Raw genomic sequence first — 288,358 nt, 5'->3', positions numbered from 1 at the left:
CTGTACTGCCTCTCTGTGTCTACCTGGGAGGCCCTGGCACTCTGTACTGCCTCTCTGTGTCTACCTGGGAGGCCCTGGCACTCTGTACTGCCTCTCTGTGTCTACCTGGGAGGCCCTGGCACTCTGTACTGCCTCTCTGTGTCTACCTGGGAGGCCCTGGCACTCTGTACTGCCTCTCTGTGTCTACCTGGGAGGCCCTGGCACTCTGTACTGCCTCTCTGGGAGGCCCTGGCACTCTGTACTGCCTCTCTGTGTCTACCTGGGAGGCCCTGGCACTCTGTACTGCCTCTCTGGGAGGCCCTGGCACTCTGTACTGCCTCTCTGTGTCTACCTGGGAGGCCCTGGCACTCTGTACTGCCTCTCTGTGTCTACCTGGGAGGCCCTGGCACTCTGTACTGCCTCTCTGGGAGGCACTGACACTCTGTACTGCCTCTCTGGGAGGCCCTGGCACTCTGTACTGCCTCTCTGGGAGGCCCTGGCACTCTGTACTGCCTCTCTGGGAGGCCCTGGCACTCTGTACTGCCTCTCTGGGAGGCCCTGGCACTCTGTACTGCCTCTCTGGCAGGCCCTGGCACTCTGTACTGCCTCTCTGGGAGGCCCTGGCACTCTGTACTGCCTCTCTGGGAGGCCCTGGCACTCTGTACTGCCTCTCTGGGAGGCCCTGGCACTCTGTACTGCCTCTCTGGGAGGCCCTGGCACTCTGTACTGCCTCTCTGGGAGGCCCTGGCACTCTGTACTGCCTCTCTGGGAGGCCCTGGCACTCTGTACTGCCTCTCTGGGAGGCCCTGGCACTCTGTACTGCCTCTCTGGCAGGCCCTGGCACTCTGTACTGCCTCTCTGGGAGGCCCTGGCACTCTGTACTGCCTCTCTGGGAGGCCCTGGCACTCTGTACTGCCTCTCTGGGAGGCCCTGGCACTCTGTACTGCCTCTCTGGGAGGCCCTGGCACTCTGTACTGCCTCTCTGGGAGGCCCTGGCACTCTGTACTGCCTCTCTGGGAGGCCCTGGCACTCTGTACTGCCTCTCTGTGTCTACCTGGGAGGCCCTGGCACTCTGTACTGCCTCTCTGTGTCTACCTGGGAGGCCCTGGCACTCTGTACTGCCTCTCTGGGAGGCACTGACACTCTGTACTGCCTCTCTGGGAGGCCCTGGCACTCTGTACTGCCTCTCTGGGAGGCCCTGGCACTCTGTACTGCCTCCCTGTGTCTACCTGGGAGGCCCTGGCACTCTGTACTGCCTCTCTGTGTCTACCTGGGAGGCCCTGGCACTCTGTACTGCCTCTCTGTGTCTACCAGGCAGGCACTAGCACTCTGTACTGCCTCTCTGTGTCTACCTGGGAGACCAAGGCACTCTGTACTGCCTCTCTGTGTCTACCAAGCAGGCACTGGCACTCTGTACTGCCTCCCTGTGTCTACCTGGGAGACCCAGGCACTCTGTACTGCCTCTCTGTGACTACCTGGGAGGCACTAGCACTCTGTACTGCCTCTCTGTGTCTACCTGGGAGACCCTGGCACTCTGTACTGCCTCTCTGTGTCTACCTGGGAGACCCAGGCACTCTGTACTGCCTCTCTGTGACTACCTGGGAGGCACTAGCACTCTGTACTGCCTCTCTGTGTCTACCTGGGAGACCAAGGCACTCTGTACTGCCTCTCTGTGTCTACCAAGCAGGCACTGGCACTCTGTACTGCCTCTCTGTGTCTACCTGGGAGGCCCAGGCACTCTGTACTGCCTCTCTGTGACTACCTGGGAGGCACTAGCACTCTGTACTGCCTCTCTGTGTCTACCTGGGAGACCAAGGCACTCTGTACTGCCTCTCTGTGTCTACCAAGCAGGCACTGGCACTCTGTACTGCCTCTCTGTGTCTACCTGGGAGGCCCTGGCACTCTGTACTGCCTCTCTGTGTCTACCTGGGAGGCACTGGCACTCTGGTGTGCCTCTCTGTGTCTACCTGGGAGACCCAGGCACTCTGTACTGCCTCTCTGTGTCTACCAGGCAGGCACTGGCACTCTGTACTGCCTTTCTGTGTCTACCTGGGAGACCCAGGCACTCTGTACTGCCTCTCTGTGTCTACCAGGCAGGCACTGGCACTCTGTACTGCCTCTCTGTGTCTACCTGGGAGGCCCTGGCACTCTGTACTGCTTTCCTGTGTCTAACTGGGAGGCACTGGCACTCTGGTGTGCCTCTCTGTGTCTACCTGGGAGACCCAGGCACTCTGTACTGCCTCTCTGTGTCTACCAGGCAGGCACTGGCACTCTGTACTGCCTCTCTGTGTCTACCTGGGAGACCCAGGCACTCTGTACTGCCTCCCTGTGTCTACCTGGCAGGCACTGGCACTTTGTACTGCCTCCCTGTGTCTACCTGGGAGACCCTGGCACTCTGTACTGCCTCTCTGTGTCTACCAGGCAGGCACTGGCACTCTGTACTGCCTCTCTGTGTCTACCTGGGAGACCCAGGCACTCTGTACTGCTTTCCTGTGTCTAACTGGGAGTCACTGGCACTCTGTACGGCCTCCATGTGTCTACCTGGGAGGCCCTGGCACACTGTACTGCCTCTCTGTACCTACCTGGGAGCCTTGGTGTGCATGGGAGACAGGCACTGTCAACCCCCATCTCTAACTTACCATGGGAGTGCTGCCATGGGCGAGACATCACGTGGGAGAAACATTGTACCCAGGCGACACGAAATCAGATATATTTGTACATGATAATAAATGAAGCCAATCAGAGCCTGTTGAGCCGACTGTTCCTGAAACAACAGAACTAGCAAGACCACAAATAACAGCCAGGAAACTCAACTCCACTGGAGTAATGATGTCCCGGACTACACCACTAACAACCTGCTTGTTTGGGCTCTGCTAATGCCAGCAGGGTCCTGATAGCCATTGGATTCTACACAGGTACCGTCATCAACTTACCTGCTGTTTCCTGGCGTCAACTTACCTACTGTCTCCCGGCGTCAACTTACCTACTGTCTCCTGGCGTCAACTTACCTACTGTCTCCCGGCGTCAACTTACCTACTGTCTCCCGGCGTCAACTTACATACTGTCTCCAGGCGTCAACTTACCTACTGTCTCCAGGCGTCAACTTACCTACTGTCTCCAGGCGCCAACTTACCTACTGTCTCCTAGCGTCAACTTACCTACTGTCTCCAGGCGTCCCGATGTCTCGAACGAGGGGAACGTTTTATTGTCAATCTTTCTTTTGTCACTGAACCCGATCTCGACGGACTAACAGTTCTTAAGGTGGCGTTTATGGGAAGTATACTCGCGACGCACCCCTAGGAGGCCCCGGCAAGACTGGCAACATGTCTCTCTTGTTGGGTGTCCTGCCTGTAATTGTGGCTCCGTGGTGGGTGTGGGGGCACATTCGTGAATGAAAGTTTTTCCTCTCGTTTTTATGTTGAATTTGGTTCCTCTTGTACCTTCTCGGGCTCGTGGGGTGGGCGACCAAGCCCCCGAGTCAGACTGTGTTGGAGGACCGGGCTCTGTAGCCCCCGCTGCATTGGGCCCCGACCCTGCTCCTCCTTTGACTCTCCTGACTACTCCCCTGGGCTCCTCTCCCTCCTCTGTGGTTGGGTTGAGCAACAAGCCCCCAGTGGTGACCATCTCGTCCAATGGCAAGGCTCCGTCTCTCATTGTGACCATTGCGCCTTTTAACAACTCGCTCTCTGGGGTTTCTCAACAACGTCCCCGCCACGGCCGCACTCGCACGATCCCTTTCCGTACTAATACGTACCAAAGCCTTGTTTGGTCCCGCTTCATGGGCCAATACTTTGATCTCCTCCCTCTGGATTCTACACCTCCTGATGATTTCTTTACGATTTCTTTATGATTTCTTTCTTTCAAAGCCTTGTTACGGAATGCCTTATCGTGTTATTGCGTCGCATAAAAAATTGCACTGTTATTTAATAGTAATACTTTCAATATTACAGGGAGAACAAGGTTAACGACCGTGAAGGTCGTTAACGGTCAGCAGGGTGTGGCTCGTCTGGTGGCGGGAATTCTGTTAGCCAATCAGAATCACCGGGCGAGGCAATGAGTGCTGGTCAGAGCATGAACTGAACAGTACTCTACTCACTCTCATTCGGTCGACATGTTGTCGTGTGTGTGTGTGTGACCAGTTTGCCCCAACTGTGACAGTGTGTTCCACATCTCCAGCGACACGGACCTTAGGACGTAGCGGCATGGTCGACTCCGTATGACGTCTCAGAAATCTACCGATGTTCTGGATTATTGGACCCATTCTGAGAAGTAGATGGTCCTTAAGAGTTGAACCGACTGACGAGTGGCGGCCATCTCATTGGCATATACATAAGGTTTTGGTGTATATATTACTGTACATACAAGTACAGTGTCTTAGTGTGTGTGTATATATATATATATATATATATATATATATATATATATATATATATATATATATATATATATATATATATATATATATATATATATATATATATATATATATATATATATATATATGTCGTACCTAATAGCCAGAACGCACTTCTCAGCCTACTATTCAAGGCCCGATTTGCCTAATAAGCCAAGTTTTCATGAATTGATGTTTTTTCGTCTACCTAACCTACCTAACCTAACCTAGCTTTTTTTGGCTACCTAACCTAACCTTACCTATAAATATAGGTTAGGTTAGGTTAGGTTTGGTTGGTTAGGTTCGGTCATATATCTACGTTAATTTTAACTCCAATAAAAAAAATTGACCTCATACATAGAGAAAAGGGTTGCTTTATCATTTAAGAAAAAAATAAGAAATAATAAGAAATAAGATAAGAAAAAAATTATAGTAAATATATTAATTCAGGAAAACTTGGCTTATTAGGCAAATCGGGCCTTGAATAGTAGGCTGAGAAGTGAGTTCTGGCTACTAGGTACGATATATATATATCTATATATATATATATATATATATATATATATATATATATATATATATATATATATATTATATCTTTAACTGTACATATAATGTACCACCGTGTTTTAGTGATATAGCTGAATATATCCGTTAGTCTACTCCAAAATTATTTCTTGTCCTCAGTCAGATCTCGGAGAATTAAGTGTCGCACCTAACGATAGGTACGCATCTCTACCTTCCCTATAATGACCCCTTCTCTCTCTGAACTTCGTTCTGCTCTGACCATCTGTAGTTCTACGGCGGCGGGCTCCGATGGTATTCATTATGAGATGCTTCGTCATCTCCCTCCGTGCACGTCTCAGTATTTACTGAGTCTGTATAATCGGATCTGGGAGTCGTCGTCAGTCCCTGAGGACTGGCTCGATGCCGTTGTCCTCCCTGTTCGCAAACCAGGGTCTCTGGGTACTTCCCCTAAGGACTTTTGCCCTATTGCTCTCACAAGTTGTGTCTGCAAACTCTTTCTTTGAACGTATGGTTAACGTTCGTCTGATGTGGTTCTTAGAGCACCATCACCATCTCTCTCCTTCTCAATTTGGTTTCCGCAAGTGCCGCAGCACGACAGATGTCCTGGTGATCTTGGAGGTCTATATTCGTACTGCTTTGCCGTCCTTTTTTGCCTGGAAAAGGCTTACGACACCACCTGGAGATACAATATGCTGTCCCAACTTCATTCTTTTGGCCTTCGTGGTCATCTCCCTCTCTTTCTCCGCAGCTTCCTCTCTCGTCGTTCCTTTCGGGTGAGGCTTGGTACCCCACTCTCTCTGCATCTTTTCAGCAATACGAAGGTGTGCCCCAAGGTACACCTTCGTATTGTGCCCCAAGGTACTCTGAGCTCTACTCTTTTCCTGGTTGCCCTCTATGGTCTTCTTTCCTGCCGTCCTTCTGGCATCTTCTCCGCTCTTTAAGTCGATGATCTTACCCTTTGCTGTCAGGGCGATGATTCGCCTCTCCTTCAATGGCGGCTTCAACTTGCGATTGATGCCGTGTCGTCTTGGGCCACCGATCATGGCATCAAGTTCTCTGCAACTAAGACTTGTGCTATGACTTTTACTCGGAAGCATGTCGTTCTTCGTCCCTCTTTGTGGCTTTATGGTTGCCCCATTGGGGAGCGGATAGGCGCACGCTCCTCTATTTGCATTGCTCTCTCGTCCTGTCTAAATTCGATTATGGTTGCCCTCCTTACTCGTCTGCTTCTCCTTCTACTCTTCGCCGTCTTGATGCTTTGCACCATACTGGGTTGCGCCTCAGTTCTGGTGCCTTTCGTTCGACTCCCGCCCTGAGCTTGTATGTTGACACTGGCTTCTTATCTCTCCAGGACCGCCGTGATCGCTACTGTCTTCGTTATCTTGCAAAGTCCTTGCAACATTCTTCCTCTCGCCTCAGTCGTGTTTTGAATTTTACCCCTCCTCTAGTTCCTGTGCCTCTTCACCACCTCCCTCTCTCTGTCCGGTTATCTCGCTAACAAGATTCTTTGTCAGTTCATATTTCTAATATTTCTCCTCGTATTGTTCCTTCTTTGCCCCCGTGGAGAGTCCCCCCTTCCAAAATTTTGTACATCCTTGGCCCGCATCACTGAAACTTTTACCCCTCCTTCGGTTCTGACACGCCTTTACCTTGAGCACTTTTCTTCTCACTCCCGCTCCGCTTCCATCTTCACCGATGGGTCTAAGTCAGCGGACGGTGTTGGCTACTCTGTTGTTTTTCCTGACCGCACTTATATGTGTCACCTGCCTCCGGAGACTAGCATCTTCACAGCGAAACTTTATGCTATTCTCTATGCTACTCGTCTCCTGCTTTTTAGTTGTCATTCCTCTTTTGTGGTTGTAGTTGACTCTCGTAGTGCCCTCATGGCTCTAGGGTTCTTTAATCTGGTCCATCCAGTGATCGTCGAGATTCAACATTGGCTGTTTGTTATCTCTAGTAAATTTAAATTCTTATCTCTAGTAAATTTTAAAAACAGTGTCATCTGTTGGACGTAAGAGGAACACATGCTGTAATCTCCGAAAGTTCTTCACCAATTGCTTTGAAATTTTAACACAACGTTGCATTCGAATAGGCGCATCTTTTTATATGCCTACTATATAGATGCCACACCTGTGACAGGTAAAAACATGCGTTTTTGAAAAACCACGCCATCTGTTGCACAAAATGGCAACAAACAAGATATACTAAATAAGTCACGAATTCCATTTCAATGTTTCCAATTGCATTGATAAATTTTATTTTCATAGATTTCGATTTATTTTATTTGTTATTTATTTTGTGTGATATTGTGTTGGAATTGAGCTGTGTTGTTTACCATACCGTTCATTTTGTAAGTATAAGTATAGATGCCACACCTGTGACAGGTAAAACTATGCTTTTCTTGACAAACAGCGCCATCTGTTGCATGTAAGTGCAACACACTTGCTATACTAAATATGTTATAATTTAATTTCAATGTTTCTCATTTCATTGATAAATTTAATTTTCATAGATTTTGATTTATTTTCATTTCGATATAATTATTTTGTGTGAATTGCATTGGAGTTGAGCTGTGTTGTTTACCATTCCGTTCATTTCATGAGTATAGTTAAATTTTTTATTTTTTCATATTTTCATTTCATTTTTTAACTTTTACTTATATTTCAGTGATGGGAACATCAGATCACTTGATGTTCCCAATTTTCTGATGGGAACATCAGACCATTTGGGAAGGCATCGGACGAGGGAGTGGGGAATGGTGGGGAGGACTGGAGGACAGGGAAGGTTGCTGACCCACAGTAACGCGTTGCCGGGTACTGCTAGTTAGAAATAGAATAGGTCCCAGCACCGATTCTTGTGGTACTCCACTTGTTACTGTTCGCCAGTCCGACTTCTCGCCCTTTACCGTAACTCTTTGGCTCCTTCCTGTTAGGTAGTTCCTCACCCATTCTAGGACCTTTCCCCCACCCCCGCCTGCCTCTCGAGCTTGAACAGCAGTCTCATGTGAGGTCCTGTATCAAAGGTTTTTTGGCAGTCCAGAAATATGCAGTCTGCCCAACCATCTCTGTCCTGTCTTATCCTCGTTATTTTATCATAGAATTCCAGAAGGTTTGTTAGGCATAATTTCCCTGTCCAGAACCCATGTTGATGTTTGTTCACAAACCTGACGTTCTCCAGGTGTGCAACTAGTGTGTGTGTGTGTGTGTGTGTGTGTACTCACCTAATTGTGCTTGCGGGGGTTGAGCTCTGGCTCTTTGGTCCCGCCTCTCAACCGTCAATCAACTGGTGTACAGATTCCTGAGCCTATTGGGCTCTATCATATCTACATTTGAAACTGTGTATGGAGTCAGCCTCCACACCTGTGTGTGTGAGTGTGAGTGTGAGTGTGAGTGTGTGAGTGTGAGTGTGTGTGAGTGTGTGTACATAAAGACACTCTGAAAACAAAAAACTCCACATCAAAACGAAATTCATGCCAAATTATAAGGGAAAAGCCGTCATATTACAGCCAAAACGGCGACATTTTACGAGGGGAAACCCGCCATATTGAGAGTAAAAGTCGTCACTTTTACTGCACATTGACACGAGTGAGAGATGCTTCCCGCCACCCCGACGGTCTTGACGAATTGCTGTCAACACTCTCGATTATGGCAGCGATCTGTCCCGTCAAGCACCTGTGGTGACTGTCCAGCACCTGTGGTGACCGTCTAGCACCTGTGGTGACTGTCTAGCACCTGTGGTGGTGACCGTCCAGCACCTGTGGTGACCGTCTAGCACCTGTGGTGACCGTCCAGCACCTGTGGTGACCGTCCAGCACCTGTGGTGACTGTCTAGCACCTGTGGTGACCGTCCAGCACCTGTGGTGACTGTCCAGCACCTGTGGTGACCGTCTAGCACCTGTGGTGACCGTCTAGCACCTGTGGTGAGAGTCTAGCACCTGTGGTGACCGTCCAGCACCTGTGGTGACCGTCTAGCACCTGTGGTGACCGTCTAGCACCTGTGGTGACCGTCCAGCACCTGTGGTGGTGACCGTCCAGCACCTGTGGTGACCGTCTAGCACCTGTGGTGACTGTCTAGCACCTGTGGTGACCGTCTAGCACCTGTGGTGACTGTCCAGCACCTGTGGTGACTGTCCAGCACCTGTGGTGACTGTCTAGCACCTGTGGTGACTGTCTAGCACCTGTGGTGACTGTCTAGCACCTGTGGTGACCGTCTAGCACCTGTGGTGACCGTCCAGCACCTGTGGTGACCGTCCAGCACCTGTGGTGACTGTCTAGCACCTGTGGTGACCGTCCAGCACCTGTGGTGGTGACTGTCCAGCACCTGTGGTGGTGACCGTCCAGCACCTGTGGTGGTGACCGTCTAGCACCTGTGGTGACCGTCTAGCACCTGTGGTGACCGTCTAGCACCTGTGGTGACCGTCCAGCACCTGTGGTGACCGTCCAGCACCTGTGGTGACCGTCCAGCACCTGTGGTGACTGTCCAGCACCTGTGGTGACCGTCCAGCACCTGTGGTGGTGACCGTCCAGCACCTGTGGTGGTGACCGTCCAGCACCTGTGGTGGTGACCGTCCAGCACCTGTGGTGACCGTCCAGCACCTGTGGTGGTGACCGTCCAGGCAGGACCAGAGGACACGGGTGGAGGCTGGAGACAGAGATGATGTGGAACAGGTGTACTCGGATCTCAGATTGGCGTGAAGTCACCAGTGGAGTCCCCACAGGAGGATTGAAACAGAGAATGATAGTAGGAGGCTACAAGATGACCTAGACAGACTGAGTGAATGGTCCAACAATTGGCTGTTGAAGTTCAACCCGAGTAAATGCAAAGTAATGAAACTAGGCAGTGGAAACAGGAGGCCAGGCACAGGATACAGAATAGGAGATGAAGTACTTAATGAAACGGACAGAGAGAAAGATCTAGGAGTTGATATCACACCAAACCTGTCTCCTGAAGCCCACATAAAAAATAATAACGTCTGTGGCATATGCGAGGCTGGCTTGTCGGAAAATCCGACACCATTTAATATATCATACAGACAGATAATAATTGCTGCTGTATTACCAACAAGTTACCCATAGAAAACGTAACTTGTAGTGGAATTACCGTCTATAGAAAACGGGATATCATCACCACATACTATTTTAAATTCTTCACCTATTATGGTGGGAATTATTCTTAAATACATTAGTCTTTGGACTTTACCATTATAAAAACATCTCATATAAATTAACTTAATTATCAATATTAAAGTAGAGTAAATGTGACCCTTCTATCACTTATTGACATCTGGACAATGTAGGCCAGGCGTCAGTGAGTGAGGAAGGAGGGTCAGCCATTGTTGTTGTCACCTCCGAGACGCGTGGAGCAAATTCGGCTCCTATTATGTCTGGACAATGTCAGCCAGTAGCGTCAATAGTATGGAGTGTTAGACACAGCCATTGTTTATACTAGACCAGAGGCGCAGGGAGCAATTCGGCTCCTGTTAATTTTACTTGGACGAAGTGTTATGGAAACCAAAGGTGTACCATTATCACACGCTGTCAACAAATTCAAGTTAAGTGTCTTTCCGAAACCCGTATATCTATCATTAGTGGCCATTAATGTCATTGGGTAGGGTGATCCAGTTAGATCACGAAATCGCCTCATACTAAAGGTAATTAAGCCAGGTCTTCATTGTTCCATGTACAGTGTTTTCTCTGATATAGCTTGTCATATATAGGTATCTGGCTTTACAGCTAGCGCCCTTTTGACAGGTCAAGACGAGGAAGCATGCTTTGTACATCAGTTACCAGGGTGATGGAAGCTACCTCAAAGAGGGAAAATGTGGTGTCTACATCCTGGTTATACCTGGTGGACTAAGGCCTGCTGTACAAATAAGATAAGGAACCTCTTCAATGTATGTAGTCTAATACTGTAGTTTGATTGGCTGCATATATATTAATTTAATAAACCCCCCTAATGTGTAGAGGATCGATTTGTGAGATTATGAGATTATTGCAGAAATACAGTCCACTTATCATTATACAAATTGCTATCGAAGTATATAAATTAACGTAAATATAAATTCATATAAATTAAATAAATATAAATCTCACAGGTCGGTTCCCACAGGGCTAACATCAGAACGGCGTTCAGGAACCTGTGTAAGGAATCATTCAGAACCTTGTATACCACATATGTAAGACCAATCCTGGAGTATGCGGCCCCAGCATGGAGCCCGTACCTTGTCAAGTACAAGACGAAGCTTGAAAAAGTCCAAAGGTATGCCACTAGACTAGTCCCAGAACTAACAGGCATGAGTTACGAGGAAAGGCTGCGGGAAATGCACCTTACGACACTGGAAAACAGAATAGAGTAAGTAGAGACATGATCACAACCTACAAAATTCTCAGGGGAATCGAAAGGGTAAACAAGGATAAACTATTCAAGACTGGTGGGACGCGAACAAGGGGACACAGGTGGAAACTAAGTACCCACAGGGACGTTAGAAGGAACTTTTTCAGTGTCAGAGTAGTTAACAGATGGAATGCATTAGGCAGTAATGTGGTGGAGGCTGACTCCATACACAGTTTCAAATGTAGATATGATAGAGGCCAATAGGCTCAGGAATCTGTACACCAGTTGATTGACAGTTGAGAGGCGGGACCAAATAGCCAGAGCTCAACCCCCGCAAGCACAACTAAGTGAGTACACACACACACACGCACGCACACACACACACACACACACACACACGCCTACCACTCTCCATAGTGTATAGTAGGTCACTGGAAACGGGGGACCTACCAGAATATGGAAGACTGCTAATGTAGTACCAATATACAAAAAGGGTGACAGACAAGAGGCACTGAACTACAGGCCAGTGTCCTTAACTTGTATACCATGCAAGGTGATGGAGAAGATTGTGAGAAAAAAACCTAGTAACACATCTGGAGAGAAGAGACTTCGTGACAACCCATCAACATGGGTTCAGGGAGGGTAAATCTTGCCTTACAGGATTGATAGAATTCTACGATCAGGTGACAAAGATTAAACAAGAAAGAGAAGGGTGGGCGGACTGCATTTTTTTGGACTGTCGGAAAGCCTTTGACACAGTACCCCATAAAAGGTTGATGCATAAGCTAGAGAAACAGGCAGGAGTAACTGGTAGGGCGCTCCAGTGGATAAGGGAGTACCTAAACAATAGGAAGCAGAGAGTTACAGTGAGGGGTGAGACCTCAGACTGGCGTGAAGTCACCAGTGGAGTCCCACAGGGCTCTGTACTTGGACCTATCCTGTTTCTGATATACGTAAATGATCTCCCAGAGGGTATAGACTCATTCCTCTCAATGTTTGCTGACGACGCCAAAATTATGAGAAGGATTAAGACAGAGGAGGACAGCTTGAGGCTTCAAGAAGACCTGGACAAGCTGCAGGAATGGTCGAACAAATGGCTGTTAGAGTTTAATCCAAGCAAATGTAATGTAATGAAGATAGGGGTAGGAAGCAGGAGACCAGATACAAGGTATCACTTGGGAGATGAAATACTTCAAGAGTCCGAGAGAGAGAAAGACCTGGGGGTTGATATCACGCCAGACCTGTCCACTGATGCTCATATCAAGAGGATAACAGCAGCAGCATATGCCAGATTGGCTAACATAAGAACGGCCTTTAGAAACTTGTGTAAGGAATCTTTCAGAACACTATATACCACATATGTCAGACCAATCCTGGAGTATGCGGCACCAGCATGGAGTCCATATCTAGTCAAGCATAAGACTAAAATGGAAAAGGTTCAAAGGTTTGCCACCAGACTAGTACCCGAGCTGAGAGGTATGAGCTACGAGGAGAGACTACGGGAATTAAACCTCACTTCGTTGGAAGACAGAAGAGTTAGGGGGGACATGATCACCACATTCAAGATCCTCAAGGGAATTGACAGGGTTGATAAAGACAGGCTGTTTAACACAAGGGGCACACGCACTAGGGGACACAGGTGGAAACTGAGTGCCCAAATGACCCACAGAGATATTAGAAAGAACTTTTTTAGTGTCAGAGTGGTTGACAAATGGAATGCATTAGGAAGTGATGTGGTGGAGGCTGACTCCATACACAGTTTCAAGTGTAGATATGATAGAGCCCAATAGGCTCAGGAACCTGTACACCTGTTGATTGACAGTTGAGAGGCGGGACCAAAGAGCCAGAGCTCAACCCCCGCAAGCACAACTAGGTGAGTACAACTAGGTGAGTACACACACACACCCCCATACTCACACACACACACACACACACACACACACACACACACACACACACACACACACACACACACACACACACACACACACACACCCCATACACACACACACACATGTCGGTGAACGACCAAGTGACAAGACTAAGGAAGACAGAGGGGGCATATACAGAAAGTGACAAGGAAATCTGCGAGGCACTGAATGCCAGTTTCCATGGAGTGTTCACAACCGAGCCTGAGCAGCTCCCATTGTTGGAAGGGGTTACCCTAGATGAAAGACTATTAGATATAGAGATGACAGCAGAGGAGGTAATGAAACAGTTGACAACTCTAGATGCAACTAAAGCAGTTGGACCAGACAAAGTATCACCGTGGATACTAAAAGAAGCAGCGCAGGCCCTCAGCGTGCCTCTGGCAATGATCTTTAATGAGTCACTTATGTCGGGAGAATTGCCCAGTTGCTGGAAGAAGGCAAATGTCGTGCCGATCTTCAAGAAAGGTGATAGGGAGGAGGCACTTAACTACAGACCCGTATCACTGACAAGCATCCCCTGTAATATACTGGAAAGAATAATTAGGCTAAGACTTGTTGAGCACCTGGAGAGCATTGGGTTTGTAAACAAGCACCAACATGGGTTCTGGACAGGGAAATCATGCCTAACAAACCTTTTAGAATTCTATGACAAAGTAACAAGGATAAGGCAGGACAGAGAAGGCTGGGCAGACTGCATATTTCTTGACTGCCAAAAGGCCTTTGATACGGTACCGCACATGAGACTGCTATACAAACTTGAGAGGCAGGCAGGAGTAAGCGGAAAGGCCCTAGTATGGGTGAAGAACTACCTAACAGGAAGGAGCCAGAGGGTAATGGTAAGGGGCGAGAAGTCGGACTGGCGAACAGTTAACAAGTGGAGTACCTCAAGGATCGGTGCTGGGATCAATCCTCTTTCTAATTTACGTAAATGATATGTTTACAGGAGTGGAATCATACATGTCAATGTTTGCGGATGACGCAAAATTAATGAGAAGAGTTGTGACAGACGAGGATTGTAGGATCCTCCAAGAGGACTTAAACAGGCTGCAGAGATGGTCAGAGAAATGGTTACTGGAGTTCAACACGATTAAATGTAAAGTCATGGAAATAGGATCAGGTGACAGGCGACAAAAAGGACAGTACACAATGAAGGGGAACTGCCTACCTGTAACGATTCGAGAAAGAGACCTGGGTGTGGACGTAACACCTAATCTATCTCCTGAGGCACATATAAATAGGATAACGACAGCAGCGTACTCTACACTGGCGAAAATTAGAACTTCATTCAGAAAGCCTAAGTGAGGAGGCTTTTAGGGCGCTTTACACTGCCTACGTGAGGCCAGTCTTAGAGTATGCCGCGCCATCATGGAGCCCCCACCTGAAGAAACACATAAGGAACCTGGAGAAGGTTCAGAGGTTTGCGACGAGGCTTGTCCCAGAGCTACGAGGGATGGGATATGAAGAGCGTCTGAGGGAACTGAACCTTACGACACTAGAAAAAAGGAGGGAGAGAGGAGATATGATAGAAACATATAAAATACTCAGAGGGATTGACAGAGTGGACATAGACGAAATGTTCACACGGAATAATAACAGAACGAGGGGACATGGGTGGAAGCTGGACACTCAGATGAGTCACAGAGATGTTAGGAAGTTTTCTTTTAGCGTGAGAGTAGTGGGAAAATGGAATGCACTTCAGGAACAGGTTGTGGAAGCAAATACTATTACTAATTTTAAAACCAGGTATGATAGGGAAATAGGACAGGAGTCATTGCTGTAAACAACCGATGCTCGAAAGGCGGGATCCAAGAGTCAATGCTCGATCCTGCAGACACAACTAGGTGAGTACAAATAGGAGAGTACACACACACACACACACACACACACACACACACACACACACACACACACACACACACACACACACACACACACACACACACACACACACACGTGACAACACTCACACTCATGAACTTGTTAAAAATAATGAGTGAACAACCCTCGGCCACCATCACCACACCTGCAGGGAGTCACGTCTGAGAACTGGTCATTAGTGAGTCAGGTGTGTAACTGGTCATGTTAGTGAGTCAGGTGTGTAACTGGACATGTTAGTGAGTCAGGTGTGTAACTGGTCATGTTAGTGAGTCAGGTGTGTAACTCGACATGTTGGTGAGTCAGGTGTGTTACTGGACATGTTAGTGAGTCAGGTGTGTAACTGGTCATGTTAGTGAGTCTGGTGTGTAACTGGACATGTTAGTGAGTTAGGTGTGTAACTCGACATGTTGGTGAGTCAGGTGTGTAACTGGACATGTTAGTGAGTCAGGTGTGTAACTGGTCATGTTAGTGAGTCAGGTGTGTAACTGGTCATTAGTGAGTCAGGTGTGTAACTGGACATTAGTGAGTCAGGTGTGTAACTGGTCAAGTTATTGAGTCAGGTGTGTAACTGGTCAAGTTATTGAGTCAGGTGTGTAACTGGACATTAGTGAGTCAGGTGTGTAACTGGTCATGTTAGTGAATCAGGTGTGTAACTGGATATTAGTGAGTCAGGTATGTAACTGGACTTTAGTGAGTCAGGTGTGTAACTGGACATTAGTGAGTCAGGTGTGTAACTGGTCATGTTAGTGAATCAGGTGTGTAACTGGTCAAGTTAGTGAGTCAGGTGTGTAACTGGACATTAGTGAGTCAGGTGTGTAACTGGTCATGTTAGTGAATCAGGTGTGTAACTGGTCAAGTTATTGAGTCAGGTGTGTAACTGGACATTAGTGAGTCAGGTGTGTAACTGGTCATGTTAGTGAATCAGGTGTGTAACTGGATATTAGTGAGTCAGGTATGTAACTGGACTTTAGTGAGTCAGGTGTGTAACTGGACATTAGTGAGTCAGGTGTGTAACTGGTCAAGTTAGTGAGTCAGGTGTATTAATTATTTAAAAGTATTTATAATACTTAAAATAAGCCAATAGGAAACAATTTTTCGAATTTACCTGTCTGGGCAGTCGCTGTTGGCATTTAGGCACATTCCTATGTTCGTTCCCTTAGTGTAGACTGCAGTGTGGAAACCTCCGCTCTTTTCCATGACTGTTACATCTAGAAAGGGCAGCTTCCCATCCTTTTCCATCTCGTAAGTGAAACGCAGCACGGAACTCTGCTCAAATGCCTCCTTCAGCTCCTGCAGATGTCTGACATCAGGTACCTGTGTAAAAATGTCGTCAACATACCTGCAGTATATGGCCGGTTTCAAGTTCATGTCGACTAAGACTTTTTGCTCGATGGTACCCATGTAGAAGTTTGCAAACAGGACACCTAGGGGAGAACCCATGGCGACCCCATCTACTTGCTTATACATGTGCCCATCCGGGCTCAAGAAGGGTGCCTCTTTAGTATAGAAGCATCAAGAAATATGGACCAATAGGCTTTCTACAAACACTTCTATTCAATACCCATTGTTTCGTGTTCTGTCTTGTGTTGATGAAATTAATACCCTATTAATGCCACCTCTTGTTCTGTCTTGTGTTGATGAAATTAATACCCTATTAATGCCACCTCACCCCATCCACCTCACTAAAATGTAGATATAAAATCGGAGATGCGTAAGTTCTATTCAGTTGTGTATTTGTAAACTAAAGTCTTTGAAAATGTAATAAGTTTTATGAAACGCGCTCGTGTCGCGTCAGACTAGAAATAAAAATGAATTTTGAAGAATTGATTTTTGATTTACCTCCAACAGTGAAAAGAAATGTACGAAAGATTGAGGAAATTCGTGTTAGAATTATTAATCTTACTTTTTCGGTCATATTTAATAATATATATATATATATATATATATATATATATATATATATATATATATATATATATATATATATAACAATTATGTTGTTGAATATGACCGAAAAGGTAAGATTAATAATTCTAACACGAATCTTCTCAATATTTCTTATGTTTTTCTTCACTGTCGGTGGTAATTGAAATAACAATTCTCCGAAATTCGTTTTTTAATTGTCTGACGCCTGAACGCGTTTCGTAATTCGTATTACATTTTCAAAGACTTAATTTACACACAAATTCTTCGTACTTATTCTCTACTGGATGAGGTGATATGGTACAAAAGTTTTGGGTGAGGGTGACAAACACAAGACAGAACACGAAACAATGGGTATAAATTGGATAAATGAACATATGAATGGAAGTAACTGCAGAAGGTTTATTGGTCCATATTTCTTGATGCTTCTATATTGGAGCGGAGTCTTGAAGTGGGTAGAATATAGTTGTGCATTAATTGGCTGTTGATTGCTGGTGTTGACGTCTTGATGTGTAGTGCCTCAAAAGATGTCAAGCCGCCTGCTATCGCTGTACCTATCGATAATTTCTGTGTTGTTTGTTAAGACTTCTCTGGTGATGGTCTGGTTGTGGGAAGAGATTACATGTTCCTTAATGGAGCCCTGTTGCTTATGCATTGTTAGTCGCCTGGAAGAGACGTTGTTGTCTTGCATATATACTGAGTTCTTCGGGGCTTACAGTCCCCAAGTGGGCATTTAAAGGCATAGACGACGTTGGTCTCCTTCAAAGCGTTCTGCTTTGCGCCTGGCGAGTTTTTCATGAGTAGATTGGCCGTTTTTTTTGGTTTTATAATAATTTATCAATTGTATTTTCTGATTTTTATCTGTAGGGATAACGTTCCTATCAACAATATATTTCAGGACCCCTTCCTCCGTTTTATGAGCCATCTAAAAGAAGTTCCTGTAAAATAGTCTAATAGGGGGTACAGGTGTTGTGTTAGTTGTCTCTTCAGAGGTTGCATGGCGTTTCACTTTCCTTCTTATGATGTCTTCAACGAAACCATTGGAGAAGCCGTTGTTGACTAGGACCTGCCTTACCCTACAGAGTTCTTCATCGACTTGCTTCCATCCTGAACTGTGGCTGAGAGCACGGTCGACATAAGCGTTAACAACACTCCTCTTGTACCTGTCTGGGCAGTCACTGTTGGCATTCAGGCACATTCCTATGTTTGTTTCCTTAGTGTAGGACTGCAGTGTGGAAAACTCCGCTCCTTTCCATGACTGTTACATCTAGAAAGGGCAGCTTCCCATCCTTCTCCATCTCGTAAGTGAAACGCAACACAGAATTCCGCTCAGATGCCTCCTTCAGCTCCTGCAGATGTCTGACATCAGGTACCTGTGTAAAAATGTCGTCAACATACCTGCATTATATGGCCGGTTTCAAGTTCATGTCGACTAAGACCTTTTGCTCGATGGTACCCATGTAGAAGTTTGCAGACAGGACACCTAGGGGAGAACCCATGGCGACCCCATCTACTTGTCTATACATGTGCCCATCCGGGCTCAAGAAGGGTGCCTCTTTAGTACAAGCTTGGAGTAGTTTCCTTAGAATGTTTTCTGGTATGTCAAGAGGAGTACAGGCCGGATCACGATACACTCTGTCCGCTATCATCCCGAACATCGTTATGTTCTGGTCTTGTCCTTACTCTCATGGTGGGTAGAGTAAATAGTTCCAAATGATGGAACTATTTACTCTACCCATCATGAGAGTAAGGACAAGACCAGAACATAACGATGCCAACACAGAAGACAATGTTTAACATAACAGGCCAATTACACCTGATTAATCTTTGTATGTAGATAGGAGCTGCCTCGTATGTGCCAATAGGCCTTCCACAGTTACCTTTATTCTTATGTGCTTATGTGCTTCATCTCCCATTTATCCCTTAAGTATCCCTCTTGCTTTTACCTTTATTGTACTTGTCTTATCACCTGACCCAGTGCGGGTATAAATCAACGAGTCCTGTAATTTCTTTTCACTTGAGAATGAACCATGGAGGTTCGAAACGTTGTGCAAATTGTATAAATAAGTGTAATACATTCTATAGTAATTCACTTTTTTCTTCACCTTGAAATAACGAAAATGAGTTTTGGAGAACTCCTCTTTCAGCTTTCAAGATATAACTGAAACTGTGGTTGTGGTTTCCGTAGAGTTAATCAGCAGTTTTTTCAGTACTTTGAAAATTGTCGACTCCCAATGCTCCCCTTACTTATATGTACATACAAACAGCATTGTAGGATGGCAGAGTTACATTTCTAAGGTCCTCGAACCCCAGGCCAACCTTTTGCTGTTAGGTTTGGTCCCCCCGACGCCAAAACGTTGTGGTACAGCCTTTTATATACTTATATTATATATTATATTTATATACTTATACTTTTATATATATATATATATATATATATATATATATATATATATATATATATATATATATATATATATATATATATATATATATATATATAATCCTGTCAGAACTTTTCAGGCCAGCCATAATAATATATTGGGTCAAACAGGTACCGCGCGCGGCAATCATGTGAGGTTCAGCAGTCATTACCAACAATTATCACATATTTTAGGGAAATTTACCACTGAAAGGAATGTGAAAAACTTGATGTTGCGACATTCACACAATGAATTACTCTATGAACAAAATGTATGTGCATCGTTAGCCGGTGTTTATAGGTGTGTGTGTGTGTGTGTGTGTGTGTGTGTGTGTGTGTGTGTGTGTGTGTGTGTGTGTGTGTGTGTCTGTGTGTGTGTGTGTCTGTGTGTGTACTCACCTAATTGTACTCACCTAATTGTGCTTGCGGGGGTTGAGCTCTGGCTCTTTGGTCCCGCCTCTCAACCGTCAATCAACTGGTGTACAGATTCCTGAGCCTATTGGGCTCTATCATATCTACATTTGAAACTGTGAATGGAGTCAGGCCTCCACCACATCACTTCCTAATGCATTCCATTTGCCTAACTACTCTGGACACTGAAAAAGTTCTTTCTAACGTCTCTGTGGCTCATTTGGGTACTCAGCTTCCACCTGTGTTCCCCTTGTTCGCGTCCCACCAGTGTTGAAAAGTTCATCCTTGTTTACCCGGTCGATTCCCCTGAGGATTTTTGTAGGTTGTGATCATGTCCCCCCTTACTCTTCTGTCTTCCAGTGTCGTGAGGTGCATTTTCCCGCAGCCCTTTCCTCATAAACTCATGCCTCTTAGTTCTGGGGGACTAGTCTAGTAGCATACCTTTGGACTTTTTCCAGCTTCGTCTTGTGCTTGACAAGGTACGGGCTCCATGCTGGGGCCCGCATACTCCAGGATTGGTCTTACATATGTGGTGTACAAGATTCTGAATGATTCCTTACACAGGTTTCCCTGAACGCCGTTCTGATGTTAGCCAGCCTCGCATATGCCCGCAGGACGTTATTCTCTTTATGTGGGGCTTCAGGAGACAGGTTTGGTGTGATATCAACTCCTAGATCTTTCTCTCTGTCTGTTTCATTAAGTACTTCATCTCCTATTCTGTATCCTGTGCCTGGGCCTCCTGTTTTCCACTGCCTAGTTTCATTACTTTGCATTTACTTCGGGTTGAAACTTCAAACAGCCATTTGTTTGGACCATTCACTCAGTCTATCCAGGTCATCTTGTTAGCCTCCTACTATCATCCTCTGTTTCAATCCTCCTCATAATTTTTTGCATCGTCGGCAAACATTGAGAGGCTCTTCCACTACCTGCTCCACCAGGACATTCCTCCACTGGGCTGGTGCTGGGCTCTCTTCCACTACCTGCTCCACCAGGACATTCCTCCACTGGGCTGGTGCTGGGCTCTCTTCCACTACCTGCTCCACCAGGACATTCCTCCACTGGGCTGGAGCTGGGCTCTCTTCCACTACCTGCTCCACCAGGATATTCCTCGTGGAGCTTAATAATAAAGTGTAAACCATAAAAAAGGGAGGTGGTAGGTGAAGCGAACACTCTTACGTATTCAGAGTTAAAGGGAAGGTTTTTCCTGAATGCTCTGTGTTCCCTTCTCTGAGGCTGTGGGTCCCTATAATTGCACCAGAGATGGTACCCCCTATATATATATATATATATATATATATATATATATATATATATATATATATATATATATATATATATATATATATATATATATATATATATATATATATATATATAACTGAAAACTCACACCCCAGAAATGACTCGAACCCATACTCCCAGATGCCACGCAACTGGTATGTACAAGACGCCTTAATCCACTTGACCATCACGACCGGACATAATGAGGTGATAGCCGAGGCTATTTGAACCACCCCACCGCCGGCACTCGGATAGTAATCTTGGGCATAGCATTTTACCGAATCACCTCATTCTTTGGGGCACACGTGAGGAACACAAATGCGAACAAGCCTGAATGGTCCCCAGGACAATATGCAACTGAAAACTCACACCCCAGAAGTGACTCGAACCCATACTCCCAGATGCCACGCAACTGGTATGTACAAGACGCCTTAATCCACTTGACCATCACGACCGGACATAATGAAGTGATAGCCGAGGCTATTTGAACCACCCCACCGCCGGCACTCGGATAGTAATCTTGGGCATAGCATTTTACCAAATCACCTCATTCTTTGGGGCACACGTGAGGAACACAAATGCGAACAAGCCTGAATGGTCCCCAGGACAATATGCAACTGAAAACTCACACCCCAGAAGTGACTCGAACCCATACTCCCAGATGCCACGCAACTGGTATGTACAAGACGCCTTAAGTATCCGAGTGCCGGCGGTGGGGTGGTTCAAATAGCCTCGGCTATCACCTCATTATGTCCGGTCGTGATGGTCAAGTGGATTAAGGTGTCTTGTACATACCAGTTGCGTGGCATCTGGGAGTATGGGTTCGAGTCACTTCTGGGGTGTGAGTTTTCAGTTGCATATTGTCCTGGGGACCATTCAGGCTTGTTCGCATTTGTGTTCCTCACGTGTGCCCCAAAGAATGAGGTGATTTGGTAAAATGCTATGCCCAAGATTACTATCCGAGTGCCGGCGGTGGGGTGGTTCAAATAGCCTCGGCTATCACCTCATTATGTCCGGTCGTGATGGTCAATTGGATTAAGGCGTCTTGTACATACCAGTTGCGTGGCATCTGGGAGTATGGGTTCGAGTCACTTCTGGGGTGTGAGTTTTCAGTTGCATATTGTCCTGGGGACCATTCAGGCTTGTTCGCATATATATATATATATATATATATATATATATATATATATATATATATATATATATATATATATATATATATATTATTAAATATGACCGAAAAAGTAAGATTAATAATTCTAACACGAATTTTCTCAATCTTTCGTACATTACGCTTCACTGTTGGAGGTAAATCAAAAATTAATTCTCCAAAATTCATTTTTATTTCTAGTCTGACGCGACACGGGCGCGTTTCGTAAAACTTATTACATTTTCAAAGACTTTAGTTCACAAATACTCAACTGAATAGAACTTACGTATCTCAGATTTTATATCTACATTTGAGTGAGGTGGGAGGGGTGATGTGGCATTAACACAAGACAGAACAAGAGGGGATATTAATAGGGTATTAAAAGTATCAACACAAGACAGAACACAAACAATGGGTATTGAATAGAAGTGTTTGTAGAAAGCCTATTGGTCCATATTTCTTGATGCTTCTATATTGGAGCGGACTCTTGAGGTGGGTAGAATATAGTTGTGCAATAATTGGCTGTTGATTGCTGGTGTTGACTTCTTGATGTGTAGTGCCTCGCAAACGTCAAGCCGCCTGCTATCGCTGTATCTATCGATGATTTCTGTGTTGTTTACTAGGATTTCTCTGGCGATGGTTTGGTTGTGGGAAGAGATTATATGTTCCTTAATGGAGCCCTGTTGCTTATGCATCGTTAAACGCCTAGAAAGAGATGTTGTTGTCTTGCCTATATACTGGGTTTTTTGGAGCTTACAGTCCCCAAGTGGGCATTTGAAGGCATAGACGACGTTAGTCTCTTTTAAAGCGTTCTGTTTTGTGTCTGGAGAGTTTCTCATGAGTAGGCTGGCCGTTTTTCTGGTTTTATAGTAAATCGTCAGTTGTATCCTCTGATTTTTGTCTGTAGGGATAACGTTTCTATTAACAATATCTTTCAGGACCCTTTCCTCCGTTTTATGAGCTGTGGAAAAGAAGTTCCTGTAAAATAGTCTAATAGGGGGTATAGGTGTTGTGTTAGTTGTCTCTTCAGAGGTTGCATGGCTTTTCACTTTCCTTCTTATGATGTCTTCGACGAAACCATTGGAGAAGCCGTTATTGACTAGGACCTGCCTTACCCTACAGAGTTCTTCGTCGACTTGCTTCCATTCTGAGCTGTGGCTGAGAGCACGGTCGACATATGCGTTAACAACACTCCTCTTGTACCTGTCAGGGCAGTCGCTGTTGGCATTTAGGCACATTCCTATGTTTGTTTCCTTAGTGTAGACTGCAGTGTGGAAACCTCCGCCCTTTTCCATGACTGTTACATCTAGAAAGGGCAGCTTCCCATCCTTTTCCATCTCGTAAGTGAAACGCAGCACGGAACTCTGCTCAAATGCCTCCTTCAGCTCCTGCAGATGTCTGACATCAGGTACCTGTGTAAAAATGTCGTCAACATACCTGCAGTATATGGCCGGTTTCAAGTTCATGTCGACTAAGACTTTTTGCTTGATGGTACCCATATAGAAGTTTGCAAACAGGACACCTAGGGGAGAACCCATGGCGACCCCATCTACTTGCTTATACATGTGCCCATCCGGGCTCAAGAAGGGTGCCTCTTTAGTACAAGCTTGGAGTAGTTTCCTCAGAATATTTTCTGGTATGTCAAGAGGAGTACAGGCTGGATCACGATACACTCTGTCGGCTATCATTCCGATTGTCTCGTCCACAGGTACGTTGGTAAACAGCGATTCTACGTCCAATGAGGCTCTTATCCCTGTGGCCCGTGTGCCCCGCAGTAAGTCAACAAATTCCTTTGGAGACTTCAGGCTGAAGGCGCAAGGAACATAAGGAGTCAGCAGGCCGTTGAGTCGCTTCGCCAGTCTGTACGTGGGTGTGGGTATCTGGCTAATGATTGGCCGAAGTGGGTTTCCAGGCTTGTGCGTCTTGACATTTCCATACGCATATCCAGGTTTATATTCCCCAATGATCTTTGGCAGGTGGAGTCCGGATTTCTTGGCGTTCACAGTTTCGATCAGTTTGTTGACCTTTGCTTTTAATTTGGCTGTAGTGTCCTTCGTTACCCTTTGGAACTTAGTTTGGTCAGAGAGTATGATGTTCATTTTCGCCAGATATTCGTCTTTTTTAAGAATGACATATATTGGCGACTTGTCACCTCTCCTTACAACTATCTCCTTGTTCTCACGAAGGCTTTTAGCTGCCGCTTTAAGCTCGGGGGACAGTATGGTGCTTCTGTAGTTGCCTCGATTCTTTCCTCCTTCTGCAATAAGTTCTGCTTGTAAGGCATCTTTGGACAAGCAGAACTTATTGCAGAAGGAGGAAAGAATCGAGGCAACTACAGAAGCACCATACTGTCCCCCGAGCTTAAAGCGGCAGCTAAAAGCCTTCGTGAGAACAAGGAGATAGTTGTCAGGAGAGGTGACAAGTCGCCAATATATGTCATTCTTAAAAAAGACGAATATCTGGCGAAAATGAACATCATACTCTCTGACCAAACTAAGTTCCAAAGGGTAACGAAGGACACTACAGCCGAATTAAAAGCAAAGGTCAACAAACTGATCGAAACTGTGAACGCCAAGAAATCCGGACTCCACCTGCCAAAGATCATTGGGGAATATAAACCTGGATATGCGTATGGAAATGTCAAGACGCACAAGCCTGGAAACCCACTTCGGCCAATCATTAGCCAGATACCCACACCCACGTACAGACTGGCGAAGCGACTCAACGGCCTGCTGACTCCTTATGTTCCTTGCGCCTTCAGCCTGAAGTCTCCAAAGGAATTTGTTGACTTACTGCGGGGCACACGGGCCACAGGGATAAGAGCCTCGTTGGACGTAGAATCGCTGTTTACCAACGTACCTGTGGACGAGACAATCGGAATGATAGCCGACAGAGTGTATCGTGATCCAGCCTGTACTCCTCTTGACATACCAGAAAATATTCTGAGGAAACTACTCCAAGCTTGTACTAAAGAGGCACCCTTCTTGAGCCCGGATGGGCACATGTATAAGCAAGTAGATGGGGTCGCCATGGGTTCTCCCCTAGGTGTCCTGTTTGCAAACTTCTATATGGGTACCATCGAGCAAAAAGTCTTAGTCGACATGAACTTGAAACCGGCCATATACTGCAGGTATGTTGACGACATTTTTACACAGGTACCTGATGTCAGACATCTGCAGGAGCTGAAGGAGGCATTTGAGCAGAGTTCCGTGCTGCGTTTCACTTACGAGATGGAAAAGGATGGGAAGTAAGTAATTATCAAAAGAAGGCACCAAACCGGGAAGGCTATGTAGCACCATCAAGTACGCAAAATAATCAGAGGGCGCTAAATATCACCAAGGATGCCAATACGAGAACAAAAACGCATAAGGCGAACGATATCAAAAGTATCCGAGTCACCAAGAATTCTATCGAGGGACAGGTGACCGCGAGGGGCGGTCGGAAAGCAAGACACACGCTCGTCCTGGAAGTCAGGACATTCAAGAAGGACATGCACGACCGTAAGAGGGACAATGCAACTAGGACAATAAGGAGCAGGGCGGCGCTCCATCAAGTGACCATGGGTTAAGCGAGTATGGCCAATACGCAACCTCGCCAGAGCTGTTTCCCACCGCCGGTTACGGTGGAAGGAGGACGGCCACGAGGAAACACAACATTTAAGAGTACGGAGCTTGTTACCAGTAACAGACAACCAAGAAGCCTGCCAACGGGAAAGGACTGAGGAATGGATAACCGGGTAAAAGTCGGAATACGGAATGCCCTTGCGAGAGATGGGACAAGAGCGGACAGCTTCCTTGGCAGCAGCATCCGCACGCTCATTTAAAGACACACCAATATGGCTGGGAACCCAACAAAACTCAACCGACTTAAATTTACTGTGAACGAGAAACAGCCAATGCTGGATCTCGACAACTACTGGATGAACCGGATTAAAGGACCCGAGAGCCATGAGGGCACTACGAGAGTCAACAACAACCACAAAGGAAAACTGACAACGAGAAAGCAGGAGACGAAGAGCATAGAGAATAGCATAAAGTTCCGCTGTAAAGATGCTAGTCTCCGGAGGCAAGCGACACATATAAGTGCGATCAGGAAAAACAACAGAGTAGCCAACACCGTCCGCTGACTTAGACCCATCGGTGAAGACAGAAACGGAGCGGGAGTGAGAAGAAAAGTGCTCGAGGAAAAGGCGTTTTAGAACCGTAGGAGGGGTAAAAGCTTTAGTGATACGGGTCAAGGATGTACAAAACCGCGGAAGAGGGACCCTCCACGGGGGCAAAGAAGGAACAACACGAGGAGAAACATCAGAAATACGAACGGAAAGAGAATCCTGTAGGCGAGATAACCGGACAGAAAGAGGGTGGTGAAGAGGAACAGGAACCGCAGGAGGGGTAAAAGTTAAAGCACGACAGAGGCGAGAGGAAGGATGTTGCAAGGACCGCGCAAGATAGCGAAGACAGTAGCGATCACGGCGGTCCTGGAGAGACAGGAAGCCAGTGTCAACATACAAGCTAAGGATGGGAGTCGAACGAAAGGCACCAGAACTGAGACGCAACCCAGTATGGTGCAAAGCATCAAGACGGCGAAGAGTAGAAGGAGAAGCAGACGAGTAAGCAGGGCAACCATAATCGAGCTTAGACAGGACGAGAGAGGAATGTAAAGCAAGGAGAGTGCGCCTATCTGCCCCCCAAGAAGTATGGGACAAGACCCGAAGGAGGGTAAGGGCCTTAGAGCACTCAACACGGAGGTAAGAGATATGGGGAGACCAAGACAAACGAGTGTCAAGGAATAACCCCAAAAGCTTCGCGGAATCTTTGTATTCAAGGGGATGACCATAAAGTGACAAAGAGGGACGAAGAACAACCCGTTTCCGCGTAAAAGTCATGGCACAAGTCTTAGAAGTAGAGAACTTGAAGCCATGACCTGTGGCCCAAGACGACACGGCATCAATGGCAAGTTGAAGCCGGCGTTGAAGGAAAGGCGAATCATCACCCTGACAACAAAGGGTAAGATCATCGACATAGAGAGCGGAGAATACACCAGAAGGAAGAGAGGAAAGAAGACCATTGAGGGCAACCAGAAAAAGAGTAGTGCTCAGAACACTACCCTGGGGCACACCTTCGTATTGCTGAAAAGAGGGAGAGAGAGCGGTACCAAGGCGCACCCGAAAGGAACGACGAGAGAGGAAGCTGCGGAGAAAGAGAGGGAGATGACCACGAAGGCCAAAAGAATGAAGTTGAGATAGGATATGATAACGCCAAGTGGTGTCGTAAGCCTTTTCTAGGTCAAAAAGGACGGCAACAACGGAGGTCTTCGCAGCAAAAGCAGTACGAATATAGACCTCCAAGTTCACCAGGACATCTGTCGTGCTGCGGCACTTGCGGAAACCAAATTGAGAAGGGGAGAGGAGGTGATGGTGTTCCAGGAACCACATCAGACGAACGTTAACCATACGTTCAAAGAGTTTGCAGACACAACTTGTGAGAGCAACAGGGCGAAAGTCCTTAGGGGAAGTACCCAGAGACCCCGGTTTGCGAACAGGGAGGACAACGGCATCGAGCCAGTCCTCAGGGACTGACGACGACTCCCAGATCCGATTATACAGACTCAGTAAATACTGAGACGTGCTCGGAGGGAGATGGCGAAGCATCTCATAATGAATACCATCGGAGCCCGCCGCCGTAGAACCGCAGAGGGCCAGGGCAGAACGAAGTTCAGAGAGAGAGAAGGGATCATTATAGGGAAGCTGAAGATGAGTGCAGAAATCTAAAGGACGAGACTCAAGGACAGGTTTACGAAGAAGGAAAGATTGGGGAAGATGAAGACCAGAGCTAACAGAAGAAAAGTGGGAACCCAGTTCGGAAGCGACCTGCAACGGGTCCGCCACAAGAGTATCATGGAGGTGAAGGACCGGTGAAACATCGGGAACGAACTTACCCGCTATCTTGCGGATACGCTTCCAGATCTGGGCCAGAGGGGTTTCGGACGTAATTGTTGAGACGTAAGATGCCCAACATTCACGTTTAGCCGTACGGATGGCCCTACGGGCCACCGCACTCGCTTTCCGAAAGAAAAGAAAAGAATCGGTCGTCTGCCTACGGCGGTGCTTCTTCCAGGCTGCACGCTTACAGCGGACAGCCCGAGCACAGTCCACATTCCACCAGGGAACGCACTTCCGTGGACCCCGAGAGGAAGAGCGAGGGATAGAGCGGAGGGCAGCGTCGAAGACAGTGTCATGAAAAAGGAGGAGAGCGCGAGAGAGGGGCAGAAGGGAGAGGTCAGAGAGAGTAGCACTGAGGGAAAATAGGGTCCAGTCCGCCTTAGCAAACTGCCACCTAGGGAAAGAGAGGGAAGGGCGAAAAGAGAAAAAGGAAACAAGGATGGGGAAATGATCACTTCCATGGAGGTCATCAAGAACCTGCCACGTGAAATCTAAGTAAAGAGAAGAAGAGCAGAGAGAAAGATCAAGACAAGAAAGGGTGCGAGTTCGAGAGTCCAAATGAGTGGGCTCACCAGAATTCAGAAGAGACAGGGAAGAAGAGAGGAGAAACGGCTCAAGGAGGCGACCCCGGGTATTCGTCAGAACGTCACCCCAAAGAGAATGACGACAATTGAAGTCACCCAGCAGGAGCACAGGCTCCGGCAAGGAGTCTAGGAGGTGTTTCAAATCAGGAAGAGAGAGCGGGACACTCGGGGGGAGATAAATGGAACAAACTGTGTACCATTTCCCCACAAAGATACGAGCAGCAGAACAATGGAGAGGCGAAGGAAAAAGTAAAGGAACAAAGGGAACATCAGCCCGAATCAAGAGAGCAGAAGAATTAGAAGCCCCAGCAATGGCTGGGGGGGGGGGAGAGAAAGGAATAGCCACGAAAACGACCAGGACGAGCACCAAGCATTGGCTCCTGGAGACAGACACAAAGGGGCGAAAACCGCGAAACCAGAAGTTGGAGTTCGAGGAAATTGGCGTAATAACCTCGAACGTTCCATTGAAGATTGGACAACGACGAGAAGAGAAAGGACAAAAACAGAGAACAAGGAAGAAACAAAGGCAAAAGACCAACAGAGCACGTTAAAGAATATCAGGGTCGGGATCAGGGTCACCAAAGTCAGGGTTAGGGGGCATGGGTAAACTGAGCAAAGACGGAGGGAAGGAAACGGGAGAACAGATCAGAGGTGGGCGGGCAGGGTCCGGAGGAGGAGGAGGAGGAGACAACGGAGAGGAGCAGTCAAGGACAGCAGCAGGAAGAGGGGGAGTAGAAAGAGGGGAGCGCACCCCAGCAAGAGCAGCAACCGAAAGGGAAGCAGGGGCCAAAGAAACCTCCATAGCAGGAACAGGGGGCGCAAGCACTGAAACGGGAGGGGAAGGAGCAACAGAGCCAGAAGGAGGAGCTGAGGAAGAAAGCGAAGCCTTCTTACCCGCCGGGGAAGAGGAAGGAGAGGAGCCAGGCTTACGCTTCTGACGTAAAGAGACCGGTGTCCCAGCAACCACGTACCGGGCAACGGATTCCAGTGCCTCAACAGGAGAAGCCGAACGAGAGCACACACGACGGCCGTTAGGAGAGCGATGGACATCCGCCCGCACCGACAGGCGGTGGGGAGAGCCGATAGATGGAGGAAGAGGATGGGAAGGAGGATCGGAGGGGGACGAGGAAGAAGACACAGAAGACACGACAGACCGGGTAGAAGGAAGGGGAACCCCAGACAGAGGACCAGTAGGAGGATCCTTCGGGAGAGAACCCAAAGGGACAGAGGAGGGGGGCAGTGGGCGCATCAGGGTCCAAGGCCCGGAAACGGTTGTGAGTCTGAGGAAGGTGGGAAGGACGAGGAGAGGAAGAGCGCAACATGCGAGCATAAGAGATATTAGCATAAGGCGGGAGCCGGCGAACCTGGCGCCTCGCCTCAGGAAAAGATAAACGCTCCCGGTGCTTCAAGTTGAGGACGGCTGCCTCAAGCTTGTAATGGACACACGCACAGGAGAAGGTAGGATGGGCCTCACCGCAGTTGAGGCAACGAGCCTGGGGAGAAGCGCACTCCGACTTAGAGTGACCTTCGCCACCACACAAAGGACAGAGAGAGACAGTCCCGGAGCAGCGGAGGGCACCATGCCCAAACCTCCAGCACTTGTTGCAGAGCCGAGGAGAAGGAATGTACTCCTGGACAGAGCACCTGGCACCAGCAAGAATGACAGAGGGTGGAAGGGTCCTACCATCAAAGGTAATCTTCACAACCCGGAGGGGTTGACGGCGACTACCACGAGGGGGACGAGTAAACGTGTCCACCTGGAGAATAGAATGGCCCTGGGCAGCGAGGATATGTCGAATATCGTCGTGACAGTCGCGCAGGTCCCGAACACCGGTCGCAACATGGGGCGGGAGCAAAATAGTGCCAACACTGGCATTCAACTGAGCGTTCTTCGAGACCCGAACGGGGGTCTCGCCAAGGCAGGATAAGGCAGCCAAGCGGGAAGCAGCATCCTGAGAAGGAGCAGCAACGACACGTGTACCGAGACGAGTGGGGTTGAAAGTAATGGAGGCATCCACGGAATCAATGAGATGTCGATGGAGGGAGAAATCGTCAGGAGGCGCAGAATCAAGAGGGAGGATATCAAAATATTTGGCCCATGAAGCGGGACCAAACAAGGCTTGATAGGTAGCAGAACTGGAAGGAATCGAGCGAGGGCGGCCGTGACGAGGACGGCGGTGAGAACCCCCAGAGAGAGAGGGGTTAAAAGGCGCAGTAGTTACAACTAGAGAAGGAGCCGCGCCAGGGGACGAGGTAGTCACCACTGGGGGCTTGGGGCTCGACCCAACCACAGAGGAGGGAGGGGAGCCAGAGGAAGGAGTCAGAGAGGCCAAAGGAGGAGCAAGGTCGGGGCCCAATGCAGCGGAGGCTACAGAGCCCGGTCTTCCAATACGGACCGACTCGGGGGCTTGGTCGCCCACCCCACGAGCCTGAGAAGGTAAACCAGAAGAAGCCGAAGCAGGGGTAATCATCTTGACGAAAGAAGAATTCACTCACGAATGTGCCCCCACACCCACCATGGAGCCACAATTAGAGGCAGGACACCCAACAAGAAGCTATCGCCGATCTTGTCGGGGCCTCCTAGGGGTGCGTCGCGAGTATACGCCCCACAAACGCCACCTTAAGAAACCGACAGTCCGTCGAGATCGGGTTCAGTGACGAAGTGGGGATTCACAATAAAAGGTTCCCCTCGCTCTCGACGTCGGGTACTGCAGTTCTACGGGTGCATGAGTATGCCTCCTCAAGCACCCGGGCGTCAAAATAGAAGAAGTCCAAGGGAAGAACCAGAACGAGCAAAAGGTCGGCAGGAAACGGCAAGCAGATAGGAGAAGAGGGGGGAGAAAAACGAAACAGAAGAAAAAGGAAAAGATGCCCAGCAGAATTGGAGAGGATGGCAGCAGGAGCACAAGGCTAGAAAAGGACAGAGGACTGTCCCAAGGAGCATCACACTCCGGCAGCCGCCCACTAAGCCCCCACACGGCGACAACGAGCTGAGCGGGGAGGGGGAAAAGGATGGGAAGCTGCCCTTTCTAGATGTAACAGTCATGGAAAAGGGCGGAGGTTTCCACACTGCAGTCTACACTAAGGAAACAAACATAGGAATGTGCCTAAATGCCAACAGCGACTGCCCTGACAGGTACAAGAGGAGTGTTGTTAACGCATATGTCGACCGTGCTCTCAGCCACAGCTCAGAATGGAAGCAAGTCGACGAAGAACTCTGTAGGGTAAGGCAGGTCCTAGTCAATAACGGCTTCTCCAATGGTTTCGTCAAAGACATCATAAGAAGGAAAGTGAAAAGCCATGCAACCTCTGAAGAGACAACTAACACAACACCTATACCCCCTATTAGACTATTTTACAGGAACTTCTTTTCCACAGCTCATAAAACGGAGGAAAGGGTCCTGAAAGATATTGTTAATAGAAACGTTATCCCTACAGACAAAAATCAGAGGATACAACTGACGATTTACTATAAAACCAGAAAAACGGCCAGCCTACTCATGAGAAACTCTCCAGACACAAAACAGAACGCTTTAAAAGAGACTAACGTCGTCTATGCCTTCAAATGCCCACTTGGGGACTGTAAGCTCCAAAAAAAACAGTATATAGGCAAGACAACAACATCTCTTTCTAGGCGTTTAACGATGCATAAGCAACAGGGCTCCATTAAGGAACATATAATCTCTTCCCACAACCAAACCATCGCCAGAGAAATCCTAGTAAACAACACAGAAATCATCGATAGATACAGCGATAGCAGGCGGCTTGACGTTTGTGAGGCACTACACATCAAGAAGTCAACACCAGCAATCAACAGCCAATTATTGCACAACTATATTCTACCCACCTCAAGACTCCGCTCCAATATAGAAGCATCAAGAAATATGGACCAATAGGCTTTCTACAAACACTTCTATTCAATACCCATTGTTTGTGTTCTGTCTTGTGTTGATACTTTTAATACCCTATTAATATCCCCTCTTGTTCTGTCTTGTGTTAATGCCACATCACCCCTCCCACCTCACTCAAACGTAGATATAAAATCTGAGATACGTAAGTTCTATTCAGTTGTGTATTTGTGAACTAAAGTCTTTGAAAATGTAATAAGTTTTACGAAACGCGCCCGTGTCGCGTCAGACTAGAAATAAAAATGAATTTTGGAGAATTAATTTTTTATTTACCTCCAACAGTGAAGCGTAATGTACGAAAGATTGAGAAAATTCGTGTTAGAATTATTAATCTTACTTTTTCGGTCATATTTAATAATATATGTCTACAGGAAAGACTGCTACCAAAATATACTAATATATATATATATATATATATATATATATATATATATATATATATATATATATATATATATATATATATATATATATATATATATATATATTGACAAGATTGATGCCCATGATGCTCTCTTTCTCCTCACAAGATGTCTGTCTCTCCCTAAGTTGACCTACTTTCTGAGATGTTCGCCATCCTACAGCAGCCCTAAGTTAAATGTGTATGACACCCTTCTGAGGTCCTTGCTGGTGAAAGTCCTGAACTTGCCATTGGACGACTCTCAGTGGGATCAAACAACCCTTCCTGTAAGACTCGGCGTCCTTGGTGTCCGCACAGCCTCCCAAATTGCTCTACCAGCCTTCCTTTCCTCCTCTCATGCATCGCACGACCTCGTCAGAGATATTTTACCTGCAACCCTGAGAGATTCAGCAGGAATACACGATCCTGCTTTCACTGAATGTTCAAATCAGTGGGATGTTCTTGCAGCCCCAGCAACCATTATAGAGCCAACAAAACAACACAAACAGTCCGGCTGGGACCACCCTCTAGTGGAAAAAGTAGCTGATGCCATGCTCAGCGTCGCAACATCAGACAAGGAGAAAGCCCGCCTCAGAGCTGTGCGTGCCCCCGTGCAGGAGACTTCCTCCTGGCAGTACCCATGTCAGCAATGGGCACGCGCATAGATCCAGAATCCCTTCGTGTAGCAGTGGCCCTCCGCCTTGGTGCCCCAATTCACACTGAATACAAGTGTATTTGCAACAGGGTGGAAGCAGACCAATACGGACTGCATGGGTTGCATTGCGGAAGCACAAAGGGCTGGCATGCAAGACACAACGAGGTCAATGGCATCATCAAGAGAAGCCTCGTCTCAGCTAGGTGCCCAGCGGAGAGAGAACCTCGCATCCTAGGGGTCCAAAACCCGGATTTCCCCGCACTTCGCCCTGATGGCATCACCATATACTCATGGAAGGAGGGTAGACAGTTGGTGTGGGAGTACACATGTGTATCCACCCTGGCTGACACCTATGTACACTTCGGAGCTGATCAAGCAGGTGGGGCGGCCAACCACAGGGAAACAGCTAAATCACTCAAGTACAGGCGACTGGAAGGTCAATACCTCTTTGTTCCCATAGCGTCTGAGACGCATGGCCCCTGGGGCAAGAGTGCCTTGGGATTTCTCAAGGAATTGGGTTCCAAGCTCATTGACGTCACCAGAGACCCAAGGGCTTCCAGTTTTTTGTTTCAGCGTCTCAGTGTGGAGATCCAGAGGGGAAATGCTTGCTGCGTCCTCGGTTCCTGTCCAGAAGCGGAGGGGCTTCAAGAGATCCATAACCTTTAGGCATTTGTCTTGTATGTTTTGTAACCTTTAAATACACAACAAAGGAAAAACTAACTACTGGTCAGTAGTTAGTTTGGTTAGTTTGGTCACATGAAATCAAAGACAACAAAACGTAACTACTTCATGCTACAAACGAGTGGAGAAATAGCAACATCGACGAAAGTATCCGTACCCGCATTGAACAACACCTCGACATCCTCACAGACCGACATCACCTCAGCACTGAAACAAGGATTATCAAGAAACTAACAACATTATATGGAGGACCTATGGCAATTCCACGACCAAGAGATGGCTTCCTGAACCTTGCAGGAATTAACCTCACTGAGGACCAAGTCACTCTCCTAAATCTGGGCATAAACTGTCACGTTATGTCCAGACCGAGTGAGATGGCCCGGAAAGTAGAGTTGGAAATTCTGTTGGACGACATATTCGACCTCGAGACACAAAAGAAGGTCACTACCAAAGATACCTTACAAGCAGAACTTATTGCAGAAGGAGGAAAGAATCGAGGCAATTACAGAAGCACCATACTGTCCCCCGAGCTCAAAGCGGCAGCTAAAAGCCTTCGTGAGAACAAGGAGATAGTTGTCAGGAGAGGTGACAAGTCGCCAATATATGTCATTCTTAAAAAAGACGAATATCTGGCGAAAATGAACCTCGTACTCTCTGACCAAACTAAGTTCCAAAGGGTAACGAAGGACACTACAGCCGAATTGAAAGCAAAGGTCAACAAACTGATCGAAACTGTGAACGCCAAGAAATCCGGACTCCACCTGCCAAAGATCATTGGGGAATATAAACCTGGATATGCGTATGGAAATGTCAAGACACACAAGCCTGGAAACCCACTTCGGCCAATCATTAGCCAGATACCCACACCCACGTACAGACTGGTGAAGCGACTCAACGGCCTGCTGACTCCTTATGTTCCTTGCGCCTTCAGCCTGAAGTCTCCAAAGGAATTTGTCGACTTACTGCGAGGCACACGGGCCACAGGGATAAGAGCCTCGTTGGACGTAGAATCGCTGTTCACTAACGTACCAGTGGATGAGACAATCGGGATGATAGCCGACAGAGTGTATCGTGATCCAGCCTGTACTCCTCTTGACATACCAGAAAATATCCTAAGGAAACTACTCCAAGCTTTTACTAAAGAGGCACCCTTCTTGAGCCCTGATGGGCACATGTATAAGCAAGTAGATGGGGTCGCCATGGGTTCTCCCCTAGGTGTCCTGTTTGCAAACTTCTACATGGGTACCATCGAGCAAAAAGTCTAAGTCGACATGAACATGAAACCGGCCATATACTGCAGGTATGTTGACGATATTTTTACACAGGTACCTGATGTCAGACATCTGCAGGAGTTGAAGGAGGCATTTGAGCCGAGTTCCGTGCTGCGTTTCACTTACGAGATGGAAAAGGATGGGAAGCTGCCCTTTCTAGATGTAACAGTCATGGAAAAGAGCAGAGGTTTCCACACTGCAGTCTACACTAAGGAAACGAACATAGGAATGTGCCTAAATGCCAAAAGCGACTGCCCAGATAGGTACAAGAGGAGTGTTGTTAACGCATATGTCGACCGTGCTCTCAGCCACAGCTCAGAATGGAAGCAAGTCGACGAAGAACTCTGTAGGGTAAGGCAGGTCCTAGTCAACAACGGCTTCTCCAATGGTTTCGTCGAAGACATCATAAGAAGGAAAGTGAAACGCCATGCAACCTCTGAAGAGACAACCAACACAACACCTATTAGACTATTTTACAGGAACTTCTTTTCCACAGCTCATAAAACGGAGGAAAGGGTCCTGAAAGATATTGTTAATAGAAACGTTATCCCTACAGACAAAAATCAGAGGATACAACTGACGATTTACTATAAAACCAGAAAAACGGCCAGCCTACTCATGAGAAACTCTCCAGACACAAAACAGAACGCTTTAAAAGAGACTAACGTCGTCTATGCCTTCAAATGCCCTCTTGGGGACTGTAAGCTCCAAAAAACCCAGTATATAGGCAAGACAACAACATCTCTTTCTAGGCGTTTAACGATGCATAAGCAACAGGGCTCCATTAAGGAACATATAATCTCTTCCCACAACCAAACCATCGCCAGAGAAATCCTAGTAAACAACACAGAAATCATCGATAGATACAGCGATAGCAGGCGGCTTGACGTTTGCGAGGCATTACACATCAAGAAGTCAACACCAGCAATCAACAGCCAATTAATGCACAACTATATTCTACTCACCTCAAGACTCCGCTCCAATACAGAAGCATCAAGAAATATGGACCAATAGGCTTTCTACAATCACTTCTATTCAATACCCATTGTTTCATGTTCTGGCTTGTGTTGATGAAATTAATACCTTATTAAATACCACCTCACCCCATCCACCTCACTCAAATGTAGATATAAACAAAATCGGAGATGTGTAAGTTCTATTCAGTTGTGTATGTGTTAACTAAAGTCTTTGAAAATGTAATAAGTTTTACGAAACGCGCTCAAGTGTCGCGTCAGACTAGAAATAAAAATGAATTTTGGAGAATTGATTTTTGAATTACCTCCAACAGTGAAAAGAAATGTACGAAAGATTGAGAAAATTCGTGTTAGAATTATTAATCTTACTTTTTCGGTCATATTTAATAATATATGTCTACAGGAAAGACTGCTACCAAAATATACTAATATATATATATTTTATTAAATATGACCGAAAAAGTAAGATTAATAATTCTAACACGAATTTTCTCAATCTTTCGTACATTATGCTTCACTGTTGGAGGTAAATCAAAAATCACTTCTCCAAAATTCATTTTTATTTCTAGTCTGACGCGACACGGGCGCGTTTCGTAAAACTTATTACATTTTCAAAGACTTCACAAATACACAACTGATTAGAACTTGCGTTTCCCTGATTTTATATCTACATTTGAGTGAGGTGGGAAGGGTGATGTGGCATTACATTTGAGTAAGGTGGGAAGGATGATGTGGCATTAGAGGATATTAATAGGGTATTAAAAGTATCAACACAAGACAGAACACGAAACAATGGATATTGAATAGAAGTGTTTGTAGAAAGCCTATTGGTCCATATTTCTTGATGCTTCTATATTGGAGCGGAGTCTTGAGGTGGGTAGAATATAGTTGTGCAATAATTGGCTGTTGATTGCTGGTGTTGACTTCTTGATGTGTAGTGCCTCGCAAACGTCGAGCCGCCTGCTATCGCTGTATCTATCGATGATTTCTGTGTTGTTTACTAGGATTTCTCTGGCGATGGTTTGGTTATGGGAAGAGATTTTACTTTTCTAATCTTAAAATTAAAAAAAGTAAAAAAAGTAATCTTACTTTTAATCTTAAAAAAAATCTTTAAAATCTTTTTAATCTTTAAAAAGTAATCTTACTATAAAAAGTAATCTTACTTTTTCGGTCATATTTAATAAAATATGTCTACAGGAAAGACTGCTACCAAAATATACTAATGTTAATATATATATATATATATATATATATATATATATATATATATATATATATATATATATATATATATATATATATATATATATATATATATATATATATATAATTATATATATAATTATATATATAATATATAAACTAATAATATATATATATATATTTATATATACTAATATATATAAATTCTAATACGAATTTTCTCAATATTTCTTATGTTTCTTTTTACTGTCGATGGTAATTGAAAATCAATTCTCCAAAATTCCTTTATATTTCCAGTCTGATGCGACGCTTGAACACGTTTCATAATAGCTTATTACATTTTCAAAGACTTTAGTTTACACACACACAACTGTAACCTGAAAACACTAAACAGAGTTTTACTTAATGCTAACATTGAACAGCTTGTCTTATATACTCGCATTTGGGTGAAGTGATATGTTGCAACAGTTTTGGATGAGGTGAACAAAGTTTTGACCAACATAAGACAGAACACGGTGCAATGGGTATAAATTGGATAAATGAGAGGGAAGAATGGAAGTAACTGCAAAGGGCCTATTGGCCATACTTCCTCTTGATGCTTCTATATTGGTACGGAGTCATAAAGTAAGTAGAATAGTAGTAGTAGTAGGCATCCATCAGTCTCAGTATACTGATGGATGCGCATTAATAGTTGTGCATTAATTGGCTGTTGATTGCTGGTGTTGACTTTTTAATGTGTAGTGCCTCAAAGATGTCAAGCCGCCTGCTATCGCTGTATCCATCGATTTTTTTCTGTGTTGTTTGTTAAACATGACCTGACTCCAGGAGTCACAACTGCACACGTGAACATGACATTACTCCAAGTGTAAGAACTGCAGACGTGAACATGGCCTGACTCCAGGAGTCAGAACTGCAGACGTGAACATGACATTACACCAGCTGTAAGAACTGCAGACGTGAACATGACCTGACTCCAGGTGTAAGAACTGCAGACGTGAACATCACCCAACTCCTAAATACTCTGATCCTTGATGACTTAAACATCACCGTGCCTCTTGAGGTATGCCATGGAGAGAACACAACTTGAGCCTTGGCAACCATAGCACAGCTCCATAGTCTCCCAAGTCTGCAGGATGCCTACTACTGCTACCTCTATGTCAGTTATTTATTGTTTTGAATAGAAGAAATCATTAATAAGTAACATTTGGTAAATTTTGGTGTTGCAAGTAAATGTTTTGTACAGGTGATTGTACTGATTGATGATTGTACCGGTAGTAGCGTAAATATTCTAGTTGAAAATGTTCCTTGGTGTATCGACTAATGATCAATTAAGGACAAATTTTCACAGTAGACAAATAAAATCAAGGGAACTAAACTTTTTCCCCCAAACAGAAAAAGTCCTTCACTCGGACTCAAAACCACATTACCACCATTGGGGGAAAAATTAAAGAAGAACCGAACTAATAAACCAGGAATATAGCATCACCCAAAGCAAACTCTCCCTTCTTACGAAACCTATGTTAAAATGGAACCTCTGCCAGAATAATAATAATACAAAACTAAACTCAATTTAACTAATGCAAAATATATGCTGAGAACGTAGACAGACGTTCACACAGAGCCGTAAAATGCACACGACCACCAATTTCAACAAGCAGCCTAACTCCAAAATCTATATAATATAAATACAAAATGTTACTTTTATGTAAATCCCTGATAAATAAAACGTAAAAACAAATTGTTTAGTAAATAATGATAATGTTTACGTACTAATCATTATGGTGGCTTTTATGTAATTATTGTACGGTATTTGTGTAAATCCATTTAGGAATAAAGGTTTTGATTTGGGGTATGATTTCACAACCCATCCTCCGATTAGACAGTACGTTTTAATACTAAATATAACAAGTACATTCATTACCTGTCTACATAGTACATAAATACACTTAATTGTGCCATTACATTTACCTCCCCCATATATTTTCCTCATTTTCTGTTAATACACTCAAAATTTTAGGATGAAGTTTTCGTGTTAACTTCTATGCACATAAGTTTTAAATATAAAGAATTTATTTTTCAGTTTTATTAAATAATAGAGATTTTATACAAAATTTGAAAATATCCTTAGTTACTATATAATTTATTGAAAGACTTTAGTTTTGTTTTATTAGTTTTATAAAATTGTATATATTAAATTATATCAATATAGCTATAGGTTAAGTACTAATTGTAATTAAGAAGCAATAAATGCTATTTACATGCTTGTCCTCCTACACTAAAAAGGTTAGGTTAGGTCGTTGTTTTCTATACAGCTTTTCAGGTAAAGTCTAATATTCACAATATTTTGGTGCGTTGCTGGCGATTAAGTGTATTTGTGAACTATGCCGATAGTCAGGAATGTACTTATTATATTTAGTATTAAAATGTACTGTCTATTCGGAGGGTGGGCTGGATTTCAAGCTTACATCAAAATGATGTAGTAAGTTTGAACACAAAGACGAGCCGCGAGCCAGTTTTATAAGCGAACCCATCAGGACGTCAACACGGCACAACGTAATACCCAAAATAAGCAACAATTAGAGCAGCACTAAACGGTTTCCCTACTTACCCAACCAGGTCTAACCCATTGTACTACATATCTCCCTAAGAGGCCTAACCGATTCCACTATTTCTCACCCCAGACCTAACCAGTTTCACAACCTGTTACCCAGACCTGACTGGTTACACTAGAAGGCACACCGTGTCTGACCGGTTTTCCACTGCAACTATTTCCTTATATTATGTTAGTTGAGAGAGTACCCGGCGTGGCTCGGGTCACGGACGCCGAATGTTCACTACATCCTCTCTTCACTGCTCACTTGGACTTAGGCAGGACGGTAGAGCGACGGTCTCGCTTCATGTAGGTCGACGTTCAATCCCCGACCGTCCAAGTGGTTGGGGACCATTCCTTTCCCTCGTCTCATCCTATATCCTTATCCAAACCCCTTCCAAGTGGTTAATAGTGTTAATAGCTTGGCGCTTTCCCATGATAATTCCCTTCCCGTTTGCTTCGTCATCTTCTCTGCCCTTCACCATCTTCACTACCCTTCAATACCTTCTCTATTTTTTCATCCCGTTCCATAACCTTCACCATCTCCCCAACCCTACACCATCTTCCCAACCCTTCACCATCTCCCCAACCCTTCACCATCTTCCCAACCCTTCACCATCTTCCCAACCCTTCACCATCTTCCCAACCCTTCACCATCTCCCCAACCCTTCACCATCTTCCCAACCCTTCACCATCTTCCCAACCCTTCACCATCTTCCCAACCCTTCACCATCTTCCCAACCCTTCACCATCTCCCCAACCCTTCACCATCTTCCCAACCCTTCACCATCTTCCCAACCCTTCACCATCTCCCCAACCCTTCACCATCTTCCCAACCCTTCACCATCTTCCCAACCCTTCACCATCTTCCCAACCCTTCACCATCTCCCCAACCCTTCACCATCTTCCCAACCCTTCACCATCTTCCCAACCCTTCACCATCTCCCCAACCCTTCACCATCTTCCCAACCCTTCACCATCTCCCCAACCCTTCACCATCTTCCCAACCCTTCACCATCTTCCCAACCCTTCACCATCTCCCCAACCCTTCACCATCTCCCCAACCCTTCACCATCTTCCCAACCCTTCACCATCTCCCCAACCCTTCACCATCTTCCCAACCCTTCACCATCTTCCCAACCCTTCATCATCTTCCCAACTCTTCACCATCTCCCCAACCCTTCACCATCTCCCCAACCCTTCACCATCTTCCCAACCCTTCACCATCTTCCCAACCCTTCACCATCTTCTCAGCCCTTCACCATCTTCCCAACCCTTCACCATCTTCTCAGCCCTTCACCATCTCCCCAACCCTTCACCATCTTCCCAACCCTTCACCATCTTCTCAACCCTTCACCATCTTCCCAGCCCTTCACCATCTTCCCAACCCTTCACCATCTTCCCAACCCTTCACCATCTTCCCAACCCTTCACCATCTTCTCAACCCTTCACCATCTTCCCAGCTCTTCACCATCTCCCCAACCCTTCACCATCTCCCCAACCCTTCACCATCTTCCCAACCCTTCACCATCTTCCCAACCCTTCACCATCTTCTCAACCCTTCACCATCTTCCCAGCCCTTCACCATCTTCCCAACCCTTCACCATCTTCCCAACCCTTCACCATCTTCCCAACCCTTCACCATCTTCTCAACCCTTCACCATCTTCCCAGCCCTTCACCATCTCCCCAACCCTTCACCATCTCCCCAACCCTTCACCATCTTCCCAACCCTTCACCATCTTCCCAACCCTTCACCATCTTCTCAGCCCTTCACCATCTTCCCAACCCTTCACCATCTTCCCAACCCTTCACCATCTTCCCAACCCTTCACCATCTTCTCAACCCTTCACCATCTTCCCAGCCCTTCACCATCTTCCCAACCCTTCACCATCTCCCCAACCCTTCACCATCTTCCCAACCCTTCACCATCTCCCCAACCCTTCACCATCTTCCCAACCCTCCACCATCTTTCACAATCTTTCTTACCTTTCATCACTGTGGTTTAGTGCTGCTAATAATTACCTGACCTTCGTTATTCTTTACCGGTACACTGGAACCCGTAGGTGCGGGACCGGGACGTCCACCTCCCGAGGGTCGTGCGGCCCAGGCTCTGCTTCAAGAGGCTGGGGTCGTTCATAACCCTTGATGGGGTGGTTCTTCTCCGGCCCCGACCACGGCGGTCTCCGGGGTTGGAGGTCCTTGTGCCCTTCTTCACCAAGGTCATCCCCGGAACTCACAATTCCTGCGACGGCGCTGGAACCAATCGTATTGGCGTATGCCTTTCCATTGGAGACTTTCAGCCCCGTGGAGAGGGGGGACCTGCTGCCTGGGTAACAGCTTCTCCCCCGAATCAACCTACCCTGGCTTTGCGCCCTGGTGAGGCCACTCCAGTCCAGGCTGACATCAGAGCGCAACTCCTTAGTCTCCTGAGCGTGATGGATGCCTACTATTACTACTACTTCCATACCACTTACTATCTTTCCAGCCATCATCTACCTTCCCTATCGTTCGCCAACTTTCCTATCGTTCGTGTTGTGGGTCTTAGCACCCCGTCCTACTGGGAGCCACTGATCACCACCGGGAAGCATCTCAGTTCACTACGGGGTTGGGTTCCTTCTCAAACCCGGCCATTCACCCAAATCAAGTGAAGGGACTCAGTCCTCTTATAGTCTCCTTCTGCAGGTGCGTCCATAAACGCGAAAACTTAAGTCCACTCTGACCGAGCCGTCCTGCATAAACCGTCAAAACCAGGTCGCCAACTGGGTCCGCTCAGGTTCTTGGCCCAGTGATACTAAGTAATACTCTAATCTCAGTGGCAGTATCATAAATTTCCCATTTTTTGTAAGCACCCATCAGTCTCAGGAGACTATCGAGTTACGCTCTGGTTGTCGGTCTGGAGTGGGCTCTCCAGGGCTCAAAGCCAGGGTAGGTTGATACAGGGGAAAAGCTTTTACCCTTTTACCCATGTCCCTCCTCTCCACGGCGCCGAAAGTCTCCAATAGAAAGGCAAACGCCGATACGATTGGTTCCAGCTCCGTCGCAGGAACTGTCAGAACGAGGTCCCAGTATAGTACTTTCTGAAAGGGTATGGTGTGCAACAGCTCACTCGTTAAAACCATAGTGACAATGGAGGATAGAAAACAAACACGCTAGTAGTATAAAAAAATGAAGGTTTACTGAATAATATCTACATTGGCCACAGGTGAAAAACTCCCACTTTTTCAGTCACATTCAAAACTGCTCGTGACTATCACCCAAGCATTTTTTTTACCTTCTTGCACATATACATAAGAAAACCTAGTCATTAATTTATATCCTTACGCACATCAATGAGTCTGAACATCTCTTTGCATTAAATCTAATGTTATCACTCCCTATTAGAGAAACTAAACCTGACTCAAGGGACAATGGGAAAATAAAGATTATCTCCCTTATCAGTCTGCTATATTATTCGTAGATTCCATGTCGCGATGGCAGACGGGGTTTGGTTCCTAGTAAATCTGCTCTGCGATGACAGGTGGTGTCCCGCTCGTTATAGATCCACACTGACGCGTAGGATGGCTCGTCGTCTCCGTGCTCGTCTGTCACTTGCAGCTCCTCCTCCGTGTACACGTTGAGGACACAGCAGGCTATCACCACTCTCGGCTTCCTTTCTCTGCTCACTGATCTGTTGACTCTTTTCCTGTCTCGTCGCAGTAACTAATTATTTCTCAGTAGAACCAGTCTCTGGGCTTGGAGTCCCTGTGCCCTCTTTTACCAACTTCGGAGCAACTTCCAGAGCTGGAGCCCCCTAAGGCAATTCGTTGTTGCCTTCAACCTCGTTCTGACAACTCCTGCGATGGGGCTGGAACCAATTGTACTTGTGTTTGCCTTTCCATTGGAAACTTTCGGCGCCGTGGGTAGGGGGTGGGGACCTGCTTCTTGGGTAACAACTTCTCCCCCGTATCAACTTACCCTGGCTTTGTGCCCTGGAGAGGCCACTCCAGACCGACAACCAGAGCGCAACACCATAGACTGATCGATGCCTACTATCTAGAACTAGTCAGTCTTCTCTTCAGCCTCACTCAGGTACCAATGCTTGTAGCCCTCAGAACATTGCCCATCCCCCAAGCCGAGGCCGGCTTCCTTCAAGACCAAGCAGAAGGAAGAGTGTTAATTGTTTAATACAACAATTATTATTTTAATAATTATTATAATAATAGTATAACTAATTAATAATTATCACTCTTCCTTCTGCTTGGTCTTGAAAGCAGAGTTGTAGGTGGGTATATATACTATGGTCCTTATCGTTACAATAAGTACTACCAAAAGAGGAGGATGGCCTGTGATATTTCACTGGAAAAATGTTTGGAGCAGAACAGTGGGATGGAGCGCGCATCCGAGACCTGCGCCTTATTAACGGGCGGACTTTAGGCTGTACAACCTTTACCATATTGTGGTCCGTGGGTTGGGTGCCCATTGGACCACAATATGGTACATCGATCCCGTCGTCCTGCTTCAAATTTATTGAGGCAAACATATTGATCTATAGCAATGATTGATAACACATTAAAAAAAATATATATATTCAAGCATGCACAAATATCTAACTTCCAGCTATAATGGTTACAGCTCCTGTCCCAAAATACTGACTTGATTCACAACCTGTTTCCCAGACATAACCGGTTCCAATACCATCCCCGGTTCAATAACCGATTCCACTACCTCTCCCACCAGACGTAGTAGTGCTTAAGGGAGCAGCCAGAGGTAGAACTGCAGCGGGGACCAGAGCGACCTTCACTGTCACCCTGCCCGAGCACCGGACCGCTAAGAAGGACCAGAGCGACCTTCACTGTCACCCTGCCCGAGCACCGGACCGCTAGGAGGACGCGCGCTCCAGTGGCCGTCTGCACCTGTCTGCCCACCTCTCCATCTTCTCCACGGCGGGCGACAACGTCTCGATGGGGAAGAAGTGAACCAAAATCATCGCAAATAATATAAATGGTAATAACACGATGAAAACCAAGGCAATCGAAGCTATCAATATTACCATAACAATGTTGAAGAGCAAGGTGGCCACGCCCGGGAACATGGCCCCAAGAATGTAGGCCAGAATAAGGAGGGGGAAGATGGACAACAGGACGCTGCCGGTCCACAGGACCAAAAGGATGAATATCAGGGAGCAGATTATGTTGGTGAAACACACGCCTAGGCGGAACATAACACCATTCGTTTCTTTTCTGGTTTTCTTCATTTTCAGTGCCTCATCCTCCTTGGCTTGTTTCATTACCTCCTTAGCTAGTTTCTCGTCCTTGGCTAGTATATTCTTATCTTTGGCTAGTATATTCTTATCTTTGGCTAGTATCTTCTCCTCCTGCAATCCGTTCTCTTCCTTCTCCTTTTCCTCTCTTTTCTTGAGCAGGAGTGTGAGCTTAGCCTCAGGGTCCGAGGTATTCTCCGAGGAAGGAGGAGGTGCACCAAACCACTGGTACTGGAGCCTTGTGGTCTGGGAGGACTCGAGCCCTTCCAAGACCTGACCTTCCACCTGGTAGACGTACCAGAAGGTTATGTGCCCCAGCCTCCGCAACAGCTCCTCAAAGGCCCTCAGCGTCAGACACCATTTTCCAAGAAATTCCAGCCTCCACCGGGACGTGTACCTCACCAGGGCCCCCAGCGAGGGTGCCAGCCTCAGTAAGGACGTGTGCCTCTCCAGGACCCCCAGCGAGGGTGCCAGCCTCCTGCGGGAGGCCCAGCAGCGGCACCTCAAACTTGGCTGCTGGAGGGCCTCGTCCTCCTGCGTGAGCTCGTGGAAGCAGCGGGGCAGGAAGCCCCACGCTAGCAGGATGAGGGCACCGAGGGCCAGAGCGACCTTCGTGACACCGTCGCCGCAGGAGGCCCCGACGGCCGGGAAGTAACCGGCCACCAGCAGGCGCCGCCGGCTGTAGAGTTCGTACAGGTGGGGGAGAGTGCCGACGAGGGGCAGCCGGGTCCAGGAGCTTCTCTCGCAGCTGGTCTCTATACCAAAGAGGATCCGAGTGATGGTGGCGCCCCGCGTGTCCTGCAGGCGCTCCACCTCACGACGCAGGCCGCTGCACGCCACCTCCGCTAACAACCACAACACCGCAAGTGATGCCACTCTCACCATTATAATCATATTAAAATTACTCAAAATTTATCTAATATATCCTAGTGGAAACTAAGTGATTTTTTGTTATCTAATTTTAACAGAAACTGAGATAATCACAGTGAAGTGTGAGTGCAGGCCACAGTGAGGTGTGAGTGCAGGCCACAGTGAGGTGTGAGTGCAGGCCACAGTGACGTGTGAGGGCAGGCCACAGTGACGTGTGAGTGCAGGCCACAGTGACGTGTCAGGGAAGGCCACAGTGAGGTGTGAGTGCAGGCCACAGTGACGTGTGAGGGCAGGCCACAGTGAGGTGTGAGTGCAGACCACAGTGACGTGTGAGGGCAGGCCACAGTGAGGTGTGAGTGCAGGCCACAGTAACGTGTGAGTGCAGGCCACAGTGACGTGTGAGTGCAGGCCACAGTGAGGTGTGAGTGCAGGCCACAGTGAGGTGTAAGAGCAGGCCACAGTGAGGTGTGAGTGCAGGCCACAGTGACGTGTGAGTGCAGGCCACAGTGAGGTGTAAGAGCAAGCCACAGTGACGTGTGAGGGCAGGCCACAGTGACGTGTGAGTGCAGGCCACAGTGAGGTGTGAGTGCAGGCCACAGTGAGGTGTAAGAGCAAGCCACAGTGACGTGTGAGTGCAGGCCACAGTGACGTGTGAGTGCAGGCCACAGTGAGGTGTAAGAGCAAGCCACAGTGACGTGTGAGGGCAGGCCACAGTGAGGTGTGAGTGCAGGCCACAGTGAGGTGTGAGTGCAGGCCACAGTGAGGTGTGAGTGCAGGCCACAGTGACGTGTGAGGGCAGGCCACAGTGACGTGTGAGGGCAGGCCACAGTGACGTGTGAGGGCAGGCCACAGTGACGTGTGAGGGCAGGCCACAGTGACGTGTGAGTGCAGGCCACAGTGAGGTGTGAGTGCAGGCCACAGTGAGGTGTGAGTGCAGGCCACAGTGAAGTGTGAGTGCAGGCCACAGTGAGGTGTGAGTGCAGGGCCACAGTGAGGTGTGAGTGCAGGTCACAGTGACGTGTGAGGGTAGGCCACAGTGAGGTGTGAGTGCAGGCCACAGTGAGGTGTGAGTGCAGGGCCACAGTGAGGTGTGAGTGCAGGCCACAGTGACGTGTGAGGGTAGGCCACAGTGAGGTGTGAGTGCAGGCCACAGTGAGGTCGGCTGTCAAATGAAAGCGTTCGATTCAAGGCAGTGTTGGATGGCGGAGGGTATAAGCCTGCGCTCAACACCTACAGTGACAAACACCTACAGTGATTAACACCTACAGTGATCAACACCTACAGTGATCAACACCTACAGTGACCAACACCTACAGTGATCAACACCTACAGTGATCAACATCTACAGTGATCAACACCTACAGTGATCAACACCTACAGTGATCAACACCTAGTGCTCAACACCTACAGTGCTCAACACCTACAGTGATCAACACCTACAGTGATCAACACCTACAGTGATCAACACCTACAGTGATCAACACCTACAGTGATCAACACCTACAGTGATCAACACCTACAGTGATCAACACCTACAGTGATCAACACCTACAGTAATCAACATCTACAGTGATCAACATCTACAGTGATCAACACCTACAGTGATCAACACCTACAGTGATCAACACCTACAGTGATCAACACCTACAGTGATCAACACCTACAGTGATCAACACCTACAGTGATCAACATCTACAGTGATCAACATCTACAGTGATCAACATCTACAGTGATCAACACCTACAGTGATCAACACGTACAGTGATCAACACATACAGTGATCAACACGTACAGTGATCAACATCTACAGTGATCAACACCTACAGTGATCAACACGTACAGTGATCAACACCTACAGTGATCAACACATACAGTAATCAACACCTACAGCCTGTCAGGTAGTGGGTCAAGGAGACCTATTGCCTGTCAGGTGGTGGGTCAAGGAGACCTACTGCCTGTCAGGTGGTGGGTCAAGGAGACCTATTGCCTGTCAGGTGGTGGGTCAAGGAGACCTACTGCCTGTCAGGTGGTGGGTCAAGGAGACCTATTGCCTGTCAGGTGGTGGGTCAAGGAGACCTATTGCCTGTCAGGTAGTGAGTCAAGGAGACCTACTGCCTGTCAGGTGGTGGGTCAAGGAGACCTATTGCCTGTCAGGTAGTGAGTCAAGGAGACCTACTGCCTGTCAGGTGGTGGGTGAAGGAGACCTACTACCTGTCAGGTAGTGAGTCAAGGAGACCTACTGCCTGTCAGGTGGTGGGTCAAGGAGTCCTTCTACCTGTCAGGTGGTGGGTCAAGGAGTCCTTCTACCTGTCAGGTGGTGGGTCAAGGAGACATATTGCCTGTCAGGTGGTGGGTCAAAGAGACCTACTGCCTGTCAGGTAGTGAGTCAAGGAGACCTACTGCCTGTCAGGTGGTGGGTCAAGGAGACCTACTGCCTGTCAGGTGGTGAGTTAAGGAGACCTATTGCCTGTCAGGTGGTGGGTCAAGGAGACCTACTACCTGTCAGGTGGTGGGTCAAGGAGACCTATTGCCTGTCAGGTGGTGGGTCAAGGAGACCTACTACCTGTCAGGTGGTGGGTCAAGGAGACCTATTGCCTGTCAGGTGGTGGGTCAAGGAGACCTACTGCCTGTCAGGTGGTGGGTCAAGGAGACCTACTGCCTGTCAGGTGGTGAGTTAAGGAGACCTACTGCCTGTCAGGTGGTGAGTTAAGGAGACCTATTGCCTGTCAGGTGGTGGGTCAAGGAGACCTATTGCCTGTCAGGTGGTGGGTCAAGGAGACCTACTACCTGTCAGGTGGTGGGTCAAGGAGACCTATTGCCTGTCAGGTGGTGGGTCAAGGAGACCTACTACCTGTCAGGTGGTGGGTCAAAGAGACATATTGCCTGTCAGGTGGTGGGTCAAGGAGACCTACTACCTGTCAGGTGGTGGGTCAAAGAGACATATTGCCTGTCAGGTGGTGGGTCAAGGAGACCTACTACCTGTCAGGTGGTGGGTCAAGGAGACCTACTACCTGTCAGGTGGTGGGTCAAAGAGACATATTGCCTGTCAGGTGGTGGGTCAAGGAGACCTATTGCCTGTCAGGTGGTGGGTCAAAGAGACATATTGCCTGTCAGGTGGTGGGTCAAGGAGACCTATTGCCTGTCAGGTGGTGGGTCAAGGAGACCTATTGCCTGTCAGGTGGTGGGTCAAGGAGACCTACTGCCTGTCAGGTGGTGGGTCAAGGAGACCTATTGCCTGTCAGGTGGTGGGTCAAGGAGACCTATTGCCTGTCAGGTGGTGGGTCAAGGAGACCTATTGCCTGTCAGGTGGTGGGTCAAAGAGACCTACTGCCTGTCAGGTGGTGGGTCAAGGAGACATACTGCCTGTCAGGTGGTGGGTCAAGGAGACCTACTTCCTGTCAGGTGGTGGGACAAGGAGACCTACTGCCTCTCAGGTGGTAGGTCAAGGAAACCTTCTACCTTTCAGATGGTGGGTCAAGAAGTCCTACTGCCTGTCAGGTGGTCGGTCAAGGAGACCTACTACCTGTCAGGCGGTGGGTCAAAGGGACCTACTGCCTGTGAGGTGGTGGGTCAAGGAGAACTACTGCCAGTCAGGTGGCAGTGATGTGTATGGAGTCAGCCTCCACCACATCACTTCCTAATGCATTCTATTTGTCAACCACTCTGACACTAAAAAAGTTCTTTCTAATATCTCTGTGGTTCATTTGGGCACTCAGTTTCCACCTGTGTCCCCTAGTGTGTGTGCCCCGTGTGTTAAATAGACTGTCTTTATCTACCCAATCAATTCCCTTCAGAATCTTGAATGTGGTGATCATGTCCCCCCTAACTCTTCTGTCTTCCAGCGAAGTGAGATTTAATTCCCATAGTCTCTCCTCGTAGCTCATACCTCTCAGCTCGGGTACTAGTCTGGTGGCAAACCTTTGAACCTTTTCCAGTTTAGTCTTATCCTTGACTAGATATGGACTCCATGCTGGGGCTGCATACTCCAGGATTGGCCTAGCATATGTGGTATACAAATTTCTGAATGATTCTTTACAAGAGTTTCTGAATGCCGTTCGTATGTTGGCCAGCCTGGCATATGCCTCTGATGTTATCCTCTTGATATGGGCTGCAGGAGACAGGTCTGGCGTGATATCAACCCCCAATTCTTTTTCTTTCTGTGACTCCTGAAGAATTTCCTCTCCCAGATGATACCTTGTATCTGGCCTCCTGCTCCCTACACCTATCTTCATTACATTACATTTGGCTGGGTTAAACTCTAACAACCATTTGTTCGACCATTCCTTCAGCTTGTCTAGGTCTTCTTGAAGCCTCAAACAGTCCTCTTCTGTCTTAATCCTTCTCATAATTTTGGCATCGTCCGCAAACATAGAGAGAAATGAATCTATATCCTATGGGACATCATTTACATATATCAGAAACAAGATAGGACCGAGTAGAGCCCTGTGGGACTCCACTGGTGACTTCACGCCACTCGGAGGTCTCACCCCTCACCGTAACTCTGCTTCCTATTGCTTAGGTACTCCCTTATCCACTGGAGCACCTTACCAGCTACACCTGCCTGTCTCTCCAGCTTATGTACCAGCCTCTTATGCGGTAGTGTCAAAGGCTTTCCGACAATCCAAGAAAATGCAGTGCGCCCAGCCCTCTCTTTCTTGCTTAATCTTTGTCACCTGGTCGTACAATTCTATTAAGCCAGTCAGGCAAGATTTACCCTCCCTGAACCCATGTTGGCGATTTGTCACGAAGTCCCTTCTCTCCAGATGTGATACCAGGTTTTTTCTCACAATCTTCTCTATCACTTTGCATGGTATACAAGTCAAGGACACTGGCCTGTAGTTCAGTGCCTCTTGCCTGTCACCCTTTTTGTATATTGGGACCACATTCGCCGTCTTCCATATTTCTGGTAGGTCTCCCGTCTCCAGTGACCTACTACACACTATGGAGAGTGGCAAGCAAAGTGCCTCTGCACACTCTTTCAGTACCCATGGCGAGATCCCGTCTGGACCAACAGCCTTTCTAACATCCAGATCCAGCAGGTGTCTCTTGACCTCCTCTCTCATAATTTCGAACCCTTCCAAGGCCGCCTGGTTTACTTCCCTTTCTCCTAGCACAGTGACCTCACCGTGTTCTGTTGTGAAGACCTCCTGGAACCTCTTGTTGAGTTCTTCACACACCTCTTTGTCATTCTCTGTATACCTATCCTCGCCTGTTCTAAGTTTCACTACCTGTTCTTTCACTGTTGTTTTCCTTCAAATGTGACTGTGGAGTAGCTTTGGTTCGGTCTTGGCTTTGTTTGCTATATCATTTTCATAACTTTTCTCTGCTTCTCTTCTCACCCTGACATACTCATTCCCGGTTCTCTGGTATCTCTCTCTCTGCTTTCTGGTGTTCTGTTATTCCGGAAGTTCCTCCATGCCCTTTTGTTCAGTTTCTTTGCTTCCATACATGCCCTATTATACCATGGATTCTTCTGTTGCTTCTCGGATTTTACCTTTTGGGCCGGGATGTATCTGCCTACTGCCTCCTGACACTTTTGGGTGACATAGTCCATCATATCTTGTACAGACTTATCTCTGAGGTCTGTGTCCCAAGGTATTTCCCTTAGGAAGCTTCTCATCCCATAATTTCCCTTTCGGTATGCCAGTCTTTTGTTTTCTAGTTCTTTTTTTTGGGTGAGATAATTCCTAGCTCTACCAGGTACTCAAAGTTCAATATACTGTGATCACCCATTCCCAAGGGTGCTTCCATCTTGACTTCCCTTATATTCCATATCCAGCAGCTTAGCTCTCCATGTTTCTGGTCCTCCATGTGGGTCTCTGTTCTCCCAATCTATCTTCCCATGTGTTATGTAAATGGCGGGCTTGCTATGGGGAAACTGGTACTATTAAGGGGTAAGGGTAGTTAGAAAACAGAGTTATCAAATATGGGAGAGCTAAAAGGCCCGGCCCCCAAATAAAACTATAAGCAGTGCTGAATACTTGGCTACACACAAGGTCAGTCTAGAGGTTGATCAATGCACTCCCACACAGGAAGAAGGGATACTCTGTTCTAATTTACTTATTTATTAACCCCTTAACAACCCCCCATATACACTCACACCAATAACAATAATAATAATAACTTTACCACACTATCTTACATTAAAAGCCTTGGTCCACTTAGGCAGGATACAAGGTTTACACTGTGAACAAGCTAGGGTAAAGTACTACTGGATTAGCACTGAAGCTGGATGCAGCTTAGGGTAGTGAGACCACATGGTACCCTAATACTAAACACAACACTTAGGGGTACCCAAAACACTGGCAAAAACTACCCCCAGGTCTCACCAATCGTTACTACCAGAGTAGGCACACTTAAAACACCGTACTTAACTTAATGGTACAGGAACTTAAGGTAAGGGAAAAAAGTAAGAGGAGAAGGGAGGAGAGTAGGGGTGCAGCCACAGAGTAGGTCTCGTCCCCACGAACGCCAGCCAGAAGAAGAACGCTCCCAGCGACCAGCTCAGGCCTCCCGCATGTGGTGGTGCCGGGAGGAGCCTAATTGATCGTGCAGCTAAGCACATTAAAAATCTTCCCCTATGCAACATGTTACTTTACAAATGATTAGAAAGTATTAGTAAACATAGTTGGTGCCTATGTTATTATTTAATAATCAACCCCCAGCTCAGTCTTTAAATGCTCTTTGAGAAACAAGACTAGTCTTACGTCTGGCAGGGAAGATACAAACAAATACACATTGACTTGCGTTTTGCTAATCTAACGTAGCTTATTTAGTTCAATTTTGATCTCTGGTTTCCACTGAGGAACCCCAGGGTCGTAACACCATGGTTGAAGTCTCCTATGAGTAGTAGTCCAGATCCATTCCTGCTAGCAACAGAAGCTGCTCAAAGGAGCCGGTCGGCCGAGCGGACAGCACGCTGGCACGTGATCCTATGGTCCCGGGCACCGGCGAGAAACAATGGGCAGAGTTTCTTTCACCCTTTGTCCCTGTTACCTAGCAGTAAAATAGGTATGTAGGAGTTAGTCAGCTGTCACGGGCTGCTTCCTGGGGGTGGAGGCCTGGTCGAGGACCGGGCCGCGGGGACACTAAAGCCCGGAAATCATATCAAGATAACCTCAAGATGCTCTGTCTATTATGTTAATGGTTGCCATGTTGTTTCTATCATATTCCTGTCTGGGTCTTCTGTCATTTGGTGGTGGATTATATATGACTACGACTATAATTTTTTGCCCTCCAGTTGTTATTGTACCTGTTATGTAATCACTGAAACCTTCACATCCCTGAACAACCATTTCCTCAAAATCCCAGCCTTTTCTTACCAGCAGGGCTACACCACCACCACCTCTTCCTTCTCTCTCTTTCCTCATAACATAATAGTCCTGTGGGAACACTGCATTTGTTATGGTTTTTGTTAGCTTTGTTTCTGTGAGAGCTATTATGTCTGGGTTTTCCTCTAGTACCCATTTTCCAAGTTCATTTGCTTTATTTGTAATTCCATCTATATTAGTGTACATTGCCTTAAGGCTCACTTTTTTCTGTCCCTTCTCAAATCTCCTCCTTGGTGAGTGTTCTGCTGTTGGGGGTTATCTGTTCCATGGGTGTGAGGATTTGTGAGGTGGATAACAGGGTTGCAGAGGATACTGGGATGAGGGGGTCAAGTGAAGGGGGAGGGTATGGGGTGAAAGGGAAGGGAGGACAGGAAGGAAAGGGGGGAAGGGAGGGGGGACTCGGTGGGAGGAGGGGAGGGGTAGAAGGGTAGGGATTGGGTGTCGGGGGAGGGAGATTTGGCTGGGTATTTGAGTGGGGGCAGAGAGGGTTTGGAGTAGGGGGGCTTTCTATGCAGAGGAGGGTGGTGGGGTTGCCCTCCCCACTGGTGTTACTGGGTAGCTGGTTGTGGGTTCCCCCCCCCCTCGCCTCTGGGGGTGATGTGTTGGGAGCTGTATTTCCTGGTTTTCCCCTCTCGCCCTGCGCTTCTTCCTTGCTTCTGCCGCCATGGCCCTCTCCTCCCTCGTCATGTCCCTCTGGAGGAATACTTTTTTGAATTCTCCCACATGTTGCAGGTGGCTTTTCTTTGTTAGAATCATCTCCTTTGTGTTTTCGTTTGCAAACACTATCTTTAACATACAGTCTCGGTCTTTTTTGTACCAGCCTAGCCTGAAAACCTTCTCAATGCTATGCTCGGCCCCTTCCATGTCTAGAGCCTTCAGTATTTCATTCACTGCCACTTTGTCCTTATCATTCCACTCTTTCCTATTAGAGCCTTCCTGCTCTTTAATACCCACAGCTACCACTGATCTTTTCCTTTCCAGCAGCTGGCTAGTGGAGCATGCCGCTTCCTGTGAGGTGGCTGCTTTCATGGCTACCTCCATCACTGCAGACATTACATCAGTTTTTTTTTTTTTTTTTTTTTTTTTTTTTAGCATTTCTGCAAATGTTGCTTTTATTGCCATTCTCTTCCAAAATACTATTACCACCTGCTCCCTGGGTGGTCATCCGAGTCTCAGCATCGATACTGTTCTCTTTGAGGGCTCTAATCTCCTCCTTTGTTGCTGTCAGCTCTCTCTTTTTAAGTTGCTTATTTAATTCTTCATTTCCTGCATCTCACTCTTGATGTCCTCCAGAAACTGGGCGAACATTTCCTTCATTTTATCACCTGGACTTTTCCCTGTTCCCCTGTTACCTCTGGCTGTCATGCTTGACCATGTTCCTAGTTGTGCCGTGATAGGATTTGTCAGCAGGGCAGAGCGGGGTGGGGGGGGATGGGGGGAGAGGGGGGGAGGGAGAGGGGGGGAGGGAGAGGGGGGGAGGGAGAGGGGGGGAGGGAGAGGGGGGGAGGGAGAGGGGGGAGGGAGAGGGGGGAGGGAGAGGGGGGAGGGAGAGGGGGGAGGGAGAGGGGGGAGGGAGAGGGAGAGGGGGAGGGGGGGGGGAGGGGGGGGGGGGAGAGAGAGAGAGAGAGAGAGAGAGAGAGAGAGAGAGAGAGAGAGAGAGAGAGAGAGAGAGAGAGAGAGAGAGAGAGAGAGAGCGAGCGAGTGGGAGTGGGAGAGAGTGGGAGAGAGTGGGAGTGAGAGAGGGAGAGAGGGGGAGAGAGTGGGGAGGGGTAAGAGAGAGAGTAGGGAGTGTGTGTAAGGGGGAGGCGGGGGACTGGGGGGAGGCGGAGATGGCGACCAGGTCAGATCAGGTCAGATGGGGGGTAAGAGAGGGAGTGGAGTATAGTGAGGTCTTATCCCCTTTGGTAAAAGGTGTTAATCCTTTCTTCCCTGAATGAACGTTTGTGTGTGTGTGTTTTTGCGTGTGCCTGCGTGCATGCGTGTGTCACGAGTTCCCGTAAGTGTTAACCTCTACCTAACATGAGCCACTTTGAGATTTTAAATCTATATGATATCCTGAACAAGAATGATAATATTTTACCTCACTATGTACACCTGAGTGATTGACCAGAGAGGGGTACCTACCAGACAGCCTCCCACTCACAGAACTAGACGAGTAATGGCAATGTATGGATGACGATGGTGATCCGTCGTCGCTTCCCACTTGGTGATTCACTAAGTTCTAGTAGATTGATGATGGCGGTTCTTCTCTATCTACACAAAGCTCTGGAGTCAGTCACTGTATCGTTGTGTTACAGTTCCCTAATTTACTGTACCACCGATCACAGTCACCACCCAACAAACACAATCAGGCAGTTCCACGGCAGGTCGTCCCACGCTGGCCGTCAGGTCAGGTCACTCCACGCGGTTCTCCACACTATATATGCACCGGTGATGCCACTAGCTCCACTTTGGTTTCTTCGCACTATCGCTAATGATATGACTATGCTATGTTGCACTCTGCTAGCTACACACTGCGAAAGGCCAAATACTATGATCTAGCCTCTATACTCCTTCAATGCCCCAAGAAACTGACGAATTTCCGCGGACCTCACTAATCGTGTGTCTCTCCCACCGGAGGCGGCCTACTACTATGTGTACCATATGCGTTGAGTGCAAAGTCATGGTCTCATGGATTGCTTCTTTGAATATCACACACTTGCCAAGTACCGAGTGTGTAATACAGTATGTTGGTGTGTAGTGTGTGAAACTGTACATATTATAATTTTAGTGAATTTTCAACATGTAATATTGTGACAAACATTTATTGTGGACACATTACTGACACATGTATCACAGTTCCATGGAACATTACGAACGTTCTACTATATAGAGATTGTAAAGGACACAAATGTGCATCATATATGATCATAAAAACAAAAAAAATGCATTGGAAATACTGTACATAGAATAAATAGTAGAAAATATAATTGTGGCAACCCGCGGTGCTTGAATGGACTGCGCGACTGCCTCTGGGAGCTTCACGCATGAGTGCACAGCAAATGATGACGTCACACGCCCCCTTCTCCATGTCCCTACATCCAAAGTAAGTGCTGTTTATTATTTTTTTTACATGTATGTGCACAGGGAAGGGAATTGATAATTTTACAAATATAAAAATTTTTGCGAACACTATTTTCGGCGCACAGGGGAAATGTCCCCATTAAAGCCGGTGCAGCACAGTGGTTAATTAGAGTATTGTGTTGAATATGATACTTCATATATTTAACAAATAACAAAACAGGTTATACCATACAAAAATCAATCGGCAAAAAATAAAGTTCTTATGTTGTTTAAATAAAATCTAACAGTTTGAACTAAATGTTTGCCAGAGACTAATTCAACACAATCATCACTTGGCAACAGAGGAATCTTACACAGTAATGAATTTATGCACCATAAACATTCAGCATGTCATATCTTGCACAGTAAAGATTTTATGCACCAACATCTTGCTTGACAAGATATCTTACACAGTAATTAGACTATTATTGATATTTATCAGTAGCCTTGCCTCTACACAATCCACTTCATTATTTTAATAAATGCAACTTTGCTATTATACAAGATCATTTTCAAGCAATTCCTGGGTTCAGGAGGTAACTCAATTCTCACAGGAAGGGAGAAACTACTGTAGCAGTAGTAGTGTAAGAAATACTATTGACTCACATTTTAGTATGGTTAAAAGATTTCAATTAAATTTATTTTTAACATTGAAAAAACTAATTTCAGAGTGGATTTGTAAATAAATAGTTATGTGACATTTCTTTTTTGTGACATTATGACATTTGACATAAATAAATAGTTATGTGACATTTAACCAGGAAATGTGGGGAAAACTTACACATGTCTTATACTATCATTCTACTTCTTTGCTTTTAATGACAGGAAAATGTGTGTTGTGAGATGACTAACATGTTACTATAACTTTACTATGAGACCCAGAGATGAAACATGTCCAGTTTGGTACATTTATCTATTCCTTTGATTATTTCAACATCCAAAGATTGATTCACCAAAATAATAATTTTTTTGGGGGGGTGAGGGAAGAAACAACCCACCACAAACTATTGATGGTAGCAGTTAGCATGACAGTATAAACATGAAGGTGCTGAGCATTGGTTCAATGATAACAGTGAACCAGTCACCATTGAACCAATGATAACTGGTTCACTGTTATCATTGCTTCCTTCTGCAGAACATTTCTGCTCACTTAATAGATAAATCATCATCAAAGAGATAATCGCTTCCACCAGCACAACCTTCTAGTCAGGATACATTTATCAAGCATCAGCTTGAGACATCTGATGACTGGTGAGTCCCTAGATAAGAAAATAGCCAGTTAAAATATGAACTGTGATGGGCAAAACATTATACTAGGCAATTGTTATCATTTATATTTATACAATACAATACAGTATTCCACTACTGTATTTCCTTTAAAAAATAATTCTTTAGTTACTGTAATTTGACTACAGAAAGAACCTGAAAGATGTTTACAGCTTTTGCATAGAATGTGATGAGGAAACATTACAGAAGATAAAGGTGAATTGAGGTCAGGAACACGAGGGATTTTGAGTTTGAATATGTATTTTTTCAAGCATATATTTAGGAAGATGGGTAGCAACATTGAATTTTCCTTCATTCTCTCTGACGGTATTGTAGTCGTTGATGCCTGAAGATTCTATACATTCTTTCCTAGTGTTGTTTTCTTCTTGGAAAATGAGATAGTCATCCTAAGGATTGCGTAAGGATTGGAAATGTCATAAAAAAATGTGGACTGCAAAATCAATAAACAGCATGATAGAGGACAGCATGATGAGATGGATTAGGCATGTTGCATGACTGGATGAATGTAGACTGGTGAAGAGTATATTCAAATGCATTTCAGGGTTGCATAGGTGGGATGAGAAGATGGGTTGACATACCAACTGAGTCAGGAAGCAAGAATTTAGATGTTAGGTGAAAGCAGTTTGTAAGGAAATGAATGTACTGTACAGTATTTTTTTGTACGCTACCGTGTGCTTTCCTAAAATGAAAAACGATTCCTCATAATTGTAGTTGCAATGGTGGCTTTTACTTTTACAAAAACACATACTAGATAATACACCCTCACTGGGGCGAAGGAGTCTGGCCACTTGAAACACCACACAGACAGGCAAGCAGGTTGAGTGCAGGGAAAGCATCTTTGCGAAGCACACACTGAGTCCCATCCTCCAATTACCACTGAGGGCAGGGTGTAAGCAAATGCAGGACACAAAATTTTCATAAGTAACCCAAGCATACCTTCAGCTAAAGTGCAAGGACCCTAACATCCACAGGAGCAGGATCAAAATATAGGCAGGTCCTTCAGCATGCATAACTGCAATCTAAATTTTTCAATGGTTGTAAGTTGAGATGGCTGTTTCCTTCCCATCAACAGGCCCTGTAAGGGAAAATAAATCTCATGCACTATCCAGAAGCAAGGTGACTCAATAAGTCAGCTCATAGAAGAGGGAGTCTACAACCCTTCAGAGCAGGTATCTTTGGTCGGGTACAAGGAAAACAAGCGGACCCTCTGGACAAGACATACTAACCACATTTTAAGCAAATTGGAAAGCTAGTGCATACACTACGCCCGTGCGCGAGTGCACACACACAATGTGTGAGTGTGTGTATGCACGCGAGTTCTCCCATATAACAGGGCTTGATGAAAAACGCGAGAAATCCCTCACACTCTTAAATTTTTATGAATTCAAAAGGTGACACCCCTAGGGTCAACACTTGCATCACAGGAGCTCCAGCATATTTCAACAATCCTAAGTATTGTAGTGCAGGTTGATGATAGTGAGTGGTGTCCCAGAGAACAAAGGTATAGTGCTTTTGAAAATAGGTGAGATAACAATTATGTGCCAATTGAAGTGAAAAATTGGATGAGAAAAAGTTGCCCTAGTGTTTCCAGTGCAAAGAAGAACATTCAAGATGGCTGCCGGCAAGAGGAAATACAAAACAGAGCTTGATTTTGCTGAATTCAATGAAAAAAGCATTGATATAACCAGTCTACATAACAAGTTGGTAAAATTAGATAATACAGTGAACTCTCATGTAGAAATAATTAGTAAATTGAAAGAAAGTAATGACCATTTAAATAGCAAAGTTTTATGTCTTGAGGGTTTAGTGAAAGACATGTGCAAGGATAAGAATCAATTGGAAACAAATTGCAAAGCCATGGAAGAAGAAAATAAACTCTTAAAAATAGCTTTGGAAGACGTTAAAGTAAATTTAAACATAAATGACTACAATAGGTTAGGTAAGGAAATTAAACATACGAAACAGCTTTTGTCAGCACAGATGAGGGAAGTTACACAGGGTATAGAACAGTGCAAGAAAGATATGCAACTCACCTATGCACAAGTGGCCAAGGAGAAGGAAAAATTGAAGAAGCAGTAAAGGAAGTCAAACACTGCAGCAACCAAGATAAAACAAAAATTAGGCTGGAAGTGAGAAAGGAATTGGCATCTAACCCGAAATTGGTGCAAAACACAGTTGATCGGAGTAAGTACCCGATAATTTTTGGGTGCAAAGCAAAAGAAGATAACATCTAGGTCAGAAAGAGCTGTAGAAGAAGCGAAAGTAGTAGATAAAATTGCTGGCTTCGTGGAAGGTCTTACTACCATAGAGAATGTGTGCGACTACAGGAAAATAGGCAGATATGTAAAAGGGAAAGATCGGCCTTTGAGGATCACCCTAAATGGTGCCAAACAGCTGGAAGAAGTACTTAGGAATGCTAGAAAATTACAAAGTGATGAGGATGGGAAAGTTTGGCCGTTAAGACGAGATCTTTCAAAAGAAGATAGGGAGAAGCTGAAACTGAACCTCGCCGAGGCATAACGTTTAAATGAGAGCAGGAATGAAGAAGAAATCAATTTTTTTTCTACAAAGTGATAGGGGTAGGCAGACCAGTAAAGTGGTACATAAGGCAAACCATCAAAATCATTAGGGACAGGGGGAAGTGAAGAATAAGAAGAGGGGGAACCAGTTCCTGAAGATTGCATACACCAACATAGATGGAGTGAAATCGAAGATACTGGAGTTAAGTGATGTAATACAGCTGCAGACACCATACATTGTTGCACTCACGGAGACAAAACTTGAAAAGGTTATTTTAAACGAGGTCATATTCCCAAGGGGGTACTCAATTTGGAGACGGGACAGAAAAATTAGGAAAGGCGGTGGCGTTGCTGTGCTGGTGAAAGAACACCTATCTTGAGGTTATCTTGAGATGATTTCGGGGCTTTTTTAGTGTCCCCGCGGCCCGGTCCTCGACCAGGCCTCCACCCCCAGGAAGCAGCCCGTGACAGCTGACTAATACCCAGGTACCTATTTTACTGCTAGGTAACAGGGGCATAGGGTCAAAGAAACTCTGCCCATTGTTTCTCGCCGGCACCTGGGATCGAACCCAGGACCACAGGATCACAAGTCCAGCGTGCTGTCTGCTCGGCCAACCGGCTCCCGGCTCCCGGCTCCCAGTTCACCTAAAGGTGAACGAAATAATGACTGCCAATCCACAAGAAGTTGACATAATAGCACTAGAGATCTGCCATGAGGATGATAAACTAATGATCATAAATGCATACAGTCTACTGCCAAGCAGCACATGGTCAAGGGAGGAGCTAAATAGTAAACGAGAAGGTCTTATAACAATAATGAGAGAGATCATGGCGAGAGCGGATAATGACAGATCACGACTGTTGATAGTCGGTGACTTCAACTTGAAATCCAAAGACTGGGAAGCATATGAAGCTAAAACAAAAGACTTTTGGACCTGTAAATTTGTAGACCTCATCCTGGAAACATTCTTGTATCAATATGTTAAACAAGCTTGTATCAACATGTTAAACAATGAGGGAAGGGGACATTCCCTCCATGCTAGATTTTATATTTACCAGGATGGAGGAAGAAATATTTGACATTCCGTACCTTCCTCCTTTGGGTAAAAGTGACCATGTCTTTTTGGGAATAAAGTATGCAATGCATTATAATCTGGAAGAAAATAAGAAGGTTGATGCAATTGAAAAACCTGACTTTAGGGGAGGACATTATGGCAACCTTAGAGATTTTTTAGTGAGTATAATTGGACAGACTTGTTGCTAGGCAAGGAAGTAAATGAGATGTATGTCAGGTTTTGTGAAATATATGATAAAGGCACAAAAATTTTTATACCAAAACAGAGATGCAGAACTAGGAAACAGGATTGGTTCAACAGAAATTGCGAGAGGGCCAGAGACCAAAAGACACAAAAATGGAATCAATACAGGAAGAGGCCAAACCCCCAAACATACCAGCGATACAAAGATGCGAGAAACAACTACACGGCAGTGAGGAGAGAGGCAGAAAGAAATTTTGAAAAAGGGATTGCAGACAAATGTAAAACAGAACCAGGTCTATTCTATAAATTCATAAACAACAAATTGCAAGTAAAGGAAAATATTCAGAGGTTGAAAATGGGAAATAGATTCACAGAAAATGAAAAGAAAATGTGTGAAACATTAAACGAAAAGTTCCAAAGTGTGTTTGTACAAAATGAAATCTTCAGGGAACTAGACAATAAGAATTCCAGACAACAACATAGAGCACATAGAGGTGTCTAGAGACGAAGTGGAAAAAATGCTCAAGGAGCTAAATAAGAACAAACCAGTTGGTCCAGATGGAGTTTCACCATGGGTTCTGAGAGAATGTGCACCTGAGCTCAGCATTCCACTTCAACTGATTTTTCAGGCATCCCTGTTTACAGGAGTTGTAGCTGATGTGTGGAAAATGGCTAACATAGTTCCAATCTACAAAAGTGGAAGCAGGGAAGACCCCTTTAATTATAAACCTGTATCATTGACAAGTGTAATAGTCAAAATATTGGAAAAAATAATTAAAACTAAATGGGTAGAACACCTGGAGAGAAATTATATAATATCAGACAGACAGTATGGTTTTCGATCTGGATGATCCTGTGTATCGAATTTACTCAGTTTCTATGATCGAGCAACAGAGATACTACAGGAAAGAGATGGTTGGGTTGACTGCATCTATCTGGACCTAAAAAAGGCTTTCGACAGAGTTCCACATAAGAGGTTGTTCTGGAAACTGGAAAATATTGGAGGGGTGACAGGTAAGCTTCTAACATGGATGAAAAATTTTCTGACTGATAGAAAAATGAGGGCAGTGATCAGAGGCAATGTATCAGACTGGAGAAATGTCACAAGTGGAGTACCACAGGGTTCAGTTCTTGCACCAGTGATATTTATTGTCTACATAAATGATCTACCAGTTGGTATACAGAATTATATGAACATGTTTGCTGATGATGCTAAGATAATAGGAAGGATAAAAAACTTAGACGATTGTCATGCCCTTCAAGATGACCTGGACAAAGTAAGTATATGGAGCACATAAATTCCATAAGTATATGGAATTTAACACTTTGGCGTACCCCGCGCGCCAACCCTCAACTGTGCGATTTGGGTCCCAATGTTTCACGGGAGCGCGCGTTAATTCTGAAAAGTGTATACTCTCTTCAACTTTGTCACCTCAATTCTCGTCCTACAAGATTAAATTTGGAGGAGGCCTGGTCAATGACTGGGCCGCGGGGACGCTAAGCCCTGGAAGCACCTCAAGGTAAGGTGGTATCATTGTGTTCGCAATAGAATTCTCTACAGCACTAAATGAATATGAACTCCAAAAGCTGGCTAATTACCCGCAGAAAAACAGAGAAAGTGCGAACGAGTTACCCAGGAGCGTGCAAAAGCGATAAAATGTGTTCACTCTTTTCACTCTGGTCACCTCAATTTTCGTCCTAAGTCTTTCATTTTGGTATCAATGGGTTCGCAATAGAATTCTCTAGAGGAATATTAGCATATAAAATAAAAAACCTGGTCACGCTCCACCCGCCGACGAGTTGAAGACGGGCCACGCGTTAACCGCGAGTGAGCGCCCAGACGCCTTCCAGCTACACTCCCAATTCCTGCCCACAAATGTTTAGTATTTAGTATTTTAGTATATTTAGTATTATAGTTTAGTATTTTTTGTGTAGTAGTTGTACATCACATAAGCATTGTAGATAGCCATTTGCACAAAATAGAAGGTCATTTTCTTCGTCCATTTGTGAGTTTTCCTTATGAAGTGATAATATTTGATCATTTGGTCAAAGTGATCAACACCTTTCATGTTTGTATTGTAGTCACAGATTGCATTCGGCTTGTTGACAGTTACCAAACAGTCCCCCAAAAATCAGATAAAAACCTGATTTTTGGCAATTATTTTAGTGGACGACGCAGCATTGCATCATCACCGAGATTACCGACAGTAAACGGATGACGCAATGCTGCGTCATGCCCGGACTAAAGTGTTAATGTTAATAAATGCCATGTTATGGAATGTGAAATAGGAGAACAGACCCCACACAACCTATATATTATGTGAGAAATCTTTAAAGAATTCTGATAAAGAAAGAGATCTAGGGGTGGTTCTAGATAGAAAACTATCACCTGAGGACCACATAAAGAATATTGTGCGAGGAGCCTATGCCACGCTTTCTAACTTCAGAATTGCTTTTAAATACATGGATGGCGATATACTCAAGAAATTGTTCACAACTTTTGTTAGGCCAAATCTAGAATATGCAGCAGTTGTGTGGTGCCCATATCTTAAGAAGCACATCAACAAACTGGAAAAGGTGCAAAGACACGCTACTAAGTGGCTCCCAGAACTGAAGACCAAGAGTTACGAGGAGAGGTTAGAGGTATTAAATATGACAAAACTAGAAGACAGAAGAAAAAAAAGAGGCGATATGATCACTACATACAAAATTGTAACAGGAATTGATAAAATCGATAGGGAAGACAAGAGGTCATAGATTTAAACTAGCTAAACACAGATGCCGAAGAAATATAAGAAAATTCACTTTCGCAAACAGAGTGGTAGACGGTTGGAACAAGTTAGGAGAGAAGGTGGTGGAGGCCAAGACCGTCGGTAGTTTCAAAGCGTTATATGACAAAGAGTGCTGGGAAGACGGGACACCACAAGCATAGCTCTCATCCTGTAACTACACTTAGGTAATTAGACTTGGATAATTACAAGAACCCAACCAAGTTCGAACCTGGGAGGGAACCAGATGGGACTTCCTCCAGTTCACCAGAAATCTGAACCCGGCGAGCTGTGAAAGAACCAAATCCCTGGCGAAAAGATACGCGGACGGGCTCGGAGCCCATACCAGCCAGTCATTGAGGTAGGCCAGCACCGAACCCCTAACAGATGCAGGCGGGCCACCACGACCCGAGTAAGGCATGCAAACATGCGAGGGGCCAGATTCAAACCGAATAGAAGGCAACGAAAGCGGTAACCGAGATGCCCCACAACAAACCTGAGCCAGTCCCTGAACCCCAGATGAACCAGAACATGCCAATATGCGTCCTTGAGGTCCAGGGACACCGTCCAAGTGCCCGGCTCCAACAGAATCCGGACCTGGGACAGAATAGTCATCCGAAAGGAGGGGGGGGTAAGAGACCTAGGGATTCAGACAGGACAAGTCCAGAATGACCCTCAGATCCGCACAGACGGTAAACCCATCGAAGGGACGTCGTCATTTCGACCACGCCTAAGCGCACCCACTCCGAGATGACCTGACAGAGCGCAGGAGAAGAGGCCTGCCCTGCCAGTCCTGAACCCCCCAAAGGAGGTCAGGGCCCCCCAACACCATCTCCAGGTCTTCGGAAACGACCTGAAAAGGCCACAAATTGTGAGACCAGGCGTGAGTGAACAGAGCAAACCTCCCCTCCATCGCTCCATCAATGGGATGAACCGCAAAAGACCCGATGCCTCCTTAAGAGAACCTGCCCTCCGCGCAGAGCGAACACTACGCCGACCAGATGAAGATGGGTCTGAAGGCGGCACCGGCTCCGAAACTGGTACCAGCAACCTACCTGGTTGATGGGATTCTGGAAATTCTTCCACTCCCCAAGCCCGGTTCGAGGCCAGGCTTGACTTGTGAGAGTTTGGTCCACTAGCCCAGTTGGTCCGGAACGTCTTTTAGAAAAAAGTCTAGTTTTCTTTTGAAGATGTCCACGGTTGTTCCGGCAATATTTCTGATGCTCGCTGGGAGGACGTTGAACAGCCGCGGACCTCTGATGTTTATACAGTGTTCTCTGATTGTGCCTATGGCACCTCTGCTCTTCACTGGTTCTATTCTGCATTTTCTTCCATATCGATCACTCCAGTAAGTTGTTATTTTACTGTGTAGATTTGGGGCCTGGCCCTCCAGTATTTTCCATGTGTATATTATTTGATATCTCTCTCGTCTCCTTTCTAATGAGTACATTTGGAGAGCTGTGAGATGATCCCAATAATTTAGGTGCTTTATCGCATCTATGCGTGCTGTATATGTTCTCTGTATTCCCTCAATTTCAGCAATCTCTCCTGCTCTGAAGGGGGAAGTGAGTACTGAGCAGTGCTCGAGACGGGACAACACCAGTGACTTGAAGAGTACAATATCGTGAAGGGATCCCTGGATTTGAAAGTTCTCGTAATCCATCCTATCATTTTTCTGGCCGACGCAATATTTGCTTGGTTATGCTCCTGAAACGTTACATCGTCGGACATCATTATTCCCAAATCCTTTACATGCTGTTTACCTATTATGGGCAGATTTGATATGTGTTTTGTACCCTGTATTATGTTTCAGGTCCTCATTTTTGCTGTACCTGGAATTTATCGCTGTTAAACATCATCTTATTTTCTGCTGCCCAATCGAAAACTTTGTTGATATCTTCTTGTAATTTTTCCATGTCTTCAGCAGAGGTAATTTTCATGCTGATATTTTTGTGTCAACTGCAAAGGATGACACAAAGCTGTGACTTGTATTTTTATCTATATCTGATATGAGAATAAGGAACAGCAGTGGTGCAAGGACTGTACCTTGAGGTACAGAGCTTTTAACTGTGCTTGGACTTGATTTTATTTGATTGACTATTACTCTTTGTGTTCTGCTCGACAGGAAATTCAGTATCCAGCGTCCCACTTTACCAGTTATTCCCATTGACCTCATTTTGTGTGCAATCACTCCATGATCACATTTGTCGAGTGCCTTTGCAAAGTCTGTGTATACTACATCTGCATTTTGCTTTTCTTCTAGATCTTCTATGATTTTGTCATAGTGATTGAGTAACTGTGACAGACAGGATCTTCCCGCTCTAAATCCATGTTGTCCTGGGTTGTGTAGCTCATTATTTTCCATAAAACTAGAAATTTGATTCCTAATCACTTTCAAAACCTTTTATTATGTGTGATGTTAGTGCAACTGGCCTATAATTTTTTGCCAAGGCTTTACTCCCCCCCCCCCGCCTTGTGCTGAACGGAACTGCAAGCCCTGGCATGACCACTTCGAGAAGGAATCCCCAGGAGCCCCAGGGGACCCCAGAGAACCAACAAGTCGGATATTGGACGGCAAGTAGATGAAGCTGCCTGCAAAAACTGCGCAACCGCAGACTCCACAAACAGCAAAGGACAAAAAGGCGATAAAATCCTAAGAGCCAGGGCCCAAGTGGATTCCATAGAGGAAGCCAGCAACACCTGCTGACACGCGAGACGCAAAGCGAAAAACAGGGAACTGCATCCCGCAGGATCGGCGCATACAGATTCAACAGCACACACAACGTACGTTCCGCTGAGACCAAGGCACCAGACTTGTGCCAAGAACCTCCACATCCTCCTGAAGCCAATCCGAAGACAGCACCAAGAGGGAAAAAAAGTGCAAGACCGAAGTCAACAGGCCACGAGTGTGCAAGTCCTTGGTGACCAGGGCAGCCAAAAGGGAAGGAACCTGCACGTGCAATTGCACAATAACACACTGAGGAGCTCAAATTCGCCCCCATGAAAACCTGGACCACCGTCAGCGCCTCGCGCCACTCGTGCGTGTGGATACGACAGAAGGTATGCCAAGCATCCAAAGAAAACAACGGGCAGTCCACAAGCCAGGACAACTCCGGAACTCCATATTGAACCCAGTAAGGAGACGAAGACCCAAACCTGAAAGTAGATGGATTCATAATAGAGGTGTAATGTGGGTCAGGCAGGAGGTAAGCTGTAATGGCCTCCCATACCTCAAAAAGTGGGATGCTGGAAGCCGAAAACGCCCCAGAAAGACGGAACCGACGGACCTGAAGGGACTTGAAACCGAACTCGGGGAGGGGCTGACACCATATATCCAACTCGTACCTGGAAGGGGGGGGGGTGAAAACCCCACTCCTTGTAACAATAAGCCCCGCTCGGAGGGTAGAAAAACCCAGGCGGGGTCCAACGAGGCCCCAAGGCCCCCCACACCATCCCCTCCCCGGCACCGGGAACCTCCACACCAAGACCCGGGGCCGAGTTGTCCTCAAAGGCCCCGGTTTCAAAAGAAAAAGCCGGGGCAGCTGAAAAGGCAAGAGAAGAAGCAGCCCACTGGTCAGACCCCGAAGCCATGGCCGGAGTAACCGACTCGAATACCTCCCTCGCCACCAAAGAAGAGGCATCCTCTGAGACTGCCCGAGTCTCAAAACTAACTAAACCCTGCTCCAATCCTGAAGCCATCAGATGCTTTGGAGCCCCCACCCCACCAGGCACAAACAAAAACAAAAGAAAAACCCCCACAAGTGGACAACGTACCCAGGTGGAACAGAGTCGGCCGCTATGATAGGTGAAAACTAGCTGTGCAGTACCCTGTGCCCCTACCAGTGCAACCTACCTCTTACCCAAAGGTAAACAAGGGAGAAAAAAAAAAAGCACACTTAGTGCAACCAATCACCAAGCAGCAAAAGACCCAGCAGAGGTAGACCCAAGGTACCTTGTGGAAGATAACCCCAAGCCCCAAGGTGGGGTACTTACAGGGCACTTAGGGAAGGGAACCCTAAGCACATGCAACCTGAGCACCTGTGAATTTACTCCCAGCTCACGCATCACCGTGGAGACAGCACCAAACCCAAGGCACAGCACTAAGACAACAATTCAGGAGCTGGAGTCACACGACTGACACCAAGCCACATCAGCCGAGAACTGGGGTGTGGATAGTCGGCCTGAAAAATCTGGGCCTCCCTCCCCGGCAAGGAGCATGTCACACATGCCGTGTAACATCGTTTTCATTTGGGGAGTTCTGTCCACTCGTTTAGCTTTCAGTAGTTGTGTTAACGAGAATACGGGGGGGGGGGGAAGGGTTGTTTTGGGCGCTTACCTGTCTGGGTCCCTGGCCTGGTCGATGGCAGACATAGAATGCTCCAAATCACATGTACATTTCTATAGGCCATTGCTCCTGGTGCAATGGAGTTAGGTTCCAAGGGGAACCTGGGCCCCCTCTCTGAGGAGAGCCTGGTTCTGGCTCGTGGTCCCCGGTAGGCCCATGAACTCCATTCACACTGACTGATGCCAAAGTCAAATAATATCCATATCAGCCTGGATAGCTCTGGGGAGCCGAAGGGGGCTCCTCCCAGAAAATATGGGAAAAATGAACCAAAAAGCAGCTCCTCCAGAAAACCTTCATATCAAAATTGGCATTATTTTACTGAAGAACATAGCATGGACAGAGCATGAAAATATTCAGGAGTGTAAAAATTATCAGAAAGTTTACCTAGTGGTGCCTATTTTCTTTTAAGAAATATTTTTTTTTTTTTTTTTTTTTGTATGAAACCCACTGCATCCCTCACCTCATTGAGTGAGCCAGATTCTGGTTCTGGCTCCTGGCAGGTAACAGATGGGCCTCAGAGGCCTGGTGTGTTGGGCTAAGTCTTGGTGGTACCAGAGATAAACTCCCGGAGCGACTGAGGATCTCCCAGAAAAGGGCATTTCGCTACATTGAATACATTATTTTTTCCAAGTCCATGGAACTGTTCACATATTTTATGACATGTTCTTCAAGGAAACTATTATACCACCCAAGAGACAGCCCTTACAAGAAAGACAAACCCAACAATAATTCCTTCAAGTACTGTAGTGCAGTACTACACTATTAATGATGTAATATATGCATGAAAAAGATGGAAGTTCAGACCAAAGTATATGAATACATTCAAACTTTATAACTTCTCACCTGGTTACAATTGTTATTGTTTACTGTGTCGTGCCTGCCGAGTTCTCATTAATGTGGAGCGAATCTTTGCTATCATCCCTGTCATCTCCAACACACATATCATAGTAGCCATCATCATTATCTCCCCAACATTCAACTTTTATTGCCTCTGTTGGAAGATAAAAGTGAAATGCATTACACCTTTGTGGTTGAAAACATTGCAAAATGAGAAATGCAAATTTTAATCAAATTTTGTTATTAAATAGGAAAAACATTTGTGATTAAAAATAGGTATCTTCAGTTAATAAAATTTTGCAAATACAGTGGAACCTCAACTTACGAATGCCCCTAATTATGAATTTTTCGGGTTACGACCCCAATTTCGTTGGAAAATTCAAACCGGGTTACGACCTTTGCCTCGACTTGTTACTTTTGTTGATACATACATGGGTCGACTGAGCGCATGGTTCCTGATGGCACAGGTGACCCAACTTCTGTTTACGAGACTACCCACTTAGCCACTGTGATGCGCCAGGTTTATTGTGACATTCCCCGTGTGCTCATAAAATCAAGTGTTCACAAATTTGTTTAATCTTTGTAAAGTAATAAATTCCCTTCCCTGAACATGTATATGTAAAAAAAACTAAAAAATTCCACTTACTTTGGCTGTGGGGACGTGGAGAAGGGGGTGTCACGGGCTGGTCGCCCGTGCGTGAAGCTCCCAGAGGCGGTCGCGTGCACCATTCAAGCACCGCGAGTTGCCACAGCTATATTTTAAATTATTTGTTCTATGTATTTCCAATGTGTTTTTTTTTTTTGTCGTATATGATGCGTATTTGTGTCCTTTACAATATGTATATAGTAGAAGGTTCATAATGTTCCATAGAACTGTGATACATGTATCAGTAATGTGTCCACAATAAATGTATATTGTCGCAAAATTACTTGTTAAAAATTCACTAAAATTACAATATGTACAGGTTCACACACTATTTACACAGTAACACACTATATTACACACTCAGTACTTCGGAAGTGAGTAATAATCGACGAAGCAGTCCATGGTACACAATGAAACTTCGCTATTATTGCACCAGGTACAGATAGACTTTGGCTTCATCCCACATCCTCCGAAAGCCAATCCGAAGACAGCTCCAGAAGACTGAAGAAGCGCAAGACTGAGGTCAAATGACCGCAAGTCTGAAGGTCATCAGCCAAAGCAGCAGAAAGAGTGGGGACCTGAGCATACAACTGCACCAGACCTACATGATGAGGAAGCACAAGGGCGATGAGGCACTCACTGAGGAACTCGAGCGAGCCTCAAGAAGATGACCAGCGCCGAAGAGGCATCTTGCCACTCAAGCGTGCAGGTTTAACAATAGTCACACCAAGCTTCTAGAGAGAAGGGGCAGTCTGCCACCCAGGAAGACTCTGGAACCTCATAACACACCCAATACGAGGGAGAAGAACTGAACTCAAAACAAAGTCGGATCCATGACAGAGGTGTAAACTGGGTCTCGTGGGAGGTATTCCTACATCTTCACTTGTTGCCTGGCATCATATCTACACCTACACTTGCTGCCACACATTATGCCCACACCTACACTTGCTGCCTGTATGCACCAAGGGCCTCCCGAACCACCCCAGGGGAAATCCAAGAAGTAGGTAACCTCCGGAAGGACAAATCCGAGGATCCCAAGGGCACCTGAAAACAAACCCAGGGGGCAGCCGCACTTAACTCAAATTCATAAAGAGAACGAGGTATGAAAACCTCCTCCCTTGCAGCAATATACCCTGCCCAGAAGACACAAGGGGCCCAAGCAGGGTCAAAAGGAGCCCAAGCGCTCCAAGAGGACTCCCCATTATTCCCAGGAACCCCTGACACAGGCCCTGGGGCATAGCCCTCATTGACACCCATCACCCCAGAAGAAAATGTAGAGTCCACGGGAAAAGCTTCGAAGAAGGGAGTCTGCTGGGTCGACCCAGAAGCCTCGGTGGGAAATTCGGGCTCATCCGCCTCCACACCCAAATTGGAAGGGGCAAAACCTGAAGCCACCCAAGCCTCATCCTAAGCTAAGCCCCGCCCTGACTCGGAAACCCTCAGATGGTGTAAAGCCGGAAGCAGGGGGGGGAAAGGAGCAGGGCAAACCATGCCCACCAGGGAAGGAAGCGGGGGCATGGACTGAACCAAGGTCGAAGCAACCAATGCCCCCAAATCCTGGTCCCTAAAACTCAAGTGGGGCTGCCTCGGGGCCTCCAACTGGACAACCAACCCGGGCCGTTGCAATAAGAAGAATCAAGCATGCAACACAGCTGCCACCTGATCCCTGAGATCATCAGATAAGGAATGGGCAAACTGAAGCACAAGCGGGGAACAAGTCGCACAAAATTCTTGGTTGTAGGTGTAACTTAACCGACCCAACAGGCAGCATGACGGAGGCAGTATGGATGATCGTCTCCCTGAGGCAGGGGGCACGAACAATTTTCAATTTCGCACAAGATGAGATGACGACTTGGAACACACATCCATAGTACCCCTGAGCCAACTGGGTTTTTTCAGGAGCCCATAGGGTGAGTAAGCCCTATGGGAAGCCAAGGCACTGGGACTAACTAAGCTGGTAGAACCCTGTCTGTCATCAGACAAATTGACCACCAGTAGCAGCCATGAAACTTCAGGGGCAACAGAGGAGGAGGACCAACACAACCTAGGCTTGCCTAGTAAGAAGCTAGGCAGATGTACTCCGTTAAAAAGTGAAAATTCTGAAAAGAAAAACAAAACCCCCGAAGACACACAACAAATAAACTGGCAGCCAGAGAGAATCATTGGCCGCCACGTGTGCAAGCTGTACCGGTTGCAGTGCGCCCTCCCTAGTCAATAACACTCCCCACCTGGGGTAAGACGATGCAACAATTACAAACAGATTTTCGCTTCCTGTTTCTTCGTTCTGTGTGCTTGCAAATCACGCACTGATGTTCACCCTTGGCTTTAGTACCTGTAGGTGGTACAGAGCACCACTTGGTTTCCGAACTTTAGTTATCCGAAAACTTCCAGTTTCCCGATTGGGGTTGGGGAGTCATGCTCCCCAACCCAAGGGGTCCGCCAAGTGTCAGGCCAGCCTGTGGTGATGGGTGGGAGATGGTCCAGTTTGCCCACTGTGACTTCACAGATTCACGGCCTATTATTTCTATTGTTTTGAATTGTCATGAGGCTGGAATGTTCATTCTGTGCTTTTGATTTACATATCTGCACAATCAAGAAACATCTGTGCACCATGTTGGCTCCAAATGCACGCACTGCATCAGTGATGGCTGACTGGTGGTTGGATGGATGGGGGAGCTTAGATGGGAGGCAGTATGAGAGAGAGGGGAGAATCAGTGAGAAAGGAAGGAAGGAAGGGAGGGAGGGAGGGAGGGAGGGAGGGAGGGAGGGAGGGAGGCTGGCTGGCTGGCTGGCTGGCTGGCTGGCTGGCTGGCTGGCTGGCTGGCTGGCTGGCAGGCAGGCAGGCAGGCAGGCAGGCAGGAAGGAAGGAAGGAAGGAAGGAAGGAAGGAAGGAAGGAAGGAAGGAAGGAAGGCAGGCAGGCAGGAAGGAAGGAAGGCAGGCAGGAAGGCAGGCAGGCAGGAAGGAAGGCAGGAAGGCAGGAAGGAAGGAAGGCAGGAAGGAAGGAAGGCAGGCAGGAAGGAAGGCAGGCAGGAAGGCAGGAAGGCAGGCAGGCAGGAAGGCAGGCAGGCAGGCAGGAAGGAAGGAAGGAAGGAAGGAAGGCAGGCAGGAAGGAAGGAAGGCAGGCAGGAAGGCAGGCAGGCAGGAAGGAAGGCAGGCAGGCAGGAAGGAAGGAAGGCAGGAAGGAAGGAAGGCAGGCAGGAAGGCAGGAAGGCAGGCAGGCAGGCAGGCAGGCAGGCAGGCAGGCAGGCAGGCAGGCAGGAAGGAAGGAAGGAAGGAAGGAAGGAATGAAGGCAGGCAGGCAGGCAGGCTGGCAGGCAGGCAGGCAGGCTGGCAGGCAGGCAGGCTGGATGGCTGACTGGCAGGCAGGCAGGCAGGCTGGCTGGCTGGCTGGCTGGCTGGCTGGCTGGCTGGCAGGCTGGGAAGAAGGCAGGCAGGCAGGAAAGGATGTATGGATGTTGAGGTGAACCATGTGACCTTTGAGAGAGAGAGAGAGAGAGAGTGTGTGTGTGTGTGTGTAATTACCTAAGTGTAATTACCTAAGTGTAGTTACAGGATGAGAGCTACGCTCGTGGTGTCCCGTCTTCCCAGCACTCTGTCATATAACGCTTTGAAACTACTGACGGTCTTGGCCTCCACCACCTTCTCACTTAACTTGTTCCAACCGTCTATCACTCTATTTGCGAAGGTGAATTTTCTTATATTTCTTCGGCATCTGTGTTTAGCTAGTTTAAATCTATGACCTCTTGTTCTTGAAGTGCCAGGTCTGTCGATTTTATCAATTCCTGTTACTATTTTGTACGTAGTGATCATATCACCTCTTTTTCTTCTGTCTTCTAGTTTTGGCATGTTTAATGCTTCCAACCTCTCCTCGTAGCTCTTGCCCTTCAGTTCTGGGAGCCACTTCGTAGCATGTCTTTGCACCTTTTCCAGTTTGTTGATGTGCTTCTTAAGATATGGGCACCACACAACAGCTGCATATTCTAGCTTTGGCCTAACAAAAGTCATGAACAATTTCTTTAGTATATCGCCATCCATGTATTTAAATGCAATTCTGAAGTTAGAAAGCATAGCATAGGCTCCTTGCACAATATTCTTTATGTGGTCCTCAGGTGATAGTTTTCTATCTAGAACCACCCCTAGATCTCTTTCTTTATCAGAATTCTTTAAAGATTTCTCACATAATATATAGGTTGTATGGGGTCTATGTTCTCCTATTCCACATTCCATAACATGACATTTATTAACATTAAATTCCATTTGCCAGGTGGTGCTCCATATACTTATTTTGTCCAGGTCTTCTTGAAGGGCATGACAATCATCTAAATTTCTTATCCTTCCTATTATCTTAGCATCATCAGCAAACATGTTCATATAATTCTGTATACCAACTGGTAGATCATTTATGTACACAATAAACATCACTGGTGCAAGAACTGAACCCTGTGGTACTCCACTTGTGACATTTCTCCATTCCGATACATTGCCTCTGATTACTGCCCTCATTTTTCTATCAGTCAGAAAATTTTTCATCCATGATAGAAGCTTACCTGTCACCCCTCCAATATTTTCCAGTTTCCAGAACAACCTCTTATGTGGAACTCTGTCGAAAGCCTTTTTTAGGTCCAGATAGATGCAGTCAACCCAGCCATCTCTTTCCTGTAATATCTCTGTGGCCCGATCATAGAAACTGAGTAAATTCGATACACAGGATCTTCCTGATCGAAAACCATACTGTCTGTCTGATATTATATCATTTCTCTCCAGGTGTTCTACCCATTTAGTTTTGATTAGCTTTTCCAATACTTTCACTATTACACTTGTCAATGATACAGGTCTATAATTGTGTGTGTGTGTGTGTGTGTGTGTGTGTGTGTGTGTGTGTGTGTGTGTGTGAATGGGTTGGAGGGGGGGTGTCGGTGGTGGGGGAGGGACCGGCTGACTCCGTAAGCCTAACCATACTCGACAAACCTGTGACCCAGATTTGTTTCTTGAATGTACCGCAGAGAGGGAGGGAGGGAGGCAGGCTGGATATGGCCGGCAGAGAGGGAGGGAGGGAGGCAGGCTGGATATGGCCGGCAGAGAGGGAGGGAGGGAGGCAGGCTGGATATGGCCGGCAGAGAGGGAGGGAGGGAGGCAGGCTGGATATGGCCGGCAGAGAGGGAGGGAGGGAGGCAGGCTGGATATGGCCGGCAGAGAGGGAGGGAGGGAGGCAGGCTGGATATGGCCGGCAGAGAGGGAGGGAGGGAGGCAGGCTGGATATGGCCGGCAGAGGGAGGGAGGCAGGCTGGATATGGCCGGCAGAGAGGGAGGGAGGGAGGCAGGCTGGATATGGCCGGCAGAGAGGGAGGGAGGGAGGCAGGCTGGATATGGCCGGCAGAGAGGGAGGGAGGGAGGCAGGCTGGATATGGCCGGCAGAGAGGGAGGGAGGGAGGCAGGCTGGATATGGCCGGCAGAGAGGGAGGGAGGGAGGCAGGCTGGATATGGCCGGCAGAGAGGGAGGGAGGGAGGCAGGCTGGATATGGCCGGCAGAGAGGGAGGGAGGGAGGCAGGCTGGATATGGCCGGCAGAGAGAGAGGGAGGGAGGCAGGCTGGATATGGCCGGCAGAGAGAGAGGGAGGGAGGCAGGCTGGATATGGCCGGCAGAGAGGGAGGGAGGCAGGCTGGATATGGCCGGCAGAGAGGGAGGGAGGCAGGCTGGATATGGCCGGCAGAGAGGGAGGGAGGCAGGCTGGATATGGCCGGCAGAGAGGGAGGGAGGCAGGCTGGATATGGCCGGCAGAGAGGGAGGGAGGCAGGCTGGATATGGCCGGCAGAGAGGGAGGGAGGCAGGCTGGATATGGCCGGCAGAGAGGGAGGGAGGCAGGCTGGATATGGCCGGCAGAGAGGGAGGGAGGCAGGCTGGATATGGCCGGCAGAGAGGGAGGGAGGCAGGCTGGATATGGCCGGCAGAGAGGGAGGGAGGCAGGCTGGATATGGCCGGCAGAGAGGGAGGGAGGCAGGCTGGATATGGCCGGCAGAGAGGGAGGGAGGCAGGCTGGATATGGCCGGCAGAGAGGGAGGGAGGCAGGCTGGATATGGCCGGCAGAGAGGGAGGGAGGCAGGCTGGATATGGCCGGCAGAGAGGGAGGGAGGCAGGCTGGATATGGCCGGCAGAGAGGGAGGGAGGCAGGCTGGATATGGCCGGCAGAGAGGGAGGGAGGCAGGCTGGATATGGCCGGCAGAGAGGGAGGGAGGCAGGCTGGATATGGCCGGCAGAGAGGGAGGGAGGCAGGCTGGATATGGCCGGCAGAGAGGGAGGGAGGCAGGCTGGATATGGCCGGCAGAGAGGGAGGGAGGCAGGCTGGATATGGCCGGCAGAGAGGGAGGGAGGCAGGCTGGATATGGCCGGCAGAGAGGGAGGGAGGCAGGCTGGATATGGCCGGCAGAGAGGGAGGGAGGCAGGCTGGATATGGCCGGCAGAGAGGGAGGGAGGCAGGCTGGATATGGCCGGCAGAGAGGGAGGGAGGCAGGCTGGATATGGCCGGCAGAGAGGGGGGGAGGCAGGCTGGATATGGCCGGCAGAGAGGGGGGGAGGCAGGCTGGATTTGGCCGGCAGAGAGGGGGGAGGCAGGCTGGATATGGCCGGCAGAGAGGGAGGCAGGCTGGATATGGCCGGCAGAGAGGGAGGCAGGCTGGATATGGCCGGCAGAGAGGGAGGGAGGCAGGCTGGATATGGCCGGCAGAGAGGGAGGGAGGCAGGCTGGATATGGCCGGCAGAGAGGGAGGCAGGCTGGATATGGCCGGCAGAGAGGGAGGCAGGCTGGATATGGCCGGCAGAGAGGGAGGGAGGCAGGCTGGATATGGCCGGCAGAGAGGGAGGCAGGCTGGATATGGCCGTCAGAGAGGGAGGCAGGCTGGATATGGCCGGCAGAGAGGGAGGCAAGCTGGATATGGCAGGCAGGCAGAGGGAGGCAGGCTGGATGGCAAGCAGGCAGAGGGAGGCAGGCTGGATGGCAAGCAGGCAGAGGGAGGCAGGCTGGATGGCAAGCAGGCAGAGGGAGGCAGGCTGGATGGCAGGCAGAGAGGGAGGCATGCTGGATGGCAGGCAGAGAGGGAGGCATGCTGGATGGCAGGCAGAGAGGGAGGCAGGCTGGATGGCAGGCAGAGGGGGAGGCAGGCTGGATGGCAGGCAGAGGGGGAGGCAGGCTGGATGGCAGGCAAAGAGGGAGGCAGGCTGGATGGCAGGCAGAGAGGGAGGCAGGCTAGATAGCAGGCAGAGAGGGAGGCATGCTGGATAGCAGGCAGAGAGGGAGGCATGCTGGATGGCAGGCAGAGGGGAAGGCAGGCTGGATGGCAGGCAGAGAGGGAGGCAGGCAGAGAGGGAGGCAGGCTAGATAGCAGGCAGAGAGGGAGGCATGCTGGATAGCAGGCAGAGAGGGAGGCATGCTGGATGGCAGGCAGAGGGGGAGGCAGGCTGGATGGCAGGCAGAGAGGGAGGCAGGGATAGTCATGTGGTTGAACCGCGTGACCTTGAAGAGAGTATGGGATGTAGGGGGGGGGGGGGGAGGTTTGTCGGTGGTGGGGGTGGTGGGGGAGAGACCGGCTCACTCCTGAATTTTAAGCCTAACACACTCGACCCGTTAGCAGGATGGCAGAGAGTGAGGCAGGCAGGCAGGCAGGCAGGCAGGCAGGCTGGCAGGCAGGCTGGCAGACTGGCTGGCATGCAGGCTGGCATGCAGGCAGGCTGGCTGGCAGGCTGGCAGGATGTTCCTGCAGGCTGGCAGGAAACATCCAGAGGATGTTTGCCAGACATCTTAATAATCAGCTAGGAACAATTAAGGACTTTTATAAAGCGGATCAGGACTTCATACTTCACTTATTGGTGAGTACAAACAAAATACGGTTGCATTTACGCTATGAACCTGTCGATGTTTTCACCTAGAGTTTTTTCCATAAATTTTTTGTAATTTTTTTTTTTACATTTCTAGTTTATTTTTTCCCATTTATTTCTAGTTTACGAACTTACATGTTAACCGACGGGTCTCGTCCCCAAGGGGTTTGGAAACCAAGTGGTGCTCTGTATGTAGCTTGAGAAGTGTAAGGTAGTCTTGAAAAGATTATAACAAAAGATCAATTTGTAAGGTACGATTGAAAAGACTCAGTATTCTGAAGAGATTCAGATATTCTTGAAAAGATCGGTTTATAAGGTAGCATTGAGAAAATCCAGGTATTCTTGGAAAGATCTAGGAAAAGCTCAATGACAAAATTCTGTCCTGGAATCACTCATATCTTCACCTGTATATGGGAAAGTGGGTGCAACATCAACATCATCTAATTGTGGTTTGTGTATTACAAAATTATCACAGTCCTCCCTCGCGAATTCATCAGTGCTCCTTATATTGCCATCACCAACGCTGGCAATAAACACCACATGGAAGCCACTAACACACTGTTCATCTATCCTACTTGTATCAGATGCATCATCAATGAACCCAGAACACAATTCATCTATTGTATCATCTATATAAATTGGAGATGACATGAGTGGACATGGGTGGCGCTCGGCTACTACTGGATTCGCTCGCTGTATCGTTCTCATTGGTGCTGCATCACTTGTATCAGACCCTTATGTTAGGTCCTTATTGTGCCTAGCTTCATCAATATCATGACCATTATGTTCCTCAAACAATATGGTTTGAATTTCACCAGTGATGAGTGATCTTTCAACACCGCGTCCGACAGGGGATTGGGAGTGTGCCACCCACATGGTTGCTCATTCAGAACTGATCCAGCCAGCAGCCTTAGGGAAATGTTTTTTTCAAGATGGCTGCCTCTCTTTGGTGGTCCGAGGAGTCCATTTCGTACGCAACCTACAGCTCGTGCATTTTGAATAGTACGAAATCTAAATTGGTGTTTTCCCGGCCTGTGCTTTTTTGCAAAATGAATTTTCTCAGCCAGCACAATCCAGTAGGTAAACTTAGATTATGAACATAATGACTACAACAGAACATCACCTCCCCTGCAACTTAATTCCATGAAACACATTTAATTTATTGTATTTACCTTTTTTCACCTCTATCAATGAATCGTCTAAGCAGCTGTCTGAGTCATCGCATACGTCACCTCTCTGAAAGTTAAAAAACCAGTGTTGAATGTAATGAAATGCCATTTTCTGGGCGAGACCTGGAGGTTTCCTGGAGCTATCCGGCTGATACGGATGTATAAGCTTTGGGCATCAGTCAATGTACATGGAGTTCTAGGTCTACCGGGGGGACCATGAGCCAGAACCTGGCCCCCTCAGAGAGGTGCAAGGAGCAATGACCTATAGAGACACTTTATATATAGTTTAGAAGTATTCCATGTCTGCCATCAACTGAATCGGGCACCCAGAATGACAGGTTCCCCAAAATATCCTCCCATTCTAGTGAAGAAATGCTACTAAATACCGAACGAGAGGATAGAACTCTCCATGAAGAAAAACGATCAAACGAGCATGACGTCATCTTGTTACAAAAGTGCCGCCGTCTTCGCAACGCCCCCTCCCTGGGAGGGTGAAGGGAGAGTGCCAGACGCCCCGCCGGTCAGTCCTTAGCCTAGATGTCAAAACATGCGAAAAGAACTGCTGACTGGAGGGAGGGAGGGAGGGATGCCGGGGAGCCTCCAGGTCTCACCCAGAAAATGGGGTTTCATTACATTCAACGTTGGTTTTCTGGAGGGAGCTCCTTCGGCTTCCCGGAGCTAATTGCTCAAAAACAAGGACAAAAGAGGGACAACCCGGGAGGCGGAAACCACGGGCCCGAGACCCGAAAGCAAGACAACTGGCAACACCAAACGACCCCCGCAGACAACCTGGGAGACCCGAACCCTGGAACAAGGATGAAGGGAACCCAGGCAATGCGAAGAGCAACCAGGGCCACAGAGGCTGCGGCACGCAGGCAATGACAGAGAGCCACAACTAGACACAAGATACACCCCCGACCAAGCCAAACAGGCATCAACAATCCCAGGGATCCCTCCGGAAAATGGCTCAAGCTGCTCATGAGCTGGCCCGGAGCGAAACAACGCCCGAGACAGCCTGCAAAACAGTGCAGAAGAAACATCAAAACTGAAAGCAAGCCTGAGCGGCTCCGCCAGCGCCGCACAAGACACGGCGAAGCACGCAGGTGGGACACCAGTAACAAAGCCACCTGACCACCAAACAGATGGTGAGAGACCCGAGTCAAAAGCACCAAATGCGAAGACTTGAGGAGAAGACCGAACTAGCCACATAACGGACTGGACCGAGCATCTGAAAGAGGTAAAGCTGTGGGAAAACCCTTGGAAAAACCCCTGGTCGCGGGCACCGAGCAAGCAGCACCTGAACTAAGGCTCAGGGAACCAGATGGAACCAGCGCTAGGTCACTTGGAATTTGAACCTGGCGAGCTGGAAAATAACCAAATCCCTGGCAAGCAGAACTGCCCCATCCGGGAGAAACCTCCCCTGGGACCGCCAAAGAATCAACAAGATCCGATACGGACAACTAGAAGAAGCTGCTTGTAGAAACTGCCCAACTGCAGACTCCGCAAACAGCTAGGACAAATGGCGAAAGAAAACAAAGAGTAAGGTCCCAGGCAAGAGCCAACGAGGAAATGAGCATCACTAGCCAACATGCAAAACGTGAAGCGAAAAATGGCGACACTGTATCCCGCAGGAACGGCGGGAACAGCTCCAGCAGAGCAGATGACACATTTGCCACTGATGTACGGAGAAGGAGAACATTAGAGGACATGTACTGCATGAAAATACAAAGATTTAGTACGTAAAATAAATAAAAAAAAAAGTCCGCAGCCATGACTGGAAACACTGGCACCTCTTGTCCTAATGACAACATACAGCAGGAGGGCAAGAGTAGGTGATACGAGAACTACCTCCACCTGCCGAGGGGTCAACAGAGCAGCCCATAAGATCATGCAAGAAGATGAAAGAACACAGATCTATAACCAAACACCGGCATTGGGCAGAATCAGGGATCCAAACACGTACAAAGAAAAGAAGCCGGAGCTGGAGGTACACAACCAAAGCCCACCGACATCAGCCAAGAACTGACAGACCCGGGTAGCCGGCAGGATGTCTGGGTCTCCCCCTTCCCCCTCCCGGGAAGGGGGAGGGGGGTTGCGCAGACAGCAGGACTTTGATAACGAGATGACGTCATGCTCGTTTGATCATTTTTCTTCATGGCGAGTTTTATCCTCTCGTTCGGTGTTTGGTAGCATTTCTTCAAAAGAAAAGGAGGGTGTTTCAGGGTGCCTATTTTTCTGCGTGCACGACCCGGTCGATGGCAGACATAGTGTTCTTCTAAACTATATATAAAAGGTGTCTCTAGAGACCATTGTTCCTCGCACCTTTCTGAGGGGGCCAGGTTCTTGCTCGTGGTTCCCGGTATGCCTAGAACTCCATGTACATTTACTGATGCCCAAACCTTATACGTATCAGCCGGATAGCTCCGGGGAGCCGAAGGGGGCTCCCCCCAGAAAAGCAGAGTTGAATGTAATAAAGGGACAATTTCTGACCAAGCCCCGGTGGCTCTCTGAAGCTACAATGCTGATAAAGTGCCAAACAACTAGTGCCATCAGTTGTGGAGTTGTTTTCGTCCTACCAGAGAACACAAGCCAGCCCCTGGCCCCCTCTGGAGAAGCAGAGTGTGCAGTGACACTATAATAAAATTGTTAGTGAATTTTAATCATGTCTGCCACCACCGGGAAAGCACCAATAAAGTCAGTGAAATAAAACAGACCACTGCTGGTTATAAGGAAAGATCAAGGCCTCAAATTTGCCAAAAGAACTCCCATCCATCAAAAAAAAAAAAAAAAATGAAAAAAAAAAAAACATTGAATGTAATGAAACGCCATTTTCTGAGCGAGACCCGGAGGCTCCCCGGAGCTATACCGGGCTGATGTGTATATATTAGACCGTGGCAACAGTCAATCGGAGTTCTAAGCCTACCGGGGACCAGAGCCGGAACCTGGCCCCCTCAAGAGAGGCACGAGGAGCAATGGCCTAAAGACAACCCATGTAATTGGAAGCAGTCTTTTTCCGCCTGACAGCTGGGTGGACAGCGCTTCGGATTCGTAGTCCTAAGGTTCCGGGTCCGATCCCCGATGGAGACGGAGACAAAAGGGCTAAATGTTTTTCACCCTGATGCCCCTGTTACCTAGCAGTAAATAAGAACCTGGGAGCTAGACAGCTGCTACGGGCTGCTTCCTGGGGGGTGGAGGCTTGGTCAATGACCGAGCCGCAGGGACACCAAGCCTCGAAATCATCTCAAGATAACCTCAAGATACCAGGTCAGGCACCCACAAAGGTAGGAATCTCAAAACAAACTACTGCTGGTCAAAAATTGCAAACCAAAAGCCGAACTAACAAACAGAACTCCCCAATTAAAAACAAGAAACAAACATGACGTTACCACAACCGCCGCGCATCCGTCTGCACAACCCCCCTCCCTTGGAGGGGGACGGGGGGTTCCCAGACCTCCACGCCAACAACTCTCCTCAGTTCAGAGGCCGAGTATCAAAAATGCAAAAAAAAAACGCCGACCAGAGGGAGGGAGGGAGGGATGCCGGGGAGTCTCCAGGTCTCACCCAGAAAATGGCGTTTCATTACATTCAACGCTGTTTTTTGTGGAGAACCCCTTTGGCTCTCTGGAGCTACCTAACCAAAGATAAGAAGAAAAGGGACTAACCCGGGAGGCGCTCGTCACTCGCTCCTTAACTCAAAGTCGAGATAACAGGCCGCAACCTGCGACCCAAGGCTATACACGCCTGAGAAGGACTAGGAACATTAACAACAGAACGTGCAGCCAGGACCCTGTTTGACCTCCAATAGCCTCGTGCCCAAAAGATAGGCCAGGACATTACCAAAACAGTATCCCGAATGCCGAACTTATGAACGGCGTGGGCATGGGGAAAGACCGCAGGCTGGCTGAACCGAATTATCCTGCGGACAATCTGGGAGACCCGCGATCTGGAATAGGGAAGACGGGGAAACTGGGTCAACCCAAAGTGCATCCTCTGCCACAGAGGCCGTAACATGCAAATAACAGCGAAGAGCCACAGACACAAAACAGCGCTGAACCAACTAAGCATCAACAAACCAAGGACCTCTCCGGGAAGCAGCCGGCTCATTTTTCGCCAGAAAAGAAGGAGACAGCTACAAACGAAGAAAAGGGCCACCAGGACTAAAAGAGCAGAAACCCCCTGTGCAGGAGGAGAGCATGAAACTCTCCGACCCGACCCCCAGAGGCCAACGCCACATAAAAAAAAAAGTCGTAGAAAACAGTCCTGAACCAAGGGGGGGGGGGGGCCACCCTAAACCGAGAAGGGAGCAGAGAGCACCCGGTGCAACAACCAGGACAACTCCGGCGGTGCATGAGCAGGCCGGAGATGAACAACGCCCGAGAAAGCTTGTGGAACAGATCAGATGTGACATCCACCCCAAATGCAAGCTGCAGCGGCTCCGCCAGCGCCACCCGAAACAAGGCGACAGTATCTGGCATAAGAAAACGGTCCTGAAACAACCAAGAGAGAAAGGACATAACCGACCAGAAATCGAAGACAACCTATGAAGAGACAGGTGCTGAAAACATCGCCGGGAAATTTCATATTGCCGTCGAGACGAAACTTGCAGGTGGGACACCAACTAAGCCACCTGATCACCATACAGGTGGTGATAAACACGCTTCAAAAACACCAGACGTGAGAGGCAGAGAAGATCGAACCAGCCACGTACTGGAATGGTGCAATCTGCTAAAAGAGGTGGAGCCGCGGGAAGACCCTCGGGTTCAGACATTGAGCAAGAGGCGCCTGAAACCAGGGCTGGGCCGACCACCAAAGAGCCAACACGACCACTCATCCCTTGGAAGTCTCTCTAAGCTAACCAGGACCCGGAGCAACAACTGAACCGGTGGGAAGAGGTACAGGTAACCCCAACTCTACCAGTCCAGCCGAAAGGCATCGCCCTCGACGGTCACACAGTCTGTGAAGGGCACCACATACACTGGAAGACACCTCAACCAAATCAATGTGAAAAGGTCCACCTCTAGGTGCCCATGCCCGTAAAGCAAACTGAACGAGTCTGGGTCGATTGTCTATTCCATGGATAGGGGGAATGAACAGAGACAGGACATCCGCCAGTATGTCTGACACCTTCTGAAGTGACGAGCCCCAAAGAGCCAAGGACCGCATCGAACTCCCGCGGTTCAGACAATGAACCACCGAGGAGCAGTTCAAATTGAGCTGGATCATTGCTCCACAAGCAACACAAACCCTCTGAAGCAAATGTCACCCCACCGCGAACTCCTACGCCGTGCTGTGAGCCCGACGGAAGGACAAACCCCACCGACTCTGGCCGACTGATGAGCACTGGTCACAGAACCCCAGCTGAGAGACGAGGCATCCGTGAACACATCGAGCGAGGGCTCGGGGAGGAATCAGGGCATAGAACCCCGAAAAAACCAGCGTTGAATGTAATTACACCCCATTTTCTGGGTGAGCCCCGGAGGCTCCCTGGAGCTTATCGGGCTAATGTATGTTATATTAGACCGGGACATTAGCTAAGGAGTTCAGACCTACCAGGGACCAGCGCCAGAACCTGGCCCCTTCAGAGAGGTTTCAGGGAGCAATGGCCCTGGAAAAACCCCTTGTGGTTGGGGTTTTACTTATCTGCCATCGACCGGGGTTTGCACCCAGAAAGGTAGGCATAACAAAACAAACCCCACATGGTAAAAAATCTAAAACAAAAAAACGAACAGAGAGGAAGAAACTCCCTACAATCCCAAGGAAACAAGCAAACAAACAAACATCACACTTTACTGCCACGCCGATCGTCCGCGCAGCCCTTCCCGCCCCGAGAGGGGGAGGGGGGAGCCCTGGACCTACCGCGCCGGCTGCCTAGCATCAGTTCGGAAGCTAAGCTTCAACCAACGCGAAAAAAACGCTGACCGGTGGGAGGGAGGGTTGCCAGGGAGCCTCCGGGGGTCACCCAGAAAACGGCGTTTCATTACATTCAACACTGGTTTTCTGTGGGGAGCCCCTACGGCTCCCTGGAGCTTCATACCCAAAGATAAGGAAAAGAAAGGGCTGACCCGGGAGGTGACTGCCACAAACTCCGCAACGCAAAGCCGAGACAACAGGCTGCAACCTATAACCCAAGGCAACAAGAACGCACAGGAGCAGATGCGCATAAAGCATGGGCGACCAAGAACCTGTGCGACCCTCAAATCCCTGTGCCCAAAAATAGCCCTAGACGTCACCAACACAGCAGCCAAAGCTGCAAACGTCCGAACAGCACGGGCGCACAGACAGACTGCAGGCTGGAATACCTAAAAACTCTGCGGACGAGTCCTGAAACAGGGAACGAGGGGGAACCGGATCAACCCAAAGCGCATCCGCAGACACGGTACGCAGGTAACGGCAAAAAAGGGCAACCGGACAATACAGGACGCACCCCCGGCCGAACCAATCAAGCATCAATTACCCAAGAACCCCTCCAGAAAGCAGCCGTCTCGACCGTCGACAGAAGGACAGAGAAAGGCTGCAAATGTACAAACCCACCACCAGTACCAAAGAGCAGAAACCATAACCGAAGAGGCTACCACAAACTGAGGAGAAGATAAGAAGGCACCCTGATCGAGGACCAGAACAATTCAGGCGACGCATGAGCAGGCCGGAGGTGAAACGAAACACGAGAAAGCTTACGAAACAGGGCAGATGTGACGTTCACCCCGAACGCAAGCTAAGAAACATCAAAAACTGTAGTCCTGAAAACCCAAGAAAGGACAAGACAACCCGATACAAAAGAGAAGACAACCTATGAAGAGCAAGAAAAAGTGTATAGAAACACCAGGAACGTCATACTGTCACCGAGACGAAGCTCGCAGGTGGGACACCATCAACAAAGCCACCTGATCGCCACAGAGATGGTGATACCTGTGTCAAAATACCAGACGCGAAGAGCTGAGGAGAAGGCCGAACCAGTCACGTACAGGACCGGTCCGACCTGCCGAAAGAGGCGGAGCCACGGGAAAATGCCCCGGGTTCGGACACCTATCAAGTAGCGTCTGAAAATAAAGCTGGGCCGGCCACCAAGGGACCATAAGGACTACTCTCGTGGGAATGGGCTCCAACCGAGCCAGAACCCGAAACAACAATTTGAACCAGGAGAAGAGGAACAGGTACCCCCACCTCGACCAGTCCTGCCGAAAGGCATCCACCGTGAACGCCTCGCAGGCGGGTAAAGGAGCCACATAGAATGGGCGACGCCTAGACCATGACGACTCGAAGACGTCCGTGGCCAGGAGTCCATACGTTCAGCAGAGCCAACGAAATGAGTCTGCGATGACTGGCCAATCCATGAACAGAGGAATGAACCGAGACAGCTGTCCGCCAGGACGCAGGACACACGCCGGACATGAACCTCACGGTTAGCCAAACCCCGAGAATCCAGCAAACGAGCCACTCAGGTCAAACACCTAAGAGAAACCCTGTGGTTCCAGAAAAGAACCACCAGAGAACAGTCCGAATGGAGCTGAATGGTAGAGCACCGAGTGACCCAAACCCTCCGAAGCACAAACCAGACAGCCACAAACTCTCGAACCGTGCTGTTAGCCCGATAGACTGACAGACCCTACCATCCCCAGCCAACCTGGCGAGCACTTGTCACAAAGCCCCAGCCGAGAGATGACCTGTCCGTGAACACGTCGAGCGAAGGCTCGGGGAGGTGTCAAGTCACGGAACCCCGAAAACCCCAAAGAGGAAGCTGGTGACGCAGCACCAACACAAGATCCCCAGAGGAACGAACCCAACGATTGCAAGAGAGGTGGAAGGGGAGTCTCCGAAGGAACCAAACAGATGCCGAAGCCAAACCCCGTGGGCAGACCAGCATGTCGAAGTTCAGACTCCCGCACAACTGCTCGAGCAACCGCCGAGCAACCCGAGACCCCGTCATGAACAGCCGAAGGCGGGATCACAGCTACAGCAACACTTCTGGAAGGAAAGACAAGGAGCGGCCCAAGAGCCCTAAACAAGACCCATGCAGGTCAGAACCCGGGACAAACAAATGGAATAGCCTCTGGATCACCAGGAAACCAAACCCGGCGATCAGGAAAGAACCACACCCCTGGCAAGCAGACAAGCGGACTGACTGGGAGCCCACACCAGCCAGTCGTCGAGGTAGGCCAAACACCCAATCCCAAGCAGACTCAGACAGGGCACCAAGATCCGGTAAAGATGCATAATTACACCAAGTGCCAATTACAAAATAGGGAAGGCAACAAAAGCAGTAAGCCTGAAGCCCCACCACCAACTGTGCCAGTTCCAGAAAACTGGAGAGGAACATGCCAAGAATTGACCTGGAGGTCCAGGGGCCCCCATCCAGGCACCTGGCCCCAACAGAAGCCGGACAAGAGACAACAGTCCTCCGATGAGGGCATAGAATCCAGGGCGCAGACTAAAGAAGTCCAGAAAAACCGCAGATTCGACAGGCCCATGTCTGCATAGAGCAGACGGGAACCCCAGAAGAATAGGGCGGATCGACCAAGTCCAATGCACCCACGAAGATGACATGACGAAGCGCAGGGGAAGAAGTCCACCCTGCCAGCCCTGAACCCCCTAAAGGGGAAAAAACTGTCCACCGCCGCCACCAGAGGCCAGAAGACAAGCAAAAGCGCCCACTAACTGCGGGACCATGCGAGAGTCAGCAGAGCAAGCTGCTTCCCCAGCGCCCCGTCAACAGAGAAGGGAACAGAGCCCCTTCCGAAAGAAAAAGTATACATACACATACATATATTATGTATATACACATACAAATACATATACATACACATACACACAAGGTATGTTACACAAACGTGCGTATGCACATACACATGTGCACACACACACACAGTGTACACATGTACATGCACATGTGTACACATGAAAAGAAAATTACAAGCCGCCGACCAGCGGGCAGAGAGCACCACGCCGGTCAGGTGAAGAAGGCACAAAACTGCATCAAAAGGCCCACCTCGACAACAAAACCCAAAACACCCAGCACGACCACAACATGTGCCAAGACCCAAAAAGATCAGTCTGCAAGCCAGGAAGACCCTGGAACCCCAGAAGGCAGAACCGGGTCACACACGAGGAAACAAAGCCCCCTGAACCAACAAAAGGGGCCCAAGAGGAAGAAACCTCCAGAACGAAACCAAAGAACCCAAAGGAACTCGGAATCGAACCAGGGGGAGCCCAAACCACCACATTTGCCAGTGGAGATACAGGCATACTGTAACCCCGCGATTATCCGGGATTCGAACATCCGAAAAACGCCCTTATACGGCCAAAATCGTGAACGGATAAAGTTATCACAATATCCGGCCAAAATAGCCACAGGGACCGGATTAAAGCAGGTTTTCTGCAGAAATTACACTATCCGGTCAGTCCCCCTGATAATCGTGCCTTTGTCCGTATATGAAAACATGAGGCGGGCCATACGGTATTAATCCCGTCTGCCCGAGACTCGAGGCGCATGGTGTAGGTAGGGGTGGGGTGGGTGGGTGGTGTTGGGAGGGGTTACCTGGTTGATGGTTGGTTGGTTGATGTGCGGTGCGTCAGGAGGGACTACCTGGGTACAGGAATTACCATTAATTTTAGAACAATTAATCATAGCCAAAAACAAATAAATAACTACTAGTAATTATGTAATAACAAATAAATAAGTTTCCTAAAAGCATTGTGCACAGGCTGAAGTTTCCTTCAAAAATATTGTGAATTTTTTTTCCTCCTGGCGGCCTACGTAACGCTATGGCTGCCCCAAGTGGACCTGTCCAACACTGGTCAACCCATGTGCGTCCGTCCCTCGTGTTATACACAGTGCTGCGCCATTAGTGAAATATTTTTTTAAATAACTTTCTTAATTTTCATAGTAATTTTGAACATTTTTGGCCAAGAATATGTCTGGTAGCAGCATCAATCGTTCTGGAAGTGTTAAGAGGAAGAAGATTGTCCTAGCAATTAAAGACAAGTTACGTGTTGTTCAAACAGTGAGGCGTCACAGGCAGCCAAGCGCCTTCAACAAGTGAGGCGTCACAGGCAAGCCAAGCGCCTTCAACAAGTGAGGGCATGCAAGCGCTTCAACAAGTGAGGTGCAAGCAAGCACCTTCAACAAGTGAGGCCTCACAGGCAACCCAAATGCCCTCAATCAGTGAGGCTTCAGCAGCTAGCAGTCAAAACTAACTTAGCTTAATGAACTTACAGTAATTTTAAGTGTTAATTTTAGTGTTGTGTTAGTATAGGTTACGTAAATTGTTAAGAATTTTTAACTTCAAGATGTGTGGCATCAATCAAGAAGACGAACACCAACAAGGTAACTTGAGGTTTCTAGTTGAATATTTAATAATTGTATGTGGCAAGGCAATTCAAATTATGTTTGTAGTATAAAAATAGTTGGAAATGGTCACTTTTGGACTCGTAGGTGAAAAAGTACCATTATCCGAAAAATGTGATAATCTGGCTGGGGGTCCTTCCCATATAGTCCGGATGATCGAGTGGAGACAGTACCTCAGAATACGAGTTTAATCCGTTCCTGGAGACGCCTCGCATTCCGAAAACTCGCATTCCGAAGTTAATTTCCCCATAAGAAATAAAGGGAAATGAATTAATCCGTTCCTGACTACCCCAAAAACCCCACATCAAACTAAATTTTTATACCTAATTTACCTAATTCATCTAAATAAACCTACAAAACTATGTTCCAGTTATTACTTACCTTGCTGTCGAGTGCTGTAGGCGTATGGAAGATGGTGAGGAGGAGAGGAGTTACTGTTTGGAAGGGGAGTCCCCTTCCATAATCACATCAGGCAGTGAGGACCTTTCTGGTGTGCTCTCCCTGGGACGTTTTACCTGAGTGCCACTAGGTCCTGGTTGAGGCTCACTGCTCGATTTCCTCACCACAAATCTGTCCATGGAAGCTTGCTTTTCCCTTCTTCGCAAGCTCTCTCTGTAGTAAGGCATCACATTGTCATTGAAAAGATTAAGACAACGGCCTACTACAGCTTTCTCTGGGCGAGTCTGTTCAATAGTTGTTTGAATCTCTTCCCACATCTGACACACCTTCTTAATTACTGCAGAAGGGACATTCGCTGGTGCTGCTGCCACCTCCTCCTCCACTGCAGAATCATTCGCTGCTGCGTTGGCTTGCTGTTCCTGTTGAAGGGCTAGGAGTTCTTCGGTGGTCAGTTCTTCGTTGTGTTCTTCCACCAACTCCTCCACATCATCACCATCCAATTCCAAGCCCATTTGCTGGCCTAGACTAACAATTTCCTCAACAATAGGCGCATCATTTATAGGCTCAAACCCCTCAAAGTCTAGTTCTCTCACACCTTCAGGCCACATTTTTCTCCAGCCAGAGATCAGGGTTCTTTGAGTCACTTCTTGCCAGGCTTTGTCAACGAGTTTTAAAGCACTACAAATGTTAAAATGCTCTCTCCAGAACTCTTTGAGGGTGAGGTTTGTGGCTTCAGTCACTTCAAAACATTTCCGGAAAAGTGCCCTTTCATAAAGTTTCTTAAAATTCGCTATGATTTTCTGGTCCATAGGCTGAATTAGAGGAGTGGTGTTAGGAGGAAGGAATTTAACTGTGAGGAATTTATTGTATCTAGGCAACAAATCATCTTCCAAGCCTGGAGGATGAGCAGGAGCATTGTCAAGGAGAAGCACGGCTTTGAGTGGCAATTGTTTCTCCTGCAGATATTTTTCTATGGCAGGGCACAGCACTTCATTCACCCACTCCGAAAAAATAAGCCTGGTCACCCATGCTTTTTTATTAGACTTCCACATCACACACAAATGGGTTTTCTGCACATTATACTGTTTGAAAACCCTTGGATTTTCAGAATGATACACTAGCAAGGGTTTAATTTTCAAATCGCCACTCGCATTTCCACACAGCACAAGCGTAAACCTATCTTTCATAGGCTTGTGTCCAGGCAAGGATTTTTCCTCCTTGGTAATGTATGTCCTCTTAGGCATTCTTTTCCAAAACAGTCATGTTTCGTCACAATTAAACACTTGTTGCGGTAGGTATCCCTCAGCCTCTGCAAACTCTTTAAATTCGTCAATAAATCGTCCAGCGGCTGGTTTGTCTGAGCTGGCTGCCTCCCCATGCCTTGTAACACTATGGATACCACTTCTCTTTCTAAATTTTTCAAACCAGCACCTGCTTGCCTTAAACTCTTTCTTATCTGCATCACTCGTTGCAGGGGTCTTCTTTAGAAGGTCTTCGTGCAACACCCTGGCTTTCTCACAAATAATGGCCTCCGAAACACTATCACCCCTCAACTCCTTGTCGTGTATCCAAATTAATAACAACTTTTCCACTTCAAGTATTTGTGGTCTTTGTGTCGTTAATGTTCTTACTCCTTTTGCCACATTAGCACTCATAATCTTATTTTTCTTCTTAAGTATAGTGCATATTGTTGATGTAGCTTTGTTGTACTGCCTACAAAGTTCAACAACACGTGTACCGTTCTCATGCTTCCGAATGATCTCTTGTTTCTCCTCTATTGTCATCCTCACATGAGCTTTCTGGCCTTTATCCTTACCACTGGCTTTCTTGGGACCCATGGTGATATATAACAAATTGTATAGACAAATCACCAAAAATCCAACAAAACACTGAAAATCCGCGAGAAGAATTGATGTGGGGGTAGTCACTGAGCGCGAGACAATGGTAAACTGAGGGGCGGCGGGGCAGAGGGGCGACGATCGCCGAACCACCACGCGCTAGGTCGGCCTGTACGCGTATCAACAAACTCGCGTCCCGAAGTAACCCTCGCCTTCCGAGACAAATTTTTGGAGTAAATACTGCTCGTCTTCCGAAAACCTCGCATACAGGGACACTCGCATTCCGAGGTACCACTGTACACCACAGAAAAGGCAAAGCACAGCCCCAGACAGAACCCCCAGGGAAACGGTCAAAACAGACTGAAAACCCGAGGGACAAGGTGTGGGAGCAAGTATAACAGACAGGGACACTGAGCCCAAACCCTAGGGCCCAGACAAAAAACAGACGAAACCCGGTGTAAAATCACATTCAATCGTTCCCAGGGGAACAGGAAGCGGGCAGAAAACACCAGAAAAGCCAAGAAACGACAATAGGAGAATAAAATCCCTGAAAGGAGGTGAAAAACTCGCCCAAGAAGCTCGCTCGCACACCCAGGCGCATGTAAACAAACCGCAACGCCGCTCTGGTAGCCATGCCGGAAAACCGGCAGAAGAAAATGGCCACCTGAACAGAGGGCTGTGATGGACGCAAAAGATACGAAAACACGCCAGCAAAAGTGGGAAGCAAACAGACTGGATGGGCGAAAAACTCAGCCCAGAAGCAGAAAACCCAGACAGGGGCAAACTGCCCCAGAACTGCTAGCAGGCAACCCCCACAGCCCCGGGAACCCACAACAGAGGCCCCGGGGCAGAGCCGTCCTCCAAGCCCTTCGCCCTTAAAGAAAAGCAAGAGTCCATGGGAAAGGCAGCAAGAAAGGGCAGGTGGTAAGCCCCAGAAGCCTTGGCAGGAGGAACAGGCTAGAAAACCTCCGTCCCAAACCCGAACGGGGCAGCCCCCGAAAACCACCAGAGTCTCGGCCCCAATTAAACCCCGCCCCAACCCTGAAACCCGCAGACTGTCCGGAGCCGGGAACAGGGAGGGAAAGGGGCAAACAGCACCTAACCAAAACGGAGCGGCCTCAGGGCATCCGAGTGGGAAACCAACCTAGCGTGTTGCAGCAACCTAACCTAGCTTGCAACACTGATGCCGCCTGTACTCTGAACAGTAATAACATGAGGAGAGTGCTGGAGAACAAGCAGAGTATCTCTCGCAAGACTCCGGGTCAAGGTGTCAGTGACCCAACAGGCAACATGACGGAGGTAAAAGTGGCGACTGTCACCCAGAGACAAGGGCACAGCAACCAACGATCCCGTACAAGACGGGTTGGGACCCAGAAGACACATTCAATGGCCCACTGAGCCCGACAGGGGTTTCCAGGGCCCGTAGGGGTAACAACTACGGGAAGCCCAGGCAAGGTGTTGCTAACCGGTTAAACACCCAAAAATAACAAGGGGTAGAGGACAACACTGATAACCCCTGCAACGTGTACAATCACATGGGCCTAGCAGAGGGCCACCAAACACTACCAGTCGACCTATAGCCACACTAGGCAGACCCCCACCAGGCAAATAAAAATAAAAACAAAAGAAAACCCCCACAAAAGTACACTGTCTCCAGAGGCAACAGGAACCAGTCGCCGTTTAGGTGGCAGGTCGTGCAACACCTTGATGTCTTAACCAGCACAATACCAGTCCCTTCCCAGAGCCAAACAAGGGCCACAAGCCCCAGCTGGCCCCAAGAGCGAGGCAAATGCCGAGCAGCAAGAACCTCTACAGGAATGATTCCCGAACGCCCCAGGGAAGATAACCCTGTCATGCAGGGGCAGTACTTATCACAGGGTGCTTAGGGAAGGAAGCCCCTAAGCGCATGCAGCCCCGGCACTGAGGAGGTACTCCTGGCCACCGCACAACACAACACACGGCAGTGAACGCCACAAGGCAAACACCGCCTAGGAAACCGAGGCCAGAAAAGCGTCTATCCCGGTTGACATTAGCTTACGAACTGATGCTAGGCAGCCGGCGCGGTAGGTCCGGGGCTCCCGCCTCCCCCTCTCGGAGCGGGGAGGGCTGCGCGGACAATCGGCGCGGCAGTAAAGTGTGATGTTTGTTTGTTTCTTTGCTTGTTTCCTTGGGATTTTGCTTGTTTCCTTGGTAGGGAGTTTCTACCTCTCTGTTCGGTTTTTTGTTTTAGTTTTTTTACCATGTGGGGTTTGTTTTGTTATGCCTACCTTTCTGGGTGCAAACCCCGGTCGATGGCAGATAAGGAAAACCCCAACCACAAGGGGGTTTTCCAGGGTCATTGCACCCTGAAACCTCTGTGAAGGGACCAGGTTTTGGCGCTGGTCCCTGGTAGGTCTGAACTCCTTAGCTAATGTCCCAGTCTAATATAACATACATTAGCCCGATAAGCTAAGGAAGCCGTAGGGGCTCCCCATAGAAAAAACCTCAGAGGAAGCCGGTGACACTGCAGCCGATGCAAGGCTCCCAGGATCCGAACACAGCAATCACGAGAGCGGCGGAAGGGACGCCCCCAAGAACCAGAACATCCGCCGAAGTCAGATCCAACCCGACGGGTAGACCAGCACAACCAAGATCAGGCTCCCACACCGCCGCTCAAACAACCCATGAGTGACCCGGGTGCTCTCCAAAAACAGTCATAAGCGGGACCTCAGCCATAACAATGCCGCCAGAGGGAGAGACAAGGAAGCGGTCCAAGAATCCCAGCCCAGTCAGAACCTGAGAGGGAACCAATTGGGACTTCCAGTACACCAAGAACACGAACTCGGCGAGCTGATAGGGAACCAAATCCCTGGCGAGCAGACACAAGGATTGGCTGGGAGGCCACACTAGCCAATTGTTGAGGTAACCCAGAAGCAACTGCGTCACCACGACCTGGTTAAGGCGCGTGGACATGCGAGGTGCCAGATCCAACTGGAAGGAAGGCAAAGAAAGCGGTGTCACTCCATGACGAAACCGAGCCAGTCCCTGAACATCGGATGAATTAGGACATGCTAATACGCGTCCCAGAGGTCCATAGACACCATTCAAGTGCCAAAAGCAGCCGGACCCAAGTAGTCATCTGAAAGGAAAGGCAAAAGACCCATGGGATCATACAGGGCAAGTCCAGTATGAATCGCAGATCTGCCCAGTCCTGTTTCGGAACTGAAGACAGGCAGGAAACCAACTCCAGGATGACCTGACAGAGCGCAGGGGAAGAGACCCGCCCTGCAAGCTCCAATCCCCCCAAAGAAGAAGGAAAGAAGCAACGCCACCGCAGGCCGGAGGAAAAGGACCCGAATTGCCCACAAATCATGGGACCAGGCGAGAACAAACAGAGTGAGCCTCACCCCCATCACCCCGTCAACAGTGCGAACCGTGAAAGGGCCGACGACCCCTACGAGAGCCCGACTGAAACTCGGAGCAATCACTGAGCCAACGACTCCGCAGGAGGGCCAGTCTCGAATCTGGCACTACTGGCTTACGACAACTGAAGAAACCCTGAGACCTGGCGCGACCCTTCCGGGCAGGACCTCCATGCCCCCCTCCCCCAAAGAACCTACAAGTCCGAGATAGGCCATCAACTAGACATAGCCGCCTGCAGAAAATGCACCACCGCAGACTCTGCAAACAGCAACAGACAAAAGGGGATGAAAAACAAAGAGCCAGGGCCCAAAACGATTTAAAAAATTAGGACGAGCACCGCCTGTCAGCACGCGAGACGAGAAGCGAAGAACAGACACCGCCTCCCTCAGAAACTGCGCATACAACTTCAACAAGGCAGTCGGAGCCCGAGCTGCTTAAGCAAGCATACCGGACACTGGCCCGGAACCCAGCTCCTCCACACCCACCATGAGCCAGTCCGAAGACAGCACCCACAGGGAAAAGAAGTGCAAGAACGAAGCCAAATGCCCACAGGCGCCCAAATCCTTGGCCACCAGGGATGCCGAAAAGAAGGGAACCTACATGTGAAGCCGCACCTGGCCGACATCATAAGGAAGGACGGGGGCAAATAAGCACGCTCTGAGGTGCTCCAACTCGCCCCCCAGGAAACCTGAACGACCGTAGTCAACTCTCGCTATTCAACTCAAGTGCGCAGTCCGACAGGATGATTGCCAAGCCTCCAACGAAAGAAAAGGCAGTCTATCAGCCAAGAAGACTCCGGCACCTTGCAACGCACCCATTAAGGAAAAAGAGAACCAAACTCAAAAGGCGGTGGCTTCATTATAAAGGCGTAATCCGGGTCTCGCAAGAAGTAAGCCACAAGGGCCTCCCACACCTTCCTCGGTGGAATGTGGGAAGCCAAAAACCTCCAGAAGGAGGAAACCGAAGAACCCAAGGGAACTTGGAACCGAACCCGAGAAGGAGTCGAACTCGTAACAAAATCGTACAGGGAGGGGATAGAAAAACCTCTCCCCCTGTAACAACAAGCCCAATGCCGAGGGCACCAATCACCCAAGCAGGGACAAGTGGGGCCCAGGGCCCCCCAAGACAACTCCTCCCCAGCCCCGGAATCCTCCACGTCAGGACCCAGGGCCCAGCCACCCTCCAAACCCTCTGCCTCTTGAGAAAAAGCAGAGTCCACTGGAAAAGAAGGGATAAAGGGGGCCTGCTGGTGTGACCCAAAAGCTGTGGCAGGAAGACCAGGCTCGAATGCTTCCGCTTCTGATCCGGAAGGGGCAATCCCCAAAGCCACCCGAGTCTCACTACCAGTATAATTCAATGGGGCAGTTGCGGGGCATCCAGAAAGGCAACCAACCTCGCACGTTGCTGCAACCTAAACCTCGCATGCAACGCTAAAGCTGCCTGCACCCAAATATCAGTCTCAGTGGACTGGGTGAATGGAGTACAAGCAAGGAACACCACTTGCAGGACTCCGGGTCATAGGTGTCAATGACCCTAACAGGCAGCAAGGCGGAGACAGACGGCGAGTGTCACCCTGAGACAAGGGGACAGTGCAACCATCAAACTCGCACAAGGTGAGGTGGGACTCGGAGCTCTCCTACATCGGACCACTGAGCCCCAAAGGGGGTTTCCAGGGCCTTTAGGCTGACTGCTAAGGGAAGCCCAGGTGAGGTATTGCTAACCCGGTTATCCCAGAGCTACCAAGCAAACATCTAAAAGCTGAACCCCTGCGACGTGTACAAGCACAGGAACCTCGTGGAGAGCCACCAAAATCCCACAAGTGATCCTACCGCCACATCAGGAAGACCCCCGCCAGGCAAAACAAATAAAAAACAAAAGAAAACCCCCGCAAAAGCACGTCTCCAGGTGAACAGAACCGGTGGTTATGCATATATCAGACAGCTGCACAGTATCTCACGCCCCAGCCAGCGACGAAACTACCTCCTACCCAAGGGCAAACAGGAGTAAGAACCTCTCCAGGTGAACCCCCCCACCCCCCCGAGCAGCGACAGAGCCACACGGAGGTAATTGCTTCTGAACTGCTCATGGCAGATAACCCTGAGGCTGCAAAGGCAGTACTTACAGGGCACCTAGGGAAGGTAGCCCTAGGTGCATGCAGCCCCAGTACTCTTGTGTTACTTCCAGCTCACACGCCATTAAAACAGAGCAACAACACCGCACTGAAGCACTGCGCAAAGAGTGGAGCCAGAGCGATCGACCGTCACCAACATGACAGCCTTTTGAACTGAGGAGAGTTGCTGGCGTGGAGGTCTGGGAACCCCCTGTCCCCCTCCCGGGGAAAGGGGGGTTGCGCAGACGGATGCGCGGCGGTTGTGATGACGTCACGTTTCTTTCCTTATTTTTAATTGGGGAGTTCTGTTTGCTAGTTCGGCTTTCGGTTTCTAATTTTTGACCAGCAGTAATTTGTTTTGAGATTCCTACCTTTCTGGGTGACTGACCTGGACAAAGGTCAGTCACCCAGTCTTCCAATTACACGGGGGTGTCTTTAGGCCATTGCTACTCATGCCTCTCTTGAGGGGGCCAGATTCTGGCTCTGGTCTCCGGTAGGCTTAGAACTCCTTCAACTGACTGTTGCCACGATCTAATATACTGTATACACATCAGCCCGGTATAGCTCCGGGGAGCCGAAGGGGCTCTCCACAGAAAACCAGCATTGAATGTAATGAAACTCCATTTTCTGGGTGAGACTCAGAGGCTCCCCGGAGCAATACCATGCTGATGTGTATATATATTAGACCATGGCAACAGTCAGTCGATGGAGTTCTAGGCCTAACGGGGACCAGCACCAGAACCTGGCCCCCTCAAAGAAGAACGAGAAGCAATGGCCTATAGACTCCCCCGAGTAATTGGAAGCAGTCTATGTCTGTCATCTACCAGGTCGGGCACCAAGAAAGGTAGGAAGTCCAAAACAAACTACAGCTGGTTAAAAAGTGCAAACCAAAAGCCGAACTAGCACACTGAATTCCCCAATCAAAAACAAGCAAACAAGCATGACGTCACCACAGCCGTCATGCAGCTGTCTGTGCAACTCCCCTGGGAAGGGGGTGGTCCCAGACTTCCCGCACTGGCTACCCAACCCCAGTTCAGAGGCTGAATATCAAAAACGCGAAAAAACTGCCAACCAGAGGGAGGGAGGGAGGGATGCCGGGGAGCCTTCAGGCCTCACCCAGAAAATGGTGTTTCATTACATTTAACGCTGGTTTTCTTTGGAGAGGTTTTCTTTAGAGAGCCCCTTTGGCTCCCCGGAGTTACCTAACCAAAGATAAAGGAAAAGAGGGACTTACCCGGGAGGCAGCAGCCACTCGCTCCTCAACTCAAAGTTGAGACTAGCTGCAACCTGCAACCCAAGGCTACACACGCCCGAGAAGGGCAAGGAACATGAATGAGGAACCGTGCAGCTAGGACCCTGTTCAACCTCGAAAAACCAAGTGCCTGAATGTCAGCCCAGGACATATTACTAAAAACAGCAGCCAAAGCCGTGAACTTCCGAATGTCGTGGGCACAAGGATAGGCTGCAGGCTGGATGGATCGAATAATCATGCGGGCGAGCTGGGAAACCCGCGCCCTAGAACCGGGAAGAAGGGAAACTGAGTCAGGGAAGAAGAGCCGCAACTGGACAAAACATGATGCACCCCCGGCCAAACCAACTAAGCATGAACAGATGCTTTCTGGATGGACCCCTCTGGAAAGCAGCAGTCTCATTCTTCGCCAGAAAAGAAGGAGACGGCTGCAAATGAACAAACCGACCATTACGACCGAAAGAGCAGAAGCCCCCGTGCTGGAGGTGAGCAAGAAGCTCCCCAACCCAACCCACAGAGGCCAATGCCAACATGAAAAAGAGCCTTAGAAAAGCATTCCTGAACCATAGAGGCCACCACAAACCAAGGAGAAGAGAAAAAGGAGAGCACCCAGTCTAAAGACCAGGACAGTTCAGATGGTGCATGAGCCGGATGGCCGGAAGTGAAACAACGCCCAAGAAAGCTTGCAGAATGGAGCAGAAGCAACATCCACCCCCTAATGCAAGCAGCAGCAGCTCCATCAGTGCCGCACGATATGAAACAATAGTATTTAGCATATGATGACGGTCCTGAAACAACCAAGTGAGAGAGGACAAAACAACTCAATCAGAAATCGAAGACAACCTACGAAGAGACAAAAAGTGCCGAAAGGACTGCCAGGAAACTTCATACTGCCACAAGGCAAAACTCGCAGGTGGAACACCATCAACGAAGCCACCTGATCACCATACAAGTGGTGATTAACCTATGTCAAAATGACCAGACACGAAGAGTGGAGAAGATCGAACCAGCCACGTACCGTACTGGACCGATCTACTGAAAGAGGTGGAGCTGCGGGAAGACCCTCGGGTTTGGACACCGAGCAAGCAGTGCCTGAAACCAGGCCTGAGCCAGCCACCAAGGAACCAACAGGACTACCGTCCCCTGGTAAGTCTCAAAGCGAGCCAGGACTTGGAGCAACAACCGAACTGGAGGAAAGAGGTAACATACAACCTTGATTCAACGTACCTCGATTCAACAAATCTCCAGCTAGGTTGCACACTTTCCAGGCCAGATTTACTCACCTGTTTTGACGAACAATGGTTCATCGAAGCGGGGGATGTGCCGATTTGTTTATGCTGTTGGGACAGAGTTGACAGACTGGTGGAAAGCTTTCCCATTCTATCACAGGTTACAATTAATAATTATTTCATGTGACAAGTTGGATCACACACAAGTGGACAAGTTGGACAAGTAAACCACACAAGTGGACAAGTGGACCACACAAGTGGACACACAGACCACACAAGTGGACAAGTGGATCACACAAGTGGTTCACAAGCTTACGATGTTGGGACAGAGTTCACAGACTGGTGGAAAACTTTTCCATTCTATCACAGGTTACAATTAATTATTCCTTCATATGACAAGTTGTATCACACAAGTGGACCACACAAGTGGGCAAGTGGATCACACAAGTGGTCCACAAGCTTATGATGTTGGCCCAGTTCACAGAGTGGTGGAAAATTTTCCCATTCTATCACAGGTTACAATTAATAATTCCTTCATATGTCAAGTTGGATCACACAAGTGGACCACACAACAAGTGAACCAAATGAACCAAACACCAGCCAGAATGGTCCACACAACAAGTGAAGCATATTAACCAAACACCAGCCAGAGTGGTCCACACAAGTGAACAACTGTTTCCATGATTTTTGTTCACCGATTTGTGGCACATGTATCTTTGCAGATTAATTTAAAGGCTGAAGCATGAATAGCTAGCTAATGTGTTGAAATCTTTTTATACATTTTCTGTGATGAAACAAGATGAGTGAGGGTGGACAGATAAGGAAATATTGTACTGTAAATCTCACTTTATAGTGAGGTTTCACTCACTTTTGTCTGTGTTGTCATAGCTCAGTGACTCATGACTTTGAAAGTTTCAGATTAATAAATCATTTCTAAAACCAGTATTTTAATAGCTCTTTATTATCCTAAACTAAACTAATTAAAACCAAAAATATACTGTAATATGATAGACATCTGGTATTTGAGATATTAGTCATGTTATTGGTGCAAGAACTCCAGCACGAGTGGACGGGTCTAATCCAGTGCACCCAACACCAGGCGTGTTTCGTTCGATTTCATCACCACAGTTCAGTGACCTACGGCTTCTAAATAATAAAAATAATAAAATCAGTTCTAAAAGAAGTATTTTTTATAGCTCTTATTATTGTAATAATGTTGCTAAACTAAATATATAACACAAAAATATATAATTTCATGTAAATCCAATATTTGAGAGAAATTTATGTTACTGGATCTGGCTTAAACACCAGCCTGATGTAGGGTGTATATAGACCTAGTCTGCGTTCATACAGTAGGCACCCAGTGCCGTTAGCTTTGTCTCCGAGTGATGTGTTCGTCTGCCGGTGGAAGAATAATCGTGGAATTTACCATTTTTTTTTTACTACAGCTGTATTGTTATACAACAAGATGTCTCAGGGGTTTGCTAATAGTGCCTTATTAGTGCTGAAAATGAATCAATATTTTGCAAGAACTAGTAGCAGAAAATCGACCAGCACAGCCATACCCAGCATGAGCACAGTCGTACCCAGCACAAGCACAGCCGTACCCAGCACAAGCACAGCTGTGCCCAGCACAAGCACAGCTGTGCCCAGCACAAGCACAGCTGTGCCCAGCACAAGCACAGCTGTGCCCAGCACAAGCACAGCTGTGCCCAGCACAAGCACAGCTGTGCCCAGCACTAGCACAGCCGTACCCAGCACGAGCACAGCTGTACCCAGCACCAGTACAACAGCAGCCAGCACCAGCTCAGTAGCAGCTGAAGCAAACACAGCAGCAGCGAGCACCAGTAAAGTTAATGCAAACATCTAAGAACTTCGTGTGTGGAGTGTACAGTTAGAATAAGTGTTAAATTTAAGTACATAGTGTTAGTGTTAAAAGTAAGATTGCAGTAGTCATTTTCATGTAAGTTTTCCTAAATTGTATTGTAGTACTCAACATACAGCAGAACTACTTATCAATACAGTGCTAACGGCATAATACAGTACAGTACATATTTACTGTACAGCATTTACAACTCCATGAGAATTCAAGATGGACATAACTCCAACAATAAGGTAAATAACAACTCTAGTAGTATTTTTTAGTAGAGTAATAATATATAGGTACAGTATATAATATGAAAATGCATTTTTATTGTTTACAAGACAAAAAAAAAGACACTGACGCAAACCTCTCTTGAAGATCACTTACTGCAACGAATCCAACCCTGCAACGAACCGGGGTCGGGTCGGTCCCATATAGTGCGTTGAATCGAGGTTGTACTGTATAGGTAACCCACCTCGACCAGTCCAGTCAAAAGGCATCAACCACGATGGCCTTACAGTCGGGGAAGGACGCCTCATATACCAGAAGCCGCCTCGACCAAGCCGATGCTAAGAGGTTCACATCCGGAAGCCCGAACGTCTGGCAGAGCCAACAGAACAAGTTGGTGTCGACCGTTCATTCCATGGACAAAAGAATGAAATGGGACAGGCTATCCACTAGTACACTGGACACTACCTGAACATGCACTGCCAGGAGAAGCAAACCCCGAGAACTCAGCAGATGAGTCACCCGAAGCGACCAGCCCCAAAGAGCTAAGGACCGCATCGAACACCTGCAGTTCAGACAATGAACCACACTGGAGCAGTCCAAACTCCCGCGCCATGCTGTAAGCCCAACAGAAGGATGGATCCCAATGACCCTGGCTAGCCAGGTGCGTCTGGTCGGCGTAATGATCGCTCTGCTCGTCAGCCAGCTTCCCATAAGGGGCGGAACAACCGTGGACATCTTCAAGAAAAAACTAGATAATTTTCTTCAAGGAGTGCCGAACCAACCGGGCTGTGGTGGATATGTGGGCCTGCGGGTCGCTCCAAGCAACGGCCTGGTGGACCAAACTCTCACAAGTCAAGCCTGGCCTCAGTCCGGGCTTGGGGAGTATTAGAACTCCCAGAACCCTGTCAAGCAGGTATCAAGCAGGCGTCGGCCCTTTCGCATTGGGGTAGGGAGAAGCTCGTGCTGTTTGCTAACTCTTGGTCCCACAATCCCACGTGGGCGTTTCGGTCATCTCCTCTGGCCTGTGGTGGCGTTGGGCGGCAGCAGCTCCCCCTTCGGGGGGTTCAGGGCTAGCTGGGCAAGCTTCTTCTCCTGCGCTCCATCAGGTCATCTCAGAGTGGGTGCACCTGGGTATGATCGAAATGACCCTGTCCCTCAAGTGGGTTTCCTGCCTGTTACCAGTGTTGAAACAGGACTGTGTGGATCTGTGGTTCAGTCTGGACTTGGCCCGTCTCAACCCATGGATTCTATGCCCATCCTTTCAGATGACCACTCTGTCTCAGGTCCGGCTTCTGTTGGAGCTGGGTGCCTGGATGGTGTCCCTGGACCTCAGGGACACATATTGTCATGTTCCCATTCATCTAGGGTTCAGGGACTGGTTAGGTTTCGTGGTGGGGCGACAAAATTCCCTTTTTCGTTGCCTTCCTTTCAGCTTAAATCTGGCACCTCACGTGTTCACACACCTTACCGGGGTCGTGGTGACCCGTTTGCGTCTATTAGGGGGTTTGGGTTCTGGGTTACCTTGACGACTGGCTGGTCTAGGCTCCCAGCCAGTCCACATGTCTCCTAGCTGGGGATTTGGTTCTTTCCCAGCTCGTTGGGTTCGGGTTCTTGGTGAACTGGAGGAAGTCCCATTTGGTTCTGTCCCAGGTTAGGACCTGGCTGGTCTTGTTTGGGACTCAAACTGGTTCCTTGTCTCTCCCTCTTGCTGTGTTGCTGCAGCTGCAGTCCTACCTTCAGCTGATTTTGGAGGGCACCTGGGTCACGTGTCGGTTGTTCGAGCAGCTGTGCTGGAGACTGAACTGCGCCGAGCTGGTCTACCCGTCGGGTTGGATCTGGTTTCGGCAGCTGTTCTGGTTCCTTTGGGGACATCCTTTCCGCCGCATTCGCGATTGCTGCGTTTGAAACTCGAGGGGGCCTTGCATCTGCTGGTGTGTCGCCGGCTTTCTCTTCGGGCTTTTCAGGGTTCTGTGCCGTGGCGCTTACCCAAGCCCTCCTTGATGTGTTCACGAATGCCTCCTCTTGCCGACCAGATGACGCTAGCGCCAAAAGAAGCGCAAGCTCAGAAGCTGGCACAATGGTTTACGTCAACCTGCAGAGCCCCAAGCCCTGGCACAATCCTTCCGAGAAGCCTGAGAACGGACATCTCCAGAGAACTAACAAGTCCAACATAGGAACGACAACTAGATGAAACCGTCTGCAGAAACCGAGTGACAGCAGTCTCTGCAAACAGCAAAACGGTGATGAAAACCTTAGAGCCAGGGCCTAAGTGGATTCCACAGAAAGAGCGAGCATAATGTGCTGGCACATGAGGCGAGTAGCAAAGAACAGAGACCACCTCCATGAGAATCTGCACAAACAGCTTCAACAGTGAGGCCAACGCCCTAGCCGAGGCCAGTGAACCAGACAAAGGCCCGGCACTCAACGCCTCCATATCCTCCTCAAAGCAATCCGAGATCAGCTTGAGAAGGGAAAAGAAGCGCAAGACTGAAGTCGGTCTTGCACATTGGACAAGCACGCATTAATGCGCTCAAACTCACCCCCCCCCCCCCCCAGGTAAACCTGCAGAATGGTAGAAGTTTCTCGCCATTCAAGCGTGCGGGTCCAACAAAAACTATGCCACGCCTCCAACGAAAAGAATGGGCAGCCTGCCAGCTAGGAAGACTCGAGAACCTCCAACCGCAAGAAGATAGTTTTCTTTGGCAATCAAAGGGTAGACTGTTGGAACAAGCTAAGTGAGGTGGTGGTGGAGGCTATCTGTAGTTTCAAAGCGTTATATGACAAAGAGTACTGGGAAGATGGGACACCCTGTAACTCTCATCCTGCAACTACACTTAGGTAATTACCAAAGATAAGCCAGTACAACTCGGGCCAAGTGAGTAAATATGCCTGGAGCTAGACTGAGACCAAACAAGAAAACCTGAACATGGTAAGTTTGCTGCACCACCACCAACCTAACCAATCCATGAACCACAGATATATAGGGATGTTACAATACAAGATCATACAAGCATCCACCTATAGTACAAAGCAAACCAGAGACAAGGTGGTCATCTAAAACAAGGGCAAGGAATGAACCAGTTCAGCCTCAATAGGTTGTGGATGAACCAAAGATCTGGCGAGCCCCATTTCAGAAAAAAAAAGGTTGGAAGCGCACAAAAATGATGCATTCATTTCAACTAAGCCAGAAGCCACCCACTCCAAGATGACCTGACGGAGGCAATGGGAAAAATCCTGCCCAGAAAGACCTGAACCTCTGGAGTGGGTAGGAACTGACCAATTCCACTACAGACCACTCAGTCGCTCCTGGTTTGCCAGGAGCTGGCAAACCGGGCAAGCTGCCCTCCCTGTCAAGCACCCCACTGTCCTGTCATAGGGGTGAACTGTGAAAGAACCGGCATGGACCCCAAGAAATTAGTGCCTTCCGTGAAGAGCAAAAATCGCACCGACCAGACGGGAAAAGATCGGTGAAGGGATGCACTTGCGACCCGGAATCTGGTTCCACAGAAGGCCTATGTTGACCCACAACAAACGATGCCTCAACTCGACCCTACTTCCTCTGAGGATGAGAAAGAGACCCCTGAGAGCAAAGGAGTTCCGAAATAGGATGACAAGCAGCTGCTGCTCGAAGAAAGAAACCGAGACACAACTTCCTTGGGAAAGAGTAGAGGAGAAAAAGGGGAGGCAGACAAGAGCCAGGGCAACTAGGGTTGGCCCTGTCTTCCAAAGAGAGGGCCAACACAGTTTGCCAATGCACGAATCAGGCAAGGAAGACTGGGCACCGCCTCGTGGAGCACAGGAACATACAGCTTGAGGAGAGCAGCCAACAAAGCTACAGCAGAGGCCAAAACCCTTTCCAAAGAAACTCAACATCCTCACAGAGCCAGTCAGTATGTAGCTCAAGCAGAAGCTACATACTGAAGCGTTAAGCAGAAACTGCTTTACGGAAATCAAATACAAAGAGGCACAAAGTGTTTTTTTTTATCATTATTATTTTCTACCATAGACGTGGCCACACATTTACAATGCTAACCAGCATATATACATTTTCTTCTGTCCTTCATGGACAGGGTTAGAGGTGTTAAACATATAGTTCAGGAATTTATTGAACATTCAACCACAAGAGGTGATTGTATAGTGCTTTAAGAATGCTAAGCTAATCTACATACGTAAATACATAGATACACAGATTTACGTACGTCCTACATAAAGTGCTCGATGTGTCTTTAACATAGTGTCATTAATGTGCATTTACAAAGGTGAAATGTAATTCTGATCTGCTTCCACATATACTTTATACACACGCATATACATATATGCATACATATATACACATACATTTGTCTCTTTTACTCTGACAGGGTGAGATAGCTGATAGAGAAACTAGTGTGTAATTAAGCACTTAACCACTGAAAGTGATTAAGGTGCTTTTACAAGCTCAGGTTATATAGTTACATCACATACATACACTGTATAATTGATACATTACATGGACAATCTAGGTTACAAGTCAAATATATCACAAAGTGGTGCTTGTTTGCCACAAGCACCACTGACAACAAAGGCACCTGGGCGTGGAGCTGAAAGAGACCCATGTCCCAAGACAGAACCGGAACAAACAGGAAACACCTGCAACATGGTCAACGCCTCATGCCACTCAAGTGCTCTGGTATGACAAAAGTTGTCAGGCACCAAGCAAGAACAAAGGATTGTCTGCTAGCCAAGGAAACTCTGGAACCTCATAATATATCCAAGAAGGGGAGCAAGACTCAATCTCAAAAGAAGAAGGGTCATCTTGAGAGGTTGGGTTATCTTGAGATGATTTCAGAGCTTAGCGTCCCCATGGCCCGGTCCTTGACCAGGCCTCCTTTTTGTTACATTCCCCCAGGAAGCAGCCTGTAGCAGCTGTCTAACTTTCAGGTACCTATTTACTGCTAGGTGAACAGGAGCATCAGGGTGAAAGACACCATACCCATTTGTTTCCACCTCCACCATGGATCAAACCCGGAACCTTAAGACTACGAATCCCAAGCACTGTCCACTCAGCTGTCAGGTCCCTTCAGGGTCCATCAAAGAGGCACAATCTGGGTATCGCAAGCATTTACTGTAAACACCGCGTCCAGTTGTCTGTAAATATGCAATGACTTTTGGGAGGCTTTTTCTGGTGGAGTGGGGAGGATTGTGATCTGCTTTTTGCACCTCAGTGAGGGATGGGGATAGGATCTGGTTCTGGGGCCAGATTTACGAAGCGGTTATGCAAGTACTTACGAACGTGTACATCGTTCCTCAATCTTTGACAGCTTTGGTTAAATTTCTTGAATAGTTTACAAGCATGAAAACTTCCCAATCAACTGTTGTTATTGGTATAAACAGCCTCCTGGTGCTTCGGAGCTTATTAGCTGTTTAGTAATTGTAAACAAAACCATCAAAAATTGAGAATAGATGTACAGGTTCGTAAGTGCTTGCTTAACTGCTTCGTGAATCTGACCCCTGGTCCTCGGTAGGCTGAATAGAACTTCCATGACTGATGTGATTTTTTAGAATGGAGCAATCTCGGTAAGATAGCTTCAGGAAGCAACTATGGAGCTACCTCCAAAAATAAACATTAAAATTAACTCCACTAGGAGTATTTAATAAGAACCAGCACAAAATGAAGGACATTTCATATAATTAACTTAATATAATTTAGCAGCATTGGGTGACCTTCAATGTCACCAGAGGTCTTCTTCACCAGCTCAGTACTGCATTAATAGAAATAACAGCTCTAGAAAAGTAAATTTGCTATACAAGTCAAGTTAATTCACATATTTATTACTATAGAGAGGCAAGTTTGCTTTGTAAGTCGGGGTATTTCATATATTTATTATTCTAGAATGGTAATTGCCTTATACATCAAGTTAATTCACATATTACAATCAAAATAAGGTCCTTCAATATTGAACACAAATTAGGTCTCCACACAAAGCCAGACTACTACCACTCACCACAGATCGTCCAACTCTCCTAGTTTTCGGGGATTTTCGAGTAGTGGCAGGCTTCCATTCAAAGTCCATAGCCGAGACATTTTCCAATGAAGACTTCTTTCTTCCCGGGACAGAGCGTGACATACCTTTAAGAATATAATACTGTTACAAAACACATTCTTTGTGAGAAATTATTTAAGTCATATGATGGTCCAGAGATCAGAGATGGGGGACTGGATTCCATTACAAGACTTCAATACTTTCTCAGGTACAGTACTAGTATATTACATTCATGTGATTTTACTGTGCACATTCCTTGTGATTATTTTCCTCCAAATTATAAATATTATCATTCAAAATTCTTGTCATCCTTGCAATACTGTCCTGCACATACTTCTGCCAAAAAGCCAGCATTGAATGTAATGAAACGGCATTTTCTGAGTGAGCACTGGAGGCTCGCTGGAGGCTTCCTGGAGCTATTGGACTGATATACGCTATATAGTCTGGGGCTTCAGTCAATGGAGTTCTGCCTACCGGGGACCACGAGCCAGAACCTGGGCCCCCCTCATAGAGGCATAGGGAGCAATGGCCTATGGAAACCCGTGTTTGAGAGCATTCCACATCTGCCATCGACCTGGGTTAGGCACCCAGAAAGGTAGGCATAACAAAACAAATCACACTTGGTAAGAAACTGCAACCAAAGAACGAACAGAAAAGCATCAAAAAACAAAATCACCAACTGGAGGCAGGGAGGGGTGCCAGGGGGGCCCTGGGGCTCACCAAGAAAATGGCGTTTCGTTACATTCAACGCTGCTTTTCTGTATGGATCTCCTCCGGCTCCCAGGAGCTACCTAACCAAAGACAAGTAAAAAAGGGACTTAGCCAGGAGGCAGCTGCCCCACACACCAACTTGAAGGCAAGACAACTGGCTGCAACCTGCGACCCAAAGCCACACATGAACGACAGAGACCAGGAACACTTACCAAGTTACGGGCGGCCAGGACTCTGTCCGACCTCCAAAACCCCCATGCCCGAAAGCATCAACAACCCAAGGACCCATCTGGAAAACAGCAGTCTCATTTTTCATGAGAAAAGAAGGAGACTGCTGCAAACGAAGAAAATGACCACCAGGACCGAAAGAGCAGAAACCCCTATGCCAGAGAAGAGCATGAAGCTCCCTGACCCGACCCCCAGAGGCCAATGGAAAAAAAAAAACAGCGTTGAATGTAATGAAACGCCATTTTCTGGGCGAGTCCCAGAGGCTCCCCGGAGCTATCCAGGCTGAATGGTTATGTATAACTTTCTGGCATCAGTCAATGTGCATGGAGTTCTTGCCTACCAGGGACCACGAGCCAGAACCTGGTCCCCTCAGAGAGGCACGAGGAGCAATGGCCTATAGAAACCTCCCCTGTGGTTGGGAGCATTCTATGTCTGCCATCAACAAGGACAGGCACCCAGAAAGGTAGGTGCCCCAAAACAAACCCCTATTCTGGTGAAACTATTGCTACCGAAAGCCGAATGAGTGGAGAGAACTCCCCAAACGAAAATTAGCAAACGAGCATGATGTCATCATGTTGCTGTGCCGCCGTCTGTGCAATCCCCCCCCTTCCCGGGAGGGGGAAGGGGAGCCCCAAACCCCTCGCGCCAGCGACCCAACCTACAGTTCTTAGGCAGGATGTCAAAAAACACGAAAAACACCACCGACTGGAGGGTGGGAGGGATGCCGGGGAACCTCTGGGACTCACCCAGAAAATGGAGTTTCATTACATTCAATGCTGGTTTTCTGGGGAAACCTCTGTTGGTTCCCCGGGGCTAACTACTAAATGATAAGGAGAAACAGGGACTTACCCGGGAGGCGGTCCTTCCTCACTCCTCAACGCTAAGTCGAGAACTGGCTGCAACCGCCGACCCAATGCAACACAGGCCCGACCAGGCCCAAGGACATTCACCAGGTATCAAGCTGCCAGGACCCTGCTCGACCTCCAAAATCTCCGTGCCCGAATGTCAATCCAAGACATGTTGCCAAAGACGGCAGCCAAAGCAGTAAACTTATGCACGTCGTGGGCATGGGGATAGAATGCAGGCAGGTTAGACTTAATAACCCTGAGGACGACCTGCGAGACCCAAGCCCGGGAATAGGCAAGCAGGGAAACCGGGTCAACCGAAAGCGCATCCCTGGCCACCGAAGCTGTGGCGTGCAAATAACGGCGGAGAGCCACAACTGGACACAACACATGATGCACCAAGCATCAACACCCCCAAAGTCCCCTCCGAAACGCAGCTTTCTCATTCTTCGCCCGAAAAGAAGGAGATGACTGCAACCGAACAAAACAACCACCAGGACCGAAAGAGCAGAAACCCCTGTGCCGGAGAAGAGCATGAAGCTCTCTATCCCGACCCCCCAGAGGCCAATGCCAACAGGAAAGTGCCTTAGAAAAACAATCCTGAACAGAAGGGGCCACAACAAACTGAGGAGAAGAGAGAAACGAGAGCACCCAGTACAAAGACCAGGACGGCTCAGGAGGCGCACAAGCAGGCCGGAGGTGAAACAACGCACAAGACAGTTTGCGGAATGGGGCAGAAGTAACATCAACACCGAAAGCAAGCTGAAGCGCCTCCACCAGCGCTGCACGATACGAGGCGACAGTATTTAGCCTAAGATAACGGTCCTGGAACAACCAAGAGGCAAAGGACAAAGCAATCCTATTAGAGACCGAAGGATACCTATGCAGTGATAGGAAAAACTGGAAGGACCGCCATGAAATTTCATACTGTCGCCGAGACAAAGCATGCAGGTGGGAGACCAACAACGAAGCCACCTGCACACCATACAAGTGATGATAAACTAGAGTCAAAAACTCCAAAAGCGAAGACACGAGGAGAAGACCGAACCAAACTTGTACCGGGCTGGACCGACCTGCTGAAAGAGGCGGAGGCGTGGGAAGACCCTCGGGTTCAGACACAAAGCAAGCAGCGCCTGAAACCAAGGCTGGGCCGGCCACCAAGGAACCAGAAGGCAAACCCTTCCCTGTAAGTCTCAAAGCGAGCCAGGACTTGGAGCAACAGCTGAACTTGGGGAAAAAGTTATAGGTAACCCCATGTCGTCCAGTCCAGCCGAAAGGCATCGACCCCTACGGCCTCGCAGTCGGGTAAGGGCGCCACGTATACCGGAAGACGCATCGACCGCGCCAACGTGAAGAGATCCACTTCTGGACGCCCGAACGTCTGGCAGAGCCAACTGAACAAGCTGGTGTTGACCGTCTATTCTGTGGACAGTGGAATGAACCGTGAGGGGCAGTCCAAGACATTGGACACACCCCCACCCCCCACCCCCGAACGTGAACCGCCAGGAGAGCCAAACCCTGAGAACTCAGAAGTCACCCAAAGCAACCAGCTCCAAAGAGCCAAGGACTGCATCGAACCCCCTCGGTGCAGGCAATGAACCACCGTGTTGGAAATTTCCAGCCCCCATACTAACCGAAGTTCTTGAACATGCTAGGAATAATCACCACATGTTCGTGGTGACTATTTTTTTGATTAGCACTTTATAGAAACTCTGTTGTCAATCTGCTTTCATTTGCATTTGATTATCTAAGATATGGTTTAACTAATGTTCATAGTAATCGAGAAGAATAAATTTGCATTTGCCTCCTTTCAATAATAAATTTGCACCAAAAATTTGTGCCGTGATTATCAGCAAGTGAGAGGAGTAGTGGGCCCCACCACGCAATTGTGGTTGAGCTTCCGATAACATAGCTGACGCCTTGCTCCCAGAAAAGCACCATATTTGTGCTTATAGCCACAGAATTGTCTCACACAGAAGTGCAAGTTGAGCAGCAGAGTCAGGCCGTTGAACGGATCTCTGCATATCCAGTTGCCGCAGTCTCCAAAGACGTATCCCAGTTGTATAGCTTTCATTTCATTTGTTAAGAGCTCGTAACATTGAAATTTCAACCGGGCTATGAGGCATATATATACCATCAAACCCCAGTAAGCCTCTCTCCCTTTCATTAGGTATTATTTCCTGTACCATACTGCTAATATAGTAGGCTGTTGCATTTGGTATTTTGTATTACCCTGGCAGATCTACGTTGGCGATGTGAAAGAGGATCTACTGGTTCCAACACGGAGTTCAAGGTTAGAATACAGGACGCAGTGACCTGGAGTCAACCTTTACTGCTGAAATTACCTGATGACTACTCTCGTGTTATGCTGGGGTAGGAGGAGATCTTCAGTCCAGCTAAGCTGAAAAATTAATCAATAGTAGAGTAGCCTACTAACCCTACAACCTTCATTTGTTTATTATTATCAACATTGAATTCATTATACATTACTTACATTATATAAATTAACTTTATAGAATAACCCCCCAAAATGTGTTATGGGAAGAGGCTTTAGAATTTATAGAATCTACAGTTCACTTATTATATATTAATAGGATTGTTGTATTTATTAGAATTTAATTGTATTTAATCATAGAGATCCATAAGCCATTGGTTCTCTCATTTAGAATAGAATTCTGGTCCTTCAAGCATATTAGAATTATACATTATTTTATTAGCGTATAATCTAGAACCAGAGTTCCCCACACACCAGAGAGCAGTCCGAATGAAGCCTGATTGCCATTCCGCGAGCGACCCGAACCCTCCGGAGCGACATCAACATCGCCGCAAACTCCTGCACAGTGCTGTGAGCCAGACAGAGATTGACTCCACTGCCCCTGGGCGGCCTAGTGAGCACTGGTCACAATGCCCCAGCCGACACGTCTGTGAACACATCTAGCGAAGGCTCAGATAGGCGCCAAGGCACTGAACCCCCCCAAAAAAACGAAGAGGAAGTCGGTGACGCAGCAGCCGACGTAAGGCCCCTGGGGGTCGAACCCAGCGATCACAAGAGAGGCGGTAGGGACATCCCTGAAGGAACCAGAACAGCCGGCGAAGCCAGCTTTTCTGGTTCCGAACCGGAGGAGATCGAACCGGAGGTCTGCGCAGTCCCGTTTCGAGACCAGAAACGGGCGGGAAACCCACCTGAGGGACAAGGTCATTTCAACCACGCCCAAGCGAACCCACTACGAGATGACTTGACATAGCGCAGAAGAGGCTTGCCCCGCAAGCCCTAAGCCCCGCGAGGGAGGAGGAGCCACCCAGCACCACCACAGGCCACACGAAACGACCCGAAAAGCCCACGAATCGTGAGACGAGGCGCAAGCAAACAGAACAAGCCTATCACCCCATCAATGGGACGAACTGCTTTTAGGGCCGATGCATCTAACCAGAACCCAAGTGGCATACAGGGCGATCCCCACGCCGAACAGAAACAGAAGGAACCAAAGGCTGCGCCTGCCCTGAATCTGACACCACTGGCCTACCACGACGGAATGAACCCCCGAGCCCTGACACGACCTTTTCGAGGAAGGTCCGCCACGAGCCCCCCGGAGCACCATCAAATCCGACAGAGGCCCACAACTAACTGAAGCCGCCTGCACACACTGCACCACCGCAGACTCTGCAAACAGCAATGGACAAAAAGGTGAAGACAACCAAAGAGCCAGGGCCCAAGTGGATTCAAATGAAGAAGCAAGCACCGCCTGCCGACACACGAGGCGAGCAGCATAAAACCGCGAAACTGCATCCTGTAGGAGTGGCGAGAACAGCTTCAACAAGGCAGATGACTCCTTCACTGCTGAGGGCAGCGCACCCAAATCCAGCTGCAGCCCCAAGCGCTCCCACATCGAATTCAAGCCAATCAGAGGACAGTTCGAGGAGGGAAAAGAAACGCAGGGCCGAAGCCAGCAGGCCACGAGTACGCAAATCCTCACAACCAAGGCAGCCGAAAGGGAGGAAACCTGCACATGAAGCTGCATCACACCCACATCCCGCAAAAGGGCAGGGGCAAACAAACACGCATTGAAGTGCTCAAATTAACCCCCCCCAATCTAATTAACCCCCCCAAAGAAAAATCTCCAGGTTCGAACACCGGGCAAGCAGTGCCTGAAACCACGGCTGGGACAGCCACCATGGGGGCCAAGAGGCCTACTCTCGCTTGGAAAGTCTCCAAGCGAGCTAGGACCTGGAACAACAGCTGAACCGGGGAAAGAGATACAAACTCCAACCTCAACCAGTCCTGCAGGAAGGCGTCAATCTCGACAGCCTCACGGTCGGGGGAGGGTGCCACATGTACCGGAAGATGCCTCGACCATGCCGACGTAAAGAGGGTTGTTTGGAAGGACACATCCCACTGCCCCTAGCCGGCATGGTGAGCACTGGTCACAAAATCCCAGCCAAGAGACGACGCGTCCGAAAACACATCGAGCGAGGGCTTGGGTAGGCGCCAAGGCACTGAACCCTGAGAAAACCGGAAGAGGAAGCTGGCGATGCAGCAGCCGAGATAAGGTCCCCGGGGGTCGAACCCAGCAATGGCGAGAGGCAGAAGGGACTTTCCCGAAGGAACTAGAACAGCTGACAAAGCCAAACCCGACCCACCGAGCAGACCATCAGCGCAAAGTTCATGCTCCCGCACAGGCCTTGGGCAACCACCGGGTGATCCGGGAGCCCCCCAGAAACAAGCACATGCGGGACCGCAGCCAAAGGAGAGACTCCGGAAGGAGAGACAAGGATGCGGTCCGAGAGTTCCACACAAGACTCAGCCAGGTCCGAACCTGGGATGGAACCATATGGGACTTCCACCAGTTCATCAGGAACCCACTTGGGAAGGAAGTAAGGGCACGGACGGAACCACTGTGAAAATAACTAACGCCCCTAATCCTGGTTCTAAAACCCCAAGCAGGGCAGCTCCAGGGCTTCCAACTGGGTAACCCACCTGGCTCGTTGCAACAAAACGCCTACCATGTAACGAAGCCGCTGCCTGACCCATAGCATCCTCACAAGGAACAGGGAAACTAAATGACAAGCTGATAACAAACCCACAAGACTCAGGGTTGGAGATGTCACATAACAGGCAGCACGACAGAGACAGGACGGGCGATCGTTACCATGACGCAGTGGCAACGAACAACCTTCAGCATCGCACAAGGCGAGACAGGGCTCGGAAGATGCATCCATAGTACCCCTGAGCCAAATGGGGTTTTCCAGGGCCAGTAGGGTACATTAGCCCTACGGGAAGCCCAGGTACTGGGGCTAGCTAAGCTGGTAAGCCCTGTCAGTTGCAGGAAAATTGACAACCAGAAGTAGCTGTGAAACCTTGGGGCAACAGAGGAGGGCCACCAACACAACCTAGGCAGGCCGAATGGGAAGTTAGGCAGACCTCCTCTGTCAAAGCAAGTGAATATGCTAAAAACAAAACAATACAAATACCCCTGAAGCAACACACACACACAAACAACTAACCACCAGAGAGAATTGTCGGCTGCCGTGTATGCAAACTGTGCCGGCTAAAGTGCGCCCCAAACAGTAAAACCCACTCCCTACCTGGGGCAAGACAGGAGGCCCAAGACCCCCAATGTACCCCAAGGGCAAGAACAGCAAACGACGAAGCCCTCAAATGGGAGAGAAACCTGAACGTCCCAGAGAAGATAGCTCTAGAATGAAAGGGAAGCACTTACCAGGCACCTAGGAAAGGGAACCCTTGGTGCACGCAGCCCAGCGTACAAGAGAACACTTGGCCGACACCCCACACACAGCTGGCACAGCCACAAGGGTAAAATCCAGACAGGAAAGCGAGGCCAGAGGAGACGTGTAAACACCAGGCAACTCAGTCACGTACTGAGGTGATGGGCTGCCCGCTTGTCTGAGTGGGCTCCCCCTTCCCCATCGAGGGAGGGTGGGGGTGCTAACAAGCGGATGCCAATTGGACGATGCTAGTTGGTTTGCAGTTTTCCAGTAGGCATTCAGAACTCCAGGGACTGATGACACCAAACTAATATGGCATATGTCAGTTTGGATAGCATCAGGGAGCCGACGGGGCTCCATACAGAACTCCTTAGCAGAAAGGACCAAGAACCACAAAGAGATGAAAGGCATCCAAGGGCACTCCTCGGGTTTCCCCTCAACCCCGGAAGCCTGCCACAAAGGTTGAAAAGCAGAGCCAAAGTCTTTGCCTGAGACAGAAATGTGTCCTTCCAAGGAGAAAGCTTAGGGCAAGGGGGTGGTTGTGAAGGCAAGCAGACAAACTCTGGGAATACCGGAAAGCTCAACTTCCTCCACCATCAACATGGATAAGACCCCAAGACCTTGAGCCCCTGACCCCAGCTCCAAAACCCTCAGATGCTTCGGAGCTGGAACCAGGGGAAGTGGAAGGAGAAGGTTCATTCAGAAGCTGAATGAACCAAATCTGCAGGGAAAGAAAGATGAGGTGTGGATTTGGTTCAGGTGGAGGTCACCAACACCTCTAATTCTAGGTCTCTAAATACCATCAAGACCAACTCCAGGGCATCCAGTCCATCAATATGCCACGAATGCCAAATACAAGCAAATCTAGCTTACAAAGCGGCAGCTGCCAGAAATGCCCCCAACTGGGAGGTGGAATCCATCAAAGCAAGGAACCAGTCAAAGATGTTACTGACTCACCAGGCAGCATGGTAGGAGAGAAAGAATGATCATCATCCAGTAGTAAGGATGATGAACACCCCTCAAACTCGCTCAGGAGAGCAGGCTTGATGGGCTGAACCATACAGATCAGGTCACACACATGCAGGAGATTCCCAGGGTCTGAAGGTTGGTAACAAAGCAAACACACCAGGCACCTGGGCCACTCGCCAAAATAACAGACACCAATCACAGCCAAAACTACAAGACTACAAACATCAACCATTATGTGCTGTATAAACAAGCACACACAAATTTTAGTGTGCCCCAACATAACCAGAATGCGAACCGGCCAAGAGCCCAAACAGAAGAATCAAGGATATTTGAATAACAAATCAAGGATATTTGATATTTGAACATCCCCAACCTAGTGGTCAGGTCTCTCAAAGACAAAATCCTAAACATACCAGAGAAGGGAATTCTGACTATGCAAGAGCAGCATTAGCCAGCACACAGGAAAGAAAACCTTGAGTGCATGAAGCTTGAAATGCCAAAATAGCCAAGTTCAAACAAGCCAGAACCAAAACAAGCATGTGAAGCATCCACTAACAAAAGTTTCCCGCAGGACAACAGAGTCCAAGAATGGTCGGCTCTTGGGGGGGGGGGGGAGGGGTGTTGCCTGTGATCTGAATAACGGGAGGCACAACAAGCTGTAGCAGTAGAAAGAGCATCAGCAACAGAAGTGAGGTGGAGAGTTAACTGAGGGTTGCAACTGGGCCATCTGGTGGCAGTAATTGGTACTAATGAGTTTCAAGCTAGCTTGAGTGAATCCATTGTTTTGTGTAAATCATTTGCATTGTTGTTTGGCAGTTTTGAGGCTTAATTTTCTGTGAACCCTCCAGTTGTCTGTAAAGTTTTGCTGACTTTCTGAAGGCTTCTTCCGGTGGGGTGCCAGATTGTCACCCACTTCCTGAGCCTCTGTGAAGGGGGGGCCAGGTCTGGCTCTGGTCCCCAGTAGGCTAAACAGAACTTCTGTGACTGATGTGACTCTTTAGTATATATCAATCTCAGCAAGATATCTTCAGGAAGCCACCAGAGGATTCCCTCCAGAAAATATATATAGCACTTGGAAGGGATATGATGACAAAGATCTGGAATAGGATGGAGTGAAGGAAGGATACCCAACCATTTTGTCTGATGGGGACTCAATGCAATAACCAGTCCAAGAATTGCGTGCCTATGGTTAATTATTAACCCTGAATTGCATATACCTAGGATAATGCATAATATCCTAGGATATTTTAAGTACTTTGCAACAGTACATGGCGTTTCTAATCGGCATCTGAAGCCTTCGGTAAATACCTGCCATCCTGCAATGCATCCTCCGAATTGACAGTACGGTTTAATACTAAGTGTAATAAGTACAATTTGTGACTGCTTGGAATAGTACATAATTACACTTACTTGTGCCGTTACATTTACCGCCCCATATATTCTCCTCGTTTTCTGTTAAAACACTAAGAATTTTAGGATGAAGTTTTCATGTTCGATTCTATATACACAAGTTTTAAATATAAAGAATTTATTTTTCAGTTTTATTAAACAATAGAGATTTTATACACAATTTGAAAATATCCTGAGTTATTTTATAATTTATTGAAAGACTTTAGTCGTTTTATTAGTTTTATAAAATTGTAATATCAATATAGCTATAGGTTAAGTACTAATTGTAATTAAGAAGCAATAAAATGCTTGTCCTCATACACTAAGAAGGTTAGGTTAGGTTGTAGTTTTCGATTGAGCTTTTCAGGTAAACTCAAATACAGTATTCACAATATTTTGGTGCATTTCTGGCGATTATTTGACAGTACGGTTTAATACCAAGTGTAATAAGTACAATTCCTGACTGCTAGAAATAGTACATAATTACACTTACTTGTGCCGTTACATTTACCTCCCCGTATTCGGAGGATGGGCTGCATACTGAAAACTGACTTGATATTTTTTCTATGCTTAGGGTATGGTTTTTAACAATATATATATATATAGGATGACAAAAACTCTTATTTTGAATACTATTTTTCTGTGTACATACAGATAATCCCTGCAGTAATCCTTATTCAATGCAAGGGTTAAGGTCTCATAAGCGCTGATGTATAGTGTATACCAAGTGATCCAACAACAGATCAACAAAGGTGTGGACCAATTCATACATTTGCTTACATCCACATAACGTAAGTTCGTACATTATGCCTCGGTGTACCCTCATGCCATTCTTGAGTTCACACCCGTTCTCTCTCTCAGACTGACACAAATACAAGCTTATTGTCCCAGAATCTGCAGACTTTAATAACTATATTCACATAGAGAACATTTCCCACTGACACAGTTGGACTCAAAATTTGCACAATAATGTGAAACTTCCTTTTATTCAATAATTGAACAAAAAAAGCTGCCTTCTGTGTGTATGATGAATATACTGTATTCAAATATATAATGCAAATTTAAATTTTGTCTGTTATTAATCTACTTAGTATTATATCATTTGAATATGAACAGTGGATAATCTCAATATAAATGTTGTACAAAAATCACTTGTATTATACAATGATAAAAATGCAGTACTCACTACAAAATATTTTAGCCAGTGCACTGCCTTGCTTTTCTGTAAGACTGCTTCCTGGAAGAATACCCCTTTTTGATCTTTGGTTGCCTTCTTTATAGTAGAGGACTGCAACACGGTAACCCCCTCCTCTCAGTCTGTTACTCTGGAAAAAAAAAAAAAAAAAAATCAAGCATAGTTCTCCATGTCCTTGGATTAACCAGGTACACTCGCTACTGACTAAACCATGACGAGCTAAAAGTATCTCAACGAGAAGAGGAGCCTGTGGAAGGTGGCCCCAAGCCCCAAAGGCAGTACTTACAGGGCACCTAGGGAAGGCAGCCCTAGGCGCATGCAGCCCGAGTACTGAAGGTAACTCCTGGCTCTCGCACCCACAGAAAAACACCACACACGAAGCACAGTGCTGTAGCGACACTGGAGCCAGAGCACACGACCTTCGCCTATAGCATCAGCCTCAAGACCTGAGGTGTGGGTAGCCAGGGTGAAGGGTCTGGGGCTCCCCCCTTTCCCCTCCTGGGGGGGGGGGGGGGAGAGCTGCGCAGACAGCAGGGCGGGGACGTGTGACGTCACACTAGTTTACTTGTTTTCTGTTGGAGAGTTCTATCCACTAATTCGGCTTTTGGTAGCAATTTTAACCAGAATATGGGTTTGTTTTGGGGCGCTTACATTGCTGGGTGCCTGATCCAGTCAATGGCAGACATAGAATGCTTCCAACTACACGGGGGTTTCTATAGTCCATTGCTCACCTTGCCTCTCTGAGGGGGGCCCGGTTCTGGCCGTGGTCCCCAGTAGGCCTAAGAACTCCATACACATGACTGATGCCAAAGTCTGATATTAGCATCATATTAACATATTAGCAGTCTGATATTATTAGGGAGCCGACGGGGCTCCCCTCAGAAAAAACTGGAGCCAGAGCACACAACCGAGCCGATAGCATCAGCCTTAAGAACTGGGGTGTGGATTGCCGCACGGTAGGTCTGGTGCTGCCCCTTCCCCCTCCCGGGGAGGGGGGGACTGCGCAGACAGCGGTGCGACGACAGATGACATCATACTAGTTTGCTCGTTTTTGTTTGGGGAGTTCTATCCACTCGTTCGGCTTTTGATTGCAATTTTCACCAGAATAGGGGTTTGTTTTGGGATGCCTACCTTTCTGGGTGCCTAACCCGGTTGATGGCAGACATAGAATGCTTCCAATTACACAGGGGTTTCTATAGGCCATTGCTCCCCTTGCCTCTCTAGAGGGGGCCAGGTTCTGGCTCGTGGTCTCCAGTAGGCCCATAAGAACTCCATACATATGACTGATGCCAAAGTCTGACATTAGCATATCAGCCTAGTAAGCTCCGGGGAGCCATAGGGGCTCCCCCCCAGAAAAGGGGAAGAAAATCTAAGAGCCAAGGCTCAAGACGATTCCAAAAATTTGGACGAGCACCACTTGTCAGCACGCAAGGCGAGAAGCGAAGAACAGACACTGCCTCCCTCAGAAACGGCGCACACAACTTCACCAAAGCAGCCTGCACCCAAGCTGCTGAAGCAAGCCTACCGGACCCTGGCCCAGAACCCAGCTCCTCCACACCCAGCACGAGCCAGTCCAAAGACAGCTCCAGCAGGGAAAAGAAACACAAGACTGAAGCTAAGTGCCCATGGGCGCACAAATCCTCGGCCACCAGGGTTGCCAAAAGGGAGGGAACCTGCACGTGAAGCCGCACCTGGCCGACATCATAAGGAAGGACGGGGGCAAACAAGCACGCCTTGAGGTGCTCCAAATCATCCCCCAGGAAAACCTGAATGACCGTAGGCAACTCTCGCCATTCAAGTGCTTAGTCCGACAGGATGAATGCCAAGCCCTCCACGAAGAAAAAACAGTCTGCCAGCCAGGAAGACTCTGGTACCTTGTAATGCACCCAATAAGGAAAAGAGGAGCCAAACTCAAAACGAAGAAGGCTTCAATATCGAGGCGTAATCCAGGTCTTGCAGGCGGTAAGCCGCAAGGGGCCTCCCACACCTTCCTCGGTGGGATGTGGAAAGTCAAAAACCTTCAGAAAGAGGAAACCGAGAAACCCAAGGGAACTCAGAACCGAACCTGGGGAGCAGTCGAACTCATAACAAAATCGTACAGGGAGGGGGATAGGAAAACCCCTCCCCCGGTCGGCCGAGCCAGGAGCACGCTGGACTTGTGATCCTGTGGTCCTGGGTTCGATCCCAGGCGCCGGCGAGAAACAATGGGCAGAGTTTCTTTCACCCTATGCCCCTGTTACCTAGCAGTAAATAGGTACCTGGGTGTTAGTCAGCTGTCACGGGCTGCTTCCTGGGGGTGGAGGCCTGGTCGAGGACCGGGCCGCGGGGACACTAAAAATCCTCTAAATCCTCTCAAGATGACCTCAAGAAGATAACCCCTGTAACAACAAGCCCCGCATCAAGGGGTACCAAACACCCAAGCAGGGACCAGTGGGGCCCAGGCCCCCCCAGGTCAACTCCTCCCCAGCCCCGGTATCCTCCATGTCAAGACCCAAAGCCGAGCCGTCCTCCAAACCCTTTGCCTTTGGAGAAAAAGCAGAGTCCACCGGAAAAGCAGGGATGAAGGGGGGCCCGCTGGCGGGCCCAAAAGCTCCAGCAGGAGGACTAGGCTCAAATGCCTCCGCCGCCAATCCGGAAGGGGCAACCCCCGAAGTTGCCCGAGTCTCACTACCAGTATAATTCAACGGGGCAGCTGTGGAGCATCCAGAAAGGCAACCAACCTCGCACGTTGCTGCAACTTAAACCATGCATGCAACGCTAAAGCTGCCTGCACCCAAATATCAGTCTCGGTGGACTGGGTGAGTTGGAGTAGACACTCGATTATCTGGGATTCGAACATCCGGAAAACGCCCTTATACGGCCAAAATTGTGACCGGATAAAGTTCTCAATATCCCGGCCAAAATGTCCATGGGAGCCAGATAAAAAATTGGAGAGGTTTAACTTGCGGCCGTTCAGCCTCATGGTGTAGGAGGGGGTAGGGTGGGTGGGTGGTGACTGGAGAGAGGGAGGGAGGGAGGGAGTTGGTTGGTCAGGGAGGGAGGGAGGGGAGGGAGGGAGTTGGTCAGGAAGGGAGGGAGGGAGTTGGTCAGGAAGGGAGGGAGTGAGTTGGTCAGGAAGGGAGGGAGGGAGGGAGTTGGTCAGGAAGGGAGGGAGGGAGGGAGTTGGTCAGGAAGGGAGGGAGTTGGTCAGGAAGGGAGGGAGTTGGTCAGGAAGGGAGGGAGGGAGGAAGTTGGTCATGGAGGAAGGAAGAACTGTTGTGTGTGTATGTGACTGCATTAAGCCTAACAAAGGGGGGGTGGCATTGGGGGTGTTGCAAAAATTATATTGTTTTCTTATTGCTGTGGAGATCTAGTTACGAATATTAATTAAATAACACTATAATAGTTGAATAGTACAGTATTTGGTTTGCTATTTATTCATTTAAATATTGACAATAAAATAAAATGGGATTGGTCAGAACTTAAGGTACATATGTTAAAGTCATCATACAGAGTGTCAACACCCACGTGTCGACACATGGGGCCTTGTAGCCTGGTGGATAGCGTGCAGGACTCGTAATTCTGTGGCGCGGGTTCGATTCCCGCACGAGGCAGAAACAAATGGGCAAAGTTTCTTTCACCCTAAGTGCCCCTGTTACCTAGCAGTAAATAGGTACCTGGGAGTTAGTCAGCTGTCACGGGCTGCTTCCTGGGGTGTGTGTGTGTGTGTGTGTGTGGAAAAAAAAAAAAAAAAAAAAACCAGCGTTGAATGTAATGAAACGCCATTTTCTGGGTGAGTCCCGGAGGCTCCCCGGAGCTATCCCAGGCTGATATGCTAATGTCAGACTTTGGCATCAGTCATGTGTATGGAGTTCTTAGGCCTACCGGGGACCACGGCCAGAACCGGGCCCCCTCAGAGAGGCAAGGGGAGCAATGGCCTATAGAAGCCCCCGTGTAGTTGGAAGCATTCTATGTCTGCCATCGACCGGAACAGGCACCCAGAAAGGTAAGCGCCCCAAAACAAACCCCTATTCTGGTTAAAATTGCTACCTAATACCGAACTAGTGGATAGAACTCCCCAACCGAAAACAAGCAAATTAGTGTGACGTCACACACTGCCGCGCCGCTGTCTGCGCAGCTCCCCCCTCCCCGGGAGGGGGAAGGGGGAGCCCCAGACCCCCCGCGCCGGCTACCCACACCTCAGTTCTTGAGGCTGGATGTCAAAAACGCGAAAAACCGCCGACCGGAGGGAGGGAGGGATGCCGGGGAGCCTCCGGGACTCACCCAGAAAATGGCGTTTCATTACATTCAACGCTGGTTTTCTGGGGGGAGCCCCGTCGGCTCCCCGGAGCTAACTACCCACAGACAGAAAAAGAGGGACTTACCCGGGAGGCGGTCGTCGCTCACCCCTCAACTCGAAGCCGAGACAACTGGCTGCAACCGCCGACCCAAAGCAACACAGGCCCGACGAGGGCCAGGGACATTCACAAGGTAGCGAGCAGCCAGGACCCTGTTCGACCGCCAAAATCCCCGCGCCCGAATATCAGACCAAGACATATTCCCAAAGACGGCAGCAAGAGCCGCGAACTTACGAACGTCATGGGCACGGGGATAGACCGCAGGCTGGCTAGACCTAATAACCCTGCGGACGACCTGAGAGACCCGAACCCGCGAACAGGGAAGAAGGGAAACCGGATCAACCCACAGCGCGTCCCCGGACACAGAAGCTGTGGCGCGCAAATAACGGCGAAGCGCCGCAACCGGACACAAAACATGATGCACCCCCGGCCTGACCAACCAAGCATCAACCACCCATGGACCCCTCCGGAACGCAGCAGTCTCATTCTTCGCCAGAAAAGAAGGAGACGGCTGCAAACGAACAAAACTATCACCACGACCAAAAGAGCAGAAACCCCTGCGCCGGAGGAGAGCATGAAGCTCCCCTACCCGACCCCCAGAGGCCAAAGCCAACAAGAAAAGTGCCTTGGAAAAACAATCCTGGACCGAAGGGGCCACAACGAAACGAGGAGATGAAAGGAAAGCGAGCACTCTGTCCAAAGACCAGGACGGCTCAGGCGACGCATGAGCAGGCCGGAGGTGAAACAATGCACGAGACAGCTTGCGAAACGGCGCAGACGTAACATCGATACCGAAAGCAAGCTGAAGCGGCTCCGCCAGCGCCGCACGATACGAAGCGACAGTGTTAGGCATAAGATGACGGTCCTGAAACAACCACGAGAGGAAGGACAAGACCACCCGAACAGACAAGGAGCTAACACGACGAAGACGCAAAAAGAAACGGAAGGACCGCCAGGAAACTTCATACTGCCGCCGAGAAGAAGCCCTCAGGTGGGACACCAACAAGGAGGCCACCTGATCACCATAGAGATGATGATAGACTCGAGTCAAAAAAACCATACGCGAAGACTCGAGGAGAAGATCGAACCAGCTACGTGACGTACCGGCCCGATCTGCTGAAAGAGGCGGAGCCGCGGGAAAACCCTCGGGTTCGGACACCGAGCAACCAGCGCCTGAAACCAAGGCTGGGCCGGCCACCAAGGGGCCAGAAGGACAACTCTCCCCCGGTAAGTCTCTAAGCGAGTCAGGACCTGGAGCAACAGCCGAACTGGGGGAAAGAGGTACAGGAACCCCCACCTCGACCAGTCGAGCCGAAAGGCATCGACCCCGACGGCCTCGCAATCGGGGAAGGGCGCCGCATAAACGGGAAGACGCCGCGACCACGCCGACGCGAAGAGGTCCACCTCGGGGCGCCCGAACGTCTGGCAAAGCCAACGGAAGGACTCGTCGTCGACCGTCCACTCCGTGGAGAGGGGAACGAAGCGAGACAGGGCGTCGGCCAAGACGTTGGACACGCCCCGTACGTGAACCGCCAGGAGAGCCAAACCCCGAGAACTCAGCAGACGAGTCACCCGAAGCGACCAACCCCAAAGAGACAAGGACCGCATCGAACCCCCGCGGTTCAGGCAATGAACCACCGGAGAGCAGTCCGAATGGAGCCGAATCGTCGATCCGCGGGCCACCCGAATCCTCCCCAGAGCAAACCACACTGCCGCGAACTCCCGCACCGTACTGTGAGCTCGACGGAAGGACGGATCCCAACGCCCCTGGCCGGCCTGGTGAGCACTGGTCACAAAACCCCAGCCGAGAGACGACGCATCCGTGTACACATCGAGCGAGGGCTCGGGTAGGCGCCAAGGCACTGAACCCCGAAAAACCCGAAGAGGAAGCCGGTGACGCAGCAACCGACGCAAGTCCCCCGGGGGTCGAACTCTGCGATCGCGAGAGAGGCGGAAGGGGGAACCCCGAAGGAACCAGAACAGCCGTCGAAGCCAAACCCGACCCGGCGGGTAGACCACCATCGCGAAGTTCAGGCTCCCGCACAGCCCCTCGAGCAACCGCCGGGTGACCCGAGGGCCCTCCAGAAACAGACGAAGGCGGGACCGCAGCCGCAGGAGAGACTCCGGAGGGAGAGACAAGGAGGCGGTCCGAGAGTCCCACACGAGACCCAGCCAAGTCCGAACCTGAGAGGGAACCAGATGGGACTTCCTCCAGTTCACCAAGAACCCGAACCCGGCGAGCTGGGAAAGAACCAAATCCCTGGCTAGCAAGCAAGCTGACTGGCTGGGAGCCCAAACCAGCCAGTCGTCGAGGTAGGCCAACACCCGAACACCTAGGAGACGCAAACGAGCCACCACAACCCGTGTAAGGCGTGTGAACACGCGAGGTGCCAGGTTCAAACCGAACGGGAGACAACGAAAGCGGTAACTCAGACGCCCCACTACAAAACCGAGCCAGTCCCTGAACCGCGGATGAATCGGGACATGCCAATAAGCGTCCCGGAGGTCCAGGGACACCATCCAAGCACCCGGCTCCAAGAGGAGCCGAACCTGAGACAGCGTAGTCATCCGAAAGGAGGGGCAATGAACCCAGGGGTTCAGACGGGACAAGTCCAGAATGAACCGCAGGTCCGCGCAGTCCCGTTTCGGAACCGGAAACAGACGGGAAACCCATCTGAGGGACGACGTCGTTTCGACGACGCCCAAGCGTACCCACTCCAAGACGACTCGACAGAGCGCAGGGGAAGAAGCCTGCCCCGCCAGCCCCGACCCCCCAAAGGGGGGAGGGGCCACCCAACGCCACCGCAGGCCGCGAGACACGACCCGAAAGGCCCACGAATCGTGGGACCAGGCGCGGGCGAACAGCGCAAGCCGCCCCCCCATCGCCCCGTCAAAGGGGCAAACCGCGAAAGGGCCGGCGACCCTTACGAGACCCAGAACCCCGCACAGCGCGAACACCGCGCCGACCAGACGAGGGAGGGTCCGCAGGAGGAGCCAACCCCAAACCTGACACCAGAGGCCTACCACGACGAGAGGAACCCCGAGCCCTGGCACGACCTTTCCGGGAAGACCCACCCCGGGACCCCCGGAAAACCAACAAGTCCGACATCGGACGACAAGCCGCCGACGCAGCCTGAATAAACTGCGCCACGGCCGACTCCCCAAACAGGAGAGGACAAAAAGGTGAAGAACGCCTAAGAGCCAGAGCCCAAGCAGATTCCACGGAGGAACCCAGCACCGCCTGCCGACACGCGAGACGGGAAGCATAGAACAGGGAAACCGCATCCCGCAAAATCGGCGTGAACAGCTTCAACAAGGCAGCCGACGAAAGCGCAGCCGAGGACAAGGTGCCGGACCCCGGGACGGACCCAAGCGTCCCCACATCCTCCACGAGCCAATCCGAAGACAGCTCCAGGAGGGAAAAGAACCGCAAGGCCGAACACAAAAGGCCCCGAGCGCGCAAGTCCTCCGCCACGAGCGCCGCCGAAAGGGAGGGAACCTGCACATGGAGCTGAATAACGCCCACATCGCGGGGAAGGGCAGGGGCAAACAAGCACTCATTCAGGTACTCAAGTTCACCCCCCAGGAAAACCTGAAGCACCGTGGAAGCTTCCCGCCACTCCAGCGTGCGGGAACGACAGAAGGAATGCCAGGAATCCAGACCAAACAAGGGGCAGTCTGCTAGCCAGGATGACTCCGGAACCTCGTAACGGAGCCAGAAAGGGAACGAAGTCCCAAACCTGAACGTGGACGGATCCATTTCCGAGGCATAATCCGGGTCACGCAGGAGGTAAGCTGCAAAGGCCGCGCGCACCACACCAGGTTGGATGCGATAAGCCGAAAACCTCCTGAAGGACGGAACCGACGTACCCGGGGGAACACGGAACCGTACCCGGGGAGGGGCCGACACCAAATCCAACTCGTACGCAGAGGGGGGGAAAGAAAACCCCACTCCTTGTAACAATAAGCCCCGCTCAGTGGGAAGAAAAACCCAGGCGGGGTCCAGCGGGGCCCAAGGCCCCCAAGTCAGCCCCTCCCCAGCCTCGAGGTCCGTCACCACAGGACCCGAGGCCGAGTCCTCTCCCCAAGCCCCGACCCCACAAGACAAGGACGGAGCAGCCGGAAAAGCTGGAGGAAGGGGGGCCCACTGGTCAGACCCTGAAGCTTCGGCCGGGAGACAAGACTCGAATGCCTCTGCCGCCCCCCCGGAAGGGGCAACCCCCGAAGCTGCCCGAGTCTCGAGATCAAGTAACCCCTGCTCCGACCCCGAAACCCTCAGACGCTTCGGGGCCGGAAGCAGGGGCGGGGGACCAGAACGAACAGAAGGGGAAGGACGAGGAGGTGCGGACTGAACCAGGATCGAAGCGACCCCCACCCCCAAGTCCGGGTCTCGAAAAGCAAAGCGGGGCAGCCCCGGGGCATCCGGGGAAGCAACCAACCGAGCGCGTTGCAACAGACGAAACCTAGACTGCAACGCACGTGCCGCCTGTACCCGAATAGAATCATCAGAGGATTGGGTAAATTGAGTCACAAGCAAGCAGCAACACTCACAGGACTCAGGGTCGAAAGTATCACCGACCCAACAGGCAGCGTGGCAGAGGCAAAAACAATGAGGGTCACCCTGAGACAAGGGGACCGAGCAACCCTCAAACTCGCACACAGCGAGTGGGGACTCCGGGGTCACATCCATCGGACCCACGCGCCCCCTAGGGGATTCCCAGGGTCCTGAGCGTTTACTTTAAGAGGACTCGCGCTCAGGTAGTCCCAGGCAGGGTGCTGCAAACCGGCGCCCAAAACTACCAAGCAAACTTCTAAAGCTGAACCCCAGGGACGTGTACACTCACGGGGACCTAGCAGGGGGCGCCACCGAGGAGAACAGTGGAAGGGCAAAAACAAACTGAATAAAATGACAGAACCCCCCACCAGGCAAAAAACAAAAAGAAAAACAAAACCCCGCAAGAGGACAGCGAACCCCAAGGAACAGAGCCGGCCGCGATGTCGGGAATTACAAGCTGAGCAGCACCCTGCGCCCCTACCAGTGCAAACTGCCTCTTACCTGCCGGTAACAAGGGAGAACAGAACACCCAAGAGCCCAACAGGCGGCCGAAAAACCGAAAGGTAAAACGGACCAGCAGAGGCAGACCCCGAGGAGCCTGTGGAAGGTGGCCCCAAGCCCCAAGGGCAGTACTTACAGGGCACCTAGGGAAGGCAGCCCTAGGCGCATGCAGCCCGAGTACTGAAGATAACTCCTGGCTCTCGCACCCACAAAACTAACACCACACTCAAAGCACAGTGCAGTAGCGACACCGGAGCCAGAGCACACGACCACCGCCAATAGCATCAGCCTCAAGAACTGAGGTGTGGGTAGCCGGCGCGGGGGGTCTGGGGCTCCCCCTTCCCCCTCCCGGGGAGGGGGGAGCTGCGCAGACAGCGGCGCGGCAGTGTGTGACGTCACACTAATTTGCTTGTTTTCGGTTGGGGAGTTCTATCCACTAGTTCGGTATTAGGTAGCAATTTTAACCAGAATAGGGGTTTGTTTTGGGGCGCTTACCTTTCTGGGTGCCTGTTCCGGTCGATGGCAGACATAGAATGCTTCCAACTACACGGGGGCTTCTATAGGCCATTGCTCCCCTTGCCTCTCTGAGGGGGCCCGGTTCTGGCCGTGGTCCCCGGTAGGCCTAAGAACTCCATACACATGACTGATGCCAAAGTCTGACATTAGCATATCAGCCTGGGATAGCTCCGGGGAGCCGACGGGGCTCCCCCCAGAAAAAAAAGGTAGTTAGTAAACAGTTGATTCACAGTTGAGATGCGGGCGGAAAGAGCAAAAAAGCTCAACCCCCGCAAAAACACAACTAGTAAACACATGTGGAGGGTAGATGGGAAGGCTGGCGTGGGGGAGGGGGAAGGGGGGGGACCAGGCAGAAGATCACATGTGTCATCTGTCTGTTCCAGTCTCACCAACTCACCCACCTGTTCACCCACTTCCCTGCCCACCCACCTGTTTACCCACCTGCCTGCCTGCACGCACACTTACCCACCTGTTCACCCACTTCCCTGCCCACCCACCTGCCTGCCTGCACACCCACTTACCCACCTGCCAATCCACCCAGCCACCTGTTCATCCACCTGCCAATCCACCCAGCCACCTGTTCATCCACCTGCCTGATAGCCCACCCACCTGAATGCTCGCCCACCCACCCACCTGAATGCTCGCCCACCCACCCACCTGCCTGCTCACCCCACCCACCCACCTGCCTGCTCACCCCACCCACCCACCTGTTCATCTACTTCCCTGTTTACCCACCTACCTGCCAATCCACCCACCCACCTGTTTACCAACCTGCCTGCTCGCCCACCCACCTATTCACCCACCCACCAACCTATTCACCCACCTGCCTGCTCGAACCTGTTCACCCACCAAGCCCATCTGCCTGCCATCCACTCATCCAAAACCCACTTGCCTGAACCCACCTATGACTGCCTGCCTACCAACCCGCCTGCCTACCAACCCACCTGCCTGCCTAACCACTTTCCCTGCCCACCTACCAGCTAGGTTACTAACCACCCACCCAGCCCCACACTAATTAGTGTGTGACAATTCAAATCACGAGTGTGGTATAAAAATTGTTGGAAATGGTCCCTTTTGAACTCAGAGGTGAAAAAGTACTATTATCTGGAACAAGTGATTATCCGGCTGGGGATCCTTCCCATATAGTCCGGATAATCGAGTGGAGACAGTACAAGCAAAGAACACCACTTGCAGGACTCCGGGTCATAGGTGTCACTGACCCCAATAGGCAGCAGGGCAGAGGCAGACGGCGAATGTCACCCTGAGACAGGGGGACAGAGCAACCTTCAAACTCGCACAAAGCGAGGTGGGACTCAGAGGTCTCTTATATTGGACCACTGAGCCCCAATGGGGGTTTCCAGGGCCCTTAATCTAACTGCTAAGGGAAGCCCTCAAGGTAATGCTAACCGGTTATTCCAGAGCTACAAAGCAAACAATCTAAAAGCTGAACCCCTGCAAAATGTGCAAGCAGGGGAACCTAATGGAGAGCCACCAAAAACCTACTAGTGGTCCTACCACCACACATGGCAGACTCCTGCCAGGCAAAACAAAACAAAAACAAAAGAAAACCCCCACAAAAGCACAACATCGCCAAGTGAACAGAACCGGTTACTATGCGTATATCAGACAGCTGCACAGTACCTCGCACCCCAGCCAGCGACGAAACTACCTCCTGCCCAAGGGAAAACAGGAGTAAGAACCTCCCCAGCTGAACCCCCAAGGACGGGCAATCACCGAGCAGCGACAGAACCACACGGAGGTAGCTGCTCCTGAATGGTTCATGGAAGATAACCCTGAAGCCGCATAGGCAGTACTTACGGAGCACCTAGGGAAGGTAGCCTTAGGTGCATGCAGCCCCAGTACTCTTGTGTTACTCCTGGCTCACACACCACCAATACAGAGCAACAACACCGCACTGCACAAAGAGTGGAGCCAGAGTGATCTACCGTTCGCCATCACAACAGCCTTTAAACTGGAGAGAATTGCCGGCGTGGAGGTCTGGGACCCCCCATCCCCCCCTCCCAGAGAGGAGGGGGGGGGGTTGCGCAGACGGATGCGTGGGGGGTTGTGGTGACGTCATGTTTGTTTCCCGGTTTTTGATTGGGGAGTTCTGTTTGCTTTTTCGCTTTCGGTTTGCAATTTTTTGGCCAGCAGTAGTTTGTTTTGAAATTCCTACCTTTCTGGGTGCCTGATCTGGTAGATGGCAGACAAAGACTGCTTTCAGTTACACAGGGGTGTCTTGAGGCCATTGCTCCTCGTGCCTCTCTTGAGGTGGCCAGGTTCCGGCTCTGGTCCCCGGTAGGCTTAGAACTCTTTCGATTGACTGTTGCCACAGTCTAATATATACACATCAGTCTGATATAGATCTGGGGAGCCGAAGGGGCTCTCCACAGAAAACAGCGTTGAATGTAATGAAACTCCATTTTCTGGGTGAGCCCTGGAGGCTTGCTGGAGCTATCGGGCTATTGTGTGATATATTAGACCGGGGCATTAGTCTATGGAGTCTATGAAGCGAACAAATCTATCACGAGGGCCAAAAGAGCCAAAACCTTGGCGCTGGAGGAGAGCATGAAGCACCCCGACCCGACCCCCAGAGGCCAATGCCAACAAGAAAAGAGCCTCAGAAAACAATTCAGAACTGAAGGAGCCACAACAAACCGAGGAGAAGAAAAGAGAGCACCCAATCCAAGAACCAGGACAGCTCAAGCGGCACAAGAGCAGGCCGGGAGGTGAACCCTGCCAGAGACAGCTCGCGAAGGGGTGCAGAGGGAACACCAAAACCGAAGCAACCCAGAACAACTCCGCCAGCGCCACACGAGACAAGGCGACAATATGTGGCAAGATGACGGCCCTGAACCTCCACAAGAGAAGGACAAGACCACGCCAACAAAATGCAGCAAACCTACAAAGGGACAAAATGAAAAAGAAGGACCGTCAAAAAACCCACACCGTCGCCGAGACGAAGCACGCAGGTGGGACACCATCAACAAAGCAACCTGAACACCAACAGATGGTGAGAGACTCGAGGCAGAGTCTCGAGCACACAATACCGAGTAAGGTATGAGGAGAACAAACCAGGACGTGAACAGCACGAAAACAAAAATGCACTGCCCAAAAGAGAACACAAACCCAGCCTGAAACTCACCACCTCCCGGCCCAACGAAAAGAAACTGCATGGGCAGGAGAGGCAGAACGGAAGTGACATCCACCTGCATACAGGGCAACCCAGAAACTGGAAGTGCCAAACAAGGAGAAGATAAAAACTCAGGACCATAACCAAATACAGGTGTGGTGCAAAATCAGGGAATTGAACGTGGATGAAGTCCAACCTAGCATTAGTAGAGCCAAAAAGCACATACTAAAACACACAATGTATCAAATTTACTCAGTTTCTATGATCGAGCAACAGAGATATTACAGGAAAGAGATGGTTGGGTTGACTGCATCTATCTGGACCTAAAAAAGGCTTTCGACAGAGTTCCACATAAGAGGTTGTTCTGGAAACTGGAAAATATTGGAGAGGTGACAGATAAGCTTCTAGCATGGATGAAAAAATTTCTGACATAGAAAAATGAGGGCAGTGATCAGAGGCAATGTATCAGACTGGAGAAATGTCACAAGTGGAGTACCACAGGGTTCAGTTCTTGCACCAGTGATGTTTATTGTCTACATAAATGATCTACCCGTTAGTATACAGAATTATATGAACATGTTTGCTGATGATGCTAAGATAATAGGAAGGATAAGAAACTTAGATGATTGTCATGCCCTTCAAGATGACCTGGACAAAATAAGTATATGGAACACCACTTGGCAAATGGAATTTAATTTTAATAAATGCCATGTTATGGAATGTGGAATAGGAGAACATAGACCCCACACAACCTATATATTATGTGAGAAATCTTTAAAGAATTCTGATAAAGAAAGAGATCTAGGGGTGGTTCTAAATAGAAAACTATCACCTGAGGGCCACATAAAGAATATTGTGCGAGGAGCCTATGCCACGCTTTCTAACTTCAGAATTGCTTTTAAATACATGGATGGCAATATACTAAAGAAATTGTTCATGACTTTTGTTAGGCCAAAGCTAGAATATGCAGCGGTTGTGTGGTGCCCATATCTTAAGAAGCACATCAACAAACTGGAAAAGGTGCAAAGACATGCTACTAAGTGGCTCCCAGAATTGAAGGGCAAGAGCTACGAGGAGAGGTTAGAGGCATTATATATGCCAAAACTAGAAGACAGAAGAAAAAGAGGCGATATGATCACTACATACAAAATCGTAACAGGAATTGATAAAATCGATAGGGAAGATTTCACGAGACCTGGAACTTTAAGAACAAGAGGTCATAGATTTAAAATAGCTAAACACAAATGCCGAAGAAATATAAGAAAATTCACTTTCGCAAACAGAGTGGTAGACGGTTGGAACAAGTTAGGTGAGAAGGTGGTGGAGGCCAAGACCGTCAGTAGTTTCAAAGCGTTATATGACAAAGAGTGCTGGGAAGACGGGACACCACGAGCGTAGCTCTCATCCTGTAACTACACTTAGGTAATTACAATAATGTGTAGGAGAGGAGAAAAACAGAAAAATGCAAGAAAAAGACCAGAAAGACATTCCAAGCTCCAGCAGCTAGGGACAAGAGTGTAGAAGGAAGATGAGGAATGAAGAAGACAGGCAGCAATCGGGAACAAAAGGGACATGACCTACTACACACAGAGAATCCAATGTATATGGAAGGGCTCAGCCAGGCACTGCACAACGGTCAAGGAATGAGTGTCCATGATTAGACCTCGAAAGACAGGGCCGTGCCCCACCGGCCCCGTTAACAAATAACACAGACGAACAAGGAAGGCCACAGGAAAAAGCACGTAATGGGCCTAGAAAGAAGACGAGAGAGATATCAAATAATATACACCTGGAAGATACTGGAGGGCCAAGTACCAAATCTACACAATAAAATAACAACGTACTGGAGTGAACGATATGGAAGAAAATGCAGAATAGAACCAGTGAAGAGCAGAGGTGCCATAGGCACAATCAGAGAACACTGTATATAAACATCAGAGGTCCGCGGTTGTTCAACGTCCTCCCAGCAAGCATAAGAAATATTGCCGGAACAACCGTGGACATCATCAAGATGAAACTAGATTTATTCCTCCAAGGAGTGCCAGACCAACCGGGCTGTGGTGGGTGTGTGGGCCTGCGGGCCGCTCCAAGCAACAGCCTAGTGGACCAAACTCTCACAAGTCAAGCCTGGCCTCGGGCCGGGCTTGGGGAGTAGAAGAACTCCCAGAACCCCATCAACCAGGTAATCAACCAGGGCCAAACAAAACACCACAACTAATCCCCAACACTCATCCAAAAACCATGAACCAGCGCCTGACTGAAAGAGGTAGCCGACTGCATAAACTCACCTGCAGAGCATAGGCACTAACGTGTCACGACTCATCAGAGCCGAGAATATTCTGGGAGCACCGCTAGTGGAACAAGGCCAGAGCCGCACGTGCAGAAGAGCAAGGAAGGGTGGAATGTGGCGCCCCACACCCGTAGGTAGAGAAAAACTAGGCATCCTTCTCATATTGGTAATCCAGAACACCCCCAGTATCTACGGGGCTTGGATTGGAGAGATAAGAGGAGCGAGAGAGGCAAAGCACCCAAGAAAAAAAGGACGCGGAACACCAACACCTGTGTACACCGTCCATAAATAAAAACTCCCACGGCGCATATGCAGGACACATGAGGTCCAAACCGCACAACCCACCTGGCGGGGATGGCTCCAACTATGAGAATTTAAGGAATATTAGCAGTGTCGAGACAGAACACGGAGAGAAGATATAATTACAAAAGAACAAGACTACCGAAAACCAAGAAGAAGTACGGAAGAGGACCAACGAGTCCTAGAAAGGACTGGAGGAAGTCTCATCAGAAGACGACAAACGTTGCAATAATACGGGAAGAATTGAAGACCTTCCCGAACCTTCGAGATCCGACAGAAGCAAGCACAAAATCATGAAGGCTCATAAAGGCACAGTCGCACCCGAGACCAAATGTCATGCAGAACCCCGATACGAGGGGAACATGACCTCGACATTACGGAGAAGTCCTATCCCAGAGAAGAAGGGTGAGAAAACAGAGAAGAGGACCCACAGGGAACCAGATACAATAAGAATTCCAGAGAACAACATAGAACACATAGAGGTGTCTAGAGACGAAGTGGAAAAAATGCTCAAGGAGCTCGGTAAGAACAAAGCAGCTGGCCCAGATGGCGTTTCACCATGGGTTCTGAGAGAATGTGCATCTGAGCTCAGCATTCCACTTCACCTGATCTTTCAGGCATCCCTGTGTACAGGAATCGTAGCAGACGGGTGGAAACAGGCTAACATAGTTCCAATCTACAAAAGTGGCAGCAGGGAAGACCCCCTCAATTATAGACCTGTATCATTGACAAGTGTAATAGTGAAAGTATTGGAAAAACTAATCAAAACTAAATGGGTAGAACACCTAGAGAGAAATGATATAATATCAGACAGACAGTATGGTTTTCGATCTGGAAGATCCTGTGTATCGAATTTACTCAGTTTCTATGATCGAGCCACAGAGATATTACAGGAAAGAGATGGTTGGGTTGACTGCATCTATCTGGAACTAAAAAAGGCTTTTGACAGAGTTCCACATAAGAGGTTGTTCTGGAAACTGGAAAATATTGGAGGGGTGACAGGTAAGCTTCTATCATGGATGAAAAATTTTCTGACTGATACAAAAATGAGGGCAGTAATCAGAGGCAATGTATCGGAATGGAGAAATGTCACAAGTGGAGTACCACAGGGTTCAGTTCTTGCACCAGTGATGTTTATTGTGTACATAAATGATCTACCAGTTGGTATACAGAATTATATGAACATGTTTGCTGATGATGCTAAGATAATAGGAAGGATAAGAAATTTAGATGACTGTCATGCCCTTCAAAAAGACCTGGACAAAATAAGTATATGGAGCACCACTTGGCAAATGGAATTTAATGTTAATAAATGTCATGTTATGGAATGTGGAATAGGAGAACATAGACCCCACACAACCTATATATTATGTGAGAAATCTTTAAAGAATTCTGATAAAGAAAGAGATCTAGGAGTGGTTCTAGATAGAAAACTATCACCTGAGGACCACATAAAGAATATTGTGCAAGGAGCCTATGCTATGCTTTCTAACTTCAGAATTGCATTTAAATACATGGATGGCGATATACTAAAGAAATTGTTCATGACTTTTGTTAGGCCAAAGCTAGAATATGCAGCTGTTGTGTGGTGCCCATATCTTAAGAAGCACATCAACAAACTGGAAAAGGTGCAAAGACATGCTACTAAGTGGCTCCCAGAACTGAAGGGCAAGAGCTACGAGGAGAGGTTAGAAGCATTAAATATGCCAAAACTAGAAGACAGAAGAAAAAGAGGTGATATGATTACTACATACAAAATAGTAACAGGAATTGATAAAATCGACAGGGAAGACTTCCCGAGACCTGCAATTTCAAGAACAAGAGGTCATAGATTTAAACTAGCTAAACACAGATCCCGAAGAAATATAAGAAAATTCACCTTCGCAAATAGAGTGGTAGACGGTTGGAACAAGTTAAGTGAGAAGGTGGTGGAGGCCAAGACCGTCAGTAGTTTCAAAGCGTTATATGACAAAGAGTGCTGGGAAGACGGGACACCACGAGCGTAGCTCTCATCCTGTAACTACACTTAGGTAATAACACTTAGGTAATAACCAACAGGACGGAACCGACGGACCCAAAGGGACAAGGAACCGAACCCGGAGAGGGCCCGATGCCCAACAACTCGTACGCAAAGGGGGGAAAGAAAAAAACCCACTCCCCGTAACCGCAAGCTCCACTCAGAGGGTAGAGAGCCCTGGCGGGGTCCAATGGGATCCAATGGGGCCCAAGGGCCCCTTAGTCAGCCCTCCCCCCCCCCTTGGGCCCGATGCCCAACAACTCGTACGCAAAGGGGGGAAAGAAAAAAAACCCACTCCCCGTAACCGCAAGCTCCACTTAGAGGGTAGAGAGCCCTGGCGGGGTCCAACGGGATCCAATGGGAGCCAAGGGCCTATAAGTCAGCCCTTCCCCAGCCCCGGGAACCTCTACAGCAGGACCCGGCAGCCGAGCCATCCCCCCAAAGCCCCAGCCTCACAAGAAAAAGCTGAGCCAGCTGGATAAATACAGTGGTACCTCTGTTTAAGATTTTAATCCGTTCCTGGAGACAGCTCGTATTCCGAAAACTCGTATTCCGAAGCTAATTTCCCCATAAGAAATAATGGGAAATGAATTAATCCGTTCCCGACTACCCAAAAACCTCACTTCAAACTAAATTTTATACCTAATTCATCTAAATAAACCTACAAAACTATGTTCAAGTTATTACTTACCCTTGCTGATGAATGCTGTTGGTGTATGGAAGATGGTGAGGAGGAGGGAGGAAGAGGTGTTACTGTTTGGAAGGGGGAGTCCCCTTCCATTATAACATCAGGCAGTGAGGACTTCACTGGTGTGCACACACTGGCACGTTTTGCCTGCATACCACTAAGACTTGCTTGTCTTACTAAGAATCTGTCTTAAAACACTTGTTTTTCCCTACATTTTAACACTTGTCTGTAGTAAGACATCACTTTGTCATTTAAAAGGTCAATGCAACGGCCTGCTACAGCTTTATCTGGGCGAGTTTTTTCAACAAAACTTTGCAGTTCTTCCCATAATTCACACATTTTTCTTAATGAAGAAGGGACATCCTCTACTAACAACTATTTTCTTAGTTTGAACCTTACCACTGGCTTTCTTGGGGCCCATGGCGAGATATATAATAACTTTTATGCTCAAATGACCAAAAATCCGACAAAAAACTATAAATCCTTGTGGAGAATTCAGGCAGGATAGTCACTGGGCGCAAGGTACTGGTAAACTGAGGCGCGATTGCCGTGCCACCACGTGCTAGTCGGCCTGTACGCGTATAACTATCTACGGGCTCACCATAGCCCGTGTTACTTGGAACTTTTTGTTCCAGGTAGCAAATCTTTAACAACAACAAACAACTGTACGCGTATCAACAAACTCGTGTTCCGAAGTAACCCTCGCCTTCAGAAGCACATTTTCTGAGCAAATCCTGCTCATATTCCGAAAAACTCGTATTCCGAGGTACCACTGTACTAAGGAATTGGGTCTTTTTTCGATCCCTGGGAACAGATTAAATTAAAAAACCAAGGTAACACTGTACAAAGAGGTTTCCTTAGGCCATTGCTCCTTGCGCCTCTCTGAGGGGGTAAGGTTTTGGCTCGTGGTCCCCAGTAGGCAGAACTCCATCGACTGAAGCCCCAGACTAATACTGTATAGCGAATATCCAATAGCTCCAAGGAGCAAAAAGGGGCTCCCCACTGAAATAATATATTATTTAATATGTTAGTCTCCATTACACTTCCACAAATATTCCTAGTAAATTATTGTATTTTTGTGTACATTACATTTTACCTGGGAAATTATACCACATATTCAATATAATGTTCAGTGTTTACTAATGAATATGGTTTGGTCCCCCATTGTCGGGGACAGTAAACCTGTTCAGTTTATTGAGGTCTCCCAAGAACAATTGCTGTATGCAATCCACAATAGTTGCCTTACTCCCAGGTACCTATTTACAGCTAGGTAAAAAGAAACCGTGCCCAAACATCCCACTTCTATCATGGAAATCTTACTCGGGACCTATCAGTTGTGACTTCACTGTACTGACCACTGCTCTATACAGTACTTTTGTGGAATTAAAGTTATTATTATTTCTGTTAGAGTAATTATATGTAAGTACATTATGTAGGTAAATGATATTGTAAACAGAATAAATTATATTACAGTACTGTACATGTTTCTGAAGAGTAGCAAATGACCGGGTGAGCGTGTTGTTCTTGGCAGCTTTCTTCCCCATCACCAGCTGATGGGCCTCCTTTTTCTTGTCAACTTCCAGTTTTTCCTTAAGAAAGCTGTGTCCACAAGCACAGACATGAATTCGAACATGAACGGCAGTCATGCACTGTGGACACATCCTCTTGAATTTGCCTTTCAGATCTAAAAGAAAGCAGAACATTTGATTAAATCTGTCAAATGTTACAAATTCACTTTATAATGAATGTTAAATACTTTCTGAGCAAGCACAATACTGCAATGGCTCAAACTTGAGGCTCTTATTCCCAGTGGGGGGTTCAGAGTCACCCCCACACATGCCAGAAAAATATTAGAAAGTTTTCTTTTGTAAACAGAGTGGTAGATGGTTGGAACAAGCTAAGTGAGAAGGTAGTGGAGGCCAAAACTGTCAGTAGTTTCAAAGCGTTACATGACAAAGAGTACTGGGAAGACGGGACACAACAAGCATAGCTCTCATCCTGTAACTACACTTAGGTAATTACACACACTGCTACATCAGAGGAGCTAAAGGATATTTCTAGTGCCTAAGTATTGTATTAAAGGTTGATGACTATGAGTGGTGTCCCAAGATATTTAAATGTGTGGTGAATTTGAAAAATAGGTGATATAAAACAAATGTTCCGGGGAGAGTGAAAAATCCAGTGTTGAATGTAATGAAACACCATTTGCGGTGCGATTCCTTCCCGAGTTTTGGACAAGGAACTCGGTAGTCATACTATAGGCTCATCCAGAAAATGGGTGGTAGGAAGGGGAAGGGGGTAGCAGGCAGCCCACCATTCTAGTTCTTGAATGATGAAAACCACTGACCAGATAGAGGGAAGGTGTCAGGGAGCCTCCAGGCTCACTAAGAAAATGGCATTTCATTATATTCAACGCTGTTTTCTGTTGGGAGCCCCGTCGGCTCCCTGAAGCTAACTACCCAAAGATAAGTAAAAGGAGGGACTTACCTGGGAGGCGGCAGCACCACAGGTCTCAAGACAAGGAAGAGAGAGACAGCCACAACAGGTGCCCCAAAGCCACACACAGCCGGGAAGGAACCTGAATGTTCACATGATACCTCGCAGCCAAGACCCTGTTCAACCTCCAAACCCCCCCCCCTCCCCCCATGCATGAATGTCGACTCAAGACATGTTGCTAAAAACCGCAGCGAGACCAGCACACAGTACAGTGGTACCTTTGTTCACGATCGTAATCCGTTCCCAGAGACACATCATCATCCAAAAATTCGTCAACCAATGAATTTAGCCATAAGACATAATGTAAACTCCACACCCTCCAAAAATATTAACTTAAAAATGCATTTTATACAGAATACTACTCATATTTTTCACACAAAAAACAATCAGGTATAAATATAAACCATAAATAAAATAAGTGAACATTTAACTGCACTGAAGACTCTTTGTTGGTGTATGGGAGACAGTGAGAAGGAAGGGAGGAGCAGTGTTGGTGCATAGGGAGGGTGAGGAAGAGGAGGGGGAGGGGGAGGCGAGACCGCCCCTGCTCGCGCATTCATATCTGCATCACTGGTTCCAATTTTCCTTTCAAACATTTCACTGCCTCTGTTATGTGGCAGCCAGTCAGAACCAGTCACTTACAGTCACAAGTCAGTCATGCATTTCAAGCATTCACAGTTGTTGTAGCAACCAGTTAGGCATTTACAGTCATTCAGCCATTTACAGTCAATCAGGCTTTCACAGTCAGTAAACAACCCGAGTATAATAATCAGGCAGCAGTCTCAGGCAGTGGACCTCCGATCCACCAGTTGGTAGGAAGGAAGTATTCTGTATTAATAAGATCCAGATGTGGTTGGGAGGGTACAGCTGGGGGAGGGGGCAGTGAGGGGGGGGGAGGGGGCAGTGAGGGGGTGGAGGTGGTGGGGAGGGTCCAGTGGCGGTATGGGGGTAGAGGGGAGGGGGCTGTGTGGGGGGGGGGGAATGGAGGTAGCGGGGAGGGTCCAGTGATGGGATGGGGGTAGCAGGGAGGATGCAGTGTGGGGGATGGAGGTTCTCTCCACCATCTATCCAATCCCCCTCCTCCATCCAGTTCCCCCACCACTCATCCATCTACTTACCCCCCTCATCCATCTATCCAGTCCCCCTTCACCATCCATCCATCCATACCATTCCCCCACCATCCATCCATCCATCCATCCATCCAGTCCCGGCACCATCCATCCAGTCCCCCTTCACCATACCTTGAGGTTACCTTGAGGTGCTTCCGGGTCTTAGCATCCCTGCGGCCTGGTCATCGACCTGCTTGATACCTGCTTGATGGGGTTCTGGGGGTTCTGGGAGTTCTTCTACCCCCCCCCCCCCAAGCCCAGCCCGAGGCCAGGCTTGACTTGTGAGAGTTTGGTCCACCAGGCTGTTGCTTGGAGCGGCCCACAGGCCCACATACCCACCACAGCCCGGTTGGGCCGGCACTCCTTGGAGGAAACAGTCTAGTTTTCTCTTGAAGATGTCCACGGTTGTTCCGGCAATATTTCTTATAGTCGCTGGTAGAACGTTGAACAACCACGGACCTCTGATGTTTATACAGTGTTCTCTGATTGTGCCTATGGCACCTCTGCTCTTCACTGGTTCTATTCTGCATTTTCTTCCATATCGTTCACTCCAGTACGTTGTTATTTTACTGTGTAGATTAGGGACCTGGCCCTCCAGTATTTTCCATGTGTATATTATTTGGTATCTCTCTCGTCTCCTTTCTAGAGAGTACATTTGGAGAGCTTTGAGACGATCCCAATAATTTAGGTGTTTTATCTCGTCTATGCGTGCCGTATATGTTCTCTGTATTCCCTCTATTTCGGCAATCTCTCTTGCTCTGAAGGGGGGAAGTTAGTACTGAGCAGTACTCAAGATGGGACAACACAAGTGACTTGAAGAGTACACCCATTATGATGGGATCCCTGGATTTGAAACTTCTCGTACTCCATCCTATCATTTTTCTGGCCGACGCAATATTTGCTTGGTTATGCTCCCTAAACGTTAGATCGTCCAACATCATTATTCCAAATCCTTGACATGCTGTTTTTCTGCTATGGGCAGATTCAATTGTGTTTTGTATCCTGTATTATGTTTCAGATCCTCATTTTTGCCGTATCTGAATACCTGAAATTTATCACTGTTAAACATCATGCTATTTTCTGCTGCCCAATCGAAAACTTTGTTGATATCTGCTTGTAGTTTTTCAACGTCTTCAGCAGAGGTAATTTTCATACTGATTTTTGTGTCATCTGCAAAGGATGACAAGAAGCTGTGACTTGTATTTTTGTCTATATCTGATATGAGAATAAGGAACAGTAGCGGTGCAAGGACTGTACCTTGAGGTACAGAGCTTTTAACTGCGCTTGGACTTTATTTGATTTAATTGACTGTTACTCTTTGTGTTCTATTCGACAGGAAATTGAGTATCCAGCATCCTACTTTACCAGTTATTCCCAGTGACCTCATTTTGTGTGCTATCACCCCATGGTCACATTTGTCGAACGCCTTTGCAAAGTCTGTGTATACAACATCTGCATTTTGCTTTTCTTCTAGAGCTTCTGTGATTTTGTCATATTGGTTGAGTAACTGTGACAGGCAGGATCTGCCCGCTCTAAATCCATGTTGTCCTAAATTGTGTAGCTCATTATTTTCCATAAAACTAGAAATTTGATTCCTAATCACTCTTTCAAACACATAATAAGTGTGACGTTAGTGCAACTGGTCTATAATTTTTTGCCAAGGCTTTACTACCCCCCTTGTGCAGAGGAGCTATATCTGCAGATTTAAGTGCAGCTGGTATCTCCCCTGTATCCAGGCTCTTTCTCCATATTATGCTGAGTGCTCGCGCTATTGGTACTTTACATTTCTTTATGAATATTGAATTCCATGAGTCAGGCCCAGGAGCTGAGTGCATGGGCATATTGTCAATTTCTCTTACAATGTCTTCGAGTTCATGTTAATATCCGTTATATTATCTGCAGCTTGAATGTCATTCATAAAGAAGCTGTCTGGGTCATCAACTTTCATGTTTATTGGTGTGCTGAACATAGCCTCATACTGGCTTCTTAGAATTTCACTAATCTCTTTGTTGTCCTTTGTGTACATACCATCATTTGTAATTAACGATCCAATACTGGTCGAGGTTTTTTATTTTGATTTTGCGTAAAAAATATTTTGTATTTTTCTTTATCTCTTGTATAGCTTTCTGTTCCCATTCCATTTCCTCAGACTCATATGATCGCTTCAACGTTTGTTCTATTTTTTCGATCTCCCTGTTTAGGTTTATTTTCCTTTCTTGTGATAGTCGTGTCTGCCGAAGCATTTCCGTTATTTTTTTCCTTCTCCTGTACAGTCGTCTGCGTTCTCTTTCTAGAGTGGTCCTCTTTCTGACCCTCCTCACAGGCACGTGCTTGAAGCAGACCTTGTAAGCTTCAGCTGTCAGTTGAAGCTATTCCCTGTGTGGGAATTTTATCGCTTAAGACCGTCTCCCATTGAATGGTTGTAAGGTTTACATTTATTTTTTCCCAGTCGATCCTCTTATTGTTGAAATTTAATTGATTGAATACTCCTTCTCGCTTGTTGGGTCTCTTAGACCTACTACTGTTATTTATGCTAGTTCGCACTTCAATGAGCTTATAGTTTGAGTATGTAGTATTTGAGATTGTAATGTCTCTGATTAGTTCATCATTGTTTGTGAATAACAAGTCTAGTGTGTTTTCGTTCCTAGTTGGTTCTGTAATCTGTTGACTGAGTGAGAATTTGTCACAGAATCTCAAAAGTTCTCTGACCTGTGGTTGGTTATTTCCCGGGTCATTCCCTGCTATGATATTTATGTTTGCCATTCTCCATCTTAGACTTGGTAAATTGAAATCTCCAAGAAAGATAATATCTGCAGCTGGGTTTGCTAGGTTATCAAAGATGTTCTCTATTTTGTGCATCTGCTCTGTGAATTCCTCAACCGTTGTATCTGGCGGTTTATATATTAGAATAATAATTAGGTTTAGTTTTTCTACCTTAATTCCAAGTACCTCTACCACCTCATTGGTAGACCAGGCCTCCTGGTTACTGGACAGGTCAACCAGGCTGTTGGACGCAGCTGCTCGCAGCCTGACGTATGAGTCACAGCCTGGTTGATCGGGTATCCTTTGGAGGTGTTTATCCAGTTCTCTCTTGAACACTGTGAGGGGTCGGCCAGTTATGTCCCTTATGTGTAGTGGAAGCGTGTTGAACAGTCTCAGGCCTCTGATGTTGATAGAGTTCTCTCTCTGAGTACCTGTTGCACCTCTGCTTTTCAACGAGGGTATTCTGCACATCCTGCCATGCCTTCTGGTCTCATGTGATGTTATTTCTGTGTGCAGGTTTGGGACCATCCCCTCTACTATTTTCCACGTGTAAATTATTATGTATCTCTCCTGCCTGCACTCAAGGGAATACAGGTTTAGGCTCTTTAGTCTGTCTCAGCAGTTTGGATGTTTTACTGAGTGGATTCTAGCAGTAAAGGATCTCTGCACGCTCTCCAGGTCAGCTATTTTTCCAGCTCTGAAGGGGGCTGTCATTGTGCAGCAGTACTCCACTCTAGAGAGCACCATCCATCCCGTTCCCCTACCATCCATCCATCCAATCCCACCACCATCCATCCAGTCCCCCCACCATCCATCCAGTCCCCCTTCATCCATCCATCCCCCCACCATCCATTCATCCATCCAGTTCCCCCACCATCCATCCATCTAGTTCCCCACCATCCATCCATCCAGTCCCACCATGCATCCAATCCCCCTTCACCATCCATCCATCCATCCACCCTCCTATCCATCCATCCTGTTCTCTCACCATCCATCTTAGGACCCATGGTGTGGTACAGAGTACCACTTGGTTTCCGAACCCCTTGGGGACGAGACCCGTCGGTTAACATGTAAGTTCGTATACGAGAAATAGAGGGGAAAAATAAACTAGAAATGTAAAAAGAAATTTTTCCGAAAAATTTATGAAAAAAACTCTAGGGAAAAAAATCGTCAGGTTCATGGCGTAAATGCGACCGTGTTTTGTTTGTACTCATCAATAAGTGAAGTCCTGATCCGCTTTATAAAAGTCCTTAATTGTTCCTAACTGATTATTAAGACGTCTGGCAAACATCCTCTGGATGTTTCCTGCCAGCCTGCAGGCACATCCTGCCTAAAATATACGATGATGTACTGTACATTTAAGAAACAAATCTGGGTCACAGGTCTGTGGAGTGTGGTTAGGCTTACGGAGTCAGCCGGTCCCTCCCCCACCACCAACACACCTCCCCCTCTCCCCCCACCACCGACACACCTCCCCCTCTCCCCCCACCACCGACACACCTCCCCCACCCCCCACCCCAAACCCATACACACACACACACACACTCTCAAAGGTCACGTGGTTCACAGTTCACTTCAACACCCATATATCGCTTCCTGCCTGCCTGCCTCCTTCCCACCCTGCCAGCCTGCTTCCTTCCCAGCCTGCCTCCTTCCCAGCCTGCCTGCCTGCCTCCTTCCCAGCCTGCCTGCCTGCCTCCTTCCCAGCCTGCCTCCTTCCCAGCCTGCCTCCTTCCCAGCCTGCCAGCCTGCCTCCTTCCCAGCCTGCCTCCTTCCCAGCCTGCCTCCTTCCCAGCCTGCCTCCTTCCCAGCCTGCCTCCTTCCCAGCCTGCCAGCCTGCCTCCTTCCCAGCCTGCCAGCCTGCTTCCTTCCCAGCCTGCCTGCCTGCCTCCTTCCCAGCCTGCCAGCCTGCTTCCTTCCCAGCCTGCCAGTCTGCTTCCTTCCCAGCCTGCCTCCTTCCCAGCCTGCCTTCTTCCCAGCCTGCCTCCTTCCCAGCCTGCCTCCTTCCCAGCCTGCCTTCTTCCCAGCCTGCCTCCTTCCCAGCCTGCCTCCTTCCCAGCCTGCCAGCCTGCCAGCCTGCCTCCTTCCCAGCCTGCCTCCTTCCCAGCCTGCCTCCTTCCCAGCCTGCCAGCCTGCCAGCCAGCCAGCCTGCCTGCCAGCCTGCCAGCCTGCTTCCTTTCCAGCCAGCCTGCCTCCCCCCCTGCCATCATGCTAACGGGTAGTGTGTGTTAGGCTTATCTTCGGGAATGAGCCGGTCTCACCCCCACCACCAACAAACCACCCGCCCCCCTACATCCCATCTCTCAAGGTCACGCGGTTCAACCGCGTGACTACCACTCACTCCCTGCCTGCAAGCTAGCCTGCCTGCCTGCAAGCTAGCCTGCCTGCCTGCAAGCTAGCCTGCCTGCCTGCAAGCTAGCCTGCCTGCCTGCCTGCCTGCCTGTGCCTGCCTGCCTGTGCCTGCCAGCCTGCCTTTCCCTCCCTAATTCTCACTACTTCCATCCCTTCCTGCCTACCTCCTAGCATCTCTCCCTACCTCCCCCTCCCTCTTAGCATCTCTCCCTACCTCCTAACATCTCTCCCTACCTCCCCCTCCCCCCTAGCATCTCTCCCCCCCCTCTCTCACTGATTCTCCCCCCCCCCTCATTCATACTGCCTCCCACCCAAGTTCCATCGTCCATCCACCCACCAGTCAGCCATCACTGACGCAATGGGTGCATTTGGAGCCAACATGGTGCACAGATGTTTCTTGATTGTGCAGATATGTAAAACAAAAGCACAGAATGAACATTCCAGCCTTATGGCAATTCAAAATAATAGGAATAATAGGCCGTGAATCTGTGAAGTCACAGTGGGCAAACTGGACCATCGCCCACCCACCACCACAAGCCGGCGTGACGCTTGGTGGACCCCTTCCTACCCGAACTTTGTTCGGGTAGCATGACTCCCCAACCCCAATCGGGAAACTGGAAGTTTCGGATAACTAAAGTTCGGAAACCAAGTGGTGCTCTGTATATAATAACTTTTATTTTGAAAAAGCAAAAAACCAGCGTTGAATGTAATGAAACACCATTTTCTGGGCGAGTCCCGGAGGCTCCCCGGAGCTATCCCAGGCTGATATGCTAATGTCAGACTTTGGCATCAGTCATGTGTATGGAGTTCTTAGGCCTACCGGGGACCACGGCCAGAACCGGGCCCCCTCAGAGAGGCAAGGGGAGCAATGGCCTATAGAAGCCCCCGTGTAGTTGGAAGCATTCTATGTCTGCCATCGACCGGAACAGGCACCCAGAAAGGTAAGCGCCCCAAAACAAACCCCTATTCTGGTTAAAATTGCTACCAAAAACCGAACTAGTGGATAGAACTCCCCAACCGAAAACAAGCAAATTAGTGTGACATCACACACTGCCGCGCCGCTGTCTGCGCAGCTCCCCCCTCCCCGGGAGGGGGAAGGGGGAGCCCCAGACCCCCCGCGCCGGCTACCCACACCTCGGTTCTTGAGGCTGGATGTCAAAAACACGAAAAACACCGACCGGAGGGAGGGAGGGATGCCGGGGAGCCTCCGGGACTTGCCCAGAAAATGGCGTTTCATTACATTCAACGCTGGTTTTCTGGGGGGAGCCCCGTCGGCTCCCCGGAGCTAACTACCCACAGACAGAAAAAGAGGGACTTACCCGGGAGGCGGTCGTCGCTCACCCCTCAACTCGAAGCCGAGACAACTGGCTGCAACCGCCGACCCAAAGCAACACAGGCCCGACGAGGCCCAGGGACATTCACAAGGTAACGAGCAGCCAGGACCCTGTTCGACCGCCAAAATCCCCGCGCCCGAATATCAGACCAAGACATATTCCCAAAGACGGCAGCAAGAGCCGCGAACTTACGAACGTCATGGGCACGGGGATAGACCGCAGGCTGGCTGGACCTAATAACCCTGCGGACGACCTGAGAGACCCGAACCCGCGAACAGGGAAGAAGGGAAACCGGATCAACCCACAGCGCGTCCCCGGACACAGAAGCTGTGGCGCGCAAATAACGGCGAAGCGCCGCAACCGGACACAAAACATGATGCACCCCCGGCCTGACCAACCAAGCATCAACCACCCATGGACCCCTCTGGAACGCAGCAGTCTCATTCTTCGCCAGAAAAGAAGGAGACGGCTGCAAACGAACAAAACAATCACCACGACCAAAAGAGCAGAAACCCCTGCGCCGGAGGAGAGCATGAAGCTCCCCTACCCGACCCCCAGAGGCCAAAGCCAACAAGAAAAGTGCCTTGGAAAAACAATCCTGGACCGAAGGGGCCACAACGAAACGAGGAGATGAAAGGAAAGCGAGCACTCTGTCCAAAGACCAGGACGGCTCAGGTGACGCATGAGCAGGCCGGAGGTGAAACAACGCACGAGACAGCTCGCGAAACGGCGCAGACGTAACATTGATACCGAAAGCAAGCTGAAGCGGCTCCACCAGCGCCGCACGATACGAAGCGACAGTGTTAGGCATAAGATGACGGTCCTTAAACAACCACGAGAGGAAGGACAAGACCACCTGAACAGACAAGGAGCTAACACGACGAAGACGCAAAAAGAAACGGAAGGACCGCCAGGAAACTTCATACTGCCGCCGAGAAGAAGCCCTCAGGTGGGACACCAACAAGGAGGCCACCTGATCACCATAGAGATGATGATAGACTCGAGTAAAAAAAACCATACGCGAAGACTCGAGGAGAAGATCGAACCAGCTGCGTGACGTACCGGCCCGATCTGCTGAAAGAGGCGGAGCCGCGGGAAAACCCTCGGGTTCGGACACCGAGCAACCAGCGCCTGAAACCAAGGCTGGGCCGGCCACCAAGAGGCCAGAAGGACAACTCTCCCCCGGTAAGTCTCTAAGCGAGTCAGGACCTGGAGCAACAGCCGAACCGGGGGAAAGAGGTACAGGAACCCCCCACCTCAACCAGTCTAGCCGAAAGGCATCGACCCCCGACGGCCTCGCAATCGGGGAAGGGCGCCGCATAAACGGGAAGACGCCGCGACCACGCCGACGCGAAGAGGTCCACTTCGGGGCGCCCGAACGTCTGGCAAAGCCAACGGAAGGACTTGTCGTCGACCGTCCACTCCGTGGAGAGGGGAACGAAGCGAGACAGGGCGTCGGCCAAGACGTTGGACACGCCCCGTACGTGAACCGCCAGGAGAGCCAAACCCCGAGAACTCAGCAGACGAGTCACCCGAAGCGACCAACCCCAAAGAGACAAGGACCGCATCGAACCCCCGCGGTTCAGGCAATAAACCACCGGAGAGCAGGCCGAATGGAGCCGAATCGTCGATCCGCGGGCCACCCGAATCCTCCCCAGAGCAAACCACACTGCCGCGAACTCCCGCACCGTGCTGTGAGCTCAACGGAAGGACGGATCCCAACGCCCCTGGCCGGCCTGGTGAGCACTGGTCACAAAACCCCAGCCGAGAGACGACGCATCCGTGTACACATCGAGCGAGGGCTCGGGTAGGCGCCAAGGCACTGTACCCCGAAAAACCCGAAGAGGAAGCCGGTGACGCAGCAACCGACGCAAGGCCCCCGGGGGTCGAACTCTGCGATCGCGAGAGGCGCGGAAGGGGGAACCCCGAAGGAACCAGAACAGCCGTCGAAGCCAAACCCGACCCGGCGGGTAGACCACCATCGCAAAGTTCAGGCTCCCGCACAGCCCCTCGAGCAACCGCCGGGTGACCCGAGGGCCCTCCAGAAACAGACGAAGGCGGGACCGCAGCCGCAGGAGAGACTCCGGAGGGAGAGACAAGGAGGCGGTTTGAGAGTCCCACACGAGACCCAGCCAAGTCCGAACCCGAGAGGGAACCAGATGGGACTTCCTCCAGATCACCACCCGCCAAACACACACCGAAACTACGACGTTGGTACAACGTTCGAACAAGTTTTAACACCTCCTAACCAGTTATAAAAACCAATATAGCAAGTTGTAACAACGTTCTAATACGTCATAAACACGTTAAGTCAAGATGTAACAACTTTATTACAAGTTGTAACAAGCGGAAAATAGAGACAGTTTCGGTTTGTGTTTCCAGGGCAAGAACCCGAACTCGGCGAGCTGGGAAAGAACCAAATCCCTGGCTAGCAAGCAAGCTGACTGGCTGGGAGCCCAAACCAGCCAGTCGTCGAGGTAGGCCAACACCCGAACACCTAGGAGACGCAAACAAGCCACCACAACTCGTGTAAGGCGCGTGAACACGCGAGGTTCAACCCGAACGGGAGACAACGAATGCGGTAACTCAGATGCCCCACAACAAAACCGAGCCAGTCCCTGAACCGCGGATGAATCGGGACATGCCAATAAGCGTCCCGGAGGTCCAGGGACACCATCCAAGCTCCCGGCTCCAAGAGGGGCCGAACCTGAGACAGCGTAGTCATCCGAAAGGAGGGGCAATGAACCTAGGGGTTCAGACGGGACAAGTCCAGAATGAACCGCAGGTCCGCGCAGTCCCGTTTCGGAACCGGAAACAGACGGGAAACCCATCTGAGGGACAACGTCGTTTCGACGACACCCAAGCGTACCCACTCCAAGACGACTCGACAGAGCGCAGGGGAAGAAACCTGCCCTGCCAGCCCTGACCCCCCAAAGGGGGGAGGGGCCACCCAACGCCACCGCAGGCCGCGAAACACGACCCGAAAGGCCCACGAATCGTGGGACCAGGTGCGGGCGAACAGCGCAAGCCGCCCCCCCATCGCCCCGTCAAGGGGGCAAACCGCGAAAGGGCCGGCGACCCTTACGAGACCCAGAACCCCGCACAGCGCGAACACCGCGCCGACCAGACGAGGGAGGGTCCGCAGGAGGAGCCAACCCCAAACCTGACACCAGAGGCCTACCACGACGAGAGGAACCCCGAGCCCTGGCACGACCTTTCCGGGAATACCCACCCCGGGACCCCCGGAAAACCAACAAGTCCGACATCGGACGACAAGCCGCCGACGCAGCCTGAATAAACTGCGCCACGGCCGACTCCCCAAACAGGAGAGGACAAAAAGGTGAAGAACGCCTAAGAGCCAGAGCCCAAGCAGATTCCACGGAGGAACCCAGCACCGCCTGCCGACACGCGAGACGGGAAGCATAGAACAGGGAAACCGCATCCCGCAAAATCGGCGTGAACAGCTTCAACAAGACAGCCGAGGACAAGGTGCCGGACCCCGGGACGGACCCAAGCGTCCCCACATCCTCCATGAGCCAATCCGAAGACAACTCCAGGAGGGAAAAGAACCGCAAGGCCGAACACAAAAGGCCCCGGGCGCGCAAGTCCTCCGTAACGAGCGCCGCCGAAAGGGAGGGAACCTGCACATGGAGCTGAATAACGCCCACATCGCGGGGAAGGGCAGGGGCAAACAAGCACTCATTCAGGTACTCAAGTTCACCCCCCAGGAAAACCTGAAGCACCGTGGAAGCTTCCCGCCACTCCAGCGTGCGGGAACGACAGAAGGAATGCCAGGAATCCAGACAAAACAAGGGGCAGTCTGCTAGCCAGGACGACTCCGGAACCTCGTAACGGAGCCAGAAAGGGAACGAAGCCCCAAACCTGAACGTGAACGGATCCATTTCCGAGGCATAATCCGGGTCACGCAGGAGGCAAGCTGCAAAGGCCGCTCGCACCACACCAGGTTGGATGCGATAAGCCGAAAACCTCCGGAAGGACGGAACCGACGTACCCGGGGGAACACGGCACCGAACCCGGGGAGGGGCTGACACCAAATTCAACTCGTACGCAGAGGGGGGAAAAGAAAACCCCACTCCTTTTAACAATAAGCCCCGCTCAGTGGGAAGAAAAACCCAGGCGGGGTCTAGCGGGGCCCAAGGCCCCCAAGTCAGCCCCTCCCCAGCCTCGAGGTCCGTCACCACAGGACCCGAGGCCGAATCCTCTCCCCAAGCCCCGACCCCACAAGACAAGGACGGAGCAGCCGGAAAAGCTGGAGGAAGGGGGGCCCACTGGTCAGACCCTGAAGCTTCCGCCGGGAGACAAGACTCGAACGCCTCTGCCGCCCCCCCGGAAGGGGCAACCCCCGAAGCTGCCCGAGTCTCGAGATCAAGTAACCCCTGCTCCGACCCCGAAACCCTCAGACGCTTCGGGGCCGGAAGCAGGGGCGGGAGACCAGAACGAACAGAAGGGGAAGGACGAGGAGGTGCAGACTGAACCAGGATCGAAGCGACCCCCACCCCCAAGTCCGGGTCTCGAAAAGCAAAGCGGGGCAGCCCCGGGGCATCCGGGGAAGCAACCAACCGAGTGCATTGCAACAGACGAAACCTAGACTGCAACGCACGTGCCGCCTGTACCCGAATAGAATCATCAGAGGATTGGGTAAATTGAGTCACAAGCAAGCAGCAACACTCACAGGACTCAGGGTCGAAAGTATCACCAACCCAACAGGCAGCGTGGCAGAGGCAAAAACAATGAGGGTCACCCTGAGACAAGGGGACCGAGCAACCCTCAAACTCGCACACAGCGAGTGGGGACTCCGGGGTCACATCCATCGGACCCACGCGCCCCCTAGGGGATTCCCAGGGTCCTGAGCGTTTACTTTAAGAGGACTCGCGCTCAGGTAGTCCCAGGCAGGGTGCTGCAAACCGGCGCCCAAAACTACCAAGCAAACTTCTAAAGCTGAACCCCAGGGACGTGTACACTCACGGGGACCTAGCAGGGGGCGCCACCGAGGAGAACAGTGGAAGGGCAAAACAAACTGAATAAAATGACAGAACCCCCCACCAGGCAAAAACAAAAAGAAAAACAAAACCCCGCAAGAGGACAGCGAACCCCAAGGAACAGAGCCGGCCGCGATGTCATTACAAGCTGAGCAGCACCCTGCGCCCCTACCAGTGCAAACTGCCTCTTACCTGCCGGTAACAAGGGAGAACAGAACACCCAAGAGCCCAACAGGTGGCCGAAAAACCGAAAGGTAAAACGGACCAGCAGAGGCAGACCCCGAGGAGCCTGTGGAAGGTGGCCCCAAGCCCCAAGGGCAGTACTTACAGGGCACCTAGGGAAGGCAGCCGTAGGCGCATGCAGCCCGAGTACTGAAGATAACTCCTGGCTCTCGCACCCACAAAACTAACACCACACGCAAAGCACAGTGCAGTAGCGACACCGGAACCAGAGCAAACGACCATCGCCTATAGCATCAGCCTCAAGAACTGAGGTGTGGGTAGTCGGCGCGGGGGAGCTGCGCAGACAGCGGCGCGGCAGTGTGTGACGTCACACTAGTTTGCTTGTTTTCGGTTGGGGAGTTCTATCCACTAGTTCGGTTTTTGGTAGCAATTTTAACCAGAATAGGGGTTTGTTTTGGGGCGCTTACCTTTCTGGGTGCCTGTTCCGGTCGATGGCAGACATAGAATGCTTCCAACTACACGGGGGCTTCTATAGGCCATTGCTCCCCTTGCCTCTCTGAGGGGGCCCGGTTCTGGCCGTGGTCCCCGGTAGGCCTAAGAACTCCATACACATGACTGATGCCAAAATCTGACATTAGCATATCAGCCTGGGATAGCTCCGGGGAGCCGACGGGGCTCCCCCCAGAAAACCAGCATTGAATGTAATGAAATGCCCTTTTCTGGGGGAGTCCTGGAGGTTCCCCGGAGCTATCAAGGCTGATATGTATATCCTTAGACTTTGGCATCGGTCAGTGTGAATGGAGTTTTAGGCCTACCGGGGACCATGAATCAGAATCTAGCCCCTTCATAGAGGCACGAGGAGCAATGCCCTATAGAAATGCACATGTGATTTGTAGCAGTCTATATCTGCCATCGACCGGGACAGGCACCCAGAAAAGTAAGTAAGCGCCCCAAAACAAACCCCTATTCTGGTTAAAATGACAAAAATAGACAAACGAGTGGACATAACTCCCCAAATGAAAACAAACAAACGAGCATGACGTCACATGAGCTGCACAGCATGTCTGTGCAGCTCCCCACTCTCCGGGAAGCGGAAGGGGGAACCAAGCATCAACAACCCCAGGGCAGAAAAACAGCTGTTCCAACCCTGCCAGAAAAGAAGAGACGGCCACAAATGAACAATCGACCACCAGAACCCAAAGCAGCAGAAACGGTAGATAAATAAACCTGAAACAAAGGGACCACATCAAACCGAGGATAAGAGGAGAGAAAAGAGCCCCCTGTCAGAATGGCTCCAGGATGGCTCAGGCTGCACATGAGCAGGCCGGAAGTAAACAACGCCCGAGACTGTTACGAACCCAAGTTCATCATCAGAGCACGGAGCAGTGACGTCAATGCCATCTGTGAGTCAGCTCCCGAAACCCCCACGAAACGGACGACGCCATCTAGTGGTGGCAGGAATATGCCAGCTAGACATGCTAGATTCTTGTCCTGTTAGCTCGTGAGGTAGCTAGTGCTGACCTCTGGTGAGGTGGTGCTCAGAACATCAGCGCCATCTATTGAGCTAGAAGCTGTACGTTTGTTTATAAGCCAGTAAGTGATGTTTCCTAGTGGTTCCCATGTAGTGTCCCAGTACTGATGATGTGTCTGCTTTCACAGAGTCAACATAGAGCTGCTGTGATGCAGGAAGAGTCAGTCTACCCAAGGCAGCCAAGGTCTCTTCACCCATCTGCTTTGCAGAAGCAGTGAGCCGCCGCTGGACAAGAACTGTAGAATGTTCAACTGTCTGCCTGAGGAGTGGCAGTGACGGGATTCGCCGTACCTGGGGCTGGCTGGTGGAAGAGACGGCCGACTGTGGTGCCGAACGAGAAGAGTAACCAGCGAGTTACACGAGGCTCCTGCCTAGGGCTCGCAACCCTAGTATTTGCTCGTGAAGTGGCTTAACAGCGCGAGGCCAATTGGTACCTGCCAGCTATAGTCTGGACTGTGGTTGTGGGCCTTCAAGACGAGGCACCCAGTGGAATTGTGATTTGGCTGGCCTGTGGCCAGGGTAGACTCATTGTTGTTTCCTGGTACCTGCAGAGGGTAGTGCCGCGGAATAGGAAACCAGGCAAGACTGCATGGAGTGTGCTTCGCCAAGTGTTCAGCGTCTTCAGAGTGAGACGATGATGTACATTGTGTAGTGATATTTCCCGTTTATGACTTTTATATATCTATGGTGGTGGGAAGACTAATTATACATGGTATAAAGTGACGAACTTGTCTATTTAATGTGCCTCCCCTTTTCATTTTACTTGCATTACTGAGCTCATCCTCTGAAAGCCTCTACTAACTTGGGGCCGGATACCCAAACTCTAATTCCATCAGAAAAGAACCCGGTTGCATCCCATAAGGGCTGTAACAGAGACAGCTCGCAAAACCGTGCAGAAGGAACCTCAAAACTGAAAGCAATCCGTAGCGGCTCTGCCAGCACTGCACAAGACAAGGTGACAGCATGTCGCAAGCCGACGGTCCGGACCTTCATGCGAGAAGAACAAGACCACATCAATAAAGTATAAATATGAAGAGACAAAAAGAAAAGGAAGGACTGCCAGAAAAACCCCATACCGCTGCCAAGACGAAGCTTGCAAGGAGGACACCATCAACTAACCACCTAATCACCAAACGAATGATGAGAGACTCTAGTCAAAATTTCCAGACAAATTTCCCTACAAAGAGGCGGAGCTGTGGGAAAACCCCTGGGTGCGGACACCAAGCAAGCAGCGCCTGAATCCAAGACTGTCAAGAAACCAGAAGGAACGTCCACCAGGGAACCAGTAACCCAAACCTGGCGAGCTGGAAAAGAACCAACCCGGGTGAGCAGACACGCCCCGTCCTGGAGGAACCCCCACTGGAACCCCTGAAGGATCAACAAGTCCGATAACGGATGACAATAAGAAGTAGCTGCTTGCAGAAACTGCCAAACTGCAGACTCTGCAAACAGCAAGGACAAAATGGCAACGAAAACCTAAGAATCAGGGCCCAGGCCGAGGCCAATGAGGAAGCGAGAACCACGTGCTGAAACATGAGACGCAAAGCGGAAAACAGTGACACCGCATCCCACAGGAACGGCACAAACAGCTCCAGCGGGGCAGGAGGAGGCACGTGTCGCCGAGTAATGTTGAGGTGAACTAACCAGGACAGTGTACTGCACTAAAACAAAAATGTACTGTCTGGAAAAGGAACACAAAGAAAAGCCCGTAGCCAGGGCCGTAATCCTAGCTCCTGTCACAATGAAAAGGAACTGTAGGGGCAGGAGTGGATGATTGGAAATCTACATCCACTAGCAGACATTGCAACCCAGAAGCTGGTAGTGACATACAAGAAGATGAAAGAACTCGGTACTATAACTGAACACTGGGGGCTGTTCAAAGTCCGAGAAATGAACATTTACATAGTCCAACCTAGCACAAACAGTAGTATAGCCAATATTCACATACTAAGATACACAACAATGTGTAGTATAGAGATAGAAAAGACCTTAAATATACTGTAGTCCAAGCACCAGCAGCTAGGGGACAAGGGAGTATAATCAATATGAGGAACGAATAAGACCTAGGCAGCAATCGGGAACTTAAGTGTACATGGATCTACTATATATACAAAGAGAGTGAGTCCAATGTATATATAAGGGTGCAACCAGGCACTGCACGACGGTCAATGAACAAGTGTCCAGAGAGCACTGAAGGAGTCGATGAAGGAGCACCCAGAGGCAAGAAAAGATCAAGGCACTGAAAGACTAAACAAAAGTTACTGAAATACAGGGCCATGCCTCACAGTGTAACAAATAACAATATACTGTACACAGACATAATAAGGTCATGTTAAGATGCACGCAAAGTGGCCAAACAACATGCTACAAACAATACCTAACACTCATCCAAAAACTGAGAACCAGCACCTGGCTGACAGTGTCGCCAGACAATATAATCTCACCTGTAGAGCACAGGCACTATCATGTCACGAAACAGATTAGCAATGTAATATTCTGGGAGCATCACTAGTGGATTATGTCCAGAGTTGTGTGTGTAGGAGAAGATTAGGTGTAGTGTAGAGGTGAAGGGGGCGCCCCTCCAAGCCACCCCACAGCCGTATGCAGAAAAAAGAACTAGATGTCTTCTCCATATATATAAAATCCAGAACACCACCAGTATCTAGGGGGCTATGACTGGGGAGATAGGAGGAGCGAGAGCAGTGAATTACCTGCGATAAAGGACGCGGAACACAAACACATGTTTACACCATCCATAAACAAAATCATCACCCACGGCGCATGCGCAGGACGCATGAGGTCCGAGTTGCACTACCAGTCTTTCAGGGAGGGTGCCTACAAGGTGTATATAATGATTACTAGTAATGTCGAGACAGAGTACAGAGAGTAGATGTAATTATAAAATAATTAGATATAGTATTGAAAAAGATTAGTAGTAAGAAAGAGGACCAATAAGTCCAATAAAGAACTGGAGGCAAGCCTCACCGGAAGTCGACAGACGTTCCAATAATATTGGAACTATCGAAGATCTTCTTGAACCTTCGAGACCCTTAACCCTTTAACTGCGCCGCCTCTAAATATGACACCCACCCCCCCCCCCCCCAGTGCGCAGGAAATAAATTCTCTTGAAAAAATTCTTTTGTTTTTTTTAAAGTGCCAAAAACCCTTCCCTCAGTATGGGTATGTAAAAAAAAAATTGAACTTGTACGTACTTTGGCTGCTATGGGGTCCATAAGTTGGTGCGTGACGTCATCATTCCCCATTCGCCCGTGACGTATGCTCCCGGGGTGGGGCACGCGAGTTGCCGCGAATATATTTTTGTTCATTTTTGCACACAGTTCCAAATACATTTTATTTGTTTTTACGTGCTAATCCTATGTATAATGAACACGTACACTATATTATGGCAGTAAAACATCCGTACTGTCCGAGGACACTGTTACATGCATGACACTTTTGTACACATATGTTGCACATATTTACCATGTATCATGCTAATTTATGTATATATATACAATCTATTTACAAACTATACACTGTCACACACTATATACATTCACCATCAACACATTCAGAACACCGAGAGTGTGAGCTGTCACACCCAGCCAGCCCTCCCTCACTCCTCCAACATTGTATTCACCAACATTGCTCCTCCAAATCATACATTCATTCATTCCATTCATTCACACCAATGTTTCATGTTCATTTATGTATACAGTGGCACCTCGACATACGATTGCCCCTACTTACGATAATTTCGAGTTACGATGTAAATTTCATAAAAAATACGACTCGACATCCAATGGTGTCGTCGACTTCCGATATTTGTTGGTACACATTCGGGTCGACTGAGCGCGTGGTTCCCGACCGGCCTGCCTCAATTTACTACAGCTACCCACTTAGTGACGATCGTGCCTATAAGAAATTCCACTTTTGTGGTGATTTTTGCACTTTGAACATTAAAGTAATTATTATATATCACGCCATGAGTCCCAGGAAAGTCAGTGGTAAGGCTCAACATATGAAAACCCATGTAAGGATGACCATAGAGCAGAAACAAGAGTACAGAATGTCTCTTCCTCAACAATTAAGAAAATGTGTGCAGCATGGGAAGAGTTGCAAACCTTTGCTGAAATGACTCACCCAAATCAAGCTGCAGTAGGTCATTGCCTTAACCTATTCAATGAGACTATGATGCATCATTACAGACAAATGTTAAAACAAAGGGAAAAAAAGTATCTTGACAAATTTGTAGAGACAAACAAGCACTGAACCACAACCAGGTCCTAGTGGTATTCAGGCAAAATGTAGGAGAGAGAGTACCCCAGAGAAAACATCACTGCCTGATGTGATAATGGAAGGGGACTCCCCTTCCAAACAGTAACAACTCTCCTCCTCCCCCCTAATCACCATCTTCCATACACCATCAAGAGCCCTCCATAAAGGTACGAGTCACTTTGGTACTGTATTGTAGTTAGAAAAAAACATTGTATTCAGTATAAAATGTATTTGTATGTTAATATTTTGGAGGGTGGGGAACAGATTAATTCAATTCCCTTTATTTCTTATGGGAAAAATCGCTTCGACTTACGATATTTTGACTTATGATCCGTCTCTGGGAACGGATTAGCATCGTAAGTCAAGGCCCCATTGTATTTACAACATATGTACACTATACACTGTCACACACTATATACAGTCACAATAAACACATTCAGAACACCACAAGTGTGAGCAGCCACACCCAGCCAGCCCTCCCTCACTCCTCCAACATTGTATTCGCCAACATTGCTCCTCCCATCATACAGTTATTCACACCAATGTTTTATGTTCACTTATGTATAGTTGCAACATATGTACACACTATACACTGTCACACACTATATACATTTACCATCAACACATTCAGAACATCGTGAGTGTGAGCAGCCACACCCAGACAGGTCCAAAATTACTATTGTGTCCAAATAGTACAGTGGCCTTTCCACTAGTACAGTACAGTAGTAAGTAGTACTGTACTAGTAATAGTACAGTACAGTACAATCTTTTCAGATGTGATAGGAAACACCGGCTTCAGGGTGGGGTCAGCTTCTACATCAAAGACACACTCATCTGTACTGAGCTGCTAAACACCTCAAATGATATGGTGGAAGTGCTGATAATCAAAATAGAGATTTTAAATGTAGTTATTGTCCTTGTATATAAGTCACCGGAGGCAAACCCTAAGCAGTTTAAAGACCAACTAATGAAAATAGAACACTGCTTGGAAAACCTCACAAATCCAGCTCCTAACATCATCCTGCTTGGGGACTTCAACCTACAGCACCTGAAATGGAAGCACCTGGCTAATACAGTAATATCAGAAAGAATACCAGGAAGTAGCCTAAATGAACAGGCACATGCAAATGACCTGCTACGGATGTGCGACAGGTTTGCCTTAAACCAGCAAATAGTAGAACCAACTAGGAAGGAGAACACGCTGGACCTCATTTTCACTAATAATGATGAATTGATCAGGAACATAATGATTACAAATACCTGTTACTCAGATCACAACTTAATTGAAGTTATGACAACCATGGGGAGTACACCTTCAAAACCAGTCCAGATTCCCGGTGGAGGAGATTTCAGCAAATTCAACTTCAATAATAAACAGATAAACTGGGAGCAAATAAACCAGGACTTCACAGAAATAAACTGGGAAGAACAGCTAGAAAATGCAAACCTGAACCAGTGCCTGGAAAAAATAAGCTCAGTAGCACTAGAAATATGTTCAAACCGCATACCTCTAAGAAAAAAGAGGAAGAGATGCAGATTGGAACGGGAACGTCGTTCCCTATATAGGCGAAGAAAACGAAACGCGGAACAACTTGAGAGTCGCACCCTATCTCAAGAACGGCGAAGAAGGTTAGGTAAAGAAATAGAAACAATTGAACGGAAGCTACAAGAATCATACAAAACCCAGGAGAGGCAAAGAGAGCAAAAGGCCATCAGTGAAATAGAAAGAAATCCGAAATATTTTTTCTCCTATGTAAAATCAAGATCAAAAACCACATCTAGTATCGGGCCCCTGCGAAAGGGAGATGGAACTTTCACCGATGACAACAAAGAAATGAGCGAGCTACTGAGGACGCAGTACGACTCTGTTTTCAGCGAGCCATTAAACACACTAAAGATTGATAACCCAAATGAATTTTTCATGGATACGATACCAACATCAAATCATATATCAGACGTCACCCTATCCCCACTGGATTTTGAAGAAGCCATAAACAGTATGCCTATGCACTCTGCACCAGGCCCGGATTCTTGGAACTCCATATTCATAAATAACTGTAAAAAACCACTATCGCAGGCCCTCCACATTCTGTGGAGACAAAGCCTAGATACTGGCGTTATTCCTGATATACTAAAAACAGCAGAGATAGCACCACTTCATAAAGGAGGAAATAAGGCAGAGGCAAAAAATTACAGACCGATAGCGCTAACATCGCACATCATAAAAATTTTTGAGAGAGTGCTAAGAAGTAAGATCACAAAATACATGGAATCACAGCAACTCCATAACCCCGGACAACATGGTTTCAGAACAGGGCGCTCTTGCCTGTCGCAGTTGCTGGACCACTATGATATGGCATTAGATGCTATGGAAGACAAACATAACGCGGATGTAATTTACACAGATTTCGCAAAAGCTTTTGATAAATGTGACCATGGTGTTATTGCACATAAAATGCGTTCAAAAGGAATTACCGGAAAAATAGGCAGATGGATCTACAATTTCCTGACCAACAGAACCCAATGTGTAATAGTCAACAAAATAAAATCCAGCCCATCAACCGTGAAGAGCTCAGTCCCCCAGGGTACTGTGCTTGCTCAGTACTTTTTCTCATCCTCATTTCGGACATAGACAAGAACACAACCTATAGCACTGTATCATCCTTTGCAGATGACACTAGGATCTTCATGAGAGTAGGCAACATAGAGGACACGGCGAACCTCCAGTCAGATGTAGATCAGGTCTTTCTATGGGCTGCAGAAAATAATATGGTGTTTAACGAAGATAAGTTCCAGCTCATGCGCTATGGAAAAAATGAAAATATAAAAACGGAAACCACGTACAAAACTCAGGCAAATCATAACATAGAACGAAAAGGCAATGTAAAGGATCTGGGTGTACTCATGTCGGAAGACCTTACCTTTAAAGAACACAATAAAGTATCCGTCACAACTGCAAGAAAAATGACAGGTTGGATAACAAGAACTTTTCACACTAGAGATGCTATACCGATGATGATACTTTTCAAAACGCTTGTGCTCTCTAGAGTAGAGTACTGCTGCACAATGACAGCACCTTTCAAAGCTGGAGAAATTGCCGACCTGGAGAGCATGCAGAGATCCTTTACTGCTAGAATCCACTCAGTAAAACATCTAAACTATTGGGACCGACTAAAGAGCCTAAAACTGTACTCCCTTGAGCGCAGGCGGGAGAGGTACATAATAATTTACACGTGGAAAATATTAGAGGGGCTGGTCCCAAACCTGCACACAGAAATAACATCACACGAGACCAGAAGACATGGCAGGATGTGCAGAATACCCCCGTTGAAAAACAGAGGTGCAACTGGTACTCTGAGAGAGAACTCTATCAACATCAGAGGTCCGAGACTGTTCAACACGCTTCCACTACACATAAGGGGCATAACTGGCCGACCCCTCACAGTGTTCAAGAGAGAACTGGATAAGCACCTCCAAAGGATACCTGATCAACCAGGCTGCGACTCATACGTCAGGCTGCGAGCAGCCGCGTCCAACAGCCTGGTTGATCAGTCCGGCAACCAGGAGGCCTGGTCGACAACCGGGCCGCGGGGACGCTAAGCCCCAGAAGCACCTCAAGGTAACCTCAAGGTAGCCACCATACACTGCATGAGAAATCACACAGCAGACAACGCTACGATTACAACGTCACCTCCCTCACCAAAATAGCTCCACTCAATATACTCCTGTTGCTGTTATTACACTATATACACACACACACACACACTATATACCCATGTATATGTGTGTTCCCCATAGCGAACCATGAAGCTAGTATGGTAAGCAAAACAAGAGTGGCTGCCACACAGTGAGGCTACCTCAATTCTCTTCCTCCCTCCCTCACCAAAATTCCTCCTTCCACAATACTACGCACAACGCTAATTATAACCACAATCCTGGTCACTGATTTCTGTAAATGAATAATTGACCACAAGTTTATTTTGAAAAGGAACCTAAGAAGTCGTTTGAAGATTCCTATATGGACAAAATAATGCTGTGGTGCTGTGGCTAGCACTGTGAACATCGTGAACAGCACTGAATCACTGATATTTGAACATTGTACCCAGTCATTATCACACTCAGGCTCTTCTATAATACTATCATGGCTAAATAATACAGGTTATATATATATATTTTGACATTATTAGGCGATGCTGTAGTCGCACACTGAACAGCAGAGCTGTGTGCTCATGCTGCGAGCGCCAGCCTTGGTTGCTCACTCACTACTGAGGCAATGTGGACCATGATTTTTGTTAAAGATGGCATCTGTTTACAAGAGCCCTGAGGAAGCTGATGTGAACCCCATGTAGCCGAGGGAGTTTTGAATGGAACGTGAAAAATAAAAACACCTGGAGGCACGTTGCGCACCCGAAGCCTGGACCTGCAAGCGCGTTGTGCAGTTAAAGGGTTGAGAGACTTCAACAGAGATGCTGTGTATTGTCTGAAGACAGAGTTTGTTATAGGTCTAATAGCAGATTTTTGCCGAGTGATGATGGGGCTTGAGGTAATTTGCAGTAGTTGAACCCTATGCACAGATACCGTATGTAAAATAGGGATAGATTAGTGCGTAGCATAAAGAGAGGAGAGCATAGTGGACAACATAATATCTGATTTTAGAAAGTATACCGACCATTTTTGAGACTTTTTTTTTGGCTGTGTTTAGCATGTGAGTGTTGAAGTTGAGTCTCTTGTCTATGTATAGGCCAAGGAACTTTCCCTTATTATTATTGCTAATGTTAACATTGTTTATCTGAAGTTGAATTTGATTTGATGATTTATTACCAAATATCAACTACCATTCAAGCTGTCATTGCAATCAATCTTAGCTACCTATGTGCTTTAATATACTGTACCTACAATTTTCTCTCATCTTCTTTTTTTCATTTCATGTAACTGTTATCATTTTTTGTCTATAAATTTTGCAAGTATTTACCTCCTTAAAATTTTCTTAGATTAAGGACCTGCCCGAAACGCTGCGCGTGCTAGTGGCTTTACAAGACTAATTACCATATTTGTATCCTCACATTCCTTATGTACATTCTTGTATATGCATAAATAAAATAAAAAAATAAAATACAATCATACACACTAATGATTTGAGTGATAAACCAGTGTCACTGGAAGTACCTTTAGGTTAGCTCTTCTATATCACCCTAGGATGGTATAGACACTAATTAATCACTCAAAGGTGTAATGATCTTAAGTAAATTATTATATATACACAACTCAACTCGAGCTGGTAACAATTCAACAATACAATTTGGGTAAACAATACCCAAATTTGTAACAAATTAGATGGCAAATTCCTTGGCATTCTCATTGACCACAAACTGAATTTCCAGGGACACATTCTAAATATATCAAAAAACCAGCGTTGAATGTAATGAAACGCCATTTTCTGGGTGAGACCCGGAGGCTCCCCGGAGCTTTACCGGCTGATATGCTAATGTCAGACTTTGGCATCAGTCATGTGTATGGAGTTCTAGGGCCTACCGGGGACCACGAGCCAGAACCTGGCCCCTTCAGAGAGGCAAGGGGAGCAATGGCCTATAGAAACCCCCGTGTGGTTGGAAGCATTCTATGTCTGCCATCGACCGGGTCAAGCATCCAGAAAGGTAAGCATTCCAAAACAAACCCCTATTCTGGTGAAAATTGCTACCTAAGCCAAACTAGTGAATAGAACTCAACAGAAAACAAGGAAACTAGTATGACGTCATACGTCACCGCGCCGCTGTCTGCGCAGCTCCCCCCTCCCCGGGAGGGGGAAGGGGGAGCCCCAGACCTCCCACGCCGGCTATCCACCCATCAGTTCTGAGGCTGGATGTCAAAACACGCGAAAAACGCCGACCGGAGGGAGGGAGGGTTGCCGGGGAGCCTCTGGGTCTCACCCAGAAAATGGCGTTTCATTACATTCAACGCTGGTTTTCTGGGGGGAGCCCCGTCGGCTCCCCGGAGCTAACTACCCACAGAGGAAGGTCAAAGGGACAAAACTGGGAGGCGGACACCACGCACCCCCCAAGGAGGCGAGACAACCGGCAGCAAACGGCAACCCAAGGCGCCACAGCCCCGAAAATCCCGGGAACAACACGAGAACCACGAGCAGCAAGGCCCCTGCACGAACACCAAAAATCCATGCCCAAAAGACTGCAAGGCCACGTCACCCAGACGGCAGCGAGAGCAGCGAAGCCACGAACGCCACAGGCATGAGGGAAGAACACAGGCAGCTTAGCCGCAAGAACACGGCTGACCACCCGGGACACCATCACCCGCGAACCGGGAAGAACAGAACCGGATCAACGCAAAACGCGCTCCGGACCCAAATGCCGTGGCACGCAAACAACAGCGGAGGGCCGCCACTGAACACAAAAACGACACACCCCCGGCCCGACCAACGAAGCACCAACAAACCCTGGACCCCTCCAGAATGCAGCAGCCCCACCCCGCGCCAGAAAAGATGGAGACTGCTGCCATCAAACAACCAAAACGCTAAAACCGAAGGAGCAAGAAAACTCAGCGAACCGACCCCCAGAGGCAAAGGCCCAAAGGAAAGAGCCGACGAAAAAACACACCGGAACCGAAGGGGCACTACCAACCGAGGAGAAGACAGAGCACGCTGACCAGAGACCAGGATGGTGCAAGCGGCGCACGAACAGGCCGGAGGTGAAATGACGCACAAGACAGCTGACTAACGGTGCAGAAGCAACACCAAGACCGAAAGCAAGCTGAAGCGGCTCCGCCTGCGCCGCACGAAAAGAGGCGACAGTATGTGGCAAGACGACGGCCCCCAACCCCCACTAGAAAACCAAGCCGAGAGTAAACCAAGCTAACAAGAGGAACCACCTAAGAAGGGACAGGAAAAGGAAGGACCGCCAAAATACCCCATACTGCCGCCAAGAGAAGCACGCAGGTGGGACACCTACCACGAAGCCACCCGACCACCAACCGGAGGCGAGACCACGAGGCAGAACATAAGCAGCCCCGACAAGGCCCCCCGAGCCCAGAAAAAAGGCAGAGCCGCGAGAAGATCTCGGGCGCGACCACCGAAACCCAGGCGGCACAAGGAGATGGAACGTCTGCCGAACAGAAAAACTCCCCGAAGCATGCAAGCCCGCCAGGAGTTCAGAAACGACGGGTCCGACGCGAGACATCGCAAGAACCCCCCAAAAAAAAAAAAAAAAAAAACAACAACAACCGGCAGGGCAAGCTAGGAAAACCAAAGAAGGCGGAAGGGTCGCCGCCAGAACAGGACCCGAACCAAGGGGCACGAACAACTGCAACAGACCCAGACAAAGAAGCACATCACAGGACACAGGCTGACCAACGCCTAAGAACACACGCAGAACATCCCTGCTGCAGAGGAGGCAGGAAGAAAGAGCAGAAGCACAAAAAAAAAAAAAAAAAAAAACAGGAGAACAACCAGGGGTGGACAATCGGGCAGGGACAAAAACCCCACGCAATCCCCAGGCACAAAACTGCAGCAAAGTGCCACTCCACAACCGGACACAGGAACAAGGACACGCCACCGTGAAACACGGTACCAATGCACACGTGCCGCAGCAGCAACAGGCACCACTGCAACATGCAACATGTAAATAGCAACTCCCCTCTGCAAAGGCAGAGAACGGAGCAGGCAGACCCCAGACAGGGCCAACGGAGACACGACAAAACCCTGCAGGCCCAGAAACCTGCACCAGGCGACCGACGGCGGAGAAACCCCGCTCGATACCTGCTGGATGAAGTACTGGGAGCTCTTTTACACCTCAAGCCCGGCCCAAGGTCAGGCCAGACCGGCCAGAGGATGGCCCACCAGGCAGCTGCTAGGAGCAGTCCACCGGCCCACATACCCCCACAACCAGGACGGGCCGGAACTGCCATACGAAAACAGGCCAGTGCGCCCTGGAAGTCCACGGACGAACCAGCAAGAAGGCTTATGCTCGCAAGTAGGTCGTGTAACAAGCACAGACCACTGATGGTAATACAGTGTTCCCCAAAATTGCCAATAGCACCACTGCACTCCACTGGTACTATCCCGCAAGTTCTACCAGATAGGCGGGACCCAAAAGCCAGAGCTCAAATCCTGCAAGCACAGCCAGGAGCCTCACCAGGTGAGTACAGAACCAACCCTACAACCCCCACACCTCACAACATTAAAAAAGGAGGGTCCCCTGAATGACTCCAGCATGGGTTGGACATGCACATGAGGGGGACAGGAAGGGGTGATAAAGGGACAGTCACTGGTGTGCGAACGGTCTCAGTCGTACAAAAATATACCTAAATAAAGACAGGTATATAAACACCGCCTCATCCAGCGCCCGGCCAAAAGACGCCAGACCGCAGAAACTCACCTGGCGAATGGTGGCTCGAACTTGACACGACTCAACCGTGCCCAGAAGAACTTGGGAGCACCGCCAGGTGAAGACGCCAGAGCCGGACCCTGCCGGACCCGCAGGAGAACAGGGAGAGGCGAAGGAGGCGGTCCACACCCATGACACAGGGAAAACCGCGGTGTCCTCCCCACAACTGGGAACCAGGACACCCCCGGCGCGAAGGGGCACATACCACAGCCAGGGAGAAGAACGAGAGGCGAAGCACTGTAGCAAAAAAGGGTGCAAAACCCCAGCACTGAACCACCGCCCAGACCAAAACAAACTCCACGGCGCATGCGCATAACACGCTGGCCGAACCGCACACCCTCCCTGCGGGAAGGCGCCAGCCAGGACTATTGCACGAGAAAAGGAGCCAAAAGAGGAAGCAGGAACAATAAAACCGGCCAAAGAAGCAAAGAGCCCAAAAAAAAAGGAACCCAACCGGGCGACAAGTAGCCCAACCGGGCGACAAGTAGCCCAACCGGGCGACAAGTAGCCCAACCGGGCGACAAGTAGCCCAACCGGGCGACAAGTAGCCCAACCGGGCGACAAGTAGCCCAACAGGGCGACAAGTAGCCCAACAGGGCGACAAGTAGCCCAACAGGGCGACAAGTAGCCCAACAGGGCGACAAGTAGCCCAACAGGGCGACAAGTAGCCCAACAGGGCGACAAGTAGCCCAACAGGGCGACAAGTAGCCCAACAGGGCGACAAGTAGCCCAACAGGGCGACAAGTAGCCCAACAGGGCGACAAGTAGCCCAACAGGGCGACAAGTAGCCCAACAGGGCGACAAGTAGCCCAACAGGGCGACAAGTAGCCCAACAGGGCGACAAGTAGCCCAACAGGGCGACAAGTAGCCCAACAGGGCGACAAGTAGCCCAACAGGGCGACAAGTAGCCCAACAGGGCGACAAGTAGCCCAACAGGGCGACAAGTAGCCCAACAGGGCGACAAGTAGCCCAACAGGGCGACAAGTAGCCCAACAGGGCGACAAGTAGCCCAACAGGGCGACAAGTAGCCCAACAGGGCGACAAGTAGCCCAACAGGGCGACAAGTAGCCCAACAGGGCGACAAGTAGCCCAACAGGGCGACAAGTAGCCCAACAGGGCGACAAGTAGCCCAACAGGGCGACAAGTAGCCCAACAGGGCGACAAGTAGCCCAACAGGGCGACAAGTAGCCCAACAGGGCGACAAGTAGCCCAACAGGGCGACAAGTACTAGGAGCCGACAGACGTTCCAATAATGCGGGAAGTAGCGAAAAACCTTCCCGTACCCTCGAGAACACAGAAGCCAACACTAGTCCCGAAGGCACACGAAGGCGCAGGCGCACCCGAGATCAGAAGTCACGCAGAACCCCATCGAACGGGGAAACATGACAAAAACACCGTCCCAAAAAGGGGGGAGGAAACATCCACCCACAGGACGGAACCAACCGACTCAAAGGCCAAGGAACCGAGCCCGGGGAGGGGCCGACGTCCAACAGCACGTACGGCGAGTGGGGAGGAAAGACCCCACTCCGCGTAACCACAAGCCCCGCCTAGAGGGGGATAAAAACCCCCACGGGGTCTAACGGGGCCAAGGCCCCCCCAAGTCAGCCCCTCCCCAGCCCCGGGAACCTACACAACAGGCCCCGGGGCCGAGCCGTTCCCCCAAAGCCCCGGCCGTACCAGAAAACCGGGGCAGCCGTGAAAACACTAAGGAAGGGAGCCCACTGGCAGACTCATACAACACGGCTGGAGGAACAGGCCCAAATGCCCCCGTCACTACCCCGGAAGGGGAATTCCCCGAGACTGCCCGAGTCTCAACACCACCAAACACCCCGCCCTGAACCTACAGACGGTAAGGAACCGGATGCAGGCAGGAAGGGTGAACCAGGGGAAAGACAAGGGGGCGTGGATGGAACCGAAGCAACCAACACCCCCAAGTCCCAAAACGAACTACAACGGGGCAGCCCCGGGGCTCCCGGGGAGGAAACCACGAGAACGTTGCCACCACCAAGGCTCAAGTGCAACGCCCCTGCTGCCCGCACCCGCTTTGTTAGCACAACTGGGTAACCGAGCCACAACGAGCAACCAAACTCGCAGGACACCGGGTCGAAGGTGTCACCGACCCCACAGGCAGCAGACGGAGGCAAAACAGAGAGTCACCCAGAGACAAAAGGTGAGAGCAACCCATAAACTCGCTGGAAGCGAGGGGGGGGCTCTGGGGTCACATCCATCGGACCCGCGCGCCCCCAGGGGTTTCCCAGGGTCCCGAGCGTTTACTTTAAGAGGACTCGCGCTCGGGTAATCCCAGGCAGGGTACTGCTAACCGGCACCCAAGCTACCAAACAACTTTCTAAGAGCTGAACCCCCGGGACGTGTACACTCACGGGGACCTAGCAGGGGGTACCACCAGAAATACTCAGAACACAAGGGACACAAGGGGCAAGAACGAAGGCAGACCCCCCCACCAGGTATATAAACAAAAGAAAAAGAAAACCCCGCAAGAGGACAGCGTACCCAAGCGGAACAGAGCCGGCCGCTATGATTGGTAAAGACAAGCTGCACAGTACCCCGCGCCCCACCAGTGCAAACACTGCCCCTTACTCTAAGGCGAACAAGGGAGACAGAACACCCGAGCACACAAAGAGCGGCCGAAAACCAAGCAGTAAACGGCCAAGCAGGGGCAGGACCCAAGGAACTTGTGGAAGGTGGCCCCAAGCCCCAAGGGCAGTACTTACAGGGCACCTAGGGAAGGGAACCCTAGGCGCATGCAGCCCGAGTACTGAAGAATCACTCCCGGCTCACGCACCACCTAGAAAACAGACACCACACTCTAGGTACAGTGCTGAAACAACCACTGGAGCCGGAGCACATAACCATTGCTTATAGCATCAGCCGAAGAACTGATGGGTGGATAGCCGGCGTGGGAGGTCTGGGGCTCCCCCTTCCCCCTCCCGGGGAGGGGGGAGCTGCGCAGACAGCGGCGCGGTGACGTATGACGTCATACTAGTTTCCTTGTTTTCTGTTGAAGAGTTCTATTCACTAGTTCGGCTTAGGTAGCAATTTTCACCAGAATAGGGGTTTGTTTTGGAATGCTTACCTTTCTGGATGCTTGACCCGGTCGATGGCAGACATAGAATGCTTCCAACCACACGGGGGTTTCTATAGGCCATTGCTCCCCTTGCCTCTCTGAGGGGGCCAGGTTCTGGCTCGTGGTCCCCGGTAGGCCCTAGAACTCCATACACATGACTGATGCCAAAGTCTGACATTAGCATATCAGCCGGTAAAGCTCCGGGGAGCCGACGGGGCTCCCCCCAGAAAAAGTTTCAAAAACTGTTGGCATTCTTTCTAAGATCAGATATTATGTACCCCGCCCTGCCCTGGTAACACACTATTACTCCCTCGTCTATCCATATCTCAACTATGGTATTTGTGCTTGGGGTTCTACTACCCAAAATCATTTACGTCCTCTAATTACTCAACACAAAGCTGCTATTAGGACAATATCCAACTCTGGCCCCAGACTTCACTCGGTACCCCTACTCAAATCTCTGAATATGCTAGACATTAAGTCACTGCACATTCTCTCATGTGTATTATACATATATAAAACGCTAAACTGTAATGCCAATCCTGACCTCAAAAGCTTCATAGAAGGTTGTAACAGAACCCATGAGCACCACACCAGAAATAAATACAGTTTTGATATTCCTAGAGTACGACTTAACCAAACTAGAAATTCTCTACAAATCAAGGGACCCAGATTGTGGAATGACCTTCCCAACCATGTTCAAGACTGTACCTCTCTCAACCAGTTTAAGATAAAAACGAAGCTATACCTAATAAATTCCCTGTAACCTACCTTACCCCTCTAATGTCATCCAATGTCTGCTTTTTTTTTTTTTTTTTTAAAGAGCGCTGTTTGTCGACAGAATTGTATTTGTGCTGCTTTTTCAGCTATGTTTTCATTCCATGTTTTCATTTTACTCTTTATGCTCAATTAGTATTAAGCTTTAGTCATTTAAGTTTTTTATGCCCGAAACACTTTGCGTAATAGTGGCTTTAGGCATTGTATGTACTAGCCCTAACTATAAATCCATCACTCTTTGTAAAATATCTTTTATGTATGTACCTTACCTAAATAAACATTTTGATTTTGATTTTGATAAAATGTAGTAGGTCTTTTCTATGTTTAGTGTGAGTTTGTTGGTTGACATCCAAGAGTGGACTTTTTTTAATTCATTATTGACAATATTACTGCATTTTGTGTGTTTGGGTTGGGATCAGAATAGATGAAGGTAGAATCGTCAACAAATAGTATAGGTTTAATTATATTAAGGAGACTAATTATGGCATCATTGGTACTCTTTTTTGGGAACGGAAGCCAATCTGGCAGGAACCTGATATGTTGAGTTTTACAAGGTAGGAATAGACCTGTTTGTAAATAATTTGTTCAAATATTTTTGAAGGTATAGGTAGATTTCATATTGGTCTGTAATTATTTATATCAGCTGTCTTGCCTCCTATATGAACTGGTGTTACTCATGCTTTTTTAAGGGTATCAGGAAAAGTATGACACCAGAGATTATTTGAATAGCAGAGCAGAAGTGCAAGAGTAGGGGCAGCACTCTTATATACCATAGATGGTATTTCACTAATGTTCCCAGCTTTGGTTTTAAGTGATTGAATTATGAATATAATGTCTGTAGGGCTGACTGGTGAAAGGAGAAGAGTTAGGATAGCTGCCGATGAGATTTGTAGTAACATGTGTCTGGGTCTTTGGGATTTTTCTGGGAAGGTTAGCACCAATTGATGAAAAGAAACTATTGAATTCAACTGCAATTTCTAAGTCTGTTGCAAGTGTGTAACCATCTTTGCAGAGTTTTATCTGCTTGTTATGTGATTATTGTTTAGATCCTAGGATGTTAGAGATGGCTTTCCATGTCCTTTTCATATTTCCTTCTTTAAATATACTGTATTCTCATTAGAGGAAACATTGGTTCATATTCTATTGGTATGCATTGATGAGTATCTTTTAACTTCTTTTGTAACTAGGCCAATCCCATGTTTTTTCATATTCATGTTTCTTGTTAATTGTTTTAAGTATGCCACTTGTGAGCCATGGGTTGTTTAATCTTTTGGCAGTTACTTGTTCCATGAAGAGAGAACAGTGGGTGCTATTGAGGCTTAGAGTTTTTGAGAGAAAAATGTCTGCTAATGAATTTATATGCTATGTATTATTGAGTTCAGATTATTAATTATTATTAAAGATTATTAATAAGTATATTATAGCAAAATTTGAGTTCAACGTAATAACTACAATATAAATTGACAGATTTTATTACACTGGTAAAGTTGCATGTCCTAAGTACTAATATTGGGGAAGTGGGTAGCACAAGATACAGCATGAGTTTGAAGCACAAGGTAGGAAACTATGAGGATGAAATTAGGTGTGTTTTGGTTTTACTTTTGAATAAAGCATAGGTTGGACAATTGTTTATTTCATTAGGGAATGAGTTCCATAGACTGGGTCCTTTTATTTGCATGGAGTGTTTGCACAGATTTTATCTCTATCTTAATTATGGTATCTGTGCATGGGGTTCAACCATTGCAAACCACCTCAAGTCCATCATCACCCAGCAAAAATCTGCTATCAGAATAATAACAAATTCTGCTTTCAGAAACCACTCGGCCCCCTTGTTTAACTCCCTTAACATGCTAAACATAATCTCACTCCACAAATTTTCTTGTGTCAATTACATTTACAAAACCCTGTTCTTAAACGCAAATCCTGCTCTGAAACTCTCCCTGGACAGATGTAATAGGACCCATTATCACAACACCAGAAATAAATATCTCTTTGATATCCCCAGAGTCAAACTTAATCTGTGTACTCTATGCAAATAAAGGGACCCAGTCTATGGAACTCACTCCCTAATGAATTGAAAAACTGTCCAACTTTTGCGTCATTCAAAAACAAAACTAAAAAGTACCTAATAGGAAAAAGGAAAAACAGGAAAAAGGAAAAAGGAAAAAAGGCTACAGGAAAAAGATATGAAATAAAATGTGACCAACAACTCCTGGCCTTCCTAAGTGATTGTGGTATATCTGAAAACCTGAACCCGACCAATGCCAGTACTTAAATTAACTCTTTCAGTGCCTGAGCCTAACCTAACTTAATCTAACTTTGTCTAAGGTGCTGTCTCTGCCTTACCATTTACCTGATGTTCTCCTATTCCTATAATTTCCTAAATAATCCATCAAGTCTCCATGCACTTATGCAAGCATCTACCTCAGTCTCATTGTAAAATTTTACTCTTAAATCTAATCTTACCCTATTCCATTTATATTTTAAATTTATTTGTATTGATCTATGTCATTTTTTTTAAATCAATTATTGATCTCATTTTTGTTCTTTTAATTAAGTTCATACTAATTATAAGTTAAAACTAAGCTTAATAAAATTTATTATCTTTAAGATTATTTTACTTTACAATTATCATTTGTCAAATTTTTTTATATATTCATCTTGACAGTCTCTACTGATTTTTTGTTCTCTCCGCCAAACTTGTATATTGTGTTTTGCTATAATTACTTCCTATTTTACAGCAGATTTGTTTTTCATCTGTTCATGTAATTGTTATCTTATTGTATTGTGACATTCTTTTCTATATTGATATATATTTTCTGTCTATTGTTACTTACATTGTACCTGAGAGTACCTGTAAGCAATCTACCTCATTTTTCATTTTTGCTCAATTTTTTTGGTATTGCTTAGTCTTGTTTATATTTTTGTTTTGTATATCTATATCTTGTGTTTTGTATAGTCCATGTTTATATGTTTTTTTCTTTAATCTCATTCATTACCTAGGTTTCCTAGCCTAGCCATACTCCATTGTACCCCTGTAAGCCCCTTTTGTGTTTGTTTGGTACAGTATTGTGTACATTTATTTCTTTTTGTTTCTCTTGTTTTTCCGGCAATCAGCTTTTTTTTATGCAGTCAAGTATAGACCCAGAACTTAACCTCTTATCCACTATCTATGACAATAATCACTTTAATGATCTAAATTGCAGATATTTTGCAGCACATGATGTAAACAATGTATTAACTCATAGTCACAATATCTCTGTAATCAATTTGAACGTTAGATCCCTAGGCAAACACTTCGATGATGTTAGTGCCTTGATTGAAGCTATTGACAACAATTTCTCTTTTATTATACTTACTGAAACATGGTTGAAAGATGATACTACTCAACTCTTTAACATGCCTAACTACTCAGCAATCCACAACTGTCGTCAACTCCAGAGAGGTGGTGGCACTGCTCTTTACTACCACCAAGAACTAACATGCTTAAAAGAAATTAGAACTAGAGACTGCTATGGGGAGTATATCTTCGCCAGCTTCAGAGTCAAGGGTGCCGAGTCTATCCTGTCTGTGGGTGCAGTTTATAGAATTCCTAACACTGATGTGTCCGAATTCAACTCAAACCTTAGAAATCTAATACTTGATAACAGACTGAACAAAAACCACCTAATTATTGCAGGGGACTTTAATATTGACCTCTGCGAGCCAGAACACCCTACTGCTGTTAGCTTCCTCAACTGTATGAATTCCTGCTTCCTCATACCCTTAATCACTAGACCTACTAGAATCACTGATAGCACTGCCACGACTCTTGATCACATCTGGACAAATATAACCTCTCCGCTTACTTCAGGTATAATCACCGATAGCACTACAGACCATTACCCCACATTTCTCTTAACTAACATTAGCAAACCACCTCTTGAGTCAAGAGAGATACGTTTTAGACTACACAATGAAACTGCTATAGACAATTTTATAACTGCTACTGATAATGTCAACTGGGAGTCCGAGTTAGGTAACATAGAGGACATCAACCTAGCAGTTCAATCTTTTCTTCAAATAACTCTTAGCCTTTATAATACCCACTGTCCTATGCTTACAAAACAAGTCACAACCAAAAGGCTTAACAATCCTTGGCTTACAAAGGGAATACTTAAATCTATTAATAAAAAACATGACCTTGAGAAAAAGTATAGGTTAGGGATTGTCTCCAAAGAATTCTCAAAGAATTACTCATTATTGCTATCTAAGATAATTAGACGAGCCAAAACTAAATACTACGAAGATAAATTTACCCAAATAAAGAGCAACATTAAACAAACATGGAGAACAATTTCACAAATATTGGGATCAAAAAAGTCTTTAAATAGCAAACCGACTCTCCTGTCTAATAACGATGGTCAGCTTTCAGCCTCTGATTCTGCTATTGAGTTCAATAGGTTCTTCTCTTCCATTGGTTCATCCCTTGCTAATGATATTCCATCTTCCAGTACTGACATTAAGGACTATCTTACAGGGAACTATCCCCAGTCTCTGTACCTAAAGCCTATTAATTCCATTGACGTCAATGAGATAATCCTTTCCCTTAAAACCAAGTCTGGTGCCCTTGAGGAGATACCAACTTTAATCTACAAAAAAGCCTCCAGATCTTTAGCCCCTGCTATTGCTTTGCTCTTCAACAAGTCACTTGAACTCCAAACCTTTCCAGATATTCTAAAAAAAGCGAGAGTAACGCCTGTCCACAAATGTGGTGATCTCACAGATGTTAACAACTACAGACCTATATCAATCCTGCCAAACTTGTCAAAAATTTTTGAAAAACTAATCTATAAGCAGCTTTACTCATATCTAGCCAAACTCAATATACTTAGCCCTTGCCAATATGGCTTCAGGCCCAAAAAAAGCACTAACGATGCACTTATTAGTATGCTTAACTCGATTCATACAGCTCTTGATAAAAATGAGTTCCCTGTTGGGTTATTTGTGGACCTGCGTAAAGCTTTCGATACTGTCAACCACCAAAACCTTCTTCTTAAATTACATCATTATGGTGTCAGAGGACACTCCCTACAATACCTCAAATCCTACCTTACTGACAGGCTCCAATGTGTTTCTGTGAATAATACAATTTCGCCCACCCTACCCATCAACATTGGTGTTCCCCAGGGCAGCATACTTGGCCCTCTCCTCTTTCTCATCTACATTAATGACCTTCCAAATGCCTCCCAACACCTCAAACCAATCCTATTTGCTGACGACACAACCTTCATTTACTCCAGTCCTGATCCCCTTGCTCTAAATGCCACAGTAAATACTGAGCTAAATAAAGTCCATCTGTGGCTAACTGCCAACAAACTCACCCTTAACATTGACAAAACTTTCTATATTCTGTTTGGCAATAAATCCTCTAATCAAATAAATCTCAAAATAAATAATACCCAAATTTGTAACAAATTAGATGGCAAATTCCTTGGCATTCTCATTGACCACAAGCTGAATTTCCAGGGACACATTCTAAACATATCAAAAAAAGTTTCAAAAACTGTGGGCATTCTTTCTAAGATCAGATATTATGTACCACGCCCTGCCCTGGTGACTCTCTATTACTCCCTTATCTATCCATATCTCAACTATGGTATTTGTGCTTGGGGCTCTACTACCCAAAATCACTTACGTCCTCTAATTACTCAACACAAAGCTGCTATTAGGACAATATCCAACTCTGGCCCCAGACATCACTCGGTACCCCTACTCAAATCTCTGAATATGTTAGACATTAAGTCACTGCACATTCACTCATGTGTATTATACATATACAAAACGCTAAATTGTAATGCCAATCCTGATCTCAAAAGCTTCATAGAAGGTTGTAACAGAACCCATGAGCACCACACCAGAAATAAATACAGTTTTGATATTCCTAGAGTACGACTTAATCAAACCAGAAATGCTCTACAAATCAAGGGGCCCAGGATGTGGAATGACCTTCCCAACCATGTTAAAGACAGTACCTCTCTCAACCAGTTTAAGTTAAAAACGAAGCTATACCTAATAAATTCCATGTAACCTACCTTACCCTTCTATTGTCAACCCATGTATGTTTTTTGTTTTTTTTTTTGTTTTACAAATCAACGCTGTTTTAATGTAATTTTCTGTAATAATTTATAATTGTATTTGTGCTGTTTTTTCAACAATGTTCCCCCCCTCTTTTACCTCTATTTTTATTTGTACTCAACGCATTTTTTTCTTTTTACCCATTAGTTTTAAGCTTTAGTCAGTAGTGTTTTTTCCTGCCCGAAACGCTTTGCGTAATAGTGGCTTTAGGCATTGTATGTACTAGCTCTATCTATAAAGCCAACAAACTTTGTAAAATCTCTTTATGTATGTACCTTTGCCTAAATAAAAATTATTATTATTATTATTATTATTACTAATCTCATCTGCATAGTTTTTTTACCTTGTTGCTTTAAAATTGCACTGTATCTATTGCTACCCAATCTCCCTATCTTTATGTACCCAATCCAAACATCTTTACCACTGTGATCATTGCTGTCTTCTTATATGTGCTATCAATCTGCTGTATGGTGTCTGTTAATCTTGTTTAAATCACCAATCAAGTTGTCAATGTAATCAACCAGAGCTTTAATATACCAATGTGCTTTAATATACTTACTAATCTCTCTCATCTCATTTTTTTTCTTGCAATGTATCTAATCATTTTATTAATTCTGCTAAAATTTACCTACTTAAAATTATCTGTTAGATTAAGGACCTGCCTGAAACGCTGCGCGTACTAGTGGCTTTACAAGATTGTAAATACTATGCTATGTATTCTCAGAAACCCAATGTACCTTCCTGTATATAAATTAATAAATAAATAAATAAATTTAGCTTGATACTGGGGATACCAAAGAGATATTTATAATAATAATAATAATAATAATTTTTATTTAGGCAAAGGTACATACATAAAGAGATTTTACAAAGTTTGTTGGCTTTATAGATAAGAGCTAGTACATACAATGCCTAAAGCCACTATTACGCAAAGCGTTTCGGGCAGGAAAAAACCACTACTGACTAAAGCTTAAAACTAATGGGTAAAAAGAAAAAAATGCGTTGAGTACAAATAAAAATAGGGGTAAAAGAGGGGGGAACATTGTTGAAAAAACAGCACAAATACAATTACAAATTATTACAGAAAATTACATTAAAACAGCGTTGATTGGAAAAAAAAAAAAAAAAAAAAAACATACATGGGTTGACAATAGAGGGGTAAGGTAGGTTACAGGGAATTTATTAGGTATAGCTTCGTTTTTAACTTAAACTGGTTGAGAGAGGTACTGTCTTTAACATGGTTGGGAAGGTCATTCCACATTCTGGGCCCCTTGATTTGTACAGCATTTCTGGTTTGATTAAGTCGTACTCTAGGAATATCAAAACTGTATTTATTTCTGGTGTGGTGCTCATGGGTTCTGTTACAACCTTCTATGAAGCTTTTGAGATCAGGATTGGCATTACAGTTTAGCATTTTATATATGTATAGTACACATGAGAGAATGTGCAGTGACTTAATGTCTAACATATTTCTGGTGTAGTGCTCATGGGTTCTATTACTTCCATCAATAAAGAGTTTCAGATCAGGATTAGCATTTAAGAACAAGGTTTTATACATGTAAATAGCACATGAGAATGTATGGAGTGAGTGTATGTTTAGCCTGTTAAGGGACTTAATAACAGAGGGGTTGTGTGTTGTCTGAAGACAGAGTTTGTTATTGTTCTGATAGCAGATTTTTGCAGAGTGATGATGGGCTTCAGGTAATTTGCATGGTTTTATTATATTCATTTATTTATTTACTTATTTATATATTCTGTACAAGTTCTTACATCCTTGTACGATTTAACCCCATGCACAGATACCTATGCGCTGGTAACTCTCCACTTCCAAAGACACCACATACTCACTTGAATAGTTACTTGTCACTCACTTGAACTGTTAGTTGACATGATCCTTGCTGTTCAGTTCTAGAGTTGAGCTCGTTAGACGGACCGTCCTCCAATAGAGCTGTGGCTTCCGTCATAAAGTCCTCCTCCTATTCTTTATAATGCAAAAGTTTGTGTGATTTATCCTGTCGATGCCTTCTTGTTCTTTATGCTTGATGATCGTCCTATGTTATCGTTTTTTGATAATTCGATATGTTGTGTTTTGAGGGGACGACAATCGAGGCTACCTCGTTATGTAGGTCATAACGGGGACTGGTCAAGTCGTCGACTGCAGTTTCGGATAACATCTTCGTTCACTGAGAATTTTATACATTCTTACCCTTTCGTTCGTATACGCGCTGCTTTATGTTCGCTGCTGTTCTCGTCTGAATAAATAAAAATAAAATAAAATAAAATAAAATGTTTATTCAGGAAAGGTACATACATACAAGAGATTTTACATAAATTGATAGATTTGTAGATAGGGCTAGTACATACAATGCCTAAAGCCACTATTACGCAAAGCGTTTCGGGCAGGAAAAACTTTAATGACTAATACTTAATACTAAATGAGTATAAAGAATAGAATGTGTTGAGAACTTATAAAAATAAAGATAAAAAGGGGGAAACATGGTTGAAAAAGCAGCACAAATACAAATAGGTCGACAAACAGCGTTGTTTAAGAAAACAGACATGGGTTGACAATAGAGGGGTAAGGTAGGTTAGTAGTAGGCATCCTTCAGTCTCGGGAGACTATGGAGTTGCGCCCTAGTTGTCAATCCTGGTGCAGCGTCTGGTGTGACTGATGAGGCCAATCCGAGAGTGGCAGTCCATCCCACACCGAGCACAAACGAAGTCCGATTCTGGTCTGTCTTCCTGGTTACCGGCTTTCCTTCTCTGTCTCTTTGCCTCCGATTCCTTGGCAAGTGACTCCTCGAACTTGGAGAGACCTCGTTGAACAGACTGCCTCCAGGCTGAACGGTCTGCAGCCAGTGTCTCCCATATAGCAAGATCGACGTCCATGGCTTTCAGGTCCCTTTTGCATACGTCTTTGTACCGTAGCTGGGGCTTGCCTACTGGACGCTTTCCCTGCCTCAGCTCTCCATACAGGAGATCCTTGGGGATCCTGCCGTCGCCCATTCGCACAACGTGCCCGAGCCAGCGCATTCGTCTCTGTTTCAGCATTGTGTACATGCTGGTGATTCTTGCTCTCCCCAAGACGTTGTTGTTTGTCACCTTGTCCTGCCAGGTGATGTCCAAGATGTGTCTAAGGCAGCGCATGTGGTAGGCATTCAGCCGTCTTTCCTGACGGGCACGGAGTGTCCAAGACTCACTGCCATAAAGGAGAGTGCTCAGGACACAGGATCTGTAAACCTGAATCTTAGTATACTCAGTCAGCCTATTGTTGGCCCACACTCTCTTTGTCAGTTTGGACATGGTAGTAGATGCCTTACCGATGCGTTTGTTTAGCTCCGTATCAAGAGAGAGGGAGTCAGAGATTGTGGAGCCCAGGTACACGAAGTCGTGAACAACTTCCAGTTTGGAATCAGAGATGCCGATGTCAGGTGGGGAGTCCACTCCTTGTCCCATGACTTGTGTTTTCTTCAGACTGATGGTGAGTCCGAAAGCCTGAGAGGCCTCGCTGAAGCGGGTTATGAGCCGTTGGAGGTCTTCAGCTGAGTGGGCAGTGACTGCTGCGTCGTCGGCAAAGAGGAAGTCGCGCAGACACCTCAGCCGAACCTTTGTCTTGGCTCTCAGCCTGGCGAGGTTAAAGAGCTTCCCATCCGACCTGGTCCGGAGGTAAATGCCTTCCGTGACAGATCCGAAGGCGTGCCGCAGCATAACTGCGAAGAAAATCCCGAATAGGGTTGGAGCCAGTACGCAGCCCTGCTTTACTCCACTTCGGATGTCAAAGGCGCCTGATGTTAGGCCATCAAAGACCACGGTGCCCCTCATGTTCTCATGGAAAGATCTGATGATGCTGAGGAGCCTGGGTGGGCATCCGATCTTGGGGAGGATCTTGAACAGGCCATCCCTGCTGACGAGGTCGAAGGCCTTCGTCAGGTCTATGAAGGCTACAAAGAGTGGCTGCTTCTGTTCCCTGCATTTCTCCTGCAGTTGTCTGAGGGAAAAGACCATGTCGATGGTGGACCTGCCAGCTCTGAATCCACATTGTGATTCTGGATAAACTCTCTCTGCAAGTACTTGGAGCCTCTTCAATGCGACTCGAGCAAACAGCTTTCCGACAATACTGAGGAGGGAGATTCCACGGTAGTTGTTGCAGTCGCCCCTGTCACCTTTATTCTTATACAGTGTGACGATGTTGGCATCCCTCATGTCCTGTGGCACCTCTCCTTCTTCCCAGCAGAGGCAGAGAATTTCGTGCAGCTCCATGAGCAGGCTACCTCTGCAGCACTTCAAGGTCTCAGCAGGAATGCCATCTTTGCCAGGAGCTTTACCAGAAGCAAGGGAGTCTAGGGCATCGCTGAGTTCTTCCAGGGTCGGTTCACTGTCGAGCTCCATTAACACAGGCAGACACTCAATGGCGCTCAGGGCATCTTCGGTGACCACATTGTCCCTGGCGTATAGCTCAGAGTAGTGCTCGACCCAGCGCTTCAGCTGCAGTGTCTGGTCCTGAATCACCTCGCCAGTGGCAGATTTCAGAGGAGCGGTCTTCCTCTGGATTGGGCCAAGGGCCTGCTTGATGCCGTCATACATTCCCCTTACATTGCCTGTATCCGCTGCAGTCTGTATCTGGGAGCAGAGCTGGAGCCAATAGTTGTTGGCACATCGCCTGGCGCTCTGCTGCACTTTGCAGCGGACGGCCCGAAGGATCTGTAAGTTGCGCCGACTTGGGCAGGCTTTGTAGGCTGCCAAGGCGTTTCTCTTCTCTTCGATTACAGGTGTCATCTCTTCCGAGTGAGCCTCGAACCAGTCTGCCGACCTGCTGGTCTTCTTGCCAAAGGTGGAAATGGCAGCGTTGAACACAGCGTCTCTGAAGTGCTCCCATCTTTTACAGGCAGTGACCCCAGCTGGGCCAGGAAGAGCTTCCTCGAGCACGTGTGCAAAATCTTCCACCTTGTCCTGGTTGCGGGTCTTGGTGGTGTCGATGCGAGGTCTGCCCGCCTTTTTCGAGTGATGAATCTTCTTTGGTTGCATCTTGACCCTGCTACATACCAGGGAGTGGTCGGTGTCACAGACAGCACTCTGGTAGCTACGCGTAATCTTGACGCTGGGTAGACTTGCACGCCTGGTAAGAATCAGGTCAAGCTGGTGCCAGTGCTTGGATCTGGGGTGTCTCCAAGATACTCGGTGTTGAGGCTTTGTGCCGAAGAACGTGTTGGTGACACAAAGACCATGAAGGCAGCAGAGTTCTAGCAGACGTTGCCCGTTCTCATTCATCCTTCCTATGCCGAATTGACCCAGGCAAGTGGGCCAAATGTTGTGCTCGGCACCCACTCTGGCGTTGAAGTCGCCGAGGATGAACAGTGGCTCCTTTACAGGGATTCTCGCTATGACTCTGTTGAGGTCATCGTAGAATTTTTCCTTTGCCTCTGCTGGAGAAGTCAGGGTTCGTGCATATGCACTAATTACATTGACTGGTCCTGTTTGGGAGTACAGTTGCAGAGACAGAATTCGTTCGGTTTCCCCCATCGGTGGCATAATGTGTCCCAACAGTGCATTCCTGACGGCAAATCCCACACCATGTTCTCTGGTCTCATCTGGAGGTTTTCCTTGCCAGAAGAAAGAGAAGGTCCTCTCTCTCACAGATCCTGATCCTGGGAGCCTGGTCTCTTGGAGAGCAACAATATCCATCTGCAGCTTGCTCAGCTCCCTATCGATGATTGCTGTTTTTCGGCCGTCATTGATTTCTTGCAGGTCGTCAGAGAAACCTGGTGTCAGTGTCCTGACGTTCCATGTGCCCAGCTTTAGGGCAGTTGATATTTTCTTCTTTGGTTTGGTATTGCTTGGTGCAAAGTTGTCGGGCCGCTTGTCAGTTTTCACCCTAAACCCCACGCACCCAGTGAGGTTAACGGACCGTGGCGAGGCAACACCTTATTGGCTGGGGTTTGCCCAGCTTGAGGCGGGCGGTAGCTGCCCAGTGGGGCGCGATGACCCCTCCCACCGTCGGAAGCAACCCCTGGCGTCACACTCTTCGCCAATCGAGCAGAAGACTTAAAACCGGTAGACTGTCGCTTCCCGTGTTGGTTCGACGCTGTGAGGCGAAGCTGGAGTGTCCTCTCCAGGGCGCAAAGCCTGGGTAGGTAGATATGGAGGAGAAGCTGTTACCCATGCAGCAGGTCCCCCCTCTCCACGTTGCTGAAATTATCCAATAGAGAGGCAAATGCCAATACGCATGGTTCCAGCAACGTCGCAGGAGCTGCCAGAACGAGGTCGACGTCAACAACGAACTGCCTTAGGGGCTCCAACTCCGGATTTTTCCTCGAGGTTGACTCCTGAAGCCTTCCCAAAAACAAGGGTATGGCCGCAAGGCAGCGGAGGTTTAAAATCAGGGTTTTCCTTCCCCTAGATGGGCTGCCTTCCCAGGCCATCGAGTCCCATCTACCCGGAGCAGCTGGTTTTAAGGCGCCAGAGGCACGCCCTCGCCCCTTCTCCTGTCGGTAAAAGCAGTTCCGCCGGACTTAGACTAAGCCACCCGTGCAGGCCAGGAGTTGGACTTGGTTGTCAGAGGCTATTTGAGACGCATGCCGTATAGGAGCATTTTATAGGTCATGGGAGCTCGTCCCCCATTACCACCCCCTGGCTATGACAACCCCTTGGAACCAAGGTAAGGTAGGTTACAGGCAATTTATTAGGTAGTGCTTCGTTTTGTAGCGAGTAGATTAGAGTAGTAGAAACTCATACAATGCCTAAAGCCACTAATACTCACAACGTTTCAGGCAAGGTGTGGTAAAAAACACTTTGAAAGTACCTTAAGTAACCTACCTCATTTTTTGTATAGTTTTATTTATTTATTTATTTATTTATTTATTTATTTATTTATTTATTTATTTATTTATTTATTTATTTATTTATTTATTTATTTATTTATTTATTTATTTATTTATTTATTTATATACAAGAAAGTACATTGGGTTTGTGAGAATACATAGCCTAGTATTTACAATCTTGTAAAGCCACTAGTACGGATTGATGTCCATAGGGAATGGAAAGGATGGGGGAGGTAGAGGGATGGGGAGATGAAATTCAGGAAGAGGATGCGGGTGTAGAGAGAAAGGAGGTTTGAAAGTTCGGTGGCCTGTCCACCATGGGTTGACATTTTTGTATGTGTTGTTTGTTTGCGTATGTGTTATGTTGGGTTGTCAGTACATTGGCTGGGGGGGCTAGTGTCTGTGACCTTGTTGGTGTCCTAAAGCACTAGAGCCGATGGAGTTGGCTGAAGGAGGCTAATCTTAGAAACATCAGGGTAGTTACACTTCTGACGCCACGACAAATGGTTTTTGGTTTTATATTTTTTTTGTATGTGTTTTATTTATTTATATATTTTTATTATTATTATTATTATTATTATTTTTTTTATTTTTTTTTTATTGATTGATTTATTTATTTTTTTTTCTTTCTTTATTCTTCATTTGGTGTAGATTGGGTCCGGGATGGGCCACTCATCTGGATCGTCTGGCAGACCGCTTAGTATCTGAGGGCTTGGGAAGGCCTCATCATGGATATGTCTGATCACTTTTTGTTGGAGAGTGATTCTTCTGGTTCTGTGTGGTGGTTCGTGGATCTCGTAGTCGCTGGTGGTGTTTTCTGCTACGAAGGGATCTTCTGGGTCTGGGACATACATGTTCTTCATACGGTACAGCTGTCTTCTGGCCAGGTAGCTGAGCCTAATGTTCATTGGCTTCATGTTGAGCGTCTCATGGATCAGGTCAGTTCTTACCCTGTCCCTCAGAGTCAGGCCCTCTGCAAAGCGAAGTGCTTTGTTTTGTACTCGTTGAATCTTCAACATGTTGGATTTGTTGGTGAGGTTCAGGGGAACGTAGGGGTATTCCAAGCTAGGCCTTATGATCATTCTGTACAGGTGGAGCTTGATGTGGGATGGGGCTTGGTTGAAACGGAAGAGCCTTGCTAGTGAGCCCCGGGCCATCGCTGTCTTCTGGGATACGTACTGGGAGGAGTTGAGTAGCCTGTTGAAGTTGTACCCGAGCACTGTGTTGGAGTTTGAGATGGCTATGGGTTCACCCCTGATTCTTATTCCCCCCTCATTTTCAATGGAGAAGGCCATACAGCCGACAGTGCTTAATTGGATCTTTTCTGGGTTAGTGGTGATCCTCCATTTCCTTTCCCAGTTAGCAGTCCTTGCTAGTTCTACGTTTGCCTTACGGGTTACAGTTGCATGCTTGGCCGCTTGGATGCTAGGGTTAGATGTTATTACGTGTGTTACGTCGTCCGCAAATTGTACGATAATGGTGTCCCTATACTCTGGTTGGGGTAGGTCATTTACAAAGATGTTGAAGAGAACCGGGCTCAAGCATGATCCTTGGGGGACTCCAGCTGTTGGGGTGAAGGCTGCGGCCTCTTTTGCCTTGAAGCTGGGGGTAACTTGCCTATTCTTAAGGAAATTTCTGATCAGCCTGAGGAGGGTCCAGTTTTGCGCTGGTAAGTCTGCTAATTTGTACACAAGACCATCGTGCCACAAGCTGTCGAAGGCCTTGTGTACGTCCCTCGTTGCAATCAAAGCTACCTGTTTTTGCTTTCGAATTGAGCTTACGGCGTCGTAGATGATGTTAATTGCGTGCTGGGTTGATCTATGTGCTCGAAAGCCAAACTGCTTTTCTGTGAAGAGGTTGTTGTACTCCATGTAGTAGTTAAGACGGTTTGACATGATTTTTTTTCAAAGCACTTGCCTATCGTGTCTAAGAGGGAGATTGGTCGGTAGTTGCCAGGTTGGTGGGGGTCTTTCTTGGGTTTGGGAATGAATATCATCTTGGCTGACTTGAATGCTACAGGAATGTGACCCGATGCCAGCATAGCGTTGAATAGGTTGAGTATGGATTGCATAAGATTGCCTGGTAGAAGTTTGATCTGCAGCGCTTTGATCCCTGATGGTCCAGGGGCCTTATCTCTGGTGCTTTTGATGACTCCTCTCATCTCTAGCATAGTTATGGGTCTTGTTAGAGGGTAGTCGTCTTCTAGGGTTGTCAGGTCAATCAGAGGGGTGCTGTTAAGGGAGGCGGCATTTTCTGTTGTCCATTGGTTGACACGTTCAAAGTGAGTGTTGTTGAAGGCTCTGCTGTTTGAAGCTGTGAGTGTCTTTTTCCAGGCTGCGCCCATGAGGTCAGCCTGATCCTGTGGGTCTTCTATTTTTTCTTGCTGCTCCTCTTCATCTTCGTCAAGGAATGTGTGTACAAGGTGGGTGAGGCTGGGGTTAACTGATCCCAGGAGCTGTCTGATCTTGCGCCAGAAAGTACCCGGCTCCCTTTTGTACTGGTTGGCCTGTCTCACTAAAGCCACTAGTACGCGCAGCGTTTCGAGCAGATCCTTAATCCAACATAATTTTATGTAGGTTTTTTTTTTTTTTTTTTTTTTGCTTGTTTATGTTTTACTTGGGCGGAGTATGAGTATTTATTGCTCGTATGGTCGCTTTAGTAAGATTTTGCCATATGTGTTTAACAACTTCTTCTGCTCTGTTGAATCTAAGTTGAAATCTTAATGGGTTTGTAACTGTGCACTGTGTTAGATAATGTTCCAGTGGTCTGTCGGGCATTTCTCCACAGTGTTGACATTTCCTCTCATCTTCCGGAACCTGTAAGCCTATTTCCCATGCACATAGGTATCCAAGCCTGATGTGATGTAAGTGCACTTCTGTTGCTCTACTGCTCCCTTTCATCAAACTAAGTGGTTCGTAGTTGGTTGAATTCTTGTACCAACTCGCAGATCCTGATGTTGCAACTGCTGTGTTGTGGTCACTGTACATCTTTTGCATTGCTCTGTTTCTAATTAGAAACTCCTCTTTAATTAGAAACTCTTCTTTAATTAGAAATTAGAAACTTCTCTAGAAGTTAGAGAACCACTTTAACTCCCTACAACAGCAACACACTGCAACCCAAGACGAATCAGACCAACTTAAGCTCCTTGATTCTGTCATCATCTCATCACAGGATTTTCCCCATGAAACTGACAGAGAAGACTGTACTGCCATCGTGATCCAGGAATTGCGTACTAAGTTGAATTATTCAATCGAAGCAAGAGACATTAAGTCAGCTTATAGAGTGGGTACCAAATCATCTGGTGCAAACAACAGAAGGATACGCGTGAAGTTAGATAGCTGCTCCCGCAAGTCAGACCTTATCACTGCTGCAGTCGCTAGGAAATCCAAGGTTTATGTGAACGAATGTCTTACCAGATTCAGACAAAATCTCTTATTTAAACTACGTGGAATTCGCAATAGATCCACTGCTATTAAACATTGTTTTGTGCGCGATGGTAAAATAATAGCTAGGAAGACTGACTCTGGAAAAACTTATGTCATAACCACTGAAGCACACCTCACTTCTTTCCTGGATGACTGTGGGATATCAGCTGAATAACCAGAACATAATTTGTAGTCTCACATACAACCAAAGTGTACTTAAGCTCTGCCTTTCCTTTCCAAAGGTGTTTATTTTTATTTTTATTTTAATTTTTACTTTATTTTTTGTTTGTCATCTTTGCCTGTTTTATACTCTTAATTATTTGTTCTTAGTTAATCCCCTTGTCACTAAACCTAGGGCTTTTTATTACCCTGTTAATTAACCATTACTAAGCTAATTATCTTCAAGATCATTTTTTTTTATGATTATTATTTTTCTTATTATTTTTTATTTTACATTTATATTGTCAGTCTCTACTGATTTTTTGTGTTTTATTTTATGTAACTTCTGTGTCCTCCCTGGCTATCTATTGGATCTTTATTTTACTTCTAAATTGTTACTATTTTATTGTATCTGCTCTTATTCTTGTGTTTTGCTTTATCGTGTATCTTGTATCGTGATCCCTCTGCATCTCTATGCACACTGATATTGATCCTGATCAAAATCTTCTGTCTCATATCTATACCAACCAGCACATTGATCATCATTATTGCAAGTATTTCACAGCACACCAGGCTAAAAACAAACTCCAAAATAGCACCTATCTATCAGTTTATAACCAAAATGTTAGATCACTTGGTAAACATTTTGACGATTTAAATGCACTACTCACAGCACTAGGTACTAAGCTATCGTTCATTATTTTAACAGAAACTTGGCTAAATAAAGACTATACCCAACTCTACAACTTAGCTGGTTATAAAGCCATTCATAACTGTAGGCCTAATAAAAAAGGTGGTGGCACAGCTATATATTACCGAGATACATTTATCTGCAACAGTGTTATTAGTGACAGAGATGACTACTGTGAATATACTTTTGCTCAGTTTACAATTAAATCCCTTAAATCCTCTTTGACTATTGGAGCCATCTATAGATTTCCTAATACTAACATAGCTTCTTTCTCAGACAACCTAAGGAATCTTATTATAAACAACAATCTCAACAAAAACCACATCATTCTGGGAGGAGACTTTAATATTGACCTGGGTCAACAAAATTGCTCTCAAGTTGACTATTTCCTTAACAGCATGAACTCCTGTATGCTAATCCCCACTATCACCAAACCTACCCGAGTCACTCAAACATCAGCCACTACCTTGGACCACATATGGACAAACATAACAGCTCCCCTTGTATCTGGTATAATCTACGACAGAACAACTGACCACTATCCTACCTTTCTCATAGCGAACATGGACATAACACCACCAAAAAGCAAGAAACTTTCATTTAGGCTACACAGCGAATCAGCTTTAGACAATCTTACAGAGGCACTTCACAATATTAACTGGGATTCTGAATTCAATAATACCCATGATATAAATTCATTAGCTAACCTCTTCCTCTCCAAAACTCTAAGCCTCTACAACCTTCATTGTCCCCTTCTTACAAAGCAAGTAACTGACAAAAGATTAAACAATCCATGGCTCACAAGTGGCATTCTCAACTCAATCAACAAGAAACATGAATATGAAAAGAAAGTTAGGATTGGCCTAGTTTCAAAGGAAGTAGCTAAAAGGTACTCATCAATGCTTACCAGTATCATAAGAAAGGCAAAACTTGCATATTATGTGAATAGATTCAATGAAGCAAAAGGCAACATGAAAAACACTTGGAAAACTATCTCTAGTATCCTAGGAACTAAACAACACTCACATAACCAAATAAAACTCTACAAGGATGGGGATATACCGTCAACTGATTTAGAAATGGCAAATGAATTTAATAGTTTCTTTTCATCGGTTGGTGCTAATCTTGCCAGTAAAATCCCACAGACCCAGACACATATTAACACATATCTCTCAGGCAGCTATCCAAACTCTCTTCTCCTTTCACCAATCAGCCCGGCAGATGTTGTGTCCATCATACACTCTCTAAAAACCAAGGCAGGGAACACCAGTGAAATTCCGTCCATTGTGTACAAGAGAGCCTCCCATGCCCTTGCCCCACCCATAGCACTACTGTTCAACAAATCTATAGAGTGTCACACCTTCCCTGATATCCTCAAAAAAGCAAGAGTAACGCCTGTCCATAAAGGAGGCAATCCGGCGGACATAAACAATTATAGACCAATATCAAATCTACCCATTCTATCAAAAATATTTGAAAAAATTATTTACAAACAGCTCTATTCCTACCTCGTAAAATTCGACATACTCAGCCCCTGCCAGTTTGGCTTCCGGTCCCAAAAGAGTACCAATGATGCAATCATTAGTCTCCTTGACATTATCTACTCAGCCCTTGACAAAAATGAGTTTCCGATTGGACTCTTCATTGACCTAAGAAAAGCCTTTGATACTGTTAATCACAACTACCTCTTACTTAAACTCCAGCATTATGGAATCCGAGGCCTTGCCCTTGACTACATCCGATCCTATCTTAGTGACAGACACCAATATGTAACCATCAATGATACAACTTCTTCCACTCTACCAATTACCGTTGGAGTGCCACAGGGCAGCATCTTAGGACCTCTTCTATTTCTTATATATATAAACGATCTGCCTAATGTCTCTAATATTCTCAAACCTATATTGTTTGCTGACGATACTACCCTTATCTACTCAAACCTCAACCCACATACACTAAATAATGTTGTGAATAATGAATTAAAAAAAGTCCACTTATGGATGTCAACGAACAAACTAACATTAAACATCGAAAAGACTTACTACATCTTATTTGGAAGCAAATCATCAAATGCAATTCAGCTACAGATAGACAACATTAACATCAGTAATAAAAATGATGGCAAGTTTCTTGGCCTATTCCTAGACAAGAGACTCAACTTCAGCACCCACATTCAACACATAACTAAGAAAGTCTCTAAGACAGTTGGTATACTCTCCAAAATCAGATATTATGTTCCTAACTCTGCTCTCCTCTCACTATATTATGCACTAATCTACCCCTATCTTAATTATGGTATCTGTGCATGGGGGTCTACCACTGCAAACCACCTTAAGCCCATCATCACACAGCAAAAATCTGCTATCAGAATAATAACTAACTCTGCTTTCAGACAACACTCAGCTCCCTTGTTTAAATCTCTAAACTTGCTAAATATTAACTCCCTCCACACATTCTCTTGTGTCAACTACATTTACAAAACCCTGTTCTTAAATGCAAACCATGCTCTGAAACTCTCCCTGGACAGATGTAATAGGACCCATTATCACCACACCAGAAATAAATATCTCTTTGATATCCCCAGGGTCAAACTTAATCTGTGTAAACACTCTATGCAAATTAAGGGACCTAGTCTATGGAACTCACTCCCTAGTGAATTGAAAAACTGTAAAACTTTTGCCTTATTTAAAAGCAAAACCAAAAAGTACCTAACTTCATCTATTTAGTTTCCTACACTGAGCTTTAAATTTGCTCTGTACCTAGTGTTACCCAATCTCCTAATTTTTATGTAATATCAAACAACCTTATCATTGTGTTCATTGCTGTCTTCTTTTATGTGCTAGCCATATGCTGTATTGTGACTACCAATTTTTTGTCAACTACCATTCAAGCTGTCATTGCAATCAATCTTATATTGTTTCTGCTGTATTGTGCCTACCAATTTGTTGTCAACTACCATTTTAAGCTGTCATTGCAATCAATCATAGCTACCTATGTGCTTTAATATACTGTACCTATAATTTTCTCTCATCTTTTTTTTCATTCCATGTAATCTGTTATCATTTTTTGTCTATAAATTTTGCAAGTATTTACCTCCTTAAAATTTTCTTAGATTAAGGACCTGCCCGAAACGCTGTGCGTGCTAGTGGCTTTACAAGACTGTAATTACCATATTTGTATCCTCACATTCCTTATGTACATTCTTGTATATGCATAAATAAATAAATAAATAAAAATAAATAAAGTAAATAAATAAAAATAATTACTTTCTTAATCTGTGATAGACTCTGTGGTATGTAAATGTCTACATTTCTTCTCTTAGTTGCAAGTTTTGCAGCTTCCTCTGCAATGTCATTTCCTACTATTCCCACATGACTTGGCACCCAGTTGATAAGTACCCGTCGGCCTTGTCGTTTGAGTGTTTGCATTAATGATATGACATTTGTGATCAGATGTATGTTATCACATATGTGTTCTTGTTGCAAGGTTTCAATGGCGGTTCTCGAATCTGTATGTATGATAACATGTTGTCGGTGTTGAGCAAGAGCATGTTCCAAAGCCTTTTGAATGGCTAGCATATTTGTTTGTAAAGTCGAACACCCATTTGAGAGCCTCCAACTATTTACAGAGTTTCCTGCTTTAACTGCAGCTCCGGTTTCTTGTCCCTGCTGGTCTACTGATCCATCTGTGAAGTAAGTGAAGCTGTCGGATGCCATGTTTGCTTCTATATGCATCTGTGCAATGTTACGTAGCAGATGAGGATTTGTCTGGTTCTTTTTTCCTTCAATAACCATAATCTTAAAGTCTGCTGGCGGAGATTCCCAAGGGGCTTGCATAACAAAGTCTGCATGTATTTCGTCGACACACTTCTCAGTGACTGTGTTTGTTATATCGAATGTATTTAGTTTTAGTTTAGTTCATTTATTATGCACCCCATACCCATCTTGTGGGCGGTAGTAGAAAGGGTTACAGAGGCACATAATGGGCTCAGGGACTGAACCCCACAATTCATTTAGCTAAGCAAGTTACAATCTTGATGAGCTAGTTACAAAATTCAATATAAGTCGTCACATCAACAATGGGTTCGAGATCGACCTCAAGTACAGGTTCTAAATTAAGCAACTGACATATGTGGAGAGCTAGTGTCAAAATTTATATGTTTGTCCTGCACACCGGCCTCCATCCAGTGGGCAGCGGTGGATAGGTTACAATCACTTAGTTACTACCTACAGTTAGCAAACTGGGGATATTTGGCTAAAATTTCTGGTAGCAGATAATTTTGAATGAAATATTGACACATCGCTGGAACATTGGTTATAGAATTGTCTCTAAATTCACGTATCTTTTCGCACTCCATCACATGGTGATGGAGGGTGTGATGTATTGATGGTGTTTATCGCACAATTGGTCCACCTGTTGCTATTGGAGGCTCTTCTGTTCAGAGTTAGTGCTCCAGTGATTATATCTTTAAGTGAACTGATTCTAGGTCTAGTCAATATCTTGGTCAGCATGCACGCAGCGATCCCTTTTACCCTTATTTCAATCGACGTTAGCTTGGTTTCTAGTTTATTTATTTATTTATTTATGCATATACAAGAATGTACATAAGGAATGTGAGGATACAATTATGGTAATTACAGTCTTGTAAAGCCACTAGCACGCGCAGCGTTTCGGGCAGGTCCTTAATCTAAGAAAATTTTAAGGAGGTAAATACTTGCAAAATTTATAGACAAAAAAATGATAACAGATTACATGGAATGAAAAAAAAAAAGATGAGAGAAAATTATAGGTACAGTATATTAAAGCACATACGTAGCTATGATTGATTGCAATGACAGCTTAAAATGGTAGTTGACAACAAATTGGTAGGCACAATACAGCAGAAACAATATAAGATTGATTGCAATGACAGCTTGAATGGTAGTTAACAAAAATTGGTAGTCACAATACAGCATATGGCTAGCACATAAAAGAAGACAGCAATGAACACAATGATAAGGTTGTTTGATATTACATAAAAATTATGAGATTGGGTACCACTAGGTACAGAGCAAATTTAAAGCTCAGTGTAGGAAACTAAATAGATGAAGTTAGGTACTTTTTGGTTTTGCTTTTAAATAAGGCAAAAGTTTTACAGTTTTTCAAATCACTAGGGAGTGAGTTCCATAGACTAGGTCCCTTAATTTGCATAGAGTATTTACACAGATTAAGTTTGACCCTGGGGATATCAAAGAGATATTTATTTCTGGTGTGGTGATAATGGGTCCTATTACATCTGTCCAGGGAGAGTTTCAGAGCATGGTTTGCATTTAAGAACAGGGTTTTGTACATGTAGTTGACACAAGAGAATGTGTGGAGGGAGTTAATATTTAGCAAGTTTAGAGATTTAAACAAGGGAGCTGAGTGTTGTCTGAAAGCAGAGTTAGTTATTATTCTGATAGCAGATTTTTGCTGTGTGATGATGGGCTTAAGGTGGTTTGCAGTGGTAGACCCCCATGCACAGATACCATAATTAAGATAGGGGTAGATTAGTGCATAATATAGTGAGAGGAGAGCAGAGTTAGGAACATAATATCTGATTTTGGAGAGTATACCAACTGTCTTAGAGACTTTCTTAGTTATGTGTTGAATGTGGGTGCTGAAGTTGAGTCTCTTGTCTAGGAATAGGCCAAGAAACTTGCCATCATTTTTATTACTGATGTTAATGTTGTCTATCTGTAGCTGAATTGCATTTGATGATTTGCTTCCAAATAAGATGTAGTAAGTCTTTTCGATGTTTAATGTTAGTTTGTTCGTTGACATCCATAAGTGGACTTTTTTTAATTCATTATTCACAACATTATTTAGTGTATGTGGGTTGAGGTTTGAGTAGATAAGGGTAGTATCGTCAGCAAACAATATAGGTTTGAGAATATTAGAGACATTAGGCAGATCGTTTATATATATAAGAAATAGAAGAGGTCCTAAGATGCTGCCCTGTGGCACTCCAACGGTAATTGGTAGAGTGGAAGAAGTTGTATCATTGATGGTTACATATTGGTGTCTGTCACTAAGATAGGATCGGATGTAGTCAAGGGCAAGGCCTCGGATTCCATAATGCTGGAGTTTAAGTAAGAGGTAGTTGTGATTAACAGTATCAAAGGCTTTTCTTAGGTCAATGAAGAGTCCAATCGGAAACTCATTTTTGTCAAGGGCTGAGTAGATAATGTCAAGGAGACTAATGATTGCATCATTGGTACTCTTTTGGGACCGGAAGCCAAACTGGCAGGGGCTGAGTAAGTCGAATTTTACGAGGTAGGAATAGAGCTGTTTGTAAATAATTTTTTCAAATATTTTTGATAGAATGGGTAGATTTGATATTGGTCTATAATTGTTTATGTCCGCCGGATTGCCTCCTTTATGGACTGGCGTTACTCTTGCTTTTTTGAGGATATCAGGGAAGGTGTGACACTCTATAGATTTGTTGAACAGTAGTGCTATGGGTGGGGCAAGGGCATGGGAGGCTCTCTTGTACACAATGGACGGAATTTCACTGGTGTTCCCTGCCTTGGTTTTTAGAGAGTGTATGATGGACACAACATCTGCCGGGCTGATTGGTGAAAGGAGAAGAGAGTTTGGATAGCTGCCTGAGAGATATGTGTTAATATGTGTCTGAGTCTGTGGGATTTTACTGGCAAGATTAGCACCAACCGATGAAAAGAAACTATTAAATTCATTTGCCATTTCTAAATCAGTTGACGGTATATCCCCATCCTTGTAGAGTTTTATTTGGTTATGTGAGTGTTGTTTAGTTCCTAGGATACTAGAGATAGTTTTCCAAGTGTTTTTCATGTTGCCTTTTGCTTCATTGAATCTATTCACATAATATGCAAGTTTTGCCTTTCTTATGATACTGGTAAGCATTGATGAGTACCTTTTAGCTACTTCCTTTGAAACTAGGCCAATCCTAACTTTCTTTTCATATTCATGTTTCTTGTTGATTGAGTTGAGAATGCCACTTGTGAGCCATGGATTGTTTAATCTTTTGTCAGTTACTTGCTTTGTAAGAAGGGGACAATGAAGGTTGTAGAGGCTTAGAGTTTTGGAGAGGAAGAGGTTAGCTAATGAATTTATATCATGGGTATTATTGAACTCAGAATCCCAGTTAATATTGTGAAGTGCCTCTGTAAGATTGTCTAAAGCTGATTCACTGTGTAGCCTAAATGAAAGTTTCTTGCTTTTTGGTGGTGTTATGTCCATGTTCGCTATGAGAAAGGTAGGATAGTGGTCAGTTGTTCTGTCGTAGATTATACCAGATACAAGGGGAGCTGTTATGTTTGTCCATATGTGGTCCAAGGTAGTGGCTGATGTTTGAGTGACTCGGTGTAGGTTTGGTGATAGTGGGGATTAGCATACAGGAGTTCATGCTGTTAAGGAAATAGTCAACTTGAGAGCAGTTTTGTTGACCCAGGTCAATATTAAAGTCTCCTCCCAGAATGATGTGGTTTTTGTTGAGATTGTTGTTTATAATAAGATTCCTTAGGTTGTCTGAGAAAGAAGCTATGTTAGTATTAGGAAATCTATAGATGGCTCCAATAGTCAAAGAGGATTTAAGGGATTTAATTGTAAACTGAGCAAAAGTATATTCACAGTAGTCATCTCTGTCACTAATAACACTGTTGCAGATAAATGTATCTCTGTAATATATAGCTGTGCCACCACCTTTTTTATTAGGCCTACAGTTATGAATGGCTTTATAACCAGCTAAGTTGTAGAGTTGGGTATAGTCTTTATTTAGCCAAGTTTCTGTTAAAATAATGAACGATAGGTTAGTACCTAGTGCTGTGAGTAGTGCATTTAAATCGTCAAAATGTTTACCAAGTGATCTAACATTTTGGTTGTAAACTGATAGACAGGTGCTATTTTGGAGTTTGTTTTTAGCCTGGTGTGCTGTGAAATACTTACAATAATGATGATCAATGTGCTGGTTGGTATAGATATGAGACAGAAGATTTTGATCAGGATCAATATCAGTGTGCATAGAGATGCAGAGGGATCACGATACAAGATACACGATAAAGCAAAACACAAGAATAAGAGCAGATACAATAAAATAGTAACAATTTAGAAGTAAAATAAAGATCCAATAGATAGCCAGGGAGGACACAGAAGTTACATAAAATAAAACACAAAAAATCAGTAGAGACTGACAATATAAATGTAAAATAAAAAATAATAAGAAAAATAATAATCATAAAAAAAAATGATCTTGAAGATAATTAGCTTAGTAATGGTTAATTAACAGGGTAATAAAAAGCCCTAGGTTTAGTGACAAGGGGATTAACTAAAAACAAATAATTAAGAGTATAAAACAGGCAAAGATGACAAACAAAAAATAAAGTAAAAATTGAAATAAAAATAAAAATAAACACCTTTGGAAAGGAAAGGCAGAGCTTAAGTACACTTTGGTTGTATGTGAGACTACAAATTATGTTCTGGTTAATCAGCTGATATCCCACAGTCATCCAGGAAAGAAGTGAGGTGTGCTTCAGTGGTTATGACATAAGTTTTTCCAGAGTCAGTCTTCCTAGCTATTATTTTACCATCGCGCACAAAACAATGTTTAATAGCAGTGGATCTATTGCGAATTCCACGTAGTTTAAATAAGAGATTTTGTCTGAATCTGGTAAGACATTCGTTCACATAAACCTTGGATTTCCTAGCGACTGCAGCAGTGATAAGGTCTGACTTGCGGGAGCAGCTATCTAACTTCACGCGTATCCTTCTGTTGTTTGCACCAGATGATTTGGTACCCACTCTATAAGCTGACTTAATGTCTCTTGCTTCGATTGAATAATTCAACTTAGTACGCAATTCCTGGATCACGATGGCAGTACAGTCTTCTCTGTCAGTTTCATGGGGAAAATCCTGTGATCTTAGGTTCAGTATTTTAGTCCATCTGGGAGCTCCTGTTATGATTCGCAATGCATCGTTTTGAATAACCTCAACGTTTGCCCACTGACCAGAAGAAAGAGTGAGTAAGGCAGGCGCTGCATAATCAACTAGGGAACGAACGGCATGTATATAAAACATTCTTAACACTTTGTGTCCCGCTCCTAGACGAGGCCCTGTGATTGATCTCATTATATTTAGTCGTGATTTTGCTTTCTCCTTTAGATATTGAATTTGCTTGTTGAATGTCATTTTAAAATCTATCCACACTCCGAGATATTGATATTGTGTAACCCACTGAAGGTTAATGTCTTGAATGCGTAGGTGCCTGTCTGGAGTGTTGCCGCCTAGTCTCATTGCCTTAGACTTCTGTGCAGATATTTTTAGCCCTAAAACGTTGCATTCTGATGTTACTTTATCTAACGCACCTTGTGCTTTATTTAGAAGTGAAGGACCTGTAATGACTAATGCTATATCATCAGCATAGCTTAGCAATTTAACCCCTTCTGTAAATGTCATGGTAACAAGGTTTTCCATAAGGATGTTAAAAAGACTAGGACTGAGGACTCCTCCTCGTGGAGTCCCATTCTCATGCAAGTGGTAGTCCGACACTTGTCCTTGCAACTTTACTCTGGCATTCCTGTGACTTAGGTAATCTTGAATCCATGCTAGCATTTTTCCCTTTACACCTTTTTTAACTAAGGTGTGTAAAATTGCTTACGGGCTTGCAAGTTCGAATGCTTTTTCTAGATCAAGGAAGATCACTATAGCTGGACCTGAGTTAACTGTTCCTAGTAATGTTTCTATACAGTTGGCAGTACCTGCTCCTCTAGTGAAGCCAAATATGTGTTTATGCAGGTCTCCAGTCTTCCACAGTAGCCTATTTAAGACCATCCGTTCTGCAGTTTTACTAATGCATGATGTTAATGAAATGGGTCTGTAATTGCCAGGTTCTTTCGGCTTAGGAATCGGTATGATGTCTGCTTTCTTCCAAGAGGTTGGTAGTTTGCCTTGCTGCCAAGATGCATTGATGACGTCCAATATTCCTTGTTCTCCAGCAGGACCTGCATGTGCGATCATTGAGTATGTAATGTTATCAGCACCTGGTGCAGTGTCCTTACCACCTTTTTTGGCTCTGATTAGTTCTTGTTTATGTAGGTAAATTCTAGCAGAATTAATAAAATGATAACAGATCATATGATCATATAATTAATCATAATTGATCATATAATTCTCTAATTACAGCAGATTTAGTATTTATGTAAGAATCTACCTCAGTGTCATAGTAAAATTTTACTTATAAATACAATCTTACCCTGTTATTTTTTTAAATTTTAAATTTATTTGTAATTTGATAGTGGCTTTACGAGATTGCAAATATACTATGTATGTATTTATTTATTTATTTATTTATTTATTTATGCATATACAAGAATGTACATAAGGAATGTGAGGATACAAATATGGTAATTACAGTCTTGTAAAGCCACTAGCACGCGCAGCGTTTCGGGCAGGTCCTTAATCTAAGAAAATTTTAAGGAGGTAAATACTTGCAAAAATTATAGACAAAAAAATGATAACAGATTACATGAAATGAAAAAAAAGATGAGAGAAAATTGTAGGTACAGTATATCAAAATAAACAATACCCAAATTTGTAACAAATTAGATGGCAAATTCCTTGGCATTCTCATTGACCACAAACTGAATTTCCAGGGACACATTCTAAATATATCAAAAAAAGTTTCAAAAACTGTGGGCATTCTTTCTAAGATCAGATATTATGTACCACGCCCTGCCCTGACTCTCTATTACTCCCTTATCTATCCATATCTCAACTATGGTATTTGTGCTTGGGGTTCTACTACCCAAAATCACTTACGTCCTCTAATTACCCAACACAAAGCTGCTATTAGAACAATATCCAACTCTGGCCCCAGACATCACTCGGTACCCCTACTCAAATCTCTGTATATGTTAGACATTAAGTCACTGCACATTCTCTCATGTGTATTATACATATATAAAACGCTAAACTATAATGCCAATCCTGATCTCAAAAGCTTCATAGAAGGTTGTAACAGAACCCATGAGCACCACACCAGAAATAAATACAGTTTTGATATTCCTAGAGTACGACTTAATCAAACTAGAAATGCTCTACAAATCAAGGGGCCCAGAATGTGGAATGACCTTCCCAACCATGTTAAAGACTGTACCTCTCTCAACCAGTTTAAGATAAAAACTAAACACTACCTAATAAATTCCCTATAACCTACCTCACTCCTCTATTGTCAACCCATGTCTGTTATTTTCTTTTTTTTAATCAACACTGTTTGTCAACCTATTGTATTTGTGCTGCTTTTTCAGTAATGTTCCCCCTTTTTTTTATCTTTATTTGTATTTGTTCTCAACACTTTTTATTCTTTATGCTCAATTAGTATTAAGTTCTAGATATTAATGTTTTTCTTGCCCGAAACGCATTGCGTAATAGTGGCTTTAGGCATTGTATGTACTAGCTCTATCTATATATCAATCCATTAATGTAACATCACTTGTATGTATATACCTTACCTGAATAAACATATTTATTTATTATATATTTATTTATTTATATTAAAGCACATAGGTAGCTAAGATTGATTGCAATGACAGCTTGAAGTATCAATTTGGCTTAAGGCATTGTACTTTGCTTCTTGTCGAAGCAAGGCTTGTTCTTTAATCGGCTTCTTGGGTGGGAAAGGGGGGGGACAGTAATTTGGAAAGGAGTGATCTCCCATGAGGCAGGAAAGTGTTGTTGTTGTCTCTCTTGGTAGGGGTGATGAAAGTTATACATTCTGAGCACATTGGCAGTTACGGTAATCCATTTGGAGGGATGCTGACCTTCAAGGAAGAAGGCTTGGAGGGCTTCAGTGCAGGGGTTAGGGTGGGTTAGCCTAAGCATCTTGATACCAATCAAAGCATTAATTTCAGTGATACGATCACTTACACATGAAATATTCAGTTCCTTCCTCATGTTTAGTAATTTAGTTGCACGGGGGCATCCGAAGATAATCCTCATGGCTTCGTTTTGCATCTTTTCCAGCCCTCCAAGCATTCTCTCAGGCACTTTAGCAAGCATGGGTGCAGCATAATCAATCAGAGACCTAATATATGAGAGATACATCATTTTGACAATTCTCACATTTGCACCATAGCTTGGATGGTAGCCTGCCACAGCCTTGAGAGCACGGAGCCTCTCTCTACATTGGCGACCCAGTCTGGCTACAACATTGCGGTACAGTGAAACTTCAAGACCAAGGTATTTGTATCTGGTTATATAGTCGAGCAGAGAGGCATCATGCAACTGCATTTTGCGAACAGCCCCACGCCGTCTGGGTGAGCGTCGGTTCAGGATCTTTGTTTTCTCTACTGAGATGACCAAGCCTAGTTCCTGACATGTGTGCAATACAGAGTTCAGAACATTTTGGGTGTTGGTATACCCATTGATGTGGATCAGTATATCATCCGCATAGCTAATGATGTGTTCGCTTGGGCTCCTAGTTACTGAGTTTAAAAGTGCATTGATTAACACATTGAACACAGTAGGACTGAGGACACCTCCCTGTGGAGTGCCAAGTTCAAAATCTCTCGTTACACTCCTATGCCCTTGGAACAGTACAGATGACTTCCTGTTGGATAGATAGCCTCTTATCCACCGTAAAAGCCATCCTCCAACATTCATTTTAGCAAGTTCGCTCAGAATGACGTGTGGGTTAGCAATGTCAAAGGCTGACTTAAGATCTAGGAAAGTGGTATATGACCTATCAGTATGCAGGGTGAGGAATGTGGTAATACAGTGATGAACACTCTTTCCATGCGTAAAGCCATATATCTGGGGAGACAACATGTTACTAATTCTGTAAAGGAGGCGGTTGAAAACCATCCTCTCAAGACACTTACAGAGACAACTAGTGAGGGAGATTGGGCGAAAAGCACTCTGCTGGTTTGGTTTAGGAATGGGAATAATAAGACTAATAAGTCATGTTGGTCCATGACTTTGGAAGCTCACCAGTTACATAGCTCTTATTATACAATTCAAGCAAGGGATTCCCCGGAACTAGCAGGAGCATACGCAGTATGCCGTAAGTAACTCCATCCTCCCCGGGTGATGTAGCTTTGCCTTTATGTAGAGCAGAGTCTAGTTCGTATTCAGTAAAAAGAATGTCACGGTCATCCTCTTGATGAAGCATGAAGTCAAGGAGCCTTGCTCTATCAGCATATTTATTATTTAATTCGTTCTGTGAGGGTAGAGGAAGACTGTCAAAGCTGGAAGTTGTGGCCCAAGCATCAACAAGCTCATTTGCTCTGTGCAGAGGATTAGGGTGCGCAATCTCTGCAACATTTTTCCCTTTGATCTTGTTGATATCTTTCCATGCTCGACTTAGAGGCGTGTGAGAATTGAGACCACTGACAAAAGTTTCCCAGTCTGTCTGCCTCAGCTCCACCATACGTTCCCTGGCCTCAGCCACAGCCGTTTGAAAGAGCTTAAGCATTTCAGCAGTGCGGGTCCTTCTATAAACTAGTCCAATTCTTCTGGCAGTGCGTTTTAGTGCATGCAATTTAGAATCATTATAATAAGCATAAGTACTATGACCAGTGTAATTTGGGTTACGTGGCCTGGACGATGGATCAAGTGATTCTATAAACTGCTCGATAGCACCCATGAGCTCATTGTTAAAATCTTCAACTGATGAAGGCTCAGCTGAACTGTACCATTCTGACACATGAGCAACAAAATTGTCTCGTTGATCGATGGGCACAGCCAGCCTCTTCCGCTTGAACACTCCACCGGGGAGGATAGAGCTGCCAATGCTTACAGTGGCTAATATGGCCAGATGATCAGACGCCATATCTGGCACTATTGACGAGGCACAGACGGTGTGTGGGAGACGTTGAAACCGAGACATAGATCAAGAATACCTCCGTAGATATGCGTCGGTTCAAGGTCACCCACAATCTGTGCATCATTGTGGCTACCTAATAATGACAACAGTTGGTTGCCGTTACGATTACTGAACTGCGTATTGCCAATATTTCTATGCCTAGCGTTATAATCACCTATAATGATGCTAGGCTCAGTCTGAATACAGATAGGAAGGTCAGTATAATTAAACTTATCACTAGGAGCATACAAGTTAAAAGATATTGAGGGCAGAGTTCCCCACGTAGATCCTCACACCATGATACTGAAGCCCTTCGGTTGACTTGGCTGGGAGTGGCTGGTGAGGAAGGGACTTCTTAACATACAAAATACAAGAGTGACTGGATTTAAGGTTATAGACAACAAAGGAGGGTAATTTAGGAGGTGGAGACCTGGACCTAGATTCAGGAAGCTCTGTGTATTTCTTCGTAAGTGGGTTTGCTACGAAGGTTCCTAAGTGCGCCCTAAGAAGATGCTTAGGTGCGATTCAATAAGGTATACTTAGAAAGAAAATTGTTGGTTCACCTGCGTGCCGATAGAGGTCACTACTGTGTTTCGTTTGGCCAATCAGAGAGCAGCAATATTCTTCATATTGAAGATTTAGCGCTGGCTTATCGCAGCTCTACTGCCTCCTATTTACGTCGAATTTTCTTATAAAATTAGTATATTTCGAAGTAAAACAATGTTTTTTCAACTTCTACAGCCAGCACCGACATTGTAGTAAACAAATATGTTACATTTGTTGTTTACCTACGTAATTCTAAGAGATACTGTTTAGCTGTCCTTGTTGCTCGGAAGATGCGCTGACAATTATTGTATATATTTACTGAATTTACCCAAGGGCCACTAACTATCTAGTGACCTCGAAGAGGACAGAAAGCCGGCGGCTTGTTAAAGGGCCCGCCAATTGTCTTAATGATATTTTTTAGCTGGAATTTGGCATTTACGGCTTCAGCGGGTAGGCGGTTCCATGGGTTTATAGCCCTCTTGGTGGAAAAAAAACATCTGTTTTCAGTCCTACTTGAGAGAACATACTCTCCAACACTATATCTGTGATTGTCCTGTTATCAGTGACTTCATACCAAATGGTATGAGGTATTTTGAGCTCTGTAATTACTTCATACACTCAGGAATATTGGAAGATATTCTTGTGCTGCACCCAGATTTTGCCAGTGGAGGCTAATAGATCAGCATTAAGTATTTTGTTCTCTCCTAATTCCATGTATGACTGGCCATCCTGTGAGGTGAGGATGTTGGGTGAGCTTGTAGCTGGTTTTTGATCTACACTGTGTGGTCCTTTATACAGAATAAGGAAGCAGCACATTGCTGTGTATACCTAAACATGTTTAAAAATACATTGTTTGAGAGGAGTTTTGTAGAAACTGGTAAGAGTAATTATAATGTTTCCATGATTCAGTGCTTACCTCTTGTGAAAATTGCTTAGAGTTGTTTAGTCAGAGTTGATTTGTTGTTTGTATTGAGGCTGGTATTTTCTAAATTGATTCCATGTACAGTATGTCTAACCATCCTGTGAGATGGGAGTATTAGATAAACTTATAGCTAGTTTTTTATCTACACTGTGTAATACTCCATATAGAATAGGGTAGCAGCACATTGCTGTGTATACCTAATCTTCTTAATAAAAGAAATCAGTAATAAAGATTTTAAATTATAGTTTGTATTATTACAAATACAGTACTGTATTATCCTTATTAAATCATGTTGACCATGGATCATTAAGATCTCATGTTGATATGTAATACAAGTCATATTTCTTTTGAACTGCTAATCCATGCTAATCATTCATTAAATTGTGCATTATGTCTCAATTTTTCACTTCCTTGGATATACTGTACAGTACAAAAAGATAGGATAAAAATAAACCAGTAATATTTCTTTCATTATATTTTTCATTTAAATAACTGCATCAATATTTTTACAGCTGACAGGATTTGTTTTCCCATACAGGTGCATTATTTGTTAAAAAAAATTTGGTTTATTGTTACACACAATGGTGCTACATAGCCTTCCCAGCTTGGTGCCTTCTTTTAATACTTACTGATTAAAAAATAAATAATAAATACATTTTATTCAGGAAAAGTACATACAGTTGATTTACAAACATAATGTTGGATTTATAGGCAGAGCTAGTACATACAATACCTAAAGCCACTAATACTCATAGCATTTCGGGCAAGGTGTGGGGGGAAAAAAACACAGACTAAAACTTAATAGTAATCGGGATTAGGTATAAATTGTGTTGAAAGAAGGAATAAAAAATACAAAAAGAGGGTTAACATAGCATAAATCAGCAATTGCACATGTTGGTGAACAGCGTTATTTAAAAAATAGCAAGACATGGGTTGACATTTAGGAGGTAAGTTAGGTTACATGGAGTTAATTAGGCAGTACTTGGTTTAACTCTTAAACTGGTTGAGAGAGGTACAGCCTTTGACATGATTCGGGAGGTCATTCCACATTCTGGGTCCTTTGATTTGTAGAGCACTTCTAGTTTGGTTACACACAGCCAAATTGAGTAACAGGAAGAGGTCTTGGACACAAATTTGTTCCATGCTAAATGTAGAGGAATCAGCTGAGTATTCCTCAAATAAAATAAGTTGCCTCAGCTTGTAAGGTAAATAAAATAAGCATTTCTCAAATAAGTAGCTGCCTCACCTCACTGCCTTACTGCTACATAGCCTTCCCGGCATGGTGCCTTCTTTTGATAATTACTTGTTCCACACCCAAATTGTATAACAGGAAGAGGTCTTGGACCCCTACTTCCCTCTCTCTTTTTTAATAATCTATATAGTCATAATTATAGCTTTAAGTATTCAATGAATAAAGTTTTTGACATTTTTACCCTTTTCCTTACCTAACATCATTTGTGCAGCATATTTTTATTTTATGTCTCACCCAGATTTAATTTCAAAATAAAACCAAACTAAATAAATTAGAAATGGGTATGTATAGCTAAGGTACACCCTTACTACTAGGTGAACAGGGGCATTTGGTGATAGTAAATGATCCCATCAGGCAGGGTTCATCACCTTCTCTCATATTTCATGTTCACCAGTGTTTATTTACTTAATAACTACTGGTATAATATCTTGCTATTATAAAACTAATTCTACTATCATCAAACACATATTTACTTCAAGTTTCAAGCAGATAATGCATATATAACTAACACGAAGGATTCCTCTTCACTAGATTCACCAGCTATAATATTTTGGTCATGTTCCAATATCATAAATCGATCCCAGTGTTATGTAGTAGAGAAAAAATGACTTATATCCAGTTTACGTAAAGCTACGAGTGGTCGAAACCACACTTAAATCCCGGAATGAACTTACGAAGATTTTTCCACTTAGGGTAGCTCTTTGAATACGGACGTAGCCGCCACGAAGGCGCTAAGAAGGAATTCGTTCTTAGCTAAGAGGAAAAACCTTCGTAAGTACCTTCCTGAATCCGGCCCCTGGTGGGAACTCTGCACTCCTGAAGGCAGACGACATCAATGGGCTCGGTCGTCACTTTGTGGTGGAGATCAGGAAGTCTTTTCCTGAGTGATGCTATGTTCCAACTGAGGACGTTGTATTGGGGGAGTTTGTGGAGGGATTCATAGTTTATATTTAAGTATTAGTCCCCAAAAGCTTTTATGTGTGTTTGTGTAATTTACTGTCCCTTTGCTCTGCTTTGAATCACTCCTGGTATTCCTATAAGTTCTGTGATGCAGCTGGCTGCAAGACAATACAGCTGCAATACACTGTCTCTCGTTTCTTTTTCAATGACACTGTTACTTATGAACTCTCTGACATTAGTTTTTAAGGATTTGGGGAACACTGTTTTTAATAGGTCGTCAATTTCCGCGGGTTCTAGTTGCGATATATTAAGCACACTAGCTAGACGAGTGGTGGTATTTATGTCACCAGGTGTGTGAGCCTCGCCCACTACACTGCTCTCAGTCCTGGCTGGTGACTGTGGGTTACTGTCCAGGTCATTATACTCACCATGTTCTTCACGGTGACAGCGACAGCGCTGCTCTATTTCTTTCAGCTTCTGCTCATACGTCTGTTTAACTGCTAACATATCTGCTTCGTGCTGACGGCGAATCTCTTCTAAGTCAAGTTCCCGAGTATGCTGTAACTCCGAATCTATATGTTGTAGCGCAGGCTGCCACTCCACAGATCATTTAAATGGCCACTGCCTTTAGGACGAAAGGCGGTGGAGTTTCTGATGGGGAAGGAAGAGACAATTGCGCACCGCGTTCCGCAAGGCGCGGTGCGGACAGTCTGGGTGGCATAAATAGCGCGGGAAGTGAGGTCTCGCCCTCACTCCATTCCCGACATGGTCCGCGATTCACGAAGCGCCACGAACAGCGCCGCGCCTCATCGACACGTGGGCCAGTACTCTATACTGCATCTCCAGTCTGCTTTACTGTGTACACGGGATTTTCAAGCAATGGACCCCATCACCGCTACTATGGTCCCAGATCTGACGCTCCCTGATCCTTTGGGGGCCTTCGACATCCCAGGCTGGTAAGGCAGGGGCCCTCTGCCCTACTCAGCAAAGCTTAAGGTAAGAGAGTTTTCTGTTCAAGTTAGTCAGGACCGTCCCCAGTGCTGGCGTGTGATTAGCGCCGTCCCTCGCGGTCCGTTCGTGCCGCCTTAGCTAGTTCCCTAGGGCCTTCCGCTTATTTGCCTGCCTGGGGTTGCAGGTGCGCCCTCCAGGTCAGGACTGGTGCGCTGGTTGCTGTTGCCATAACGCCCGGGCCGTCGTGTTTTCTGCGCCGAGCCTGTGCGGGCTGCGCCAGGTAGCGCTTCCTCCCAGACGTGCACTAGGGGCACCGGTCTGTCGTGTTCACCGGTCTGTCGAACCAGGGCCCCTAGGGGCCCTGGTTCGTGCCACGCCTGGCCATGCGTGTTTGGCCAGGCTCCCTTCAAGAGGCCTGGCGTCGCCCTCTGCGGCGATGCCACGTGGCCAGGTTTAGGTGGTCCTGTGCCCCTGGGGCCCTGCCCTAGGGGCCCACGCCCGGTAGGCGGCGCCCTCGTGGCCTGGAGCTCGGTGGAGCACTCGTCCCAGGTGTGCCTTTCGCTTCCTTCCTGCCTCCCAGGCGTCTTTCCTGGAGCCCAGTATGCTGTGTCCCCTAGGCTTGCCCCTAGGGGCCAGGTTTCGTGCCGCGTTGGTCGTGCGTGCACGGCCAGGCTCCCTACTGTGGACTGGCGTCGCCCTCTACGGCGACGCCACGTGGCTGGTTTCAGTGGTCCTGTGCCCTGGGGCCCGGCCCTAGGGGCCCATGCCCGGTAGGCGGCGCCCACGAGGCTTGGAGCTCGGTGGAGCACTCGCCCCAGGTGTGCCCTTCGCTTCCTTCCTCCCCTCCCAGGCGTCTTTCCTGGAACACGGTATGATGCGTCCCCTAGGCTTGTCCCTAGGGGCCAGGGTTCGTGACGCGCTCGGTCGTGCGTGCCCGGCTGGGTTCCCCGCGAGCGACCTGGCGTCACCCTTGGTGGCGACGCCTCCTGGCCGGGTTATTTAGTTGTCTTTGTCCCTAGGGCCAGACCCTAGGGGCCCTTGCCAAGGTCGGCATCACCCACGTGGCATGGCGCTCCGTGGAGCGCTTGCCTTGGGTTGTGTTCCGCTTCCTTCCTGTCCTTTCCCCTCTCGCCCACGGGCAGGAGGCGCCCTTGTGGCGGCGGTGCCCCGGTGGGTAGGCCTAAAGTTTTTTTGCTAAAGGCTGCCTTTGCGTCAGCCGGTGTCGCCCGGCTTGTTCGTCCCAGACGTTTGTCTGGCTGGTGTAGCCCAGCTTGTTCGTCCCAGACGTTTGTCTGGCTGGTGTAGCCCAGCTTGTTCGTCCCTGACGTTTGTCTGGCTGGTGTAGCCCAGCTTGTTCGTCCCAGACGTTTGTCTGGCTGGTGTAGCCCAGCTCGTTCGTCCCAGACGTTTCTCTGGCTGGTGTAGCCCAGCTTGTTCGTCCCAGACGTTTGTCTGGCTGGTGTAGCCCAGCTTGTTCGTCCCAGACGTTTGTCTGGTTGGTGTAGCCCAGCTTGTTTGTCCCAGACGTTTGTCTGGCTGGTGTACCCCAGCTTGTTCGTCCCAGAAGTTTGTCTGGCTGGTGTAGCCCAGCTTGTTCGTCCCAGACGTTTGTCTGGCTGGTGTAGCCCAGCTTGTTCGTCCCAGACGTTTGTCTGGCCGGTGTAGCCCAGCTTGTTCGTCCCAGACGTTTGTCTGGCTGGTGTAGCCCAGCTTGTTCGTCCCATACGTTTGTCTGGCTGGTGTAGCCCAGCTTGTTCGTCCCTGACGTTTATCTGGCTGATGTAGCCCAGCTTGTTCGTCCCTGACGTTTGTTTGGCTGGTGTAGCCCAGCTTGTTCGTCCCAGACGTTTGTCTGGCTGGTGTAGCCCAGCTTGTTCGTCCCTGACGTTTGTTTGGCTGGTGTAGCCCAGCTTGTTCGTCCCAGACGTTTGTCTGGCTGGTGTAGCCCAGCTTGTTCGTCCCAGACGTTTGTCTGGCCGGTGTAGCCCGGCTTGTTCGTACCCAGTCGTTTGGGCTGGCCGGTGTATCCCGGCTTGTTCGCCCCCAGATGTTTGCTTGCCCGGTGTCGCACGTTATGGTCGCCCCAGCCGTTTGGTCTGACCGGCGTAGCCCGGCCTGTTTGTACCCAGACGTTTCGTCCGTCCGGTGTAGCCGCCTGCTGTTTCCGCACATACATGTCCCCTCCAGTTCTCACTGTTCTGTTCTACTCCTCCAGGGTAGGCGCATGCCGTAGAGCGGTCTGTCCGCTTGGGTGGGCTATGCTATGTTATATATCATTTATTAAAGTTTTTCTAAATTAATTTATTACATTGTTCAGCTTTCAGCTATGCCTTGTATTTGCTTACTAATCCTGTTGCAGCGTAAAGCAGTGTCCATTGTTGTGGGATACTCAAATAATTTTGTTTTCACTTTTGAGAATATTATTGTTTTAATCTAGCCAAACTATTCCATGAATAGTACTGTTTTAATATAACCAATCTATCCCATGAACATTACAGTTTTAATCTATCCAAACTATACCATGCATATATTACTGTTTAGCCTAACCATCCTGTACCTTGTATAATCCTGCTTTAATCTACCCAAACTATCCATGATTATCACTGTTTACTCTTAAAAAACAAATTGCAGCTCAATCTAAACAAAACTGACGTTGTTGCTGCCTACAGAGTAGGCAAAAAGAATCCATCAGGTCTAAATCAACGGAAAATTCGCCTGAAGCTGTCTTCCCAGTTCACGAAATCCAATCTAGTCCGGACAGCTGCATCCCTACGGAAGGGATTATACATCAACGAGTGCTTGACCAGGAACAGACAGCAAATCCTCTACCGCCTGCGTCAAATCCGGCAACAAAACCCAGATGCTATTCATCAGTGCTTCGTTAGAGATGGTCTGATAAAGGTGAGAAAAACCGCAGAGGGCAAAATGTTTACTATTACTAGAGAAGAAAACCTCAACACTTTCCTCTCCCAATGTGGTTTGTCTCACCTTATCACTCCCAATGAATTAACTTAATTAACCCCCTGTCAACTAGTGGGGCTAGGTATCCTAAGTCTCCTTGGTTCATTTTCTGACTTAATTTTTAACTTACTCTTACCTAGTCATTTACCGAAATTATTTAATTGAGTTATTAAGTAGTTCTTCAGGTCTTTTTAATTATACAGTCATTACTGAACTATCTATAGTTATTAATCATTAGCTTAAATTTGCCTATGTTTATTATTCAACTTTTCTTTGATTTCATTTATTACCTAGGTTGCCTAGCCTTGCCATGCTCCCTTACTCCATTGTACCCCTGGCTTTGCCTGCATCTCAAATTGCAAATTGTTACTTACAGTGTACCTGTGAGTACTCGTAAGCAATCTACCTCATTTTTGCTCAATTTGTTTTTTTGTTTTTTTGTATTGCTTAGTCTTGCTTATATTTTTTGTTTTGTATTTCCATATCTTGTGTTTTGTATAGTCCATGTTTACATGTTTTTTCTTTAATCTCATTAATTGCCTAGGTTGCCTAGCCTAGCCATACTCCCTTACTCCATTGTACCCCTGTAAGCCCCTTTTGTGTTTGTTTTGTACAGTATTGTGTATATATTTTTCCCTATTTTATAGCTTTTTTCTACTTATTTCTGATTCTACAATCAGCTTCTTTTATGCAGTCAAGTATAGACCCTGAACTTAACCTCTTATCCACTATCTATGACAATAATCACTTTAATGATCTAAATTGCAGATATTTTGCAGCACATGATGTAAACAATGTATTAACTCATAATCACAATATCTCTGTAATCAATTTGAACGTTAGATCCCTAGGTAAACACTTCGATGATGTTAGTGCCTTGATTGAAACTATTGGCAACAAATTCTCTTTTATTATACTTACTGAAACATGGTTGAAAGAGGATACTACTCAACTCTTTAACATGCCTAACTACTCAGCAATTCACAACTGTCGTCAACTTCAGAGAGGTGGTGGCACTGCTCTTTACTACCACCAAGAACTAACATGCCTAAAAGAAATTAGAACTAGAGACTGCTATGGGGAGTATATCTTCGCCAGCTTCAGAGTCAAGGGTGCCGAGTCTGTCCTGTCTGTGGGTGCAGTCTATAGAATTCCCAACACTGATGTGTCTGTATTCAACTCAAACCTTAGAAATCTAATACTTGATAACAGACTGAACAAAAACCACCTAATTATCGCAGGGGACTTTAATATTGACCTCTGCGAGCCAGAACACCCTACTGCTGTTAGCTTCCTCAACTGTATGAATTCCTGCCTCCTCATACCCTTAATCACTAGACCTACTAGAATCACTGATAGCACTGCCACGACTCTAGATCACATCTGGACCAACATAACCTCTCCGCTTACTTCAGGTATAATCACCGATAGCACTACAGACCACTACCCCACATTTCTCTTAACTAACATTAGCAAACCACCTCTAGAAACAAGGGAGTTAAGCTTTAGGCTGCACAATGAAACTGCTATAAACAATTTTATAACTGCTGCTGATAATGTCAACTGGGAGTCCGAATTAGGTAACATAGGGGACATCAACCTAGCAGTGCAATCTTTTCTACAAACAACTCTTAGCCTTTATAACACCCACTGTCCTAGGCTTACAAAACAAGTCACAAGCAAAAGGCTTAACAATCCTTGGCTTACAAAGGGAATACTGAAATCCATTAACAAAAAACACGACCTTGAGAAGAAGTATAGGTTAGGAATTGTCTCCAAAGAATTCTCAAAGAATTACTCATTATTGCTAACTAAGATAATTAGACGAGCCAAAACTAATTACTACGAAGATAAATTTACTCAAATAAAGAGCAACATTAAACAAACTTGGAGCACAATTTCACAAATATTGGGATCAAAGAAATCTTTAAATAACAAACCGACTCTCCTGTCTAATAACGATGGTCAGCTTTCAGCCTCTGATTCTGCTATTGAGTTCAATAGGTTCTTCTCTTCCATTGGTTCATCCCTTGCAAATGATATTCCATCTTCCAGTACTGACATTAAGGACTATCTTACAGGTAACTATCCACAGTCTCTGTACCTAAAGCCTATTAACTCCACTGACGTCAATGAGATAATCCTTTCCCTTAAAACCAAGTCTGGTGCCCTTGAGGAGATACCAACTTTAATTTACAAAAAAGCCTCCAGATCTTTAGCCCCTGCTATTGCTTTGCTCTTCAACAAGTCACTTGAACTCCAAACCTTTCCAGATATTCTAAAAAAAGCGAGAGTAACGCCTGTCCACAAATGTGGTGACCCCACAGATGTTAACAACTACAGACCTATATCAATCCTGCCAAACTTGTCAAAAATTTTTGAAAAACTTATATACAAGCAGCTTTACTCATATCTAGCCAAACTCAATATACTTAGCCCTTGCCAATATGGCTTCAGACCCAAAAAAAGCACTAACGATGCACTTATTAGTATGCTTAACTCGATTCATACAGCTCTTGATAAAAAGGAGCTCCCTGTTGGGTTATTTGTGGACCTGCGTAAAGCTTTTGATACTGTCAACCACCAAAACCTTCTTCTTAAACTACATCATTATGGAGTCAGAGGACACTCCCTACAATACCTCGAGTCCTACCTTACTGACAGGCTCCAATATGTTTCTGTGAATAATACAATTTCTCCCACCCTACCCATCAACATTGGTGTTCCTCAGGGCAGCATACTTGGCCCTCTCCTCTTTCTCATCTACATTAATGACCTTCCAAATGCCTCCCAACACCTCAAACCAATTCTATTTGCTGACGACACAACCTTCATTTACTCCAGTCCTGACCCTCTTGCTCTAAATGCCACAGTAAATACTGAGCTAAATAAAGTCCATCTTTGGCTAACTGCCAACAAACTCACCCTTAACATTGACAAAACCTTCTATATTCTGTTTGGCAATAAATCCTCTAGTCTTATAAATCTCAAAATAAACAATACCCAAATTTGTAACAAATTAGATGGCAAATTCCTTGGCATTCTCATTGACCACAAGCTGAATTTCCAGGGACACATTCTAAATATATCAAAAAAAGTTTCAAAAACTGTGGGCATTCTTTCTAAGATCAGATATTATGTACCACGCCCTGCTCTGGTGACTCTCTATTACTCCCTTATCTATCCTTATCTCAACTATGGTATTTGTGCTTGGGGTTCTACTACCCAAAATCACTTACGTCCTCTAATTACCCAACACAAAGCCGCTATTAGAACAATATCCAACTCTGGCCCCAGACATCACTCGGTACCCCTACTCAAATCTCTTAATATGTTAGATATTAAGTCACTGCACATTCTCTCATGTGTATTATACATATATAAAACGCTAAACTATAATGCCAATCCTGATCTTAAAAGCTTCATAGAAGGTTGTAACAGAACCCATGAGCACCACACCAGAAATAAATACAGTTTTGATATTCCTAGAGTACGTCTTAATCAAACTAGAAATGCTCTGCAAATCAAGGGGCCCAGAATGTGGAATGACCTTCCCAACCATGTTAAAGACTGTACCTCTCTCAACCAGTTTAAGATAAAAACTAAACACTACCTAATAAATTCCCTGTAATCTACCTCACTCCTCTATTGTCAACCCATGTCTGTTATTTTCTTTTTTTTTTCTTTTTTTTAATCAACACTGTTTGTCAACCTATTGTATTTGTGCTGCTTTTTCAGTCATGTTCCCCCTTTTTTTTTATCTTTATTTGTATTTGTTCTCAACATCTTTTATTCTTTATGCTCAATTAGTATTAAGTTCTAGATATTAATGTTTTTTCTTGCCCGAAACGCATTGCGTAATAGTGGCTTTAGGCATTGTATGTACTAGCTCTATCTATATATCAATCCATTAATGTAACATCACTTGTATGTATATACCTTACCTGAATAAACATCTGAATCTGAATCTGCATCTGAATCTGAATCTGAATCTTTTATTTGTTTAGCTTAAATACAAGTATATTATAATACGGTCTTAATCTATTTGCTCTAAATGCCACAGTAAATACTGAGCTAGAGAAAGTCCATCTTTTTTTTTTTTTTTTTTTTTTTTTTTTTTTTTTTTTTTTTTTTTTTTTTTTGAGATATATACAAGAGTTGTTACATTCTTGTACAGCCACTAGTACGCGTAGCGTTTCGGGCAAGTCCTTAATCCTATGGTCCCTGGAATACGATCCCCTGCCGCGAAGAATCGTTTTTTCATCCAAGTACACATTTTACTGTTGCGTTAAACAGAGGCTACAGTTAAGGAATTGCGCCCAGTAAATCCTCCCCGGCCAGGATACGAACCCATGACATAGCGCTCGCGGAACGCCAGGCGAGTGTCTTACCACTACACCACGGAGACTGCTAACTGCTGCTAATCTTTGGCTAACTGCCAACAAACTCACCCTTAACATTGACAAAACGTTTTATATTGTTTGGCAATAAATCCTCTAATCAAATAAATCTCAAAATAAACAATACCCAAATTTGTAACAAATTAGATGGCAAATTCCTTGGCGTTCTCATCGACCACAAGCTGAATTTCCAGGGACACATTCTAAATATATCAAAAAAAGTTTCAAAAACTGTTGGCATTCTTTCTAAGATCAGATATTATGTACCCCGCCCTGCCCTGGTGACTCTCTATTCTCTGGTGACTCTTTCCAGATATTCTAAAAAAAGCGAGAGTAACGCCTGTCCACAAATGTGGTGATCCCACAGATGTTAACAACTACAGACCTATATCAATCCTGCCAAACTTGTCAAAAATTTTTGAAAAACTAATCTATAAGCAGCTTTACTCATATCTAGCCAAACTCAATATACTTAGCCCTTGCCAATATGGCTTCAGACCCAAAAAAAGCACTAACGATGCACTTATTAGTATGCTTAACTCGATTCATACAGCTCTTGATAAAAAGGAGTTCTCTGTTGGGTTATTTGTGGACCTGCGTAAAGCTTTTGATACTGTCAACCACCAAAACCTTCTTCTTAATTGCATCATTATGGAGTCAGAGGACACTCCCTACAATACCTCGAATCCTACCTTACTGACAGGCTCCAATATGTTTCTGTGAATAATACAATTTCTCCCACCCTACCCATCAACATTGGTGTTCCTCAGGGCAGCATACTTGGCCCTCTCCTCTTTCTCATCTACATTAATGACCTTCCAAATGCCTCCCAACACCTCAAACCAATTCTATTTGCTGACGACACAACCTTCATTTACTTCAGTCCTGACCCTCTTGCTCTAAATGCCACAGTAAATACTGAGCTAAATAAAGTCCATCTTTGGCTAACTGCCAACAAACTCACCCTTAACATTGACAAAACTTTCTATATTCAGTTTGGCAATAAATCCTCTAGTCAAATAAATCTCAAAATAAACAATACCCAAATTTGTAACAAATTAGATGGCAAATTCCTTGGCATTCTCATTGACCACAAGCTGAATTTCTAGGGACACATTCTAAATATATCAAAAAAAGTTTCAAAAACTGTGGGCATTCTTTCTAAGATCAGATATTATGTACCACGCCCTGCCCTGGTGACTCTCTATTACCCCCTTATCTATCCATATCTCAACTATGGTATTTGTGCTTGGGGTTCCACTACCCAAAATCACTTACGTCCTCTAATTACCCAACACAAAGCTGCTATTAGAACAATATCCAACTCTGGCCCCAGACATCACTCGGTACCCCTACTCAAATCTCTGTATATGTTAGACATTAAGTCACTGCACATTCTCTCATGTGTATTATACATATATAAAACGCTAAACTATAATGCCAATCCTGATCTCAAAAGCTTCATAGAAGGTTGTAACAGAACCCATGAGCACCATACCAGAAATAAATACAGTTTTGATATTCCTAGAGTACGACTTAATCAAACTAGAAATGCTCTACAAATCAAGGGGCCCAGAATGTGGAATGACCTTCCCAATCATGTTAAAGACTGTACCTCTCTCAACCAGTTTAAGATAAAAACTAAACACTACCTAATAAATTCCCTGTAACCTACCTCACTCCTCTATTGTCAACCCATGTCTGTTATTTTCTTTTTTTTAATCAACACTGTTTGTCAACCTATTGTATTTGTGCTGCTTTTTCAGTAATGTTCCCCCTTTTTTTTTATCTTTATTTGTATTTGTTCTCAACACTTTTTATTCTTTATGCTCAATTAGTATTAAGTTCTAGATATTAATGTTTTTCTTGCCCGAAACGCATTGCGTAATAGTGGCTTTAGGCATTGTATGTACTAGCTCTATCTATATATCAATCCATTAATGTAACATCACTTGTATGTATATACCTTACCTGAATAAACATATTTATTTATTTATATTTATTTATTTATTACTCCCTCATCTATCCATATCTCAACTATGGTATTTGTGCTTGGGGTTCTACTACCCAAAATCATTTACGTCCTCTAATTACTCAACACAAAGCTGCTACTAGGACAATATCCAACTCTTGCCCCAGACATCACTCGGTACCCCTACTCAAATCTCTGAATATGTTAGATATTAAGTCATTGCACATTCTCTCATGTGTATTATACATATATAAAACGCTGAACTGTAATGCCAATCCTGACCTCAAAAGATTCATTGAAGGTTATAACAGAACCCATGAGCACCACACCAGAAATAAATACAGTTTTGATATTCCTAGAGTACGACTTAATCAAACTAGAAATGCTCTTCAAATCAAGGGACCCAGAATGTGGAATGATCTTCCCAACCAGTTTAAGATAAAAACGAAGCACTACCTAATAAATTGCCTGTAACCTACCTTACCCCTCTGTTGTCAACCCATGTATGTTTTTTTTTTTTCAAAACAACGCTGTTTGAATGTAATTTTCTGTAATAATTTGTAATTGTATTTGTGCTGCTTTTTCAGCCATGTTCCCCCCTCTTTTACCTCTATTTTTATTTGTTCTCAACACATTTTATTCTTTTTACCCATTAGTATTAAGCTTTAGTCATTAATGTTTTTCCTGCCCGAAACGCTTTGCGTAATAGTGGCTTTAGGCATTGTATGTACTAGCTCTATCTATTAATCCAACAAACTTTGTAAAATCTCTTTATGTATGTACCTTACCTAAATAAACATTTATTTATTTATTTATTTATTTACTTATTCAGTTTCAGTTTGTCTTGTATTTACTCCGCTATTTATTCTCTGTTTTCTAGCATTGCTTAAGCCTCATGCCTTTCTTGCTGTTTTTTTGGCCTCGCTATTTTATTTATTTTCTGATCAGGGGGAAAAAGACACAGGCAGTTTTGGGGGCTTAATTTATTAGTAAATTAAATTCTGCAGAACATGTAAATAATATAAGTAGGAATTAACAAATATAACATGTCCATGTCTGAGTACTAATATTTAACTTAAAATGTACCGCTTAGCCTAGTGACATGGCAAACACCGGTATTTACTTAATAATACTGTTGCAGTGTCCTTTTCTAGTGGGATACTCAAATAATTTTGCTTTTCACTTTTGAGATTAATATTGTTTTAATTCTTCCAAACTATACCACGAATAATACTGTCTTTATATAAACAAACTATACCATGACTAATACGGTCTTAATATAACCAAACTACACCATGAATAATAATGTTTAATCTATCCATGAATGTTACTATCTTAATCTATTTAACTGTTCAGCTTTTATTACATTGACTTTTATTACGATAGCATTGGCTATCTGTCCGGTATTCTCACTCACTATGGTCACTTAAGTTAACTTTACCTTTGCTTTTGTCTACTTGTGTATGTGACGGTTGCTGGTGCGGCAGCTGGGTCTCCCTGCCTACTTTTTTCCCGTTAGTCCTACCGATGCTTACGTTTCCATCTTTCCGCAGTGGCGAGAAGCCGGATCACGCAGCAACTGCAACACGGAGGAGGGCTCGGGCGGTGTCGACGCGAGGACAACAGCGCAGTGGTGTGAGGACGCAGCCGGCCAGGGCCAGGACGAAAACCGCCCGTTTCGCCTCCACCTCCTCGGGGGCCTCCTCGGGCGGCTCGGATACGGACGGCGACCACACTTCCCAGAGGCCCCCTGCCGGCAAAGCGGCGGGTGGCACAGCGTCGCAGCCTCCACCCCTTTCGGCCGACGATTGGACGACGCTGCAGGTGCTCATCGAGCAAGCTCGGGGGGCCCTCTCATGTCACAAGCCTTCTCGGCATGGGGACCACGAGGCCGACCCTGCCGCGGCTGCCACAGCCGCCCTGCCCCCCTTCACCGACCGTCGCCCACGGGCCAGGGTCAGGGGGCATAAGTCGAGGCGACGCGCGAGCTCCTCCAGTCTGTCCTCCTTCCTTCCCAGTTCGGTAGCCGTAGTTGCTCTGCCACCCTGAGGTTTTCCCTCGCAGCCAGCGGTCACTCGCCCTTCGTTGGTGGAGGGGGGGGGGGGGGGGTTTCCGGCCTGCTGGCCTGCGGGGTGGGGGTGCAGCGCCCGTCCCAAAGTGTTCCGCTGTCCGCAGCTACTACTTTGACTTTACAGCCATTCTACTAGTAAGCCCTACCTTTAGTCAGGAAATTCTTTCTCCTTATTCCTTGGCGGCTCGGCCTCTGGCCTGGGGTTATTTTCTTCTCCAAATTCATATCAGGCTTTCCCAGTCTCTATGTAATTTTCAGCCGCCTGATTATTTTCCAGCTAGGGTTTACCATTATGTTATGTTGTTCACTTATGGTGTCCTGACTGTTATAATTAGAGTTAGATTTGTTACATTCGCCTCACTGCTAATTCTAGACAATAGGCCATTAGGTTTCTGCAGAGTTTGTTACTAGGCTATAAGATTACTTTTATTTTACTACGGGTGTACAATTTAAGTTGTTTCGTGTACTTTGAGTTAGCCACGGCTATGTTATACGTTTGTTAAGACCTACTTAGAAGCCTGTTTTACTTCTGCAGAATTATTTATCCTGTACTAATAAATTACGCCCCCATACTGTTGGTGTCTTCCTTCCCCTGATCAGAAAATGTCCGCACCTTCACAGACACCTTCCCACCCTGGGAGGTTGCCTGTGGGTGGGGAGGGAAGGCCAAGCTGGTGGTGGCCCCAACCTCGAGAGGGGGGGGGGGTGGAGACCTACCACCCCGCCGGCCGGGGCGAGCCACACCTGGCAACTGTGTACTGTGGCACCCGGTGCCCAAATGAGTGGGCAGAGACGCTCGCCGCTGTTTCGTTGTCCAGAGTGAGTCAAGGGTGAGTGGAGAGTCCGAGTGCCAGCTGTGGCCCACCGTAGTTGATGGCATAGGACAACTTCCCACTGATGGTGACACTCTATCATCATGACGTGACGCCTTGTATAAATAAATAAATAAATAAATAAAATAAAATGTTTATTCAGGTACGGTACATACATACAAGAGATTTTACATAAATTGATAGATTTATAGATAGAGCTAGTACATACAATGCCTGAAGCCACTATTACGCAAAGCGTTTCGGGCAGGAAAAACTTTAATGACTAATACTTAATACTAAATGAGTATAAAGAATAAAATGTGTTGAGAACAAATAAAAATAAAGATAAAAAGGGGGAAACATGACTGAAAAAGCAGCACAAATACAAATAAGTCGACAAACAGCGTTGTTTAAGAAAATAAACATGGGTTGACAATAGAGGGGTAAGGTAGGTTACAGGCAATTTATTTGGTAGTGCTTCGGTTTTATCTTAAACTGGTTGGAAGAGGTACAGTCTTTAACATGGTTGGGAAGGTCATTCCAAATTCTGGGTCCCTTGATTTGTAGAGCATTTCTAGTTTGATTAAGTCGTACTCTTGGAATATCAAAACTGAATTTATTTCTGGTGTGGTGCTCGTGGGCTTTGTTACAACCTTCAATGAAGCTTTTGAGGTCAGGATTGGCATTACAGTTCAGCGTTTTATATATGTAAAATACACATGAGAGAATGTGCAGTGACTTAATATCTAACATATTCAGAGATTTGAGTAGGGGTACCGAGTGATGTCTGGGGCCAGAGTTGGATATTGTTCTAATGGCAGCTTTGTGTTGAGTAATTAGAGGACGTAAATGATTTTGGGTAGTAGAACCCCAAGCACAAATACCATAGTTGAGATATGGATAGATGAGGGAGTAATAGAGCGTCACCAGGGCATGGGGGGTACATAATATCTGATCTTAGAAAGAATGCCAACAGTTTTTGAAACTTTTTTTGATATATTTAGAATGTGTCCCTGGAAATTCAGCTTGTGGTCAATGAGAACGCCAAGGAATTTGCCATCTAATTTGTTACAAATTAGGGTATTGTTAATTCTGAGATTTATTTGATTAGAGGATTTATTGCCAAACAGAATATAGAAAGTTTTGTCAATGTTAAGGGTGAGTTTGTTGGCAGTCAGCCAAAGATGGACTTTATTTAGCTCAATATTTACTGTGGCATTTAGAGCAAGGGGGTCAGGACTGGAGTAATTGAAGGTTGTGTCGTCAGCAAATATAATTGGTTTGAGGTGTTGGGAGGCATTTGGAAGGTCATTAATGTAGATGAGAAAGAGGAGAGGGCCAAGTATGCTGCCCTGAGGAACACCAATGTTGATGGGTAGGGTGGGAGAAATAGTATTATTCACAGAAACATACTGGAGCCTGTCAGTAAGGTAAGATTTGAGGTATTGCAGGGAGTATCCTCTGACTCCATAATGATGTAATTTAAGAAGAAGGTTTTGGTGGTTGACAGTGTCAAAAGCCTTCCGCAGGTCCACAAATAACCCAACAGGAAACTCCTTTTTATCAAGAGCTGCATGAATCAAGTTAATCATTCTAATAAGTGCATCGTTAGTGCTATTTTTGGGTCTGAAGCCATATTGACAAGAGCTAAGTATATTGTGTTTAGCTAGATAAGAGTAAAGCTGCTTGTAGATTAGTATTTCAAATATTTTTGACAAGTTAGGCAGGATTGATATAGGTCTGTAGTTGTTAACATCTGTGAGATTACCACATTTGTGGAAATGGGTTACTCTCGCTTTTTTTAGCATATCTGGAAAGGTTTGGAGTTCAAGTGACTTGTTGAAGAGCAATGCAATAGCAGGGGCTAAAGATCTGGAGGCTTTTTTGTAAATTAAGGTTGGTATCTCCTCAAGGGCACTAGACTTGGTTTTAAGGGAAAGGATTATCTCATTAACGTCAGTGGAATTAGTAGGCTTTAGGTACAGAGACTGTGGATAGTTACCTGTAAGATAGTCCTTAATATCAGTACTGGAAGATGGAATATCATTTGCAAGGGATGTCCCAATGGAAGAGAAGAGCCTATTGAACTCAGTAGCAGAATCAGAGGCTGAAAGTTTAAAATTTTCTTAGATCCCAATATTTGTGAAACTGTGCTCCAAGTTTTTTTTAATGTTGCTCTTTATTTGGGTAAATTTATCTTCGTAGTACTTAGCTTTGGCTCGTCTAATTATTTTAGATAGCAATAACGAGTAATTCTTTGAAAATTCTCTGGAGACGGGTCCTAACCTATACTTCTTCTCAAGGTCATGTTTTTTATTAATGGATTTAAGTATTCCCTTTGTAAGCCAAGGATTGTTAAGCCTTTTGGTTGTGACTTGTTTCGTAAGCATAGGACAGTGGGTGTTATAAAGGTTGAGAGTTTTTTGAAGAAAAGATTGCACTGCTTGGTTGATGTTCCCTATGTTACCTATCTCAGACTCCCAGTTGACATTATCAGCAGCAGTTATAAAATTGTCTATAGCAGTTTCATTGTGCAGCCTAAGGCTTAACTCCCTTGTCTCTAGAGGCGGTTTGTTAATGTTTGTTAAGAGAAATGTGGGGTAATGGTCTGTAGTGCTATCGGTGATTATACCTGAAGTAAGCGGAAGGTTATGTTGGTCCAGATTTGATCTAGAGTCGTGGCAGTACTATCAGTGATTCTAGTAGGTCTAGTGATTTAGAGTATGAGGAAGCAGGAATTCATACAGTTGAGGAAGCTAACAGCAGTAGGGTGTTCTGGCTCGCAGAGGTCAATATTGAAGTCCCCTGCGATAATTAGATGGTTTTTGTTCAGTCTGTTATCTAGTATTAGATTTCTAAGGTTCGAGTTGAATTTGGACACATCAGTGTTAGGAATTCTATAGGCTGCACCCACAGACAGGACAGACTCGGCACCCTTGACTCTGAAACTGGCGAAGATATACTCCCCACAGCAGTCTCTAGTTCTAATTACTTTTAAGCATGTTAGTTCTTGGTGGTAGTAAAGAGCAGTACCACCACCTCTCTGATTTTGACGACAGTTATGAATTGCCGAGTAGTTAGGCATGTTAAAGAGTTGAGTAGTATCCTTTTTCAACCACGTTTCAGTAAGTATAATAATAGAGAATTTGTTGTCAATAGTTTCAACCAAGGCACTAACATCATCGAAGTGTTTACCTAGGGATCTAACGTTCAAGTTGATTACAGACATATTGTGATTATGTGTTAATACATTGTAGAGCAGGACACTGCTACAAGGGGGCGGCCTAGCAGCAGCTGGGCAGCTCTGGTGAGTTGCCATCACGCCAGGAGCACGACAATTAACGTATCTAGTTTCCACCATCTGCCCGGCGTTGTAGAGGTCAAAGCACCTCTTAGAATCATGATCACCAGCACACACTGCACATCGGTGGGTTCTGGAGGTGCAGCGCGCTGCAGTGAGTCCCCAACGCTGACATTTGTAGCACCTCCGGCGTGGAGGTATATAGCGAGCCACTCTGTCAGTTCTACCCAACGCTAGGGGCACTGAGAGTCGCTTGGGAATCTCCGTTGTTGCTGTCTAGCTTGCAACGATGAGGTCGTTCTTAGTGCGGTGTGGGTTTTGCACATTTTCGGACTGGAAACACTGTTACGACCCTGGGTTCCTCAATTGGAAACCAGAGGTCAAATTGAGCTAAATAAACTACCTTATAGTAGTGGGACGCATGGCGAGGTGCCTGTTTTTGTATCTTCCCTGCCAGATGTAAGACGATTCTTGTTTCTCAAAAAGCATTTAAAGACTGAGCTTGGGGTTGATTATTAAGTAAATAAATAGGCATCAACTATGTTTACTGTTAGGATTGAGTACTACAGATGTTGGAGGTAGCATGTTTGGAGCAGATGCTCTTTTGTTTATGATCTTGTTAATAATATTTCATGTACCTGATAATGTTTTGTTGTTACTGGCGGGGAATAAAAACCATGTGGACGAAGATTGTTTGTCTGACCAAAACCAACAGCTTCACCTAAATTTTTCAAGGCAAGAACAGTGCCGTTTCATTACAAGCAATTGGTAGAATCAGCCCTGGAAAAGCATGTGGCAGAAGGCATCTTAGAGCCAATTACACATAGTGAGTGGGCAGCCCCAATTGTACCAGTGTTGAAGGCAGATCGGAAATCCTTGAGAATCTGTGCAGACTTCAAGGAACTGAACAAAACTCTTTAACATGCCTAACTACTCAGCAATTCACAACTGTCGTCAACTTCAGAGAGGTGGTGGCACTGCTCTTTACTACCACCAAGAACTAACATGCTTAAAAGAAATTAGAACTAGAGACTGCTATGGGGAGTATATCTTCGCCAGCTTCAGAGTCAAGGGTGCCGAGTCTGTCCTGTCTGTGGGTGCAGTTTATAGAATTCCTAACACTGATGTGTCCGAATTCAACTCAAACCTTAGAAATCTAATACTTGATAACAGACTGAACAAAAACCACCTAATTATCGCAGGGGACTTTAATATTGACCTCTGCGAGCCAGAACACCCTACTGCTGTTAGCTTCCTCAACTGTATGAATTCCTGCTTCCTCATACCCTTAATCACTAGACCTACTAGAATCACTGATAGCACTGCCACGACTCTAGATCACATCTGGACAAACATAACCTCTCCGCTTACTTCAGGTATAATCACCGATAGCACTACAGTCCATTACTCCACATTTCTCTTAACTAACATTAGCAAACCACCTCTTGAGTCAAGAGAGATACGTTTTAGACTACACAATGAAACTGCTATAGACAATTTTATAACTGCTACTGATAATGTCAACTGGGAGTCCGAGTTAGGTAACATAGAGGACATCAACCTAGCAGTTCAATCTTTTCTTCAAAAAACTCTTAGCCTTTATAATACCCACTGTCCTATGCTTACAAAACAAGTCACAACCAAAAGGCTTAACAATCCCTGGCTTACAAAGGGAATACTTAAATCTATTAATAAAAAACATGACCTTGAGAAGAAGTATAGGTTAGGAATTGTCTCCAAAGAATTCTCAAAGAATTACTCATTATTGCTATCTAAGATAATTAGACGAGCCAAAACTAAATACTACGAAGATAAATTTACCCAAATAAAGAGCAACATTAAACAAACTTGGAGAACAATTTCACAAATATTGGGATCAAAGAAGTCTATAAATAACAAACCGACTCTCCTGTCTAATAACGATGGTCAGCTTTCAGCCTCTGATTCTGCTATTGAGTTCAATAGGTTCTTCTCTTCCATTGGTTCATCCCTTGCTAATGATATTCCATCTTCCAGTACTGACATTCAGGACTATCTTACAGGTAACTATCCACAGTCTCTGTACCTAAAGCCTATTAATTCCACTGACGTCAATGAGATAATCCTTTCCCTTAAAACCAAGTCTGGTGCCCTTGAGGAGATACCAACTTTAATCTACAAAAAAGCCTCCAGATCTTTAGCCCCTGCTATTGCTTTGCTCTTCAACAAGTCACTTGAACTCCAAACCTTTCCAGATATTCTAAAAAAAGCGAGAGTAATGCCTGTCCACAAATGTGGTGATCTCACAGATGTTAACAACTACAGACCTATATCAATCCTGCCAAACTTGTCAAAAATTTTTGAAAAACCAATCTATAAGCAGCTTTACTTATATCTAGCCAAACTCAATATACTTAGCCCTTGCCAATATGGCTTCAGACCCAAAAAAAGCACTAACGATGCACTTATTAGTATGCTTAACTCGATTCATACAGCTCTTGATAAAAATGAGTTCCCTGTTGGGTTATTTGTGGACCTGCGTAAAGCTTTCGATACTGTCAACCACCAAAACCTTCTTCTTAAATTACATCATTATGGTGTCAGAGGACACTCCCTACAATACCTCAAATACTACCTTACTGACAGGCTCCAATGTGTTTCTGTGAATAATACAATTTCTCTCACCCTACCCATCAACATTGGTGTTCCCCAGGGCAGCATACTTGGCCCTCTCCTCTTTCTCATCTACATTAATGACCTTCCAAATGCCTCCCAACACCTCAAACCAATTCTATTTGCTGACGACACAACCTTCATTTACTCCAGTCCTGATCCCCTTGCTCTAAATGCCAGAGTAAATACTGAGCTAAATAAAGTCCATCTGTGGCTAACTGCCAACAAACTCACCCTTAACATTGACAAAACTTTCTATATTCTGTTTGGCAATAAATCCTCTAATCAAATAAACCTCAAAATAAACAATACCCAAATTTGTAACAAATTAGATGGCAAATTCCTTGGCATTCTCATTGACCACAAGCTGAATTTCCAGGGACACATTCTAAACATATCAAACAAAGTTTAAAAAACTGTGGGCATTCTTTCTAAGATCAGATATTATGTACCACGCCCTGCCCTGGTGACTCTCTATTACTCCCTTATCTATCCATATCTCAACTATGGTATTTGTGCTTGGGGCTCTACTACCCAAAATCACTTACGTCCTCTAATTACTCAACACAAAGCTGCTATTAGGACAATATCCAATTCTGGCCCCAGACATCACTCGGTACCCCTACTCAAATCTCTGAATATGTTAGACATTAAGTCACTGCACATTCTCTCATGTGTATTATACATATATAAAACGCTAAACTATAATGCCAATCCTGATCTCAAAAGCTTCATAGAAGGTTGTAACAGAACCCATGAGCACCACACCAGAAATAAATACAGTTTTGATATTCCTAGAGTACGACTTAATCAAACCAGAAATGCTCTACAAATCAAGGGGCCCAGAATGTGGAATGGCCTTCCCAACCATGTTAAAGACTGTACCTCTCTCAACCAGTTTAAGTTAAAAACGAAGCTATACCTAATAAATTCCCTGTAACCTACCTTACCCCTCTGTTGTCAACCCATGTATGTTTTTTTTTTTCAAATCAACGCTGTTTGAATGTAATTTTCTGTAATAATTTGTAATTGTATTTGTGCTGCTTTTTCAACAATGTTCCCCCCTCTTTTACCTCTATTTTTATTTGTACTCAACACATCTTATTCTTTTTACCCATTAGTTTTAAGCTTTAGTCATTAATGTTTTTCCTGCCCGAAACGCTTTGCGTAATATTGGGTTTAGGCATTGTATGTACTAGCTCTATCTATAAAGCCAACAAACTTTGTAAAATCTCTCTATGTATGTACCTTACCTAAATAAAAATTATTATTATTATTATTATATAACCGCATACACTGTGAGAAGTACCCTTTACCTAAGATAGATGAGTTGTTGTCAGTGGTCTGCAAGGGAGCAATTTTTTCTAAGATTGACCTGAAAGATGCTTACTTGCAACAGTGCGACGAGAATTAAACATCGCTGGCAGAGAGCCTGGGTACGAGACGTGGTGTGAGGATCAAGACAGTGCTGGGTACGTCGTGTGGACGAGTGGACGCTTCGCATATAACAGTGGAGTGTGCTACACCGAGGCCATGGCTACCATGTCAATCGAGCCGTTAAACACGGCCAAGATCTCGTTGGACCTGTGGCTCAGCCTGCTGGAAGCAAACTTTCAGTACCGGGAGATTAAGGAGGACGCCACCAAGAAAGCGGTACTCTTAGTTTCACTGGGTTCTGAAGCATATAGTGTTCTCGGAAATTTGTGTGCACCTGAGCTACCGCACACGAAGACCTATGTAGACTTGATTGCTTTGCTTAAACGTCAGTATGTGGTGAAACCATCATATCACAGGAGTTTGATGGATTTCCAGAAGAGGACGAAAAAGCGGCAGGAATCCGTACAGGATTTATTTGCGGAATTGAAGGCTTTGGCTAACCACTGCAACTTCGGAGCACAGTTGGACAGCAGGGTTAGGGACCAGTTGTTCATGGCAGTGGAAAAGGAGAATTATTTCCCTAACCTGGTGGCAGAAAATTTGGATCTACAATCGATGACTTCATGGACGGTGCTCGAGAAGATATTGAACCTGGAAAGGGCTTTTGGAAGTAAGACTTCTACTCAGGAAATTATGGTCGTACAAAGCCAGACCAGATGTACACACTGTGGATACAAGCACATAAGTAGCAAGTGCAAGTTTCGTGCATATATATGCAACTTTTGTAACAAGGAGGGACACTTGCAGAGAGCGTGTAGGGAATATCTGAACAGGAACAACAAGGCCTGGGAGAGGAGACGACCAGGGAATGCAGGAAGAAGAGGTAGTGGTACTGTGGTCAAGGCAGTAGAGGAAGGTAACCAGTCTGAAGAAGCTGCAGGTGAGGAAAACCGACTATATTCGGTGAAAGAAAAAGTATGTTCAGTGAAGTCGCAAGTGGTGAATTTTGTAATTAATGGGAAGTTAGTTCCCTTGGAACTGGACACTGGTGCTGCAGTGTCAACATTGTCTAGAGATTGGGCAGATACCTTGCAATTGAATGTAAAACCAGGTAAAAAATCTTTAAGTACTTATGATAATGTACCGATTAAGGTCTATGGCAAGGTGTCGGCAAAAGTAGGTTATAATGGAAAAGAAATTAACCAGGATTTTTATGTAGTGGATTCACATAATCCTAGCCTATGTGGTAAAGATCTCATGAAAAAAGTGGGAATTTTCTTGGCGGGCCTAGATGAATTGTCAATAGTTAAAACAATTAAAAGTGCCGAACAAATGTTAGACAAATATTCAGTGGAGGCAGATAAGCCAATTAATAGCATGGTGGCAAAAATTCACCTGAAAAGTGGGGCTTCACCTAAATTTTTCAAGGCAAGAACAGTGCCGTTTCATTACAAGCAATTGGTAGAATCAGCCCTGGAAAGGCATGTGGCAGAAGGCATCTTAGAGCCAATTACACATAGTGAGTGGGCAGCCCCAATTGTACCAGTGTTGAAGGCAGATCGGAAATCCTTGAGAATCTGTGCAGACTTCAAGGAACTGAACAACCGCATACACTGTGAGAAGTACCCTTTACCTAAGATAGATGAGTTGTTGTCAGTGGTCTGCAAGGGAGCAATTTTTTCTAAGATTGACCTGAAAGATGCTTACTTGCAAATTCCTGTAGAGGAGGAGAGCCAGAAATTGTTAGTGATTAATGCCCACAAGGGGTTATTTAAGTATAAAAGACTTCCTTTTGGACTCTCCTCGTCTCCAGCAATTTTTCAGAGATTCATGTCCCAGTTGTTAGTTAACATTGAAGGTGTGACTAGTTTTTTAGATGGCATTATTGTATGTGGGGAGAATGAAGAAGTGCATGATGCTAGATTAGAACAAGTTTTGAATCTTTTGCAAAAGCACAATGTAAAGATTAATAAGGAAAAAACAACGTTGAAGACCAAGGCCATTGAATATCTGGGGTACCATATTTCAGGTAAGGGCTTTACTCCTTCTCACAAAAATGTAGCTGCTATAATAGATGCCCCAGCCCCAACATTAGTTGGGGAAGTACAGTCTTTTGTTGGGATGGTTACATATTTTTGTAAGTTCGTGAAGAACTTTTCAACAAAATTAGCACCCTTGTATGAATTGTTGAAAAAAGGGGCTAGATTTAAGTGGGCAACAAGAAAGGAAAATGCATTCAGGAATATTAAGCAGGAATTGATCAATTCTCCAGTGCTCACTAATTTTACAGGTAGACTCCCGTTAAAACTGGAGGTAGATGCTTCCCCAGTAGGAGTGGGGTGTGTATTATTACAGGAAGTAGATGGTCAGGATAAAGTAGTATATTTTGCTAGCAAGAAATTATCTCCTGCAGAACAGAATTATTCTCAGTTAGATAAAGAAGCCTTAGCTTCTATGTATATGTATATGCTGTAAGAAAACTGAGGTATTTTCTGCTGGGGAGGAAATTTCTTGCTAGAACAGATCATAAACCCCTGCTAGGATTGTTTGGCAGAGGTAAGCAGATTCCAGTTAATGCCAATGCTAGAATTCAAAGATGGGCATTACTACTCTCTCAGTTTGAGTATGATTTAGAGTTTAAGCCAGGCAAGGATAATGTAGTAGCTGATGCATTAAGTAGATTGCCTGTGACAGAAGAATTAAATTCCAGTATTCCAGTGGAGTATGTTAACCTGGTGGAATCTATGTCTTTTGAGGATATTTCATTCCAGACTATTAGGAAGGCAACTGGTAGAGATCCTAAATTAAGTCTGTTGTTGAAAAATGTCAAATATGGTTGGAATGATAATTTGTTATTGTCAGAGTATGCTGCAGTGAAGGCTGACCTTAGTATTCACCAGGATGTACTCTTGTATAGGAATAGAGTGGTGGTGCCTGGGGAACTGAGATGTAAGATTTTGGAACAGCTGCATGTAGGCCATAATGGCATAAATGCTATGAAAGCAGAAGCTAGAAGTTGGGTTTGGTGGCCAAAAATAGACCAGGATATTGCTGAGGTAACAAAAAATTGTCATATTTGCTTTAAGAATTATCAGACACCCCAGGTCCCAGTACTTTCTTGGCCATGCACTGGAAAACCCTGGTCTAGACTTCATGTAGATTATGCGGGACCTATGGATAATAAATTTTACCTAGTGGTGGTGGATTCATACACCAAATTTCTGGATGTGCATGTGTGTAATTCCACCACATCATCTGTAACTTGTGAATTACTAAGGAAAACATTTTGTAATTTTGGATTGCCAGACATAATGGTCTCAGACAATGCTCCTTATTTTGTTTCTGTGGAAATGGAGGATTTTTTTAGGAAAAATGGTATTAAACATGTAACACCTGCCCCCTATAATCCTTCTTCAAATGGTCTAGCAGAGAGAGCAGTGAGATCCTTGAAAGAAGGGTTAAAGCGGTTTACGGAAGGTACTATTAATACAAGACTTTGTAGATTTTTATATAATCAAAGGAAAACTGTTCATTCTACTACTGGTAAATCTCTTTCTGAATTACTGTTTAATAGACACTTTAAAGTGCACATGGAAGCAGTAAAGACAGATCCCAATAAAGAGAAATCGGTAACTAGCTTGGCCAGTCAGTTGGCTCAGGGAGAGGAATTGTTGTTTAATGAGGGGGATGCAGTATATGCAAGGAATTTTGGAAGTGGAAAGCCCTGGGTGGAAGGGAAAATTAGGGAGGTCCTAGGCCGCAGGAACTTCACTGTGCAAGTGCAGAGTTTTGGGAACATTAATTGGAAAAGGCATGCCGATCAGCTCATGCCAAGGTTCACAGGGAATTTTGAAGACCCTTCAGGTGGGGGTGGGGCAACTAGTGATATCCATCCTAATAATGAAGGGATAGCAGCACCTGCAGGAGACCGGGAGGCAGAGCAAGGGGCAGTAGAGGGTAATAGGGATACAGTTAACCCTATGGACTCTACAAGGAGTAATTCAGAAGAATGTTTCCCAGAAGTAACAGGTCAGGACTCCCAGTTGAGAAAATCAGGAAGAGTCATACGACCGCCTGATAGACTTAACCTGTAGGGATATAGTTTATTTAAAAGGGGAGGAATGTTGGGATTGAGTACTACAGATGTTGGAAGTAGCATGTTTGGAGCAGATGCTCTTTTGTTTATGATCTTGTTAATAATATTTCATGTACCTGATAATTGTTTTGTTGTTGTGACTGGCAGAGAATAAAACCATGTGGACGAAGATTATTTGTCTGACCAAAACCATAACAGTTATCCATTTGGAACAATGCTGATAAATAAATAATAATAAATAAATAAATGTTTATTTAAGTAAGGTACATACATACAAGAGATTTTACAAAGTTTGTTGGATTAAGATAGAGCTAGTACATACAGTGCCTAAAGCCACTATTACGCAAAGCGTTTCGGGCAGGAAAAACATTAATGACTAAAGCTTAATACTAATGGGTATAAAGAATAAAATGTGTTTAGAACAAATAAAAATAGAGATAAAAGAGGGGGGAACATGGCTGAAAAAGCAGCACAAATACAATTACAAATTATTACAGATAAACAGCGTTGTTTTAAAAAAAACAGACATGGGTTGACAACAGAGGGGTAAGGTAGGTTACAGGGAATTTATTAGGTCAAATCCTACCTAACTGACAGACTCCAGTATGTTTCTGTGAATAATTCAATTTCTCCCACCTTACCCTTCAACATTGGTGTTCCTCAGGGCAGCATACTTGGCCCTCTCCTCTTTCTCATCTACATTAATGACTTTCCAAATGCCTCCCAACACCTCAAACCAATTCTATTTGCTGATGACACAACCTTCATTTACTTCAGTCCTGACCCCCTTACTCTAAATGCCACAGTAAATACTGAGTTAAATAAAGTCCATCTTTGGCTAACTACCAACAAACTCACCCTTAACATTGACAAAACTTTCTATATTCTGTTTGGCAATAAATCCTCTAATCAAATAAATCTCAAAATAAACAATACCCAAATTTGTAACAAATTAGATGGCAAATTCCTTGGCATTCTCATTGACCACAAACTGAATTTCCAGGGACACATTCTAAACATATCAAACAAAGTTTAAAAAACTGTGGGCATTCTTTCTAAGATCAGATATTATGTACCACGCCCTGCCCTGGTGACTCTCTATTACTCCCTTATCTATCCATATCTCAACTATGGTATTTGTGCTTGGGGCTCTACTACCCAAAATCACTTACGTCCTCTAATTACTCAACACAAAGCTGCTATTAGGACAATATCCAATTCTGGCCCCAGACATCACTCGGTACCCCTACTCAAATCTCTGAATATGTTAGACATTAAGTCACTGCACATTCTCTCATGTGTATTATACATATATAAAACGCTAAACTATAATGCCAATCCTGATCTCAAAAGCTTCATAGAAGGTTGTAACAGAACCCATGAGCACCACACCAGAAATAAATACAGTTTTGATATTCCTAGAGTACGACTTAATCAAACCAGAAATGCTCTACAAATCAAGGGGCCCAGAATGTGGAATGACCTTCCCAACCATGTTAAAGACTGTACCTCTCTCAACCAGTTTAAGTTAAAAACGAAGCTATACCTAATAAATTCCCTGTAACCTACCTTACCCCTCTGTTGTCAACCCATGTATGTTTTTTTTTCAAATCAACGCTGTTTGAATGTAATTTTCTGTAATAATTTGTAATTGTATTTGTGCTGCTTTTTCAACAATGTTCCCCCCTCTTTTACCTCTATTTTTATTTGTACTCAACACATCTTATTCTTTTTACCCATTAGTTTTAAGCTTTAGTCATTAATGTTTTTCCTGCCCGAAACGCTTTGCGTAATAGTGGGTTTAGGCATTGTATGTACTAGCTCTATCTATAAAGCCAACAAACTTTGTAAAATCTCTTTATGTATGTACCTTACCTAAATAAAAATTATTATTATTATTATTATATAACCGCATACACTGTGAGAAGTACCCTTTACCTAAGATAGATGAGTTGTTGTCAGTGGTCTGCAAGGGAGCAATTTTTTCTAAGATTGACCTGAAAGATGCTTACTTGCAACAGTGCGACGAGAATTAAACATCGCTGGCAGAGAGCCTGGGTACGAGACGTGGTGTGAGGATCAAGACAGTGCTGGGTACGTCGTGTGGACGAGTGGACGCTTCGCATATAACAGTGGAGTGTGCTACACCGAGGCCATGGCTACCATGTCAATCGAGCCGTTAAACACGGCCAAGATCTCGTTGGACCTGTGGCTCAGCCTGCTGGAAGCAAACTTTCAGTACCGGGAGATTAAGGAGGACGCCACCAAGAAAGCGGTACTCTTAGTTTCACTGGGTTCTGAAGCATATAGTGTTCTCGGAAATTTGTGTGCACCTGAGCTACCGCACACGAAGACCTATGTAGACTTGATTGCTTTGCTTAAACGTCAGTATGTGGTGAAACCATCATATCACAGGAGTTTGATGGATTTCCAGAAGAGGACGAAAAAGCGGCAGGAATCCGTACAGGATTTATTTGCGGAATTGAAGGCTTTGGCTAACCACTGCAACTTCGGAGCACAGTTGGACAGCAGGGTTAGGGACCAGTTGTTCATGGCAGTGGAAAAGGAGAATTATTTCCCTAACCTGGTGGCAGAAAATTTGGATCTACAATCGATGACTTCATGGACGGTGCTCGAGAAGATATTGAACCTGGAAAGGGCTTTTGGAAGTAAGACTTCTACTCAGGAAATTATGGTCGTACAAAGCCAGACCAGATGTACACACTGTGGATACAAGCACATAAGTAGCAAGTGCAAGTTTCGTGCATATATATGCAACTTTTGTAACAAGGAGGGACACTTGCAGAGAGCGTGTAGGGAATATCTGAACAGGAACAACAAGGCCTGGGAGAGGAGACGACCAGGGAATGCAGGAAGAAGAGGTAGTGGTACTGTGGTCAAGGCAGTAGAGGAAGGTAACCAGTCTGAAGAAGCTGCAGGTGAGGAAAACCGACTATATTCGGTGAAAGAAAAAGTATGTTCAGTGAAGTCGCAAGTGGTGAATTTTGTAATTAATGGGAAGTTAGTTCCCTTGGAACTGGACACTGGTGCTGCAGTGTCAACATTGTCTAGAGATTGGGCAGATACCTTGCAATTGAATGTAAAACCAGGTAAAAAATCTTTAAGTACTTATGATAATGTACCGATTAAGGTCTATGGCAAGGTGTCGGCAAAAGTAGGTTATAATGGAAAAGAAATTAACCAGGATTTTTATGTAGTGGATTCACATAATCCTAGCCTATGTGGTAAAGATCTCATGAAAAAAGTGGGAATTTTCTTGGCGGGCCTAGATGAATTGTCAATAGTTAAAACAATTAAAAGTGCCGAACAAATGTTAGACAAATATTCAGTGGAGGCAGATAAGCCAATTAATAGCATGGTGGCAAAAATTCACCTGAAAAGTGGGGCTTCACCTAAATTTTTCAAGGCAAGAACAGTGCCGTTTCATTACAAGCAATTGGTAGAATCAGCCCTGGAAAGGCATGTGGCAGAAGGCATCTTAGAGCCAATTACACATAGTGAGTGGGCAGCCCCAATTGTACCAGTGTTGAAGGCAGATCGGAAATCCTTGAGAATCTGTGCAGACTTCAAGGAACTGAACAACCGCATACACTGTGAGAAGTACCCTTTACCTAAGATAGATGAGTTGTTGTCAGTGGTCTGCAAGGGAGCAATTTTTTCTAAGATTGACCTGAAAGATGCTTACTTGCAAATTCCTGTAGAGGAGGAGAGCCAGAAATTGTTAGTGATTAATGCCCACAAGGGGTTATTTAAGTATAAAAGACTTCCTTTTGGACTCTCCTCGTCTCCAGCAATTTTTCAGAGATTCATGTCCCAGTTGTTAGTTAACATTGAAGGTGTGACTAGTTTTTTAGATGACATTATTGTATGTGGGGAGAATGAAGAAGTGCATGATGCTAGATTAGAACAAGTTTTGAATCTTTTGCAAAAGCACAATGTAAAGATTAATAAGGAAAAAACAACGTTGAAAACCAAGGCCATTGAATATCTGGGGTACCATATTTCAGGTAAGGGCTTTACTCCTTCTCACAAAAATGTAGCTGCTATAATAGATGCCCCAGCCCCAACATTAGTTGGGGAAGTACAGTCTTTTGTTGGGATGGTTACATATTTTTGTAAGTTCGTGAAGAACTTTTCAACAAAATTAGCACCCTTGTATGAATTGTTGAAAAAAGGGGCTAGATTTAAGTGGGCAACAAGAAAGGAAAATGCATTCAGGAATATTAAGCAGGAATTGATCAATTCTCCAGTGCTCACTAATTTTACAGGTAGACTCCCGTTAAAACTGGAGGTAGATGCTTCCCCAGTAGGAGTGGGGTGTGTATTATTACAGGAAGTAGATGGTCAGGATAAAGTAGTATATTTTGCTAGCAAGAAATTATCTCCTGCAGAACAGAATTATTCTCAGTTAGATAAAGAAGCCTTAGCTTCTATGTATATGTATATGCTGTAAGAAAACTGAGGTATTTTCTGCTGGGGAGGAAATTTCTTGCTAGAACAGATCATAAACCCCTGCTAGGATTGTTTGGCAGAGGTAAGCAGATTCCAGTTAATGCCAATGCTAGAATTCAAAGATGGGCATTACTACTCTCTCAGTTTGAGTATGATTTAGAGTTTAAGCCAGGCAAGGATAATGTAGTAGCTGATGCATTAAGTAGATTGCCTGTGACAGAAGAATTAAATTCCAGTATTCCAGTGGAGTATGTTAACCTGGTGGAATCTATGTCTTTTGAGGATATTTCATTCCAGACTATTAGGAAGGCAACTGGTAGAGATCCTAAATTAAGTCTGTTGTTGAAAAATGTCAAATATGGTTGGAATGATAATTTGTTATTGTCAGAGTATGCTGCAGTGAAGGCTGACCTTAGTATTCACCAGGATGTACTCTTGTATAGGAATAGAGTGGTGGTGCCTGGGGAACTGAGATGTAAGATTTTGGAACAGCTGCATGTAGGCCATAATGGCATAAATGCTATGAAAGCAGAAGCTAGAAGTTGGGTTTGGTGGCCAAAAATAGACCAGGATATTGCTGAGGTAACAAAAAATTGTCATATTTGCTTTAAGAATTATCAGACACCCCAGGTCCCAGTACTTTCTTGGCCATGCACTGGAAAACCCTGGTCTAGACTTCATGTAGATTATGCGGGACCTATGGATAATAAATTTTACCTAGTGGTGGTGGATTCATACACCAAATTTCTGGATGTGCATGTGTGTAATTCCACCACATCATCTGTAACTTGTGAATTACTAAGGAAAACATTTTGTAATTTTGGATTGCCAGACATAATGGTCTCAGACAATGCTCCTTATTTTGTTTCTGTGGAAATGGAGGATTTTTTTAGGAAAAATGGTATTAAACATGTAACACCTGCCCCCTATAATCCTTCTTCAAATGGTCTAGCAGAGAGAGCAGTGAGATCCTTGAAAGAAGGGTTAAAGCGGTTTACGGAAGGTACTATTAATACAAGACTTTGTAGATTTTTATATAATCAAAGGAAAACTGTTCATTCTACTACTGGTAAATCTCTTTCTGAATTACTGTTTAATAGACACTTTAAAGTGCACATGGAAGCAGTAAAGACAGATCCCAATAAAGAGAAATCGGTAACTAGCTTGGCCAGTCAGTTGGCTCAGGGAGAGGAATTGTTGTTTAATGAGGGGGATGCAGTATATGCAAGGAATTTTGGAAGTGGAAAGCCCTGGGTGGAAGGGAAAATTAGGGAGGTCCTAGGCCGCAGGAACTTCACTGTGCAAGTGCAGAGTTTTGGGAACATTAATTGGAAAAGGCATGCCGATCAGCTCATGCCAAGGTTCACAGGGAATTTTGAAGACCCTTCAGGTGGGGGTGGGGCAACTAGTGATATCCATCCTAATAATGAAGGGATAGCAGCACCTGCAGGAGACCGGGAGGCAGAGCAAGGGGCAGTAGAGGGTAATAGGGATACAGTTAACCCTATGGACTCTACAAGGAGTAATTCAGAAGAATGTTTCCCAGAAGTAACAGGTCAGGACTCCCAGTTGAGAAAATCAGGAAGAGTCATACGACCGCCTGATAGACTTAACCTGTAGGGATATAGTTTATTTAAAAGGGGAGGAATGTTGGGATTGAGTACTACAGATGTTGGAAGTAGCATGTTTGGAGCAGATGCTCTTTTGTTTATGATCTTGTTAATAATATTTCATGTACCTGATAATTGTTTTGTTGTTGTGACTGGCAGAGAATAAAACCATGTGGACGAAGATTATTTGTCTGACCAAAACCATAACAGTTATCCATTTGGAACAATGCTGATAAATAAATAATAATAAATAAATAAATGTTTATTTAAGTAAGGTACATACATACAAGAGATTTTACAAAGTTTGTTGGATTAAGATAGAGCTAGTACATACAGTGCCTAAAGCCACTATTACGCAAAGCGTTTCGGGCAGGAAAAACATTAATGACTAAAGCTTAATACTAATGGGTATAAAGAATAAAATGTGTTTAGAACAAATAAAAATAGAGATAAAAGAGGGGGGAACATGGCTGAAAAAGCAGCACAAATACAATTACAAATTATTACAGATAAACAGCGTTGTTTTAAAAAAAACAGACATGGGTTGACAACAGAGGGGTAAGGTAGGTTACAGGGAATTTATTAGGTCAAATCCTACCTAACTGACAGACTCCAGTATGTTTCTGTGAATAATTCAATTTCTCCCACCTTACCCTTCAACATTGGTGTTCCTCAGGGCAGCATACTTGGCCCTCTCCTCTTTCTCATCTACATTAATGACTTTCCAAATGCCTCCCAACACCTCAAACCAATTCTATTTGCTGATGACACAACCTTCATTTACTTCAGTCCTGACCCCCTTACTCTAAATGCCACAGTAAATACTGAGTTAAATAAAGTCCATCTTTGGCTAACTACCAACAAACTCACCCTTAACATTGACAAAACTTTCTATATTCTGTTTGGCAATAAATCCTCTAATCAAATAAATCTCAAAATAAACAATACCCAAATTTGTAACAAATTAGATGGCAAATTCCTTGGCATTTGGCAAATTCATTGACCACAAGCTGAATTTCCAGGGACACATTCTAAATATATCAAAAAAAGTTATCAAATATCATTCTATAATATGGCGACCAAAACTGAACTGCATAATCTAAATGGGGCCTAACTAGAGCAAGATATAGCTTGAGAACCACACCAGGTGTCTTGTTACTAACGCTGCGATTAAGAACATAAGAACATAAGAACAAAGGCAACTGCAGAAGGCCTGTTGGCCCATACGAGGCAGCTCCTATTTATAACCACCCAATCCCACTCATATACATGTCCAACCCATGCTTGAAACAATCGAGGGACCCACCCTCCACAATGTTACGCGGCAATTGGTTCCACAAATCAACAACCCTGTTACTGAACCAGTATTTACCCAAGTCTTTCCTAAATCTAAACTTATCCAATTTATAACCATTGTTTCGTGTTCTGTCTTGTGTTGATACTTTTAATACCCTATTAATATCCCCTTTGTTATGTCCATTCACCCACTTGTAAACCTCTATTATGTCACCCCTAACTTTTCGCCTTTCCAGTGAATGCAACTTAAGCTTTGTTAATCTTTCTTCATATGAAAGATTTTTAATTTGGGGAATTAACTTAGTCATCCTACGCTGGACACGTTCAAGTGAATTTATATCCATTCTATAATATGGCGACCAAAACTGAACTGCATAATCTAAATGGGGCCTAACTAGAGCAAGATATAGCTTAAGAACCACACCAGGTGTCTTGTTACTAACGCTGCGATTAATAAATCCAAGTGTCCGATTTGCCTTATTACGAACATTTATGCATTGATCCTTTTGTTTTAAATTCTTGCTAATCATAACTCCCAGATCCCTTTCGCAATTCGACTTCGCAATCTCAACACCATCTAGCTCGTATCTTGTAACCCTATCATCATTACCTAACCTCAGAACTTTATATTTATCAGCATTAAATTGCATCTGCCAATCCTTCGACCATTTCAAAACCCTATCTAGATCAACTTGAAGTGATAGTGAGTCCTCCTCCGAATTAATTTCCCTACCGATTTTCGTATCATCGGCAAATTTGCATGATACATATTAAGAAAAATATAATTTTTCTTTGCAAAATGATAAATTACCATCCCTGAACATGTCTATGTAAAAATAATTACCAAATTCCACTTACTTTGGCTGTGAGGGCATAGACAAGGTGCGCTGTGACGTCATCGGGCTGGTCGCCCATGTGTGAAGCTCCCAGACACGGTCGCGCAGGCCATTCAAGCACCGCGTGTTGCCACAAATATATTTTCAAATATTTTTTCTATGTATTTCCAATGCGGTTTTATTTGTTTCTTTTATCGTATATGAAGCATATTTGTGACCTTTACAATATGTATACAGTAGAATGTTCATAATTTTCCATGAAACTGTGATACATGTGTCAGTAATGTGTCCACAATAAATGTTTATTGCCACAATATTACGTGGTAAAAATTCACTAAAATTACAATATGTACAGTTTCACATACTATTTACACAGTAACACACTGTATTACACACTCAGTACTTTGGAGGTGCGTAATAGTCAACGAAGTAGTCCATGGTACACAGCGCGACTTTGCTCTCCTTGCACCAGCTACAGATTTTTTTTTTTTTTTTTTTTTTTTTTTTTTTTTTTTTTTTTTTTTTTTTTTTTTTTTTTTTTTTTAGATATATACAAGAGTTATTACATTCTTGTACAGCCACTAGTACGCGTAGCGTTTCGGGCAAGTCCTTAATCCTATGGTCCCTGGAATACGATCCCCTGCCGCGAAGAATCGTTTTTTCATCCAAGTACACATTTTACTGTTGCGTTAAACAGAGGCTACAGTTAAGGAATTGTGCCCAGTAAATCCTCCCCGGCCAGGATACGAACCCATGACATAGCGCTCGCGGAACGCCAGGCGAGTGTCTTACCACTACACCACGGAGACTGCTATAAATTTTCGACTGCTGTAAAGACTGCTGCTGCTGTAAAGACTGCGACTGCTGCTAAAGACTGCTATAAATTAAATAGATTTTCGTTTCCTGTTCCATCGTTCTGTGTGCTTGCAAATAACGCACTCGCGTGCACCCTTGGCTTTAGTACTTGTAGGTGGTATGTAGCCAAGCTTGTAAAGCATAAGGTAGTGTAGCGAGTAGATTATCCCAATAATATACTCGCTCCAAATATAGTGTTAATATTCCTGTCAACCTTTGGAGATGAATGAGGTGAGGCGTTGCCCGGGCAACACGGTGAGGTGTTGCCCGAGCAATATAAGCAGCAAGAATAGCAAACATTAACTAGTCTACTTTCAAGTGTGGTCTAGAGCAGACACTTGCGAGATACTGTACCAACGCTCAGTGCGCTCAACTCACACCAACGTATCACCTGTGTACTTCTGTATATTCGACCAAATATATATATAGTATCTTAGTGTCTGTGTTTATTTGTCACCATACTTTACGTAACAATAGAACCGTTACAGTAGTATTGAAACGATTATAGGAAAAGCTCAATTTGTAAGGTAGTCTTGAAAAGATCGCTTTGTAAGGTCCCACACAGGAAGAGATTCAGCTAGCCTCAAAGAGTGTCCATCAGTCAGGAAGAGATTCAGCTAGCCTCAAAGAGTGTCCATCAGTCAGGAAGAGATTCAGGTATTCTTGAAAATATCAATGAACAACACCACCATGGAAGCCGCTAACACTGTTCATCTATGCTACTTGTATCAGATGCATCATCACTGAACGCAGAAAACGATTCATCTATGTATCATCTATATAAATTCGAGATGGCAAGGGTGGGGCTCAGAGCTACAACTGGATACGCTCGCTGTATCATCCTCATAGGTGCTGTATCACTGGCATCCGACCGTTGTGTTAAGCCCTTATTGCGCCTAGCTTCACCAATGTTATGACCCTTATGTTCTTCAAACAATAGGGTCTGAATTTCACAGACTGAGCGCAGTCTTTCAACACCGTGTGGGACAGGTGTTTGAGAGCCAGAGGCACGTGTGCCACAAATGGTTGCTCACGCAGTACTAACCTAGCCAGCAGCCTTTGTTTTTCATATTCGTTATAGCAAAAGGTTCGTTCAGTGTTTGTTGGGTAGGCTGCTCCATTATGACAATCTTTCTTTGTTTCAAATGTGTTCCATTTGTTTTGTATTTGTCACTTACGTCTCAATAATGGAGCAGCCTACCCGACAAACACTGAACGAACCTCTATGGCATTTGTCCATTTTTCAAATTGTTTCAACAGTTCTTTTATTTTTATTTTTTTTTTATTTAAGAAACATGGAGCAGCCGACCTGTAGACCACCGAATGAACCTTTTTGACATTTGTACTGGTTTTCAAAATTCTTCATTTTTTTTTTATTATTTACGTTTTTTGTATGTAAGAAACATGGAGCAGCCTACCTGCCGACCACCGAACGAACCTTTTGCTATAAGACAAATGAAAAATAAATATTGAACACATTTGAAGAAAGGAATATGTCATAATGGTTTACTCAGTGTATGTAAGGTAGGTTTCTCCATTATTGAGACGTAAATGACAAATACAAAACAAATGGAACACATTTGAAACAAAGAAAGATTGTTATAATGGAGCAGCTTACCTGCCGAACACCGAACAAACCTTTTTGACATTTGTTGTATATCAGACATTTAATTTCTTTTTTCCTACAAAAACGTCAATGCTTTGCAACATCTCAGCAGTCACCCTTTTATATCCCAGCATCATTAGCATCTTTAAACAAGAACAACATAATTTATGTGCATCGTCGGAGGCATCTTAAAAGATAGAGGTTCGTAAAAGATAGAGTCTCATGGTATTGGGGGTGCTATATTAAGCTGGATTAGGGCATGGCTATACCAAAGGAAACAGAGAGTTAGTATAAATGGAATCAAGTCAGAGTGGGAAAATGTTGTAAGTGGAGTGCCTCAAGGCTCTGTCCTGGGACCTCTGTTGTTTATAATATATATAAATGATTTAGATTCAGGTTTGAGTAGCAACATTTGCAAATTTGCCGATGATACGAAAATCGGTAGGGAAATTAATTCGGAGGACTCACTATCACTTCAAGTTGATCTAGATAGGGTTTTGAAATGGTCAAAGGATTGGCAGATGCAGTTTAATGCTGATAAATGTAAAGTTCTGAGGTTAGGTAATGATGATAGAGTTACAAGATACGAGCTAGATGGTGTTGTGATTGCGAAGTCGGATTGCGAAAGGGATCTGGGAGTTATGATTAGTAAGAATTTAAAACAAAAGGATCAATGCATAAATGTTCGTAATAAGGCAAATCGGACACTTGGATTTATTAATCGCAGCGTTAGTAACAAGACACCTGGTGTGGTTCTCAAGCTATATCTTGCTCTAGTTAGGCCCCATTTAGATTATGCAGTTCAGTTTTGGTCGCCATATTATAGAATGGATATAAATTCACTTGAACGTGTCCAGCGTAGGATGACTAAGTTAATTCCCCAAATTAGAAATCTTTCATATGAAGAAAGATTAACAAAGCTTAAGTTGCATTCACTGGAAAGGCGAAGAGTTAGGGGCGACATGATAGAGGTTTACAAGTGGGTGAATGGACATAACAAGGGGGATATTAATAGGGTATTAAAAGTATCAACACAGGACAGAACACGAAACAATGGGTATAAATTGGATAAGTTTAGATTTAGGAAAGACTTGGGTAAATACTGGTTCAGTAACAGGGTTGTTGATTTGTGGAACCAATTGCCGCGTAACGTGGTGGAGGTGGGGTCCCTCGATTGTTTCAAGCGCGGATTGGACAAGTATATGAGTGGGATTGGGTGGTTATAGAATAGGAGCTGCCTCGAATGGGCCAATAGGCCTTCTGCAGTTACCTTTGTTCTTATGTTCTTATGTTATCTAAGAATGTGAAAGAAGCAGCGCGACCCCACTATGTGGTGTTGACGTTACTCAAACCAGCGTTCGTCATACGGGACAATTTGACGCCGATCGGGCCGTTTGTTACCCAAAATGTTAGTCTTTTGGGGCGATCGTTATGCGAGGTACCACTGTATATATATATATATATATATATATATATATATATATATATATATATATATATATATATATATATATATATATATATATATATATATATATATATATATATATATATATATATATATATATATATATATATATATATATATATATATATATATATATATATATATATATATATATATATATATATATATATATATATATATATATATATATATATATATATATATATATATACATATATATATATATATATATACTGTGAAGTAAAAAAAATGGTTTTTAGTGCAGTCGCTATTAGGGCAGATGGAATGCCTGTCACATTAAACAAAAAAAAAGTAAAAATAAAGTAGACTGTTTGCTGACGTCTCCACAGTGAAGTAACTGCAGGATAACTGCAGGAAGAGAACAAAAATTTAAATACTTTACTATGGAAAAAATTACTTTAACAAATACAACAAATAAAAATAGCTCCTTCTAGACTTGGCAATATTATAATGTGCAAAATGAACAAAATCATCAAACAGACCAGTTAACGTTACGTTAAAGTACAAACTATAAAAGAGTGCGGGAATACTGTAGACCATAGCAGGATTGTTGTAATAATTATAGTGCTGTGGGACGAGTGATGCTGAGAGACGGAGGGAGATAGCATCGTTTACTGACTGTGTGGGCCACCTGTTATTGTCTGCATTCACCATACCAGCTCAGTGGTTCTCTATGGTGAACACAAATGTAGATACTTTTATATAATGTGTGTATTAGTGTAATAACAGCAAAAGGATTATGCTGGGAGGAGCCATTTGGGTGACTGAGGTGACGTCGTCTGCATGATTTGTCTGGCTGTGCAGAGGGTGGCCACTATGCTCTTTGGGCACTCTACAAGCTTAGGTGTACAGTTACAGTGCATACAACATGTTGATACTTATAGATAATATGTATATATAGTGTAATAACACTGCAAACAGTATTGTTAGGGGAGAAAGTTTAGTGCGTGTGACCTTGAATGAGTGAGGGAGCCGCCAGCTGACTGTGTGTATAGCGACGATTCTTAGTGCCTGAACTAACTATATCAGCTTAGCTGTACAGTTGTGATGAACAAAACATATACATATATATAACGTCTGTATATAGTGTCATAACACCACAAACGGTATTGTTGAGGGAGAAAATTTAGTGCGTGTGGCCTTGAGTGAGTGAGGCAGCCGCTAGCTGACTGTGTGTATAGCGACGGCTCTTAGTGCCTAAACTAACTATATCTGCTTAGTTGTACACTTGTGGTGAACAAAACATGTAGTTTCTTATATCTAACGTCTGTATATTGTGAATAAAATATAAAACAGGATGGTGGGAGGAAAAAGTGGGCGAGTGAGGCGTTGTTGAGGGAGTGGCAATGAGTGGTTGCTGGTGTGTGGTGGTAACTCCTCGTTGCTTTTCGACTCTCAATACCAACTTAGTGGTTCATTATGGTGAACAAAGCATGCAGATACTTATATATAACCTGTGTATAGAGTGTAATAGCAGCAAAACTATTTGTTTATTGTTTTATAAACATAATAAATTGAATCACTAATTTATTTATTTATTTATATATATACAAGAAGGTACATTGGATTTGTGAGAATACATTGGATAGTACAGTATTTGCATTCTTGTAAAGCCACTAGTACGCACAGCGTTTCGGGCAGGTCCTTAATCTAGCAGATAATTTTAAGTAGGTAATTTCAATCAGAATTGATAAATGATAAAGATACATTACAAGAGAAAAATGAGATGAGAGAGATAAGTAAGTATATTAAAGCACATTGTTATATTAAAGCTCTGATTGATTACATTGACAGCTTGATTAGTAATTTAAATAAGGTTAATTATTATTAATTTTGCCAGACACTATACTTTTGAGTATAGCGATTATTCACCACTTTTATTATATACATATATTACAATATACACTATTGAATAATATTACTGCAAAAAAACTAAGAAAAAATCAATCAGAGACATAGAAATAAATAAGTGATAATATCTTTGTGGCAACTCCTATCTGTCAGCGCGGGTGACGCTGACCGGCTCAGACGACTGCTCTGTCAACGCCCACTTTTTTCTAGACTTACTTGGTCAATTGCGCCCAAAATATGTCATCTACGATTTTTTTCTTATTTTTCCCGTGCTCAGGGGACACAAATTAACATGTTTAGAAGACGAAAAAAAAAATGAATTTTTTTCTTGCGCACAGGGGTGTAAATGTCCTCAGGACCCCTGAGCAGTGGAAGGGTTAATGATGAGAACTGCGATGTGGTCCCAACCGTATAGCGTAGTCCGTGCGAGAGGAACTATGGCCCCTCTGTGTCTTTCTACGTTTGGGTTGCAAAGAAACGGCTTATTAACCCGGAGACAGACGAAAGGGTACCAAAGGGGGTGATCTGCCGTAATGAGAAATTCTCCTGTAGGGACGAGAATAAGATGGAAATCACAGGATATAACAACGATTATTAAACAACCAATTACGAGTATGAATTTGGCCACAAAACATCATGTAATCCAAAGTCAATCCAACAGTCTTAAATTGCTACACCTGGAAAGCAAACAGTATGAAGCACCATCAAAATACTCAAAAATAGGAGTTCTGAAAAGATAAACCTGTAATAAAGCCAAGTACAATTACCACAACTTTAAGTGAAGAATCTAGGAGCATACCTGAGCTAGACTCCAAGGACAGGCCCCCAATTAACCCTTAAACCACGCAAATCATATATATATGATATCAGTGACAAAACCGAAACCGCGCACATCATATATATACGATTTCGTGTCTAGCGCTATAATTTAAACGCCCCGCCTGGGATAGGGGCAGATACCAAGGTGTGGCGCCGCCCGCCCTCGTGCCTGGAGACCCACACGTGCATTGCACGACACGCACTCCCGGGCACGGCACTGAGGGCGGGAAGGGCATGCTCAGCTGGAACACCGGCTGCTGGATCATCAGCGGGAACCACTTCCGCCGGAACATAAGCAGCCGGGACGGGACATAGGGGAAGCCCTGCGCGTGCTCCCCACGTGGCCCCCGGTCCCGTTCGCCGCCTGCAGGAGGCCCTCAGAGGCGGGCGAGAGCCCGGTACGCCCACACCCCGTGACCCTCAGCCCAGGCGAGAGGCGAGGCGAGGCCCCTAATGCAGCCCCCAGAGGCGTGAGAGCCGTAAGCAGCCCGTCCACGTGGCCCACGCCGTACCCCAGGCACGGACACAAGGCCACGCCGTGCACACCTCTGGGCCCCAGTGACGCCCCCTACGGTAAGGAAACCACTAGGACTGTCCACATGGGCCACGCCACCAGGCGTGGGGACTCCGGCCCACAGGTGTAGAGGAGCCCGCATGTGCATGCCTCGTGGCCCAGGAGCCCACTAGGACGAGGGCGTAGCAGCCCTTGGGACCCCGCCTAGGGCAGGCAAGCCCCTGAGAGCCATGACCAGATGGGCGACAACACTACTGTGGCGCCGCCTGCCCCCGGGCGTAGAAGGAGCCCGCACGCAAGGGGCGAAGGGGGCCCCCAGGGACCACGCCTAGGGCATGCACGCCACTGAGCCTGGCCACGTGGGTGACACCACCAGAGCGGCACCGCCCGCCCTCATACGGAAGGGGGAGCCACACGTGCATGGCACGACACGCACGCCCGGGCACAGGACTGAGGGCGGGGAGGGACCCCGCCGTGCAGCCCGCACGTCGGATCCTTAGAAAGGGCAAATAAACCTGGGGCAGCTAGCTACAGCGTCGGAACACGCGCGACCGGGGACAGGCCCTGGGCACACGCCGGGCACTGGGGACATTCCTAACTAAAACAGGGCGCTGCAAACGCGGGCGTGGAGGGGAAACGCGGGCAGGACTGTACCTTAGGATAATGGAGATGGGCCGGCTACTCTGGAACGCCTATGGCTAACACTGAAAACTTCACTCAATCATGTCGAAGGCGAGTAGTCGACTGAGGTACCGGCATCGTATTCCCCGTGTAACGAATGGCGGCGGAGCGTTTTGTAGTGTATCTGGCGAGGGAGGAGGCGAGCAAGAGGTTGCCGAGTCCGCGGGCGCGCTTTTAAGTACCCACTGTCAACCATATTTAATAAATCAATAGAGTCAGGCAGAGTGCCAGAGTTTTGGAAAGTTGCTAATGTGATACCAGTTTTTAAGAAAGGAGATAGATCACTTGCGTCTAACTATCGACCAATTAGCCTAACGTCTATTGTGGGAAAGTTACTCGAATCTATAATAGCAAATAAAATTCGTCTTCATCTTGAAAAACATAAATTAATAATTGAGTCGCAACATGGTTTTATAAATGGCCGTTCATGTTTAACAAATTTGTTATCTTTTTATTCTAGCATTGTTGAGGCAGTTGATAGTGGTAAGGATTGCGATGTTGTATACCTTGACTTTAGCAAAGCTTTTGATACAGTGCCACATGAAAGACTGATTAAAAAAATAGAGTCTCATGGTATTGGGGGTGCTATATTAAGCTGGATTAGGGCATGGCTATACCAAAGGAAACAGAGAGTTAGTATAAATGGAATCAAGTCAGAGTGGGAAAATGTTGTAAGTGGAGTGCCTCAAGGCTCTGTCCTGGGACCTCTGTTGTTTATAATATATATAAATGATTTAGATTCAGGTTTGAGTAGCAACATTTGCAAATTTGCCGATGATACGAAAATCGGTAGGGAAATTAATTCGGAGGAGGACTCACTATCACTTCAAGTTGATCTAGATAGGGTTTTGAAATGGTCAAAGGATTGGCAGATGCAGTTTAATGCTGATAAATGTAAAGTTCTGAGGTTAGGTAATGATGATAGAGTTACAAGATACGAGCTAGATGGTGTTGTGATTGCGAAGTCGGATTGCGAAAGGGATCTGGGAGTTATGATTAGTAAGAATTTAAAACAAAAGGATCAATGCATAAATGTTCGTAATAAGGCAAATCGGACACTTGGATTTATTAATCGCAGCGTTAGTAACAAGACACCTGGTGTGGTTCTCAAGCTATATCTTGCTCTAGTTAGGCCCCATTTAGATTATGCAGTTCAGTTTTGGTCGCCATATTATAGAATGGATATAAATTCACTTGAACGTGTCCAGCGTAGGATGACTAAGTTAATTCCCCAAATTAGAAATCTTTCATATGAAGAAAGATTAACAAAGCTTAAGTTGCATTCACTGGAAAGGCGAAGAGTTAGGGGTGACATGATAGAGGTTTACAAGTGGATGAATGGACATAACCGGGGGGATATTAATAGGGTATTAAAAGTATCAACACAGGACAGAACACGAAACAATGGATATAAATTGGATAAGTTTAGATTTAGGAAAGACTTGGGTAAATACTGGTTCAGTAACAGGGTTGTTGATTTGTGGAACCAATTGCCGCGTAACATTGTGGAGGTGGGGTCCCTCGATTGTTTCAAGCACGGGTTGGACAAGTATATGAGTGGGATTGGGTGGTTATAGAATAGGAGCTGCCTCGTATGGGCCAATAGGCCTTCTGCAGTTACCTTTGTTCTTATGTTCTTATGTTCTTAAGTACCCCGCTCGATGCGCGCACGCGCTACTTAGTCAGTTAGTCACCAAATCATGGTAATACATTTTCTTCCTCACAGAACTTCACCGCTTTGTTGTGAAAGCAGTGACTATTTTAGTATTGTTTTTGAATGACCCAAAAGTTGGACAGCTTTTCAATTCAATAGGGAGTGAGTTCCATAGACTGGGTCCCTTTAATAATAATAATAATATAATAATAATAATAATAATTTTTATTTAGGTAAGGTACATACATAAAGAGATTTTACAAAGTTTGTTGGCTTTATAGATAGAGCTAGTACATACAATGCCTAAAGCCACTATTACGCAAAGCGTTTCAGGCTTTATTTGCATAGAGCGTTTACACAGATTAAGTTTGACTCTGGGGATATCAAAGAGATATTTATTTCTGGTGTGGTGATAATGGGTCCTATTACATCTGTCCAGGGAGAGTTTCAGAGCAGGATTTGCATTTAAGAACAGGGTTTTGTAAATGTAGTTGACACAAGAGAATTTGTGGAGTGAGAATATGTTTAGGGAGTTAAACAAGGGGGGCTGAGTATTGTCTGAAAGCAGAATTTGTTATTATTCTGATAGCAGATTTTTGCTGGGTGATGATGGGCTTGAGGTGGTTTGCAGTGGTTGAACCCCATGCACTGATACCATAATTAAGATAGGGATAGATTAGTGCATAATATAGAGAGATGAGAGCAGAGTTAGGTACATAATATCTCCTTTTGGAGAGTATACCAACTGTTTTAGAGACTTTCTTAGTTATGTGTTGTATGTGGGTACTGAAGTTGAGTCTCTTGTCTAGGAATAGGCCGAGAAACTTTCCATCATTGGAAAGTGAGTCCTTATCATCCTTAAATGCTCTCAGCACTTTAAGACATAACTGTAACATGCTCGTGTCCAAAGCTAGACACAAATACAACAAAATTATTAAGGATGGTAACAGAGTCCAATTAATGTGGCCTCCATCTCATGTTGGCCTCCGAATGCATGATAGAGCTGAAAAGTTAGCCAAAGAATCTGCCTTTAAAGGAGCCGTTGAGTGTAACCTTGGATTGTCAATGAGCAATCTGAGAGCAGCAGTACACCAAGAACTTCAACAAGATCTTGTAGATCTGAGGCAAAGTGAAACTGACACCAGTAATTCCATCTATCATCATACTATCATGCAAGAGGAGCCACACATCTATGGATCATCCAATACAATCAGCAGACTTCTAGATGTTACTACTGTAAAACTGAAAAACTGTAAAACTTTTGCCTTATTTAAAAGCAAAACCAAAAAGTATCTAACTTCATCTTCTTAGTTTCCTACACTGAGCTTTAAATTTGCTCTGTACCTAGTGTTACCCAATCTCCTAATTTTTATGCAATATCAAACAACCTTATCATTGTGTTCATTGCTGTCTTCTTTTATGTGCTAGCCATATGCTGTATTGTGACTACCAATTTTTGTCAACTACCATTCAAGCTGTCATTGCAATCAATCTTATATTGTTTCTGCTGTATTGTGCCTACCAATTTGTTGTCAACTACCATTTTAAGCTGTCATTGCAATCAATCTTAGCTACCTATGTGCTTTAATATACTGTACCTACAATTTTCTCTCATCTTCTTTCTTTTTTTTTCATTTAATGTAATCTGTTATCATTTTTTTGTCTATAAATTTTGCAAGTATTTACCTCCTTAAAATTTTCTTAGATTAAGGACCTGCCCGAAACGCTGCGCGTGCTAGTGGCTTTACAAGACTGTAATTACCATAATTGTATCCTCACATTCCTTATGTACATTCTTGTATATGCATAAATAAATAAATACTGCTCGGCTTAGACTCGGTTACAAGTATCTCTGGGAATTCTCATTATCTGCCGATGTAGACCTGACCAAATGTAAATTGTGTCAACAAAATTATTCGCACACCCTCTGTCACTATGTGATGGAGTGCGAAAAGATACGTAAATTTAGAGACAATTCTATAACCAATGAAGCTCCCCGACTCAACCCCCAGAGGCTAATGCCAACAGGAAAGTGCTTCAGAAAACAATCCTGAACCGAAGGGGCCACCACAAACCGAGGAAAAGAGAGAAAAGAAAGCACCCAATCCAAGAACCAGGACGGCTCGGGCGGAGCATGAGCAGACCGGAGGTGAAACAATGCACGAGACAGCTTGCGGAATGGAACAGAAGTAACAACAATGCCGAATGCAAGCAGCAGAGGCTTCGCCAGCGCTGCACGATATGAGGTGACAATAATCGGCATAAAATGCTGGACCCAGAACAACCACGAAAGAAATGACAACCCTATTTGAAACAGAAGTACACCTACACAGAGACAAGAAATAATGAAAGGACCACCAGGAAACTTCATACTGCTGCCGAAACGAAGCACGCAGGTGAGACACCATCAATGATGCCACCTGCGCACCATACAAGTGATGATAGATCCGAGTCAGAAAGCCCAGATGCGAAGACTCAAGGAGAAGAGTGAACCAGCCACAAACCGCGCTGGACCAATCTGCTGAAAGAGACGGAGCCGCGGGAAGACCCTCAGGTTCGGACACCGAGTAAGCAGTGCTTGAAACCAAGGCTGGACGAGCCACCAAGGGGCCAGAAGAACAACTCTACCCTGGTAAGTCTCCAAGCGAGCTAGGACCTGGAGCAACAGCTGAACTAGGGGAAAGAGGATCAGGTAACTCCACCTCGCCCAGTCCTGCTGGAAGGCATCGACCCCAACAGCCTCACAGTCGGGAAAGAGCGCCACATGTAATGGGAGACGCCGCGACCACACCTACGCAAAGAGGTCCACTTCCGGAGGTCTGTACGTCCGGCAGAGCCAACGGAACGAGTTGGCGTCGACCGTCCATTCCGTGGACAGGGAAATGAACTGGGACAGGCCTTCCCCCAGGACGTTGGACATCCCCTGAACGAGAATGGCCAGGAGAGCCAAACCCCGAGAACTCGGCAGACGAGTCACTTGAAGCGACCAGCCCCATAGAGCCAAGGATCACATCGAACCACCGGGAAGTAGTCCGAATGGAGCCGGATCGTTGATCTGAGAACGACCCAAACCCTCCAGAGCGACATCCACACAGCAGTGAACTCCTGCACCATGCTGTGAACTCGACGAAAGGACAGATCCCATCATCCTTGGTCGGCTTGATGAGCACTGGTAACAAAGCCCCAGCCAAGAAACGATGCATCCGTGTACACATTGAGTGTGGGCTTAGGGAGGCGCCAAGGCACTGAACCCCCCAAAATCTAGAAAGGAAGCTGGCGACACAGCAACCGACGCAAGGCTCCCGGAGACCAAACTCAACGATCGCGAGGTGGAAAGGAACCAGAAAGGAACGTCTCCGAAGGAACCAGAACAGCTGACAAAGACGTGGCAGATAGACCATCATGACAATTTTAGGCTCCTGCATAAACCCTCGAGCAACCGACTCGTGATCCAGGAGCCCCCCAAAAACAGGGGAAGACAGGACCGCAGCCGAAGCAAAGCCTCTGGAAGGAGAGACAAGGAAGCCTTGTCTGCACAACCCACCCCCCACCCCCTCTCCCAATACAATCACCCTCCTTCCTCCCTCCCGGGGAGGAAGGGAGATCTCAGACCCTCACGCCGGCTATCCACCCTGTAGTTCTGAGGGTGGATGTCAAAACACGTGAAATGGAAATGGATGTCAATGGACAGTCTGAGCGTCCTATACAAGCCAAGACAAAACCTTAGAGGGAACCAGAAGGGATCGCCTTCAGATCACCAGGAACCCTAACTCGGCGAGCTGGGAAAGAACCAAGTCCCTGGCGAGCAGACATGCGGACCAGCCAGTCGTCGAGGTAGGCCAAAACTCGAACACCAAAATGACGCATACGGGCCACCACGACCCAGGTAAGGCGTGTGAAAACGTGAGGTGTCAGATTCAAGCCGAATGAAAAGCAACGAAAACAGTAACCCAGACGCCCCCACAACAAAACCAAGCCGGCCCCAGAACCCCGGATGAATGGGAACGTGCCGATAAGCGTCCTTGAGGTTCAGGGACACCATCCAGGTGCCTGGCTCTAACAGAAGACGGACCTGGAACAGAACAGTAATCTGAAAGGAGGGACAATAAACCCACGGGTTCAGATGGGACAAGTCTAGAATGAACAGGAGGTCCGGAAAGGCAACGAAAACGGGAGGGTCAAACAGAGCAAGCCTTCCCCCCATCCCCCGGCAATGGGACGAACCGCGAAAGGGCACACGCCCCTTATGGGAACCGAACCTTTGCACAGAGCAAGCACCGCGCCGACGAAGATGGGTTCGAAGGCCGCGCTGGCATCGAAACTGGCACCACTGGCCCACCACGATGGGAGGAACCTCGAGCCCTGGCACGACCCTTCCGGGAAGACCCCCCCCCCCACAGGCCCCCCTCTCCCGTACAACCAACAAGTCCGACACGGGACGACAACTAGACAAAGCTGCCTGCAGATACTGCACAACCACAGACTCTGCAAACAGCAATAGGCAAAAAGGTGAAGAAAGCCTAAGAGCCAGGGCTTACATGGATTTCACAGAAGAAGCATGCACTACCTGCCAACTCATGAGATGGGAAGCAGAAACCAGCGACAACATATCCCGCAGGATCGGCGCAAACAACTTCAAATGCATAGACGATGCACTGTCGAGGCAAACACACCAGGCCCAGGAACATCTCCAAGCGCCTCCACATCCTCAAGCCATCAGCAACCAACGCAGCCGAAAAGAAAAGGGACCTGCACATGAAACTGCACTACACCGACATCCCAAGGAAGGACAGAAGCGAACCAGCACATATTGAGGTGTTCGATCTCGCCCCCCCCCCCATGAAGCCTGAACCACCATATGAGCCTCGCGCCACTCAAGCGTGCAGGACTGGCAGAACAAATGCCATCCCTCCAACGAGAAAAAGGGGCAGTATGCAAGCCAGAACGACTCCGGAACTTCATAACGAACCCAGTAGGGTCAGGAAAGTCCATACATGAAAGAAGTAGGATCCATTATGACGGCATAATCTGGATCGCGCAAGAGGTAAGCTGCAATGGCCTCCCATACCGCATGGATGCGGGAGGCCGAAAACCTCCAGAAGACAGGACCAAAGAACCCTCGGGATCATGGAACTGAACCTGGGGAGGTGTAGATATCAAATCCAACTTACACGAGGAGGGACGGGGGGAGAAAAAGAACCCCACCCCTTGTAACACCAAGACCCGCTCCGAGGGTACAAAAACCCAAGAGGGGTTCAACGGGGTCCAAAGCCCCCAAGTCAACTCCTTCCCCACCCCGGGAACCTCCCCACAAGGACCCGGGGCCAAGCCGTCCCTCAAACCCCCTCCCACCTCTAAAAAAAAAAAGCAGGAGCAGCCGAAAAGCAGGAACAAAGGGGGCCCACTGGTCAGACCCAGAAGCTTCAGCTGGAGAACCATGCTCGAATGCCTCTGCCGCCACACCGAAAGGGAACTCCTCTTTAAACTGCCCGAGTCTCAACACCAACTAAACCCTGCCCCGACTCCGAAGCCCTCAATGCTTCGATGCCAGAAGCAAAAGGGAGGACCAGAATGCACAACAGAAGGAGAAGGACAAGAGGGTGTGGATGGAACTAAAGTCGAGGCAACTAACACCCCCAAGTCCGGGTCCCTATAACCAAAGCGGGGCAGTCTCGGGGCATCCGGGGCAGCAACCAACCTTGCATGCTGCAGCAACTGAAATCGAGCATGCAACACTGAAGCTGCCTGCACCCGCACATCATGATCATCGGTATGGGTGAACTGGAGTACGAACAAACAACAAAACTTGCAAGACTTCGGGTAGAATGTGTCACCGACCCAAAAGGCAGCATGACGGAGGCACACCCAATGAATGTCACTCTGAGACAAGGGAACAGAGCAACCTTTAAACTCGCATGAAGCGAGAGGGGACCCAGGGGGTCGCATCCAATGGACCTCAGAGCCCCCCGCAGAATTTTCCAGGGCTCTTAGACATGGTATTCCGTTAAGGGAAGCCTAAGCAGGGTACTGCTAACTAGCGCCCAAAACTACCAAGCAAACTGCTAAAGCTGAATCCCCAGGCAAGTACACTCGCGGGGGCCTAGCAGAGGACCACCAAAATACAATAGGGTGTGACCAATCAAAGGCAGACCCCCCATTCTACCACCAGGCTGGAAAAACAAAAAGGAAAATGAAACCCCGCAAGAGGATAACGTACCCAGGCGGAACAGAGCCGGCTGCTATGAGCAGTGATAACTGGCTGCACAGTACCCCATGTCCCAACTATTGACAAAAACTATCCCCTACTCAGAGGCAAACAGGGGGAGTATGAACACCCCAGCTGACTCCAAGGGCGGTCAATCACCGAGCAGCAAAAGACCCAGCAGAGGTAGACCCCAAGGTGACTTGTGGAAGATAATCCCAAGCCCCAAGGGCAGTACTTACAGGGCACTTAGGAAAGGTGACGTTAAGATTAAGTACTACAGATGTTAAGCGTAGCATGTTTTGAGCAGATGCTCTTTTGTTTATATTCTTGTAAATAGTAAGTTAAGTACCGTATATCTGTTGTTGTTGTTGCTGTTGGTTGTTGACAATAAACATGTGGACGAAGATTTATTTATTTATTTATATACAAGAAGGTGCATTGGGGATTGACAGAGAACATAGAAATTAAGTTGAATTTACATTCTTGTAAAGTCACTAGCATGCATAGTGTTTTGGGCTAGTACTTAAACTAACAGATAATTTTTATATAATTAACAGTAAAATTGACAAAAGATGATTACAGGTATTTTACAGCTTTACTTTACAGGTACAGATAATTTTAAGTAGAATAATTACAGTAAAATTTACAACAAATGCTTACAGGTACATTGCAAGAAATTTTGACACAAAAGCAAATTAGAATAATACACAATAATAACAATACTCAATAATGAACAAGGATTACTAGGTATATTAGAATAACATTTCAAGGAATAATGCAGTAGAATATGCACTCAATACAACAATCATGTTATCAGATGATATCTAAGATTACAATGGTAAAGTAATATGGCTTAGGTACAAATATTGAGGGATTGGGTAGCACTAGATATAGAGCGAAGATAAAGCAATAGGTAGAAAACTATGAAGATGAAATTAGATACTTTTTACTTTTGTTTTTGAATGACGTAAAAGTTGGACAGCTTTTCAATTCATTAGGGAATGAGTTCCATAGACTAGGTCTCTTTATTTGCATAGAGTGTTTACACAGATTAAGTTTGACTCTGGGGATATCAAAGAGATATTTATTTCTGGTGTGGTGATAATGGGTCCTATTACATCTGTTCAGGGAGAGTTTCAGAGCAGGATTTGCGATTAAGAACAGGGTTTTGTAAATGTAGTTGACACAAGAGAATTTATGGAGTGAGATTATGTTTAGCATGTTTAGGGAGTTAAACAAGGGGGCTGAGTGTTGTCTGAAAGCAGAATTTCTTATTATTCTGATAGCTGACTTTTGCTGGGTGATGATGGACTTGAGGTGGTTTGCAGTGGTTGAACGCCATGCACAGATACCATAATTAAGATAGGGATAGATTAGTGCATAATATAGAGAGATGAGAGCAGAGTTAGGTACATAATATCTGATTTTGGAGAGTATACCAACTGTTTTAGAGACTTTTTTAGTTATGTGTTGAATGTGGGTGCTGAAGTTGAGTCTCTTGTCTAGGAATAGGCCAAGAAACTTTCCATCAATTTTATTACTGATGTTAATGTCGTCTATCTGTAGCTGAATTGCATTCGATGATTTGCTTCCAAATAATATGTAGTAGGTCTTTTTTATGTTTAGTGCTAGTTTGTTAGTTGACATCCATAAGTGGACTTTTTTAATTCATTATTCACAACATTATTTAGTGTATGTGGGTTGGGGTCTGAATAGATGAGAGTAGTATCATCAGCAAACAATATAGGTTTAAGAATATTAGAGACATTAGGCAGATCATTGATATATATAAGAAATAGAAGAGGTCCTAAGATGCTGCCCTGTAGCACTCCAACGGTTATTGGTAGAGTGGAAGAGGTATCATTGATGGTTACACATTGGTGTCTGTCACTAAGATAGGATCGGATATACAGGGCAAGGCCTCGGATTCCATAATGCTGGAGTTTAAGTAAAAGGTAGTTGTGATTAACAGTATCGAAGGCTTTTTTTAGGTCAATGAAGAGTCCAATCGGAAACCCATTTTTGTCAAGGGCTGAGTAGATTACGTCAAGGATACTAATGATTGCATCACTGGTGCTCTTTTGGGACCGGAAGTCAAACTGGCAGGGGCTAAGTATGTCGAATTTTACGAGGTAGGAATAGAGCTGTTTGTAAATAATTTTTTCAAATATTTTTGATAGAATGGGTTGATTTGATATTGGTCTATAATTGTTTATGTCCGCCGGATTGTCTCCTTTATGGACTAAGAAAGTCTCTAAAACAGTTGGTATACTCTCTAAAATCAGATATTATGTACCGAACTCTGCTCTCATCTCTCTATATTATGTACTAATCTATCCCTGTCTTAATTATGGTATCTGTGCATGGGGTTCAACCACTGCAAACCACCTCAAATCCATCATCATCCAGCAAAAATCTGCTATCAGAATAATATCAAATTCTGCTTTCAGACAACACACAGCCCCCTTATTTAACTCCCTAAACATGCTAAACATAATCTCACTCCACAAATTCTCTTGTGTCAACTACATTTACAAAACCCTGTTCTTAAATGCAAATCCTTGTCTGAAACTCTTCTTGGACAGATGTAATAGGACCCATTATCACACCAGAAATAAATATCTCTTTGATATCCCCAGAGTTAAACTTAATCTGTGTAAACACTCTATGCAAATAAAGGGACCCAGTTTATGGAACTCACTTCCTACTGAATTGAAAAGCTGTCCAACTTTTACATCATTCAAAATCAGTACTAAAAAGTACCTAATTTCATCTTCATAGTTTTTCACTTTTTGCCTTAAAATTGCACTGTATCAATTGCTACCCAATCTCCCAACCTTTATGTTCCCAATTTGAACATCTTTACCACTGAGATCATTGCTGTTTTCTTATATGTGCTGCCAATCTGTTGTATGGTGTTTATAAATCTTGTTTATCTGTATCTTTTGCTACCCAGTCTCCCAATCTTTATGTACCCAATCTGAACATCTTTACCATTGTGATCATTGCTGTCTTATATGTGCTGTCAATCTGCTGTATGGTGTCTATTAACCTTGTTTAAATTACTAATCAAGCTGTCAATGTAATCAATCAGAGCTTTAATATAACAATGTGCTTTAATATACCTACTTATCTCTCTCATCTCATTTTTCTCTTGTAATGTATCTTTATCATTTATCAATTCTGATTGAAATTACCTACTTAAAATTATCTGCTAGATTAAGGACCTGCCCGAAACGCTGTGCGTACTAGTGGCTTTACAAGAATGTAAATACTGTACTATCCAATGTATTCTCACAAACCCAATGTACCTTCTTGTATATATATAAATAAATAAATAAATAAATAAATAAATAAATTGTGATTTTTTTTCCTCCTGGCGGACTACGTAACGTGCCTCCCTGCCCCAAGTGGACCCGTCCAGGCCTATTATGGCACACAGTAAACCAAGGCTACAAATGTTACTTGATGCATTCTCCAAGAAAGTAGTAGAATGTGGCCTCATAATCTCTGTTGATAAAACAAGGGTTCTTATTCCCCATTCTCTTCATGCTAACTATACTATTAATGGAGTGCCCGTGGAGACTTGTGAGTCTTATAAATATCTTGGAGTCGAGGTTAATGATACAAATCTCATCAGCAACCTGCGTAAAAAACTTGTTGAGCGTCTTAAACCTCTCAGAACTCTTGTTGGCAAAGGATTTGGCATTAACATAAAATATGCTCGTAGTTTTTATATTGCCTTTATACGATCTGTTGTTGATTATTATGCCTTGCATCTTCTTAATTTTTCTCCTAAACAATTACAAGGCCTAGATGTAATACAGAATGATGCCATGCGCATCATCCTGGGTTGTCCTAGAACTGTCAGAATTGTTAACATGAGAAAGGAACTAAACTTACCTTCCATTTACGAAAGAATAGTTCTACTTAGTACTATGTTTTGCGCCAAAACTATGAAAAATAATGGTCCCCCCAGCTCTATTCAAATTAAATTGAGATCCATTCTAAACAATTCTGACTGTTCCCTCAATCCGCCGCAAAAAGCTCCCTACAGTGTGTGGCTCAGTTGTTGTGTCTATAATCTTCAGAAACTGAATGTATCTCTTAACCCTGATAAAACTGTTCACTATATTCCCCCTTGGAAAGATGTGGAGGTCTCTCTGCATTATACTCCCATCAGTGTAAAACAAATGTATAACACTGACATTTTGAGATGTATAACATTAGAAGCTATTGACAGTCATCTTCAAATTCTCAAACCGACTGAATCCTATGCCTTTACTGATGGCTCTGTGCAGTTAGGCACTGGTAGAACAGGTTGTGCATGTGCAGTGTATAAAGGGAATGAAATGATCATGACTAGTACACAGAGATTGAACAACTGGGCAAGCACGACACAGACCGAGCTATTGGGTATTTATCTAGCCACTGAATACCTTAAGCTCAATGGTGGTGGAGTTATTTTCTGTGACTCTAAAAGTGCTCTGCAGTCCTTAAATAACCCATCACAATGTATGTCGGAAGTAGCTTGTAATATTAAATGGAATGTAATTTTTGCCAATGATAATAATTCTTGTATAAAATTTGTGTGGATCCCATCCCATGTTGGAGTTGAAAAACATGACTTTGTAGATCAATTGGCCAATGAGGCTTGCAGGAAAGAAAACATTGATTATGATTTTGGACTATCTAATGCAGTTATTAGAAACATACAAATTAAAGAAATTAATTCAGATTTAGAAGAACTAAGAAATGCACAGAGACCTGAAAGCTGCAGTATTAAAAGTTATGACAAGTTCTGTAATAATAGGTATTTGTATGGTCAGCACAGTAACCGGACCAGGCAATGTGATGTAGTAATTGCGCGAATTCGCCTTGGCTATAGACACATCTGGCAGGTTAGTGAGGCTGAGCCACTACCAGAATATTCAGATTGTAAACTCTGTGATAAACCTTTAATGCATTCACTAGAACACTATATTGATGAATGTGAAACCGTAAAGGACTTTAGACCTCCTGGCCTATTGTACCACCAACTGTGTAACTATTTTATTGACTCAGGTGTTCTGGACGACATCCTAACAATTTACCCAAAATTTGCTTGTCCATTTTAAAGAATGAAGAACAATTTCTACTTATATTCTAAGCTGTATCACTTATGAACCCATCCCTGCCCTTGTGTGGCAGTGCACAATAGAAAGTTGTTTTCACATATCCACACATTAAACATTGATTGTAACCGTGATATATATGTGCTTCAGCCTACAGTTTAGGCCTATTGTCTTATGTATGACCCTCTGTCCTGCGTGACAGTGAATACTAGCATTAACCTCAATTTAATAAGACTATCAAAATCCTCAGATTAGGCAAAATTGTAATTAATTTTGTCAATAAAGATGTTAATAATAATAATGGGTCAAGCCATGTGCTCTCATCCCTCGTGTTATACCACAGTGCCTCGCAATCAGTAAAATATTTTTTTAAATAACTTTTTTATTTTCATAGTAACTTTAAACATTTTTGGCCAAGACTATGTCTAGTAGCAGCATCAATCGTTCTGGAGGTGTTAAGAGGAAGAAGGTTATCCTAACAATTAAGGACAAGTTACGTGTTATACAACTTTGTGAAAATGGCCGGTCGACTTCAAATGTTGCCAAGGAATTTAATATAGGCACTAGTACTGTTTCTGATATAAGGAAAGAAAAAGAGAAATATCTGAAATACATTAAAACCAATGAGAGTGAAGGTGCAAGCACTAGCAGAGGATGTGATAGAAAAACTTTGAAAAATTCTACGCATGTACAGTTGGATGAGGCTGTATACAAATGGCTTGCTCAGCACCGCACTGCTGGCATGACAATTCGCGGTCCATATATATAAAATGCTGTAAGCAGGTTTGCAGCAAGCCTTAGAATAGAGGATTTCCAAGCTAGTGAAGGGTGGGTTGTAAGGTTCAAAGGGAGGCACAATATTATGAAGAGGAAAATTGTAGATGAAAAATTGAGAGCAGATACAAGCAGTGTAGAACCATTTAAACATAAATTAAGAACATACATTTTGTCAAATAATTTATATTCTTATCAAATTTATGATGCAGATGAAACTGGGCTGTATTGGAGGAGTTTACCAGAAAAAAACTCTAGCTATGAGGAGTGAGGGTTGTGTGCCAGGCCGTAAGGTTAACAAGGACAGGCTGTCGGCCATGAAGTGTGCGAATGTCGATGGCACAGACAGAATTACGTGTGCAATTGTTGGGAAATCAAAGAAACCAAGAGCCTTGCAACATTGCTTGGACAGACTGCCAGTGAAATATTATAACTCAAAGAATGCATGGTTTACACAGGATATCTTTCTTTCCTGGTTTCATGATGTGTTCTGCAGGGAAGTTCATGTCTATCAAGTTAAAAAACTCAAAGTAAGGCCAAGCGAAGTTCGGGCTTTGCTGCTGCTTGATAATGCGTCTGCCCACCTCAGAATTGACACGCTAACTTCACATGATGGCAAGATAATGTGTATGGCACTTCCTCCTAATACAGTCTCTCTCATCCAGCCTATGGTTCAGGAGTTATTTGTGCCACGAAGAGGTTGTACACCAAAAAGATGCTCAACGAAGTTTTGGTGGTTTTGCCTCTTCCGGAAGATGTTGAACTCGGTGTGAATAACAGGGCTAAAAAACTTGAGAATTTGAAGAGCTATACAATCAAGGAAGCCATCTATAACTGGGCCAAGGTGTGGAGTGACGTAAAGGAATCGACTTTGAAGAATTCCTGGACAAAACTCCTCACGTCTACTGTGAGAAATGAGGAGGATGAAGAAATGGATTTTGAAGGATTTACAGATGAAATCCATGTAATGTTCAGAAATGCCGGCAAAAACTTAGGAAGACAGGATGTGCTTGATTGTCTTGAAAAAGATGCCAATGACCCAGGTTAAGGTGTGATGAGTGAAGACGAGATTCTCCAGTCTGTTACTGGTGAGGTCGACGAAGATGAGGAGGAGGATGAAGAAAACAGTGAAGAACCAACACCAATGACCACGAAATTGTGCTCATCCAGAAGTTGGAAACATGTATCAGTACCTGAGGTGAACCAAAGAGCTGATCATACAACTGGCCAATGAACACAGAAGGGAAGCTATACTTGATTCTTATATGGTATGAAAATCAACCCAAGCGCCTTCAACCAGTGAGGCTTCCGCAGCTGGCAGTCAAAACTAACTTTGCTTAATGAACTGTACAGTAATTTTAAGTGTTAATTTTAGTGTTGTGTTAGTATAGGTTACGTAAATTGTCAAGAATTTTTAACTTCAAGATGAGTGGCATCAATCAAGAAGACAAACAACAACAAGGTAAGTTGAGGTTTCTAGTTGAATATTAAATAATTATATGTGGCAAGGCAATTCTCCGAAAGTTCTTCACCGATTGCTTTCAAATTTTCACACAGTGTTCCATTCGCATCCGAGCAAGTTTTTATATATACAGTATATTATATTGATGTCACGTCTGTGATGGAAAAAAAAACATGTTTTTGAAAAACTGTGTTTTTCAAGTGAGAGAAAACTTCGAAACCTCTTTACCAATTGCTTTAAAATTTTGACACGACGTTGCATTCAAATAGGTGTGTGTTTCTATATACCTACTATATACATGCCTTACCTGCGACCGAAGAAAACATGCTTTTTTTTTTAAAAACAGCGCTATCTCTTGGATGTAAGAGCAACACACGCTGTAATCTCCCAAAGTTCTTCACCGATTGCTTTGAAATGCTGACACAACGTTCCATTCGAATATGCACATCTTTTTATATACCTAATATATAGATGCCACTTCTGTGACAAGTAAAAATATGCGTTTTAGAAAAACAGCACATCTGTTGCACATAATATCAACATGCATGCTATTCTAAATATGTCACGAATTCCATTTTAATGTTTCCAATTGCATTGATAAATTTTATTTTCATAGATTTCGATTTTATTTTTTTTTTGTAATTATTTTGTGACATTGTGTTGGAATTGAACACTGTTGTTTTACATACCGTTCATTTCGTGAGTATAGTTTATTTTTTTTACTTTTTCATATTTTCATTTAATTTTTTTTTAACTGTTTTTCTTATTTTTCAGTGATGGGAACATCAGATCACTTGATGTTCCCAATTTTTTTATGGGAACATCGGACCATTTGGGAAGGCATCGGACGAGGGAGTGGGGAATGGTGGGGCTGACGAGGGGACGGAAATGCGAGATGGTGGGGAGGATGAGGTGACAAGGGAGGGGTAAGGGTGAGGAAAGACGAGGGGACGGGGAAGTTTGGGATGGTAGGGACGAGGGTATGGGGGAATGGAGAATGGTGGAGAAGAACAAAGGGACAGGAGAGTGGGGCATAGAGGGAAGAAAGAGGGGATGGTGGGGAGGAGGTGGGGACGGAGTGGGGAATGGTTGGAAGGCTGAGGAGACGTGTGAGGCGGGAATGGTGGGGAGGACTGGGGGACAGGGAAAGGTTGCTGTGGCCCTGCAAAGCATATGCGTTGCTGAGTCACAGCAACGCGTGGCCGGGTACTGCTAGTTAGGTAATGTCATCTTTGTGGCAACTCCCGCCTTACAGCTCGTGCGGAGCTGACTGCCTCCGGCGATTATTCTGTCAACGCCTCAATTTTGCCAGACTTCCTCACCTTATTGTGGCCAAAATATGTCACCTACAATTTTACCACAAGGTTCCCACATAAATGAACACTTTTATAAGACAATAAACATTTATTTATTTTTATTTCTTGCAGTTCCCCGGATTTGTCTAACTTAATGTTAAAACTAAAACAAGTAAAATTTCCTGAGTATACATATCACTAGTTTTTCTATGACAAAATAACAATCTATAAATCATTTACAAAAACTGTAAAGTAAAATCTTAAAAGTGTAAGACTAACTATAAATAAAAATCTACAAGTGAATGTAAACATAGTCAAGTATAATATTCATGTTAGCACCATGCAATATAACTTAGATTAAGTAAAAATCTCCAAGTTAATTTTAAATCAAATTAAATATTAGAAAGAAAGAAAGAGAGAGAAATAAAAAGAAAGAAGAAAAAGAAAGATAAAAGGAGACAGAGACAGACAGACAGACACACACACACAGAAACAATTAGGTGAGTACAGAACAAGAGAGAGGAGACGGAACAAAATTAAGGCAGAGGAGAGAAGACAGAACAGAAACAAGAGAGGGGAGAGAGAAATGAGAGAAGATTGAAGAGAAGGGGAAGAGAAAGACAAGTGAAGAAAAAGATACAAGAAAAATATACAAGATAAAAATTAAGTAAGTGAATACCATAAATGTAAAAAGTAAAGAGAGAAGCTAGAAGAAACAGGAAAGGAAAGGTGTTAGAAGAGAGGAGGAAAGGAGAGATATAAGAAGAGACAAGAAAAATAGGAGAGAAACGTAACATTAAAAAAAAAAAAAAAAAAACAGCATTGAAAATAATGAAACGCCATTTTCTGGGTGAGACCCGGAGGCTCCCTGGTGCTTTACCAGGCTGATATGCTAATGTCAGACTTTGGCATCAGTCATGTGTATGAAGTTCTAGGGCATACCGGGGACCACGGCCAGAACCTGGCCCCTTCAGAGGCAAGGGGAGCAATGGCCTATAAAAAAAACCTGCGTGGTTGGAAGCATTCTATGTCTGCCATGGACAGAGTCAAGCATCCTGAAAGGTAAGCATTCCAAAACAAATCCCTATTCTGGTTAAAATTGCTACCAAAAGCCAAACTAGTGGATAGAACTCTCCCAACAGAAAACAAGCAAATTAGTATGACGTCACTGCGCCGCTGTCTGCGCAGCTCCCCCCTCCCAGGGAGGGTGAAGGGGGAGCCAGACCTCTCACGCCAGCTATCCACCCATCAGTTCTGAAGCTGAATGTCAAAACACACGAAAAACCACCGACCGGAGGGAGGGAGGGAGGGAGGGAGGGAGGGTTGCCGGGGAGCCTCTGGGTCTCACCCAGAAAATGGCGTTTCATTACATTCAACGCTGGGTTTTTTGGGGGAGCCCCGTCGGGTCCCCATTGCTAACTACCCACAGAGGAAGGTCAAAGGGACGGAACCGGGAGGCGGACACCACGCACCCCTCAACGGAAGCGAGACAACCGGCAGCAAACGCAACCCAAGGCGACACAGCCCCAAAAGGGCCCGGGAACAACATGAGACAAAGAGCAGCAAGGCCCCAGTACGAACACCAAAAAAGATTCGTGCCCGAATGACAGCAAGGACACGCCGCCCAGACGGCAGCAAGAGCAGCGAAGCCACGAACGCCACGGGCATGGGGAAAAAACACAGGCAGGCTATCCGCAATAACACGACTGACAACCCAGGACACTGTCACCCGCAAACAGGGAAGTACGGAACCGGATCAACTCAAAGCGCGCCCCGGACATGGAAGCCGCGGCACGCAATTAACAGCGGAGGGCCGCCACTGAACACGACACACCCCAGGCCCGACCAACCAAGCACCAACAACCCAAGGACTCCTCCAGAACGCAGCAGCCCCATCACGTGCCAGAAAAGATGGAGACTGCTGCCACCGAACAACCAAAAACACCAAAACCGAAGGAGCAGAAAAACCCCTGCGGAGGAGCAACAAGCCCAGCGACCCGACCCCCAGAGGCAAATGCCAACAGGAAAAAAAAGAGCCGACAAAAAACAAACCGGAACCGAAGGGGCACCACCAACCGAGGAGAAGACAGAGCACCCTGACCAAAGACCAGGATGATGCAAGCGGCGCACGAACAGGCCGGAGGTGAAACAACGCACGAGACAGCTTACTAACGGTGCAGAAGCAACACCAAGACCGAAAGCAAGCAAAAGCGGCTCCGCCAGCGCCGCACGAAACAAGGCGATAGTATGTGGCAAGACGACGGCCCCCAACCCCCAACAGAAAATTCAAGCCGACGCTAACAACTGCAGCCACCTAAGAAGGGACAGGAGGAAAAGGAAGGACCGCCAAAATACCCCATACTGCCGCCAAGAAGTAGTACACAGGTGGGACACCTACAACGAAGCCACAAGACCACCAACCGGAGGAGAGATACGCGAGGAAGAACGAAATCAGCCCCTACAAGGCTCCTCTTAGCCCAGGAAAAGGCGGAGCCGTGGGAAGATCTCGGGCGCGACCACTAAAGCCCAGGCGGCACAAAGGAGATGGAACGTCTGCCAAACAGAAAACTCCCCAAAGCAAGTAAACCCGCCAGATCAGAAATGACGGGTCCGACACGAGACATCGCAAGACCCTGAAAAGCCAACCAGCAGGGCAAGCCAGGAAAACCGAAGAAGATGCAAGGGTTGCCACCCGAACCAAGGGGGTACGAGCAACGAAAACAGACCAAGACACATAAGTGCACCATAGGACACAGGCTGAAAGAACACCCTAGAAGCCAAGAAACGCACGAAGAACACCCCTGCGGCAGGTGAGGAAACAAAGTGAACGCACAAGGAAGGGAAGCGGTAGAAACCGACCACCCCCCCTACAGCAGCAAGTGCAGGCAAAACTGACCAAAGGAGGTGCCAGGGAAGCGACTGGGGAGAGGCAGGACGAAAGAGCCAAAGCTCAAACCCCAGGAAACAACCAGTCACCGGTGTGCTAACGGTCTCATTCGTAAATAAATATACCTTAATTAATAAAGACAGGTATATAAACATCTTCGCATCCAGCGCCCGGCCGAAAGACGCCAGACCACAGAAACTCGCCTGTCGAATGGAGGCACAAACGTGATACGACCCAACAGTGCCCAGAAGATCCTGAGAGCACCGCCAGGTGAAGAAGCCGGAGCCGGACACGCAGGAGAGCAGGGTAGACGTGAAGTAGGAGGCCCACACCCATGACATACGGAAAACCTCGGCGTATTCCCCGGAGCGAAGGGGCACATACCGGAGAAAGGAGAAGAGCGAGAGGCAAAGCACCAGAGAAAAAAGGGCGCAAAACACCAGCACGGAAACACGCTGCCACGACCAAAACTCCCATGGCTCATGCGCAGGACACGCTGGCTGAACCACACAACCTGCTCTGCGGGAAGGCGCCAACCAGAACTACTGCACAAGAAAAGTAGCCAAACAGAACGCAACCCTAGGGAACCGCGAAGTAGAAAAAACAACCCATCACACGGGAAAGGAGCCAAAAGAGGAAGCAGCGACAACAAAATCGGCCAACTAAGCAAAGACAAGTAGCCCAAAGGGAACCCAACCGGGCCACCAGTAGCCCAACTGGGCTATAAGTAGCCCAATATGGCGACCCAAACTAGGAGCCGACAGACGTTCCAATAATACGGGAAGTAGCAAAAACCTCCCCGAACCCTCGAGAACACAGAAGCAAACACCAGTCCTGAAGGCACACAAAGGCACAGTCGCACCCGAGACCAAAAGTCACGTAGAACCCCAAGAACGGGGAAACATAACGAAGACACTGTCCCAAAAAAAGGGGGGAGCATCCACCTGACTCAAAGGACAAGGAACCGAGCCCGGGGAGGGGCCGACGCCCAACAACACGTACGGTGAGAGGGGAGGAAAAACCCCTCTCCGCGTAACCACAAGCCCCGCCTAGAGGGGGGAGAAAACCCCCTACGGAACCAAGGCCCCCCAAGTCAGCCCCTCCCCAGCCCCGGGAACCCACACGACAGGCCCCGGGGCTGAGCCGTCCCCCCAAAGCCCCGGCCATACCAGAAAACCGGGACAGCCGCGAAAATACTAAGGAAGGGAGCCCACTGGCAGACTCTTTATAACACGGCTGGAGAAACAGGCTCAAATGCCACCATCACTACTCTGGAAGGGGAATTCCTAGAGACTGCTCGAGTCTCAAAACCATCGAATCCCGCCCCGAACCCACAAACGTTAAGTAACCGGATGTAGGCAGGAAGGGGGGATCCAAGGGAAAGACAAGGGGGGAATGGAAGGAACTGAAGCAACCAACACCCCCAAGTCCCAACACGAACCAAAACGGGGCAGTCCCGGGGCTCCCGGGGAGCAAACAAATGAAGAGCGTTGCCACCACCAAGGCTCAAAGTGCAATGCCCCTGCTGCCCACACCCGCTTAGTCAGCACAACTGGGCAACCGAGCCACAACGAGCAACAAAACTCGCAGGACTCAGGGTCGAAGGTGTCACCGACCCCACAGGCAGCAGATGGAGGCAAAACAGTCACCCTGAGACAAGGGGTGAGAGCAACTCTCAAACTCACCGGAAGCGAGGGGGGGCTCCGGGGTCACATCCATCGGACCCGCATGCCCCCAGGGGTTTCCCAGGGTCCCGAGCGTTTACTATAAGAGGACTCGCACTCGGGTAATCCCAAGCAGGGTACTAACCGGCACCCAAAGCTACCAAACAACTTTCTAAGAGCTGAACCCCCGGGACGTGTACACTCACGGGGACCTAGCAGGGGGAACCACCAGAAAAATACTCAGAACACAAGAGGCAAGAACGAAGGCAGACCCCCCACCAGGTAGATAAAACAAAAATAAAAAGAAAACCCTGCAAGAAGACAGCGTACCCAAGCGGAACAGAGCCGGCCGCCATGATTGGTGGAAACAACCTGCACAGTACCCTGCGCCCACCAGTGCAAAACTGCCCCTTACGTTTAGGCGAACAAGGGAGGCAGAACACCCGAGCACACAGAGAGCGGCCGAAAACCAAGCAGCAAACGGCCTAGCAGGGGCAGAACCCAAGGAACTTGTGGAAGATGGCCCCAAGCCCCAAGGGCAGTACTTACAGGGCACCTAGGGAAGGGAGCCCTAGGCGAATGCAGCCAGAGTACTGGAGACTCGCTCCCGGCTCACGCACCACCTAGAAGACAGACACCACACTTTAGGTAGCGTGCTGAAACAACTATTGGAGCCGGAGCACGCAATCGGTGCCTATAGCATCAGCCGAAGAACTAATGGGTGGATAGCTAGCGTGAGAGGTCTGGGGCTGCCCCTTTTCCCTCCTGGGGAGGGGAGCTGCGCAGACAGCGACACGGTGACGTCATACTAGTTTGCTTGTTTTCTGTTGGGGAGTTCTATCCACTAGTTCAGCTTTTGGTAGCAATTTTAACCAGAATAGGGGTTTGTTTTGGAATGCTTACCTTTCTGGATTCTTGACCCGGTCGATGGCAGACATAGAATGCTTCAAACCACACGGGGGTTTCTATAGGCCACTGCTCCCCTTGCCTCTCTGAGGGGGCCAGGTTCTGGCTGTGGTCCCCGGTAGACCCTAGAACTCCATACACATGAGTGATGCCAAAGTCTAACATTAGCATATCAGCCTGGTAAAGCTCCGGGGAGCCAACGGGGCTCCCCACAGAAAGGACATTTGTGAGAGGAGAGAAAATAAAGAGGAGACCAGAGAAGACCATATAACAAGAGAGTGTGAGGATAAAGAAACACTGATATCACTGATAATTCTTTCTTAGTAGACATCCTGGGCATTATCTTGCCCATCTTGTATTTGAATGGCCTCATCTTGCCCATCTTGTATTTGAAGGATTGTTTCGTCAGTTGCTAGTTTTCCCTGAAAAGATATTAACATGAATTAATATTTAATTATGTTTATATAAATTACACACACGCACACACAAACCAACAAAATCACTAGAGAAAGGGGGTGTGAAGAATAAGGAGAGGGGGAAACATGTTCCTGAAAATTGCATACACCAACATAGATGGGGTGAGATCAAAGATACTAGAGTTAAGTCATGTATTACAGCTGCAGACACCAGACATTGTTGCACTTATGGAGACAAAACTTGAAGATGATATTTTAAATGAGGTCATATTCTGAAGGGGTTACTCAGTTTGGAGTCGAGACAGAAAAATTAGGAAAGGCGGTGGTGTTGCTGTGCTAGTGAAAGAACACCTAAAGGTAAATTTAACCCTTAAAGTGCGCATCACGTCATATGACGTGCTGGACGTTGTTCCAGTCAACTGCGCATCACGTCATATGATGTGTTGGAGTACTACCCAAGATTTAAACAGCCCGCGGATACACGGGGTTCACCACACCTTCATCAGGGCTCTTGTAAACAGACGCCATTTTTTAAAAAAATCGTGGGCCAAACTCCCGGGTGTTATTGGCCTCAGTATTGAGTGAGCAACCAAGCCTGATGCACGCAGCATGAGCTAACAGCACTGCTGTTCAGCTTGTGACCACAGCATCGCCTAAAAATGCCAAATTATACTTGTTCATGCTATTATGTAGCGATGATATTATTACAGAAGACCCCTGACTGTGATAAAACTGACCAGGGTTCAGATAATAGCAGGATTGTGGTGATATTTAGCGCTGTGCGCCATGGAGGGAGGAGTAATGCTGTGGGAGGGAGGGTGGTGGCGATGTCTTTTGACTGTGTGTGGCCACCTTTTATTGACTGCACTCAGCATACCAGCTTAGTGGTTCGCTATGGTGAACACAAATGTAGATACTTATATATAACGTGTGTATAGAGGGTATAAACAGCAAGAGAAGGTTTGGAGCCGCCATTTTGGTGAGGGCGGTGGCGTCGTCTGCACGACGCCACCGTGCAGACGACGGTGTTTTTTACTGGATACCACGATGGTCTTTGGGCACCATACCAGTTTATTTGTACAAGTATGGTGAATAAAACAGGTAGATATTTATATATAATGTGTGTATATAGCGTAATAACACCACACAGTATTGTTGGAGGAGAAATATTAGTGCGTCTGGCCTTGAGGGCGGCTGCCGATCAGCTGACTGTGTGAGTAGCCACATCTTTGTGCCTTTACTCACCATACAAGCTTAGATGTACAGTTATGGTGAACAAAACATGTAGATACTTATATATAACGTCTGTATATAGTGAATTATAGCAAAAACATTATTGTGGGAGGAGAATGTGGGTGAGTCAGATGACTGGAGGGAGGGCGGGAGTGGCTGGCTGGTAAACGGCGGTCACTCCTCGTTACTTTTTGACTCATAATAGCTACTTAGTGGTTCGTTATAGTGAACAAAACATGTAGATACTTATATATAACCTGTGCTTATAATGTAATAACCGACAAAGTATTTGTTCACTGATTGATGAACATAATTGAATCAACAATATGCACACCATATTTTTGAGTACAGCGATGATTCACTCATTTTATTATATAAATATATCAAACTACACACTATTGAATAATATTACAGCAAAAAAAGTATGAAAAATCAATCAGAGACATTGAAATAATTCGGTAATTATCTCTTTGTGGCAACTCCGGCCTGACAGCTGGCGAGCAACAGACCGCCTGGGACGCACGCTGAGTCAGCGCCTATAATTTGCCAGACTTCCCCGCCCTATAGCGGGCAATATATGCCACTTACGATTTTTTTTATTATTTTTCCCGTGATCAGTGAACACAAATTAACAGGTTAGGAAGAAAAAATAATTTTTTTTTTTCAAAATGACATGCGCCTGTGGGGATGACAGGATATTAAACCCCGAGCATGTTAAGGGTTAATAATGATTGTGAATCCACGAGAAGTTGACATAATAGCACTAGAGATCTGCAATCATGATGATAAACTAACGATCATAAATGCATATAGTCCACCGCCATGCAACACATGGTCAAAGGAGGAGCTGGATAATAAACGAGAGGGTCTTATAACAATAGTGAGAGATTATAGCAAGAGCTGATAATGACAGATCACGACTGTTGGTAGTTGGCGACTTCAACTTCAAATAAATCCATAGACTAGGAGGCATATGAAGCTAGAACAGAGGATTTTTGGACTTGTAGATTCGTAAACCTCATCCTGTAAACATTCATGTTTCAACATGTTAAACAAGCTACGAGGATGAGGGAAGGGGATGTTCCCTCCATGCTGGATGTTATATAGAGGAAGAGATATTTATCATTCAGTACCTCCCTCCCTTGGGTAAAAGTGACCATGTCTTTTTGGGAATATAGTATGCAATGCATTATAATCTGGAAGAAAATGAGCTTGAAGCAGTTGAAAAAAATGATTTGTGGAGAGGTCATTATGGGGAACTCAGATATTTCCTAAAGGAATTTGACAGAAAGACTTGCTGTTAGGACATAAAGTAAATGAGATGTATGTCAAGTTTTGTGAAATATATGATAAAAGCACAACAAAATTTATACCAAAGCAGAGATGCAGAACTAGGAAAAGGGGATTTGTTCAACAGAAATTGTGAGAGGGCCAGAGACCATAAGACACACAAATGGAATGTAGGAAGAGGCAAAACACCCCAAACATTCAAGCAATACAAAGATGCGAGAAATAACAACAGCAGCAGTAAGGAGAGGGGCAAAAAGACCATAAAGTGTGAAAATGAACTTTAGAGAAGAAATTTTGTAACTACTCTCGACTGTGAAGAAAAACATAAATATTCAGACAATTTGAGTTAGAATCTTACACTTTTGGTCATAATTCAACAACAAAAACATACACACACACACACATATATATTCAAGCATTCATTCATTCAAGCTGAAGCTGTCAAGCATGAAGCTACCATTCAAGCTGTCATTGCAATCAATCTGAGCTACCTATGTGCTTTAATATACCTACAAATTTCTCTCATCTTTTATTTTTTTTCTTGCTATGTACCTGTTATTTTTATAAATTTTGCTAGTATTTACCTACTTAAAATTTTCTTAGATTAAGGACTTGCCCGAAACGCTGCACGTACTACTGGCTTTACAAGAATGTAATTACTATGCTATGTATCCTCACAATCCCAATGTACCTTCTTGTATATATATAAATAAAATAAAATATATATATATATGTATATAAAACTGAAAACTCACACCCCAGAAGTGACTCGAACCCATACTGCCAGGAGCACTATACATCTGGTGTACAGGGCACCTAATCCACTCGACCATCACAACCGGACAAATGTAACAGTGCAAGTATTTTGCACTCTTTCGTGTATAATTGTGGGTGTGTGTGTTTGTGAGGAGCGAGATGGTAGTGAAAGAGTGAGCCAGCCCAGCTTGTGCAGATGGCAGTACTATTTAACAAGGAGCCCGTTGTATTGGCTTGCAAGAGTACCCACCCCTGGCTTGGCCAGCGAGGTGTTTTGAGCAGTTAAGAGACCAGCTTGCATAGAGGGAAGGTGACCAGCCAACTTTCCCCCGATTTTCACCCTGGTGGGTGCCAGTCACCATCAGGGTGCATCCATCTGAGTTGAGAAAGTGAGAGTTCAGTTATGCATTGTCTTAAACCAGAAGTGTGTCTTAGTGGTAACGAGCTAGTGGAGTCTGAACCATTTAGTCATGTATGGTGTAGGAGTGTATGGAGTGGGTGACCCCCCCCCCTCTTTTAATTTGGTCAATAATGTGTTAAAATAATAGGATGTCAAAATGTTAAATAGTAAGAACTACGGAAATTAAAATAATTTGAAATAATTTTATTCAATAAATGTCTGTGTGTAGAATAACAAGCTTGAGTTTTGTTCAAGTCCTCTTTTTGAATCAATGTCCCCTCAAGTAAGAGTTAAGCCTAAAAATAACTAGATGAACAGGCTAGAGATAACTAAATTAAGCAATGTTCCTGTCGCATTGTTTAAGTGGAATTAAGATTAGTTTGTGAAAGAGACAGGTGGTGGCAGCTTATACTTAAATATGTAAAGTAAAATTAACATCCGTACATCCACATCAGTATAACATCACAAAGAACATCATCATTCATAAGTATAATATAGATAGAATAACAATCAGTCTACTTTCCCTACTCCTTCTTATCCCTCCTACTTACCCCTCTTCTCCTTCTATCCTTCTCCTCCTCCTACCTCCCCTCTTCCCATACGCCCCTCGTTTTCTATTGCCAGACGGACGAGTTCCCCCTCAACCTTATCCATGTTTATCCCTCCTCCTCCCGTCCTTTCTTCTTTACTTTGCTTTACTGTCTCACCATTACAGAGTAGATAGATGTTACACTGTTATAAAATTGGTGGTGCTGCTATGGGGAATCTAACATTAAATGGAAGCAGGGGCAGTAGTCAGAATAAAGATGTATCTCTGGCAGTGGAGATCAGTAAGGCCCGGCCCCCAATTAAAACTATACAAAAGTAAACTTAGTAACTTATTACTGCAATTGTCAGCCTAAAGGTTGATCATAGATCTCCTACACAGGATGAATGGATACTCCTTTAACTAACTAACTTATTTATTAACCCCTTAACAACCCCCCATATACATTCACACCAATAACAATAATAATAATTACTTTACCACACTATCTTACATTAAAAGCCTTGGTCCACATAAGCAGGATACAAGGTTTACACTCAGAACAAGCTAGGGAAAAGTATTACTAGTGAAGAGTTTACTCTTCTGCAGTCTCCGTGGTGTAGTGGTAAGACACTCACCTGGCGTTCCGCGAGCGCTTTGTCATGGGTTCGTATCCTGGCCGGGGAGGATTTACTGGGCGCAATTCCTTAACTGTAGCCTCTGTTTAACTCAACAGTAAAATGTGTACTTGGATGAAAAAACGATTCTTCGCGGCAGGGGGATCGTATTCCAGGGACCATAGGATTAAGGACTTGCCCGAAACGCTACGCGTACTAGTGGCTGTACAAGAATGTAACAACTCTTGTATATATCTCAAAAAAAAAAAAAAGAGCTAGAAGCTTGAGTCAGCTTAGGGTAGGGAGACCACGTGGTTCCACTGGGACCCCCTTTTAGAATACAGGCATACCTCAGAATGCGAGTTTAATCCGTTCCTGGAGACGCCTCACCTTCCGAAAACTCGCATTCCGAAGTTAATTTCCCCATAAGAAATAAAGGGAAATGAATTAATCCGTTCCTGACTACCCCAAAAACCCCACATCAAACTAAATTTTTATACCTAATTTACCTAATTCATCTAAATAAACCTACAAAACTGTGTTCCAGTTATTACTTACCTTGCTGTCGAGTGCTGTAGGCGTATGGAAGATGGTGAGGGGGGGGGGGAGGAGGAGAGGAGTTACTGTTTGTAAGGGGAGTCCCCTTCTATAATCACATCAGGCAGTGAGGACCTTTCTGGTGTGCTCTCCCTGGGACGTTTAACCTGAGTGCCACTAGGTCCTGGTTGAGGCTCACTGCTCGATTTCCTCACCACAAATTTGTCCATGGAAGCTTGCTTTTCCCTTCTTCGCAAGCTCTCTCTGTAGTAAGGCATCACATTGTCATTGAAAAGATTAAGACAACGGCCTACTACAGCTTTGTCTGGGTGAGTATGTTCAATAGTTGTTTGAATCTCTTCCCACATCTGACACACCTTCTTAATTACTGCAGAAGGGACACTCGCTGGTGCTGTTGGTGCTGCTGCCACCTCCTCCTCCACTGCAGAATCATTCGCTGCTGTGTTGGCTTGCTGTTCCTGTTGAAGGGCTAGGAGTTCTTCGGTGGTCAGTTCTTCGTTGTGTTCTTCCACCAACTCCTCCACATCATCACCATCCAATTCCAAGCCCATTTGCTGGCCTAAACTAACAATTTCCTCAACAATAGGCGCATCATTTATAGGCTCAATCCCCTCAAAGTCTAGTTCTCTCACACCTTCAGGCCACAATTTTCTCCAGCCAGAGATCAGGGTTCTTTGAGTCACTTCTTGCCAGGCTTTGTCAACGAGTTTTAAAGCACTACAAAAGTTAAAATGTTCTCTCCAGAACTCTTTGAGGGTGAGGTTTGTGGCTTCAGTCACTTCAAAACATTTCCGGAAAAGTGCCCTTTCATAAAGTTTCTTAAAATTCGCTATGATTTTCTGGTCCATAGGCTGAATTAGAGGAGTGGTGTTAGGAGGAAGGAATTTAACTGTGAGGAATTTATTGTATTGAGGCATCAAATCATCTTCCAAGCCTGGAGGATGAGCAGGAGCATTGTCAAGGAGAAGCACGGCTTTGAGTGGCAATTGTTTCTCCTGCAGATATTTTTCTATGGCAGGGCACACCACTTCATTCACCCACTCCGAAAAAATAAGCCTAGTGACCCATGCTTTTTTATTAGACTTCCACATCAGACAAACGGGTTTTCTGCACATTATACTGTTTGAAAACCCTTGGATTTTCAGAATGATACACTAGCAAGGGTTTAATTTTCAAATCGCCACTCGCATTTGAACACAGCACAAGCGTAAACCTATCTTTCATAGGCTTGTGTCCAGGCAAGGATTTTTCCTCCTTGGTAATGTATGTCCTCTTAGGCATTCTTTTCCAAAACAGTCCTGTTTCGTCACAATTAAACACTTGTTGCGGTAGGTATTCCCCAGTCTCTGCAAACTCTTTAAATTCGTCAATAAATCGTCCAGCGGCTGGTTTGTCTGAGCTGGCTGCCTCCCCATGCCTTGTAACACTATGGATACCACTTCTCTTTCTAAATTTTTCAAACCAGCTCCTGCTTGCCTTAAACTCTTTCTTATCTGCATCACTCGTTGCAGGGGTCTTCTTTAGAAGGTCTTCGTGCAACACCCTGGCTTTCTCACAAATAATGGCCTCCGAAACACTATTACCCCTCAACTCCTTGTCGTGTATCCAAATTAATAACAACTTTTCCACTTCTTCAAGTATTTGTGGTCTTTGTGTCGTTAATGTTCTTACTCCTTTTGCCACATTAGCACTCATAATCTTATTTTTCTTCTTAAGTATAGTGCATATTGTTGATGTGGCTTTCTTGTACTGCCTACAAAGTTCAACAACACGTGTACCGTTCTCATGCTTCCGAATGATCTCTTGTTTCTCCTCTATTGTCATCCTCACATGAGCTTTCTGGCCTTTATCCTTACCACTGGCTTTCTTGGGACTCATGGTGAGATATATAATAACAAATTGTATAGACAAATCACCAAAAATCCAACAAAACACTGAAAATCCACGACTAGAATTGATGTGGGGGTAGTCACTGAGCGCGAGACAATGGTGAACTGAGGGGCAGCGGGGCAGAGGGGCGACGATCGCCGAACGACCACGCGCTAGGTCGGCTGTACGCGTATCAACAAACTCGCGTTCAAACTCGCCTCCCGAAGTAACCATCGCCTTCCGAGACAAATTTTTGGAGTAAATACACCTCGCCTTCCGAAAACCTCGCATACAGGGACAATCGCATTCCGAGGTACCACTGTAACTAGTAATACAAACACTAGGAACACCTAATTCATACAAAGTATAATACTCTACACATTAGAACACGCCTATGCCAGACAATGAGAACGTTACACAGTATACTTAGCTGGGTATCAGCGACACAGAAATAAAAAAACGAGGAGGGAGAGGAGGTTCCTTTCACCACAGCCAGCCAGCAGAGAAGAGAACGCCTCTCGCATCTCCTTCCCAGCTCACTCGCTGCCAGTAGACTGCTCAACTAATCGTACAGCATTCCTATCCCAAGTTTACTCAGATTTACTTTGCACTTGATTAGAAAGTATTAGTAAACATAGTTGTTGCCTATTTTATTATTTAATAATCAACCCCAAGCTCAGTTTTTACATGCTCTGTGAAAAACAAGAATCGTCTTACGTCTGGCAGGGAAGATACAAACACATACACATCGTCATGCGTCCTACTATACTATAAGGAAGTTTAATTAGCTCAATTTTGACCTCTGATTTCCACTGAGGAACCCAGGGTCGTAACATACACAAACGCTGATGGTAGTCGAGGCTATTTGCCCATCAGCCCACCGGCACTCTGATGGTAATCTTGGGCATAGTATTTTATCAAATCACCTCATTCTTTGGGGCACACGCGAGGAACACAAATGTGAACAAGCCTTAATGGTCCCCAGGCATACATACAACTGAAAACTCACACCCCAGAAGTGACTCAAACCCATACTGCCAGCACTATGCAACCGGTGTACTGGGCACCTAATCCACTCGACCATCACGACCGGACAAAAGCTGATGGCAGTATATGTATGTGTGTGGGTGTATATGTGTATGTGTGTGTAATTACCTAAGTGTAGTTACAGGATGAGAGCTACGCTCGTGGTGTCCCGTCTTCCCAGCACTGTCATATAACGCTTTGAAACTACTGACGGTCTTGGCCTCCACCACCTTCGCACTTAACTTGTTCCAACCGTCTACCACTCTATTTGCGAAGGTGAATTTTCTTATATTTCTTCGGCATCTGTGTTTAGCTAGTTTAAATCTATGACCACTTGTTCTTGAAGTTCCAGGTCTCAGGAAATCTTCCCTGTCGATTTTATCAATTCCTGTTACTATTTTGTATGTAGTGATCATATCACCTCTTTCTTCTTGTTTTGGCATATTTAATGCTTCTAACCTCTCCTCGTAGCTCTTGCCCTTCAGTTCTGGGAGCCACTTAGTAGCATGTCTTTGCACCTTTTCCAGTTTGTTGATGTGCTTCTTTAGATATGGGCACCACACAACAGCTGCATATTCTAGCTTAGCCTAACAAAAGTCATGAACAATTTCTTTAGTATATCGCCATTCATGTATTTAAAAGCAATTTTAAAGTTAGAAAGCATAGCATAGGCTCCTTGCACAATATTCTTTATGTGGTCCTTAGGTGATAGTTTTCTATCTAGAACCACCCCTAGATCTCTTTCTTTATCAGAATTCTTTAAAGATTTCTCACATAATATATAGGTTGTGTGGGGTCAATGTTCTCCTATTCCACATTCCATAACATGACATTTATTAACATTAAATTCCATTTGCCAAGTGGTGCTCCATATACTTATTTTGTCCAGGTCTTCTTGAAGGGCATGACAATCATCTAAATTTCTTATCCTTCCTATTATCTTAGCATCATCAGCAAACATGTTCATATAATTCTGTATACCAACTGGTAGATCATTTATGTACACAATAAACATCACTGGTGCAAGAACTGAACCCTGTGGTACTCCACTTGTGACATTTCACCAGTCTGATACATTGCCTCTGATTACTGCCCTCATTTTTCTATCAGTCAGAAAATTTTTCATCCATGTTAGAAGTAAGTAAGTAATTATCAAAAGAAGGCACCAAACCGGGAAGGCTATGTAGCACCATCAAATACGCAAAATAATCAGAGGGCGCTAAATATCACCAAGGATGCCAATACGAGAACAAAAACGCACAAGGCGAACGATATCAAAAGTATCCGAGTCACCAAGAATTCTATCGAGGGACAGGTGACCGCGAGGGGCGGTCGGAAAGCAAGACACACGCTCGTCCTGGAAGTCAGGACATTCAAGAAGGACATGCACGACCGTAAGAGGGACAATGCAACTAGGACAATAAGGAGCAGGGCGGCGCTCCATCAAGTGACCATGGGTTAAGCGAGTATGGCCAATACGCAACCTCGCCAGAGCTGTTTCCCACCGCCGGTTACGGTGGAAGGAGGACGGCCACGAGGAAACACAACATTTAAGAGTACGTAGCTTGTTACCAGTAACAGACAACCAAGAAGCCTGCCAACGGGTAAGGACTGAGGAATGGATAACCGGGTAAAAGTCGGAATACGGAATGCCTTTGCGAGAGATGGGACAAGAGCGGACAGCTTCCTTGGCAGCAGCATCCGCACGCTCATTTAAAGACACACCAATATGGCTGGGAACCCAACAAAACTCAACCGACTTAAATTTACTGTGAACGAGAAACAGCCAATGCTGGATCTCGACAGCTACTGGATGAACCGGATTAAAGGACCCGAGAGCCATGAGGGCACTACGAGAGTCAACAACAACCACAAAGGAAGACTGACAACGAGAAAGCAGGAGACGAAGAGCATAGAGAATAGCATAAAGTTCCGCTGTAAAGATGCTAGTCTCCAGAGGCAAGCGACACATATAAGTGCGATCAGGAAAAACAACAGAGTAGCCAACACCGTCCGCTGACTTAGACCCATCGGTGAAGACAGAAACGGAGCGGGAGTGAGAAGAAAAGCGCTCGAGGAAAAGGCGTTTCAGAACCGTAGGAGGGGTAAAAGCTTTAGTGATACGAGTCAAGGATGTACAAAACCGCGGAAGAGGGACCCTCCACGGGGGCAAAGAAGGAACAACACGAGGAGAAACATCAGAAATACGAACGGAAAGAGAATCCTGTAGGCGAGATAACCGGACAGAAAGAGGGAGGTGGTGAAGAGGAACAGGAACCGCAGGAGGGGTAAAAGTTAAAGCACGACAGAGGCGAGAGGAAGGATGTTGCAAGGACCGCGCAAGATAGCGAAGACAGTAGCGATCACGGCGGTCCTGGAGAGACAGGAAGCCAGTGTCAACATACAAGCTAAGGATGGGAGTCGAACGAAAGGCACCAGAACTGAGGCGCAACCCAGTATGGTGCAAAGCATCAAGACGGCGAAGAGTAGAAGGAGAAGCAGACAAGTAAGCAGGGCAACCATAATCGAGCTTAGACAGGACGAGAGAGGAATGTAAAGCAAGGAGAGTGCGCCTATCTGCCCCCCCAAGAAGTATGGGACAAGACCCGAAGGAGGGTAAGGGCCTTAGAGCACTCAACACGGAGGTAAGAGATATGGGGAGACCAAGACAAACGAGTGTCAAGGAATAACCCCAAAAGCTTCGCGGAATCTTTGTATTCAAGGGGATGACCATAAAGTGACAAAGAGGGACGAAGAACAACCCGTTTCCGCGTAAAAGTCATGGCACAAGTCTTAGAAGTAGAGAACTTGAAGCCATGACCTGTGGCCCAAGACGACACGGCATCAATTGCAAGTTGAAGCCGGCGTTGAAGGAGAGGCGAATCATCACCCTGACAACAAAGGGTAAGATCATCGACATAGAGAGCGGAGAAGACACCAGAAGGAAGAGAGGAAAGAAGACCATTGAGGGCAACCAGAAAAAGAGTAGTGCTCAGAACACTACCCTGGGGCACACCTTCGTATTGCTGAAAAGAGGGAGAGAGAGCGGTACCAAGGCGCACCCGAAAGGAACGACGAGAGAGGAAGCTGCGGAGAAAGAGAGGGAGATGGCCACGAAGGCCAAAAGAATGAAGTTGAGATAGGATATGATAACGCCAAGTGGTGTCGTAAGCCTTTTCTAGGTCAAAAAGGACGGCAACAACGGAGGTCTTCGCAGCAAAAGCAGTACGAATATAGACCTCCAAGTTCACCAGGACATCTGTCATGCTGCGGCACTTGCGGAAACCAAATTGAGAAGGGGAGAGGAGGTGATGGGTGTTCCAGGAACCACATCAGACGAACGTTAACCATACGTTCAAAGAGTTTGCAGATACAACTTGTGAGAGCAATAGGGCGAAAGTCCTTAGGGGAAGTACCCAGAGACCCCGGTTTGCGAACAGGGAGGACAACGGCATCGAGCCAGTCCTCAGGGACTGACGACGACTCCCAGATCCGATTATACAGACTCAGTAAATACTGAGACGTGCTCGGAGGGAGATGGCGAAGCATCTCATAATGAATACCATCGGAGCCCGCCGCCGTAGAACCGCAGAGGGCCAGCGCAGACCGAAGTTCAGAGAGAGAGAAGGGATCATTATAGGGAAGCTGAAGATGAGTGCAGAAATCTAAAGGACGAGACTCAAGGACAGGTTTACGAAGAAGGAAAGATTGGGGAAGATGAAGACCAGAGCTAACAGAAGAAAAGTGGGAACCCAGTTCGGAAGCGACCTGCAATGGGTCCGCCACAAGAGTATCATGGAGGTGAAGGACCGGGAACGAACTTACCCGCTATCTTGCGGATACGCTTCCAGATCTGGGCCAGAGGGGTTTCGGACGTAATTGTTGAGACATAAGATGCCCAACATTCACGTTTAGCTGTACGGATGGCCCCGTAGTGCGGTGCGTAGTGCGGTGCGTAGTGCGGTGGCCCGTAGGGCCACCGCACTCGCTTTCCGAAAGAAAAGAAAAGAATCAGTCGTCTGCCTACGGCGGTGCTTCTTCCAGGCTGCACGCTTACAGCGGACAGCCCGAGCACAGTCCGCATTCCACCAGGGAACGCACTTCCGTGGACCCCGAGAGGAAGAGCGAGGAATAGAGCGGAGGGCAGCGTCGAAGACAGTATCATGAAAAAGGAGGAGAGCGCGAGAGAGGGGCAGAAGGGAGAGGTCAGAGAGAGTAGCACTGAGGGAAAATAGGGTCCAGTCCGCCTTAGCAAACTGCCACCTAGGGAAAGAGAGGGAAGGGCGAAAAGAGAAAAAGGAAACAAGGATGGGGAAATGATCACTTCCATGGAGGTCATCAAGAACCTGCCACGTGAAATCTAAGTAAAGAGAAGAAGAGCAGAGAGAAAGATCAAGACAAGAAAGGGTGCGAGTTCGAGAGTCCAAATGAGTGGGCTCACCAGAATTCAGAAGAGACAGGGAAGAAGAGAGGAGAAACGGCTCAAGGAGGCGACCCCGGGTATTCGTCAGAACGTCACCCCAAAGAGAATGACGACAATTGAAGTCACCCAGCAGGAGCACAGGCTCCGGCAAGGAGTCTAGGAGGTGTTTCAAATCAGGAAGAGAGAGCGGGACACTCGGGGGGAGATAAATGGAACAAACTGTGTACCATTTCCCCACAAAGATACGAGCAGCAGAACAATGGAGAGGCGAAGGAAAAAGTAAAGGAACAAAGGGAACATCAGCCCGAATCAAGAGAGCAGAAGAATTAGAAGCCCCAGCAATGGCTGGGGGGGGGGGGGGGAGAGAAAGGAATAGCCACGAAAACGACCAGGACGAGCACCAAGCATTGGCTCCTGGAGACAGACACAAAGGGGCGAAAACCGCGAAACCAGAAGTTGGAGTTCGAGGAAATTGGCGTAATAACCTCGAACGTTCCATTGAAGAATGGACAACGACGAGAAGAGAAAGGACAAAAACAGAGAACAAGGAAGAAACAAAGGCGAAAGACCAACAGAGCACGTTAAAGAATATCAGGGTCGGGATCAGGGTCAGCAAAGTCAGGGTTAGGGGGCATGGGTAAACTGAGCAAAGACGGAGGGAAGGAAACGGGAGAACAGATCAGAGGTGGGCGGGCAGGGTCCGGAGGAGGAGGAGGAGGAGGAGGAGGAGGAGGAGGAGGAGACAACGGAGAGGAGCAGTCAAGGACAGCAGCAGGAAGAGGGGGAGTAGAAAGAGAGGAGCGCACCCCAGCAAGAGCAGCAACCGAAAGGGAAGCAGGGGCCAAAGAAACCTCCATAGCAGGAACAGGGGGCGCAAGCACTGAAACGGGAGGGGAAGGAGCAACAGAGCCAGAAGGAGGAGCTGAGGAAGAAAGCGAAGCCTTCTTACCCGCCGGGGAAGAGGAAGGAGAGGAGCCAGGCTTACGCTTCTGACTTAAAGAGACCGGTGTCCCAGCAACAACGTACCGGGCAACGGATTCCAGTGTCTCAACAGGAGAAGCCGAACGAGAGCACACACGACGGCCGTTAGGAGAGCGATGGACATCCGCCCGCACCGACAGGCGGTGGGGAGAGCCGATAGATGGAGGAAGAGGATGGGAAGGAGGATCGGAGGGGGACGAGGAAGAAGACACAGAAGACACGACAGACCGGGTAGAAGGAAGGGGAACCCCAGACAGAGGACCAGGAGGAGGATCCTTCGGGAGAGAACCCAAAGGGACAGAGGAGGGGGCAGTGGGCGCATCAGGGTCCAAGGCCCGGAAACGGTTGTGAGTCTGAGGAAGGCGGGAAGGACGAGGAGAGGAAGAGCGCAACACGCGAGCATAAGAGATATTAGCATAAGGCGGGAGCCGGCGAACCTGGCGCCTCGCCTCAGGAAAAGATAAACGCTCCCGGTGCTTCAAGTTGAGGACGGCTGCCTCAAGCTTGTAATGGACACACGCACGGGAGAAGGTAGGATGGGCCTCACCGCAGTTGAGGCAACGAGCCTGGGGAGAAGCGCACTCCGACTTAGAGTGACCTTCGCCACCACACAAAGGACAGAGAGAGACAGTCCCGGAGCAGCGGAGGGCACCATACCCAAACCTCCAGCACTTGTTGCAGAGCCGAGGAGAAGGAATGTACTCCTGGACAGAGCACCTGGCACCAGCAAGAATGACAGAGGGTGGAAGGGTCCTACCATCAAAGGTAATCTTCACAACCCGGAGGGGTTGACAGCGACTACCACGAGGGGGACGAGTAAACGTGTCCACCTGGAGAATAGAATGGCCCTGGGCAGCGAGGATATGTCGAATATCGTCGTGGCAGTCGCGCAGGTCCCGAACACCGGTCGCAACATGGGGCGGGAGCAAAATAGTGCCAACACTGGCATTCAACTGAACGTTCTTCGAGACCCGAACGGGGGTCTCGCCAAGGCAGGATAAGGCAGCCAAGCGGGAAGCAGCATCCTGAGAAGGAGCAGCAACGACACGTGTACCGAGACGAGTGGGGTTGAAAGTAATGGAGGCATCCACGGAATCAATGAGATGTCGATGGAGGGAGAAATCGTCAGGAGGCACAGAATCAAGAGGGAGGAGATAAAAATATTTGGCCCACGAAGCGGGACCAAACAAGCCTTGATAGGTAGCAGAACTGGAAGGAATCGAGCGAGGGCGGCCGTGACGAGGACGGCGGTGAGAACCCCCAGAGAGAGAGGGGTTAAAAGGCGCAGTAGTTACAACTAGAGAAGGAGCCGCGCCAGGGGACGAGGTAGTCACCACTGGGGGCTTGGGGCTCGACCCAACCACAGAGGAGGGAGGGGAGCCAGAGGAAGGAGTCAGAGAGGCCAAAGGAGGAGCAAGGTCGGGGCCCAATGCAGCTGAGGCTACAGAGCCCGGTCTTCCAATACGGACCGACTCGGGGGCTTGGTCGCCCACCCCACGAGCCTGAGAAGGTAAACCAGAAGAAGCCGAAGCAGGGGTAATCATCTTGACGAAAAGAAGAATTCACTCACGAATGTGCCCCCACACCCACCATGGAGCCACAATTAGAGGCAGGACACCCAACAAGAAGCTATCGCCGATCTTGTCGGGGCCTCCTAGGGGTGTGTCGCGAGTATACGCCCCACAAACGCCACCTTAAGAAACCGACAGTCCGTCGAGATCGGGTTCAGTGACGAAGTGGGGACTGACAATAAAAGGTTCCCCTCGCTCTCGACGTCGGGTACTGCAGTTCTACGGGTGCATGAGGATGCCTCCTCAAGCACCCGGGCGTCAAAATAGAAGAAGTCCAAGGGAAGAACCAGAACGAGCAAAAGGTCGGCAGGAAACGGCAAGCAGATAGGAGAAGAGGGGGGAGAAAAACGAAACAGAAGGAAAAGGAAAAGATGCCCAGCAGAATTGGAGAGGACGGCAGCAGGAGCACAAGGCTAGAAAAGGACAGAGGACTGTCCCAAGGAGCATCACACTCCGGCAGCCGCCCACTAAGCCCCCACACGGCGACAACGAGCTGAGCGGGGAGGGGGTCCATGTTAGAAGCTTACCTGTCACCCCTCCAATATTTTCCAGAACAACCTCTTATGTGGAACTCTGTCGAAAGCCTTTTTTAGGTCCAGATAGATGCAGTCAACCCAACCATCTCTTTCCTGTAATACAGAACACCACTTGGTTTCCGAACTTTAGTTATCCGAAACTTCCAGTTTCCCGATTGGGGTTGGGGAGTCATGCTACACGAACAAAGTTCGGGTAGGAAGCGGTCTGCCAAGCATCGTGCCGGCCCATGGTGATGGGTGGGAGATGGTCCAGTTTGCCCACTGACCGTGTTGGGTGCCACTACTCTAGAGTGCCTTCTACCCTGTGATTTCACAGATTCACAGCTTATTATTCCTGTTATTTTGATTTGTCATGAGGCTGGAGAATTCATTCTGTGATTTTGTTTTACATATCTGCACAATCAAGAAACATCTGTGCACCATGTTGGCTCCAAATGCACGCATTGCGTCAATGATTGCTGACTGGTGGGTGGATGGATGGGAGCTTAGGTGGGAGGCAGTATGAGAGAGAGAGGGAGAATTAGAGAGAGAGGGAGAATTAGTGAGAAAGGGAGGGGGAGGTAGGCAGGAAGGAAGTAGTGAGGGGGGGATGGGAGAATTAGGGAGGGAGGGAAAGGCAGGCAAGCAGGTAGGCAGAGAGGCAGGCAGGCAGGCAGAGAGAGAGAGGCAGGCAGGCAGAGAGAGAGGCAGGCAGGCAGGCAGGCAGGCAGAGAGAGAGGCAGGCAGAGAGAGAGAGGCAGGCAGAGAGAGGCAAACAGGCAGGCAGAGAGAGAGAGGCAGGCAGGCAGGCAAAGAGAGAGAGGGAGGCAGGCAGGCAGGCAGAGAGAGGCAAGCAGGCAGGCAGACAGAGGCAAGCAGGCAGGCAGAGAGAGAGGCAGGCAGAGAGAGAGAGAGGCAGGCAGAGAGAGAGAGAGGCAGGCAGAGAGAGAGAGAGGCAGGCAGAGAGAGAGAGGCAGGCAGAGAGAGAGAGGCAGGCAGAGAGAGAGAGGCAGGCAGAGAGAGAGAGAGGCAGGCAGAGAGAGAGAGGCAGGCAGAGAGAGAGAGGCAGGCAGAGAGAGAGAGAGGCAGGCAGAGAGAGAGAGGCAGGCAGAGAGAGAGAGGCAGGCAGAGAGAGAGAGGCAGGCAGGCAGAGAGAGAGGCAGGCAGGCAGAGAGGCAGGCAGCCTGCCTTTCCCTCCCTCCCTAATTCTCCCATCCTCCCTCACTACTTTCCTCCTAGCATCTCTCCCTACCTTCCCCTCCCTCCCTTTCTCACTAATTCTCCCCCTCTCCCACTATTTCTCCTCTCTCACTAATTCTCCCCCCCCCCCTGTTGGTGGAATGGTAAGGACGGCAGTAAGGAAGGATTTGCTGACCAGGCGATTGTTACCAAACTTCTCAGTCATATTGTATTACAAATTTTAATCTTAGTTGTAAAATATTTATGCCAAAATGTTAATTTTCATATATTAATATACATTATTAATCATTAACATGTTATATGATTTCCTATTTATTAAATTAATTAAACAAATATAGTTTTATTTATGAATTATGCACAGCTGGCATCTGTGAGCAGGCGCTGACAGACATGTCCGCCTCTACACCACCTCCACCCCGTTAGTAGCTCCCCATCCTCCATAGCCTGCTGTTCTCATGTTATGAGGAAGGCAGTGAGGGAGGAATGGCAGGCATTGAGGGGGAGAGGCAGTGAGGCATTGAGGGGGAGAGGCAGTGTTGGAAATTTCCAACACTAACAAACTACCATTGTATTATAATACATCATTATTATATACTAACTACAGTAGTTATTAATTTCACTAACGGTAGTGTCCACATAAATTAACATTTTTTTATCTGCGCATTAGTGCTAGAATTCTCACGACATCGAGTAACAAAATTGCGTCACATAATGTCTCTCTAGACACGTTTATTACCAATATGTTAGAGAATTGAATGTGGTTCTCTAAAATTATCAGTATTCCGTGTAATAATTAACTACGGATAATATAACTCCCAATAATCCAAAACCGAGAGTTATTAACTGAAATTATTATCTAGTAGCAGTTTTATCTGTTACGTACGAATGCTATGGAGGGAATAGACATCCTCTCCATTTCTAGTTCAACACCATTTAACGAGAATATAATATTTAATTCCCTATAATTGCAACCCAGTTATCATTAACGCTTTACATCGAGTAATTACGCGGAAAAGAATTATCCATGATTAGTAATTTCTGTTGTGAATGCTAGAGACGGGTTGAGGGTGGGCGGAGACGCCATTGCGGATGAGGCATTCCTGGCGATAAGAGGCGCGAGATGCGTGGTAGTGACTGAAGAGTTTTTCCAACATTGCAACTCAACCAATAGTCATCAATTACCTCCTCACATGTTCTACAGTGCCTTGCCAGTTAATAACGCATCAACAATTGAAGCCACGGCCCGTAATTACGCGTACACAGCAGTGGACGCCTGGGACTGGCAGACGCGGTTTCGGCAGACCTTAGTATTTGATACGCTCATGTTAAGTATACCATTCTCGTTTGATGCATCATCCTAGATTGTATATTTGTGGGTAGTCTGTCGTGATGAAGAATGAACAACAAATACACAACGTTAGTTGATTTTCTTCATTCATTTCAATTTTAATGAATACTTGAAATAATTCGTAGCCAAATAAAATGCTACTTAAATTTCCCTGATTGCAGCGTGTATACGAGGAGTCGACAAGTTGTTTCTCTTCATTCGTGATATTCACTTCGGGTTCTTTCTTTATTGGGATCCTGTGACCACGAGGACGAATGACAAAATGGAGTTACAGAAGTCGTCATACAGCTAAGACACCTATTTCGTATATATTTAGCTAAGATTATTACTGATTTCAATATAATTCATATAGGATCTTTACAGTAAATAACTTATTGCCAGAATTTAAGATTTGGTAATTAAGGTGTTTGCTCTCACTGTTGCTCAATAATTCATAATTTTTAATATTCATTATTTGAGGTATCATATCTTTGAATCTATTTTAGTTTAGATTTGCTATGTTACTAACTCAACAATGAACTAGTGACAAACCACACTGGTTCCTACATATATATGAACTTCTAGAAATACCCCCCAATGTTGATATTTGAGGCTTTGACTTTAATTAATTAATAATACAGTCTATTCATTATTTTCAAGTGATTATTCATTTAATTATTATCCATAGGCACTGATTCAATAGTGTCAACCTAATAATCACCATTATTCGTTTTCCCTCTTTTCTCAAAAGTGGGTGGTCCTTCGAATTATTTAAACATAATAATCAAATAATTTAATATACGAGTTCAATCCCCAGATAACCCAACAGGCAGTGAGGCATTGAGGGGGAGAGGCAGTGAGGGTGGAAAGGCAGTGAGAGGGGGAGAGGCAGTGAGAGGGGAGAGGCAGTGAGGGGGGGGGAAAGGCAGTGGGGGGGGGGGGGGAAGGCAGTGAGGGGGGGAAAGGCAGTGAGGGGGGGGGGGGGAAAGGCAGTGAGGGGGGGGGAAAAGGCAGTGAGGGAGGGGGGGAAAGGCAGTGAGGGGGGGGGGAAAGGCAGTGAGGGGGGGGGGGAAAGGCAGTGAGGGGGGGGGAAAGGCAGTGAGGGGGGGGGAAAGGCAGTGAGGGGAGGGAAAGGCAGTAAGGGGGGGGAAAGGCAGTGAGGGGGGGAAAGGCAGTGAGGGGGGGAAAGGCAGTGAGGGGAGTGAGGCATTGAGGGGAAGAGGCAATGAGGGGAAGAGGCAATGAGGGGGAGAGGCAGTGAGGGTGGAAAGGCAGTGAGGGGGAAAGGCAGTGAGGGGGGGAAAGGCAGTGAGGG

The 288,358-nt window shown here is 46.1% G+C and overlaps 2 protein-coding genes across 4 annotated transcripts; both read right to left on the bottom strand.

Annotated features, from left to right (window-relative positions):
- Positions 1–44,985: 44,985 nt before the first annotated feature.
- On the bottom strand, positions 44,986–46,593 carry LOC138356906 (uncharacterized). The gene is made up of 2 exons (XM_069313425.1): positions 45,264–46,593; positions 44,986–45,211 (listed from the first exon to the last, which is right to left on the bottom strand). The coding sequence occupies exon 1, from the start codon at positions 46,568–46,570 to the stop codon at positions 45,296–45,298; it is 1,275 nt and encodes a 424-aa protein (XP_069169526.1). The 5' UTR covers positions 46,571–46,593; the 3' UTR covers positions 44,986–45,211; positions 45,264–45,295.
- Positions 46,594–57,114: 10,521 nt separating this feature from the next.
- LOC138356905 (uncharacterized) lies at positions 57,115–179,336 on the bottom strand. Of its 3 annotated transcripts, XR_011224711.1 has the most exons (8): positions 179,055–179,335; positions 139,247–139,449; positions 119,420–119,558; positions 108,329–108,453; positions 79,684–79,747; positions 70,001–70,148; positions 59,203–59,341; positions 57,115–58,238 (listed from the first exon to the last, which is right to left on the bottom strand). XR_011224711.1 is itself a non-coding variant. In XM_069313424.1 (7 exons), exons 2-6 carry the CDS (start codon positions 139,424–139,426, stop codon positions 70,021–70,023), a joined length of 636 nt encoding a protein of 211 aa, XP_069169525.1. In that variant the 5' UTR covers positions 139,427–139,449; positions 179,032–179,336; the 3' UTR covers positions 57,115–58,238; positions 70,001–70,020. The 3 variants fall into 3 exon arrangements, 2 of the variants coding, with proteins under 2 accessions (XP_069169525.1, XP_069169524.1); XM_069313424.1 differs by lacking the exon at positions 59,203–59,341 and having other exon boundaries at positions 179,032–179,336; XM_069313423.1 differs by lacking the exon at positions 59,203–59,341.
- Between the last annotated feature and the right edge of the window lie 109,022 nt (positions 179,337–288,358).

This window comes from Procambarus clarkii, chromosome 75, assembly GCF_040958095.1.
Source record: "Procambarus clarkii isolate CNS0578487 chromosome 75, FALCON_Pclarkii_2.0, whole genome shotgun sequence".
Taxonomy (NCBI): Eukaryota; Metazoa; Arthropoda; class Malacostraca; order Decapoda; family Cambaridae; genus Procambarus; species Procambarus clarkii.
This window is presented reverse-complemented; position numbering and strand designations above follow the sequence as displayed.

Coding starts and splice junctions, on each gene's coding strand:
- LOC138356906 (XM_069313425.1), bottom strand. CDS start 46,570: ATGATTATAATGGTGAGAGTGGCATCACTTGCGGTGTTGTGGTTGTTA.
- LOC138356905 (XM_069313423.1), bottom strand. Junction 108,454..119,419: donor ACTGGCTAAAATATTTTGTA/GTGAGTACTGCA, acceptor ATATTCTTAAAG/GTATGTCACGCTCTGTCCCG. Junction 70,149..79,683: donor ATTGATAGAGGTGAAAAAAG/GTAAATACAATA, acceptor ATCTTCCAACAG/AGGCAATAAAAGTTGAATGT.